Raw genomic sequence first — 288,358 nt, forward strand, 5'->3', positions numbered from 1 at the left:
CCCGCACGGGTTCTCACATACTCCCTCCGTTCAAGCCCCAACGTCCTCGTCAGGCTAAGGGTTCAAATCTATTCAAATCTAATCACAAACACTATGATTGGCCCGTGGTCAGCCCCAATGAATCCGTGCTGCAGTGTCCCCTAGTCCACATAGGTTATGGGCCGGATCCGCTCTGATGCCATTTGTAACAATCCAGGACCTCACCCAAAATGGCTAGCCGGAAGATATTATTTGGGTTCCCTGATCCTGTATGAGTACCCAAGATCTACCCAGCGAATAACCGATGTGGGACTAAACACACGCTCGCACGGATCCTCACAGTAAATGTTTCCACCAAAACCCGGCCTATTGATCTGGAGCTTTGATGTGGAATATCTCTAGAGAATCTGTATGGAAAGAGAAAGAGCTCGAAAGTTGCCGAAACTAATTCGGCTAAAGATCTTTTGATGTTTAAGTCAAAAGGGGCTCTAAAGAACAATGGAGAAGGAGAAAATCTAGAACAAAGTAGAGAGAGTAGATAACATGTATGTTGTGATGTGTAGCTAGCATCTTGAACCTTCTTTTAGAGATTAAGAGTTTTTGTTCTATTGGGGTTGAACTCTTTAAAGTTCTGAGCTAAGTAGAAAACTATATCTAAGCTTTTCTTGCCTGAATCAACTTAGAAATCTGAGTTCGATTAAAATAGGCTTTACTCTATGCCATGTGTCAATCCATGGTTGGATTATCATTTTTGGGCCACATAAGAATAGAGGAAGAAGAAGAGATCGAAAGTTGCCGAAGCGGGGAAGGAGAAAATCTAGAACAAAGGAGAAAATTTAGATCGAAGTAGAAAGAGTAGATAACATGTATGTTGTGATGCATACTTGGTATCTTGAGCTTTCTTTTAGAGATTAAAAATTCTTATTTCATTGAGGTTAGACTCCTTCTGAGTCAAGTAGAGAACTATATCTAGACTTTTTTTTACCTGAATTAACTCATAAATCTGAGACCAATTAAAATATATTTTCTTTGATGCCATATATCAATCCATGGTTGGATGATCATTTTTGAGCCATACATATTTTTATAGCAGTAAATATCCTTCATTATTGTCTCTTTTCTTATGTGCTTCTAGTAAAATAGCAATGCATTTATCGTTCATGGTTGCAACCCACCAAATATCTAGAAGCTCATCAAGGTTGACATAAATTAGGAAATTTAGGAATTGGCTAAACTCTCTCTAAAAATAAATTAATAATTTAGGTGATTTTTAAATTATGGACCCCTATGTGGATTAGGTCATGTAAGTTAATAAAATAGTTGAAGAGTAGACGGATAGACCCGTTGACGTGTCTTGGATAAGATCATAAAAAATTCCTATCTTTTCATGAGAAAAAAAAAATAGAATTAGCTTCAAGTGCGTCAAAGTGATCAAGACGTGGGGATTAAAGATCTAGGCCTTGGGCCACCACTTAGTGGGCCTACGTCAAATCACATTTATGTGATCCGATAATACCTAGGTTTTCTCTTTTGATGTACAAAATGAGTCATTCAAGCCTGACCGAGCTGGGCCCAGGTTTGTGAAGTTCCTACCCAGCCCATTGGTATAGGTATTAAATTGAGATACAGGTGGAGTCCAAGTTGGATTCCTCCAAATCGGCTATGGGTCCCCGGAACCACTTGTATCCGCGGACTTTTTTTTATATGAAGACCACAGATCTTGTTTGCACTCTACAGGCTACGGACTGCGGCCTGCAGGCCCAAATAATTATATAAAATCGGATCAGGTAAAGACAGGTCATAGGATTGAAAATTTAAAATCATTCAAATTTTAAATGGATCGAGTCGGATCTGATCTAAATTCAATAAACTCAAATCCAACCCAGAAAATAAAACGGATCTAATTTTAGAATCCAGCCCAGCTTCACGGATCCTCCAAAATGGGTCGGGTCATGGGTTGACCCAACTCATTTGCATCCTTAGTTGAGTCCTTGGATTCCTCCAAGCTGGCTCTGGGTCTACAGAACCACTTGTATCCTCAGACATTTATATGAAGGTGACAAATAAGTGATCCAAAGGGTCATCTAGCAGCCTGAAAATACTTTCGTCCTCCACATATTCAAATAAAAATGAACAGTTTGCCGATCTTAAAATGAAACTTGTAACTTAGAAATCTTCACATAATTGAAGGTCCACTTGACGTGTTAATAAAATTTTCCTTTAACCTAAAAGTAGGTTGTTGTCACAAAAATCATTATGTGTAGATAGCATAAATGAAAACATTTGAAATTGTTATAATATTCAAAGTTCCCATACCTTGGAGGAAGGCTCATGATAGGAAACTCTAGGCAATGGAGACAGGTCTTCCTTACACAGGCCTCTCCATCCTCTAATCTTCTCCAAGATTCCAATAAGTGACTAATCCCAAGTTCCCTCCATGAGCAAAAAGAAAAAGAATGATGTCCAAATTTGATTTAAAAATTCATGTTCAATTTTTCAAGGTTCATAAAAGACAAAATAACTTTTCATGAAATGCAAAGATATAGGTTTAAGTGATTATTAGGAAATATCTAACATCATTTAGTCGGCCAGCTTTTTTGTTTTATTTTCAACTTTGTTATCAGTTATAAATAAGTGATCAAGGTTATACGTAATGAATTGATAGTTCACGAATTACACAATATCCATCCTCCTTGTCACCCCTCCTCTCCTTGGTGGAGGTTTTGGATTTGAGTCTTTGGCTTGTGACTTGCCTTGCTAATTCGAGGCTATGAGTGATGTACATGGACCATGGAGTATGATTTAATAAGTCCAGTGAATAATGATGCTTGACTTCCTATAGCTAAGGTGTAGTGATTTGCAGAGGCCATTGGATTTTGGATCCTACAACATAGTCTACATGGCGTGCATCAAAACCTTGTTATCTGTAATTATAGAACCCTCTGAAAACCCAATTTGATGTTGTATATTGGGAATTCTTTTTGAAAAAAAACACTTTTTATTGGATGAATAATGTGAGAATCAAATAGTAGTGGTTCTTCCTGTCAAATAAAAGTCATTAAAACAGAATAATAATTGTTTCTAGATTCCCTTGTGTATACATGCATGTAAGGTGCAGCTTCTTATATCGTTATAATGCTATTACATGATGCTTTAACATCATATAAATCACATCATGCAATTCAATCAGATCAAGATACCCGACCTTTTTAAAGGTCTGATTATCTCAGAACAAATTTTATTGTGCATTTCGAGGATTGCATATTTTCTTCATATTTATGGTGGTTAATGCTTTATTAGGTGGCTAAAATTCAGGAAGCTTGGAATTTGTATCTAGGGGTTTTGACATGAATCTGAGATTTTGAGTCTCTTGATTGATGGTCATTGTAGAGTATGCATGGTGATAAGGTTGCTTATAGTTGTGAGTGCAAATCAATTAGACTTTGGGTTGAGATAAGCATGTGAGATTTTATGGATTATATGCAGGAGATTAGAGAACACACACACACAAAAAACATAAATCCAGTTAGAGAAGATTGAAGTGTACCTTAAAAGCCTTGAGCAGCCACTGATGATCGCTACAATAATATCATGTGGAAGAACAAAGCACAGAGATGGGAAAAATCTTCTTCTCCTTCTCCTCCTTGGTGTCTATTTTCTTAATGATATAGGTATCTCCTAGAAATGTAGAGACTTTCATCTCCTAAGATTTCTCTACAAGTGAATATATATAGGAGTGGAGTGGGGATCTAGCCCAGTTAGTATTGCAAATGGGTCCACCCATTACAGAGCCCATTAACTAAATTAGGCCTACCCAAATATTCGCTACACCACATGACTAAGACAATAGGCTCAAAATAACTATATAATCATAAATTAATTATGGGCTCCATAAATATTTATTCGGATGATAACTTAGCCCCTATTATATAATAAATCAAAATAAAATTAATTCATAATCAATGGAAGCCTACTTTTATGAGAAATACCAACAAAGCAATTCTCGATTGAAGGTACCTGGTGATTCAAAATTAACCGGGACTTATTAATTGGAGGGCTTAGGTGCTGTCCCATTAATTTTCCATTTTTCTTCTACTTTGTTTTAACAACAATCTAGTGAGAGTATCCAGCTGCAACGTTTTACATTCGTGTGGATGTATAGATGGATTATTATTGTCTGATTAGTAAAACCAACAACTTGGGATAAAGCTCAATGGTTAACATGAGGTGCTGGAATTCCTTACTGAAAAATGCTATGTCACCAAATAGATGTGTCATATTTTCCAGCATTGCAACTTAAAGTTTAGAAAATCAGTCCTTCAGATGCAAAAAGTATTAAAGAACAGGCAAATGTTCTACCTTATATGAGTTTGGATCACTGAGACCAAGTGAATTAAATTCTCTGCTCTCATCAAAAAAAAAAAAAAAAGATAAATTCTCTTTCATACATTGTGTGAAATTAAGAAAAATGAAATAGATACTTCCTTATTAATGTGCCTCATTACGCAAAAAATAGAGCTACAAAATTGCTCGCCTTGCAGGAGCAAAGTCAAGAAGGTTGAAAGGATACTGCAATTCACTGAAAAGAGCTCATTGGTTTTACTTGGCTCTTCTTGTGCAGCTTCTGATGAGAATTAGGAATCTGAGCCTAAGCAATCTTGGTATCACATTAAACGCTGTTGAAGATAGGTTCTATTAAGATTTGGAACAAGGTAACATGTTTTCCAGTCATGCAAGGTTAACCTTCCGTACAGGTTTCTGGATTCTGCTTCTTTGGGTCATCTTCATATAGTATTATGCCTAGTTATTCTGCAAAGCTTGTTGAGACTCATGTTGTCCTCCCCATGTCTTGATGCGCTCCTCTGCTAGCCTAGCCTGCATAACGTTTAAAAACTTTAGTAGTCACATAGTAAAAGGAGGGCCAAAAGAAGGCCAAAGTGCAATATTTGAGTCTTGTATATTGTGACTTGAAACTGGTGTTACAAGCTGGATCAAGTTTAGATGGACACATATAGAGTCATGATCAGCCTCTTTTTGCAAGGAAAAACTTGTAGCAATGGATGTTTAAACTCCTTTTTGTGATAACATTATTGAAAAAAGTGTTTTCCTAGAATACTAATTCCTTTGTGAACTTATTTAGATAGATTTTAGCAAAGGTTGTTCCCTTTTATATAGTAGTTTTCTTTCGCCAACCCTATCATCTCATGTGTCGCATCCCTTGTCGGTCCGATTTCGCATATGATAAATCTTAAAATGAATAGAGTGAAATCATGATTTGCGAAGTCTATTACAGATTTCATATATCAAGGCTCCTTCAAGGTTCCTCTGTTTATGTTTTTTTTTTCGGTCCTTTCTTTTATTCCGATTAGAAATTTATATGGAATTGTTGTTGATTTGTTCGTGCAAAAAATGTGTTCAATTTAAGGATATTGAAATTAAAAGTTCAAAAGACAGGTGGTTTTAACCTCCTATTCGATCAAAAAAAGAAAAAAAGAAAGAAAGAAATTAAAAGTTCAGAAGTAATATGATCCAAACTACCTGTCTTTCCCATTTAGTTCTGGATGTAATCAGTAGCAAAATAACTGTTTGTAAGAGAGTCCCAATGAGCATTCCCACCCAAATGCCCTGCATCACATAAATAAATTAGTAAATATAATACACACATATAGGTACAAACACACACACAAATATGCTCATATTTTTATTTCATCCCCTCTCGTTTTATGGTCAACCTGATGTCATTCTTTTAGTTATAAATGGAAATACAGAAAAGAAATCAGGATTATCCTTACAGTGTCTTACCTGTTCATTAAGCTTGATCTTGAAGCCAAGAATGGCTCCTATGGGCAACCCAAGAAGGTAGTAACATGCTATATTTACAAAGGCAACCAAGGTTTGCCATCCAGCACCTATTGCCACTCCTGCAAATTATAGTGAGACCCCTTGGGTTAAAACCATTCCTTAGGGCCTATTTGAATATTTCTATGGACTAAAAATCCTGTAGAAATCGAGCCTGTTGATCCATCTAGCTTGCATTTCTTAACAGCCTGTTCAAATCCAACCCAGATCTTAGTTTTTGAACTGCAGAAAGAAAAAAAAACTGAAGAAAAAAGATTTTTGATATCTTTTTTCTCTCCCCATAGGATTTAAGTTGGGTGGAGCTTGGTTGATACGGGACTATGCTTAAATGGACGGTCCGATTTATGAATTCTACAGAATTTTCAGCCCAATCCTGTAGAAATAGCCAAACAGGCCCTTAGAGTACCGAAGAACCTTTAGCGACCATTCTTCCTCATCCAAAGATTAATGCATCGTTTCTTGCATTGTAGGGAGATTATACCAGAGAGAACAGGCTGAATGCTGTTCAAAAAGATTGTGGCACCCAGAAGGTATCCCAGTTTGGATGTCTCTCTCACCAGTTCAGGTACATCTGTGAAAAGCTTTGGTGTGTGCTTTCTGAAGATGAGAACTATGGCCATAAAAATGAGACCAAAGAAGACTGATGTGGAAACAGAAACAAATACTGCAAACTTCGCTGCTTTTGGGTGATTTGCTCCAAGTTCATTTGATACTCGTACGCTGTTAAGTAAGAAACAAACAATATATTCAACTCAACTGTGGCAGTAGTTCTTTGATGACCAGGAGCTGGAAACAATTGAAAAGAGGTAATGCCTACCTGACTGCAGCACTGAAACCCAGAGCAATCATCAACGCCCAAAGTTGATAGTTCATGCTAACATACATAATGGGCAATGGATCAGCTAAAGGAAATTTTATGTTCGATCATTTGAAGAAAGAAACATCCTATGCTTACATGACTGATTGATATGAACTGTAATGTAAATTCAGAAAATATATAAACTTTATGTTGTTTTAGACAGTAGTAAATTTCTTGAAGCAGGTATCTTCAAAGGATAGAATATCTAACCAGATAGAAATAGCACCAACTGCGATTTTAGGATTTTGTAAACAACCCACCAGAATAATAACAGCAGTGTAATACCAAAGCTCCAAGCTGTAATCAAATTGGTCTAGTTAAAGGTAGAGAATCTGGATATTTTAAAGTAGGCATATTGGCCATTTTTCTGTGCATATTTTTGGAATTAGGTACTTACCATAGCATTATTGCTGATGCAAGTGAGAGTTTGATGAAAGCTGCCAGGTTCTGGAATGCTGACAGAGAGAAGCCTTGCCATGCTTCAGGGAAAAAGCCAGATACAAGATAAATCATCTGACCCAAATTTATAAGCCACCAAGAAATGTTCACAGCTATTGCTGCACCCAGCAACCCATGACCCATTTTTATTACCAAAATCCAGTTTAGCAGAACATGGATGCCCAGAACCACCCCAGAAATCAAAGCCATGACCCAGACCTTGCTCTGAGATTGAAAAAACTTCTGGAGAGGAAAATTCATGGCATAGGCATATAATTGTGGGATTGTCCATATAGCATATTTGCCTGCGACTTCCGATATATCTTTCGACTGTCGAACAAGCTTTAATATGGGTGATGTGAACACATAAACTGGTGATAGAACCATTGCTGTGACTCCAGAAATAACCCATGATCTTTGCATGTAGACTCCTAGCAGGTGAAGCTGTCCAGCGCCAACAGCTTGGCCACAGAGTGTTTCCAAGGCACTCCCCATGCCTAGCTACAGATAGATGATGAGCAATTACTTGACTAAAAATTGATGGTCAGACAACCAAGAATTAGCATGGTTCAGATTATGATTTTTTTTTTTTCCCTAATACGGTAGAGCAGTATAACATTTTGTGCTGGACATTTTTGGCAGAAGATACAACTTTCCCCTGTTAAATCTCCACTTTGGTAATGGCATGCATTTTTTTTCACTTTAATACAAATCCATTTTTTTTCTCATTGTTCAAATTATCATGGAGCAGGAGTTTCATACACACGAATCTAGGGAGATGAGGGTGAATGATATATTCTTTATGCTTGATTAGAAACATACACACAAACATTTTGAGAGCTTAACTAGAATGAAGTGTACATAAATAGTCACAGTCAACTAAGAATACCTACTCTAACAGCTCATTTAGTGTCTTAGTGTATCATGGAAGAACTGTGAATGGTTTTATCATTTTAGGTGTTCCAATGCTATTGATACATGTTATTGGATTCAGAACATAGATAGCATACTCATTCATAAATTATTTCTTAGTATAGTTGATAAAGTCGCCGGGAGTTTGGTAGCCTTGTCTGATTCCGGCCCGATTTCTCTCTTGGTGCCCTCACCCTCTCTGAAAAAAAGAAATCACAAGGTAGATGGCCAACAAATTTTATTTATTCTAATTTACAATTTTTTTCTTGTTGTTTTAACTTTTATTATGTTATTTGTATATTTTTATTTATTAATTTTTTTAATTGAATAAAAGTTTCTGTAACTTTTATTATGTTATTTGCATATCCTCACTGTTTATATTTAATTTGCTAAGTAAATTCTAAATAGGTTATAAACATGTCTTAGAAAAATAAAAATCCAATGGAGTTGGTGATGGATCAACTTCTAAGAAAAGAACCAGAGACACCTAACATGTTTCGGAGCTATATAAAATGGGACATGGACATTTCAACATTATATTATTTCTTTTTGCTGAATTGTATGATTTTGCAATCATAGATAATACTATTCAATTTCGAAATAGTGCCGGCCTGTGCTATCAACTGATAGAAAATAAATCCATAAAATAACGTCGAACTTTATATATTACTGAATTGTGACAACTCGTCTACGGTGCCTCCTGTGATGACGCATGACGCAGCTTCAGATATCAAGACCTGTGGATATGCTCAAACAGAAACTAACCTTTCCTTTCTCTATAATGTTTTGCGTTCAGTCAAGGATATTTTCCTCTATCTTGAGTCATGGAGAATGAACATGGACGCATGAACCCACGAAAGAAGACTGCTTCGAATTTCAACCACCATATGAGTAATGAAACATGCCTTGCAGCTAGATAAAGAAAGATGCAAGAACGACTATCTTTGTAGAAATTTTTTATAGACACCATGCAGAAGATTAGAACATAAAACAGATAAAACAAAGTAAAATGTTCTATAGCGATCATTAATTGCTACTCAGAACTCTCAAGATATGCCTAAAGTTTTCAGTTTATTTTATGAATTTTGTGTCCTAATCTCATTGATGGTGTCCATAAAGAATTTCTCCATCTTTGATTTATAAAACTGACTAAACAAAATTGAAATAAGAAGAGAGAAGTCTGGAATCAAAAGAATCACAGTGGATTCATAGGTACCAGCGGATCGATTACCAGAATCCCATATGCGAAGCCTTCGATGACATTCTGTGCGATCGAGACCGCAGCAAGCTCGACATCTCCGAGATGCCCGACGAAGGCGACGGTGACAAAGCCAAGGGAGAACTGCAACACTCCTGTAAGTATTGCAGCCCCTCCAATTTGCCACATCCTTTTGGACTCATCCCAGATCTTAGCAACCAGCCTTCCCATGATCACAATACCTCAACAGAGCTCTTTTCTCTTCTTACCTGCTGGGCTTATTTATTTACACTCTCAGCTCACCAACTACGGCTCTCCACTGGTTCGGTTTGTGCCTTTCGCGCGAAAAACTTATTCACCTTCCTTCGCCGTGTCAACCATTGGATCGCGCAATGGATGCTTCGAGATCTGTAAAGAAGATAGAAGAAAAAAGATTGGAGTGCTTTGAGATTCGTCGAAATTGCAGAAGAAGAACGATAGTTCTTTTGCGCGAAAGATGCAACCCGAAAGCCCCTCTACTTCCCATTCTACACCTACAAGAGTCTCATTCAAGTAGACCCAATTCCCATGAGAGATTGCAGCTCCTTTCAAATCGTTTATGTATACCGAGAGACGAACAGGGCTGCAGACTGGGTCGACTCTTTTGCTGCTCAATACTTGGAAGAGGTCCTTTAGACATGTTATGTAGCTGCCCCTTTATCCCTATGCTACCTCCTTTCTTTTGACTCTTTTGGTTAGTAACCATCCAAAAAAAAAGTTGGGTTCCTTGTACCACGTGGCATAAGGAGATTGGTGTGACTCAACAGGATTGTCTCGTGGTTGGCTTATGAGCTGCCACATTGCATCCATTGGGCTCAAGGAGAATATTACGTGACCTACCGGCGTACCAAAGATTTTTCCCGGCTTCCGTTAGGTATCAGAGATGGTAGTTGGGTCTTGGGTTGGATTGGAGACCTGCTCTTTTTTTTTGTTTTGTTTTGTTTTTCCTTTGGGTTGGTGTCAGCTTGTAAGGTGATAAAAATGCTGCAAATGGGCGCAGTTTTTTAAAATGGTTAGAAGGTCACGCAAGCACCAAGCGATCAGACTAGGTGAGGGCAAAAAACGTCCAATGTGTAATTTAAATTGAACGATTGAACAAAGTAGAAGGACAGCACACCAACCTTTTTTTTTTTGGCAATTGTCAACGCTGATCTAAATGGATGAAGCAAACTTGCAGTTGATTAATGATTATAGAATGACTAATGTTTTCAAACATTTATGCTAATGTGTCTCCTTTGGGTGTTGATTAAGTGGAAGCATCCTATTTCAACTTTAAGTTTGATATGGATGGTCTCAGGGTTAGGTTGATTGAAAGAGAACTCCAATAGTTCTTGCATCAGCAAAAGCTGACCGAAATTATCAGGTTTTAGATGGATTTAAACAAGGCAAAAGTATTAAATAGCTTCAAAAAGCCGCAAACCACAAATTTTGTAGTTTCACTTCTGTTCTGGTGCTTTCTGTGCTCATTCACTTGGCTATCCTTTTTTTCCGGGGTGAAGGTTCACCAAGAAGATGATGTGTTTTCATTTGGGATTTCCCAGACTTAGTTATCTACGTCTCATTTTGCTTTATTGAGTCAAAAAAAACTCAGTTAATACCATCCGATTAGCCTTTCTAGGTAAAAAATTGGATTGCTATAAATGATATCTGAGCGAACTAGTTTCATAATCCACCTAAATTAGAAGATCTTCCAAATTTGATTGGATATTTAATCTGGTAATTACAGTCACTAAATATAAGTGGTGTTTGGTACAAATAACTTATTTGGATATTCTATAGAAATTTAAGATCACTGACAATATAATACTAAACCTACATATTATATTCTTTAAAAATAAATTTATTATTCATATAAAAATATATTATAACAAATTATTAATATATTTATTAATATATTAATTATAATATATTTTAGATATATGTCCTCAAGGATGGTTTTCGGTTGGATAGTGATTTGAGAAGTATGAATGATTTGGAATCACTATCAAGTATGATCACTATGATGCAATCAAATGTCGTGTTCTTGTCATCTTTATTCACATCATTTTTTATACTGGGTTCATCATTCCATACCAAATGCCTATGTAAAAAAAATTTATTCGTTGCCGATTGGTTCCTTACAAGGGTTGGTTGAAAAATATTGTTTGTTTTAGTTGATAAAGTCCAATGGTTCGTTAGGTGGTTCTGAGGTCTCTGGCTAGTTGAAAATACTGTTTGTTCCGCAATATTTCATGCAAGTTGGTGAGTAATGGCTCAATTTTATAACTTTTGTCCCAAACCGAGGGGACATCTAATCGAGTAGCACCGTAGGGATAGACTCTCACTTCTACACGGTACACGCACGTGTGTTCTTAGTGCGGCAAATCGGCCGTATAGACCATGAAGAAAAATTAATACAAAAAAATTAAGAGCATGAAACAGAAAAAGAGAACCTAAAATAAACAAAAAAATATTATATATATATAATATAAAAAATTATGAAATGAATTACGAGAAGGATCTAGTTTTAATTGAACTTGCATTAGTCTCTTACATTGGTTTCTCAAATATGCGGCAATTTAATGATAACTACAAATTTCATATATAGAAACTCTTTTATTTTAGTACCAATCATAAATACCGGGATCGGCTCGTATCAACGCCAAAAAGGCATATACTGCAATCTCTTAATCATATATGTGCTCTGAGTTTGAGTTTGCTTTAATACTGTTTGTAATAATTCAGATCGTCATCCATGAAAACTAATTAAGCAAATATTATTTAAATTTTTTTGACCTCAAATTAATACCCCAAATCTTTGCGGTGCATAATCGAGACTAAACATATGCTCGTATAGAAACCAACAAACTTTATCAACAAGTATGGGCATAATGAGGAGCAAAGTTTAGCTTCCAAATGTTTGCGTGCGTGTGTGTGTGTGTGTGTGTGTGTGTGTGTGTGTGTGTGTGTGTGTGTGTGTGTGTGTGTGTGTGTGTGTGTGTGTGTGTGTGTGTGTGAGAGAGAGAGAGAGAGAGAGAGAGAGAGAGAATATGCTTTGATGTTTTTAAACATTTAGATGCTGATGCAGTCTTGCAGCATCCTTGGAATTTTTATGTGAATATGTAAGGTACAAGTGATTCTTATGTATACATATAATTCTCTTTGGGTAAAGATATAAATACATTGGAATAATCCTATACATCTTGATGTGAAAAGGCTGCAAACAAGTGATTGTTTGACAATCTACTTGTGAGTCTTTAGCCATAATTCTGGATTCTTTTCAATCAAAAAATAATTCTAGAATCTTGAATGATCAGTGGTAGTCCACCCTAAAAAGCCTCATGGGAACATCAGTTGAAGGCCTTATATTTGAGTACAAAAAGGAGCAGATCAAGAAACGGAAGTGGATAACACTGTAGTGCTCTTCAATCTCGGCCCTCAACAAACTCAGAGTTGGTGCATTCAAGTTGTATGAAATGAAGAATCTAGGGCGCAGGTAATCAACCATTTAGGGTATCATCGACGACAATTATCTCCGGTACTTTGTCAAGCAAGCAATTCATCTCCTCTTGAAACTCAATTTTTCCTCGATTAGTCTTTCCCCCGAAGACAACTGTAGTTCCATATTGCAAGGCCCATATCTAAAAGAAGCAAAGATAGTTCATAATATAGCTCGACATATTGTTTGCAACAATTCAGCGCCTACATAGGAAGAAGGGGAGACTGGCATTACCTGTGAATGAGAGAGAAAGCTTATACTAGTAGTGAGCATCAGAGCACCAAATCCAGCATATACAATGGGCACCCCTGGGTCAGTCTGCAAAGATCAAGGAGAAGAGATGCATCAAGGAAAAGATATAGAGAAAAAAATTGTTAAAAAAATTCTACTTAACCATAACCATAATCACCCAGCTTTATCCCAACTACTTTGAATTCAGCTTTAAGTATTAATTCTACGCCAGAAACTAGCTTAACAAGAGATACTCAGTAGTTGTCACCTTCAAGTCAAGTCCAGTGCTACCAATTGCATCTTCAATCACAATTTTCATACCACCAATCTCAATTGGAAGTTTTGAGCTAGGCCGGCGAACACCTGCAAATTTTCCTTCTTGATCATACAAGACAATTGACTGCAGATCACGAGCCAGCATTGATCTGGAATTTTTTTAAAAAAAAATGATTATAACTCTACTACCTTATTCAATTCTTGAGATTTGTTTAGAACATGGTTTAAGGGAAAAGCAACTAACATACATTCCCTTCACATTAGGTGAATCAGTGTTTCCAATAGGTAGGAATGTCCCGAAGAGCTTTTTGTCACCATTCGTTTGTAGAGGAGCCATAGCCAGATTGAAAGGACCTTCACCATTTTTCGAAATTTGCAGTGCTGAGAAGCCCCAATCAGTCTGGTAGATCGTAATCCCCCCATATCTTAAAGGATCATTTACCCTAATTGTTTTCCTCATTACTTCCTTTCCATCAAGACTGAAGAGTGAAATATCGGTATAAAATTGTGAAACCTGCAACATTCATCATGGGGATACCAAACAAATTATGAAGCAATTTAAGTATTGATAAAAGCAAATTGTAGAATATTAAACAAATTTGAAAAGATAATCCTGTTAAATATAAACGTTACATAAAATAAGGTATGTTGAATGTCAAAGACTATAGAGGCAGGTAAGTTGAGGCAAAAGAACGAGTACGGACACAACAAAGAAACATGAGACAAGAATTTTGTGCAACAGCGATTACCTCCCCGCTGTCATAGTAATCCATATAGAATCTGTTAACATGAACTTCAGTATTGAAAGCTTGTGTAGGAAAAGAAAGAGAGCCATTAGGAGACATCACATCTCCCACGACAAAATTCAGCCCTTGAGGAACAGTTACTGAGCCTCGAAAACTTCCAGTGGCACTAAGTGTCCCTCCTGCCATAATCAGAAGCATCGCTAAATGCACACCGATGGGAGCAAATCGACCAGCCATCCCCTTGAAAGCATATAAAGATGGCCCTTTAACAAATACCTACATGAAGAAATGTTAAGAAGAAAGCACAACATAAGTACCTAAAAGAGGATACCCAAAAAAAAATCCTCAAGCTACATCTATAATATATGTGAGGACATGTCTTTTTTTTAAAAAAAAAAAAAAAAACATGCATGCTCTTACAGCTCTTTTCATAGATCGATTTTCTTTCTTCATCCCAGTTTTTTTGCATACAGTGCTCTTATATAGATATGCTTGCTGCCTTACAAGTAGTAGGAATATATCTTCTTTATCCTTGAAATGCAAACAGCAGATGCTTCAGGTAAAAAGCATTGATTATTCTTATATTTAGCTTTTCATTTAATATAATTTTATAGCGGATATGTGATTAACTTAATATAAATTTTGTGAGACACTGGCATGGCTGATAGGTAACTGGGCCATGGCCCTGTTGTCGTTTAAGATTGATATGTATCATTATCATATTGAAACAGTGAAGAATTTTACAAACGCTGACTGGACAAGGTTATTCATGCAATTAGATAGGTAAAATGCAGTAATACATTAAATACACAATGACCTCCAAAGTCAAATGTCGTGATATAGTGTTGATGAGATTGTAGTTGCTTATTTCTCTACATGCATCATGAACCATATACTGGTAAAATCAATCTTCTACCATCAAAATTCTGTTTCATATGAAAGAATTATCAATTTATATCAATTTAACTATTTTTCCTTTAATCCAACATCCTTCCCAATTCTTTTTTTCTTCTCATGTACCCATTTAGATAATCTTCATCCCACCCGATCCTTCATATTAGCCTCCAAATTTATAAATAACTGAAACATGGTTGATGCTTTGGTTGTAAAATGATCAAATAAGCTATAAAATCAAACTGTTGATCCTACCTCATTCAAACCAATTAATTTAGAAGAAGCGTTTGCAAGTTATGAACACACTTTTGATGTACATTATTCAAACCAAGTTAAAGGACATCAATTGCAGAATTCAGGAAAATATGAGTGGAGTAGATGATGTAGTTTCAATTTAGGGGAAAAGAAAATTGACTCAGACATATTATATTTTGGTACATTTGATTTATCCTATAAATGATGGAAATATGGATGTTGAATCCCTACAACACAATTATAGGACAGCATATAAAGTTTAGAAGTTAAAGTGCTATGTGATTGTTAGATACCAATCCTGAAGTATAAGATGACAATCATAGAGAGGAGGGTGATTAAAGGATGCGGTAAAATCAGAATGGACAAAACTAAAACAGGCTACTTCATATAGGGCAAAGAAAAGCAAAATAACTTGAGATGATTTGAATGCATAGATTGTAGGCAAAAGAAAGCCTGCCCACCTTAGAATTAGCTCCAGAGGACACATTCAAACATTTGATGAAAGGAGAGGACCAAAGAAGACTTGGATGGAAGTCATGAGAAATATGAGGTCATACTTGTTATGATAAACCTAACATTAGTCAGGAACCACTAGCTAAATTAATATATGTGGCTAACTCCAAATTGATGCAGCAATGCTTCTTGTTAATGTCTAACTGTTTGCATGGACTTGCCAAACAATTGTTACAAGACAGCAAACAGAACATGCTTGGAAGTTTCAAATGCCAATAGTAGCAGTTGCATTGAACACATATACACACTTGATATAATTAGAAACGAAAATATACCTCATATCCTGCTCCCATCAAAATAATACCCAAGTCCTGAATAGATGCTCGGGGAAGAGATTCTGCAAATTCCTGTTTGTGGATAGCCTCTGTTGAATGCATAAAAGACCATCTGCATATAAAAATGCAAAGAATTACTCTAGTTACCAACATTGCTTAACTTCCAGTTTATGGCATCAAGCTCTCAAGGATGCAGACCTTCTAGCAACTTTAACCAAAGGGATCTGGGTCGTGTACGTACAAGCCATAAGTGATGCTGCAAGAAGGATCAACATGCATAGGAAAACAGGGGATGTGAACATGTGATCAAACCCAAGACCAAGAACCCATCTCCATGTAACAAATCCAAACACAGGATTCTCTTCTGGATATTTTTGAAAATAGTGATCAGGAGCCTCCCCTTGATCTATAACAGTGCCTATGAACATATCAAAGAAGAATATTTGTGTTAGACATTTAATTAGTATTATCTTGTTTAAAGAGGCTTGATAATTATCAGAATCACAAGCATTCAAGAGTTCTAATATGTGGATTAAAATATAAATCAATCGTCAAGATTAACTTCAAATCCAAGATGCACACTGATTGAGTGTATGGTTTTAGAGCTAATGGACGAAACATACCCATTTTGCTTCTTTAAAAACAGATTGGTCCTTACATGGATATGAACGTGGAGGGTAGATGTAAAGTTAAAGAGTCCAGCTCAGGTGTTCTCTATGAATTTAGTCCTAGCATACTTTGTGCTCATGATAGTTCATATCCCAATTAGTGATGCATCAGAGCTTTTAAAAGGTGTATAGGTCTCAAAAAAATGGAGATGAGAGTTGCCGTAACTGATTTTTAGATCCTCTTATGATGGAAAATATGACCTTCAATATGTACGGTAAAGCCAACGCCATAATATGGGATGATCATGGTTGATGCCATAATTAAGATGAATGCAAGAGAAACAGCAAACAAGTATCACTAACCATGCCCACTGTGTATTACCAGCGGTTAGAAAAGGATATTTTCTCATAACCATGCGTAAGTGGCCATTAATCAATGTCATAACAGGACCACTCACAACCATTGAAAATCTAAAGAAACATACTTACCAAATAAGGAAAATTTTCAAGCAACCAGCCATTAGCCTTTACATTAAAAAGAAAGAAAGAAAGAAAGAAAGAAAAAAACACGGAAGTGAACCAATTGGCCCTCTTTGCTATTTTTCTTACATCAGCAAATAATGTGCATATTGCAAGTCTTGTAAATAATAATCGTATGGTTCATCAAAAATATTAAGCAAAATAGTGTTGTTTGGCCTCTCAGTTGTAATTTTGTTCTTGTATTTTAAAGGACAGAAGTGGGGTCATCCTGTTTCCTGGTTTGGAAGTCTCAAGATACTTGACAGACAAGATAGGGATCTCAAAGGTTTGATATCTGAATAATCTAAGGTAAGGAAGATCACCAACAGTGGAACCCAAAAGATGAGTAAATCACAAAGATTGGAGGATTCTTTAAGGGAAAAAAGAAAGAAAAACAGAGACAAGATTTGATACATTTGATAATGGAAAGTCACCAAAAGGTATGTTCCATTTGATACATGCTTGTTCCATTTGATAAAACCTAAAATAGAAAAATCCCAAAAAATTACACTTGAATCAGAGACAAGATGAAACATCTAACTACTCGGCATTTAGTCCATTGAACAGTGAATTTGCTATTAAAGGAGACTTGGGACAGCCTAAGCATCAAGCATTTCTTTAGTTTCATTCACCCTTTAGTGAGTTGGTCATATCTATCATGTACACACTTCAATTGCAGGTCATTTTGGTTACATTGGACAAATTATTCAATAAGCTATCCAACAATTTGGGCTTGTACCCCAAATTCAAAAATTTTGTGCGTCGAAACAGAAAGATCTACTGCTCCGACAAGACGAAGGGCATAGATGTTTCTAGCTTTTCCTTTGTCAGGACTTTCATGCAGTTCTTTCTGTGGTCCATGGATATTTTTTTTAAGCTTGTTAATCATCACAAACAAATGTGGAAAATTATTGTACAGATAGCAGTGATCCAAAAGCCGCCGATTACTTTCTTCTGAGGAGTTTAACAGGGGAATAAAAAGTACTCGGGTGTCATGGGCTTCTACTCATCTAAAAAACACTCTAATGATCCTGTGTTACTTAGAAACCTTTGCGTGCTGAATTATCATGTCGATGAAATTAAAAAATGGAGAAAGCCATGTTAATTATCACAAAAAGCAACCAATTACTGTACTGTATTTCACCATTTTCTCTATGTTGCCGTTCCCTAAGCATTGCAAATTAGTTAAACTGAAATGAATTTCCTCAACCCAGTTCAGTTACATTCACCAATGTCTCTTCCCTCTGTTCAGATAACCAAAGTAACTACGTCTCATAACAAAGGAATAAAAATTTAAAGCACTAGAAAAGAAGACATCTTTATGCGACCTACTCAAAAAACAGAGAGCTTCATGTTCTTTGCACATACCCAAGGCCATTAGGGCTGCGATGGTGAACATCTCCCCGATCGCCAACGGGAGGTTGGAAAGCGCGGCCAAAACCCTCTTGGGCACCCTTTTGAAGAACCCCGACAAAGGAACTCCCGCCGGAGCCCTCTTTCCCTCTCCATTTGTCGCAACGCCGTTGCTCTCTTCCGACACGGGCGGGGAGGGTCCGAAGACGACGATCCTCTTCTTCTCTTTGTTGTTGTTATCGGGAAGCGCTTGGCTCTTGCTATCTTGGGAGGTGTTGAGCTTGGACGCGATTCGGAGGGCATGGGGAATTCGACCGTTGGAGAGGAAGAGGGAGGAGGGTGATTTGAAAGTTGGTTGGAGGAGAGAAGAGAAGAGGGTTCTGGGTATTGGGCCTCCTCCGAGGGTTTTGGCGGGGTTTAGAGGAGACATTGCCCGGTGGTGACCAAGAGTTCTCGAAGTACATAAGAATGAGAGCAGAGCACGAGGTTGGCAAAGAGCGCTTAGAATTGGATAAGGCATGCTATAGATAAGATGGAAGCGCGAGACCGTTGATCTCGCCCGCCCACGCTCTGTCTTAAGATGCTCGCAGATTGATGAGTTCCAAGCCCGGTCCATTTCCATGCTTCGCCTTCAGCCCCCAAATCATTTGATCAGTCCAAATATTAGAGTTAGAGTAGGAGATAAAAAAAAAAAGAAGATAGAGCCTTGTTTACTTGGAGTAGAAGATAAAGAAAAAGAATAGAGTTTTGTTCGATGCAAAGTAGAAGATGAAAAAAAAAATATAGAGTCCTGTTTGACTTGGAATAGGAAACAGACTCCTCCATCCCGATTTTCTACAAGATCTAAAAAATTGAGTCTCTAACGGCTATTTAAAGACCGTCACACCCCTTTTCATCTTACCGCCACAAGTTTTGTCGACCGCCACTGCTAAACTATTGCCGATTTTTTTCTTTTTCTTCTCTTGGCATCCAATGGTTTTGGCTCATGCTGCTCAACGGAAATTTCAGTTGAGTACTTGCCGGAGTTTTATGTTCTGAGAGGGATTCATAAAATTAGTTAGATCTGTAGTTTGGTTTCACTCATAAGGTAAGTAATGTGACTATTTTTCTAGATTTATCCGTAAATTATAAGATTATTATACTAATAATTTTGAATCATACTATTTATGATGCATAAATTTGATAAATGGTATTTTATTACCGAATATGCTTTATTTTGGAATATTATGATGATGCATATTTGAAAATATTAAACTTGTTCGATTAATTTTCATATTACATGATTTTTTGTATTTTTGTTGAATTGAGATATAAATTACAAGATTGTTTTGAACTCTCAACCTGACTATATTAAGGACCCCACCAATGGGGGCTAATACGTTGGTACATGATTTATCTTGAAAGGTTGATATCGTAAGAAGACGCGTGGCAATACTACAAGCAGATACGCGGTCCTGAAGGACTTTACCGCAAGATGATATGCAGCACACCATGAGAAAATACATAGTATTATGATCCTGCCATAGAAAAAATATGGTCATAGGTCATGGTTAACGAGATTAATTTAATGATTTAAAAGAATTTGGATTTATGAACGAAATTCGATTTTAAGAAAGGTTGAATTTGGGATGCAAAAAATTTTGATAAAACTGCATACTGAGATTTGGTTTTGAATTAATGAATTCCATATGCTTATTTTATGTAAATAATTATTTAATTTATTGCCTGATTAATCTGGTTAAAATGTTCATTACTTATTGGGCTGTCGAGCTCATTATCTCATCTTCTCTTCATAGATGCAAATACTTAGTTTTGGATGCGGGTTCTACTATAGGAGTGAGACTAAAAGTGAGATTTGACAATATCTACATAATTTAGATTTAGTATTTTTATAATCTTTTTATCGGGTTATTATTTGAGGTTTGATTGATGTAAGACAATTAAATATTATTTGTCACCTCGATTTGGAAGTAAATTGAATTATGGCTTATATTTATTTAAATTTATTCTACTGCTTGTTTATGATATTATGATAAAATGCCTTGCATGTTTGTGGAAAAAGTATCTTTTGAGTATGTGTCAATTGCTGCGACTCCGACTCTCAAACTCAGGTCGGGGGAATGACAATTAATATTGTATCAGAACATAAGTGATAAATTTTAAGAAAAAAAAAATCTAACATTGGATGAGTGTAGGTGGGTAAACACTAAGGGTATTGGGATGTACATCTATGTTGATTGTAGTATAAGCTACTTCAGAGATTTTTCTATTAAGCCTTTGTGATTATGTATGAAATAGTCACTAGAAAATTGTGATAAAATTTATTCATAAGGTTTGATACATCATGGAAGGTTGGGCAATCTATAGATCCTATTATTATTAGTTGAATTTGGATCTAATTAAATACAAGAAGATTGGCTATAGAATAATATCATGTGATGTGATTTAGGTAGATCTTGAAGCCTAAATTTGGTATGAGAGCATACTGTGATATTGCTTAGTTTTTAAAATTTATTTTTTAGTGGCAAGGTAGGCTTCATTCATAAAAAGTTGTTTAAACATTGGACTAGGAAACTTCTATGATATCTGATTGAAACACTCTTCGAGGTTTGAACTTGTTTGTGGATTATGAATAAAACTAGTATGTAGAAGGAAAATATTGTTGAAAATATTACAAATAGAACTTATTTATGTCTATCGGAGACCATGTGGTGTGTCTGAAACTCCAATTCAAAATTTGGGTTCATAAGCTGATCTAGGAATCTTTAGCCAATATTATTGAGGTTGTTGGTGAAATCTATTTTTGCATAAAAAAAATTTGAATTTTAGAAGCTTACATGATTATTATAGAAAGTTTTATATAGATTCTAAATATCTTGATGAAGGAAACTCTAGGAGATCAGATGATTAAATCGGTTTTACTCATATTTGTTGATTTAAAGCCTTATAACTTGGTGAAGCATTGAAAAAATTCGTCTAGTTATTTTTACTTGTAGGAGTTTGATTTGGAATCATCTGGCTGAATTGACAAGAGAATTAAGAATTAATTCATGTTTGAATCATAATAACTAGTCTATATGATAGTTTTGAATGTATCAATTGGTGCAAGGGTTAATCTAGATAGATATACTCGATGCTTATTGGGGACGATATTTAAAAAGTTCCTCTTTGACTTGGAATTTAAATTTTAGATCTTTCTAGTTCATAATACAAAGTAGTATTTTAATCAAAAGTTATTAATAAATCCAAAGGATTTAGGTAGTTTCACTCAGAGTGCGCAACGAAAAGATAGTAATTTTAATTATTTTTTAAGCTGATTACAATAATATTTTGATGAAAGACTTGTTCTTGTTAAAGGATTGCTTGAGGCAAGAAACCCCAATTTTTGAAGTCTTCTGTAAGAAAATTTCAAGGATGAAAAAAAAATCTTTTTTTTTTTTTTTGGGGGGTGGGGGGGGGGGGGGGGGGGGGAGGGTGAGAGAATGTAACATCAAGCCCAGCTAATAAGAAATTGGGTCTAATTCACTTGACCAGCCCAAATGTAAGAGTTGGAGTAGGAGACCGAAAAAAAATAGAGTCTTATTCGACTTGAAGTAGGAGATGAAAAAAAAGGATGGAGCCTTATTCAACTTGGAGTAGGAGATGGACAAAAAAAAGATTGAGCCTTGTTCGACTTAGAATAGGAGATGGACTCCTTCTGCATTCTAATTTTCTATTAGAGCTAGAAAACCTAGCCTCTAATAGCTATTTTCAAACCCCCATAGCCCTTTCGTCTCACCATCGACAAGTTTTGTTAATCGCCACCACTAAACCATCATTGGTTCATTTCTCCTACTTCTTTTGGCACTCAACAGCCTTGGCTCATAGTGCTCACCAGAGATTTAAGTTGAGCTGTCATCGGAGTCTTAGGTTCTAGGAGAGATTTGCAAAATTAATTGGATCTATAGTTTGGTTTTACTAGCAAGATAAGTAATGTGAACCTTTTTTTAGATTTATCAGCAAATTATAAAATTATTATATTAATAAATTTGAATCATACTATTCATGATGTATGGATTTAATGAATAGTATTTTAATATTGAATATGATTTATTTTGGAATATTATGATGATGCATGGTTGGAAATATTGAGCACGTTCGATTGATTCCGATATTGCATGATTTTTTATATTTTTGTTGAACTGAGATATAAACTAAATGATTGTTTTGAACTTTCAGCCTGACTATGTTAAGTACCCTACTAATGGGGACTAATTCGTTGGCACATGATTTATCCTGAAAGATTTATGTCATAAGAAGATGCACGGTATACTGCAAGCAGATTCGTGATCCCGAAGAACTTTGCCGCAAGATGATGCATGGCACATCACAAGAAAATATGCGGTATTTTGATCTTATCATAGAAAAATTATGGTCATAGCTTTTAAAGATAAAATTGATGATTTAAAAGAATTTTGATTTAAAAATAAAATTCTATTTTAAGAAAGATTGAATTTGGCATGCAAGAAATTTTGGTAGTGCTACGTACTGGAATTTAGTTTTGAATTAAATAATTGTTTAATTTATTACATGATTAATCTGGTTAAAATGTTCATTACTTAGTAGGTTGTCGAGCTCATTATTTCTTCTTTTCTTTGCAAATGCAGATACTTAGTTTTGGATGTGGGTGACTTTGGGAGTGAGACTAGAAACGAGATTCAACTATATAGTTTAGATTTAGTATTTTTATAATCTTGTTATCATGTTATTATTTGAGGTTTAATTGATGTAAGACTTTTAAATATTATTTGTCAATTTGATTTGAAGGTTAACTGAATTATAATTTATAGTTATTTTAATTTATTCTGCTGCTTATTTATGATATCACGATGAGATGCTTTGCATGCTTGTGGAGAGAGTTCTCTGAGTATGCAGCAGTTGCCATGACCCCCAACTCGCAAACTTGGGTCGAAAGCATCACACAAACACACACACACACACACACATATATATATATAGACCCCCAACTCGCAAACTTGGGTCGGAAGCATGACACACACACACACACACACACACACACATATATATATATATATAAAAGCCCTCATTGTAAGCAAAATAGATTGTATGTTGTACGGTTAATTCAATAAAAGTTAATTTCTTTATTACTAGAACTGGATATTCTGGCATGGCAATTTACTGATAACAATTGATTCGTGTTGTCAGGCTTAGTTAATTGATTATCTGATTCAAGGAGTAACCTTGTGGAACTATAGCAACATCATGACAAAAATGATGTGCATAAAGATGGCACATCCCATTGACGCAAAATAGTTTAATCTTGAACATAATTTTTATGGTTGTTTTCACACTCGTCAGGTGAGCCGCCATTGTACCAAAAAAAAAAAAAAAAAACATAAACTTCATCAATATGAATTTATGGGAGACAGGTGATGGAATATGTTCATGGCCACATGTCCTCCCCCATATGATTGTTTTCATAACTTATCATACTTGTACTGGCAGTTATCTCATAATCACTTATCATATTGGATCTTATTAGTATGTTGGCTAAAACACCCACCCTAACATGATCATGTGATTTATGACATGAAAGCATTTGAATTATGTGATGAAAACCATGATTGACAGGTGCTTCTGTCCCCTAGCTTGTACAATTAAACCTATAGCTGTGATTAAGGCAGCATGCGGCAAGTTGGCATAGTCTTGGATAAAACTGTGCAAGGCCAATAAGCTATGCTTATTATTTTCCAAATCTCATATATATTTATACAAGCACCAGCAGTGGTATCCTAACTACTAGTTTAATGGCACACCAAAATATAGACAACGATTAGAACTTTCATAAGGAGAAAGCTGATTAGAATGACATTGTGGAGGCTTTGTGGGTGGAGACAGCATTAAAAGGAGAGAGCAACGCATGGTTTGGAAACAGAGGTGGAACCGATTTAATGCCTTTTAGAGGCAAGATGATCTTTGTCAACTAATATGCTTTGGGATCATGGGAATCCCAGTCCATCCAACTAATTATCAAGAAAAAATGAGTAAAGAAATAAGTAGGTAGTTGAATTGGGCAAAAGTTCTTCTCTCTTAAAAACCTTATTAGATATAATGACTTTGATCCATTTGGCTACATTCGCCTCTTATTTGGCTAAAACAAATTTTTTTTTTTCTATTTATTTATTCTGACCTCCATACTTAGATTAAAATATTAGATATAGAATGCCAATCTTTAAAATGCATGTACTTTGCATTGAGTTCTCTTAGTAGTGACCGCATGATGTGAATACTGACAATAAGATCAAAACTAGAGTAGAGTAGAAATGATGGAATTAAAGAGTGACAGTATACAAGAGTTCATACTGGACAAAAACATGAGTGGAATTGTCTATCTTATTGAAAATAGAATGAAGTGGGAGAAATTAATGTGATAGGATGGTAAAACAATAATACGAAGCATTGCACGTATAATTGAAATACCTTTAATGGTAACCACCATGGTTCAACATTAAAACAAACAATGCTAATGAATCTTTGCAGGCAAGATGCTATCAATTTTGCATAGTTACATGGGTTGGCCTATCTATACCTATATATATTAGTGGGCAAACTCAAGCATAAGATTGCATCTCAATTTGGAATGGGGTTCTTGGTTTGAAATTTAGATCTTCTTAGATGGTTGAAAGAACAACACCGGGAAGTAGTTGAAAATATTGCTAAATTAATTAGCAAATTAAAAGATCTCTTTCTGTGCATTCACAAAAAGTTGCTAGCAGAAAATCTCCATTTCAATACTTGCCCTCTTTCCTTTCGAAGAAAGGGTCATGACATGCCATTTGATTTTTTGTAATGTTGAAGGTTTAGAAAGGAAGCTTGATACTAGGCCATAGTTCAGATGATCGCATGCGTACATGTGAATTAGCAACACTGGTCGTGCCCTACTTGCACTGTTTTTCTGAACTATCAGGAGCAAATTTGGCATTTCGGTCCTCATAAAACATCTACTTGAGATACATATAAAATTTTTGATAATAATAAGATACGATATTTTAGTACTTACTTTGGAAATAAATATACTTCTATGCATTCTCATAAATCAGACAATACTATGCTCTTTCCTCCACTAGTATTGGTACTATTTATTCTGTTGGTTGGATCTATAGGAATTTCTTTTGATCAAGAAGTAATGGATTTTGATATATTATCTGCATGGTTAACACCATTCCAAAATCTTTTACATCTAAATTCGAATTATTCTGTGAATTGGTATGAATTTTTTACAAATTTAATTTTTTCACTCGACACCAATATATATATATATATATATATATATTAGAAACAAGGGGGTGTATGGGTGGTAAGTGGTAACATACATGACCCCATGACCACATAGAAATTTACGATGTATGCATGATGGTTAGGCAATCTTGGACTCAAAGCAAGAGCTCGGCGAGCTTTTCTCGGAAACTCTCAAGCCTTTCCTTCTGCAGCAAATGACAGCCCTCCCACTCCCAAAAGGCCGGTGGAAAATGACCTCACGTTCATCAAAGTTGGCAGCAGGAAGTTATGAGAGCACCCAGTCAAAATCCCTACGAAACTCCGAGTGCAAGCAAAGCCTATTATACCAAAACAAAAACGGGTGCATGCAAGCCTCAATCCCCAATGGACCCACCCCAAGACTTTGAGAACGACGATGGCTATGTTCTTTTGCGAGAAAGTCCAACATCATGCACCAAACCCGGTGGGCTCATGTGGCTTCCTAGATGACTCATCAGAAATTAAAGGACCCACGTCCGATATGTCTACGTACTTAGTTGATTCTACTTCGCCAACTGAGGCCTATCCAAATGACCATTCTCCCTGGTCAATTCATCACCGACACTCTAGTTGCACCACAAATAATATAGAAGCTTGGAAATAACGGCAAGTATATAAAATTCTTGCATGGCCATGCATCTAGGTTACATTGAAGCACACCTTGCAGGCATCTGCTTTCGTAGGAAGCAAATCTAAACAAGAAACCTTCATGGGGCAAGATCCGATGATTATTATTGTGAATGGTGTGCCTCCACATTTATGGAGGCATGATCCATACGGGATTCTTGACTCCCAATTCATTCATGGCCCATGTGGCATGCATTGATGATATATGTCAACTTAGGCATTGGCGAATAAAAATGCATCCCATATCATGAGGTGCACAAGGATGCAAATTGTTATATATTATAACATAACGTTAAAATGAGTACATGTAGAGAAGTCAAAACGATGCAATTCTTGAGGGGATTTCAAGTACACTTTAGTAATACGCAAAGGCTCCAAGTCGCCATGCCACTGCGTAGCTCCAAGAGAATTAGTTGAAAGTTCATTGAAAAAGCCATTCTTCTCAACTTCTCCGTGATAGAAAAATAATGCAGTTACTTGCAAGCTAAATGATCAAAGTCATATATATACATATTGCACATGGTTATAAGTTCTAAACTTACATATAGCATGTTCAAAGTCATAAGGTGTGGCCCATGCGGGGTGAGATGCAAAGCATAGTCACTGACGAGCGCATGTCCCATGCCTTAACACCATGATGCATTCCTAAGAAATTTTATTTGGAAAGCTTTTCTTAAAAATAGGGAAACTATTTCTAGGTTGGTCTATTGACAATGTGGTCCATAAGTTCTATGGAAAACTTTGCTATTATAAGAATTATATATATAGAAGCACCTGCTATTAAATTTATTTATACATGCCAAATATTTGGAGGACATCACCAAGACTTGGAGCACGGAATTACAGAGTAGACGTTGACTACAAAAAAATCAGGCATTATCGATGCTTTTTATTGTATATACCCATAATTAAAAGCGTCGTTAGTTTTATTACCGATATTTTATATAGCGTCACAAAAGCATTGGCAATATGAGCGTCAAAAAAAAAAATATTTGCTAACGGTTTGAAAAGCATCGCTAACTGCTGACGTTTATAAACGTCGTTATAATTATTTTTTAAAAAAAATATTTAAAATGATTTGAAAACTCGATATACATGTATATGCTAAATACGTGCAATTTTATATTTAAGTACATCTACGTTTAAATAAATATTGAACGTAATCTCAAAATTTTGAATTGTATATGATAATAAACCAAAAATTATCTCCTTCGGAGTCCTATCTAACATTGCCTAAAATACTAATCATCACGGACGAAATAGTAATAAAAGTTACCCTAAAAAATTAGGGGGAAATAATGTTTTTTGGCTGCCTCTGATGTACTTTTTTTATCCAACCAGAAAACACTTGACATAAATTGGATACAGAATATTGGATCTAAGCATTCCAAAAAGCTAATAAGAAATGTTGTCTTTAGGTGCTTCCGTTGATAGCAGGCAAGTCTAAACATCCAAGAAGAAAATAGAACTCGAACCCTAAAATAGAACACTAAAACCAAATAATAAAAGAAGAAAATAAAGCTCTAGGCAAGAAATCAAACAAGAACTCGAATCCAAAATCGAACAAGAATCAAACAAGAACTCGTCAGATCGCTGGCAAAGAGAAAGGTGCCTCACCAACCAGAACGTAGATCTGGTGCTTATGCTGCAAGTCCAGGCGCACCCAACGAAGGGATCCATCGGCGTCAGCCACGATTTTGATCTGGCAATCGATGCCTGAGAGAGAGAGAGAGAGAGAGAGAGAGCACCTACAGACCGGATGTTGCTCTTGATCTCATTCATCCGACGAACAAGCTTATTGCACTCTGTGATTTTGATGTCGAGCTCTCGCGTAGTCGTAAGAAGGAGCTCCCATTGCTTCCGTAGCTCGGAAAGGATTTCAAGGTTGCGGACCATGAAACTCTACATTCCTATGGCTTGTTCGACTCTGTCACGATCATCGCCTCTAAGATAGGGAGCTGGTCGTGGAGAAACTACGGTGAGATGACGGTGATGATCTTGACAGACTTGCATGCAACCACAGCACAGCAGTCCTCCTGATCCTTGATCAAGAAAGGCGGTGGGTCCGAAGGGGTTGGCGGAGCTCGCTCGGGGGATTGAGTCGGTCGGTCAGTGCCGGAGAGAAAAAGGGGGCTAAAATGATCAGGATGTTAGGGCTTAGGTCAGGGATTGGGGTTTTGTAGGTGTGGGATTTGGCCTCTAACGATGCTTATAACTGTCGCCTTAGGTCTCTTCCTAGGCTTCCGATAATGCTTATAAGCATCGTCTTAGGTTAGTGTTTAGACGAAGTTAAAAGGGGGTTAGTGCGTAGGATTCCAACGATGCCTTTAAGCATCGTCTGGCCTAAATCTTAGCAGTCCTTGGCTTCCGACAACATTTATAAGTGTCGTCTTACTATTTTCTTTCAACGACACTAATTAGCATCGTCTTAGTTTAATTCTTACCAATGCTATTTAGAAGTGTCGGCAAATTTTGGCGTCGGAAACAAATTACCGATGCTTTTATCTAGCGTCAGCATTTCTCCATTTTTCTATAGTGGTTGAATATATTTTGAGCAGTATGAATCCGAAGAAAAGAAAAAATATCAAACGGCTTGAAAATCATGATTAAAGGCAAACATTGATTACTAATGATGCCATACTACTTAAATTTCAAAATGTTCAAATAGAATTTATGGTAATATTATTATAACCATTTTTTCATGGCCTGATTCACAAGCCTCTTATATTATCAAATAAGAGGCAACAGCAGCAGCTACTTATCTTCCATTCATACATCAGTCCTCATTATTCTAAGATCAAAGACAACCCAACCAGAATCTCCAGCAAGCAAAGCACCATCTTTTTATTTTCATAATACTAGTCTTCTCCCTTTATACCCGCTTAAGTATACAATTTCTGCATGGCATTGTTAGCGTAACACAAGAAGCTATCCCTCCAAAATGTCAAAACAAAGAAAAAAGACAAATTCCAAATGCAGTAATTCCTTCCACCCATATCTACACCACCCCTACCTTTCATACATACATATATATATATATATATATATATACACATATATATATATATATATATATATATATATATATATATATATATATATGTTTCTTGGAATACCAACTAACATCCAAACGAGATGCGACCTTTGCTCCCGGCCATCACTTTTTACACCTCACATAGCAACAATAGAAAAAGTAAAAAGCTAAAAAGGTTAAAAAGAAAATATCGGATCTGGATCTAGTGGAGCGGATCCGGGTCGTTGTGGAGGAGCAGCTTCAGCAGTCCTCGATGGAGAAGGGGGTGCGGAGGAGGTCATAGGGAGCCCAGAGAGCATCAAGCGGGCAGGGCCGCCCGGCGTCCAGCCGAGCCCAAGGCTTCCCTTTGCCGCTCCAATGGAGGAGGCTAACCCGACCCGGGTGGAGATCCCGGCACAATCCCCGGAAGTTGTCCCCCCCGAGCCCGTGCTGGTTCCACCGGTGCTCCACCGCCGCGATCCGACCCGCAAACACCAAGAGGAACGGCGGCAGGGACCCCAGCTGGTAGATCCGCATCCGCTTCTGGAGCTCCATCCACTCCTCTATCCTCTCCGTGTATCTTCCTTCCCTCCACCGCCCCAAATCCATCACCATCACGCCGGTGTTAAAATAGCAAGCCTTTCGGCCTTCAAACGCCATGGAGAGCGCCGGGTTGGACCAGAAAGTCGGGGTAAAATACGAGGTAAAATTCGCGTTGCAGTACTCGGGCGCCGCGAGGGCGATGCCGTCGGGGATCGGGGTGGAGGCAAGAGCGACGATGTCGTCGACAAGGATGAGGTCGGAGTCGAGGTACACAACGCGGCGGGCGCAGTCGGGGAGCAAACGCGAGAGGTACGACCGCGCGTAGTTGAGCGGACGGTCCAAGGCTTCGCGGATCGACGTCGATATGAGACCCGAGACATGGGAGTCGTCGAAGGGGTAGATCCGGAAGGAGAGGGAGGGGAAGGAGGTGGCGATGGTGGCGTTGAGGTAGGCGATGGACGAGGAGGCGACCAGGTGGAACTGGACGGATTGGGGGCAGGAGGTGTGCTGGAGGACGGAGAGGATGGCGGCCAGGGACCCTCGGAGGTACGCGACGTCGAGTGTCATAGCGACGTGGACCATCGCCGACGGCGAGCAGACAGCGGCGGAGGAGGGCGGAAGCGGCGGGGGGCAGCCCGGCGAGTTGTAGAACTGGGGGGCCTCCCGGAATCTCGGCGCCTCATCTCTGCCGGCCTCCGCGGCGGCGGAGTACGATAAGACTAGGAGAACGGCGACGAGGGGGTGTACCGATCGATGCATCGGTGTGGCGAAAGAGATCGCGCGAGCCTCGGCTACGACGTGGGAAATGGGGAGAAGAGAGTAAGCGTGACTGCATATATATGCACACAGATATGGAAACAGAGGAGGAGGACGACAAACTTTGGAAATATTTTGGTGGGAGGTGCGTGAAGATTGGCGACGAGTAATGCGGGATTGATGGGAATGGACGGTTGGATGGGGACGGTGATGGGAAAGCATTAACCCAACGGCATGGTTTATTATTTCTTTTTTTTTACTTCGGATATTACCGTGAGAATAAAATAAATTTTTATTAGCTTTGGGTTGACGGATGGGAAGGCCGGGGGAAAGCCGCCCGTTTTGAGCCCCTTACCGGAATGTAGAATTACGGTAATGCCCTCGATTGGTGTACTGAACCGTACGCGGTGGAGGGGCATGGAGGTCCAAACGGGAAAGGTTGCGGGGGATCGGAAATGTGGGGCCCGTGGGAACGTGCCGCGTTGCGATTTTATTCGCCGCGTTGTCCGCGCTTTCCGACACGTGCGGCTGGCACGCGGAAAGACCGATCGCGCGACAACTTTCGAGTTCCCCGCTTAAAATTACCAGTTCCGCCTGAGTAGAGAATTTAAGCGGTCCATATATAGTAGCTCATGATTTAACCTAACATCCTCCAATTATTCTTAAATTATAATAAATAATACGTTGAATAGATTATAATTTGTCTATATATATAAATATAATATGTGTTTTAATAAAGAATGATGCATCTTAATTCTAGATTTTTAGATGTACATGTCCGAGCCTAACAGCAAAGATTAGTTCGGAATATAAAGGTTAAGGAAACATTGGTTTTCCAGTTGTTTAATTTTAAATAACCCTTTAAACTACATGGTAATAGGTAGCTTTGTTTTAGCTCTAAAGTAATCGAGACAGGACGGGTTTAACTTGAGTTTTGTTCGAATGTCAACTTTACTACTATTTTTTTGGGAAAAAAATCCTCTCTTTCTACAATGAACTAATGTCCATTACTGTAGTTATTTCTTTTTTATAACAATGAAGTAAATCCTTTCCCACTTCTCTTATTTCGTTTCACTATATATCTTTAGAGGGTGGATGGGGGTTGTGGTGTCGGCATCCCAATGTGACACACCACCTTTACCTCCTTTAATTCATCATGAAGCAAAAAGGTTCCGCTCTTCAGCACACTCATATTTCTACTCATTATATTTTCAATCTAGGTAGGTAGCAAATATTGTATACAATTTTATGTTCTATTTTAGCTGGGAAGACCACATCTTACCGTTGGTGCATCCTTCTCACCAGTCCGAGCTTTCTTTCTTGTTTTGGTGCCCGTTCTTTCTCAGGGAAAAGAGTTGGTGTGAATGGGTTGCTTGACTTTCGTGAAACCTCTTTAGCTATTCCAAGTCCTGAAGTTAGAGCAGGTGGATGCTTGTGTTCTTCCTTTCGGGTGTGTGGGTTCTCTTTTAGCAGAGGCTTTCACTTTGGCGGTGTCGGTCCCTCTCTCAATGATTTAATGAAGCTCATATATCCTGTTCATTTCCAAAGCTATCATCCTAATGGTCATAAGTTATGTTACGGCAAAGTTCTATGCTAGGTTTAATTTAGTTCATGCCCTATTGATCTACCATAATATCCTCTTTGCTTCCTTGCATGCATTTCATGAACGCTAGCTTGCCACGTTGATGGATGTATGGCAATTCTGAAGTCTTCGGTCCCAATAATGATGGTTCTTGACACCTTTTGTTAAATAAATAATATAGTTTATTTGAAATTTTTTCTAAAGAACCAGAACAGGTGGAAGCCTGGCCAACTACTAGAGTGAGGATGGAGTTCAACCCAGATCTCTTTAATTAACATGAGATGTTGCCACCTCAAGCATTTTGCACCAGCATTTTGGTGCAGAAGTGTCGGATTAAGATATACGTCATTGTTAAACTAGACTTTGTTCATTGTGAGGTTAAGATTTACATCCAAAATATCCTGGTTTAAGAATTATTCTACAAGAATCTAAGCTGATAGCTAATCAAAATAAAGCTATGCTTAGTTCACAAGATTGTCGTGATCACTAAATATCTGTGTTAGCTTTATGAATGGCTTAGATCGACAAAGTTTTCCTAGCACCTGATGCTAGTAAAAGTTCCCCAATGATTAATGTTGCAAGTCTAAAGATGGGGATGGTCTAGCTTATAAATGAAGAACTTCTGCATATCTTAAGGCTACTAATATTGAGATTCATTGCCAAGTCTTAATCCTATTAGGAGTTTTAGGTTATTAATTTTAATAACTTTAGAATTCTATTCCTAGTTTTATTCTACTTAATTATTCTTTATAGAGTAGTTATCTTTATTTAAAAGGATCTTTGGTGTCTCTTTTAATATGGCATGAGAAAAGAGAGAGAAGAAGAGAGTGAGAGTTATCCTTTCTGGTGACGAGTGAGAGAGAGCCTTTCTGTATGGTTCAATTTCAATAATTAAATATTTTTTCTCTCTCCTAATTATTTTTCCTTCAGTATTTCTTTTTTTTTTTTTGTGTTTGTTATAGATTTTGGATTGGCACGATCGATCTACTCCGCATAGTATGTTGTTCTACTACTAATGCCCATCTTTAATTGAATGGCATGCATTATTGGCCAATAAAACTTGCTTTGGTGTAAAGTCGACATGCTCTTCAATAATTGAAGTTTAGTTCCTTGATCGCACTCCCTTTTCTTTTCTAGATGTGATATGCTATTCCACGCTGCTAAGATAGTTTTTCTTATGCTAGGTCTAAAGAAATGCTAGGCAGCATTAGATCACGACAAACTTCCCCTCACCTCTCACTCAAATTGAATATATTTGCATGCCAAGTGTTGAGAGTCCCATTTAAGGTTTTTAGTCCCACATGGAACAATTAATGAGAGGTAGATGGATTCATATAAATAACTAAGCAAAAAGGATTTATATAGATAATTGGGTCCAAAACTTAATGGTTTAAGCTTTAAAGTCGAATTGCTCTCCAATTTCTATATCAAGGCCTTTTTATGGTTGCTTTTGAATGTCTGGTATTTGCAGCAAGTGGCTTCGATGTAGCAGGATACTGAGTTTAAGCATGGGCCCGGGCATAGTTCTTAGAAGAGCAAATTCTTGTAGGGGTGCAATAAAAACATGGCTTGTGGAGAGCCAGTGATTCTTGGACTTGAGTGATCATATATTATACTGTAAGTGTGGCTCTTGGAAATGTGACTCCTACTTCTACTATGAGGACCAGCAAAAAATTCTACAACTCAAGTGTGAGCATGGGTGGAGGAAAAATAAAAAAAAGAAAGAGAAGAGAGAGATGGAGGAGAGATAGAGAAGGAAATTATTTTTCTTGGAGTTTTATCTAGGTCTAGAGTACATCTCAGCAATCATTGGTAATGTGCTTCTCTTTTTTTTTGCTAAAGGGTAATGTGCTTCTTCGGTGCTAGATTTCTAGGAAAAGCCGTTCTTCAATTGATATTTCTTGTATTTTCTCTAGATTGTCATTAATTTGTTTATTATATTAGATCCTTTCCTCTCCTGATGGACATAATATGGATTTTGGATTAACCATGATAAATCTTAGTGTGACATGTTTGTTTTATTTTTATATATTTTATTCAACATTTATGAAGTTTCAAGCTTTTAAGTTGAATTAAGTTCTAACTTTTAAAGCCTTTCTCTTGTTGGTCTCAAGCTGCCCCTTCTCTTAAACACCAGAGATCAAAAGTTATATTTCAATATATTATCAATAATTCACCTAATTTTTTCACCAAAATTTCTTTAAGAAGATCCAGCATTGTTTGTCGGCAAGACCCGTCCGCACATATAAATGGTATTAAGTGATTTAACCAGAGAATTTCATTAAAAAATAAACCTCAAAGGCTCCAATCTTATTGTATACAGTATGTATTCACAAGAACAAAAATCATATGGAGCGAGCACTATAGAATATCATATGGGGCGAGATTTCTATTTTGTTATGTTTTTTTTTTCTAATGCCCATCTTAAAGAGAACTTGTACTAACGAAGTTCGTTAATTTCATAACTTTTAAAAAAATAAATAAAAAAATTACACGTGCCAAGAGAGATTGTCCACAAAGAGAGACCATATGCATTCTTTTTCTTTCTAATCAAGCCTCTATGTCTATCATCTTAGTTATCAAGTTTTCTATCATATCTGTGAGGTCTTCCTTCTCCTTCCGAGTCCCTTTCTCCTCTTTCAAATCCATCTCCCTTAGGATCTTTGCACCTAAGAGTTCATGAAATCTAAGGAATAATATATATAAAAATTCTTATGTTAGATAAAACTAAAAAACTATGTGCCAGTACTGGTAAACATTATATTTTGAAAACTATATATCGATTTACCTATATATGTGTATTGGCTTTCTAGATGATAAATTTGTTTGGTCTGTATCATCTGATCATGTAATATATACTGGTAAAAAGTATGTTCTGAAAACTGTATATTGATTTATCTAGAGGTATGTATTAGATCAGTGCTGAGTATGTATCAAATAAGCTTAGAGTATGTATTAGAAAGTAGATAAGTATGTATCACCAATCTTGTAGTATGTACTAGTGAACATGATATTCTAAAAATTGCATCAATTTGTTTGGAGGTGTGTATTAGATTACTAAATGACTAATTTGCTAAATGTGCATCATTTGGTCATGTATTGTGTACTGGTGAATACCATATTTTAAAAACTATGTATTGATATACCTAAATGTGTGTATTGGCAGATTAATGATTAATTTGCTTGCCATGTATTACTTGGCCGTATAGTATGTACCAATAAAAAAAAGCATATTTTGAAAATGAGGAAGAAAAAGGATACCATACACGATTTCTTTTTTCTTATTATTATTTATTTTTAATCATGGGACTGATGACTCCGTTAGTAGAAAGAATCCATGACTTTTAAGTTTCTCCTTCAAAATTGGCACTAGATAAAATATGGTAAAATAGGTAGCTCGCTCTATATTTTTTTTCCTTATGCCGGGCCCATATAATTTTTGTTTTACTCACAATAACAAGCGTGTGTTTGTTCTTTTTAATTTGACGTAAAGCAAATAAAGGTTTTTTTGCTTAGGAAAAGGAAAGAGGGGGTGAGGAGAACCTCACCCGCGTAGCAACTCCCACTAAGCCCCCTCTCCATTGAAAAATGTTCGACACGGACATACAAGTTTTACTCATATCCTCTCCATCCGTGAGGGAGCCCCACCAACGTGGCAGCCCCTTCCACGTGTGAGTAGGTCACACCAGTACTACCTAAGTACCGACAGACTAGATGACGACTCCACCGGGCAAACCAGGTGGGGACACCCGCGCATTTCGAACCTGGGCCACTCCGGTGGAATCTTAGCCCCATTCTAACCGTGCTACCACCTCGGTGGTAATAATAAAGGCTGTCCGAACTTGGGTCTAGTTGGCACCTCCTTGGACAACATGCAGAAAATCAGGTAAATTCAAATACCAATCTTGGCATTCCTACGGTATTCTTTTTTTAAAAAAAAATCATAATTTATGAAACGTAATCTATATTTTTAATATAATCCGCGAGGCAAAAATCCAGCACGGACCGACATGGATCCTCATCTGCCACGTGAACCACGCCGGCGGCCATGACCCCTGGCACCGGCGATCCCCACGTGTGAGAGTCTCGAGGATCAAAAGCTCCGGCCCATCCCTGGAACACCAGTATACGGTGGCTTGACAGGTGTTGAGCATGTGCGGTGCTTTGCATACATCCCACGTGCGTATCATGTATCGGCACGTGGCAGTCATCTATTCGCGGTGTACTTTGTGACAAAGGCGGGACGAGGTACCTGATCGACGGGAAGCGCTCTGATTGGGATTTCGAAAGTACGGCGGCGACTAATGCGTCAGCGGATCCGACACCCACACCCAGCGAATCTTAAAGCCAAGTATAAGGTCAGAAATGTGGACTGGGGAGTAAGAGAACAAGACCCGCTAGTCTTCAAACAGGTCAGTTCAAGTCGGCCATGATTCACATTACTGTGGACTAGGGAGTAAGAGAATAAGACCCGCTAGTCTTCCCACAGGTCAGTCCAAGTCGCCATGATTCACATTTTTCTTACTCTGATAACTAAAATTTTCCTACATAGAGTATATGATTCAACTTATAATTTATTTATAACTTTCATTTGCCGACATATCTTAAATGTTTTCTAAGAGCCCCTTGGGTGTTTTGCTCCTGATTCAGATTAACTAAATTTCAGACTGACAAGAATAAATATGTTGGAATACGTTCGGGCAAGATATGTTAAAATAGGATTGGGCAAGATATACGTAGAGCTCCAAGCTAGATTTAGCATAGCGCTTGATCGTGGAATAAATTTTGAGGGAACAAGGAATGGCTTTCCGGCTACCGTAGAGGGTATAGAACTTATTCCACCAGTTTATGGCATTTTATTGGTGAAATAAGTTTGAGGGAATATCTTGGCATGATGTTATTTAGTTGGTTGAAGGGAATAAAGGGATGTAACTATGTGGCAGGCTCCTGATCTTTAAAGCAACATTTGCTTGGGGAATAAAAACGGCATAAGACTTGGAATAAATTTGTTTCTACTATGCGATCATTATTCCAAAAGCAACTTGTCATAAACTTTCTCTACATCTATAATTCATACCAGCTTCTTATTTTTTTTTAATAAAAAAGTTTCATGCAAAAGTTATTCCAAAAGTTATAATCAAATGAAAATTGGAATAACTCATGTGACATAATTCTTCCTAAATTTTTATAGGCATCATTTTTGTTATTCCCATTTTTCTTATTGTCGAACTAAATGCAGCCTTTGGATTTAGCACCGGTCTAACTTTTCAGTACATAAAAAATGAACTTACCACTCAATAAAATAGGCATCAAATGAATTGTTACAGTCATATTATTCATTCATGGAGCATTGATCTTGAGACTTGGGAATTGGAATGAGCTGTTGAGACAGAGAAGCAATCACCAATCCAGCAAACACAGGAAGTTAGCTAACTGAGCAGAATGTTCTGAATAGCAAAGTGCTTACAGTATTGTTTTTCAATGTCGATAGACACAGTGTTTAATTCCTAACTTTTGAACTGGATTCTGCTATGAAGCTGGAGAAATACAAGATTCTGAAGCAAGAGACCCTTCCTATACATTTGGTGAAAAATGATCTTCTTGATATCACAGAATGAGCGGATTTGTTGACTGACAGAACTTGGATATATAGTTCAGGATTATTTTAGTTGGCTTAGGTTTCAATACTCCACTGCACACACACAAAAAAAAAAGCAAGTGGAGAAAAGGGACACTTGCTCATCCAAGCCTACCAAAAGCTTCCTTCCTGTCATCCTTATATATTTATATCAAAGATTTTAGGCCATTAATTTAATATATTGCATGAGTACTTATCAAAAGATTTCTATGGGCTTGAAACCTAAGGCCCTTAAAATAATTATTTATAAATATGTAAAAGAAGGGAAATCAATGTATATTATTAAGACTGCCTAGCAAAACCAATGGAATGAACAGATGTGTCTGCCAACCTTCTACTAAAATCCAGAAAACTTGTTTTCATGAAATAGTGCCAATGACACAGCAATAGGGTCAACTTCTAAAGTCTTGGTTGGCAGTTCAAGGCCGGCATGTCTTTTATTGGTAACTAGATCTGAAACCAAGCCTCCTTGGTCTACGTTTCTTCCCACAAAAAAAGATCTTATCCCTGTCCTCTTCTTCCTCTTGCTCCTCAGGCAATAAATTAGGAGCAAATTATTAGTGTTGCTTTCTTTCTTAGCCCCCAATATATCAAGTTCGTTTGTCTGCTTTCTTGTAACAATTGACTCTAGTAGCATTTCTTTCATTTAACAATTTTTCCTATAACTAATAAAGAAAAGGCACATTCTCAAACCTAATGAACTATAGGTGAGAGCAAGTCTACCTTTGTTAATAAACTGATCTGCAAATTAAAAAAATCCACTGTCCAACCCAGACTTCATCAATGTCAAGAAAACTCTCGACCAGTCAAACATCTAAACCAGGGAATGGTTGGACAGAAAGAGTCCACGCATATGGATGAATCAATGGTCTGCGCTTGGAATAGTGACCATTAATAATAGAAACAAGTAATTACACGAGGACAAGGAAAATGATCGATGGAAGGGGGATGGAGAGAAGCACAAGGAAATGGAGATCATACTAAATTAAAGGCATAAATCGATATTTTGTGTTGTGAAGAATAAGAAACAATCTATTTAAGGTTTTCTACCTACAAGTAATACCAAAAAAGTCTAGTGCATAATTTTAGGCATTATACGGCATAAAGCTCACAAAAGGTTTGGGGCAAGTGAAACACATAAATGAATTATAGCCAGCACAGTTGGACGGATCCCTTGAAAGAAGCACCGAGATGACAGAGACTAACCAACTAACCATAGCCATCGATCTTATCCCAACTTTCTTTGGGTCAGCTTTAACCATCCAGGACATAGACGACCAAGATGGCAAGGGAAAGTATAAGCTTATTGTAATACAAATTGGTGCCAATAAAGATATATAGGGGTTTATTCACAATAATGAACCTTGAAATCAAATAATTTAGTTTCCAAAATGTGTTCTCTTTATTTTGTAGTGGAGGAGTTATAATTAAAGCAATTTGGAGGTTTCAAAGTCGAAGGTGTTGCGGCCGAGAACTGGCTAGCCGTTGAAAGAGAGAGATGTTGGAGTGCACGGCGATAAGCTATTTTGGTCATGCAAGGCCACAAGTGGGATGGAGAGCTGTTGTTTGGATATTGGCCTACGGTTGAGCTCTGACCCGAAACAACAAAAATAAAGAAATCCTTTTGATGGAGTATGTTCGGTGGAAAAACCTCCGATGCTTAAGTCAGGACGATGCTCAGAGAATAGAAAAAGTTCTTAATAGTCTGTTGGAGCACACGGGCACTTACCTGTATGGCCCTCCGGGAGTGGATTATATAGACAGAGACGCAAGCCTGTTGGCTTAGAATTCGGACATATGGGTCGGCCGAGATTGATAGGCCCCCACACATTACGAGGGTTAGGCACGGGCGTTTTGCACAAGGATCACATCCTGCTAATTTAGCTAGCGTAATCTCAAAGGTCGTTTAAGATTTCGGCCGAGGCATCACCAACTATGGTAAATATTTAAATTTTCAATGTAAAATCAACCGTGCACACTATTGGGATGGTGGGCCTTAATTGGTAACCCAGAGGCTTCATAGCGAGTTTTGATTAGTTACCCTTTGTGTTAAGTTGCGATCGGTTCCGAGACCTATTACATGCAAGACAAGGCAGAGCCTACTTGACTTCAGATAGATCCCAATCCCAAGGTTTACAAGTCCATAAATCCTTTTCTGAAATGGGATAGCACAGCGCCCTTTGCAATGGAGGTTCCCACATAATAAATATTCGGAGGGAAGACAACTTGTAGCATGTAGGGCTCGTTTGGTTCGCGGGAAGTATTTTTCCTCCTAGGAATCTGATTCCTGGGAATCAGATTCCTAGGAAGAGGATACCTAGGAAAGTACTTTTGACATGTTTGGTTAACCATAGGAAAGTGACAAATTTCCAAAGTGCTTATGTTTGGATGTATAATTCCTATTATGCCCTTAATAAAAATTAGGTCTTTAATGCCTCTTTAATGCTTCTTTAATGCTGAAGGGTCTTTTTGGGAAAAAATAAAAAAGAAGTGATTCCCACCTCATGGGAAAGTAACTTTCCCATGTTTCTCATGGGAAAGACTTTCCCATGAAATGTGGGAATTATATTCCCATGGGAATACAACTTTTCCATCTCTCTTCTTTGAAAACTCCAACCAAACAAGAGGCATTTCATTACTTTTCCGTTGACCACACATTCCCCCCTCCTTTTCCTGCGAACCAAACGAGCCCGTAATAGTGAGAGGTGGAAGAGGCTAGACCTTCTGAAGCAGCTGCAGCAGGGCGTAGGTGCTTGCTACTGAGTTTCTAAATGCCATGCAAAAGGAAAAACATCAACCGAAATTGATTCGTACTAGGGCGGTACCTTAATTTTAGAGCTTATTATTATCCAGCAAGGTGATTCAGAGCTTCTCATTCTAGGAACACGAAAACGGTATTTCCATAATAGCAAGAGCCCCAAACATTAAACTATTTTTATTCTCCATCAGCCAGGACCCACCACTGTTGACTGATGGTACAAGTTCGATGCGCTGCACTCTTCTGCAATGGGCATTAAACTGTGAAATTTTCATAACGAATTAGTGCATGATATTAATAGCATAGATAAGGTAAGTAACCATAAACACCAAAAGCTGATATTTATTTGAATCTCTTGGCCATAGTCAAACTATACTAGTGTGAGGTACGTGGTACTCTTCGTGGTGTGGAAATCGCACAGGGTCATCGACCAAAACCACGGAGGGTCAAAATTGGCGACCGCGCTGGTCTCTTGGTCCTTCCCTGAGCCCCGTCAGAAGTCCATTCTCCCATTCTCAAGTCCCGAGGTTAGAGATAATTCTACGGACTCAAAAAATAATATATATATATATATATATATATATATATATATATATATATATAGTGTCAAGTCGAGCCATGAGTCAATCTGACCTATTTGCAGCCTTAATATCAGAACTTAAATGGAAGAACTATGTGATGACCCATGCGAGTATGTGCTTAGTTCCACATATTATTCGTTAGGTAGATTTTTGGTACTTATACGAATTCAAGAAATTTAAATAATACCTTTCGGCTAATTTTTTGATGAGGTCTGGATTGTTACAAATGGTATCGGAGCAAACATGACCCATAACCTATGTGAACACTGCAAGACGGATTCATTGGGGTTGACTACAGGCCGATCGTGATGCTTGAGATTAAATTTGAATAGATTTAAACTCTTAATTTGATAAGGACGTCGGGGCTTAAACGGATGGAGTATGTGAGGACCCACGCGGGCGTGCATTTAGTCTCACATCGGTTATTCGATGGGTAGATCTTAGATACTTATACAGAATCAAGAAAAATAAATAATATCTTTCGACTAGCCGTTTTGTATAAGATTCTGAGTTATTACAAATGGTATTAGAGTGGACCTGGCCCATGTGGACTAGAGAATAGCACGGATTTATTGGGCTAACCACAGGCTGATCATGGTACTTGTGATTAAATTTGAATGAATTTGAATTCTTAATCTGACGAGGACATCGGGACTTAAATAGGGAGAGTATGTGAAGACCCATGCAGGCATGTGTTTAGTCCCATATCTGTTATTCGTTGGATAGATTTTGGATACTTATAAAGATTTAAGGAACCCAAATAATACTTTTCTACTAGTTTTTTTTGGATGAAATCTTGAATTGTTACAGTGTATACGTATATGTATACGTATACCTATACGTATATGTATACGTATACCTATACGTATATGTATACGTATACCTATACGTATATGTATACATATATATAATTAATGCAGTAACAAAGCTGCTTCCATGCTCCCACTATGGTAAGAATAGCATCAAGCATAACCAGTAATTACCATCTAATTATGTGGATGCCGCCACGACTACGCGATTGTAGGTTGATCTGCAAGGAACATAAAAAGTGATAGCAGAATGTGTCATATGGATCAGGGGATGCGGGCTATACGCGGAAGAGTGTGAGGGTACCATGACATCAAGATGATGCTCAGATTTACTCTAGGGAACCAACAAGAAAGCTTGGTATTTCTTTCTGAAAAAAAATGAAAAAACACAGTTCAGTCTCATTGATGAAGACATAGACTGCATTGTACTCAAAAAATATAACGCTACATTCTTCATACCAACAACAATAAATCTGAACTTAATGCCTCTCTCAAACTAGGGTTACTTGTAGTTTTCATAGATGAAACTGAGGGATTACTCCCATCATGTCACTCAAGTAAGTGGTGTTATTTTAATCTAAGATGCACGCGTGGATCCACACACACAAAAGGAAAAGGCCCAATTGCAGTGACATTTAACAGCCAACAGGTACTGTGGAATAATAACTTCAGCCATTCTTCTTTCAGAAATGGAGCACAGATATAAATATCCACCATTGGTTTTATGATGGTAACGCATGTAGTTCTGAGCCATGGAGTCATTGCTCTGTCAACTGCTAGCGTTTAAACAGAAGAAAAAATAAGATATGACTACTAACTTTCTGATATTGTAAGGATTCTAAGTAATTCAATAATCAATTGAGATGGTAGGGGAGCAGCGCCTGCCGCAGCAATTTCCATCGACAAAGTGAGGCCAACATGCGGTGCATCGAAAAAGTAGATGGGGGATAAACAAGGAACCGTTTTGACATGCAGATAAAAACGTTGGATAAAGCGGTTGTTCTGAGGTGTTCTGAAGCTTCCACTTATAAGAAGAGAATAATTATGTGGTTGAATTGGAATAGGTATAAAAATATTGGCAGTTATCTTGGAATGCAAGGAGATAAATGAATCTGTTACAATAATCAGGTGAAAATATCGACACATTTCTTGGATGAGTTGATGGGCATCATTGTGCAATTTTGATAATCATCTTGATCAAACAAGAGCTTTCAAATGCTGGGGTGTAGATGGAGGATGAATCACGAAGACAGAATGGGCTAAACAGTGGCACAACTGAAGATTATAGTGAAGGAGAGGGCATCGCAATTCTGGGAACCTACTCTTTGCTGCAACAACAAAAACTGGATGGAAAGAGCATAATTGTCAGGATAACAAACGAACAAGAAAAGGAAGCAAGAAAAAATTACATATGATAGAATTAAATTCCAAGTAAGACAGTAAATGAAAAGAAGTGATCGGTTCTGAAATTCATTGCTTAGGACAATAGGCTTCCCAAAACTCGATCCAACAGATACAAAAATACGAGGAGCTTAAGATTACTCAGTAGGATGTACAACTACGACGATCTCTAGGGTTTCTTCAAATTCTCATCAATTCTGTTTCAATCATGCGAACAGACAGGGCCACTGACTGAGAGCTTTCAGCTACCCTACTCCTGATTGGCGCCTTGTCGTATAGAGAGGAAAAGGAAAGAAGAGGAGCTCTATTTAGTAAGGTGATAAGTGGAACTAGTTGGTCTGGAATCAGTTTACCAAGCTAAGCCAACACAAGTAGTTTAATTAGCCACTCAGAACAAGATATAAGGGTACTGTTCACTTAAAAACAGCAAGGTCTGCCATGTCAAGGCACACCAAGCAGGAATTCAAGTCAAGGAAAATTTAAGGTGAAGACAAGTAGGGATCAAATGCAAAATTGGCCATTTAGTAACCAGGATATCATAAATCACTGCACAAAACAACACTAACGTGCCTCCATGATCTCCAGTGAGGACCAGATCTAATGTCATCTGTCCCTTATCACTCCCCTAAAAAGCAGAATTATCTGAAGATCTGCATACCAAGTTTCAAATAGTCCGAAAAGAACCAGCATTCATTTCCAAATCTGTACCCACAGTATCAAAACAACCTAATTGAACTCTCACTAATTTCAAGCGACACTGCCTTATGCTTTCTTGCCAGTCTTTTCCTAGAATCACTTTTAATCTTCCCAAACTAAAGTTACTTCTGATAAAGATGCATATTTACCTGAAGAAGCACCTTTAATCTTCCTAATAATCTAAAGTTCCCTGAAATAGATGCAAGAATACAAAACAACTAGCACCAAAAAACCAGATATTACCACAAATAAAAGAAGGGAGACATCAGAAAAGCAGCTAGCTTGCTTAGGGAAGATTTTAAGCCCAGTGTGTGTGTGTGTGTGTGTGAGAGAGAGAGAGAGAGACCATATTAACCACAGTTCTTTCAAATATCACAGTTAAACATCCTCCCAAGAGAAAGTGTGTCCGATAATACACCAAATGATGCATTTTTTTAGTTACCAGACTAACTTCTATTCCCCGTACTTCTTTTGAGAAAGTGACACTTCCAATTTGATGTGAAAGACATGATTATATCACCAACCAAAGTTTTAAGAGCTTTTTTTTTTAAGTCTCTCACAAAGATAAATTAGGTAGCATCACACTGTCAATAATTCATTATACACACACCCACACATATATATAACCAGTGGATCCACTTTTAGAGGCCAACCTAATTAACATCCAATAGTATGCAACTGATGGTATCTTCCATCATATTGTATACTGTTTTGTATTTATGTATATGAACACATTCAGTGCCAAGTAAAGATTCAAAAAAGAAAAACAATAAAAGAAATCAAGAGGACAAAATTTTAAAACTGCGCATGTTAAGTTTGTTTCCATTAACACTAAATGAGAGAAGAGAGAAAAAGGGAGTGTATATCAATCACCAAGTTTCAAGAGATGTAAGTCGCGATCAATGCTTGCACCTCAGCTAGATTATTCTAGAGCATATTCTTCTGAAAATGAGATATATCACATTAAACTAATAACTAGGTGACCATTATGCCAAAATTGCGAGAATCCATTACAACAGGCAAAAACAGATAAGCGGAGACAAGTAACCCATTTCTACCCATTTCCTGCTAAGCACTAGACTCAAATTTCAATTATGCTAACAAAATAAATAATTCTGTCAATTATCCAGTGTAGAGAAGAGAGGGGGAAGTGTGTGTGTGTGGAGAGAGAGAGACCTAGTTTGGCATATAAAAGACCTAGTTTAGTGCGTCAAAAGGCCTTGTTTTACGGTATACACAAAGGGATAGGCATATATCTGTTTTATTTCTTTCAGTCTTATGTAGAAATTAAGTATAAATTTCTTCCCATCATTATCTCTTTCTTTCGAGTTCTTGCTGCATATTTGGTCTATGGAATGGTCCTTTTAATTGTGGACTCAATCAGTGCGCTGAAATCTGCACGAAACCAGAATACAATTCATATTCCTGGTACCGTTTTCAGAATTGAACCTTAAGGTTCACATACACAAATTTCTGGGATCAGTACTAACCATGAGCAAAATTAGAGCATTGCAGATAGGATATGAGCCACTAATGGATGCTAAGCACAACAAAAGTAGCCAACTCCCAATATGGGCATCCTGATACTACGACAACAGTTTGGCAACAGGACCATCAAATTGGGCATGAGGCCATTCCCAGGTACTAAAAATTTATCTTAAAGCTACAAACATGTCTTGGCAATGAAGGTGAACACCACAAATACAAATGAATTACTAGAGAATAAAAACCTCAAAACAAGGTAAAACCACAAGGACACGATGTATGAAGATCAGCATGAAACTTTACAAGAGGTCTGAGCCAGAGTGAGGGAGGTTGGAAACCGGCAAAATATTTGGACAATTTGGAGTGTAGAAGAATCCAATTTGACAAGGAGACAAAAGTGGACAAATCACAATGGATAATTCACAAATAAATGACAGACACTGGATAATAATCAAGTTAATTTGACTCAGAGCCATAAACAATGGCCAAAGGCAATATAACCCTCATTCGTAGGTCATGATGAAACAGGGAGAAACATGATGTATGGATCCTAGTAAACATAGGACCATTTAGACATGAAGAAACCTGAAGCATAAAGGCTCAAAACTGATTATGGTCCTGCAATGTATAAAAATGGTAAAATAAGGACGAAAATTACAACTTCCGCACTACAATATTTGGACATGTAGTCACCACGTCACATGTCAGCACTGCAAGTTCTTCTCCTTTGCAGAAACAAAAGCTTGTTCAAGCAGACTATAGTTAGTGCATAATATGTCATTTTCATCCATCTTCACCCAAGAATTCATCTTAAATGATACAAGAAAACCAAAAAAAAATTCTACCAACATCAATTATTAACCAGTATTTGCACAAAGACAATTTGCAAAAATCAATCTCCTCTACCCATCCTTAATCACGATATAATTCCCTCCAAAAAATGCCTCATTATGAGATCAACTATTGGTCAACAACCTCTACAAAGAATTCCACTTCCTCTGGATGGACCAGGTAACAAATACCAAAAAACAAGAAGGAAAAAAAATTAATAAAGCTTTCAATTCCAACAAGATCTTAAAGTTTTATATTACTGTAGTTAGGAGTGCATAATGGGCAAAAACAGCCCATGGCCCAGTCAGTTCTAAATATCAAAGGTCGACCTTGAACCTAATAGTTTTGATCTACTTAGACCACAAGGTTGACTTTGGTCCAAATTAAAGGAAAAGGTCGCTGTACAATAGAATTCTCCACTTTGAGGCCTCTTTAAAGATCAGAGAGTCAGAGTTTCTTAATGTCAACTAAAAACAGCCAGTCTTTCAAGTCCTAATTCCTCCTGGCAAGAAAATAATTATACTAAAAATAATAATTATAATTAGTAGTAGTAGTATTCGTATTATTAGTATTAGTATTTGCTAAAGAAACCCTAATTCATATTTTGCTAAGAAGTCATGTTATTAGAGAAAAATAAGTGTTCATCTTTCATCGAACTATATAACGATACCATAAAGTAGGAAATAACAAAATCCTAGAAAGGGAAAAGTTGTCAGTTCATTACATTGAGAATATGTCATATTTCCAACTTTTAATTTAGTTTGATCTCTTGTTTCTAACTCACAATCATACAGATGATCAAGCTTTCTGCAATTTATTTAATACTGTCCAATCTAATTTGGTGATAATGACTCCTCAAGTTCTTTCCAAGAGCTCAACAATATTCTCAACTTTGCTAACATAACCAGCACATCATCCAATGAAAAGAATATGCAGAATTGTTAGTAATAACATGGATACCAATGCATATGCACAAAAATACTTGTTTAATGGTATGGTTACTAATGAAGTTCAACAGCCATTTTGAAAAATTGCATGATATAATCCAAATATGTTGGCCACTGCTCCTCAAGTTTTCTTCAACAAGTTAACAATTATCTCAACCACGTTAATAACCCAAGTATATGAATGGAACCAATATCTATTACCAATTTCATTAATGGTATAGATATCATAGGATATCAATAGCATGGCTATCAATACATATACACCATCAGTCATCCTTATTTAAAACTGATACTTTTAAACCAAGCTTTTTATCTTTAAAAGCCTTGCACTTTATATCACATTCATGTTACCTCAATCTTTCCCCTTACCCCAAGGTACCCACACTGAACATTTAAATATAGGTAGGCGTATAACAATTTGGTTTCTATTGCAAGATGAAATCTTTAAAGATTAAAAGGATTTGACACTCACGAACACCAAATTCTTATACCAGAGTCCTGCAAGTTAGAGATGCACGAAACATAATCATGAACCACAATCCTGAATATCTTATGTTTGCCAATTATCAAAAAGCAAATGCTTTCATGTGCACCTCAAATTTGCAGGCACCTGATTGTTACCCATGCCTCCCCAACATCTGACACCTCAACCACCAAGCGGAAAACATGCCATTTTAAATGTTTGCTTATTGATTAGCATTCTAATTCACTGCCATAAAATGATGACTGCAGTAGGGATGGAAATCTTTGAACTGACCTACTAATCAAACAGAAAATTAGCAGGTTTTGTTTGTCATAAACAGGTTCATGTCATAAACAAGTTGATTTGACTAATTCTTTTATATAAAACAGACCGTATTCTTGTTTAAAGTCTGGACCCATCTAAACCGGTTCAACCCATCTAATCATCGGGTTAGGTCAAGAAGATTACGACCTGAACCCATACATTATCATAACTAACTTGTTTACCTCTACAATTTAACATGTTACCTATATCAAATCAAGTTATCCATGCCCCTTAACAGGTTAAACATGTCAAGTTGACATGTTAAGTGTGCCATCATAGAGCCAATCCAACCTAACCTATCTAATAAATGTCTTACATAGCTTAGGTCAAGTTACTTATTTAATAAACAAGTTGGCTTTGAGTTACGGTTTCTGACCTGTTTATTAAACAGGTCAGGTCAGGTTGATGGTTTTCTTAGCACCTATTCCATTGTTTAGGCACAAAATAAAGGAATGCACAGGAAAGTTCTAATGTTTAATAGTATCGATTTCTATATTCTAGAATGGAATTAATTATATATCGATTTTTCTTTAACTAAGAAATAGCTAGAAAGTTTGATAATACTTTTCAAGTGAAAATGCTAATCCAATCATTTGTTTCTATTTTACACCATAAAAGTTGCACAACAAAAATATAATTCCAATAAGAGTGAAAACGGCCAATTCTCTTATTTAGAGTTGAATCACAATTGCTCTACTTAAGTGAAAAGCAAGTCTAAAAGAAACATGATTCCATTACTTTCTTGCAAGCCAACATGGAATAAAGATATCGTTGAAATTCCTTTCCATTCCTACATCATCATGCAAAGCAAATGTAGCATCAATACCTTAGCCAGTAGCAGCCACTATTAGTTTCTGTGACATTACATATAGATAATATAATGCAAATGAGCAGTGTTTCAACTAGAGCCCATAGCACTGCTTTTAAAAATAGTCTATGTGATCACATAAGCAGCCACGACCACATTTATGCACCCCCTTGGCTTCACCCTATAGGCTTAGGTAGCTTGGTCTCAACAAAACTGGTTAGCAATAACTTGTGCACTTACACAACTGGATGCCTACTTACCTATGTCATACATAAGTTATGCACTCCACTCAGCTCTTCCTCCTAGTTCCTGCTCTATCTTCTCTCATCCTCCATGTCCCCACATTCTCACCCTTCACCATCCCCTTCCTCCTCCCCCTCCTACATCTCCACCAAGTTTTTCACATAGCCTCCTCTTCTTTGCATTAGTATCTATATACCACCTAACTGCTATTTTGGTACCCTTGCTTCCCTCATACTGTAGTTGCTTTTTAAAGATTTAATCTATATTTAGATTTGTGAGTAGTATTGTTGAAAGTGACTACATACACACTTAATTTGACTCGGCTACTCGGGCCAAGCCTGCTTGAACCCTACCTCTTTAGGGTTTTCTTTTCCCGTTTTCTTTTTCTATTTAAGCCCCATATGGGACATGTGAGGAAGCAGTGAAGTCTATCACCAGCCTAGTGGTAGCCCCTAATCAAATGCTAGCAAGAGCCCAACTAACAGTGACGAGCAGCAATGAAGGCTCATAGTCTTCTTCATCTGGCCATTATTCCACTTGTTTTTTGTTCTAACCTTTCCCTTTTGGTCTGCTTGCTAGCCTCTAGTCTACTTGTCTACTTGTCTCCTCCTCCTTTAGATACTTGCTAGGTGTTGGCTACTTAGCTATATTCTATAACTTGCTAGATGTTACTTATCATTAAAAAAAGAATATATAATATTTGTCACATGCTTGGTTATGCATATGATTAAAAGTATACATAATAAAATCTTGGAGAGCTTTCCTCCTTAGATGACCATCTAAGTGCCTAGGTGTCACCTAGGCTATACAAGGGGTCCATCACCTAGCCTTGCATAGGCAATTTGAGAACCTTTTTGTGATCCATTCCTAATAATTTTCATTGATCAATTAGTTCTTTCTGGGGGTTGATGGCATTAAAGAAGCTATTCTAAAGACAAACCAACACTATGAACTGAATCATAATTGAAAAAATATTAAAGTTATTTTGTTAGTAAATTTCTCAAAAGTAAGAAAATTTGAACAAAATGGCTTTTTGCTAGCCTCCAAAATCATGTCTACAATTCAGAATCTGACAAGTGCTTTGATAGTGGAGCAGTTATTTTGTAATAGCTTCTCGCAGGTTCCCTCTAGGGACAACAATAAATCTAGTCAGGTCAAGGTAGGACAATGACATATCAAACTTTGGTGTATACCCAACATAACCCATCATTGGTTTGGGACCTTTGCCCATAACTGCCCACGGGTCCCCATGATTAGGTTTGACCTGACCTGACTCATAACCTATACCCTACCTAACCCAACTCCAATGAGACCCAATTTAACTCACTCAACCCAATCTTCACAACACCTAGTGGCTCCAATGTGAGCCTGAGAAACAACTAATATTAAAAGAGACCAACCACTTTCAAAGTCCTAAGGTCCTGATCCAACCTAGTCCAACCTAAACAAATTCTATCCTCATTACCCAAATAATATCAAAGCTTGCGTCCATACCAACCTTGTCTAAAGTCTAGTTAAAATAAAAATTGACCTGAATCAAACCCAAACATAAAAACCTTGACCCAAAATTGACCGAAATATGGCCAAGTCAAATTTTGCCACCCCTACATCCCCCAGCATGCAAAATCTGGATCTACAACTTGGACTATCAGCTAAACTCAATTTGGCCAAAATATGACATAAGTTGATGTTTGATTATTATATATTGGGTGCATGCGAAAGAATTTTAACCCCACCCATCACCTAAGCAATCCTATTGCACCTCCCCCTCGAGCTTTAACATTGTCCTCCCTGAAGCCCAATGCCATCTTGTCGCCACTCAAGTCCTGACCTACAACTACACCTCTAAGCAAAAAAAAGAGTTGGGGGTGGAGGGTGGCTTGAAATGCTGCATTTCTTGTTGCATTGTAACTTTAATTGCAAGCAACAAAAAACATAGGCAATCACCGCCACATAACTGAGTATTTAGTCCCAAGCAAGCATGTATTATAAAAGGAGATAATGGGGTTAAGATAAAGTCTATCATGTGGCTCTTATGACTTTTAAGGCAAGTTAGCTAACCTTTGTAGCAGTGCCAAATAAGATAAGTGTTATCAATTTTGAATCTATCATTAAAGAGAAGGAAAGACTAAACATAACAAGTGGAAGCTTTAAATGAAAATTTGAAAAGTCAACAACAATAGAAAGTAATTTGTGATAGAAATGAATGCAAAGAGATATCTATGGCCATACCACTAGCACTAGGGTAAAAATTGGTGGTCATAGGTACTATTAGTGTCTAGTAGAAAGTATGTCGACAATCAGAATCAAATGATAAGGAGCCTCTTAAATGACCTTAGCATAAATGACTATACAGAATGAAAAGCTTTTAAATATAAAAGGCATAACCAACTTTTATCACTTTTATCTTTTCTAGTTCCTTCTATGTTCTTTTCTTTTCCATTCACATTTTTCGCTGGCATATATACAACCATCCATGCCTAGCAATAAGCTATGCAAAACCTTAAAAGTAAATTATAACTTTTCTAGGTAATGCAGCCCATGATCTGCCATGAGTAGTAAAACTTACAATATGGCAGCAATGCACTTTCTTTTTATCTTTCCTGAAAGAAGCTCTAAAATAAAGAAAGTATGCCAAGGTGTTTCAAAAAACAAAGTATTACACAACTGATAAGTCACCTGGAACATGTCGCAATATCATAGCACAGAACAACTTACGAACAAATTCATGTCAACATAAACTACCAAGATGGTAGTATACTAAATGCCTCCGGAAATCAAATACAACAGGTAATTATCTCATGCAAATCAGTAAAAATATCATGCAGTTATGACAACTGTCTAAAACCAAATAAGACTAGCAACTACAAGAGCACCAACCAGAAACAGCAGTGCTTTCAGATAAACATCAGCCTGCTGTCCATGAGACGCATGTCGTGGGAACCCATGAGCATGTCCTCCATGAAATGAATTCGCATACCCATAAGGGAAACCCGCTGCAGGCCCATAAGCAGTTGCATCAGGGAACCCATGAACTTGAAAGCTCAGCAACGGGAACAGACCACCAAATGCAGCAGAGAACGTATAGTTCCCGAACCTACTGCTTGCCACTGGAGTTCCGCCCATAAACCATGGGTTTGAGTGAGGAAACTGGGTCGGGTCCGGTGGTGGGGCTGTCGCAGGCCTTTGCCCAGCAGGACGGTTAGGAATGTTGACACCTGGGACTGACTTAGATCGTGGATCGGTTGGGTTTTTTCCTCGTCCATAGAGAGGGACTAGCTTTTCCTCTTCAATGATGGCCTTGCACACCGGACATTCTTGAGAGTGGGCATGAACATGGAGCCATTTGTAAAGGCAGGGCCAGCAGAAGAGGTGGCCGCAGAGGGTGACAATTGGGTCTTGTGCCAATTCAAAGCAGATGTTACATTCAAAGCTGCCCGCATCATTGCTGCTGCTACTGCTTCCAGAAAAAGAAGAGTTCTGTGGCTCTCTGCTCGATGATTCCCCAAATCCACTGGCCATTTTTGAATCCTAATTACCGATACACTGTGAAAACATTAGAATTCAATACATCAGCACGAGAACCCATTCAGGACCAAGTTGAACAATATCATACCACAATGATAATAAAATTAAAGAAACTTCCGCAAAATAAAAGGAAAATTATATAACCTAGCCAATAATCCTCAGGGAAACATACTAACTTTTGATTAAAGTAGGGGAATAGAAAACTATACATATGTATCTTTTGAAAACTAAAACCTAAAATTGAAGCCCTAAATCAGCAAAGAATCACGCTTTGAGACCCTCATAGCATAATCGATACCCTCTCTGCAGCTTAACTCTACGAATCTAACAAGATAATCACCACGAAGGAGGGGGAAAAATCTCCGAACAGATCAAATCCAAATCTGAAACTATTAAAACCGACAAGTACCGAATTAAGCAACATGGCAAAGAATCACCAATTATTCTAGATTAATTTCACGAAATATACCCAAGAAACCGAAAGAAATCGTCTGTAGGGAATCCAAAATTTCAAAAAAGAAATCTAGGGTTTCTATCGAATCTAACATACGAGCTTCAACAAACGTAAGAAATTGCCAAAAAATCGAAGTGCGTGAGAACCCAGACCTCGATCAAAAGAAGAAAACCGCCGAACAGCCGCAGTAACTTTGATTCGGTGCGAGGTAAAAATCGAAAATCTCCCTCCCCGATGGTGTAAAAAAGGGAAGGAAGACGCGAAAGAATGCTCCCGAATTATTACGCCATTCCTCGCCACCGCTCCATCGCCCATCGTACTGATTTTTTCCACGATGCCATAAAATTCTCTCTCTCAGCGAATGAAAGCACGACACGTAAACTCGACATCGAGAGAATGGGGGTAAGGGTGGGGCGTCGGTCCTGATACGTTTTAGCATGCAAAGTTCAAATCTATTTCGGCATCTTTATCCATTAAAAAAATATAAATATAAATATAAATAAGTGATTTTATTTAAATTTATATAGAATTTATATTTTTTTAAAAAAATAATTATATTAATATACTAATAATTTGATTTTCGTTACATTCAGTATTTTTTTTATTTTTATGATCATAAAATTTAATTATTCAACTTACATGCATATTTGTATCCATATTTTTATTAGTTAATTTATATATATATGTTTAAAATAAATATAGATATAATTTTTTTATCCAATTAACATATGTATTTGTCAAATAAAATAAATATGGATATAAATATACTGATGTTATATCTATATCCCACCCGATTTTAGCCCTACAAAAAATGGTTTATGGTTGCTTTTGCATAGATGGCTATAATGGATCTTTGAAAGGTATTTCACTAGTCGCAATGGCCATGAAAATAGTGATATATATATATACAAATAAAATTAAATTTTATATTGAAATATCTTATTAGTTGGAAAATAATATTTTATTTGGTGAACAACAACTTAATCTAATAAATGTAGTTCTCTTAGTATTGATTTATAATTTTCTTTCACAATAGTAGACGACTAGATACCACTAATTTATTTTAACATAAGTTACAAAAATCTCCTAAGGTTAGATATAAATTACACTTACATTCAATAATTTGAAATCTCTATACTTACATCCTTGAGGTTTATTTTTAGTCTATACTTTCATCCATACCATTTATTAGACTGTTAATCTTAAATAGGACCCAAATATCATATCAGAACAACATTGTAAAATGACCAAAATAATCTTAAATAAAAGAATGGCCACAACAAAGGCGCAAATCCTCTCCATTTATCCCCTTCTCTATAATTGGTCTCCGGTTCCTTTCTAGCTAGTTGTAGCAATTCATGAACAAAGGACTTGCTTGCAGCCCTAGCCATTTTGGCTAAAAAAAATTCACTAATAATAGAGACAGAAGGGTAGCATGGCTGCAAATATCATTGCGTATAAAACAAAAAAAGATACACAATGTAACATCTGTTATCACCGCTAAACCATGGAAACGATAGGGCAGTGGATCAGACATTTCGATATACGACTGTAAGAATGCTCGCACAAGTTAAAATAATTATATATGAAAAGATTGTCGCCCATCACACCACCTTGTAATTTGAAAAGCATCGAATAATAAAAACCATTAATTGGATGTGTAATTTGCTCCTCCCCCTCCCCCCCCCCCCCCCCCCCCCCCCCCCCCCCCCCACCCACCCTAAAAATGGTTCATCATTGCTTACCACTTGCTTGAACTCCCCTGATCTTGAAGCAGAGAGCTTGGCGCCTCAGGCGAGAGGCAGACCTCCAAGGCCATGCTCCCTAGATTGGCCCCTAGATAGATGGTAGCCTTGCTATCTACCTTGCTCCCAACCCCGCTCCGAACCACGACCCGCCTCCCCCAGCCAGCGTCGTTCCTGTAGATGTCAAACCATGGAGAGATCCTTGTGACCAGATCACAAGGATTGATCTGGTGCATGTAGGCGAAGGATGGTTTCTTGGGCCACTTGTCCAGCCAGTTCCAGACCATGGCCTCACTGCAGATGCTAATGCCTAGTTTAGGAGCTAAGTTGCCCAACCGGAGTAGTGCTCCAACAGCTCCCCTATCATCAACTTAGCTTGAGCGATATGATGGCGTTGCCGAGGTAGGTGGCTAGGAGCGACAGGCCGGGCCTCAACAGGCAATCGACCAAAATCAAGTACATGGCTAAGGCGGCAAGCATGACTAACAAAGCACTAGAGGAGGCCCAACAAGGCCTAGAGAGAAGAGATCCGATTTGTGCCCATCTCCATGTTGATCCCAATCTTGAGCTTTGGGATCAGTGACACCAAGAAATGGAACACACACTCTCTCATGGGAGGGTATGAGATCCTTCAAACGAAGTCTTGTCGGTCGATGAAGGGGAGATGGACAAGAAGAGGGCATGAATCATGGAATCAATAGTTGATGATGGAATGGATTGGAGATCGGTATTTGGTAGTGGGAGCGACTGAGGTGGGCTAGGAGTTGAAGAAATGCTATAAGAAGGCGCCATCGGTGACGGTATGGTTGAGGTAGCAGCCGATGAAGTGCCACCGTTGGTTAGTTTGGTGACCTAGACTACTATTAGACCAAGTTTGAATTCTTCCAACTACATCAACGGTTCAGCTACAAAGTCTCCTACATAGCTTCCCTTTATCTTTAATTTTAGTTGTAACAATAGCAATATTATGTGATATTGCATACGTTAGATGACAAGGTGTAACCTCCATATTCACTGAAAATAGTTTCTGTAACTCTATATATTCGAATGAACAGCTCTCGGTTTGGTGAGTTAGCCAAACTAGTTTTTCCATATTATTTTACTTACATGGTATCAGAGCATTCAAGCTAATGCTTGATCTTGGTATAGCTTTCACAACCTTAACAAACATAGGTGGCTACTCCCGAAACCACATCCTCCTCCACCTCAAATGATACCTCATCACCACTCACCCTCACCATGCCTAATAATGCACAACTCATCTCTATGAAACTCGATGGCTCTAATTATCTTGTTTGGAGATCTCAATTTTTGCTGGTGCTCTGGAGTCATGACCTAATAGAAATTATGGACGGTTCTAAAGCATGTCCTCCCAAGACTCTTGCTGATGGCTCATCGAATCCAGCCTTTATTGTTTGGCACAAGAAGGACCAATGCTTGCTAAGTTGGTTCATGTCTTCTCTTTTAGAGAAATTGATCTCTACCATCTATGGCTTGGATACTTCCAAGCATGTGTGGGGTGCTCTTGCAACATGAGTTTCTTCTCAGTCCAGGTCTCGCCTTGCTCATATCCGGTGCTAACTTCAGACTCTTTTTCAGACCAATGAGAGTTGAACGGAGTATCCTGAACATGCCAAGTCTTTGGCCAATCAACTTGCTATCGTAGGTAAACTGGTAGATGACCAGTACTTGATTTCTTACATTCTTGGTGGCTTGCATCCGATATTTAATCCGTTCATGACCTCCTTCAACTTCACCTCTCGAGACAAAAGACTTTTCGTTGGAGGTTTTCCAAGTTGAGTTACTGAGTTATGAGTCCATGCTTGACAATCAGAATGCTTCTCTCCATTCTGATAGTGCCCACTTCACTCTGGTGGCTATAAAAACCTAAAGCCTCAACTCTTATAAAGAAACCAAAGCCTCAGAATAATACTGTTCGACCACAACAGCAAGCTTATAATCAACCACGCATAGCTTCATCTGGACCTCTAGCTAACCGTCCGTCGAATAATGCATCTCGGCCCAATTCCAATATGAACAACAATGCTGAAGTTCTAGTATGCTAGATTTGTACCAAGCCACGACACGGCACTTGATTGCTACCACAAGTTTGATTATTCTTATCAAGGTCATCTTTCACCACTTGATCTTGCAGTAATGGTAGCCGAAGCGAATGCAGCCTACGAACACAAAGTTTGGTATGAAGACATCGAGGCTAATGCTCATATTACATCTGAAGCTACAAATCTCAAGCACTAATAGCTGTTCCGAGGGTCTGATTCTGTCAATGTAGGCAATGGCTCAAGTTTACTAATAAAAAGCACTAGTTCCTCCTCTCTTCAAGCCGAAAATTTCACCTTTGACTTGTCCAATGTTTTACATTGCCTTAATGCTTCTACGAACTTGCTTTCAATTAACAATTTTTTTCTTAACAATAATTGTTATTTCATAGTAATTGGAGTAGATTTCACAATGAAGGAGAACCAGACAGGGCGAATACTACTCCACGGGCAAGTTAAGAACGGATCCAACTGCTGGCCAAAAAAGCTCTCAAAATAAATTGAAGTGCTTTATGATAAACCTAAGTGTCAAAACATCTCTTGATAATTGGCATTCAAGGTTAGGCCATCCCTCCAAATCTGTTTTAGAACAATTGTTACATCTTAAATTTTTTTCTGTCAATGAGTCTACAAATAAAATGAAATTTTGTTCCTCATGTCAACTTGGCAAAAGAAAACAACTACCCTTTAATGATTCTATGCATCAGTCAACGGTTCCATTGGCTCTTGTCCATTCGGATGTTTGGACATCACCAATACTGTCAGATAGTGGTTGTAGGCTTTATATCCTATTTATCGATGATTTCTGTCAATTTTCATAGTTATATCCCCTTCATTATAAGTTCCGATGTACTTGCTACATTTGTGAAATTCAAAACTCTTATGAAAAATTTCTTTTCTTGCTGTATTAAGCAATCATAAACGGATAATGGTGGAAATTTTTTATCAAAACAGTTTGTTCAATTTTTAGCTAAACATGGGATATACCATAGATTAACATGTCCATATACCTCATAGCAAAACAAGATTGCTGAGAGAAAACATTGACATACACAAGAAATAAGATCGGCTTTGTTAGCAAAATCGCACGTACCACAATAGTATTGGGTATATGCATTCCAAACAGCAGTATTTTTAATAAATAGATTGCCTACTAAAGTCTTAAATAATGTGGGTCCCTATTTTTTGCTTCAAAAACAGTAGTTGAAATATTTCGACTTAAGAGTTTCGAATTCTCATGTTATCCTCTTTTGAGACCTTATCAAGAGAATAAATTGGCATTTACAAGCAAACAATGTGTATTTTTGGGTTACTAAAACAACCAATATGGATACTATTGCCTTGACCTTATCATTGACCGAGTATATGTTTCTTGAAATGTTATCTTTGATGAGCAATCCTTTCCAACAAAAGAAGTAGATTTGAAATCAACTGCCTCAAGGAGCAATTTGCCTACTAGTAATTCTCTTATCATTAACACTCCAATTGTATTGGATAACCTTTTGCTTGGCACGTCCCATGTAGACTCTACAACCACACCAATTCAAACTCATGTAGATGTTCAACCCTTCTCAAACTCCACCACATCAGATCCTAGTTCTTTGGCCCATGCAGCTCCTAAAATTCCTCATGAGATTGACCCGCAAATAGAAAATTCTTCAGTTGTTAGCAATCCCATTCCTCAAGCCGACACCACACAACAATTGCCAATCTCAAACTCAGACAATCAAACCCCTTTGATCATTTCACCAATCATACCACAAAATAGAACCATCATGACAAGGTCTCAAATGGGCCATTCCAAACCAAGCAGTTCCCTAGCTTTAAAGTCTTCCACTCCACACGTCACCCCTTACGAGTTTTTTTCAGTGTTTTAACAGAGTTTGAGCCTATATATTTTACATAGGAAGAATCTCATCTCGAGTGGCGAGCTACCATGGGGCTAGAATTTGAAGCTTTGATGCAAAATGGGACATGGTCCTTATGTCCAAGACCTAAAGATCATCACATCATTCAAAACAAATGGGTGTACAAAATAAAGAAACGACCTGATGGTAGTGTGGAGAGGTTTAAAGCTCGTCTGGTTGCAAAAGGGTTTGATCAATGGAGTGGGGTGGACTACCATGAAACCTTTAGTTCGATTATAAAACCGTCAACTATTAGACTTGTCATGGCTCTTACAGTTTTGTTTCATTGGCCGATTAGACAATTGGATGTGTCCAACGCATTTCTTCATGGAGTGTTAGACGAAGAAGTATATATAGAATAGCCGAGGGCTTTTATTGATAAATCAAAACCAGATTTCGTGTGTCGCTTACACAAGTCCCTCTATGGACTTAAACAAGCCCTAAGGGCTTGGTTTAGAAGGCTTTCATAGCAATTATTAGAGTTCGGATTTGTTGAATCTTCTATTGATTATTCACTGTTTACTCTATACTCTAACAAGCTTTTCATCTTTGTGTTAGTGTACATAGACGACATAATTGTCATAGGATTAGAAACTAGTGCAATTATGGAATTAATCGACAGATTGAAGTCCTGCTTTAATATGAAGGATCTCGGCCCTTTAAGTTATTTTTTGGACATCGAAGCTTCACGGGATAACACTATGATGCATTTGAGATAGACAAAATACATCTCTGACTTGTTAAATAGATCGAAGATGGTTGGTGCTAAACTGCTAGCCTCACCAATAGTCTCGGGTACCTAGCTCTCTGCAGAAGAAGGTGAATTGCTAGTTGATCCAATGGAGTACAGATAAATAATAGGAACGCTACAATACTGCACTATCTCACGCCTAGATATCTCCTATGCAGTAAATCAGCTTTGCTAGTTTATGCACAACCAAGTGTACAACATTGGGTTATAGCAAAACGTGTTCTAAGATACCTCCAAGGCACCATTGATTTTGGTTTGATTTACTCGACATCTTCAATTACATTAAATGTATATAGTGACTTGGATTGGGCCGGAAACCCCGATGACAGAAGATCTACTAGTGGCTATGGTATTTTTCCTAAAAAAATTTAATCTCATGGAATGCAAAGAAGCAAAATGTGGTATCCTGCTCAAGTACAGAAGCAGAATATAGATCCATGGCGCTTGCAACGGCTGAGTTATATTGGATCAGGATGCTACTTCGCGAGTTACAAATTTCGTTACCTTCCCCTCCTATTTTACGGTGTGACAACATAGGAACAATAGCTCTAGCATCAAACCCGGTCTTCCATGCTAGAACTAAATATGTAGAGGTTGATTATCACTTTATAAGAGAGAAAGTTGTGAACAAAGACATTGAAGTTTGGTATATTGCCACACAAGATCAGGTGGCAGACGTGTTTACAAAGGGCTATTCAGTTTCTCAGTTTAGCTTCTTGTGATCCAAATTGATGGTGTATATACTCCCCATCAATTTACAGGAGGGTGTTAGACCAAGTTTGAATTCTTCCAACTACATCAACAGTTCAACTACAAAATCTCCTGCGTAGCTTCCGTTTATCTCTAATTTCAATTGTAGCAATAGCAACTTTTTGTGAAATTGTATACATTAGATGAGAAGTTGTAACCTCCTCATTTGCTGGAGACAATTTATGTAACTCTATATATTTAAATGAACAGCTCTCAGTTTAGTGAGTTAGCTAAACCAGTTTTGCCATATTATTTTACTTACAAGTTACAACTGCAAGGAGCAGCTTGAAATTGCCATTATAGCCAAGCATGCAATTGAGAGAGAAAAAGGACTGGATAATGAAAGAGACATAGGGCAGGGTGAGAACATTGAACACTATCACATTAGTTGTGCATGGATGAACTTGGCTGCCTCATCATTACAGTTAAGGAAGATGGAAAGGGAGTTGGTCTCCTCATGTTTTGCCATGATGAGGCGGCCAGCTGATGGGAAGAAGCGGTCGAGGGCATAAGGGAAGGAGGATAACAAGCTGGAGATGATGATGGAGAAGGATCCTATTCATCCTTCTCGCCATCTTCTAAGAAGAAACCCTAAGCTTAGAGGAAAAGAGGATGATGAGATGAGGGCGGAAAAGGGGTTGAGTTACTGATTAGAGAGATGGGTGCTTTGCCTTTTCACATTACGTAAACGGTTTGACTGATGCTGTTAGTTTAGTTGGTGTAAGTATAGATTTTACAAACTATTGGATGTAACTATAATAAACAGAAACCTCGAGTGGGGTTTCTGTAATTTACTCTTTATTTTAAAAGACATGATGCATTGTTGGAAGAGACAAATAAAGATCATTATTTAAATTAAACAATGAAAAATCATGGTGTTACTTAGGTTTATCGTGGAGCAAAAACTATGGTTTCTCCAAGCACTTGTCCGATATATATTGTGAATTCTAAGTCATGTTTGAAATATGGTGCTGAAGAGGCGTACGGGAGAACTCATTATATATTGCAAGCAAATTCTACTACATGACAGACATAAATTGCAACCCTTTAGTAGCTATCTATTATAGGGTGATACCAATGGCACCAAAAACTTTGACCTATTTGAGATCAAATTGGGCAAATTGCTTTGTCTGAAACGATGTGGTCCAAATTATTCTATATGTGCAATCCAGACTGGCCCTCATGTCTGTCTTCCATGCCCAAGTTAGCTCCAAAATAGTTGGGTTTAGTGCACAACTTAGACCTGTTGTGGATCAGCATGATTACATCAGAGAGACTCAAGCCGAACTGATTCATAATTAGACGTGTTCAAGCGCGGTGTCATCAGCTTTCGAACTTGGTAATAGCCCAACGGGCCTGGTTTCAACTATTGGCAATGAATCTGCAGTTATTGGGCCTTGATGGCTCGCATAAGTAATCTGTTCTTTGTCTATCCCCCTTGGCCCACCTCCCTGAAAGACTGGAAATTTTGGGCTAAGTTAACTTGCAAGATCTAAATGCGACTTGAGCTCGACCTAATTTCTAGTTGAACAAGCAGCTTAGCTAGGGAAGTCTACATGGAAAAAAATGTTTATTTCCAGAGGCCAGCTACAGAAGGAGTCCAACTACATTTGTTGGGTCCATCTCGAAAACCTACCTTCTTCCATTGTGTATTAAGAGGCTCAAAATTATTGTAGCAATTGTTAATATAAGGGTCATTATTTTATATCTTGATAGCTAATCTAAACGTTAGAATGGAAATGCATAATTTTTCTCTTTCTTTCCTTCATTTTATAGTTGTTAAACCCATGGTTGGTCCAAGGACCAGCGTGGTCAAGGAGTTAGAACAGGGGGTCATTGGCCGGGGCCATCTCAATCAACCGGATCAGGTTTATATCAAAAATATATTAAAAATTTAAAAAGAATACAAAAGATTAGATGTAATATAAAAAAAATCCTAACTATCGATGATGAATTTTCTATTTTAAATAGAGCTCTTCAAATTACATGGGTATACATATTTTAACTCTTCAATTAATTGTAGCATAAATCTAAAATAATCTTGAATCTAATTAATATTTAAAAATGTAAGGAGAAATTTTATTGATAATTTTAATTATTTTTCTTATGTTGTATTAAAGGAAAATGAATTGATCACGGTAAAAACCCTACTTGGAATAACTATATCTCATGGCATAGATATATTTTTATAAGTATAACAAATAATTGTAGGTTAAAATGTGTCCTAGTGGTTTAGTGTGTGTTAGTTATATGAGAGGTTTGGGGTTTGAATTTGCACACTGTGTATTTTTAGATTGAAAATTTTTAGATAAAAATTTGCAAATAGAATAACCTGATTTTATACGCTCAACCAGGTTTGTAATCGGGCACCATGTGGGCCGGAGAGGAGGAGTTGCCTCGAGTACTTCGTGATCTTTTGTTTTCTAATTTTATTAGATGTATCCGCACTCGTGTGGTATGAAATACCCATTTTAGCAAAACAGAAAGAAAAAAAAAAGGTTTTGAATCTAGTTGGTCTCCAATTTTCTACAAACCCAATCGGTTAAACCCCTATTTCAAAGGATCAAATGCAAATCCAATCCAATAATAAAAATGAACAAGACTGTTCACTATTTTCTAGTCTGACCAGCCATCTAATTTGGGTCTAATAACCATGCTTCATATTGCACCTGAACAATGCAAATGAGAAAGACAATTCTTATTATATCTTTTCATTCGATTCTGATTCCCATTTCAGTTCTATGAATAAATATAATGTTAATGAAAATCTGGCAGAAATGAGCTCACTTACTCTTTATTTGGAATCTTAGTTCAAAGTTTATTACTTAATTATCTAGTGGCCTTTAAAAAAAAAAAAAAACTTCGAAAAAGGTTCACATCTTCTTATAAAAAAAAAAAAAAAAAGTTCACATCTTTCAAGTGGTGCAATGACTTCTGGAAGAATTCCACTTTCAATTTGATATCCATGCATATTACATATAAAAGAACTAGCAAATCCATACTACAGCAGGCACGAGAGGCTGCATACCCTGTGCATCTAAACCTACTTGTTTTGTACAAATACAATCACCATATTAATATAAATGTAAGATCAACTTCCAAGACAATATGACACAATGGTATAGATTTACCCACTTTCATATGATCTTATTTCTCCTTTGAATCCATGCAGGTGCATCTTTAGTTCCATATTCGTTATGTGCTAAAAAAATTTTGAGTATTTATGCAGAGCAAATAAACTTAAATAACACCTTCTAGCTAGCCATTTTGGTAAAGTTATAGATTGTCACACTAAAAGTCTAAATCTATTTAAATTTAATCAAAAACACCATGATCAACTTAAATAGGCTCATGCTGCAGTGTCCTCAAGTCCACATAGACTATGGGCTGGTCCACTCTGATACCATTTGTAATAACATAGGATCTCATTCAAAAAAATTATAGTCAAAGAGTATTATTTAAATTCTTTGGTCCTTTATAAATACACAAAATCTACTTAATACATAGCTAGTGTTGGACTAAACATATGCTTATATGGTCCTTACAAAGCAACTCAGTCCTTCTTGAAAAGAATATACCGACGTTTCATTATCTTGCACTTTTTTTTTTTTTTGCCAATATGTTGCACTTGTCTTTTAGGATACAACGAAAACACCATTAATTATTTGAAATGAAAATAATTAAAGATTATCCATGTCAGACTTGGAGAAGCACTTTCAAGATTCAAGCATGAAACCTCCTTCAAAGAGAGGTGGGGTGCGGCGATTGTGAAAGCTTATTTGCTATCATGTTACACTTCACATATTTCCAAGTTATCATGATGACACCTTCCTTGAGCATGCCTGATTAACCACTTGTAGGTTGAGTGCATCAAGTTTCTTTCTTATTTTATAGAGAAATATGGTGATTTTTCCACCTCCAGTGATTAAAACCGGGACCTCTCCCATTGAGAGACGAAAGAGACCAGCTACATAAGTTACGGGCTTCAAGCAATCCTTCTTTCTTATTTGTTTTGAACATGTTGTGCAAAGAAGTTAGACATACACAAAAGGTTAAAAATTTATATGACTCAGTCGATGATTTACATGCTTGTGTGAAGATCAGTTTAAAGCTCGCTAGCGGCCAAAGAGTATGAAAATGTCACAAAACCAAGCTCTCAAACTCACTAGAACTCTAAAAGTTCTAAATAAGATATATTCCCCAACTCCAAGAAATAGCTGAATATACATACATGCATACATACATGTATATATATACATACACATATAAATATATATATTTATGTGTATGTGTATATGTATGTGTGTGTGTATATGCATGTATGTATGTATGTATTTGTTGACATTCCTGAATCTTGGATGGCTAATTCTTAGCCCGTGGGCTGAAGGCCTAAGAAGAGGCCTTTTTATAATATAAGAGATATTTTAACATAGGAGGTAACTGGTGCCTGTCATAATTTAACTTATTATGTTAACTTCGCGCCTACTCCTGCCCATTTTGGGGTGAAGAGCATATTGAGCGAGAGGTCTTCCTTATGGTCAATCTCTCGAAGTGTCGAGGAGAAGCAGCCGAGCCCATTCCCTTCGCTTCCTGGGCCCAAAGCAGTGCTTTTTCCCCCAGCCTAATCAAGGATTTGGGGCTTCTTGCAAAATATATATGAATAGAAAGATAGACCCATCCATCTATCCGGATATCTAAAAAAGAATCGATTTCAATTTCATTCAACGTTTGATTCAAAGAACTGCACTTAGCCGCCCCTGCTCTTGAAACGGCTGTGCTGCAATGGATGGCGGAAGAAATTCCATGGAATTAAACACTGTCTTAATGGTTTCTTTTCTTTCTTTTTTTTATTTTTGAATATTCATTCAATTCAGGAGTTGGACCTAGCGTAAATGTGATCTCCTCTCCATAAGATCGCATCATGGTAAAGAAAATTGTGAACTTCTCAGAAGCAATCCATGCTTTCAGAATGAAGAGCCCCGTAAGCAAATTGGAATTTTCGTACTCGTCAGGTTTTTTTCTCAAATCACTGCCAACTGCTCGGGCTCGGGTTCTTTCTTTTCTGATTGAATGGATGGCTGCGAAAGCGACTCATATTAAAACCAATGAATGATGATTCTACGACAACTAGAGCGTAAGCAGACGCAGCTGAAAAAACTAGATGTCATAGGCTAGCTCAAAACATTGAGGTGATAGCTTGAGGTCCTAATCTGACTGAATTATATTTAGAAAAAGCGGGAAGGCTCAATAGAGTGAGTTTTTCCTCTCTTGAAAACCTTAAAAGAAAATTAAAAGAGGACTCTACAAATATCCAGCCACAACTTAGAGTGAGTTTTTCTCAAAGTGCTTACAAGACCCACCTTGTGCCTCTTTTGTTTCTTGGTTTCTTTTTTTGTTTTGTCTTGCGTTTGTCTTTGTTTTTGTCTTCTTTTTTTTTTTTTTTTTTTTTTGAAGTAACGATGAGGAGACAGCCGAACCACTCTGCCACCTTGCGTCTTTGCGTTGTCTTATCAAAACCAACTTAAGGATTTAAACAATTTTTTGATGTGAACGAAGTTAAACAATTAAAGCGTGACAAAAAAAGAAATCCAATCATAACAAAACATCCTCTACATTCTTTAATCTTCACCTGAACCAAATCCGCTGTATAGATTATTGAGTATTGACTACTAGCATGCCGATAGAGGAGTAGGTAATTGTTTATTCAATGCTCTGGCGTTTGAAATGGGGAAGGGTGTGGACGCTAAGGTAATGGCGGTCGCCGTCATCTGTTTCTTTTGTCAGCTTTCAACATACATTTCAGACTCCAGAGCAATTCATTGGCTAAACAACAGTAGGATAAGAGAAGGGTTTTGTTAAGACAAATTCATGGCCGCAACTCTCTTGGACCGTATAAATATGATAATACGATAAAATAGAACAGTGCTAGTAAAAGTACGTGAAGACAAATTATTGAACAATGAATCTATCTAATTATAGAGAAAGGAAGAACGAGCTTCTTCGAAAGGGGTCTTTGGATACATAATATGAGTTGTAATGGATTCTTCGCAACATATTAACCTTCTCTCTCTCTTTGGTTAGTCCTATATTTCGTATTTAAAGTGTGCTTAATTCAGGTTGGATATCACAATCAACGAAAGCAACTAGGAAAATGCATGCCTACCACCCACCAAACATAATGTCCCATATGATCGTATACTTTGCCCCCTTTTTTTTATATTCATATTTAGGAAACCCCAGTTGCCTAATTGTAAGCACAACACTCCTATGATCGTTCTACTTTGCTTTTTCTTAAAAGTAGCCACGGTTTTTGGCACAATACGCCTATCATGATTGCGTGGGCGCAATTATATATACTAAAGCAGTACTTCACATATTCCTCGTTTAAAATGAGGTCAAACGAACGAAAGGCATATGAGTAGTGGTGCAGGGCGCCCATCGTAATAAGAACTAATCTCCACGGCCCTGGATCTTTTCCTAATACCAGGTTTGGGCCCTAAAGCCAGGAAGCTATTCAAAGCGGAAGCAGAAGTCCTAAATGTCCCGGTTGATTGCTCGAAGTGAAGCTTTAATGGCAAAACTTGCTGCAAGTTCGTTTTGGCTGACGGTAGTTTCTGGAGTGAGTTCATGAGAGCACAATATGGGTTTTGGTCTTTATTATCTTCCTGATCTTGTTCTCATAATGGATCTCCATTATGAAAGAAGATTTGTTTATATGACTTCAGAGGGATCTGTAATACAAGGCGAAATATGTAGCTCTTTTGTTGCAGTTTCTGCATCTCCTTATTTATGTTAGTTCTCCTAGAAGCCACTATCCCCAGCTATATTAAGGTCAATTTTGATGGTACTGTACAAAAGAGAGGAGCTTTTGGCATCACAGATTTTGCCATAAAAGATGCTAATGGACCCTTATAGCTACTGGAAGTATTAAGATCTTTGATATTATTGTTTTATTAGTGGAATTACGAGGTTGCATGGGAAGAACTGACTTATGCTATGCAAAGGTTGATTGCTTCTCCCATTTATTTAGAGGAAGATTTCTTGACGGTTATTATATAGCTATTGGATCCACGGTTTGTTGATGCCAGTGTCCACTTGGTGGATGATGCGCGCTTTTGTTTTTATTGAAGTTTTACATATCTACCAAAAAGCTAATTGTGTTATGAATTGGATGGCGAGTTTTACGGCCAATTACACTGGGTCTATACTATGAGATTTTTCAACACGTCTTCCATATTAATTTTTGAATATTTACTTTTTGATTTTCATGAATGTATGCATACTCATCTTAATTAATTAATTTATACTTTTTTATCAAAAAAATATATACATGGGATTCGTTATTAAGTTTTCTAGCCAGCCGACAAGCATGCAAACGGAGAGAACCGTTTAAATACCAATGTAGCCGGGTGTGCCCAAAACGAAAGGCCTCTTATCCCGTTGGGGACCGGGTTGAATCTTTTGCGCGAAAGAAGGATTCAGTTTCCTTCGTGCAAAACACCGTTGGATTACCCATCATACGACTCTCAAAGCAAACGCTGATAATCCAACGGTGGATTCGCGCGAAGAAAGGTGAATCCTTCTTTGGCGCGAAATTCACCTTCCTTCGCTCGAAAGGTACGCCCCTGACCCCTCCCGTGGACCTATAAATATGAAACCGAAGGAGACCGGCTTTGCATGCTCCCGCCCACTGAAGCACCAATCACAACAACCCACCGTCACCTTGACTCAAACCACGGTCCGGAATCCAGCCCCCGTCTTCCGTTTTTTTATTCCTCAGCTCTTTATTTCCTCGTCAAGTCTCCATTCCTTCCCCCCTCCTTCCCTTTTCATCCATCTATATAACCCCTCTTTGCCTCCTCCCATTCCAACCCAAACCCTGGGGATAGAATGAGGGGAATAACGTACTGGTTGGCGGAGCACCCCGCCATCGTGGGCTTCCGGTGGAGCCACGCCCAGTCCTGGGGCTCCACCTGGTCCTTCCTCTTCTCCGCCATCGTCCTCTATCTCTCACTCTCTCTCTTCCTCCACCTCGCCCTCCACCTAGCCGGCCGCCGCCGCCCCGTCCCCCTCGGCCCATTCCCTGCCCTCCACTCCCTCGCCATGGCCCTCGCCTCCGCCGCCATCTTCCTCGGCATCCTCCTCTCCTCCCTCGCCGAGATCCGCGACACCCGCTGGTTCTGGCGCCGCACCAAGACCACCCCTTTCCAGTGGCTCCTTTGTTTCCCCCTGGGGACCCGCCCCACCGGCCGAGTTTTCTTCTGGTCGTACGCCTTCTACCTCTCTCGGTTCCTCCACCTCCTCCGGACCTTCTTCGCGATCCTCCGGCGACGGCCGCGGGCGCTGGGGAGGCTCTTCAGCCACTCGGCGCTGGTGTGCATGTCCTTCCTCTGGCTCGAGTTCTCGCAGTCGTTCCAGGTGGTGGCGATCCTCTCGGCGACCCTGGCGCACGTTGTGGTCTTTGGGTACCGGTTCTGGCTCGGGGTGCGGCTGCCGGTGGCCGGCAGGGGCGGCGCCGCCTCGTGCTTCCCGATGGTGGTGGTGGCGTGCCAGGTGGCGCTGCTGGGGTGCAACCTGGTGTGCCATCTGGGGGTCCTCCTGCTCCACCTCTCCAAGGGGGGCTGCAACGGGATCGGTGCGTGGTTGTTCAATTCGGTGCTCAACGCCGCGCTGCTCGTCCTCTTTGTCGATTTCCACGTCAAGAGGGCGGTCAGGAGGCGGAAAGGTCTCGCCTTGGACGACGATTGCGGCAGCGTTTATTGCCACCAGACTAATAATTCCGGATCTTCCGAGCCTAGTAAAGAGCAATGATTACGAGGGAACAAATAGCTCGGCTCGGAATTTGACGGAGAGGACCAGGAGGAACGAATTAGGCTATCCTTCTCCTTTCTCTTGTTCATATACGTTTAGATGATGTATCACCTATACGAGTTATTGGCGAAGGAGAGGATTATACCATATTTTTGGGGAACTGAAGGAAAAGGTGCCCTTTTTTTGTATAGTATATTTCATAGAGTCATAATTTCTTATACAGAGAGAGGATATGTTTTCTTGAAGTTTCGATATATTAGTTTGTAAGTTTTTTTTCCATCTTCTCTGTTCATCGAAGTGGTTCAGTAAGAAGCAAACCTTTCTTCAATCCTCTGAAAAGTGCTTCGTAAGAATTAAAACCGAAGATGCAATGCAACTTAGGCATGTTTTCAAGACCAATATTGTACGACTTTTTTTTTTTCTTCTCCCCTAATCAAATTTTCCTTGGAATTTCGTATATAGATCTGAATAGATTTAAAGATTTACTTTAGTATCAAATTCTCCAGAGCTCGTTTTTCCAGCTTTCTAAAACTGTAACTTCTTATTCCTCCATCCCTTGTTCTCTTGAGCATTCCTGTTTCATGGTTTAAAAGAAGGTGCCAAGAAGGTTGCGCCCATAAATGACCCCAATCAGGCCTGTCAGGCTCAAGAAACTTTCTTTCACATACGAAGGGATGGTATGGTCAAGAAGCCATTCAGTGTATCAGGCGAAGTTTTAGCCAGCTAGTGCGTGAGCCCATGGAGATGCCATGCATCATTTGCTGCGCTTTGCAGAGTAAAAGTCGGACGACCAGGATCTGCACTAGCATATACTCTTGATTGCGGTCATCCATCTCTTAGGGCTCGTTTGGTTCGCAGGAAAACGGGGGGGGGGGGGGGGGGGGAAAGTGTGGTCAACGGAAAAGTAATGAAATGCCTTTTGTTTGGTTGGAGTTTTCAAAGGAGAGAGATGGGAAAGTTGTATTCCCATGGGAATATAATTCCCACATTTCGGGCTCGTTTGGTTCGCGGGAAAAGGAAGGGGGAAAGTGTGGTCAACGGGAAAGTAATGATATGCCTCTTGTTTGGTTGGAGTTTTTAAAGAAGAGAGAAGGAAAAGTTGTATTCCCATGGGAATGTGATTCCCACATTTCATGGAAAAGTCTTTCCCATGAGAAACATGGGAAAGTAACTTTCCCATGAGGCGGGAATCACTCCATTTTTACTTTTTCCCAAAAAGTCCCTTCAGCATTAAAGAAGCATTAAAGAGGCATTAAAAACCTAATTTTTATTAAGAGCATAATAGGAATTATATATAACTTTCCTAGGAAAGTGGATGACCAACCAAACATAAGCACCTTGGAAATTTGTCACTTTCCCATGGTCAACCAAACATGCCAAAAGTACTTTCTTAGGCATTCTCTTCCTAGGAATTTGTTTTCCAGGAATCATGTTCCTAGGAAGGAAAATGCTTCCTGCGAACCAAACGAGCCCTTCATGGAAAAGTCTTTCCCATGAGAAACATGGGAAAGTTACTTTCCCAAGAGGGGGAAATCACTCCTTTTTTATTTTTTCCCAAAAATACCCTTCATCATTAAAGAAGCATTAAAAAGGCATTAAAGACCTAATTTTTATTAAGGGCATAATAGAAATTATACATAACTTTCCTAGGAAAGTGGATGGTCAACCAAACATAAGCACTTTAGAAATTAGTCACTTTTCCATGGTTAAATCAAACATGTCAAAAGTACTTTCCTAGGTATCCTCTTCCTAGAAATCTGATTCCCAGAAATCCTATTCCTAGGAGGGAAAATACTTCCCGCGAACCAAACGAGCCCTTAATGACAGCCATACATAGCTATCAATCTCTTGATGAGTTATCAGCACTCTCATACAGTAACGCACGTGCACCATAGAAGATTCGAGCTCAAAAGTAGGATCCTGAGCAATTTTGCAAAGGCTGTCTAAACTGAGAAAGTTAGACGTCCAGGGACCATCTGGTCAACCATGACACATGAAATCCGAGCGATGTCCTTACTCTCCTGATGCATTTCCCACTTGCATCGTGCAAGATCCCATCTCACCGAGCTGAGCAGGTTTTTTCTCCTTCCTCCTGTTTATTTTCATCCTTTGATTGCTTCCTTTTAGATGGAGCACTGAGATACGAAGCCGACCAGCTTAAAAGATAACTGGCAATACCAGGACAGAAACGCCAGCTACAGATAAGTTCGAACAACTCGGAACTTGTGCTAATGATATCCATACGTTTATCATAGCAATTTTTTTATGCATCTAGTCGTCTAGCCCCATCCTCTCCAGCACACCGTTCAATTGAAACATATAAAACTGATCCACGGAAAATATGTATGGAACTACTGTTTTTTTAATCGAAGGCGAGAAGAAGTCCTCCCTCGTGCACTAACTCATACGTGAGCCTCTAAGATGACAAATCATGCACTCCAACCATTCCGTCCCCACAAGAACACTGCGGGTCACCATCGATGGGAGGTATCATGCCTATTCCTGTTTGATGTCACTTATAACCTGGAAATACGCCTATGAAAACTAAAATAAATTCAGCAAAATCAGATGGCTGCACATAAAATGTGACGGTAGTAATCATTGGACTTGCATCGAATAAAAATCCTTGGGCCGAGATGTGAATGAAGCCCAACAGATGGACACAATCGAGCCCTCAAAATGAAAGTTGAAACAAAGGACCCTCAACAGAGCATGAGTCATAGGTTAAGAGAGTTTCTTGACCAATAAGTTCAGAGAAGATTCAGGACCTGTCCACAAGAAGAAATTAAGGAGCAAATGTACAAAACTTCATGTCCACCACAGGTCACGCCCGTCTGTTAAACACGAAGTTGGTGAAAGTATCTTTAGTCCAAAGGCACATGCAAATGCACGCCTGCCTTTTGCCGAGGTCATGCCATTGATTCCAAGCCATTGGGTCTTCAAATCATATAAACCACGGCCATCATTTTTTTTTTTGGTTTACTGCATAACAGAGCCTCTCTTTGCCAAAGGCTGCTTTTCAGCTCATGCTAATAGAATTAATCTGCATATCTGAACCTGCTGAATTGCTGTGTGGATAGAAAAAGAAAGCAGCTAATATCATCAGGACCAAATCTAGCTGGCTGCACTGAAGATCTTAAGCATGATCACCCAGTACCAGAAAGCAACAGAAAGATCCATGGAGAAATTGGGAGAAATATCATATGATAGGAATTACCCGCAAATTGACTGTTATGCTTCTTTTATTATAAGCTCAATATCAGCTCCAACCTCCACAATCTTCGATTCCATTGAAGCTTTTGCATCATTTGCAACACTTTGGACATCCAAATCAATAGCAATCGACTTTACAAGGCCATCTAACATCTAATTTAAAATAAATCAAGGAAAACAAATGTATAAAACTTTAGTCTCCTCCAGGACATACAGATTTCATGGATGCATTGAAAAGATATTGAAAGGAACTAATATTTCCAGTAACAGATGACGGTCTTAAAGCTCAGAGACAGAATGTCAATATTTCAGGAGTAAAAAAGTGAAGCAGTAATGTAGTTAATAATAGATAAAATTATTCAATACAGGCCTGTCAAGATGCTGGCATAAGCTGTCCTTCCCAAACTCCATGTGTGGCCAACGTTGAGGGAAGGGGTAATGATGAGAGAGACTAAACTAAAGGAGGAAATCACGCCATTGCAGTTTCCACTGAACAATCCCCCCAAAAATATAGGATGCCAAGTTCCATCTCAAAGGCAGTTTCCAGCATCCCAACTTTTTTTGGGATTGTATGATCCCCAATTGGAATAACTCCTTACCAACTGTTAAACTCACTCTCACTAACAACCATGCAAGGACAAACCTATGGATACTTTGAGCAGGCATCTAACAGCCCCTCCTCTGATGAAATAGGACACAAAATGAATGGCACATAATAGTAACATGTTTCAAACATCAGAAATCATCCGAAATGGTAAAATGCAATTCACATCAATGTATTTTCGTAGCAGAATTAATATATCAGGTGAACCAACGCAATGCTATTACAATGTGACTGCTCAAATGTTAAACAAAGAGGTATGGGATAACAGTCCCCCAAGTAAAAATATTACATAATAGAAATGCCAAATTTGAAATTGATCAACAGAAGAATCCAATGTAACAAGTAAACAACCATCATGGGACATGCCAACCAGTGCTGAGATAACCTATTCTACCCACCTAAATTTATAAATTCAAAGATAAATTAACTGGCATCAAGTAAAGGCTAAATGATGCACTGACAATTTACTCAGCACCCCTGATCTTCGAAGGAAATTTCGCTATATCACATTTTTTATTGCTTTTCAAATTCTGGGCCTGGATTCTTTGACTAGGATTAAAGATTAGAAAAAAGCTGTTTTCTTTTCCTTCTCTACTTTTTAAATTTCATCACATGAAAAGCATGCTTTCCAATAAACCTGCCATATATCGTGTCAAATTCTTATGTCAACAGGATTTTGTGAACAGACATATTCACAGGAAAGTTCTTATTATTGGGCTTTACTTGGTTCGTTTTAGGAACTCTATAAATGTGTCTAATCCTTATGTTAACAGGATCTTGTTAACAGATATATTCACAGGAAAGTTGTTATTATTGGGTTTTACTTGGCTTGGGTTTAGGAACTCTATAAATGTGTCTAATTCATAGTGTAGGCTCATGAGAGAAACTATGAGGGTTTCACAAAATTTGTCAAGGTCATGTGGCTTGTTCCAAATCTGAACTTTGGTGTCCTTTTCTTTTCTTTTCTTTTCTTTCTTATTTTTTCCTGGTTTTTTATTCGTGCAGGTGCAGGTGTGGGTGCGAGTGCGGGTCATTTTCTCTGTAGTCTCTCTACAATTCTCCTCATCAAGGAACAAATGAAGGGCTTTGCTGATTCTTATTAAATACTGTTACTCTTGCCTGAACGTATTGTTTTATCCATCAGCTTCTTAGTGGATCAGGTTAGTATGAATGTGCTTCCAGGCACAAGAAGACCACTAAGCATGAAGAAAACAAAAGAACAGTTGTCATAGTGCAATCTGGTAACTTTGGAACAGGACACTAGAATCATTGCAAAAAATATACTGCAGCTAGTATTTTTCAAAGTGAGAAAATGATTAAAAGCAGCACAAGAAAGATCAATGCACATCAATGTTCAGAATACACATATGTAGGCAGGTACCTTAGCAGGTACATACAAATATATGTACCTATTATGTGTATGTGCAAGTGCATGTATGTAAAAGCTCGAGTATTCTAGAAAAATGGATAACTTTAAGCAGATTATTCTACATGGTTCTGTAAACATTTTATGCCAATGTTCAAATAAATACTGAACAACTGTAGATACAAACTTAAATTTCAAAGGATACCAGTGAACCAATGGCAACAAGTGCTCGGAATCTTGAATCACCATCTTGATTTCCATCCTCTGCAATCTAAAAGCCATTACACAGAACATTAGCCACCAATATATTAGAATAAGGCAAGCGCTGTAAAAGAATGAACATTAGAATTTGGATTAAAAAGACAGATGGATCTTTTAAATACCAATGTCATGCACAAACAAAACAATGTAAGATTATGAAAGGAAGATATCAATCCAGTGTAGAAATAGGTGCACGAAGAACTGGCCATACTTCAAGAGCTGCAGAGAGAACTTGAGCCTGGCCTTCCTTATCCTTTATTTCAGCCAAAAGAACAGCATAGCTACAATAACAAAGAAATTGACAGAGAAAAAAAAGAATAAGAGCTTCATGATAAATGAAATTATTTCACTTGCACAACAGAAAACATAAAAGTGTACTTAGGAAAAGCAATATGCTACATAAAACAAACCATAATCTGAATCAAGACAACCTAAAAATAGATACGAAGAGATAATATTTTAGTATCCATAACAGTAAATAACAAGACTTATCTCAATTATATTAGGGATTGGCCTTGTGAATCTAGTTCAATCATTCTTAAGAAGTGCTATGAATTGCAAACTGCAAGATGACACTGTTGACTGCAAGAATGGTAAGAGATCGCCTTATTCTTTCGAGTTTTTTCTCAAGGGACAAACTACCAAACAACAAAGCTGCAAGATAACCCCCCATGAAGAGATCAAAGCTAAAATAAATGCACGGACTGCATGGTATCACCTTAGAAAAGATTAAAGATGTGGTATAAGAAGGATCATATAGAAGTGGCTTGTTCACATCAACTGGAGTTTATAGGTAGGTACTATGTCCAATATGAAAGGAAAGAGGTACTACCTAGATGGCGAAGCAAGAACTAATTTGCAACTGATTCATTCCCATTTACGAATATGACAACTACATGCAATCATTAACATCATCAGAAAGACCACAGAAAGACAGAGTAGATCCTTAAGAATTCTTTGATCAAGCCACAAGAACACAATATATCCAAACAGACAGATGCCAAGTCGCATTGAAAGCCCACATTCTAGGATGACAGAGTTGCTCGCTAAGTTGCTCTGGAGATATAGTAATTAAGCAAAAGCAAGTTGTGTCGGGAACAATCTACTGCGCATGTCAGTATGTGAGAATAGTTCCAAAGCCACTACGGGTTATGGTATACCAATTGCAAGTTACTGCTGGAAAAGATTACTCACCCATATCTATGGTGCTTTCCATGTGGCAAGGTTGACCATGTTTCTCATGTGTCTTAGGATGAAGAAGTCAAATATAACCGATCAAGGCAGAGGTTTGGGCATGTGCTGCCGATGAACAAACTTTATACTCACATAAACCCACATCACTGGAGAGTTGGTATCAGTCTTGAACCCTTGACATGGGCTTCATGAGTCAAAACCCATGCTGCTAAGACAGGTTGAAATATATACCCACACTACACTCCTCGCATTAATTTATTACAACCTCAAGAAAATCACTTTATATTCTAAGCCATAGACATCATTATTGACAACAGGACATGTACAAGCTTAAATAACAGGACATAAATTTCAGGTCATGGAATGGAGTACTCTGTATATATGTATGCAGTGTAATATGTGGATGACAAGTTACAGGTGCAGTATGATCCTTCTAATGTTGAACCTCATCTAACTGATTCTTTCATGTAATCAAGAATTTCTTCAATGAATCAAAGCATACCTCCTAAAATGCAACAGCTGTTTTTGGAGAAAAGAAACAGGAAAACTATGCATATTGTGACTCAAAGTTGGCAATTTTCCCTCAAACTAAACCAATACTCACACATGATGCTTCCCCTCCATTTGAGTTACTCAAAGTTGACCAAAAGATGGTGACATGATCAAAATAAATTGAGATTAGAACCAGCATATCGAGCTACAGTCAGCACAAAATTAGATGATAGTTCCTTGGTGACTCCAAAATTTCTAGCAGAAGCTCTTTACATAAGAGCAAACAATCCGAGGAGAGCTCTTCATGCTTATGGAGCAGTCTAATATGCAAAGATAGAACTAAAATGCTTTTAACCTTCAAATTTTGAACTTCAGAACATATACCTATATACTTAGGGTGCCATATGTATAAATTTTACAAGTTGAGTTTACATCTTCCCTTTCACGGGTTATTCTCAAATAAAGAATATAGCTAAGAAGAATCCTAAGTGTTAGAATTATTTTCCAAGAGTCAATTATACAACATAAATTTGACAAGCCTGCAGAAGAAACTAACTATCATAGTTTGGTTTTCTCAAAAAAAACAATTAGGTAAAAAATGAAATGCATTAACTTTTCAACCTAGACGAGCTAATGAAAAGTCAAGATTTGACATAACAGATAGTTATCACCGAGGGCCCTCTCAGCGATACCCAACCAAGAATATCTAGAAGTTTCAAAACAGCCATAAAATCATTAGAACAACTCATAGAATCAAAAAAAGTTAGCAATGACACCTATGGAAATTTTAGTGGCACTTAAGAAGGGTCTGGATTTCATGATTAATGTTTAATAGAATAAAGTATCTATAACCCTAATCTTTAGATTTATGCACTGTACGAGACTTACTTTAGCAGTAGTGTAGCATAAGATAGATGTGCATTCTTGTTGAACAACGACCGGCAACTTGACAATGCATCCAAAATCTGGGAATTCATATAATGGACAAAGATCAATGCAAATACTATCATAAATACAACAATCATATTTTTTTTTGCCTTCAATAATGCCAGAAAGTATATACTTCAATTCATAATTCTTATTCATTTTTCCCATAATTCTTACCTCTAGTACTTATGTTAACCCCACAATCCCTTCTTTGTCTTAAACAGAGAAACCAAGCAGTTTTAAACTTACCAAAGAAAACTTTTAAATATTAATTATTTGAAATTAAGTTCTTGATGGGGAATGGCTTTCTGTTTAAATTCATATTTACGCAAATTATGGCAAAACTTATTTTGTTCATGAATTAAAACTAGTTGCAGATTAACTGGAATCAAAATAACCTGAAATATAGAGCAATATTAAACTAGTTAAAGCCCTCTTTCCATGTAAGTTTTAGTAATGCATAAGCATGGTTAAAACCATATCTGACTTTCTGATGTTGATTGTGTAAAACTCTAGTGTTGACGTGTATTTTATGGTACATACAGATGCATATTCAATGTGTTGTACAACTCCAGGCTTTCGTTCTTCATTCAGAAAAAAATGCATCCTGCAGCCAATACTAGGGCCATAAGTGCACCTCAACACCCCTGAAGTGCTTTTGTAAATATTGCACTTGCGCCAAGACTTGGATATAGATTCTATGGTTTGAAACCCTAGGATGTTAATTTACGACCTTTAGAAAAATTTCTACACTTTTTGTGCTAAGGTGACCCTTTTCCAACTTCTACGGTTAGAATAGATCACCATGACATATTTGAACATTTACTGGGTGTTAAAGCAACAATGCCAGAATCAGGCATATTGCAACTATCAACAATTCCTCAACATTGAATGCACAAATGATTTTGTTCATTGGCTTGACAGCTTTCCATTTATAGCTTCAATTTGTAACATTAGGTCCCTACAATCCTCAATCAAATATTGACGTGGCAAATGATTTTGAAGAAACGATTTACGCATTCTTCGTCACTGGACAACATAAGCGACAATATAAGAACCCCCATTCAGGATCTATTAAACAGGTCTCCTTCCAGTCCAGTTTTCTGTGCACACTGGACTTCCAACCATATACTGAATGGCTTATATGGTCCTTGATAAGCAGTTCATTCACATTCCACCTCCCCTTCTGCTATTTCAGAGATCCTTGAGCTTGTTTTATTTGTCAATTTGATCTATTCTACCTCAAGATCCCTTCATTGCATCATTACTGTTTCAGTCGTCATTCCCAAGGAGTCTTTAGAAGCTTATCGATCCTTTTCCCACTACCTACAGCTAAATCTAGGAATGCCACTTTCCATCATTTTCCTTGGCCATCCATTTAATATCTTTTGTGGTTTTCCAAATATTTCAAGGGTCCTTCATAGTGTCCTATTACCCTGTAATTGTAGACTTCATTTGTATACTATGGTAAGATTCTTTAACATTTCAAAAGCCATTTATACTAGCTCGAAAGGTTTGCAATCTCAATACTGAACCCTGTACCAATACACAACCGCTAATTCCTATACTGAGTGTTGGTCAATACATACTTTGGTACCAAAATACATGGGGAATATTGAGTCTCGGTGCCCTACCGGTACGATATGGTATATCCCCTGCACCAGCTGATATGGTTGAGATTGCAAACCTTGCTAACCTGTTCCCATTACTTGTTTGTCCAAGCTTGGGATTCCTATTGGACACCATATCTTGTTTGTGGGATCAACAACCCCCACAAGTCCTCAGCTATTCCTCATCATTTTTAGACCTTTATGGGACTACTTTTTCTGTGGTTTCTACAGCTCAACGCACAAGTTTGGCCTTCTAGGCCTATATCAGCACCATGAAAGTCAAGAATGCAAGTAGGCTGAGATTTTTTTTTTTGTTGGGGGAGGGGGTAGGGGGGGAACAGAGGTAAGAATGAGTAGGGGAACCATGGAGGCCCATGGATTCTTCTTATCTTCTATCACCAAGTTTTAAGAGATACCAAAATCCATCCAGAAAGGTATTTAATAAATAATTCGAGGTTATGTGAAGATTGATTAGCCTCCTTGATTCCTAGCAACATCACGCACCACTCTCTCATCACCGAGCTCCCACTTGTGAGAGCTCCACACAAAGATGAATCCAAACAGGCCCCTGAACACTAGAAAAATCAACTATAGCAATAACAATTAGTAGTTCAAGTTACACGAGACCAGCATTCACACTTGAGACATGAAGTAGCTCATATGTCAACTACGTAGAAACCTTACTTGGTGAAGGAAAACTAACCTCACTGTAATGTGATTGTAACCAGTTAGAGAAATATGAATGCTTGAAAAGGTTTGTAATAGCTCTTATCATTGTGAGAAGGTTTGCAGCCTGTGCAGGAGCTGCTGTGGCTCTTTTAAATGTCTCCATTAGTATATCTGTCACAAAAAATAAAAGGCCTTGAACTTTAAGATACAATTAGTTGGTTAGATTAATCAAACAATAGCTCTAAAATGGCTAACATGCTTGAACAACAAGGTTTCTTACAAGACATATACCGTTGTTTTAAATTCTAGCATCAAACCCAATGATACAGTATCGGTATTGATACTGTTAGCAATATTATGTACCAAAACTGACAGCACCAAAAAGAATGAAAGCCATTTGTATCGACTGGCAGAGTCGGTATAATACCATCAATACACACGAATAGAGCCAGTATGTATTGGTGCGGATGGTTTCAACATCCTATTACCCATACTGGTGCAGATGATACCATCCCCTTCTGGTGCTCGTGAATCCATGATATATACAGTTAATTACAGTTCAATAGAAATTTCAAGTCAAAAAATACTGTTATCTTAAAATAGAAGCAGGACAATATTGCCTATACCATTTCCATTCTCAATGAGCTTGTGAAGTAAAGTAGCCCCATCTGGATGCAAGATTATCATTCTTAAAATATCTATAACTGCAAAGTAGAAGCAAATGGACCATGTCAGACATGTTTTACAAATGCACGAACATAATAGAAAAGTACGCAACATTATGAGATAAAAGTACAGTATAGTATGTTCAACATTTGCTTAAGTAAATGATGTGATTCTATTCATTTCCAGAAATACCCAGACAAAGTTTCAGGATTTGTGATAACAATTGAGCTCCACCAAATCTCATATCCCAGTGCCTGAGAATATGTTAGAGAATGCACATGGGTTCCAATCAATTATCCAGAGCAATGTGATATTCCAATCAAGCTAAATATCTAGGTTGAGATGCCTAATATGTGCTACTACAAGATTTGCAATGTTAACTGTCCATCAAGCAATAAAAAAATAACTTAACTAGACAGTGATTGATGGCCGATTCATTTCTGATATTCCACTAAATAAATTAATTGTGCAGCTTGAATGATTAGAAACAATCTGAGAACAGAAAATAGCAAAATATTCTAAAACAGTGTATATAAAAGGCAAGTTTGATCTGTATCCAAATAAGGATTAGAATAAGTCTGCTGAAGTACAAGGTGGATGGAACACAGAGTGATAGGTACATATTGGGGAACTTGAATGAGAATTGCATAAAAAACAGTTGATCCAGTAATATATATGCTCAAAATGTTGGGCAACCAACAGAGTGGGTGCTCAAAAGTTAAAAATAGTGGAAACAAGGATGCTAAAGTATACATCATGTAGAACAAAGATAAAAATAGCAAATAAGAAATCAAAAAACAAGCCCAAACTTATTTAAATAAAGTCCACTTATAAATTACAAATTAAGATGTTTTGGTTTTATAATACGTTACTTGAAGAGGCACCAATAAAAAAGGAATGGAGGTACAGGTAGATGGGGCTGGATGGAGGGTAGGCCTACAATTATGTGGATGGAAGTATCACATGATAATCTTAAGTGATTTGCTGTGTTTTTGAACTTGTCCGCTTAGCACCTAGGCATCTGCTTAGGTGCATAAATATGCTGAAGTAACTAAGTTTTGCATGCATAAATCCTGGCATAAGATGGGCTTTGTGTTGCGTATCTTCCTTTGGAAGTAGGTCATGTATTTGTTGTTTCCTTTCAATGCTCGAACTAATTTTTAGAGTTATTTTCTAGAAGGTTTCTAAGTCCTATAATGAGGATGATTATCATCTAAAGGCCCTACATTTAGTTCTAGTTTAGGTTACAAAAGTTTTAAACTCATTAGGTTGTGATTTGGAAAGATTTTGATGGCTTTTCAAGTGAGATCGTACGGAATTACGAATTGACTATTTCTTTTGGAAAATTTTTATTTATCTTTTCCTCAGAAAGCGAATAGATTGTGATGATGGACTGCATCGCTGCAAGTCTACAACCATGATTCATGTTGATTTTGTTGGATCATTAGTAGTATTCATCATTTTGTGCTACTTGTGTTTGTTATTTGCTAGTGTTAACTTTATATGCCTATATTATGTTAGCATCATCTTGTTATTGTATTAATGTTTAGTTCTTGTGAAAATTGGTGTTTTTTGGACTTCCTTTATTGTAAAATATAGGTTTGATGATGAAATATATACTGAATGGGGTGTATATATAAGATAATAATGCATGTATACTCAGCCACATATTTGTAAGCTTAGGGATGCATATTTGAAGCATTGGAGGGCTCCATTGGCAGCTGCCCGCCTAGGCCTTTTCACAACCAACCTTGATGACTTGCTTGATGACAATTTTGGCTTGAGGGAAAAGAATAGCATAAAAAAGAATTCAAATACCTAATAGGAAATAGTTTGGGCCTGAGAGAACAAAATGCCAATAAAAAACTCAAAAGGATATTTGAACCAAATTAACTTAATATATTGAAACAATCCCTTGGCAAAATCAACATAATTTTGTTATTTTGCAGGGGAATAACTGAACATCATGATACAATTGTTTTAAACAATAAAAATAATAATGAGAATCTGTTTACAGAAAGATAGAAGTGGGAGAATTAAAATTATGTAGGAACCAGTAATCTCCTGTAAGCATATATGTCAAGCTGGATAATGAAAGCCTGTAAATCGTACCATTTTTTAATTTGAAGCCAAGATATGTAACTATATTCTCAGTATCAAGATGCATGATGATACATATGTGAAGCAATTTTGAAATAATTTTACAAACACATTATGCAATGCACCTTTATCAGCAAAAAGGAAAGAAAAAAGTCCTTTAACAGAAAAAAGGAAAGAAAAAAGTGCCGAGTGCTAGAGAGGATTCACCTGGAAACATCATTGAAAGTGGCCAAGACTTCAATATCTTCAACAACAAGACAACATCAGCATCTGCAAATTTACTGCAGTGATAATGTGATGCATCTTTTAAAATTTTGACAATGGCATCCAACCTTGACAACTCAAGATCCGTCAAGGACAAAGATTTCTGCTCCTGCCAAAAGAAACTAATATAAATATGAACTATAAAAAACATAACAAACTACCACCCCCTCTGTCTGAGTAGCCCACAGCAGAAAATACAGAATACAAGATGAAGAAGTTGAAGCAATGAGAACTATAAGTAGACATCCCTAACTCATCTCCTTCGGTTAGGACATAGGGAACCAACTGTTAGGATAGAGTTTCCATAATCAACATATCACCTAGTGTCAAAAAAAGCCCTAGATTCATTGATAAGGCCACCAGACAGAAGTATGATCATCATATCTTAAGTTAAAGGACAACGATAGCATTTGCATAGTTCTCAAGATATTTAAGCTAGAAACTCAACCAAAATTTTTAAACACCTTGATAATTATTAACTATTCCTCAATAACATGTAATAGAACATGGATTATGGTTGTCAAATAGTATAAAACATGTTGTAGTGTACTTACATTACAACAGATACAAATTTAGTATCAGTCTGCTGTTGACTCTGTACATATTGATTGTATGGAAAGAGAATGCATGGCTGTCCTGCCTTCCATTCGGGATTTTGTTGCTTACAAGTCTTATTTTTTCTCTTTCTTCTTCTTTTATTGTGGCACGAAATGCTCATTGGTGGGATTTCTATGCAAAAGGAGGCCATCCCAAAACTACTTGTATTCAGAGGACTGGAGAAGCTTGTCATACCCTAACAGCTCATTATTCGGCAATTCCACTTCAATTCTTTTGTCTCTTACCTTTCAACAATGTATTTCATGCATTTTCTCTATTATGCATCCATAAAAAGTAACATACATGTATTCTACAAGCTTTATAACTTCTATCAGGGAATGTCCGTATAACTTGTATATTGCAATCATAGAACAGAGCTTGTGATAAAGACAAATATAAGCCCATTTCTCACAGGCACTCCAGCTAAAATATTGATTGACCAATCATTTAGCGCCTCCATGGACGCTCAAATGTTGGATCAGAGGATAACTCCAAAAAGAGTGGGAGACAGCTGAGATGAGCAAGTGCTGTGGACTTGAAAGTCAAAACTTCCCTAAATGTCCCTAAATTCTTCTCTGTCAGACTGCTATGCCTCCTCAGTCTTCCCATATTCCCCCTTTTGCCACCCTCTTTCCTCACCCAACACCAACCACATAGGAAACATACATGGCCACAGCAACTCAGTATACAAAGAGCCCTTAATACAACTTAGATTATTATATGATGGATGGCAGCCAAAGCAAGATGCAACTAGTTATGTCAAGCAAGCGAATCTTTTTACAAGCTGAATAGTCATGCATGAGGCAGTGCAATGCCATAAAAGCCCAACATGGTAAGCAAGCGGCATTCTCATCAATTGACAATGACCAACTCATAAATTCTATCAGATAATATTTACCATATCAGACAATAGCCCTGCATTGAACTCTGATATCTTCTTCATTATTCCATCAAACTGAGCTGACTCAAACAAAAGCATCCCTTTCTGAAAAAGAAAAAGGAGTCAAAGCACAGACAAGAAAAGTTGACTCACATATTTGACAATCGGTCCTCCATAACCAATATGGTAAAATCAAACAATTTTGTGCAGTAAGTCACAAAAATTTGAAGTTCTGAAATAGATAAAAAATGACAAGGACACATACAATCATAAATAATACCAATATCAGATGAGTCACATGGAGGATGTTATATTAGATTCTCCAAAATCCATCTTTGTTCATTTAAAAAATACCAACACTGTCTGGATGGTGAACTAATATTCTTCAGAAGACATGCAAGAGAAGTAGAAGTATATAGAGCCATAGTGCAATGAAGTATAACGACAGCAGTAACTAGAAGTGATGTCAATTATCTGTGTATAATATGATCCGAGCATAATTTATATATGTTCAGAGCATAATTTATATATGATCCGAGCATAATAATCAATAACCCATTCCACATTAGTAAGTTACTGGAAGCTTTCAGGTAATAACCACAGCATGCACTAGCACATATGCGCAGATGCATGCATGTAAATTGGGGTGGAGCTAGGATTGTTGTCTTGGGGAGTGAATAAGAGGGGTCAGGGGTTGGGTGGCGGAGGGGACACCAAAAAAAAAAAAAAATCATTAAGTGATTACATATTCATAGCTAATAAAATAATCTATTTTGAAAAAAATAAAAATGTATAAACTATTTGTTATGTAGCGTGCAAGTTTGGAAACGCGAAGAGTTTGGCGCACACCCGATCTGCTTGGTATAGGTAGGCTCAGTTCCATATCATCTCGTCCTCGTCCAAACTACCCGTACGAAGGGTTGATTGAGAGGTTTTAGGGCAAATCAAGGCTTGTTGCCTGGTTCATCTCGAAATAAACCCAAACCACCTCTGAACCAAGTTGTCCACCTAGGTATTGCTCAGAAACTGGGTTCAAGGGTGATTTTTCCTTTTTTTTAAAAAAAAAATATTTCAAGGTAGAAACAGGAGGGGGGAGAGGGGGCAAGCTGCTATAGGGTTTTTGCACTAGGCCAATCAATCCACAACCATTATTTGATCTAGAAATTCATTATAGCTAGGCATATTTTATCTACACCTTTTACTTCAAGGAAGGTCTGACAGATTGAGATTAAACCTTGTTTGACCAACAGATTCATTCATGAGAGCATGAATCCAAGATCAAAATTAATTTTGGGTTCTAGGTTGATCCCAAACCTGTACTAAACTTCATGTAAATTTGAAAATAGCCCGAGCAATTTCTTTTCGTTCAGATTATTGAATATGTTTTCAAGAAGGGCCTTTCAACAATCCCAGCAGAAGTAACTTTTTCTAGGCATTGATTTTTAAAAATAAATAAAATTAATTTTGAAAATAAAGGATTAATAATTTTCAATTAATAATTTTCAGAAAAAGCAGCATGTTTGCATGATTGATGCACCCATGATAGCCAAATTTTATCCATAATTGATTGGACTTAGACGTGCAAGTTCCACAAAAGATGTGGCCCAAAATAATTGCAAATTTCAAATCCATCCAACAAAAACATCTCCGTTTAGTTTGATTGTATTATGTGTTTTACACAGGAGGCCGGACATGGAGCAACTATTTTCTTTCGCAAGAATTTGATCATGGTAGGGGAGGTACTAACTTTCTAGTTTCTTGAGCAAAATAAAGGGATTGGATAAGATTGGAGATAAGTTGCAAATAATAAGCAAGGATGTTAGAGGCCATATGTGCTTGTTATAAGGGTATTTCCAAAATAGAGAGAGAGAGAGAGAGAGCAAGCTAGCAAGAGAGAGAGAGAGAGAGATTCTTGATATAGGAAGGTTGAAATATATAGAGTAAGGTAGCTTGGTTGAGAAGGCCAAGTGGTGCCAAGTGGCTAGTTAGTAGGGTATTTCCAAAATAGTGTGTGAAAGCAGGCGAGTGAAACAGCAAGAGAGAGAGAGAGAGAGAGAGAGAGAGAGAGAGAGAGAGAGAGAGAGAGAGAGAGATTTTAAATTTAGGAAGGCTGAAATGTGTAGGGAGATGTAGTTTAGCTGAGATGGCCAAGTGGCACCACATGTTGCAACTATACATGATATAATGGGATTTGGGGTTGTTGACTCAGTGGTTATCTAAAGAAAGAATGGGCTGTAGAGTCGGGCAAGCATGCATGCATGCACGTACCTATGCATGCATGCATGCATCCATGTATGTATATATGAATGCATGGATGCATACAAGAATGCATGCATGTATGTATGAATGAATGTATGCATGCATGTATCTGTATATCAAAACTGCAGAAAATAAATCGGATGAACTCACCTCAATGAGCAAGCCTTTACAAAAATATAATGGAAAGTGAAACCATAAAATCTTAAACTGGACTGAGATAGCACAGATTGGAAACTGAAATATTTTGTATCTCTTTCGAGCAATGAGCTGCAAATGGGCCAAGCTGTTCATGAAAATCATGGGCTTGGCATAATTACAGGCTGGATCAAGCTCATTCAATTAGGAAAGGAACCAAGCTCAAACATAGTTTGAGCTTGACTCATAAATAAGCCAAGCCTGAACACTTTGTGCTTGATAAAATAAATAGAGCCCAAGCTCAACTTGAGAACAAGCTCATATAGGAAACAAACAAACCAAGCTTGAACAGTTGCTCCCAAGCTGGGCTTGAGCTTGGAATACCCCTACCATATAACGAGAACCAAGCCTGAGCAGCTTAGCACTCTGCTCGGCTTGGTTCAGCTCATTTGCATAAAGGTCCATGAGAACACCTTCACCAAGCAATCAACATTTCAAAATCTTTGAGACATAATCAACTCTTTGTTGTTCAGATTTTATTCTTCTAATTTTGTTGATTGAACCGGATGTCATAAACAGGACAAGTTGCCCTTTCTTGTAACAAAAAAGTTAACCATGGAACTATTTTACACAACGCTACACCAAAACTGATAATATTCTACAAAGTGTTCTAATAGAGCAAAGCACAGAAGTGCTTCACCAACAAAGAATGACAATCAGCTAAGATGGCAGACAAAACCCTCTCAGCCTCTCTAATCTTAGTCCATTCATTTAACTAAAACCCAATTCTTTTGTTGAACTAGGGGTGGAAATGCACCAAGTCTGATCAGGTCACCATCTAGTCCACTACTATTAAAACAGATGGGACCAAGGTACGTCGTACCGATACCGGACCGGTACGGTTCCGATTCGAAACGGTTTGAACCGGTACCGACACAGCTAAGCGCACGCACGGAAAAAAGCCGTGCGCGCGGACGCGCGCGCCCCGCGTTAATTGCCACTCTGAGGCATTAAATCTCCCATGCAGGCGCGTTGCCCCGCACGGGCGCGGTTCCCAACGCGGGGAACCACACGGGCGCCCTGCCCCGCATGTGGGCTGGTGCGAACCGGTCCGATATGCACCGGTATGCAACAGGAACCGGTCGGTTCCGGCCCCCCTATGAGGCCAAAACCGTTTTGAACCGTACCGATTGGCGTCGGTACCAATACGATACGTGCTGAACCGGCCGGTACGGGCCGGTTTAGCAAACCGTGGATGGGTCTAACCCAAACAACCAATCTAAGGACAAGCTTGCCTAAATTATAGTTGCAAATATTGCACCCAACTAGCGTAGCGTGCCAACATTGAGAAACCTGAAATCTTTCAAGATATAAAGCCCAAAGCTTTTGTTCTAGTAATAGACCACATGCGGTCAGGTCACCACCAGGTCCACCACTATCAAAATAGATGGGTCTGTCTCAAATCCAATCCAACCAAAGGACAAGCTTGCCTGAATTGTAGAGCAAAAACTAGCATGGCATGCCAACATTGAGAAACCTGAAATCCTTTCAAGATCTTAAGCACAAAGCTTTAAGGCCTATTTGGGTATTCCAGTAGGAATATCCTGCAGGAATCAGGCCTATTGCCTAGCCTAGCCAATAGTCTTCTAAGGGCCTGCCCAAGTCCATGCCCAAATCCCAGCTTGTAGACCCAATAGTTTTGCAAGAAGGTAAAAAAATCCCCAAAGGTCCCTTTTCCCTCCCACATAATTCAAGCTTGAGGGTGTTGGATTGATATGGGCCATGCCCAAATGGGCAGCCCTATCCATAAATCCAGAAGGAAATCTAGTCCAATCTTCCTGGATTACCCAAAGAGGCCCTTGGTTTTAAAGAACAAACAAGTGACGGCTAGAGGAAACCCAAAAAGAATTTTGTGGATGTGTTTTAGGTTTACTCCCTCTGTGTGTGTGTGTGTGTGAGAGAGAGAGAGAGAGAGAGAGAGAGAGAGTTTTGGTCATGGTGATTTTTCTACGGGGTGAGGGAGTATTCAGAAGTGAAATCCCTGTTTTTTGCCAAAAAGGAACAAAGTAGGTTAGCTATATATAGACCTAAAACCATTTTTACAACTCAGCACATACAACCATCTAAATCATCAGTTTTCAGTAGGACATCTAGTCAAAACCAAGTAAAACATCTCAAAGCTTGGATTTAATTTGTCCAATTTCCTTTCCACTTTGCCAACAATTCCATGTTGATGGTTCCATTTCCGCTAACAGTATATCCACATGATTGTTTATTTTGCTTAAAAAGAAACACATCAATTTATTAAGCAACAAGTTCTATTCTTATCCTCAACATAAAGCATTTAAATCCCCAGTACTAAATGCTTATCACAGTGAGGAAAGGCTAGATTTAGGCAAAGTCTCCCTCTCCTTTCTCCTCTCTTCCTCACACTCTATCCCAGCTTGAGCCACACCCATGAAGGAACCTAGGAGAAAAGAGAGGGTGCTCCCCTAAGTAGCTGCTCTCTCTTATTCAAAAAAAAAAAAAGCAATCCAATAGGGTCATGTTTGGTATAGGCCAAACTTGGCTTGGAAATGGCTCGTCCTAACCACTTTCGAGCATGTGGGTCAAGATGTTCCGGTTCACGATTCACAAAGGAAAACTGTTGATGTAGGAAAAGAAACTGAGATGGCCCTCGTGTGCATGGAAGGCCGTATAGATGAGTTTAATTTGGGTAAAAATACAGGATTTTGTTCGTTGTCTAGCTTTCGATAGTAAGAAAGAAGAGAGAAAATTTGGCCGATATGATCAAGTTACGATTCAAATACCTGCCCTAAAAGTTTCATGATGGAATAGGATGGAAGAAGCAATAGTCTTAGTTTTCAGGCTATACAAGAGGGTCTGTACTTGGCCAGGCTTATTACAAATCTCTTCATCATTCAATAATCTCACGTACAAGGATTCTTTCTAAGCTAGCCAAACAGGCCCTTATATAATCTTATATAACTTGTTTTACAAGTAGAGTGGCTCTTAATAACCAACAAACCAATCACCAAGAACTTATGTTAAAGGGAAAATTCAGAATCATGCAATATCCTATACAAAAGGACACCTACAACAATGATAAATCAAACTGTAACAACCCTTATCACTTACTAAACCATGATATACCTCAAGCAGGACCCTTTCACACAAAGCCAACCCCGAAAATTAACTAAATGAACATTCAGAGTTCAGACTATGCAAAAAAAAAAAAAACTCAACTAAACTTTTTTGTTAGCAATCATTCGCTTCCATTGCGAGGATTTGTGTCTTCATGCCCGAAAGGTTTGATCTTCAAGATTTGATGATGGAAACCAATTTGTAGCCTTCTCATTATCACAATGCCAATTGGTTTTCAGGTCCCATCTTGGTGACAATGAAGCTTTCAATCATTTGATTGATAGAATTCATTGTTAGAACCACAAAATCAGCAACAAATGGATCTTCGTAGAGCTACCATCGATGCAGCTCTTAACTGATTGCAATTATTGTTTTCATCAATTAGAAAATGCTCAAGGATTGTATCTTCTGGTCTTTCATTCTTCTCAACAGGATTCTCTAGCAATGCATCTTCAATTGCCATTTCTTGAAAGGAATATCTTCACTTGTAGGACTTTCCATAGACCTTCGTTCATAGAGTTCTTGCCACAAAGGTTTCCAGCTACAACACTTTTAATTGTAGCTCTCAATGTAGATGGATTTGTGGTTGCACCAAAAGCAATTTACGGAAGCTTTCTGATGTTTAAGGGTTGGAGATGATTAAACTACATTTATGCACCGTCCAATGGCTTGGGCTACTATAATTTCTTACAACATAGTCTTTATTGATGCCAAATCGTCTTTGATAGATGCCACATCATAATGCATTTGCCCAATCACTCTCATATTTGACATGTTGATGGAAAGCATCAATATTGAAACCTCTCATTTAAATAACATGATAATGAAAGGAAAGAAAAGGGATAGAAAGAAGAGCAAGGGAAAGAAACAAACAAAAGAATAGGACATAAATTCAAATCACAGATTTTATATTTAAGAAACAATAGTGAAGTGAGAGGAGCAAGAGAGAGAATGAAGATAATAAAAGAGAGATTGATAAAAAAAGAGAGATTAAGAAGGAAGAGGATAGGGGAGAAAGAGGGGGGAGGAAGGGAGAGAGGGGTTGATAAGACAAAGGGATAGTCCTAAAATGACGTCTATCAACATGATATGATGTCAATGAGTGCCACATATGACTACAGCAGCATTAAATATTGAAGAACTCCTTGAGGCAAAACTGTAGGTCAAAAGTCGCAAAGATGGAGAATTATTTCACAATGAATCTAGAATGTGAGAGGAGCAAGAGAGAGAGATTGAAGATAATAAAAGAGATATTAAGAAGGAAGAGGAGAGGGGGAGAAAGAGGGGGGAGGAAGGGAGAGAGGGGGTGATAAGACAAAGGGGATAGTCCTAAATTGACGTCTATCAACATGATATGATGCCAATGAGTGCCACATATGACTGCAGCAGTATTAAATATTGAAGAACTCCTTGAGGCAAAACTGTCGGTCAAAAGTCGCAAAGATGATGAATTATTTCACAATGAATCTGTATGTCATAGTACGAAAGTCCTGCATGTGCCTCTACCATCAGATATTGAAGATCCAATGGTCGAGTATGAGAACACAAATAATAAAGATCTCAGGGACATGTCTGCAATGGAAATGAATAAATAGTGGAAAAATCAATTTCCCTAAATTTTGTTGAATTTTCAATACTTTTATTTAGGTAATTTTTAGAGTGTGTTCTAGAGTCCTGTTTCATTGAAGAGCCCTATATTAGGGGTACAGTGTTTAGGCAAGTTATGAGGTAATTACAATTTGATTTCAAGCTGTTTTTGGTGTATTTCTTATAGGCTATTGTGGGATTCTGAATTCCCCACTAAGCTTTTGGTGATTAGTTTCTTGGTCATTAATAGCCTACTTGAAAGTCAAGTAATGTGAAATCTACAAAAGGACCTCATAGCTGGCCACTAGTGACATTATGCATGATCTACTTCAAAAGAAGAAAGGATTTCTTTAGGCCAGGTTCAGCCATTATCTCTCTCTCTCTCTCCTAACGATCTCTGCTGTTTTCTATTATCTCCTCTGTTTCTACATATCTCATTCCTACTTGCAGTCTTCTAAGCCTTAATTCTCCTTTTATTTACTTCTGAACTTTTGTTACAAGATTATTACGGACTATTGCTGATCAACATACCATCGTTAGAAACTTGTGCTTAGAACCCATATCCCCGGTAAAAACCTAAAACAGAAATTCTGTTGGCCTTCTTGAATTTTACAATTATCAAAAAAAATCTTTTGCCCTATTTTCTATGACAAGGTAGCAAGAAAATTTCTTGGCTTAAACCTTAGTGTAATCCCTTTCCTAGGTCTAGGCCATCTCCAATTCATCCGACATCAATCATTCTCTCTATAGAATGGTAACCTAATGGCCGAATGTGTTAGATGTATGCCCTAGAAGCCAATTTGGCTGACACATTGTTGATTCTAGGGACATAATTTTATACTTGACTGTTTATTATTGAATAAATAAAAGGCATCTTTTCATTCATATTATTTATGTGTCTATGAATCGTCCAAGGAATTAATAAGATGATGATACATACTCTCAAGAGTTGAGAATTTGAGCCATGTATCATTGGTGATTAATTTCTAAATGCTCCTGATCAATGGATCATCACGAGGACGGTGATCGATCCGATCAGTGCACAGATCACTTTCCTTCTGGATGGACGAGACTTGAGTCCACAGTGTAGGGACACTGAAGTGATAGTGCAGGTGCTTGTTAGAGAACAAGGGTACTGAGCGTGACCAAGACAAGAAGTCACTTGGATGTCTATCCACTCGTCAGTGACTTGCTTGATGTTGCAGTAGTGTGACTGGTCCTTTGACCTGCGGTGCTTCGGCTACTCACAGTGAGGTTATTGTAGTTTGACTGCACACATACATGGTCTCTAGCCATATGGGTCCATGCAGTGTAGATTGGCTGCAGTAAGTTCACTGTAGGAGTAGGGTATGCACCTATAAGGAATCTATCGACCTTGATAGAAGAGGAGTGATCCTATGTGATTTGTTAGACTGAGTTCTAAGACTTTGGCCAGGGCAGTAATATAAAGTGAAAAAAGAGTTTTCCACTATCAAACTCAAGTCGAATAAATCTTGACATATGACAGACGATGGGGTTTGACGAGTTGTCCATGACCTCCGTTCTGTAGGGATCCACGATAGTAGGACTGTATCACACGTTAACTGCACCTAGAGATTCATCTTTCTATTCTACTGGGTAGCCACTACATGCTGCTAGGTGTCACTGGTGGATGGTGGGACTCATAGGGATTATCTTGATGATCGATAAACCCTAATGAGTTGAGTTGGAATCGTTCCAACCCATTGAAAGGAGTTTTCAATGATATTGTGATAGAGATCATAATATATCTCACTACCAGTCAGAGTAGAACCTATGGGGTCACACACACTAGAAGTATTGACCGATCCGATGGTTGAATAGTGATTATGAATCACGAGTAATCAATTCGATTGATATTCGGTTGAAGAAGGAACAAAGAGAATTAATTAATTGGACTTAAAACAAGAGTCCTACTTCGAGTAGGATTCCTAGAGTCCTAATTGGATTAGGACTGGGAATCCTAGTTGGAGTAGGACTGGAATTCCTACTTGGAATAGGATTCCTGCAATCCTAATGAGATTAGGAGTTTTGAATCAAAATTGGATTCCTACTTGGAGTAGGATTCCTAGAGTCCTAATCGGATTAGGACTTCGGATTCAAATAGAGTCCTAATTGGATTAGGACTAAAATTAAATATGTCCTAATTTGGATTAGGGTTTCTTAAGTCACAATTAATTATCTAATGAATCAATAAGACTCCTAATTGGATTAGGATTGAAGAGTTCAATTGAGTCAAAATTGATTTAAGTTCTAATTGGATTAGGACTTACCTAGATTGGATCCTAATTGGTTCACCCTTGGGCTAAGCCTAATTGGATTAGGGCTTGACCACATTAGGGCATTTCAAACCCTACTTAATGTGGATTAGGGTTAACCATGAGGAGGGGAATATGCCCCTCCCTTTTCCATGTGGAGAAGGGAGAAGAGAGCCCCTCTTAGAAAATAACTCTAGGGCTCCTAGATTGTAGGAGCCCTAGATGGTTATAAAAAGGGGCAAAGGAGGCCGGCGCCCTAGAAGAGCTCTCCCTCTCCTCTTCCAAGCCGTGGCCACCCCTCTCCCTTCCTTGGTTCAGCCGCCATCAGCAAGGGGAAAAGAAGAAGAGGCGTGCACCTCTCCTTGGCCTCCTTCCTTGGTTCCAACGCAGGGAAGAAAAGAAGGCTGCGTGGGGATTCTTCTTCTTCCTCTTCTTCATCCTTCTTCTTCCTCCTCTCAAGCACAATCAAGGGTTGATTGAAAGAGAGGAAATCAGCCATCAAAAGAAGTCTTTGCAAGGGAGCTAGCACCCCGGGAAGACTAGAGAGCTTTGATCGGATCACTGCTTCGTGTGGATACCCGTAGAGGCCGGACACTTGAACGGCTTCAAGCGAACCTTCATCCTAGACCACGAATTTCAGTTTGCGGTGATCATCTACCCGCACAAGGTGAAGATCTGATCTTCCTAAAAGTTTAAAAAGTTTTAATTCTTATCTAACTACGAACGGTTCATAAAACAACGTTCATGCGATGAACGTCGATCCCGCACATGCCTCTTCCGCTGCCATCTGATTTTTTTTGAAATATCAGCGGCATGGGCGGGTTCCCAACAGTGGTATCAGAGCCTAGGCTTCATAGATTAAGGTAAGAATTAAATATCTAAAGGCTTATTAGATCTGAAAATTGAATGATCATGCATGCTGAAAAATTCTGCATGCAGATTTTTCAGGGGTGCTGATTTTTGCATGCTGATTTTTATGTGATAAAAAGATTATTCTAATTACATTGTTAATGGGATTACAAAGTTTAGAATCATGATTAGCATGATCAGCGACCTATGTCATGATATAATCAGTTAGTTTTCAGATCTGAAAATTATAATTGTTGCATACGGTGATGATCATAGGATTCAAACCCTTTTGGTATCAAATGTAATGACCTGCGATGTGATCTGTGATGTCATGTAATTTTTCGGATGCTTGCATGCATCTTATTTGATGTTTTGAGAGGCCTGCGTGCCTCCTAAAAGGAGATGTAATTTATTTTTATTTTTATTTTACATCTGGTTGTATTTCTGTGATGTGATGTACGTCAACGATCAAGTCGAAGACGATGCATGAGATGAACAGGGGTCTAAGTGGTTGATGGCGATTGGATCAAGAGTTGGTCAAGGATCGAATCAAGGAGGCTTGGAACCAATTCAAGAGTTGAAGACCACTTGATCGATTGATGTTCATGTGCTTGTAATATGACCTAATTAGAATCCATAATCATCACCTATTTAAAGTTTAACTTTATTTGATGCTGCGATTATAACTGCCTGTGATGTACCGTTTGCATGTGATGTGAATGCGAGTCGGGTAGATAGGTTTACATGTGATGTAGCAAACCCAATTGAGACCTAAATCAAAACCTCCTCAATCAAGTCGAGAGTGAACCGACATGAGCAAGTCATATTAGATTAATTGATCTAATTGGTGTCTAGGAAAGCATGAAAGGTGGTTACTTAATTAGGACCTTACTCTCTGAGTAAGGAGAGCCTCCCACCTGCTTACCTGGCCAATTGTTCGATTACCTCTTATGAAGGGCTCAAGTTGCAAACACTAAGACCTGATTAACCAATATTAAGTCAATAGGTCTTCCACTGTAGTAGAGCTGCTAAGGCCTTTCTGATGTTGATTTGTCTCGGCTGGACACAGTGGTCAAGTTGCATCGGGGGGCTGGACCTCTCTATAGACATGAGATGTTGTAGGGTAAAGGTGGGGTTGGGCACCGATAACTGTTAGGTGAGGACCCAATGACGACTTTATTCCTACGGTTATACGGTGGGTCTGACTTAACTAAGAAATGGGACCAATAACTGTTAGGTGAGGTTTTCATGGCTTAGAGACCAAGTTACACTGCAACATGCTTGAGAAGCATTGTACAAGAGTTGTACACTCATCCATCTATGTGTCACCAATAACTGTTAGGTGAGGTGGCATGTAAATCGGTGGGACCGCAGTACCCACTAGAAACCCTAGTCGTGTGGGATTTCCGTTTTCCTACCAGGGGAGTGTGAGGAATTCGAGAAAATAGTGGGAGTTACATTTGTTCTAAAAGACCTTAGAACAGATTAGGATCAAGTACAAAAGTCTAACTAGAATCTTTACTCTCTGCAGATACAATGTCAGCTTCAAACCCTTTGACCCGTATTCTTGAGACCAACCGATTGACCGGAACCAATTACAAGGACTGGCTTAGGAATCTCAAAATTGTTTTGAGCTGTGAGAGAATAGGCTACATACTCGATTCAGATATCCCCACAATACCAGCACGTCCTACTGATGTTCGGCGACAGATGCATCAAAAGTGGCCGGATGATGACATTAGAGTCAAATGCTATATGATGGCATCCATGTCTAATGAACTCCAATGCCAGCATGAGAATCTCAAGACTGCTAGGGACATACTGGCACACCTGCAAGAGTTGTATGGTGAGCAGAGTCGCACAGCTCGTTTTGAAGTGTCCAAGAGGCTCTTCAAGACAAAGATGCGCGAAGGGCAGTCTGTCCATGATCATGGTCTGACTATGATCAAGGACCTAGAGGAGCTTGAGAAGCTCGGTATGGACATGCACAAGGAATTACAAGTGGATTTGATCCTACAGTCACTTCCTGATTCATTTGGTCAGTTTATAGTAAACTACCACATAAATAAGATTGAATGCACTAAGACTGAACTCATAAACATGTTGGTAACTGCTGAGGGAGCCTTGAAAGGTTCAAGGGGCAATGTTCTTGCTGCTGAGTTGACTTCTGGTTCCAAGAGAAAGTCTACTTGGAAGAAAAAGAAGCCTGCTAAGAAGCAGAAGAAAGACAAGAAGCCAAAGAAGGAAGTTCAAAAGAAAAAGGCCAATGACAAAGGAAAATATTTCCACTGCAATGTCGACGGCCACTGGAAGAGGAACTGTCCTTCATACCTCGAGAGCCTGAAGAACATGAAAGGTGACAAACCTTCAGAAGGTATAGATTTGCTCATAATTGAAACTAATCTAACGGTTTCTTCTACTTCTAGTTGGGTTATAGATTCTGGTTCTAGTGCTCATCTGTGCACTACCATGCAGGGTCTAAAGGAAAGTAGAAGGCTGGCGGAAGGTGCGGTAACCCTTCGGGTTGGCAACGGGGCAAAAGTTGCTGCTGTGGCTGTGGGCACCTACCATCTGCGACTACCGTCTGGATTTAGTTTATTACTTAGAGACTGCTATTATGTACATGCTGCTAGCAGAAATTTGATTTCTGTTTCATGTCTAGCACAGGAAGGTCATGTTTTTACATTTGACAAAGACTGCTGTTCTATTTATTTAAGAAATAAAATAGTCGCACGTGGTTTCATGATCGACAGTCTCTATCATTTACATATGGATGTATCTGTGAATGTTACCGAGCAAGAAGTGAGTGCCAAAGGATCCAAAAGATCCAGAGATGAGATAAACCAAAGATATTTGTGGCACCTCAGGCTTGGCCATATTGGAGAAGACAGAATGAACAAAATGGATAAAGATGGGCTTTTAGGCTTATTGACTTCCGAGTCATATCCAGTTTGCGAGTCCTGTCTTCAAGGAAAAATGGCTAGACTGCCCTTTGTAGGACATGGGGAGAGGACCACTGAAATACTTACCCTAGTACATACAGATGTATGTGGCCCATTCGATGTGCTAGCCAGGGGACGTTATTCTTACTTCATTACCTTTACCGATGATTATTCACGGTATGGGTATGTGTATCTTATGAGACACAAGTCTGAATCTTTTGAAAAGTTCAAAGAGTTCAAGAATGAAGTAGAAAAACAAACTGGAAAACCTCTTAAGGCTCTTCGATCAGATCGAGGAGGAGAATACCTTAGTGGGGAATTCCGGGACTATCTCAAAGAAAACGGCATAGTCTCACAATGGACACCTCCGGGTACACCTCAACTCAACGGGGTGTCAGAGAGGAGGAATCGGACCCTATTGGACATGGTCAGGTCCATGATGAGCTTCACTGATTTACCTATGTTCCTTTGGGGAGATGCCTTACAGCGATTTATTTATTGAATAGAGTTCCCTCTAAATCAGTTCCCACCACACCGTATGAGATATGGCATGGTAAGAAACCAAGTCTTGGTCATCTCAAGATTTGGGGATGTCCGGCCCACGTCAAGAGACTACAGGCAGACAAGTTAGAGGCTAGGACCATAAGTGCTCGTTTTATAGGATATCCTAAAGAGTCATTAGGATACAATTTTTACATCTCAGAGGATCACAATGTGTTTGTGAGCCGTCATGCCATCTTCTTGGAAAATCAGTTTATCCTTGATAGAGGCAGTGGGAGAAAAATTGAGCTTGAAGAGAAAGTCTCTGAAAAGCAACGAGTCATGGATCCTATAGAACCCATTCATAAAGAGCCAGTACACGATGTCCCTCGACCACCTCGTAGATCTAGTAGGGTCTCCCATCCTCCCGATAGATACTTAGGTATACTAGAAGAGGATACCGAGGAAATGTTCCTAGTGGGAGATAGGGATCACATACAGGATCCCAAAACCTACAACGAGGCGATATCTGATATCGATTCCGAGAAATGGCTGGAAGCCATGAAGTCAGAGTTAGACTCCATGCATTCCAACCAAGTCTGGACCTTAGTAGATCCACCAGAAGGTATTGTACCTATTGGATGTAAATGGATCTACAAAAGGAAAATAGGTCCGGATGGAAAGGTAGAGACCTTTAAGGCAAGGCTGGTGGCGAAAGGGTATAGTCAACGCGAAGGCATTGACTATCAGGAGACCTTTTCACCTGTAGCCATGCTGAAATCCATCCGAACACTGCTCGCCATTGCAGCATTTCATGATTATGAAATCTGGCAGATGGATGTGAAAACTGCTTTTCTGAATGGATATCTTGATGAAGATATCTATATGGAACAGCCTCTGGGTTTCACTTCCAGTGATGGAGATCACAAGGTCTGCAAGCTGCAAAGGTCCATCTATGGACTAAAGCAAGCCTCTCGGAGTTGGAACACTCGTTTCGATGACGCAATCAAAACGTTTGATTTCATCAAAAACGAAGAGGAACCGTGTGTTTACAAAAAGGTTAGTGGGAGCGATGTCGTATTTCTCGTATTGTACGTAGACGACATCCTACTAATAGGGAATGATATTCCCATGCTAACCTCGGTCAAAGTCTGGTTGTCAAAAGAATTCTCCATGAAAGACCTTGGGGAAGCATCCTATATTTTGGGAATAAAGGTCTATAGAGATAGATCTAAAAGGATGCTTGGCCTTTCACAGAAGATGTACATAGAGGAGGTGCTGAAGAGGTTCAGCATGGAAAACTCCAAAAGGGGTCTCTTACCCCTTAGGCATGGAATTCATCTCTCCAAGAAGATGTGCCCCAACACATCTGAAGAGATTCAACGCATGAGCAAGATCCCTTATGCATCGGCAATAGGGAGCCTCATGTATGCCATGCTATGTACACGACCTGATATAGCTCTTGCTGTGAGTGTCACAAGCAGATATCAGTCGAATCCAGGTGAGGAACACTGGACAGCTGTGAAGAATATTCTTAAGTACTTGAGAAGAACTAAAGATTTATTCTTGGTTTTTGGAGGATCATCAGAGTTAAAGGTAGAAGGGTACACAGATTCAGACTTCATGATTGATGTCGATGACAGAAAGTCAACATCTGGATATGTGTTCTTGTGCAATGGTGGTACGGTAAATTGGAAGAGTTCTAAACAACCGATCATTGCTGATTCTACTATGAAAGCTGAATACATCGCCGCCTCTGAAGCTGCTAAGGAAGGCTTCTGGTTCAAGAAATTCATTGCAGAGTTGGACGTGATGACATCAGATGCCATAACACTCTACTGCGATAATAATGGCGCCATAGCCCTTGCTAAGGAACCAAGGTCTCATCAGAAGTCTAAGCATATAGAGCGGCGCTTCCATCTCATACGCGACTATGTTGAGAAGAAATATGTAAAGGTGCAGAGAGTAGACTCCGCGGATAACGTGGCGGACCCGTTCACTAAGCAGCTGAGTCAGCAAAAGACTGAAGCCCATCTTGAGAAGATGGGCCTAAGATATATAACCAATTGGCTTTAGTGCAAGTGGGAGATTGTTAGATGTATGCCCTAGAAGCCAATTTGGCTGACACATTGTTGATTCTAGGGACATAATTTTATACTTGACTGTTTATTATTGAATAAATAAAAGGCATTTTTTCATTCATATTATTTATGTGTCTATGAATCGTCCAAGGAATTAATAAGATGATACATACTCTCAAGAGTTGAGAATTTGAGCCATGTATCATTGGTGATTAATTTCTAAATGCTCCTGATCAATGGATCATCACGAGGACGGTGATCGATCCGATCAGTGCACAGATCACTTTCCTTCTGGATGGACGAGACTTGAGTCCACAGTGTAGGGACACTGAAGTGATAGTGCAGGTGCTTGTTAGAGAACAAGGGTACTGAGCGTGACCAAGACAAGAAGTCACTTGGATGTCTATCCACTCGTCAGTGACTTGCTTGATGTTGCAGTAGTGTGACTGGTCCTTTGACCTGCGGTGCTTCGGCTACTCACAGTGAGGTTATTGTAGTTTGACTGCACACATATATGGTCTCTAGCCATATGGGTCCATGCAGTGTAGATTGGCTGCAGTAAGTTCACTGTAGGAGTAGGGTATGCACCTATAAGGAATCTATCGACCTTGATAGAAGAGGAGTGATCCTATGTGATTTGTTAGACTGAGTTCTAAGACCTTGGCCAGGGCAGTAATATAAAGTGAAAAAAGAGTTTTCCACTATCAAACTCAAGTCGAATAAATCTTGACATATGACAGACGATGGGGTTTGACGAGTTGTCCATGACCTCCGTTCTGTAGGGATCCACGATAGTAGGACTGTATCACACGTTAACTGCACCTAGAGGTTCATCTTTCTATTCTACTGGGTAGCCACTACATGCTGCTAGGTGTCACTGGTGGATGGTGGGACTCATAGGGATTATCTTGATGATCGATAAACCCTAATGAGTTGAGTTGGAATCGTTCCAACCCATTGAAAGGAGTTTTCAATGATATTGTGATAGAGATCATAATATATCTCACTACCAGTCAGAGTAGAACCTATGGGGTCACACACACTAGAAGTATTGACCGATCCGATGGTTGAATAGTGATTATAAATCACGAGTAATCAATTCGATTGATATTCGGTTAAAGAAGGAACAAAGGGAATTAATTAATTGGACTTAAAACAAGAGTCCTACTTCGAGTAGGATTCCTAGAGTCCTAATTGGATTAGGACTGGAAATCCTAGTTGGAGTAGGACTGGGATTCCTACTTGGAATAGGATTCCTGCAATCCTAATGAGATTAGGAGTTTTGAATCAAAATTGGATTCCTACTTGGAGTAGGATTCCTAGAGTCCTAATCGGATTAGGACTTCGGATTCAAATAGAGTCCTAATTGGATTAGGACTAAAATTAAATATGTCCTAATTTGGATTAGGGTTTCTTAAGTCACAATTAATTATCTAATGAATCAATAAGACTCCTAATTGGATTAGGATTGAAGAGTTCAATTGAGTCAAAATTGATTTAAGTTCTAATTGGATTAGGACTTACCTAGATTGGATCCTAATTGGTTCACCCTTGGGCTAAGCCTAATTGGATTAGGGCTTGACCACATTAGGGCATTTCAAACCCTACTTAATGTGGATTAGGGTTAACCATGAGGAGGGGAATATGCCCCTCCCTTTTCCATGTGGAGAAGGGAGAAGAGAGCCCCTCTTAGGAAATAACTCTAGGGCTCCTAGATTGTAGGAGCCCTAGATGGTTATAAAAAGGGGCAAAGGGGGCCGGCGCCCTAGAAGAGCTCTCCCTCTCCTCTTCCAAGCCGTGGCCACCCCTCTCCCTTCCTTGGTTCAGCCGCCATCAGCAAGGGGAAAAGAAGAAGAGGCGTGCACCTCTCCTTGGCCTCCTTCCTTGGTTCCAACGCAGGGAAGAAAAGAAGGCTGCGTGGGGATTCTTCTTCTTCCTCTTCTTCATCCTTCTTCTTCCTCCTCTCAAGCACAATCAAGGGTTGATTGAAAGAGAGAAAATCAGCCATCAAAAGAAGTCTTTGCAAGGGAGCTAGCACCCCGGGAAGACTAGAGAGCTTTGATCGGATCACTGCTTCGTGTGGATACCCGTAGAGGCCGGACACTTGAACGGCTTCAAGCGAACCTTCATCCTAGACCACGAATTTCAGTTTGCGGTGATCATCTACCCGCACAAGGTGAAGATCTGATCTTCCTAAAAGTTTAAAAAGTTTTAATTCTTATCTAACTACGAACGGTTCATAAAACAACGTTCATGCGATGAACGTCGATCCCGCACATGCCTCTTCCGCTGCCATCTGATTTTTTTTGAAATATCAGTGGCATGGGCGGGTTCCCAACAGAATGGTCAGTACAGCCAAAACCTAAATTCTGTTAAAGCTAACTATGTAGAAATATTTTCACCAAATTCATGCCTCCAATGAAGAGAAGAAATATGGATGGTAATAAAATATAATGCAAATCATCTATTTCAGACCAGTTAACACCCAAGACCAGCATTGTTGTGACTGTATTTTGGGGCAACTTTTACAAGATGTGGTTCAAAAGTTTGACATATTCGAAAATAAAACATAATGAATAACAAATAATAGTACTACCACGGAGATTGAATCTTAAATGACCAAGCCTTTATTTGAGGATTAAGCAACTTGAGATAAACAGCATTCTTATACAATCTACTTCCATACTCAACATATGATTAACAAAGTGCTTTTTTTTTTTACCATATTTCACAAATTTGACAGATTTCTTTACAACTTTTAAATATATAAGGATGCAGATGTATCAGCATTTTAAAGTTCTCCAATGGGTTCTCCAACTCCAAATCACTTATGTCAGCAAAAGCATTTTGACAGACCCCTCTAGACTAACAGGTAGTATCTATGAAGTCTGCCTACCAATCGTATTATATAGACTTAGTCACCAGCCATGTTTATACAATATCCTGACATTACAAAAAGGAAAAAGCAAGCTGTCCAAACATCAAGCCATGGCTAGCTTTGCTAGAAAAACTATCCCACATCCGGCTATTAAATCACAATAGCCTTCCTGAACATGCATAGTCCAGTAAAAATTACAAATGGCGAGTAAAATGTCTTCACATATAACTTAAACACGCCCACACCCTCACCCACCCATCATACATGCACACGAACACAAGCAGACACAAAAGGAAAAGGAGAATACCTTCGGAATATGCTCCAGATGGTATTTTATTTGTATAGTTTTGCCATGTTTACATAACCTTCTCAAATCAACAAGGTTTACAGCTTGACGGAGCAAGCTTTACCCAAATCAGCATATTTTCTTATCCCAGACTTACGTCAAATGTTCCAAATAAGAAGCATCAAAAGTAGATATACAAAGCATATGTTATAGAATGGGTGCTGCTTCCCAGCTCCACTCCCCTCCCTGCTGAGAGCACAAGTCCCACATGGCCATTGAGGATTATTGTGATACACAAGGGTCACATAGGTGATAGGTGAGCCCCATGTACCAGTCCACCAATCACCACACATAGGGACTGGGGCAGGGATGTGAGTGGTGCAGTGAAGCACTTCTCATATAGAATACTTGAAGTATCATTTCCTCATTGTTAATTGATACTTGAAGAAAAGGATAAAGTAGCTACCTTTGGAATATGCTTGAAAGTTGGCATTGGTGCACTACCTGCAATGCATGCAATTGCAGGGAAGTAAAATAACCTAAAGTGACAAACATCTTGTATCGAAAGTACAGAAGCAAATATTGGATTTAAGTGATTCCCTTCGAAGCAAAACAAGAATCAGCCAGCTCTACCACAGAAGTTTCCTACAATCTACCTAACGTGGAATGCGTACCAAATGGAACAGAAGGTTCTCCAGGTTTGTAAGCACTATCTGAAACAGAAACAAAAAGAGTGAATGTTAGCAGCAATATAGAGTGCGCAATTGGAAAAAAATATCGATATATCCTGAATAGAGAAAACCAAAAATTATAATTCTTACCACCAGTGTAAGGGTCCCGAAATGATGTATCCAAAGAAAAGTTTCTTTGCCCAGAATTCTGAAGTATAAATTCTACGACTTGTTGGCGATATGAAAGAGGTAAATTTTCTTTGAGAAGCCACTTATCAGCAGTTGCATATGGGTTATCTGGAAACAGCTTGTCATTTGCAGAATAATGCATTGAATTAATTAATAATCACTTGAAAAAGTTAAAATATAAACATGCCAAAGGATGTTGAATTAGCAGGTAAACTTATATACCATTCATTGAATTAATTAATAATCAATCACTCATGGTACAAGAAGACAAATACATCTTCTCCAGAGAAGAGAGAGAGAGAGAGAGCATGCATTCAACAGTCTAGATAGTATTATAGATGATGGTAGTAAAAATGACTCTGCTCATAATTACTAAGATTCTAAAATATAAACGTTGGGAGAAATACTGAACACCTCGACCTTGGGCCAGACCTACCCTTTTACCTCAGACGTAAACCAAGAATAACCTCGGCCCAAGCCGAGCAGCCAACAAATCGAAGGCCAAGGAGCCATCAAATGAAGAGAACAATCATCACGTGTCGACAAGGACTGACAGTCCCAACAACCGACAGCTCTAGCAGCCCACAGTCGTGGCAGCGCCGCAACCTGCACAGCGTCGGCTGCCCACATGGACTAGCACCCATGCCTCGATCGTACTACAAGCCGTTATCTAGCCATCATTGCACGCCACCGTCAAGCCAAGTAACCACAAAATGGGCTCTTTTATGTAAGGCGCAGCCTGGGGGACCTCAAGTACTGACGCTATATTACTCATAGAGACCACACTCTACCAAAATTCTCTCCCTTCTACGTCGTTGCCTCATTATTCTAACTTAGCCATCGGAGGTTCCCCCGCTAGAAACTCTCCAACAAGCAAACTTCTTAAAGGCCATCTCCAGAGGAACCCAAGACCCAACACATCAACTGGCCTGCATAGCCCACCTCCAGCCGATCCCAAAGTTGTTCAAGCTGCACTCCCACCTCAGTCCGAATCGGCGGCAACAGATTGGCGCAAGAGGAAGAGCAGTAACCCCCAGCAACATTGACATCCATCAAAGGAAGAGAAAACCAGCATAAGGTCACGAGGAGCCCGTGGCGCATCGCGTGCTTTGCAACGCCACGCTCCGACCTCTTGAGAGCCGTTAAAGAGCCCGAAACCTGCTCCGCCGAAACAACCCGCCATGCGCGTAGACAAGTAGTTCAACCTGCACACTCAACAGGTGCAGGTGTTGATTGCGGCAGTACAGGGCCTACAGCTGACAGTGGCGCGACCGGAGTCGATCCGATCGAAATCCGGCCAACCCAGCCACCTTCTCAGTCGCCAGCGCGCGCATGCAATTGATCAGCCACCGCTCTCGAGACCAGGACTCGGAGCGGTCCCTCCAGAGTCGGCGCACCCATTGGAGCAGTCCTAGTTAGAAAGGGAAATGATATACTCCAATCCCCCGTTTCAGCGAGAACTCCACTCCGACCCTGTTGCCTCCTCGCCGCATGGAACCTCCGTCCCGGCGGGATGCCGACTTCGATCGGAAAATCGAAAAAATGGGCCAGCTAATTCAAGCCCTCGGAGTACCGACTCCAATTGCGAACAACGACCTCAACTTCTCGAAACTCTTCTTTACCAGGCAGATCATGGAGGAACCAATTCCACCTCGATTCAAGATGGCCAAAGTAGAGCCATATAATGGCACCTCAGATCTCCTGGACCACCTTGAGAGCTTCAAGGCTCTCATGATGCTGCAAAAAGCCACAAACGTCGTACTTTCTAAGGCGTTCCCCATAACCTTCGCAAGGCAGCTCGGTTTTGGCTCTTCGGGCATACATCGGCCCGATTTCGTTCACTCCTTCAAGTAGCTCGCCAACCTCTTCGCGACCCACTTCGTCTCTAGCCAAAGACAGCGTCACAGCTCGGATGCATTGCCAGACATCAAGCAGAAGGAGAAAGAGTCGCTTAGGGACTACGTTAGCCGCTTCAATGCAGCGACCCCGAAGGTCCTCGACCTAGATCAGCCAGTTGCGATGTCAACAATAAGAAACAACCTACGGTCAATTCCCTTTGGAGAAGCGCTTTCTGGTAGACTTCGCCAAAATGCTGGTGCAGGCAGACAAATACACCGACGCGGAGTAGGCCATGGTCTCCCACCGCGAATCTACTGTCAGAAGACCCCCGCCCCCCTAAGGAGCCAAAAGGGGGCACGAGGAGCGAAGGGAGCCGAGAAGCGTTTCATCTCGACGTGAAAGGAGTTCGTGGCAACCTAGAAGCCCTCGAAGGTTCGAAAGGTACACCCCTCTCACTGCCTCGAGGGCCCAGATCCTCATGGAGATCGAGAGACGAGGTTACCTGCGCCCTCTGCCTCACATAAAGCATCTGACAACCCAAAGAGACCGAAAGTACTACCGTTTCCACTAAGACCACAGCCACAACACCGAAGAGTGCATCTAGCTCAAAGACGAAGTCGAGGCACTAATTCGGCGCGAACAACTGGACCGATACGTGCGCCCTCGGTAGGATCGAGAAGCGCCCGCCTCGGCCTCCAATCCACCCGCCCTCGGAGCCAATCAACAACCATCCGACCGTTGGAATGATCAACACGATTGTTGGCGGACCAATCGTGGTCTTGAGCACCTTGGTTCGCTGAGCTCCTCACGAGGTCGAGGCTGTCCCAAAGAGAGCGCAGGGAAGACGTCATCACCTTCGCAGTTGCCGACCTAAAAGGAGTTTCAGACTCCTCATGATGATGTTGTAGTTATTTCTCTTACTATTGCAAAATACAATGTAAAGAGAATGCTTGTTGATAATGAAAGCTCGGCAGACGTATTATTTTATGATACTTTCTAAAGAATGAGACTGCCTACCGAACTGCTCCGAAAGATAAACACTCCTCTGATCGACTTCTTGGGAGACTCAGTTCCCATAGGAGTAATCAATCTGCCGATCACTGCAGGTCAAGAGACCTGAAGTAACACATTGAGTCTAGACTTCCTTGTGGTCTGAGTTTCTCCAGCCTACAACGCAATTTTAGGCCGACCTAGCCTAAATGCTTTCCAAGCTATGGTTATCACCTACCACTTGCTCATGCAATTCCCCCCAGATGCAGCATGGGAGAAATTCAAGGTGACCAGACAATAGCCCAACAGTGCTACATGGCCACCCTCAAAGAAAAGAATCGTTAAAGACAGTACCAATCGAGAGGCTGGACACAAGGGACGAGCTGAAGGAGCAAGGTGAACCGGCCGAAGAGTTGGTGCAGGTCCCATTGCGAGAAGATGAGCCCGACCAAACTGTCTAAATCGGCTCCGACTTAAGTGAAGAACATCGAGCCGACGTGATCAACTTCGCGTCAACGCGGACCTCTTCGCCTGGTCGGCTGCAAACATGCTAGGCATAATCCCCGAGGTGATGGTTCACGAGCTCAACGTAGACCCGACCAACCGACCTGTGCAATAGAAAAAAAAACTTCACCGCAGAAGGGCAACAGATCATAAACCAGGAGGTTGAAGGCCTACTTTGTTTGTGAGGTAAGCTACAGAAAATTTAATGAAAAGTGGCAAGTCTGCATCGACTAAAACGACCTAAATAAAGCCTACCCAAAAGACAGCTTCCTGCTCTCGAGGATATATCAACTTGTAGAAGTCTGCACCAACTTCTAACCTTCATGCATTTTTCTCCGGGTACAATCAAATCCCAATAGCACCCGGGGACGAGGAGAAGACGGCCTTTTTTAATGACAAAGTCCTCTACTACAAGGTAATGCCCTATAGCTTAAAGAATGCAGGGGCAACCTACCAGCACCTTATCAATGAGATGTTCAAAAAGCATCGATAACAACATATAGGTGCATGGTTTGCCGTACCGGTCCGTACCGGCCGGTACGGGCCGGTACATACCGGTCCGTACCGGCCGGTACGGGCCGGTACATACCGGTCCGGTCTGGGACCGGTACCGGATCAGCGTAGAATCCGATACCGGTAGTTTATTGTTGGAGAACCGGTACGGGCCCGGTACGGAACCGATTCGCGACCGGTACGGAACCGGTTCGTACCGGTCCGGGCCACCACCGGTACGCCAACCGGTACCGGTACGGCGGACCATGTATAGGTGTATGTCACCTATATGGATATGCTGGTAAAAAGCCGAGCAGGAGAGCAGCACATTACCGACCTTTAAGAGACCTTTGCCACCCTCAGAAAGTACCAAATGAAGCAAAACACGAAGAAGTGCGCCTTTAGAGTCACTTAAGAAAATTCCTAAGGTTTATGGTGACAACGCGACATTGAAGCAAACCCAGAGAAGATCTGAGCAGTGCAAGACATGCAACCCCCGAAGACCATCAAAGAGATTCAACGCCTGATTGGTCGGGTCGCTGCGTTGGCAAGGTTTATCTCCAGGTCGGCGAAACGCTGCCTCCCATTCTATTCAAGGCCCTGAAGCATCCAAAGGACGCCAAGTAGCCTTCAACCAATTAAAGAAGTGCCTCAGCTCGTCGCCTCGTCTCACAAAATTGCAGGTCAGAGACGCTCTACCTATACTTGGTTGTTACTCCATCTATTGTGAGTTCGGTCCTTGTATGAGAAGTGCCAGAAGCCGGTCTACTACACAAATCGGATTCCATGCGATGCTGAGATCATGTACTTCAAGTTGGAGAAGATGGTCTACGCCCTCATCATCTCTGCTCGGAAGCTCTAGCCATATTTTCAGGCCCATTCTATCACGGTTCTGACCAACTAGCTAGGGAGGCAAGTCTTGCAAAAGCCCGAAAACACAGGTCGGCTGGCAAAGTGAGCAGTGGAGCTCGGCGAATTCGACTTGGAGTACCGAACTCGGTAATTGATTAAGGCGCAAGCACTAGTAGACTTTCTAGTGGAGTGCACCATCCCCAGGGAAGATCCTGCCAGCTCCCCAAGATAAAGATAATAGAACGGCCATGGATCCTACATGTAGACAGGTCATCAAACCCGGGGGAAAATGGGGCTAGACTCGTACTAGTCCAGACGGAGTAATCATGGAGTATGCTCTACGGTTCGAATTTCAGGCCTCAAATAATAAGGCCGAGTTTGAAGCACTCATCACTGGGCTCAAGTTCTCCAAGGAGCTCGAAGTTCAGTAGCTGAAAGTCTTCAATGACTCACAACTGGTGGTCGGCCAAGTTCAGAGAGAATTCGAGGCTTGAGGGCCATCGATGATCAAGTACCTACAGAAAGTAGAAGACATTACCTCGACCTTTTATAGCTTTGACATACCACAGATCCCTCGAATAGAGAATGCAAGGGCCGACTTGCTGTCAAGGTTGGCCACCTTGGAGACTGCCGAGCAAACCAAGGCCACCTACCTCGAAGTCCTGGAGGCACCGAGCATCAACGAGCCCGAGGTAGTGCTGAATACCGATGTCGAGCCGAGTTAGATGGATCCTCTCAACTTCTTGAAAGATGGAAAAGTTCCTGGAGATCGGCCTAGAGCCCGCCGGATAAAGCGACAAGCCTCTTACTACATCCTGCTCAATAACAAGTTATATTGAAGGTCATTTTCGTTGCCGCTCCTCAGGTGCCTCTGCCCAACCAAAACAGATTATGCATTTCAAGAGATGTATGAGTGCATCTATGGCAACCATCTGGAGGGCAAATCCCTGGCCTAAAAGATTCTACAACAGAGGTACTTCTGGCCGACCTTGGAAAAGGATACGACTGACCTCATCAACAAGTGCGACCAATGTCAATGGCACATAAGCATCCAACGATGACCAGTTGTGCTATTGACGTCGATCAGCACCCCTTGGCTATTTGCATAATGGAGGATTGACATTCTTAGACCTTTTCCACTAGCTACAAGACAACACAAATTTCTTTTCGTTCTGGTCGACTACTTCACCAAGTGGGCGGAAGCTGAGCCGATGTCCCGGATTAACGAGGCAAAAACTTAAGACTTTGTCTGGAAGGCCATAATCTGCAAGTTCAGGCTCCCTCGAACCATCATCACATATAACAGGCATCAGTTCGACAATGCCCGATTCAAGGAGTTCTACTCCGAGCTCGGAATCAACGCAGGTTCACCTCGGTGGCATACTAATAGACCAATGGGGAAGCCGAAGTGACCAACCGGACTATCCTGCAGGGCCTAAAGGCAAGGCTTGACATAGCAAAAGGGTTGTGGGCCGAAGAACTGCACGTCCTATGGGCATACTACATGACACATTGAATTCTCACCGAAGAGATGCCCTTCAACCTCGCCTTTAGAACAGAGACAGTGATCTTGCTAGAGGTCGGGCTTCCATCACTCAGGGTAGAGAGCTTTGACGACCAGACGAACTCAAATCAGCTCCAAGGTAACCTCAATCTGTTGGAAGAAACCAGAGAGCAAGCTCAAGTCCGCCTGGCGACATACTAGAGAAAAGCAGACCAACCAGACTACAACTCAAGATTAAGAAAAAACTCTTCTGACATGGCGACCTTGTCTTAAGGAAGACCGAAGCGTCACACCCAAGAAAACTCAGGAAGCTGAACCTGAACTAGAAAGGTCTGTACCAGATAACTGACGCAGTACGAGCAGCTCGACGGCGCTCCGATCCCATGGACGTGAAACTCGGACAACCTGCGTCGTCTACCATCAGTAAGGTTAATTGTATTTCGAGTTAGTTTTTAACAAAAAATCTTGTCATATTTCTGTCTTCAGATCAAACAATTACGACAAGCGTACTCAACTTAGGACACCCCAGGAATGCCTAGGTCCCAATAAAGGAGATATGCTAGAGACGCCTGTGGCCTCCTTAAACCGAGCCCACTTGAAATTCCTCTAGTAGCCAACCCCAAAGATGCCCCCAGAAGCATGCTCCGGAGATGAACGAAGGAGTCGACCTCCTAAAGACCGAGCCCACTCGGATTTTTTCTGGTAGCCAACTCCTGAGATGCCTCCGGAAGCATACTCCGGAGATTAACAGAGGCGCCGATCTCCTGAAGACCGAGCGCACTCAAATTTTCTCTGGTAGCCAACCCAAAAATGCCTCCGGAAGCGTACTCTGGAGATGAATGGAGGCGACAACCTCCTTAAGACCGAGCCCACTCGAATTTTCTCTAGTAGCCAACCTTAATAATGCCTCCAAGAGCATACTCTAGAGATGAACGAAGGCGTCGAACTTCTAAAGATCGAGCCCACTCGAATTTTCTCTTGCAGCCAACCGCAAAGATGCCTCTGAGAGCATACTCCGGAGATGATAGAAGGCGCCGACCTCCTGAAGACCAAGCCTTCTTGAATTTCTCTGAGTCCATAAAATAGAAATGCCCCAGCGACCTTAGTTTGGAGATGAAAAGGACCGAGCTCACTTGAAACTCCTCAAGGGCCAAACTCCGGAAAGGTCAACCGAGGAGACCAAGACAAGCTAAAGCTCCACAAGACGAAGAGCCTGGCGCGGTGACCCAAGCTCAAATCGAAAAGTGGTTGAACACAAGTAAAGGTCAAAGTAAAGTATTTTGAAAATTTCTTTACTTTTACTAACTTTCAATGGAAACATCGACCTCGACAGAAGCCAAGCAAAAAGGGCATAACATAAGGTCGAAGCTCGGAGCGACGGCCTGAACTTGGACAAAAGACAAAGGAGGACAAAAACCGAAGCCATGTACTTTATAAATTCTTCGTTCTCATAAAAGTTATAATTTTTACATTAGCCTCGGCAGAGGCCGAACAAAAAGGGAATACATCATGCTCGGCCAACTCGAGTAAAAAGAGAGAAAAAAAAAGGAAAAAAGGGGATGGGGCTTCATCCTCCACCTTCGCCATCGCCATCGTCGCCAGCCAAGGCATCCAATTTCCTTTGATTGAGAAGAACTCCCAAAACAGTCTTGCGAGATGCAGATCTTTCTGGAAATCCCACAGGCAAAGCCGTTGCTCGAGGGGTCGAGTCCTCGGATGCCATTCGCAGCGTCAAGGCGAAAATCCAGGACAATGAGGGCATCCCTCGAGATGGGCTCCTATGGCCTCCTAGGGGCGAGGCAAAGATCAAGGATAAGAAGGGCATTCCACCAGATCAGCTTCAGCAACATCCTCGGGGCCTTCGTCATTGCTGCCACTACTGCCAACCTCGTCGCCTCCGCGGACGCCGAGGTCGTCGCCTCTGCGGACGCCAAGGTCGTAGCCTCCACCACCGGCACCGCCCCCGCAGCAGTCGTCGAGGCCAGAGAAGTCCATCTCTAGGAAGAGACGTTGTGCTTGAGCTCGACATGCTTCGAAGCCCTTCCCAAACGCGTCGGCCGCGTTCTCCAAGGTCTCTCAAAACTCCTTCGGGCGCGAAACTCCTTGATTGCCTCCGCGACCCTTGCCTCGGCACGAATGGCCTCATCCCTAGCCTCGGCAGCCTTTTGCTCGACCAGGACTAGCTTCTCAAAGAGCTCCACGGCCTTCTACTCGGCAGCACAGTAGGCCTCCTTAGCCATGGATAGTTGCCTCTCCATGATCACGGCTTGGGTCCGCGCGGCTCAAGCATAGGTTTTGCCCTCAATTCAGCCTGATGGGCCCGCTCCTTGGCCGCCTTCGCCCTTAGTTCGGCTACCCGAGCTCGCTCCTCGGTAGCCTTCGCCCCCGCCTCGACGAGACTAGTGTGCACCTCCGCAATCTCTACCCTCACCTTGTACTCTGAGATGCTCCTTGAGAATATCTTGATCCTCTCATGCATACAGCCGACCTCGAGAGCATGCTGAAAAAGGAGAATTAGTTCCCGAGGAAAGCAACTTAATCATCTACAAAACATTCACGAATGACCATGGCGAAAACCCCGTTAAAGAGATCGGTGGAGTCGAGGGAGCGCACGAGCTCCCTATCGGCTCAAAGTTGTATATCTCGAACCAACCCCTCACCACTTCAGCAGACTCCAAAGCTGAGTCAGACTCTTCGACCACCTATTCCGAGAAAGAGGTACCGAAGGCGTGGGCCGAGGCTGAGGGGCCCTCCTTGGCCAGAGCGGACGGACCAAGATCCGATCAAGCGAAGGCACGAACCTCGGGACATGGTTGGCGTGGAGGCGTGGTGGCAACATAGAGTTACGCGAGGACAACCCTCTCCGGAGAGGCCGACCTGATCAGCTGAACAACCTCGACCTCAGGGTCAAGCTCTATGATCTCCCCCCGAGGTACGGGCACCTTAGGAGACTTCAAGCAGCGAGGCTTCGGCAGTGGCCCCGGCAGCAACTGTAGTGGCAGGAGCCGAAGACTCCCCCCCTCAACTTTTTCTTTGAAAGGTAGGGCTCAAACCGGCCTTAATCAGAGCCTCCTCAAACAACAACTCCCGCAGGACAGGAATCTCGAATCAAAATTCTAGAAGCCTGTCCAAAGCTCTTTGATCGTCATCGGACAACCTCGAGAACCGATTCAGATCTCTCCGAAGCGCCCTCCCTACGGTATCAAACCCCCATAGCTGCTCGAAATGAATAAAGAAAAACCGCCCTTTCCATCCATTGATGGAAGAGGAAGTACCTCATAGCAGTTGGCAGTCTTTCTAAGAAAAATACCATCAATTATTTTCCCGAGGAAGCCTCTTCAGGGTGAAGCACCCTCGAAAAAAGGACACTAAGGCTCAGATGTTCCGAAGGAAACAAAGAGAAAGAAAACCAACTACGACTCGCCAGGAGTTCGGCACCAGTTGGGTCAGGACGAGGTGGTAAGACCCCATCAATTACATAAAGAAGGGGTGGAGAGGAAGTCTCAACCCGGCCCATAATCTCCTCATACAAGCCGAGTCAAGAAGGGTGCGGGTTGGTCACCTGGTCACCAGAACCAGCGAGCTCAAAGGTGAACTTGAGGGGCACAAAATGCTAAGCTTAGATGAGGTTCATTTCCTCCTGAGTAAGAACGGATACCTTATAATCCGAGCCCGACCGGACCTCGTACTCAACCTCACCCGGAGGTGGCGGCTACCAACCTCGAGAAAAACAGTCAAACGACCGACTCTCCTCCAAGGCGTTGGCCTCAACCCCACTCATGGCCATAAAAAGACAGGAAAAGACCGAGAAAAAGATGAAAAAAGACGAGACAAAGAAGATAGATAAAGGGCCGAGCAGGCAAGGATCGAGGACCCACCGAAAATGGAGAAACAGGAAGGACGTCAGAGCCAAAGATGGACTTTGCCGAAGCACCACCCGAGGGCCTAGACGCTTAAGCACTCGGATGGAGGAGCAAATGGAACAAGGAGTAAAGACCAAAGAAGAAGAGAGCGAGGGAGGGAGGGAGCGGCAGCGGACGTCGGTGGAGGACCGTGGGGGATGCGGCCGCCGAACTCCCGAATCCTCCACCGCCCCTGCGGCCCTCCGCCGGCATCCGTCGCCGCTCCATCTCCCTCCCTCTTCTTCTCCGACTATGACAACGAGTCGTTTCTAAAGCCGGAACCATACTGCTGAGCCACCGGCACAGCTCAAAACGTGCGGAACCATCCAATTCAGGACGGTTCCGCATTCCATGCCTACACCCTACCAGCGTTGCTCGACGCCCATTCGGACTAGCACCCACGTCTCGGCCATACTATCGGCCGTTACATGGCGATAATTGCAAACCACGTTAGACCAGATAACAAAATGGGCTCTCCTATATAAAGGGGCAGCCAAGGAGACCTCATGTACGCACACGCTATATTACTCACAAGATCATTGCTGAAATTCTCTCCCTTCTACGTTGTTGCCTCGTTATTCTGACTTGCCATCGGAGAATCTCCCACCAAAAACTCTTAGACAAGCGGACTTCTTGCAGGCCATCTCTGAAGCAACCCAGCACTCGATGGGTCAACCGGCCTGCTTAGCCTGCCTCCAACCGATCTCAGAATCATCCGAGCTGCACTCCCACCTCGGTCCAAATTCGCCAACAACAGTAATCAAAGCATGTCATCACAACTCAAGTGACACTGAAAGCCTGAAAGTGATTTAATTATAACCAACAAGCCTAATATTCATATTATAATTCCTTACCAATTTGTTCCTACCAAAGGGCTAAGCACAAAAGGAAATTTGGAGTAAGAATCCTATTTCAAGTTCAAGTTCACCATGCTTTCTTACAATGTTCTCTTCTTCCACCGAGCCCCTCAACACAATTTGAAAATTTCACATCCTTTAAAGCCCTCGTATAATGTTCTTGTGCATGACAATTTGCCAACTGGTTTCCTGTCAGCTTACCAATTTGTTCCTACCAAAGGGCCAAGCACAAAGGAAAATTGGAGTAAGAATCCTATTTCAAGTTCAAATTCACCATGCTTTCTTACAATGTTCTCTTCTTCCACCAAGCCCCTCAACACAGTTTGAAAATTTCACATCCTTTAAAACCCTCGTATAATGTTCTTGTGCATGACAATTTGCCAACTGGTTTCCTGTCAGCTTACGAATTTGTTCCTACCAAAGGGCCAAGCACAAAAGGAAAATTGGAGTAAGAATCCTATTTCAAGTTCAAGTTCACCAAGCTTTCTTACAATGTTCTCTTCTTCCACTAAGCCCCTCAACACAGTTTGAAAATTTCACATCCTTTAAAGCCCTCATATAATGTTCTTGTGCATGACAATTTGTTAACTGGTTTCCTGTCAGCTTATTTACAAACCAATGCAACAGTGTAAGTTCTCAAAAGAAATCATTTTTGATGGTATTCCTCCTAGCATTTCCAAACAAATAGCTCATCATACCAGGATTGTGCTCAAATTGGCACTTCATGACACGCCCAAATGGCTTCCGATGGGTTTTGAACCCAAAAGGAGGAAAAACAAATCTAATCCCATCTAGTGGAAGCTGACTGGCCATTAGTTACTGTCTAAGGCCAAACCCTCCAACATGGACGATGCCTTGTCACTACGTAATCCTTCCAGCACTTGGCCAACCAATCTTGGCACAAGCCCCCTTCCATGTGAACCACGTATGAACTACAATGCTCATGGCTAGACCATCATGATTGATTCAATTAATCATTTAAATATTGAAAGAGTAGATGCCCTACAAGCCAATCGCAATATGTATTGCGAAAGTTTTTTTCTTTTGATTTGTCCAAATCATGTACATGACATTTAAATATGAATAAAGGCTGTTACGGGAGAACTTAGCCACCATGCCCCACGTGACCGGCACGCGCGCCCAGGAAGACTACGGCTGCCCCTTGATCCAGCAATCCGACCTCGGGTCGGATATCTTCGGCTCCGCAGCCCGACCCCGAGTCGGCTGCCCCTTGATCTAGCAATCCGACCTCGGGTCGGATATCTTCGGCTCCACAGCCCGACCCCGAGTCGGCTGCCCCTTGATCCAGCGATCCGACCTCGGGTCGGATATCTTCGGCTCCGCAGTCCGACCCCGAGTCGGTTGCCCCTTGATCCAGCAATCCGACCTCGGGTCGGCAATCTCTTGACAACAACAGACTGTTCCCCTGAGGCACGCTGCGGCCCCCTGCTCCACTACTCCCTGCAACGGCCGAATCCGGCGCTGCCCCACGATCCCCTGTAACAGCCGTACAAAGCGGAGCTCCACTACGCCCTGCCATGGCCGTACCCAGCGCTGCCCCACGACGCCCTGTAACGGCCACGTCAGTGGCAACCCCATCGTGCCACACGATGACCAATCCCCAGAAAAACCCCCCAGCCTGATATATATGGGGCTGGGGGGGAAGGGGGAGGGTAAGAAAGATTTTCCAGATCTTACCTGCTACCTCTCCTTCTCCTTCGATCTCCCCTGACTTGATCGTCGGAGGGCCCCCACTACCCTGGTGGTGGTGCGAGGCTTGCTTGCAGGTTTCACGGCGGAGGGCGGAGCGCAACCAAAGCAATTCAAAGGGAACCCCGTTCACACCGCTGTGCCAATCGTTCTCGGTTTGGACCCCCAGCAACAGTTGGCGCTAGAAGGAGGGCCCGGATCTCAGAGCGATCGTAATGGCACGGCGAGGTGGTCGTGGAGCTTCCAATGCTTCCGGTCGCGGGGCCTCTCGCGCCTCTGGCCGGGAGGCCGCTGCATCTCCAACACACTCTCAGCAACACTCCACCGCCCCACCGCCCATTCAGACGGTCGAAGCCGCCCAGTTCGACCAGCTAGCCCAGCAGGTTCGCACCCTCGCGGAGGCGGTGCAGAATCTGCAGGGTGCGATGTCCCGGGCGCCGCAGCGGGCTCAGGAGCCGCTGCTGCCTGAGCGTTCGCCTGTCCTCCTCAACCCGCGCTCCTTCCTCTCTCATGGGAAGGAGCGCCGGCGCGAGGAGGATTCTCGAGCACGCTCCATTCTGCCGGGACCATCCCACCGGAGCTGCGCAGGGTACGAGAGGCGGGCCCGGGCGCGTTCCCAGACCCCCCAGTCCTCGAGGAACCCGCGCTCCAGTCGGCCCCCTCTCGCCGCTCCTTGTCTCCCACCCACCGGTCGCGCTCCCTGGACCGGCGGGTGGACGATCTCCACCGACAACTCCAGGTCCTGAAGGGCCATTCCAAAGATCCCTTCGCCGACTTAGAGATCTCCTCCCAGCCGGCGCTCGCCTCGAGGATCCTGCGGACCCCGAATCCGCCGGGGTTCAAAATGCCGGCGATCGAGCCCTATGACGGGGCGGCGGACCCGCGGGATCACGTCGAGAGTTTCAGGAGCCTTATGCTCCTCCACGGAGCATCAGATCCCCTTCTCTGCAAGGCTTTCCCGGCAACCCTCCGTGGCCCGGCGAGGGCATGGTTCGCCGGGCTGGAGGCTGACTCAATCCGGTCCTTCGACCAGTTCACTCGCCTCTTCATCACTCATTTCGCCGTCAGTAGCCGGCGGCGACTGGTCTCCGACTCCCTCTTTGATGTCCGGCAAAACGAGGGAGAAAGCCTGCAGGATTATCTTACCCGCTTCAACAGGGCTACGCTGGAGGTCCGGAACCTGAGTCAGGAGGTAGCTCTTTCAGCCCTGAAGCGTGGCTTCCGGAAGGGCAGACTCACCTTCTCCCTGGACAAACGCCTGCCGCGGAGCTTCCCAGAGCTGTTGTCCCGGGCGAACCAGTATGCGGACGCCGAGGAGGCGGCCGCCCACCGGAGCAAGGAGGCCGCCGAGATCCCTCAAAAGCTTGGGAAGAAAAGGCGGAAAGAGGCACGCCAGAGGAGGAGCCCGACGCCTCAGCGTCGGCGCAGAAGCCCGTCGCCGGCGAAGAACCACGGCGCCCCACGCCCTCGTTCTCCGCCCCGATGTTTTCACCGGTACACCCCTCTCCTGACTCCCCGGGCCCAGATCCTTATGGAGATCAAGGGGCGGGAGGACCTCCCGGCCCCGAGACAGATGCGGAGGATCCCTGGGAAGAGGCCCTCCCGGGCGTACTGTGAGTACCACCGAGACCACGGCCACGACACGGAGGACTGCTTCCAGCTTCGGGACGAGATCGAGGCTCTCATCCGCCGGGGGCGTCTCGGTCGATATGTGAGCAACCGACGTCCCCCCGCAGACCCGCGTCCGGCCGACCCGGCCCCTCCGGAGCCTCGGGAGCAGAATCGACCCGTTGCGGGCGTGATCCACACTATCACTGGGGGCTGCCCCCGGCCCGTGAGGAACGCAGGGGGCCCGACGGAAGCGTCAGGGGCGGCCGTCGCAAAGAGACAGAGGGTCGGCAATGTAATCACCTTTTGTGATGAGGATATAAAGGGAGTTCAGACCCCCCACGATGACGCCATGGTGATCTCCCTCACTATGGCAAACTATGATGTAAGGCGTGTTCTTGTGGATAGTGGAAGCTCAGCTGATATCTTATTTTACGAGGCCTTCCAAAAGATGGGCTTGTCCAGACAATTGTTGCACAAAATATCCACCCCCCTCATAGGATTCACCGGTGACGCTGTCCCGGCGGAAGGTGTCGTTGAGCTGCCTGTGACTGCGGGCGTCGCACCCGCAGAAGCCACGGTGCGACTCGGGTTCTTGGTCGTCCGTGTTCCCTCGGCCTACAACGCTATCCTCGGACGACCCGGACTGAACGCCCTTCGCGCGGTGGTCTCTACGTACCACTTGCTCATGCGGTTCCCCACGGCGGTCGGGATCGGGGAGGTCCGAGGCGACCAACCGACCGCACGGCAATGTTTCCTAGCGACCCTCAAAGGAAAGAAGCCCGCAGAAGCCCTAAGCGTCGAGTCCCTTGATGCCAGAGACGAGGTGGCCTTGCGGCAGGGGGAGCCGGCCGAGGGTGTGGTCGAAGTTCCCCTCGAGGAAGGCCGCCGGGACCGGGTGGTCCGGGTCGGCGCCAATCTCGACCCGGGAGCTCGGGCCCGGTTGGTGGAATTCCTCCGAGCCAATGCCGATGTATTTGCCTGGTCGGCGGCCGATGTACCTGGGATCGACCCGGAGGTCATTTCTCACGCCCTTAACGTCGACCCGACCCACCGGCCAGTGAAGCAGAAGAAGAGACACTGTGCCCCGGATCGGATCCGGGTGGTCGACCAGGAGGCAGACAAACTCTTGGAGGCAGGATTCATAAGGGAGGTGAGTTACCCCGAGTGGCTGGCAAATGTTGTACTTGTCCGGAAGGCGAGCGGGAAGTGGAGGATGTGCGTCGACTATACCGACCTGAACAAGGCGTGCCCTAAGGATAGCTTCCCGCTTCCGCGGATAGACCAACTGGTCGACGCGACTTCCGGATATCAGCTGCTGTCTTTTATGTACGCCTTCTCCGGTTACAACCAGATAATGATGGCCCCACAGGACGAGGAGAAAACTGCCTTTATAACGGACCGGGGGCTGTACTGCTACAAGGTAATCCCCTTCGGTCTGAAGAACGCTGGCGCCACTTACCAGCGCCTCGTCAACAAAATCTTCAAAGAGCAAATCGGCCGGAACATGGAGGTGCACGTGGACGATATGCTGGTGAAAAGCCGCCAGGCAGACCAGCACATCGTGGATCTGGAGGAGACTTTCACCACCTTACGGAAGTTTCGCATGAAGCTGAACCCAGCGAAGTGCGCCTTTGGCGCTTCGGCCGGGAGGTTCCTTGGTTTCATTGTCAACCAGCGGGGTATCGAAGCCAACCCGGACAAAATCAAGGCCATCCAAGGTATGTCCCCTCCGACCAAAGTAAAGGAAGTTCAGGAGCTCGCTGGAAGGGTCGCCGCGCTCGGACGATTTGTGGCAAAATCGGCCGAACGCTGCCAACCATTCTTCAAGGTGTTAAAACGCCCAAAAGACTTCCTCTGGACGGCCGAATGTCAAGCAGCATTCGACCAGCTCAAGGAATACCTGGCGTCTCCTCCCCTACTGTCCAAGCCGCAAGAAGGGGAGATGCTCTACCTCTATCTGGCGGTCTCCCCAACCGCGGTCAGTGCGGTGCTGGTTCGGGAAGAGGCAAAGCTCCAGAAGCCTGTGTACTACATCAGCCGGGTCCTACGGGACGCCGAGACGCGGTATACGAAGGCTGAAAAGATCGCCTTTGCGCTGCTGACCGCGACCAGGAGGCTCCGCCCCTATTTCCAGGCCCATTCTGTCACCCTCTTAACTGATCAACCGTTATGACAGATCCTCAGCAACCCCGAGAATGCGGGACGGCTGGTGAAGTGGGCAGTAGAACTCGGTGAGTTCGACATCCGCTACCAGCCTCGACCCGCCATCAAGGCCTAGGTGCTCGCGGACTTCCTCGCTGAGTGCACGGTGCAGGAGGCGGAACCTAGACCGCCGGAAACGCCCAGCCTCGACCTCCCGACCTGGACGCTTCACATCGATGGGTCGTCGAACCCCGAGGGTGGAGGGGCCAGGCTGGTCCTTACCAGTCCTGATGGAGTGATAGCCGAGTATGCCTTGAGGTTTGGATTTCCAGTTACCAACAACGAGGCGGAATACGAGGCCCTAGTCGCGGGACTCAAACTCACCGGGGAGCTCGGCATCCGGCGTTTGAAGGTCTTCACCGACTCCCAGCTGGTGGTCGGGCAGGTCCGTGGGGAGTTCGAGGCCCGGAGCCCGACCATGCAGAACTACGTCCGGAAGGTGCAAGCACTCATTCCCGACCTCGGCAGTGTCGACATCCAGCAGGTCCCCAGAAGCGAAAATGCCAGGGCCGACAGGTTGTCCCGCTTGGTGGGCGCAGAGGCGCACAACTTGTCGAGGGCAATCTACCTGGAGACCCTGGATGCCCCGAGCATCGGCGAGGCTGGAGCGGTGATGGCGATTGATCCGGAGCCGTCTTGGATGGACCCGCTCGTCGCCTACCTCGCCGAAGGGATCCTCCCTGAAGACGAAGATCAAGCTCGGCGACTTGTCAGGAAGTCCGCCCACTACGTACTCTATGAAGGGAGGCTGTATCGGACCTCGTTTACCGCCCCCCTCTTAAGGTGCCTCCGCCCCTCGGAGGCGGCCTACGTCCTCGGCGAAGTCCATGAGGGCGTCTGCGGATCGCACTCGGGGGCTAGGTCCTTGGCGCACAAGATCATGAGGCAAGGCTATTATTGGCCTACCTTGTTGGAGGACTCAAAGGATCACGTACGGAAATGCGACGCCTGCCAGCGCCACGCCAACGTCCAGAGAGTCCCTTCTGTCCCCTTGGCACCAATCACCGCACCCTGGCCCTTCGCACAGTGGGGAATGGATATCCTCGGACCATTCCCCGTCGCTTCCGCCCAGCGGAAATTCTTGATTGTTGCAATCGACTACTTAACCAAGTGGGTGGAGGCAGAGCCGCTGGCCACTATCACGGAGGCGCAAGTCCGGAAGTTCGTGAAGAAAAACATCATTGTCCGATTTGGGGTACCCCGGGTCCTCATCTCGGATAATGGTCGACAGTTCGACAACAAGCATTTCCGTGACTTCTGCGAGGAATTCGGGATCGAGCATCGGTTCACATCTGTGTTGCATCCCCAAACCAACGGTGAGGCCGAGGTGACAAACCGGACAATCCTCCAAGGAATTAAGGCGCGAATCGGTCGGACGGGGCAAGCTTGGGTCGAAGAACTCGAGAACGTCCTTTGGGCGTATCGGACCACGCATCGGACCCCTACCGGGGAGACGCCTTTCAGCCTAACCTATGGCACGGAAGCGGTTGTCCCCGTGGAGCTCGGACTCCCCTCGCCCCGGGTGGCTACGCACCGACCCGAGGCCAATTCGGAGCAACTCCGAGGAAACTTGGACCTCTTGGAAGAAGCGAGGGAAATGGCGCAGGTTCGGATGGCGATGTATCAGCGGAGGGTGGCCCGATATTATAACTCCAAGGTCCGACCAAAACTTTTCAGAATCGGAGATTTGGTGCTAAGGCGAGCCAAAGCATCTCAACCCGCGGAAGGTGGGAAGCTGGCGCCAAATTGGGAAGGCCCGTATAGGGTTCGCTGGGTAAACCGACCTGGCTCCTACCAGTTGGAGGCCCTAGATGGTCGAGAAATTCCAAGGAGCTGGAATTCCGCTAACCTACTGGTGTATTACCAGTAGAAAGACAAAGCCAGAAAGACAGTTCAAAAAATGTATAGTCCTTTTCATCTCAATAATTCCTGGTTACAATGGCGTGTTCGTGTGATTACAAAGAATTCCCAGAGGGGAATCGGGGAGTAAAGAAAGTAAGGAAGAGGTGGGGACTCCGTTAAGCTGAAGATCTGGGATCCCGAACCCTCCATCCGAAGCAGCTGCAATCCCACCGGGCGTGGGTGCTTCCCCCCGGAGGCGCCATCGACGCCTCACGCAAAAGACGAAGAGCCGGCGCGGACGAAGAAGTTCGCACTGCTTCTAGAGGAACGCCACCTCCAAGGGATATTCCGGTCCTCCCCAGGAGAAGGGGAGGAAAGGAATACAAGGGAGAATAGCGCGAGGAGGCGCGATCCCGGATGAAGCGTCTAGCGCAGAGCTCAATCGGGAGGTGGGACTGAAAAGAGGGGGGATGTGATCCCGGATGAAACGCCTAGAGCGGAGTTCCGCCGGGGAGAATCTCCTTATTGATCCCAGATGAAACGGCTAGTTGGCGGAAGTCGCGAGGGGCGCGCCTCCCGTTCCTCCGGCAGGGGTTTCCCAGCCACGCACCGGAGAGGAGGTCCACGATCCATGGCAACCTGAACAGCTCCGGCTTGGCAGGCTCCACCGCACCTGCACTTATATTTATAGCCAAACTGTGGCCCCCCGGTCGTTCCGATGCGGGTGGCTCCAATAAATGCGGGCGCATCGAATCCGGAGCCGTTCCGGCTCTCGAGGCGTATCCTCCCACGACCTCCTAAGCGTCGTTCTCCTTAATTGCATTCTTCATGCAGGACACTCCGGGCGGCGTGTATCCCACGGCCCACGTATCTCCGCACGCGCCCAGGCCGCATCCGCCTCGAAGAACGCGCGTATCGCGGCCGCTTAACTGGCACTCCTCGCAAGCAGCAACTGGCCGATCCGATTTTCCAGGTAACGCCTCAATTAGCATTTAATAGCCTTCTGGTGTTCCCCAGGCGACGCTTCGAGAGGAGAAATACGATCGCAGCTGGCCACGGAGAAACCCCGTCGAGCGGCAAGTGATAGGCGCGCGACCAACGAGTGGAATTCCCCGAGGCTCGGCCCTCGGATGCCAGGCTAACCCGATGATCATCCCGGGAACAGACTAGCCTGAAGCCCCGACCGGTCGCCTCGGCTTGCGCCAGCCTTGGCCGACCAACGAGCGGAATTCCCCGAGGCTCGGCCCTCGGATGCCAGGCTAACCCGATGATCATCCCGGGAGCAGACTAGCCTGAAGCCCCGACCGGTCGCCTCGGCTTGCGCCAGCCTTGGCCGACCAACGAGCGGAATTCTCCGAGGCTCGGCCCTCGGATGCCAGGCTAACCCGATGATCATCCCGGGAACAGACTAGCCTGAAGCCCCGACCGGTCGCCTCGGCTTGCGCCAGCCTTGGCCGACCAATGAGCGGAATTCCCCGAGGCTCGGCCCTCGGATGCCAGGCTAACCCGATGATCATCCCGGGAGCAGACTAGCCTGAAGCCCCGACCGGTCGCCTCGGCTTGCGCCAGCCTTGGCCGACCAACGAGCGGAATTCCCCGAGGCTCGGCCCTCGGATGCCAGGCTAACCCGATGATCATCCCGGGAGCAGACTAGCCTGAAGCCCCGACCGGTCGCCTCGGCTTGCGCCAGCCTTGGCCGACCAACGAGCGGAATTCCCCGAGGCTCGGCCCTCGGATGCCAGGCTAACCCGATGATCATCCCGGGAGCAGACTAGCCTGAAGCCCCGACCGGTCGCCTCGACTTGCGCCAGCCTTGGCCGACCAACGAGCGGAATTCCCCGAGGCTCGGCCCTCGGATGCCAGGCTAACCCGATGATCATCCCGGGAGCAGACTAGCCTGAAGCCCCGACCGGTCGCCTCGGCTTGCGCCAGCCTTGGCCGACCAATGAGCGGAATTTTCTGAGGCCTAACCCTCGGATGCCTGGCCTAGCGCCGGAAGACTTTCCTGAGGCCTAACCCTCGGATGCCTGGCCTAGCGCCGGAAGAATTTCCTGAGGCCTGACCCTCGGATGCCTGGCCTAGCGCCGGAAGAATTTCCTGAGGCTTAACCCTCGGATGCCTGGCCTAGCGCCGGAAGAATTTCCTGAGGCCTAACCCTCGGATGCCTGGCCTAGTGCCGGAGGAACTTCAAGAGTCAGGAGTCGGCGAGACGCTACCAAGAGTTAAAAAGAGGAAGGACGAAAGTGAAATGGGGAAACACTTTGTTTGCATTAACTTTCGTTGCATCAGGGCTGAGACCCATACAACATGGCAAAACGCCAACATACAAAGAAAAGAACAAAGAAAAAGTACAGAGGGTCAGCTTGGAGGAACCCCTGGATCGGGAACGGCGAGCACGTCCGCAAAGGGTAGGGAGACGGTTGGAGAACCGGCAGGCAATGGCATCGGAGGGGAGTCGAGGAGGGAGACCCCACTCAGGTCAATTCCGGGGTATTTAGTGGACACCCTTGCCAGGCCTTCATCGAAGCCTAAGGCAAAGGAGTCGGACCCCGCATCCGACATGTCACGGATGAACTCGGCGGACTGACGATAGGCCTGTACCGCCTGACGCCCGATTTCTGCGCTCTTCTCGGCCAGCGCCGCCTCCGCTCGCTCCGTAATCTGAGCTTTCGCTTCCATGACCTTCGCCACAATCCGGTCGTCCGCCTCGGAGGAGACCCTCAGCAGATCGGCCCGAGCCTCCGTGTGCTTCGCCTCGGCAGCGACGCGAGCAGCCTCAGCCTCCTCCAGGCGCGAATGAAGCTCCTGGTTGCTCGCACGAGTCCCCTCCAAGGCCGACTCCAATTCGGCCATCTTGGCTTCAAGAGATCGGGTTCGGTTGCGGGCGTTGTCGGCCGACTGCTGGGCCTTCTCCCACCTTTTCCGGAAGTCGGCAGCCTTCCGGGACTGCTTTTCGGCTCGCTCCTCCGCCTTCCTGACCTCGCTTTCGAGACCCGAGGCAACCTTGAGTTGCTCCTGAGCCTCCAACAGTTGCCTCTCGAGGGCGGCGAAGCCGAGTGCCCGCTCTTCGGCCACCTGGAGCCTCGTCTCGAGGTCCCTGGTCGTTCTCCCCGCCGCAGCCTGGCCTCCCTCCTCTACAGCTTTCAGTCGGCTCTCGGCCTTCGCCAGGAGCCTCGCCTGTTCCTCGTGGCTCTCCTCCAGACGGATCATGTACTGGGCGAGCTAAGAGACAGGAAAAATGAGAGCGTCAGACGGGGATCAATAGAGCCTATAAATGACGAAAGCGACCAAAAGAACACTCACCGACATGAGACAGACGCAGCTGGCAGCTCCGACTTCAGGGATCCTCATCTGCCGGACCTGCCTACGGTCACCCTCCAGCAGCACCGTCTCGATGAGGTTTCGGGCGCCGGCGAAAGTGAAGGCCGACCCCGACTTCGCCCCGGAGCCGGACGGTGGTTCTGCGGCCTTACCCTTACCCATTGCTTGAGGGAGAGTCATGCCGACCGTGCTCGGGGCGGGGGCCGCGCCAGAAATCGACAGGGTCCCGCTCGGCCGGGGCCTCGGCGCGCCCCTCCTTCTCGTATCATCCGAGGCCGACCGAGTCGAAGGCCGGGCTGGGGACCGACCACGGGCGCACCCGGATGACACCTCCGGAAAAGCGGTAGTCTCATCACCGGAGGGCTGATACGGCGTCAACTGTCGGTCCGAGCCCGCGGCGTCCCCCTGATCGGTGGGCCCGGACCCGTCTGTCGGCGTCGGAGTCGCCTGCTGGCGGGGCTTCTTCGCCGGTGGGACCCCGCTCGGAGGAGTCCGTTTCTTCCTCCGGACCGCTTCCAGTAGGGACGCCCTACTAACAGCCATTGCCCTGTCCGACTGCATGACGTCGTCGATTTCTGCAAAAAAAACGAGATGGTTAGAAACTGAGAAACTGATGGAAAGAAAAAACGAAAGAGGAGAAAAGAGCTAAAAAAGGAGTGATGGCGGGCTCACGGTCGGCGGGGACCGAGCTCAGACCGACGTTCACCAAGGCATCCTCGGAAATAAGGCGAGCCACCGGGGGGAGCCGGCCCTCGGCAACCAACCCCCTCAAAACGGCGACGCCATCGGACTCCTCCCTTGACAACCTCGATAGGCCGATCGGGGACTTCATCGGCGTCTCCCAGGTTGTCCCGATTCCCCAAGAGGGATCTACGTCGATGAAAAAGAAACGCTCCTTCCAGCCATGAATGGAGGAAGGAGCCTCCTTGACGAGGCCGCACCCTCGCCGCGCCGCAAAGCACCACCACCCTCTGTCCCGGGGGTGGCCGTTCAGGCCGTAGCATTCCCAAAAGACATTCAGGGTGGCGGGAACCTCGTGCATGCGGCAGAGAACCTGGAAGGCCGTCAGGGTACGCCATGAGTTCGGCACCAGTTGCGTCGGCGCCACTCTTAAACCTCGAAGCACCTGCACGACTAAGTCCGAGGGGGGAAAGCGGAACCCAGCCCGAAGGATGTCCTCATTGATGGCGACCTTCCCTGGAGGAGGATGGGACATCCTCTCCTCAGGCCCCGGGAGCGTAACGTTGCAGACTTCGGGAAGGTGGTACCGGGCCACGAACCTATCTAGGTCTTCGGGGACCAGCTCCGACTGAATGCGGTCCGCTCTTACTTCGTCCATCCCTAACGGCCAGAGAATCTACGGTCAGGACGGGGTCAAGAGGGGAGAAGGGACCGGAACGACTGGGGTACACTAATACGAAAGGAGAAAGTACGGAGAGCCCTAAATTGAAGAATGGGGCAACTCACCGGAAGGGAAGGAAGAACGGCTCCGAGAGCGTCAAAAGAGGAGCGAACGAACAGTCCGACAGCAACGGCAGCAGCACAAGGGAGAAACTCGAGGATGCCTGTGGAGAGAAAGGCGGACGGGGAGGGCCCCCGGTTAAATAGGCGGAAAGGCGGGTGACGCCTCGGTGACGCCAGAGGACGCCTGGCTGCCGAAGGATCGTTCGCGCCCCAAAGGCGAATCGACGCCATTAATGAAGGATGTCCGCCGAAATCCGCAGACTGCCAGATCAGCGACAACCGCCATACGCCATAAAGAAGGCGGGGAGCTCGGAGCGCGCGCGCCATTCCGAGGGATGGCGGCAATCTCGAAGCGTCACTCCCTTCACCCGTTCCCCTCCTGGTTCCAGGCTCGGAAGTGGGGGGCTACTGTTACGGGGGAACTTAGCCACCATGCCCCACGTGACCGGCACGCGCGCCCAGGAAGACTACGGCTGCCCCTTGATCCAGCAATCCGACCTCGGGTCGGATATCTTCGGCTCCGCAGCCCGACCCCGAGTCGGCTGCCCCTTGATCTAGCAATCCGACCTCGGATCGGATATCTTCGGCTCCGCAGCCCGACCCCGGGTCGGCTGCCCCTTGATCCAGCAATCCGACCTCGGGTCGGATATCTTCGGCTCCGCAGTCCGACCCCGAGTCGGTTGCCCCTTGATCCAGCAATCCGACCTCGGGTCGGCAATCTCTTGACAACAACAGACTGTTCCCCTGAGGCACGCCGCGGCCCCCTGCTCCACTACTCCCTGCAACGGCCGAATCCGGCGCTGCCCCACGATCCCCTGTAACAGCCGTACAAAGCGGAGCTCCACTACGCCCTGCCATGGCCGTACCCAGCGCTGCCCCACGACGCCCTGTAACGGCCACGTCAGTGGCAACCCTATCGTGCCACACGATGACCAATCCCCAGAAAAACCCCCCAGCCTGATATATATGGGGCTGGGGGGGGAAGGGGGAGGGTAAGAAAGATTTTCCAGAGTATCATCTTACCTGCTACCTCTCCTTCTCCTTCTCCTTCGATCTCCCCTGACTTGATCGTCGGAGGGCCCCCACTACCCTGGTGGTGGTGCGAGGCTTGCTTGCAGGTTTCACGGCGGAGGGCGGAGCGCAACCAAAGCAATTCAAAGGGAACCCCGTTCACACCGCTGTGCCAATCGTTCTCGGTTTGGACCCCCAGCAACAAAGGCGTTATGTTTTATCATATGCTGTTGATTATATTTATGATAAACTCCTTAGATTAGGGCAATGGTTTTAAGACTATGATGAGATCATACTAGTGAGACTTAAAATCCTAAAATCCTAATCTTAAATATTCCCAGTCATTGGTACATTGAGTCGGGGATCAATGATTACCGGAAAGACTGGCATGTCTTATGTATGCTCGATGCAGAGGATGATTGATCTCACAATCATTTGTGTGGAGACACTAATACAAAGATGTGGGTGCTCATTAGAGGAATGAGTTCACTGAATTGACCTACAAAGAGAAATCTTATGAAGTCTTACTTACATGTCAAAAGATGATTCTCTTAGTGGAAGTTGTGCAACTGATCCTATGACCTGAGATCACCATGGTATCTTGTGCACATGAACCCATATTTTGGTTTACACTCATTCATGACAATAAGTTATGTACGAGGTCTTCTGGATATAGTGAATTGTGTACGAAGATTATGAGTAGGTCAACAAGGAATTAATCACTTCTAGTAAGAGAAGATAGCATCCTATTTATTCTAATCATATAATAATTCAGGAAGCCTTTGATCAAAGCAGAATGAAAATTAGAAAGAGTTTCTAATGTTTCATTATTTGAATTATCATTAAAAGATTGAGAAAAATATGAATATGAAATTGAGTTTGACATATATTCATAGTCATATACATATTTGGGATGCAGTTTGATTAAAGGATTGAATTGCATGGTAACTTGCCACTGAAGGATATTTTTGGTATTTCCACCAAATTCCATATTTTCCGGGCAGACATGACACGTTGCTAGACGTCAATCTTGTTTTATAGGTTTGATCAAATTCAAGAGTTTAATTCGATCACCAATTAGAAAGGATTCTAATTGTTAAGTTCGGGTTCGCGCAGTTTGGACTTAAATCGATTAGAAGAGTTCTAATCAAGTTGGGTCAACTCGCACTCACACCTATTGCTGGCTAAGTATGGAACCCAATGGGTCACACAAAAGAAAACTTATCAAGGGTCTAATTGGATTAGATCATGTTTGCAAGATAAACATCCTAGCAGGTGTTGCAAACCTTAGCTCCTAATTCGAATTGGATTCGAATCTGATTCTTAATTGATCTAATTTGATTAGATCATATTCTAATATGGGTTAGCCAAGAGTTGGCACCTAATTGGCTTGGTTTGAGTCTAATTGGATTAGATTTAATAAATCATTCAATCTAGACCGTTAGATCTTGATCTACCATTGGATGAAGACATAATGGAGAGTTGGTTTAACCCAATTGGATTGGGTTAGAGGATTGCTACCATAATTGACCATTGGATCTTAATCCCACCATTGGATGAAGACATAATGGGTCAAGTGAATGGCGCCTTGCATTGGAGCCCTTGGATCATCATCATGAAAGATCAAGAGGTGAGGCGTGATGGACATGTGATTAGCATGTGATGTTGACTTGGTCAAAATATGGCACCACATGAAAGGACATATCATTTGATACACCTCCTCACTTGATCTGCACCTCCTCTTATTTGATATGGCCCTTTAGATGATGCCCTTTCATGAGAGGATGTGTGGATGGGATGCATCCCTTGGAGATGCATCCCTACACCTATTATAAATAGGTTAGCACTCCATGGGTTTCATCATTCCAATTCCACCCCACTCCTCTCTTCTTTCTTTCTTACATTAGTTTCTTTCTTTCTAGCATTGCTTCTAGTGTGTCCTAAGCCAAGACAAGGTGGTCTTCTTTAGGACAAAAGGATTAGAAGTGATTTTAGAAGGCTAAAGAAAAATAGAAAGGAAGGAAAGCAAGCCATTAGAGTTCTTTAGAAGAATTCTGCATTAAGGATCAAAAATCTTTGGAGCTAAAGTCTTGATCAAGTTTTCGTGTGGATCACCATTAGAGGGCGGACACTTGGATGCCTCGTGGAGATTGTACACTTTGGATTAGCGTTTGAGGTATTCTACTAATTCTGCATTTATTTTATATCATTTGATTGTAATCATTAAGGTGATCTAGGCTTAAAAGGGTTTCATGCATAGGAACTTTATTAAGAAATTTTTAAAATCCCTAGCTTCCGCTGCGCATTATAACATGCTAAAACCCTTCAGTGGTATCAGAGCCATCCTTAATTGGTTCAATCAAATAATTATGTATGATGTATGATTATTAATTTACTATGAGATAGTAATGTCATATGCTTAGAGAAATGCTGAAATGTATTATGTAATAAAATATCATGATATGAAATTTTCCATATGAAAATATGTTGAAGCATGTTAATTAATTGCTTATGATTTATACATGCTATGAGATAGCCATGATACATAATAGTTTATTTGAGACATGTTAAATATATGTTACAATTAAAGAATGTGCTAGAGACTAGTAAGCCCTCAATAAAAATTATATTAAGTCATAGTGTTGAAAAACTTTGGGCTAACCCATATTAGAACAATTGATCTAATTGGTGTCTAAGGAAAGCACTAAAGGTGGTTCTCTAATTAGGACCTTACTCTCTGAGTAAGGGGAGCCTCCCACCTGCTTACCTGGCCAATTGTTTGATTGCCTATTATGGATAAGCTTAATATTAATATAACACTATTGATAGCCTTCCTTCATGCCTCGATATTATTATGTCAAGATCCATGCTAGTTTGTTGTGCTAACACAAGACTTGCAATGTGGACTGATGTTATACTGTCTTGGTGCATTAAGATGCTTATGGCATATTTTAATATATTGCCTTGTTGTGCAACCACAAGGGCAATATTATTCGAATATGACTATATGGAAATGAAGGGTTAATATTATTGTTTGTTGTGCTAACACAAGGCAATAAGTATTTTAAGAAAGACAAGATAAAGTTGAGAATTGCATGAGATGCAATTGGAAAGAGTTTCCTACCTTTGAACTCATAAGAGTTTGTTGTGTAAACACAAGGCTTTTTATGATGAATTAGGATCTCAACCCTACTAAGAAAAATTATATTTTCACGTTTATCATAGGAGAGGGCTATGATATTTGATAAAAATAGTAGGAGACAAATTAGATTAAAGTCCTTATCTAGTTGCAAACATGTCATCATGATTGGTCTGTTTATATTAGTTTTGTTCTTGCATATGTAGAATTATTAAATGGCTTCTTCACTTTCACTAAGAGGCATCTTAGATGCCAACAAGTTGACCGGACCAAATTATGTGGACTGGTTGAGAAATTTAAAGATAGTACTCACTCAGGAGAAAATTTTCTATATACTTGAAACCCCTGATCTTGGAGATCTAGGGGATGATGCTACAGAAGGGGAGGTAGCCACACATAAGATGTGGAAGAATGACAGTTTAACTGTCAAATGTATCATTCTTGCCTCCATGAGTAATGAGCTACAGAGACAACATGAGAACATGGACACTCAATCCATACTTCTCAATTTAAAAGAGTTGTATGGAGAACAAAGCAGGACTGCTAGGTATGAGATATCTAAGCAGTTGTTCCGTGCTAGAATGAATGAAGGAACTCCAGTGCAAAACCATGTTCTTATGGTTATAGACTTGATCACCAGATTAAGTCAATTAGGTTTTGCCATGGATAGTGAGCTCAGTTAGGATTTGATCCTGCAATCACTGCCTGATTCATTCTCTCAGTTTGTTGTGAACTTTCACATGAACAAGCTCAACACCTCCCTGCCCGAGCTGTTAAATATGCTCAAAACAGCTAAAGGGCATATTAAGAAGGATAAAGGTCCACTCCTTCTTATAAATAGCACCTCTATGAGGAAATCGGGAAATAAGGGTTCTAAGAAACGATTGAACCCCAAGAGTAGCATCAAAAAGAAAAAAGGAAAGAAAAACTTCGGATCAAGTACCTGTTTTCATTGCGGCAAAGCTGGCCACTGGAAAAGGAATTGCAAGAGTTTTCTTGCAAGTATGAAGACCGATGCAAGAGTTGCATCAAAAGGTATGTTTATGTTACATGCCAACTTGTCATTAAGTTCTTCAAATTCAAATTCATGGGTATTGGATACCGACTGTAGTTTTCACATTTGCAAATCTTTGCATAGACTACAGAAAATTAAAATTTTGAAGAAAAGTGACTTTGAGCTGTATGGCGCTGGAGGAGAGTCCATCCAGGCTGAAGCTGTTGGAACCTACAACTTGGAAGTGCCTTCGGGAAAGCTCCTACAATTAGAAGATTGTTATTATATGCCCAAAATTATTAGAAATGTAATTTCCATTCCATTGTTGTTAAAGAAAGGTTTTGAAATTAATGGAAAGGGCAATGGTTGCTCTATTTATTTTTCTAATAAGCATCTTTGCAATAGCATTATGGAAAATGGTCTTCTAGTTTTATTACTTAATGACAATGTCTTTCATATTAATAAAAGCAATAAAAGAAAGAGAGAGGAAGTGAATAATACCCTCCTTTGGCATTGCCGACTTGGTCACATAAGTGAATCAAGAATCAACAAGTTATACAAAGAAGAGTTCTTTGATCCTTATGATTATGAATCATTAGGAACTTGTGAATCTTGTCTTATGGGAAAAATGACCAAGTCTCCATTCACTGGACATGGAGAAAGGGCAAGTGAGTTATTAGGACTTATACATACAGATGTATGTGGCCCTTTAACAACTCCAGCTAGAGGTGGATACTCTTACTTCATCACATTCACTGATGATTTATCAAGGTTCGGATTTGTGTATCTTATGAAACATAAATCCGAAGCCTTTGATAAATTTAAAGAGTATCAAAGTATGGTTGAAAAACAAACTGGAAAATGTATTAAAATCCTTCGATCTGATCGAGGAGGTGAATACCTTTCTAGTGAGTTTTTAAATCATCTTAAAGAAAAGGGCATTCTCTCTGAATGGACACCTCCGTATACGCCACAATTAAATGGTGTAGCTGAACGGAGGAATCGTACTCTATTAGATATGGTACGGTCCATGATGTGCTTTACAGATCTTCCTATTTTCTTCTAGAGTTTTGCCCTAGAAACTGCTGCACTTATATTAAATAGGGTACCATCAAAATCTGTATCTAGTACTCCATATGAGATATGGAGAGGAAAGAAGCCTAATCTTAAGTATCTTAAGATATGGGGCTGTAAAGCTCATGTCAAAAGAAATTTTGGACATAAGCTAAGTGCTAGATCAGATAAATGTATTTTTGTAGGTTATCCTAAAGATAGTATAGGATACATCTTCTATCATCCTACCGAACAAAAGGTCTTTGTAGGTAGACATGCCACTTTCTTAGAGCAAAAGTTTATCTTAGAAAAAGGCAAGGATAGGAGAATTGAACTTAAAGAAGTTCAAGACCTACAAATGGAAACACAAGATATTCCTCAACCAGATGTACCCATTGATGAAGTACAACCACAACACACATCTCCTCTCCAAAGGTCAGATAGAGTGCGAAATGCACCTAAGAGGTATGGATTTATCATTGAGAATGATGAAGCCCACATCGTTGAAAATGATAATCCTCTGACCTATTCGGAAGCTATCATGAGTAATGACTCTAACAAATGGTTAGAAGCTATGAAATCCGAAATAGACTCTATGTATACCAACCAAGTATGGACTTTGGTTAATGCACCAGAAGGTGTAAACCCTATAGGTTGCAAATGGGTCTATAAGAAGAAGATTGGAGCAGATGGCCAAGTAGAAACCTACAAGGCTAGATTGGTGGAAAAAGGTTTCAGGCAAAAGCAAGGAATTGACTATGATGAAACTTTTTCACCAGTTGCTATGCTTAAATCTATTCGGATTTTGCTTGCAATAGCTGCATACTATGATTATGAAATTTGGCAGATGGATGTCAAAACCGCCTTCCTTAATGGTTATCTTGAGGAAGAGGTTTACATGACACAGCAAGAAGGATTTGTCTCAAGTGGGAGAGCAAATCAAGTATGCAAGCTTAAGAGATCCATTTATGGATTAAAGCAAGCATCGAGGAGTTGGAACATCCGTTTTGATACAACAGTCAAAGAGTTTGGTTTTATCAAAAATGTGGATGAACCATGTGTGTACAAGAAGGCTAGTGGGAGTGCCGTTGTCTTCTTAATATTGTATGTAGATGACATACTAATCATTGGAAATGATATTCCAATGTTACAATCGGTCAAGACTTGGCTATCAAAAAGCTTTTCCATGAAAGACTTGGAAGAAGCATCCTATATACTTGGTATAAAGATCTATAGAGATAGATCTAAAAGGATGCTAGGCTTGTCCCAGTCTAAGTACATAGATCGTGTGCTGAAAAGATTCAGCATGGAAGGAAGTAAAAGAGGTTACTTACCTATGAGTCATGGCATACGTCTCTTTAAGAATATGTCTCCTAAGACATCTGAAGAGAGGAATAGAATGAATTCTATTCCCTATGCTTCGGCAGTAGGATCAATTATGTATGCTATGCTATGTACTAGGCCTGATGTTGCTTATGCCCTAGGCATAACAAGCAGATTCCAGGCTGATCCAGGAGAAAATCATTGGATAGCTGTGAAAAATATTCTGAAGTACTTAAGAAGGACTAAAGATATTCTTCTAGTTTATAGAGGATCTGAGTTGAAACTAGCAGGATTTTCTGATTCTAGTTTTCAATCAGATCCAGATGATAGCAAGTCCACTTCAGGGTATGTCTTTACCCTAAATGGTGGTGCAGTGAGCTGGAAGAGTTCCAAGCAGCAAACTGTAGCTGACTCAACTACTGAGGCAGAATACATCGCTGTAAGTGAAGCCGCTAAGGAAGCTGTCTGGATGAAGTTCATCGCTGAGTTGGGAGTAGTTTCTGAGATTGCTGGACCAGTTTCAGTTTATTGTGACAACACTGGAGCTGTTGCTCAAGCAAAGGAACCAAGATCTCATCACAAATACAAGCACATTCAAAGACGCTTCCACCTCATTCGAGAGATCGCCGAGAGACAAGACATAGTCATTGAACGAGTAGACACAAAGACCAACTTAGCAGACCCGTTCACTAAAGCTCTACCACAACAGCAGTTCGATCGCCACCTCGATTGTATGGGGATAAAATATAAGAGCGATTGGCTTTAGTGCAAGTGGGAGATTGAAAGAGTAGATGCCCTACAAGCCAATCGCAATATGTATTGCGAAAGTTTTTTTCTTTTGATTTGTCCAAATCATGTACATGACATTTAAATATGATAAAGGCGTTATGTTTTATCATATGCTGTTGATTATATTTATGATAAACTCCTTAGATTAGGGCAATGGATTTAAGACTATGATGAGATCATACTAGTGAGACTTAAAATCCTAAAATCCTAATCTTAAATATTTCCAGTCATTGGTACATTGAGTCGGGGATCAATGATTACCGGAAAGACTGGCATGTCTTATGTATGCTCGATGCAGAGGATGATTGATCTCACAATCATTTGTGTGGAGACACTAATACAAAGATGTGGGTGCTCATTAGAGGAATGAGTTCACTGAATTGACCTACAAAGAGAAATCTTATGAAGTCTTACTTACATGTCAAAAGATGATTCTCTTAGTGGAAGTTGTGCAACTGATCCTATGACCTGAGATCACCCTGGTATCTTGTGCACATGAACCCATATTTTGGTTTAAATAAGTTATGTACGAGGTCTTCTGGATATGGTGAATTGTGTACGAAGATTATGAGTAGGTCAACAAGGAATTAATCACTTCTAGTAAGAGAAGATAGCATCCTATTTATTCTAATCATATGATAATTCAGGAAGCCTTTGATCAAAGCAGGATGAAAATTAGAAAGAGTTTTTAATGTTTCATTATTTGAATTATCATTAAAAGATTGAGAAAAATATGAATATAAAATTGAGTTTGACATATATTCATACTCATATACATATTTGGGATGCAGTTTGATTAAAGGATTGAATTACATGGTAACTTGCCACTGAAGGGTATTTTTGGTATTTCCACTAAATTCCATATTTTTCGGGTAGACATGACACGTTGCTAGACGTCAATCTTGTTTTATAGGTTTGATCAAATTAAAGAGTTTAATTCGATCACCAATTAGAAAGGATTCTAATTGTTAAGTTCGGATTCGCGCAGTTTGGACTTAAATCGATTAGAAGAGTTCTAATTAAGTTGGGTCAACTCGCACTCACACCTATTGCTGGCTAAGTATGGAACCCAATGGGTCACACAAAAGAAAACTTATCAAGGGTCTAATTGGATTAGATCATATTTGCAAGATAAACATCCTAGCAGGTGTTGCAAACCTTAGCTCCTAATTCGAATTAGATTCAAATCTGATTCTTAATTGATCTAATTTGATTAGATCATATTCTAATATGGGTTAGCCAAGAGTTGGCACCTAATTGGCTTGGTTTGAGTCTAATTGGATTAGATTTAATAAATCATTCAATCTAGACCGTTAGATCTTGATCTACCATTGGATGAAGACATAATGGAGAGTTGGTTTAACCCAATTGGATTGGGTTAGAGGATGGCTACCATAATTGACCATTGGATCTTAACCCCACCATTGGATGAAGACATAATGGGTCAAGTGAATGGCGCCTTGCATTGGAGCCCTTGGATCATCATCATGAAAGATCAAGAGGTGAGGCGTGATGGACATGTGATTAGCATGTGATGTTGACTTGGTCAAAATATGGCACCACATGAAAGGACATATCATTTGATACACCTCCTCACTTGATCTGCACCTCCTCTTATTTGATATGGCCCTTTAGATGATGCCCTTTCATGAGAGGATGTGTGGATGGGATGCATCCCTTGGAGATGCATCCCTACACCTATTATAAATAGGTTAGCACTCCATGGGTTTCATCATTCCAATTCCACCCCACTCCTCTCTTCTTTCTTTCTTACATTAGTTTCTTTCTTTCTAGCATTGCTTCTAGTGTGTCCTAAGCCAAGACAAGGTGGTCTTCTTTAGGACAAAAGGATTAGAAATGATTTTAGAAGGCTAAAGAAAAATAGAAAGCAAGGAAAGCAAGCCATTAGAGTTCTTTAGAAGAATTCTGCATTAAGGATCAAAAATCTTTGGAGCTAAAGTCTTGATCAAGTTTTCGTGTGGATCACCATTGGAGGGCGGACACTTGGACGCCTCGTGGAGATTGTACACTTTGGATTAGCGTTTGAGGTATTCTACTAATTCTGCATTTATTTTATATCATTTGATTGTAATCATTAAGGTGATCTAGGCTTAAAAGGGTTTCATGCATAGGGACTTTATTAAGAAATTTTTAAAATCCCTAGCTTCCGCTGCGCATTATAACATGCTAAAACCCTTCAAATATTACATGAATAACTCTAATAGACATCATTTCCAGGTAAAAATACTAATTTATATCCAACCAATTATGTACTTCAACTTCCAAAAAAGGATCACATCCCAGACTAATTACCTAGGAAAATATAGGAAGCATCAAATTCAATAGAACATCAATTTTGCATGTAGATACTAACAAAAGCAGTTAGATTGACACTATATAAGGCTAAGCATAATATCTGAAGTTGAATCATCATGAAACACTGCTAAATGTTGAAGTATGACGGCCCCATAACAATGTAAGATTAAAAAAAGCAAAAATGGTAAAATTGATTACCTCCCAGATTATATGGCAACTTACGAAGAGGCTCACCATCTCCTATGTCAACATTAAACACTACAGAACAAATTCAAAGCACTCAAAGAACCATAAGATAGTATAAAAAAAAGGACTACTATACTTAAAAAAAGACAATGCATTGGAGCATACCGTAATCGTAACGAACACCATCTAGAAACTGATTAGTTGTGCTATCTCCTGGTCCATCAACAACTTCACCAATCTAATAGTTAGGTAAAAACCAACAATTTAAGAAAAAATCAGAAACTCTGGAGGTTATATCAATAAATTATACATTGTCACAAGGAGACGTGGCACAACTTGGATAACTGAATATATACAATTAAATCAAAAAATAAAAAGTAAATTTACAATCATAGTTTTTCAAGACAAAACAATATAGGTTAAGAATATAACAAGGGAAATCAATGCCATCTCTTGATTGTAGTAGATTTTGCACATAAGTATCAGAAAGAATTTCAACAAGTGTACACCGTCACCAATTTCAATTTCCAATTAGTGCCCGTCTCTAGTGCATTTTCCAACTAGCATAATTAGCATAGGCAAACTTAAGGTTCCTATCTCCTACTGTCACCAAATACTTCCACATCTCAGGTGCCCACAACATAAATAATATGAACCTAACAAGTTTAACAGTGTATTGCATTGCCTAAACTTTCACACATAAGTACGTCGTTCCAAACAGAATCATGGATAGAGTATCAATCAAAAAAAGAGCATTCTCTCTATTTTCATCTTTCAGCTTGGAAATGTAAGATACAAGTTGGCAAAAATAACTAATTGACGATCAATTAGAATAACATAATGGTAAGAAATTGATGGTTACTTTTATTGGGATCTACAACCGAGGATTGTCGAACCGATCCGTACCAGCCGGGTTCAGCCCGAACCGAGCCGATCCGGTTTCCAACCCGATCGATTCTCCAATGGAAAACGGTTCCAGCCCCCGGTACGGCCCAAACCGAGCCGACCCGGTCTCCGACCGGATGGGCTCTCCAATGAAAAACTATTTCGGCCCCTAGCTGATTGGATAACCAACCGGAACCGGCTGGAACCGAACGATTCTATCCGGTTCAAACCGGTACCGAACCCTACTAGTCGGCAACCAGTACGGACCGGTTCGGCATACCATGATAAACATGATGCATTTCAACTACTGAACGAACAAAAAAATCTTCAGCTAAATTAAAAATTTGAATCTCAAAAGGTGTTATTTTATTTAGTGAACCAGTATGAACATATAATGGTCACTATAACAAAATAAAAATCAAATAATGATCACTATTTTAATCTTTACCGTCAATGTTATATAAAGCAATGGGTCATTGTTTAAATATTTCTACATTTGACCCTTATTTGGATGGAATCTGAATTTAGATTATTTTTACTTAAATAGGAAACAATACTTATATGTAATATCTTACATAAATGATAATTACTTCAAACGTATTCATGTAAATTAAGTTTGTTTTGTATACTACTAAAATATAGCTACCTCCAACTCTTCAATATTTAATAGGAAGCTTCTATCGCAAGTAATGCCCTAAAAACTTAAACCAAAAATTTCTGAACCAGTACCGGGCGCCATACCGGTCGGCACCTGGTTTGATTTGGAACGGTTCGAAACCGGGCCCGTACCGAGAAAACACCAGCCGAAGCTAGAGAAAACGAAGAGAAAGAGAAAGCAAGCGGGGGAGGGAGGGAACAGGAGCGCCCGGGGAGCCGACAAAGGCCGCGGGGGAGGCGGCGGATGCCGAGGCCGCAGCTACGTCCTCCGTTTCGAGCCGCGTCCTCTGTTTTGATCAAAATAGAGAAAACAACCGTAGAAAAAAATTGAAAATTTTTAAGTGAAGTCGGCAATTAGGGAATTTTTAAGTAAAGTTGGCAAGCGATTTGCCGACTTCACTTAAAAATTTCTAAAATTTTTTCCGCGGCCTCCGCCGGCCCCTGTGGTGCTCCTCCCTCCCCCACTCGCACTCTCTTTCTCTTCGTCTTCTCCGGCTCCAGTCCCGAACCGGTTTGGTAGGCCACCAGTATGGTTCGCAACGAGCGGAACCGTCTGGTTCAGGACGGTTCCGCATTCCTTGACTTGAACCCCAAGCTGCTTCTTCAGTGTTTCCTTAATTTAATGTTCTTAGTATATCCACTTCAAGCACCTATACTTGCTCTTGATTATAGCAACTAAGGCTATGTTTATTATCACTGCTATTTTTGGTTTTCAGTTTCTAAAACTAAAATAAAAAAGCTGATGCAAAAATCTTCTTTGGTAGAGCAATTTCCATTTTTGGTTTTAGAAAAAAAGAACTCTAGCTTGGTTTCTGAAAAAAGGTCAAAGGTACTAAAAGTGGCTTTCACTTTGTTTGAAAAGAAACACATCTATTTTACCCCCACCACCACTGTCGCCGCCCCCAAGATCACCATTGCCACAATCACCATTGGCATTGTTGTCGACACCATCGTCAACACCAACATCACTTCCAGAATTCATGTTTATGTCTTAAAAAATAATTAACTCATCAAATATGATTTTAAAAATTTGGAAGAAAGCAAAAATAGAATTTTAGATTTTACGTTTTAGAAATAGAAAACTAACAATTACGCCAAATGCAGCCTAAGCTTCAAGTTATGGAAAACAAAAAAAGGTGCACAACTTTTTGGCCTCAATATCAAGTGATACTGAATCATGATGACCTGTACCAAATAGGCACAGCACGGTATAAGTTAGCACCACTTGATACCAAGTGGCTCACCTTTCTGATTACCAACATAGTGCCAAGAGCCATATACTAGCCAGACACGGGCCAGTAGTTAAATCCTTCGCAATAACATAGATCATCATGATTTCACTATGAACTCTTCTCCCTTTCACAGTATTAACTACAATTATGTCTAACTTCAGATTCTTAATAATCCCTTAACGCTTAGAAATCTTTAGTTTCACTTATTTAAGAAGATTTAACTTGTTTCATAGTCAATTATGCATCACGAAAGGCAACTAATAAAATGTTGTTCTGTTTATATTTATATCTAAGAAGGATACTAGTGATGTCATTATTGTGTAACTTTCATCACCTCTACCACAAAACCAATAGTTGAATCTCGTCCATGATAACCTCAGAACAAAATGTAGATCTAAAAGTATATCTAGCTGTTCAAAGGAGCATGTCCCCAAAAAAAAAAAAACACATACACATATAGACATAGATTAAAACTATGAAAATCCATGTAGGTGTGATAGACTTTGTATTGGAAAACTATAAAGATTGTAGAGTATAACTATAAACTAATTGGAAAGGAAACAAAGAACTAAAGAATATCAATATCATCCCACATTAAAGAACAATAGGAAAGCAAAAAAAAAAAACAATTACTAATAGGTGCAATGTAATTCTTTTAGGGAAAAAAGCTAGAATATTCACTAAGACATACTTTGTCCCACCTATGCTCCCTTGAATTCCATGAATAAGCCACGCCATTATCACCTTCTCTAATGACTTTTGTTTGCCCGTCAGTAGTGCCTGTTCAACCAAAAACATGAAAAAGAGGAAACTCAGGGTATACAAGAAAGAAGAAATCTAACTAACAGAAAATGAGACAAGAGTCACAAGAGATATCACATGCAAAATCACTAAGGAACATTGTTTAAATCAAGACGGAAAGGAAATGTTTTGGCATTCGACAAATGCATGACTTCTGCCTAAATTTCAGAGTAAATGAGCCTCTAGATGCAGTATTTCCTTAGTGATTCTTTCACGGCCTTGGCTTGTCACGCGAGTCTGAATTTCATATTTGCGGATGTTAACATTCTGCAAACACGACAATGAACATATTATGCAAGACACCTAGCAACAGAGACTCATGATGTCATTCACAATCCCAAGTGCTAAAACAAATCCTTTTTGGCATAATCCACATTTTCACCCACTATTTCACTTCATTTATTTGAGCATACCCAATAGAGCATCTTCATCTATGGCTATACCTGAGCAACAAGAAAGAGGAGCTTCAGCTGCTGGCCCATCACAAAGAGGACTGTTTATGTCACCAGAAGGCCTGCAAAGAGCTATTGACGCTGCAGTTGCAGCCTCACGGAAGAACATGGCTCATCTGGGAATTCTAGTTCCTACAAGTTATAAGAAGCCGTATTCAACACATCATAAAAAACTGGCCTTCCTATAGGGTTACCACCATCCCAAGTTCTGATTTGATACTTCTCGCCAAATTTGTCCATGGTTTAGTTCTTGAATGGAGAACAAAATGTGGGGATCCCAAACCTGTATATGATATTGGTGTGGATGAAATCTGCTAACCACCACCCATCATGAAATTTAGAGGTACGGCCTCCGCCCGCCCACTTGAAGAAATAGTCGGTTTCCGCCAATATGAACATGTGGTTTCCCGAGGGCGATGGATGGGGTAGGCATGTTCCCTTCAGATGCATACATTTTTCATCCTATCTTAAATGACCGACAAGACCAAACGCATCGATTCTCCCAATAGGTCACAAATACCATGAGTAAACATAAAAATGACGAGGAACATATTTTTGCTATGCAACTAATACTTGTACTTGCTCTGCTATTCTGCCCAAGCTTGACCGAGGAAGATTTTACAATGGTCCATCAATTATTCTCAAAGATCACTATCAACCTTAAATATTAGCAAGGTTTAAAGGGTCAACACATGTTTATTTCACAACCTATAATAGACACCACGTCAAAAACCTGTTTTTAAGTTTTGAATTTGATATACAAAAAAGCTAGGTTGCTTTGTATTTGACCATATCACATGGTATTGAACCACCTGACAAGCACATCTCCGCCAAATTAACATGACCATAAATATGAACAGACAGAACCACCTGATATCAGAGTTTATGGTAACCATGATCCTAAAGAAGATAGCATTGAGATGTTGAAATAGGGCTATCAAATGAACCAGGCACTAGGACGCACAGGTATGGATACAGGATATGGGTACGACATGACTTGATAAATCTTTCAAAAAATAGGAGATGATATGGCTAGCATAAGGCAATAAGAATTTTTCATCCCTTACATATATCCAAAAAGCATGATTTGTTTATCAAAGAACACCATATAATAGCATTAACATCACAAATCTTAAGACAATTCACAAAACAAAAATTCGACAAATATTAAACAATATAATAAAAATAAGCCTAGTAAAATTATAAAGTTAATAGACATAAATGCAGCAAACAGTCTTATCCTGAAAATATAAATGTAATAAGGTAGCAATATAAGAAACATAATAAAAATCTACTATTGAAAAATAAATGCAGCAACATAAACCAAATGCCGCATTGTAATAAAATCATGGGGAAAAAAATATTGTGCTAACTACCAAAAAAAATAGATTAGGGTACAACCCTCCAACTTTGCCAGGTACCCTACCATCATGTCATACACATGGATGAGAAGTATCAAAATTAGAAGTAAAGAAAAGGGTCTCCAGTCATGGAGGAGTTGAATTAAGGGGAAAACCAAAAAAAATGAAGAGGGAAAAAGAGAGGAAAAGAAAGAAAAATCAACGTCAATTACGCACTGGAAAGAAAAAATATGGTAGCTAATAACTCTAAGTTATTGGGCATGGAGACAAACCCAGGTCAAAACCTACTTGACCCAAGCCCAGTAAACCACTACCATATCAATGAGCATCCCAAAAGCATCCTGTAAGTATTCGGACATATCTAGGAGTCCAGAAAATATCAGGACATATCCTGCGAATATTGAGATCCTGTTTTAATAATTAAAATCAGGATACTTCTTTCCTGTATTGGACAAGTATGCAATCTGTATTGGACATGTGCTTGTATTTAATACATATCGAATACAACCATACGTCGTGTTTTGGAGTATCATGCTTCCTAAACTGAGCAGCTCGAGCTCATCTCAAGCTTAAAATTTAAGAAACGCTTGAATCAACCTTGATTAGAAGCAAAAAGAACCAAGCTCGACCAAGCAACAAAAGCTCGAAATTAATTTCAACCCGACCAAAAAATCCACCCTGGTCAATTAGGCTCAGCTTAATAAGGTTTCAATATGTTCATTATATATATAAATATATATATATATATAAACAGACCATTGAATTAAGGATTTAATGAGTGTATTTTGTTTTTCTTTGAAATAAGTAAATGATAATTCCAGCTTGAACCAAACTTGAAATCTGGCTCAAATATAATTTAAGCTTGAACCAAGATTTATACAAGCTTTTAGCCCAATTTAGGGTTATCAAAATGACCGATTAGGCTCCTGTTTCTCGCCGTTCGAAATTAAGGTTGAATTGGGCATGAAATAATGGTTAATAAACCAAGCTGATCTCAGAGTTCAAGCTCAAAATCAATTTCAAAACAAACTTTATCAGATCCAAGCTCGATCAAAATCGGCTCAATTACACTCTTATGTCCAAAAAACAAAGTGGGCCAAAAGGAAGTTCCCTATCCAGTCTTCTTAGATGTTTAAATATGTTAATATAATGTTAAATTAGTTTCAAAAGTTCTAAGTTTCCTTATTTAATTTAAGGTGTCTAATTGATCATTTCCCAAGATCAAAAGTTGCACTGGCCTTTGTTTTAAAATTCATGCTAAATTTTTAAGTAGTGTTAGACCACAATTTCAATGAGGCAGTAAAATAAGCAAGCAACCATCAGAGGACCATGCTCAAGTGCAAAAGTGGAGTGGAGCATGCCAGTGAAACAACTGAAACGAGCCTTTTTCATAATGTTTCTTTCTTCAGAATTAGCTCTGTTGTTGCCCTAGATAATGATGAAATAGTACCCAGGCACTTGCCCAACACTCGAGATACCACAAAAATCACCTCTACAAACTCCAATAATAAAAACTGCTTGCTTCAACCATGTTCAAATAAACCTTGAAGATGCAAGCTTCAAAATTCAATCTCTAGGATTTTGAAATTGAGCACAATAAGTAGCCCTATAGAACTCCAATAAGGCAATAACTTTATTCTTCTCCCCAAAAGCACCCCTTAGTTCCTAAGCTCCAAAACAGACTCTACATAAACACATTAGTTTCCTCAAGAATGGCACTCTTTCTCAAAGCCCCAATAACTTTCAAGTCCCTCTCATTGGGCCACTTCTCTCTCCCTATTCCTTTAAGTGATCCCACATTTTCACCTTTTTAAGTGAAGATGTACATCTCATGGCCTAGGTAATAGACGAGCACAACATGGCACCAGACACCTTAGAATGCTGCATTCATAGAACAACAAGCTTAATAACCCCCCACAGTCTACTTAAGAATAACTAAAGCCTAAAAGGAGGCGGGAAGATAGTGAAGAGTGATATTTTGATATCTAGGATGTAAAAGCTTTACATTGTTGTTGGAGGATTGCCTTTAACTTATTTTTTTTATTTTCCACTATCATTAAAATTCCAAAATTTGAATCTCCAAATTTTTTAGAAGAGTTTTTGGCTGCAAAAAACTTTTATGTACCTTCAACAAAAAGAATTACTAGAACAGAAATTCCCGAACATATAATTATTGGCATAATTTCTTTTCTTTTCTTTATTGGATCGGCTGCTTCACAAAACCCTTGAATCAATTCATCCACGTGCATCAGTCACAAGAATGTCAAGAAAATTTTTCGATAGAGCAAAATCAATTTCTCACAGCTCCAAGCCAGTATGGTCCACTATAGAGAAGCCATCCTATTTGCAGCCCTATTAACCTCCCTGAAGACATACCTGACCAACATGAAGCTATGCTCGACTTGAGTCTCCAAATATCCTTCATCAATGGATGAGTGCAAGGAACGGGCCGGTTCAGCCCGTACCGGACTGGTCCGGTGGCCTACCGGTACGGTTCCGCCATGGAAACCGGTATACACCGGAGATGGGAAAGAAAGGGAGGACCAGCGAGCGAGCGGGGGCGAGAGAGAGTCGCAGCCACTGCGAACGCCTGCGGAGGGCTGCGGGGGCGTGCGGCTCGCCGCAGGAGTCCGCGACCTCTCCTTCTCCCTCCCTCCCCAACTCGCTTATTGTTTCTCTTCAACTCCGGCTCCGGCTGGGCTCTCCCGGTACGGGCTCGGTACCGAAACGGTACCGAACAAGCTGAACCGGTCCGGTCACCGACCGGTACGGTTTTCGGTATCGGTTCAACATACCTTGGATGAGTGGACCTCTGATTCTGAACTTCCGAGGTGATCCGAGTTATAACTACTCTAGAATCCCCTTCTAAAATAATGGGATCTGCATGTAAGACAGTAATGACATATACCAATCCTTCCCATACAGCCCTCATCTTTGCCAATGGAACTATCATTTCAAAGAGAGAATAACCACCTGCTGCAATGAATATAGATCTAGAGCCTTGTATAACAAAGCCTACTCTACTACCTTGACCCCTATTCCTACCATCGAAGTTGATTTTGAGAAAGTTAGGAGGTGGGGCTTCCGGTACCGATTCAACATACCCTGGATAAGTGGACCTCTGATCCTGAACTTCTGAGGTGATTCGAGTTATAACTACTCTAGAATCCCCTTCTAAAATAATGGAATCTGCATGTAAGACAGTAATGACATATACCAATCCTTCCCATACAGCCCTCATCTTTGCCAATGGAACTATCATTTCAAAGAGAGAATAACCACCTGCTGCAATGAATATAGATCTAGAGCCTTGGATAACAAAGCCTACTCTACTACCTTGACCCCTATTCCTACCATCGAAGTTGATTTTGAGAAAGTTAGGGGGTGGGGCTTCCCAAGTGAAATAAATCACATGAGACGTAGAACCTACATGTACAGAACCCTAGATTTCCCTACCACCTATCATCCCCTCCAGTAATCTAGCATGTATGAAGTCAGACGCATGGTGTGAGGCTCTCAATACAATAGCTAGAGGGCTTTCCTTGGCATTTTCAAAGAGTCTTGTTCCTAGCCAGCCATATATGATAGGCAATGTAGCACAAGGAGACTGAGCTCAAATCATCAACCCTTCGAGGAAACCCCGCTTAACAGACCAAAAAAATACCTCTATATACCAAGGACGGATGGATAGGCACAGAAGACTAAAAGCCTGTCCCAAAATTTGAACTGCTCTAGGGCATTCAAATATGACGTGGTCCATTGATTCTTCTATCTCTATGCATTGGTCACATAAAGGGGACATAGGAATACCTCTATAGTGAAGAAGCCTTCTACCAGGTCAACGGTCCCAAACCAACTTCCAAAGGAAGTGCACCACTCTCGAATGAACTCCAACCTTCCATACCCACCCTACATCTCTTTGTTGCTCTGATGAATTCAGAGTAGGGAATATAACTAACTCTAGCTCCCCGCCAATTGGAGCTCTCCCACCCAAGTTTATCAATTGTCTCCTAATGGAATCGCAATAGACAACACTTGAAAGCTAAACTCCCCTGCAAAGCACTAATCAATGAGTCTCCTATCCCACATTATTTTTCCTGTCCCATTGCCATCCTTCCAAGCAATCCTTGACCCTCTGAATCAATGGATTGCATTCAGGAATTCGAGGTCATCTGCTCAAAAAGGGAGCTCCTAGTACAACTGGCACCCTCACATTCTTCGACACCAAGGTATGTTTTGATCCAATGCTTAATGCATGTCAATCTTAGCAAAATTGTATAGTGAATTTTTGAACATCAATACGCTACCCCAACATCAAGCAGTAGTCAATAGATGCTCTAGCAATCAAAAAACAATCATCTATGAACAACAAGAGTGAAATTGGGCATGCGGATGGAGCAGCCAAATATACACACAGACCCTGCTAGCTAATCTTTAGATTCAGCATTCTAGTCAAGGCATCTGCATAGAGAATAAACAAATATGGAGACAATGGACAACCATGGCGTAAACAAATATTAGATTAGAAGAACACTGTGTGAGTGCCATATTAGTCAAGCAAAGGATGGCCTTTCCCCACAACCTCTAAACAACTTGATCCACCCACTTTAAAACCCCATCTGCATCAAAGTATACCATAGGAACTCCCATCGAACATAATCATAGGCACGCTCCATATCCATCTTCATGGCCATAAGACTCCTAGTCAAGATTCACCATCTTGGTACCAAACCCCGTACCGATACCATCCTATTAAAGTGCCGGTACGCGGTACCTTACATGACAGTGAGACGTATCGAATGTCCGTACGGTATGAGACTGCATACCGGTTCGATACTAGTATGGTACAATACCGACGGCAAATCTTGCTCCTGATTTTTGAAACTCTCATTAGATCATGCATAAGCTCCTGATAAATCAAAATATTATCAGAAATATTTAGACCCTCACGAAAGCCCCCTGTTCTCGATTAACAAGATCTCCCAAGATAGGTTGCATTCTACTATTCAAAAAAATTGCTATAATTTTATACAACATACTAACATAGTGCATATGCTGATCGAGCCGTAATGGGATAGTTCTAAAGCATCAATACTTTTTGGGATCAAAGTAATAGAAATAGCTCTCCAACTTTGGGGCATAGAATTATCCAGAAAAAATTGCTTCACTAGTAAAGAAACATCCTTACAAATAATTGACCAATACTTCTTGAGGAACACTAAAGAAAATCCATCAAGACCTTACCTCTTTCATAGTTTTATTTCTACATCGGTCACTTGTTTTATCAAAAAACAATTTTGTTAGGCCGAGGGGGTCTTCATAGGAGGGATATCAGGATCTGCGAACAATTCCACCTCCACTTGCCACTTGGCCTTCAAGAAATTGAGCAGTTCTGCTTTAATCATTTGGCCATCCTCTATCAAGTCTCCATTCCTATTCTTTAGTATCCAAATACCATTCTGATGTCCCCTGACAATTGTAGATCTATTAAAAAAAAATAGTATTATCATCCCCATATCGCAATCATGCAACTCAAGATCCTGCCTCTAGAATACCTCATGCTGATGAAGTAGGGGAGACTTTCTTAATGGGATCTCAAGAATTTTAGATCAACATTGGATGGTCATCCCTGATCACACCCTTTCTTTTGCAATGTCACAATGCCCCGTCTCTTCCAGCTTTCTAAATATATTACCCAATCAGTAATCAATGTTTTGTTAATTCCAACTTGTAAGTAATTCTATACATACGGTTCTCTCTAACTGAAATTCTCTGAGCATCCCGAACCACATTCCAGGAGTGTGCATAATCCAGCCAAAATTTCTCAAATCAAAAAGGAGCCATAAATATTATAGGGTTTTTGGTATGGATTAGAAAGGGACCGTGATCAGAGGCTATCCGGGAATGGTGACGCTAATAATCCGGAAATTGTTGAATATAATTGCCTGTCACAAAAGTTTGATCCATCCATTCCCACACCCTAGCATTGCCATCCCAAGTATTGCACCATGTGAAGCGGACCCCATTGAATCCAAAGTTATGAATCCCATTGCTTGCAATGAACTCCTTGAACTCCCTGGACACACGATGGAATCCGAATAAAGTCTACCTCCTCTCTTCTCCTCTAGTGCATCTATGCAATTGAAATAATTAGCAACCAACATAGGGATACCCTCCTGAACAATTGCCATGATATCTCTCCATAATAGTCTCCTCAATTGATATTCAGTATTAGCATAGACAGATGCAAGGACCCAAGAATTTTGATTTGGTTCAGATATAACAACAACAATCTGTTGAGAGCAATCTTCCACTGAAGCAACAACCAGTCTCCAAACGGCCATGATCCCACTCTATAGCCCCTATGACTCTACCACACACACTCCAATTTTGGGGTAGATGTCGATGAACTTGAGTAATGCTCTGACCAGCAAGATGCATCTCAAACACATACACACTCCAATTTTGGGGTAGACGTCGATGAACTTGAGTAATGCTCTGACCAGCAAGATGCATCTCAAACACATATTTGTGGATTGTGAACTTATATTAGGCATTTGGCTGTCATGATGAAAGAGGGCTTGCCCGCCCCCAAACAATTTCAAAGAAGAATATTCATTAATGATCAGTCGGGGCAAGGGGGAGTTATGTTATCTTGTCCATCAACTGGCTCTGCACCCAATTGCACTCTTACTTCTGTGCTCTCTTCCAACTTTGTATACCCTCTTCCAATGCACAGCCCTCATATTGATGTTATAACGAACCACTTGATCATGGGATGGAGTAAGAAGGGGGCTTCGCACTTTCTCCCGAGAATCTAATGCGCCAGCACTATCCAAGTTCTGACTCCCTTCTCCAATTCCTCCATTGAATTTTCACCATGTTACTAAACGTCCATGCCAATCCTCCCTTATTCGACCAAGCTTTGATTCTCCAAGTTAGTCAATGGCTCAAAAGGTGGATTAATCCTCTAGACCTCCTTTCCTCCGCCAGTTACGAACACCTCAGAACGACAGGAACCCGCCAACCTCCACTTCACACTTGCCAGCCCTAAGGAAGAGAAAATGAACATGCTTGTCTGTATGTGCAGAAACTTCTTCTAGGGTCGCATTGTTTTCCTTTAGATTGGAGCAAATAAGCGAACGGTCGTTCAACAGATTAAGTCCAAGTCACAGCCCATCAGATAGAATGCTGATCGACCTGAGCCCATTTGATACAAGTGACCGGACCCCTTTTTGAAGGCTCGGGCTTGATCAAGATCACAGGCCAGCTAAATCCCTATTGAGAACCCCAATAGCCAGTGCGTAGATCTCCTCAGGTTAGCCCATTTCCGCCAACAGGTTAAACCAATTTGAATTTCGCTCACCTTTTCTGCTGCTTGTCATGCCTCTCCCCTGAACACATGGATGGCCCACCACCTGGTGCCCTAACAAGCTAGCCCATCCAGCGAACGATGCCTATTAGCTTTGGCAACTTGCTCCCATCCATTGAATCTAGTCTTCAGATTCAGGTGATTTTGACCAATTCAACCCATTACTCGGCTCTGGATGGCGAGTTGACTCAATCGTCATTCTCCTCCTGCTCCCCTGGTTCCCATTGCTAGGGTTCCACTTCCTTGATGCCACTATCCACAGGCTAAAAAGATCTGTGGCCGGGTATTGATTCCCCAAAATTAAAGGAAAGACTCCACCCTCCCACAAAACCTCCTTTCCCTCCAAAGACTTCCCTTGTTCAGAATTTCAAAAAACTACACCATGATTCTCCATCCCACCAATTTCAGCATCTTTGTGTTCAATGATCCGGCCTTCAAGCTCTGGCACTCCGCCGAGTGCTCTATGCAACCATAGCGAAGGTAAACAACATGCAAATTTTGATAAACAAATTGCTACCAAAATATAAATTCCAATCCTTGAACAAAGACCTTGGTTTCAAAGGTTTTGTTTACCCACCCTCACACAGACAGGCAAATCCTAGCCTCCGAAGATTACTGGTGAAATCATCAACGAATATTGGTTGCCCGGCTGCCTTCTAATATTCTATCGAGAGCATAGGCAATCTCATCCAAACTAAATCCATCTTGACGGCTCCTTTCTTCGGAATGAAATCCGACTTCCAAGGTTCTACCAAGAATTGTCCAGCAATGATCCAGGGACCCCTCATTAGAATAGCATCCGGTTCTAATACCAACTAGAATCTGAAGACATAATGGTCCTATGCCATGGAAAAAATTCGGGAACATTTGGCAGACAACCACTCTTTTTTCAGATATCATGCAAAATCACATATTATATGTCAAAATGTCTATAACACAGGTTAAATTATTTGACCCTAGAAGCATCATCGAATGAGTCTAGTTGGGCCAGACCAACATGTGGTTTTGGCTAGGGACTCGGATCTGAGCCTACCTACCCTACAGATAAGTTGAACTTTCTAGACACAGACTCGGTTCTATATTGGGTTCCCAGGTACACCTACCTAGGCTTAAATTCAGGCCCTATTAACATTTTACGGACTTTCAACCCCAGGCAAGCTCAAACTCAACGCACTTCCTATTTTCACACCTAGCCACAGCATCAAACCCAAGCCTATACCTAAGAGGTCGGTTCTTCACACCAAACAAGCTTGTGAAATTTGACACCTCCATTCAATCTAACACTTGTATGATACCCTCTCCTTACAGTATCACTATCACAATATAATTCTAAAGCTAGTTACTAATCAACAAAATATAAACCTTTCTGAAATCTGAAGTGAACATGCCGGACCCTTGGTTAACTAAAACCACTGAAACAAGAGTAGAAGAAAGCTACTGGATTATTTGCCAAAAAACGGCTATAATATAAGATATTACTCTAAGATATAATAAAGTAATATAGTTTTTATACAGTAAAAAATAAATTTGTTAAAAACACAAGAAGAAATTTGAGTTGTCATAATGCAACTAAAGGTTAACTAAAACATGAACAATAAGAGGAATAGATGTGTGCGAGAGAGAGAGAGAGAGAGAGAGAGAGAGAGAGTAGAAGAAAGAAAAAGGATGCCGCATGCCCTGCTACATGGTTAGGCAACATCCATAACATCAAATATCAAATATACCAAATATGAGATAAATTAATAAAATAAAATTTATTGGATGTAAGTGGCATAAAACCTGGAACTTGCAAAGCCTCCAATCCAGGAAGATCTGTCAACTTCAGCCCACCAACCTTTTTCCTGCAGTAAATTATGGTCATTAACAAAAGGGCAAAAACACGAACACACACACACACACACACACAGAGAGAGAGATACAATTTATAGCACATTTCAAATTATTGCTGGTTATTATGTAACTATAGCTAGTAAGCTTCATCTTTTTGAACCCACCAAAGGACCTCACACAAATTACAAATGGAAAACTAAAATAATTGACTGACTTATTAAAATTTCAGAAATAAGATTTAGCTAATAGACTTAGAGCATGACTGAAATATGTATTAAATCCAATTATCATATTATTGTCATTATTATTGTTAAATATTATTTAATAAGAGATAAGATGATTCACAATGCATACTGGGGGAATAGAATGTGCAAAAGTAATTATATGCTTTGACATTTAAGTTCATACCTGCTGCTTTTGTATAGAGATAGTTCAACTCCATAAGCCTCAAGTTCCTGTGGATCACAGATCCGATCATTATCTAACGTCCATATCCGCACAGTTCCATCGGAGCATGCTGTAATAATATCTCCATTTTCCAAGAACTTGGCATCCCATACACACCCAGGGTGTTCAATGCTTTGGATACATACTCCATCTGCTTTGCATAAAAGTTTTCAAATTATAAGGTTCCCTACAAGATCTCTGATAACTAACTTGACAGCATTCCTAAGGATATGAACCATGCAGCATACATGGTCCCCTACATATGAGCTTTGGTAATCCTCATCACATTACAAACTCTCAATTTCAGAAATGGATCTCACTTATAAAATACCTGTTCACCTTAAAAAAAGTCATATTCATGGTAGCTCTTAATTGGGCATGGATGAAAGTGAATAAAAGCAAGAATTTCAAAAAGTAAAGAAATTAAGGTGTCTATGCCAGCAGATAGATCAGGAAAGATCAAGAATCGAGAATTATGGTGTATGATGGAGGAAAAATCAAGAATCATCCCAATGGTGTAGCTATGGCAGCATATAGATCAGGGCAACCTCAACTTTTAACTATTTAATACTTGAAATAATTTGATCACACCATATATGCACACGCATATACATACATATGTAAGTGTGTGCGTGGAGATGGACTTTGCTCCCATCGAGAGGATGGGGTATATACTTTTCTCAAGTCCAAAGTCAATAATCTAGCACACAAATCAAAGATCCACACCGTTGATCATGATTTACACCACTAAAAATCCATAAAAAGCAAAAGTCAAGGGCTTTGGTGGTCTCTAACCAATGCATCAAGTAGACACAAAAATAAAAGGTTTAAATGATACCATGTTCTGCCATGATCTAAGTATTAAAAAGATTTTCAATCTATAAATGCTTTAATATATGTATGTTATGATCAACAAATATTTTATCATGTATTTTATCACAAGCATGGATCTTCAATTTGAGTACTTAATTATTAATTTTGGACTTGAGTGGAGTAGATACCCTCTCCTCTCAAGAGTGTAGTCCAACCCTATATATATGTATATATGGACATGTGTCTTAGATGTCTTGGAAAAATTTAATCATTTCAAAAATATTCTGATGTTTGCAATTTAAGACCCACGAGATTATGGAAGAACAAATAACAACCTATGATGTGAAGGTCAACCATGGAGGGTTTATTCTCAGTTAAACAACTGGAAAGGCACAAAGAGGAAAGAACTATAAGTTTTATCATTAACTATTCTGTTATGAAGCATACATAGAGTAATGTTGTTACAAACATGTATTATTAGCATTTATCAGCTTGTTAAAAAAGGTGTACATGATGAAATTTAAGAGGCTTGAATTTAATCAAGCCAAACTTTAAAAGTTTAAATACATATTGAAATTATCAAAATCCTCTTAAGTAATATAATTTGTAAGATGTGAGTTGTAAGGATCTCCTCCATATAGGACATTTATCCAAAAAGTGCATTATTTCCTACCTAAAAAAATTTATCAAGGGTTTTAAGTGTAAATTCTAAGATTTTAATAAGAACAAAAACAACAATTATTAGAATTGATTGTGGCAAGTTGTACATTACTTTTGTCACAGTGAACTAAGGACAAACCTAAGTCCAAGTCTCTACGCACTTCTCAATAGTCAATTTAACATTAGTATTATGTTTAACCATGTATTGCACAAAATTAAGCATTCAACAATTCTTATATCTTCAAAGCACCACTTTCCCCCTCAACCAGATCTACTAAAACAACAATATGGGGTACTACAGAATTAGTTCTCAAATAGAATAGTAAACAATTGATATGAAATAAGCTACATGCCACTTCAGACAAGGGAGAAAATTCAATTCTTGAATGACAAGATAAATTAAATGGTGAAAGACAAAGGTATATAACATGAAATGGTAAAGAGACAAATCAATCTAGGTTGTCTTTTGACATGTTTGCTCAAATATAAATTCTAAAAAAAAACCTTTGACTAAAAAAACAAAAGGAAAAAAAAAGTAAAATTTTCATCTCTACAAAGAATATTATATGTCAATGTGTAGCCATCCATAGAGCACAAGGTTTTAAATACCAAATTGACCCTGCACCAGTTTTATCGTAGAATGATATAGTACGTCAAAATCTTACTATTCACAATCAGGATCTTATGATCCGGATCAAAATGGCCCTAAACAATCTAGATTCCATCGTTGGATTACGATCAGCATAGTATCACAAGATTTAGGTCCATATAATGGAATGAATATTCCTTTGAATCATAAATCCAGATTGATCATGATAATTACATATTAAATAATGGGTAGGCCCATTTTCTATAATTTATGTGACCATGGCTTTTAGATTACTTATCATCAACAAGTGTTGGGAAGTAAAATTTGCAAGTCTACTCATAGCATTAAGAACAAGTTGTAGATATTCTCTTTACAACCATATGTTAAAGGATTTTCCATGTTATGTTCCTAAAACATCGTACCAAAAAAGATAATTAAACAGATAGATAATATATAAATTTCATAAATAACCAAACAAAACATTTGTTTCATTAGACAGACTATATATTGGCCTATATTAGCGAAGAACTACAGTTCTTGCATGTGTAGCCTTTTATTCTCCATTCATTTAATTTATAGCTGCCTCATCCTTCAATTTATAGCTGCCAGCGTACCCACGCTTACAGGCCTGGCCTGCCTTGGCCAAGTGTGGCAAGCATCTCCGCGTGGCAGCAGCGGGCAGGCCGCGCACAGCAGCAGGAGCGCGCAAGATTTACACGCACGTTCGACCGCATACCCACGCGAGCGGCCAAGCGTCAGGCCGCGTGTGCGCTTCGCAATCTTGCCCATGCGCACAGATTTTCTTTAGACCAGAACATGCCCGTAGCCCGACCGTGCGCAGGACCCGGCAGCCGCATGAGCCAGGCCGGCCAGCAAAAGACTTGCGCACGCAGAGTACACCCAACATTCGCGCAAGCCGAAACAACAAGGGTCCGTGCACGCTGGACTTGGCCCACCATCAACGCGCACGAACCAACCAACCGGAGCCAAACCAATCCAACCGCAGAAAACTGCAGCCAAGAGCGCCTAGCAGCCTGCATTCAAAATTCAAACATGGGCGCCCAGCAACTGCATCCAGCCTTACAGCCTATAAATAGCCTTGAGAGGCTGCAGTGTTGGGTGTTCCGAAGGGTCAAGAAATCTGTGGAAAGTCCCTGTGAGGATCGGCCTTAGCGCTTAGGCTAGGGAGAACCACATTAAGTTCTCACTAGATTGGGCTAGCAAGGAGATTTTCCTCCTCTGCTAGATTGGGCTATTAGGGGTTCCCTCCGAATCCTTAATTGATTGGGCTAGTGCAGTTGCCTTGTTATGCACCACTAGATTTATTTGTCTGCATTTGTACTTGTTCATCCTCATTTGAGTTTGAAACAAAAGCTACTTTGCTTTCATTTTTCATCCGAGTGTATCATCCAACTAATCTAGGCATAAGAATTTGCGGCCACTTCCAATTCCTATGATCAAAACCTTGGCACTACCTTCCAATCGGTCCACATGCAGCATTGCAACCCGGCATGAAGCCAAGAAGCAACGGAAGGCAATGGTATGGGGCTTAGGGACCATAAGCCCCCATTATTATTGGTGCTTTTATTGAGATCTTCGAGAGGTAACGCCATACTTGAACTTCCTTTTATCAAAACAGCATCTTTAAATTTCAGCCTTGTGAAGATGGAATCCGGAGGGAACTCAAACACCCACCAGCAGCGGATCGAGGCCTTGGAAGGCAACTCGGTGCAGCTTGGCAGGGCATTGGAAACCCTATCCAATACCTTGGCCGAGATGAGAAAAGGAGTGCAGATGAGAAGGGAGACTAATGCCAACTTAGAGAGGTTGGAGAGGAGAATAGAAGAGAGAGGGAGAGAAAAAAAATCAGAGGGAGAGGCCTAGGTCGCATATCTCAAGGCAAGGCCAGGCAAGAGAAGAGGGGGAGGGTGAAGGAGGCAGTGGGTCGGCAAACGACCAATGGGACTATGGCATGAGAGAAAACAGGAGACTGGGAAGAAGAGTAGAAGGACCCGGAGTAGCGTTGGAGAGATGGATCGAAGAAAATCGAGAGGGTGTGAGGCAAGAAGTGTATTATGGGGAGGAAATCATGGCCGAAGAGGAGCCCTCTCATGCTCAAAGGCCTCATGGCCGGAGAGAGCACATCGAGAAAAGGAAAGGAGTACGGAATGAAGACCTTAGTGAGGGGGGTCCTCGGCTTACAGAGCGAGGGTATAGAAAACCCAAAATTGATTTTCCAAAGTTCAGCAGGGGAGACCCGTATGGGTGGTTAGAAAAGGCGGATTAGTACTTTGATGTGTATAAAGTGCCAAGAACTGATCAGGTGACCCTTGCAAGTTTCCACCCAGAAGGTAGGGCAAACCGATGGTGGAGGTGGATCTGGGCCTTTGTATGAGAAGGAAGGAGAATGGGTTGGATAGCCTTTGTAGATGAATTCATGACACAATAGGGACCTTTCCCCATTGTCAATCATCACGGCCAACTTGCCAAACTCAAACAAGAGGGCAAGGTCCAAGGATGCATCGATGAGTTCCAGCAGCTCCAAACAATGGTCCGCGGATGGTTTGAGGAAGCCTTGCTTGGGACCTTCATTGACGGTCTCAAACTATAGCTGCCCAAGGAGATAAAGCTCAAGCAGCCGGCTAGGCTGCAGGAGGCAATGCGCATGGCGGAGATCCTTGATCGAAGCTATAAACCGGAGCAGCGAATGGCCAATGATGGGGCAGACAGCAAGTTCACCAAGTCCCCACCATTCAAGGCAAATTTCAAAGGAAAAGGCCGCTACATCCAGCAGCAAGCAGCAGACAGTCAAGAAGCTCGCCCAAGAGGAGCTTCAAGACCACATCAAGCGCGGTGTTAAGGACCCCTGCAAGCGGCGCCGCCAGGGCGCCAAGCCGAGAGAGGACCATGCGTCAACCAGGGGCCAAAGAGGCCAATTGATGTGCTTTGTGGCCGGCCAACCCTTAGTCAGCCAAGGGGTTCAGCGACGACATCAGCATCGCGTGGGATCAGCCCACATGCCAGACCTCGCCCTGTCAACCCAACGGGCGCTCGGCCGAATGGAGCAGGCCGCACGGACAGCTGCACGTGCAGGACCGGCGCACACGGGGCCATGGTGGGCGCGCTGGTGCTGCGCCCGCCCAACAGCACGCTCACGCACGCGCGGGCCGCAGGTGGGAGGCCAGCAAGCCCGCACCACGCCAACGCGCACGACCAACCTTGGCCTCGTGCGCAAAGGGTCGTGCGAACCAGCATGCGGGCCTGCGCGCCCGTGGCGCGCCCTTGCACGCGGGCAGCTGGCGGGCGCCCACACCCAGCCCAGTCCTACTCGGACTGGGACTCCCCCAGCCAGGTCGTGCGACCCAGTCAACCGGGACACGCATCCCATGTATCCGGGACGCACGTCTCATGCAAACGCGGAAGGAGTACTTGGAGGTCTTCTAGGACTCCTCCGAGTCGTTGATCTCAAGCAAATCAAGGGAGGAGAAGCCTTGAACGCAGCCACATTAGCAAGGATCCGTGGAGAGGTTGTTCTTCATATTTATCTTAGCCTTTTGTTTAGGAATTAAAGTTTATCTTGGTCTTTAATTGTAACTAGAAGTCCTAGGATTTTGAGTCCATGAAAGGGGCTGTAAAGAGCCATTGTGAGGCATCCCAAAGTTGAGTTGAGTTTAGTTCTCTTTGTGAGAGAATCGGTCGAAACGCTTGGGCGGCATTATGCCGATTTCGGTCCTTAGATTTTGTGTTCTAGGGCTTGGGCTAGTGATTGATACATCAATCTCCACTAGATTGGGCTAGGAAGGGATGCTTTCGATCCTTTGCTAAATTACTTTTGTTTGCTTTTGATTGTCATTGTTTGTTCTTCAATTGGAGTGGAATAAAATTCAGTTTAGTTTCATTGTTAATCTTTGCATTGAGTTATTCCACCGGCGTTACCTACAATTGGTCCATAATCAACAGCTTCTTCAAGGGCGCACGCCAAGGAGCAAGGCAAAAGGGCTTGTTGCGGGGCTAGGGATCGTGAGCCCCCATCACGCGGCCTCTGTTTCAAGTGCGGCGACAAATGAAGCCGTGAGCATTACTGCAAGTCTGGCCAAGCGTACCTGCTAGACGTTGGCAGTGAGAAGGAAGACAAAGATGCTGCAGATACAAATGATAGTAGCAATAGCCCAGAACCTACAGAAATATCCGAGGAGACCAAAGAGGGAGATGAAGCCGAGTTATCCCTACACACATTGTCAAGAGTGCAGCAACCTTCAACCATGAGGCTCATGGCATGGATCGACAAGCACGAGGTATCATTGTTAGTCGACAATAGGTCTTCTTATAACTTTATAAATTCTGGGATACTCAGAAGAGTAGGCTTGAAAGGAGAAGCCATATAGCCATTTGATGTAAAGGTGGCAAGCGGCGAAAAGCTTACATGTGAGGAGATTGTCAAGGAAGTCCGGCTAAATGTACAAGGGGTCCAAATCAAAGCAAACCTGCATGTGCTTCAACTTGTCGGGCTAGATATAGTCCTTGGCAATACATGGCTACGGAGTTTGGGCAAAGTAGTCATCGACTACAGCTCCATGACCATGGAGTTCAAGATCGAGGGACAAAAGAAGCGGTGGACAGCAACTTACAGCAAAAAGGTGCGGCCATGCAAGGCCAATGTGCTGGAGCGATGGTGCCAAGGCGGAGTCAACTACTTTGCCGTATTGCTGACCAGCCACGATTAAGAGGAACCCAATTATCGGCTGAAGCTGGGCATGGAGTTGGAGGCAATACCTTTGCAAGTTCGGCACCTACTGGAGGCACATCGGGGCGTCCTGGAGGAGCCCACATCCCTACTACCACGGCGAAAAAATTCGACCACCCCATCAAATTGAAGGATGAATCCAAGCTCATCAACATTCCACCATATTGGTACGCACACTGCCAAAAGAATAAAACAGAAAGGCAGGTGGACACCATGTTGAAGCAAGGGCTAATCCGCCAAAGTTCAAGTCCCTTTTCTTCACAAGTCCTTTTGGTGAGTAAGAAAGATGGAATGTGGCGCTTCTGCACCGACTACCGGGCCTTAAACGAGGCCACTATCAAGGATCAATTCCCTATCCTGACCGTGGATGAAATGCTCGATAAGTTGCATGGAGCAAAGTACTTCACACGGTTGGATCTGAGGGCCGGTTACCATCAAATACGGATGCGGAAAGAAGACATCCACAAGACGGCCTTCCATACTCGCTCGGGGCACTACGAATACCTAGTCATGTCATTCGGCTTGTGCAATGCACCTTAAACTTTCCAAGCAGCTATGAATGAAGTGTTCCAACTATATCTACAAAGGTTCGCGATAGTTTTCTTTGTTAATATTTTGGTCTATTCTAAAACCATGGACGAGCACTTGCAGCACCTGAATCGAGTCCTACAAATCTTGGAAGAGCATCACTTCCATATCAAGCCTTCCAAGTGTGCCTTCGTCCAAGAAGAATTGGAGTACCTTAGGCACATTGTCTCCAAAGACAGTGTGCAAGTTGATGAAAGGAAGATCGAAGCCATGACCGACTAGCCTCTACCGAAGGACATCTCAGCCTTAAGGGGATTCCTGGGGCTGACTGGATACTACCGGCGGTTCATGCAATACTATGGGCCGATCGCAAAGCCGTTGACTAACATGTTAAAGAAGAGCGAGTTCCAGTGGTCCGATGCAGCAATGGAGGCCTTCGACAACCTTAAGAAGGCCATGATGCAGAGCCCGGTGATAGCCCTATCAGACAGACTTCAGCAAAACTTTTGAAGTATATACCGACGCAAGCAGCGAAGATATTGGCGTCGTTCTTATGCAGGAGAAGAGATCGTTGGCCTACATCTCCAAGGTTTGGGGCCAAAAAAGAGGGCCTGGAGCACCTATGCAAAAGAGCTACTGGTGGTAGTTCATGCAGTGAAGGCATGGAAACCCTACCTCTTGGGCAAGCGCTTTACCATCATCACAAACCACCAGGCGTTGTGGTATCTCCTATACCAAAAGATCATAACACCGGAGCAGCAGAAGTTCTTTGTCAAACTGCTTGGATTTGAGTACGATATAGTATGCCAACCGGGCAAAGAGAACAAGGTTGTAGATGCGGTCTCGAAAAGAAAGCAACCCAGTTCTATGGGTCGTAGAAGAAGATGGACAGCAGACTTATGATCAAGATCCGCCGTACCGGGTCCGGTAGGCGTACTGGTTGCCTACCGGACCGGTACTATTCCGGTTTTACCGAAACCGGGCGGCACAAACCGGGAAGCTCTTTCCCGCCGAGGCTGGAGAAGAAGAGAACGAACGAGAAAGAGCGCAGGAAAAAGAGGGAGGGAGACCACTTATGGCCGCCATCGAATAGCCACGGAGGGGCGGCGGAGGCCGAGGGGGTGGCGAAGCCCGGCAGGGGGCCTCCGCCGCGCCCCCGCGGGTTCCCCCACCGGGCTCCGCCGCCCCTCTGGCCTCCACCGCCCCTTTGCGGCTCTCCGACGACCACAAGTGGTCTCCCTCCCTCTCTTCCCTACACTCTCTTTTTCTCTTCGTCTTCTTTGTCTCCGGCACAGAACCGACCTATATACTGGTTTTCACGGCTCCACCGTACCGGTAGCTGACCGGACCGGTTCATACCGTCCCGTACCGGCCGATACGGGCCGGTTCGGCATACCATGCTTGTGATGCTATCAGCAGAGGAGATTTGCGGATTTGGGATCAGATCCACAAAGCCACTAAGTTAGATGCTCGAGGCCAGAAGATCCAGGAGAAAATTGAAGCATCTACGAGTGATGTGGATAACTTCAAGCTAAGGGACGGACTGATCTATTACAAAGATAACATTTATGTTCCTGACGTCCCCGATCTGAGAAAGAGCATCTTAGACCACTTCCATAACAGTAAGGAAGGGGGTCATTCGGCTGGCTTCGCACCTATTTGCGTGTGAAGCATTTTTTTTGGGAGGGACTAAAGCAACAAGTCAAAACTTTGGTGGCCGAATGTGACACATGCCAAAGGATCAAATATGACCGAAGGGCTACGAAGTGATCCTGGTAGTGGTGGATCGCCTGAGCAAGTATGCACATTTTAATCCCCTCAAACATCCTTACATAGCCAAATTAGTAGCCAAAGCATTTGTGGATATGGTGGTGCGGCTACATGGAGTGTCGAGGAGCATCATCACGAACCGGGACAAGAACTTCATGAGTACCTTTTGGAAGGAACAGTTCACGCTACAAGGAAGCAAGCTGAAATACAGTTCCTCATACCACCCACAGACAAATGGTCAGACCGAGGTCATCAACAGGACTCTAGAGCAGTATCTGCGCTGCTTCTGTCATAAGCAACAGACACGATGGAAAGATTACCTTACATGGGCTGAATTCTAGTACAACACTTCCTATCACTCTTCTATTAAAATGAGTCCTTTTGAGTTAGTGTATGAGAGGCCTCCTCCATTGTTAACTTCTTATGAGAGAGGCACGGACAAAAGCGACGAGGTTAAGAAGGAACTGATGGCAAGAGACGAAATCCTTGCAAATGTTAAAAGGGAGTTTTGGAAGGCGCAGGAGATAATGAAAAGATACTACGAGCAGGGTCAAAGAGATGCCTTCGAACCAGGCCGGTATGTCTTCCTGAAGCTAAAGCCTTTTAAGCAAAAAATCAATCAAGAACAAGTTCAACCAAAAGCTATCTCAAAGATTTTATGGGTTGTTCAAGATTGTGGATCACATTGGAGAAGTTGCCTACCGATTGGAGCTGCCAGCCTCATCACTACTTCATCCAGTCTTTCATGTATCATGGCTGAAAGAAAAAGTAGGTAACCCGACTTTGATTGAGTAGAAACTACCGTACTTTGACGAGGAGAGCCGATTGCTTCTTCAACCAATCGAGGCCCTCGAGTACCGAATACGGCGAAGAGGACGAGCTCAGAAGAAGGTATGGCAAGTCCTTATTCAATGGGGTGGATTGTCAAGAGAGGATGCTACTTGAGAGGACTACGACAAGGTAGTCCGGATATACCTGAATTTCATCCTTGACAAGAATGTTCTTGAAGAAAGGGAGAATGATGAAAACCCCCCGCAAACAGCACCGCCATAGCACCAAGCCAGGCGAGGTCCAGGCAACATTCGGAGACCAAATCGGGCAGCTGATGAGCCTAGAGATCGGCCAAGCCTTAGCCGGCCAAAAGGAGCAAAGGCAAACAGGCGTGCGCACAAGCCAAGACCAGACCCTTGTGGACGCGTTCCCCATATGGGACGCGTTTCCCGCGCAGAATTTCCTTCCTTCTTTCCGAGCCTTCTCGTTTCTTCTCCTCTCTCCTCCGCTCTTCTCCCGCGAGCAAGCCCCGACGAGGCCCAGTACCGGTAAGTCTCCTCTTTCTCCTCTTCATCTTCTTCTCCTCTTTCTCTTCTTCCTCTTCTTTCTTCCTCTTTCTTCCTCTTTTTTCCTGTTCTTCTTCTTCTTTCTTCTTCCTCGCGCCAGTACCAGGTGGTACCGGTGCAAACTGGAACCAGTACGCAGCAGAAATCGTTTTCCACAACCAAACCATACTGGTTGGCCCCGGTACCAGTACGGTACGTGCTGAACTGGCCAGTACGAGCCGGTTCAGCATACCTTGGTGGATCCATAACCTCTTAGTTAAAACATTCTCCTATCAATCAGATATTAAGAAAAACAAGATAGCAAACACAAAAGCCGAAGAATGTGGACCAAGTGAAATCATTAATAAAAAAGTGCATAACATCACTATAATTATAAGCTCAAAACCATGCATAAAATGACCTATATAAATGCGCAACTGATATAATAGTTTCCAGCAACATGTGTGGAAAGTCTTCAAAAGTGTTAAAACTTTACTTCAGCAAATAAAGTACCTAGTTAATTTACTTTATAACGGCGAAAGCTTTTAATATATAAATTCCTGAGAAAACCACCTTTCCATAACTTAAGGAAACAGTCTTCACTCCCACTAGCAACCAGTCCAGAGGAATGTGCATCCACAGAATAAACAAGAGAGGAATGGCCTGTCATCTCCATCAAGACTTGACCAGTTAACGCCCATAATTTAATGGAGCTGCCATTCAACAGATAAATTACAATAAGGAACTACAAATGGAAAGCATCCTTTGACACAAAGCATAGAGAGACAAAAGAATGATTTGACTTTATACATACGTGTACACACACATTATTTATGTAGATATATATAACATCATATGCAGCTAGTATGGACTTTAGTTAGGTCCAATCCTCATGACCATACTGAGGCACATGAGCTTCATCTAGCCCCTGGAAGTGATTGCATCAAGGCTGCGATTTCACTAACATACAAGGCCATGGTATCAAGTATCAACATTGTCAATGAATCAAGATCCCAAATATCCATCAGCTAATTTGTCATCCAGAATCCAGATATTTTATCCCATGATATCCATCAGCTAAATCCAAGACATAACAATATTGCCTTAGCACTTTCATCATCATAATTTCAGAAGCTGCACCAATTAGGAACACCGACCCTAATTAGCTTAAGAGATCATACAGCCATTCGACAGTTCTGAATGAAAATGATAGATTTTTGCCGTCAGTTTCTGAGCTCAGCTCAGTCGTCATGTTTGTGGCAACTAGCAGCACTATAGCAAGTAAGAAGCCTAAAATGAGAACTGGCACACATTCAGCAGGAAGAGTGTGTAAATTAATATTTACTGTTAGTTTGATATTCTTGTTAGTTGGCACAAATACCAATGTTTAGTAATATATTACTTTAAGCCATAGTTCAAGAAGCATTGCACATTCTCATCCAACATAAGCCTTCGCTCCTTTGAATCTATAACTTTCATAATTTTCATATTCAATATGATATGATCTCATTCAATCCCTCATAGTTGTCAAACCCATAATTGTGCATGACCTATCACTGATTACACGAGCAACTACTGCTTAATGAAACAACTTTTTAGTAGTGTAAATGGGTTTGATGGATCTTGACTAAACAAATACAGACCTAAGTTGTACTTGAAGTAAAACAACATGGTTGGACATAAATACAACCATGATTACCTCAACACCAACCTGATTGAGAATGAAATCTAGCAATATTAGTATCAAACCCAATCAAACGCAACATAACCCATCAAGTAAATAGGTAGCATATGGGTTGAGAAATCTCAATGATCACTCCGAATTGGTCTAGATAGTATCTAGGTTAAGGTATCTTAGACCATTCCAAGCCACTTGCACTAATGGACAGTCACTAATGGAGATTGAGGGGAGGGGGTTAGGGATTTCAAGGTAAAATTACAAGAAAAATACTCAACATAGTTTATAGACTACAAAAGTTCATGATGAGTTTATTTTACTAAGTTATAAGCGTCAAGGATGAAAAAATTTCCTGCCTCATTGAAAATTCAAAAATCACAAAACTTAATCATATGCAATGGGAATTAGATATACAATTTACAAAGTTGCATCCTGATAAAGTACACACAGAGGCAAGACAATAATGGCAATAAGTGATAAATAAAAAATCCACTTGCACATAAACTCGAATTTGCAGAAGCACACCATACCAGTCATGTGATGCAGAAAGGATCCCAAGCCCAGGCAGCACTGCTAGGCCTCGAACAGTATCTAGAAAGACCTCACACGAAATTAGTATATAATTATATAATCCTTAGTTGCAGATCCAAGTACAAGAATTCTTTTCAAAATAAATTTATGAAAAGGTCGAATCACCAGCCAAATGAAATACGCCACAATAGCATAGAGTTGTCACCAATCCCAATGTTAATATATCTCCCAAGACTATTTATGTTAAAGAAGTAACATCCAATTAACCAAGGACTCAATGCACTTCCAAAATTTGCAAGACTATGATAATATAGTTGTGCAAGCTGAAAAAATATTTATATAATTTTACAACAAACATGTGCATTAAAAATTTTAAGAAAAAAAGAATAAAAGAAGAGTGCAAACACCATAATTTCAAAATTCAAACCTTAGGAATCAACTTTTGCCCCTTAGAAAAAAGGAAAAAAAGAAAGCACATCAAACAAAACCAAGGATTGCCGAAGCGGTACCGGGTGTTGTACTAGTCGGCACCCAGTCCGGTTCAGTACCGGGCCCGTACAGAGAGAAAACCAGTCAGAGCCGGAGAAGACGAAAAGAAAGAGAAAGCGAGCGGCGGAGGGAGTGAGGAGCGCCGCACATGCCTGCGGAGGGCCGCAGGGGGCCGGCGAAGGCTGGGGGGGGTCGGCGGGCGCCCGCTCGGCCTCCGCTAGCCCCCGCGGCGTTCCTTCTCCCTCCCTCCCCTGCTCGCTCTCTCTTTCTCTTTGTCTTCTCCAACTCCGGTTACGAACCGGTTTCAAAGTCGGAACCGTACCGGTAGGCCACCGGTATGGTTCGGAACGGGCGGAACCGTCTGGTTCGGAACGGTCGGAACCGTCTGGTTCGGAACGGGCGGAACCGTCTGGTTCGGAACGATTCCGCATTCCTTGAACAAAACACAAAGAACCATGAGGTAATCGGATTGTCTCATTTGATATGGAACAGATATGTACTAATCTAACAATACTACACATCACTTCACTGGTAGGAATGATCCACGAGGTAGAAAACATCCTTAGCTAAAGGTCGGATGGGAAAAAGTTAGAATCTCACCATTGACATAATTAAGATAATAAAAAGACAGAGTAACTTAACATAGAAAATCGGTATATATAATGGCAACAAGGGCTTGTACCCTAGTCCAAGGCAAATTTGCCAAAAAGCATGAAATAACGATTGAAGTGCTCATTCATACCATACCATATCCATATACCTGTCAGTCAGCACTATACATAGTATATCTCTATATTGCCCATGCCAGATCACCTTGCTATATATCTCTTTATACGGATGCAGATCAAGATAATGTGCAAAAGTACCAATACACAGTGACATAGACATATACCTTATTTTCCCAAGTTACATTTGTACCGGAATTTAATAAACAACCTTATTCTAACCTGGATCTCTTTTTCTTCGCAAATTTTAAAGATGCATATACCTTGTTCTCCCATGTTACATTCAAAACAGAACATACTAAACAGCCTTGTTCTGACCTGGATCTTTTTTTGTAGATTTTAGAGACTGATCAACAAATTGGAAATGGTATAACCAATAATTGTTATTCTACTTCGGAACAAATGTCAGAAAGCAAGCTTCTCTTTTTACAAAAAACCTCCTGTAGTTCTACCAGCATGAAGCATGAGTTTCCTATCATTCCAGGAATGTGTAAATGCCTTCAACATTTTAGTGCGTAAATATATATACCTATTTCCTATGCCATTAATCTGTATAAATAGTTATAAGATGTTAATTTATAATAACAAATTACTCGAAAGTGAGCAACAAGCCACATGCTACACAACAACTATAATATATATGTAGGATTTATTACCTAGATTTCTATATATCAGTTAAGAACATCATTTGTTTGTCTAGAACTGCACCTATGTACTTTTATGAAGAAATCAAAATTGGTCTATTTTACATAAACTGAATAAAGCTATGATTCTTTCTACAAATCAGCATGTCCCTTTGCAGTGCCATGTGCCATGTGTCAATAGTCAACACAATATGGCATGCAAAACATATAGTGCTAGCAGTTCACCAGCATAAGCACAACGCATGATAGTTTGCCATATCCCATAAAATCCTTCAGATTTTCTAAAACTAACTATGGAACATTGAGGCAAGAAAAGATTGGATCATGAACATCTAGATGCATGTCTCCCCACAACTCTTGACTCCACAATCACAGAAGTTGCTGTAAGCGCTAGGCCGAAGCACATGGTTGAGCGCATGGTCACATGGAACAACATTGTTGTTAAGATCGCGATCAAGTTGTAAATTGTAGAGGGGGCTATAGATCAGATCAGATTGTAGATTGGATTATAATTCTAAGAATTTTTCTGAGTTCTTTCAAAACTTTGTAAATATTAAAGAAATGTGAAAATTGTGATATGAGTCAAGTACAAAGTAGATGAATGGTGAATAGACAACAATGCATAGAAAAAGTCTAGTTGTTGCCAATATAGGCCCATATAGCATGTCTAATGAAACAAATACTATGTCACCATTCAAGAAATTTATATATTATCTATCTTATCATTTTCGGTGGAACATTTTTTTTTCTTTTTTTCTTTTTTTTTTTTGGGTGGGGGGGGGGGGGGGGCAAGACTTGAACATATGGCTATAAAAATACAAAAAAAAATGCATTTTGCTTTTAACTCTATGATGCTTAATAACGGACTTGCTAATTTTAGGAGACGAGACTCGTTGTTGATTAGTAATCTAAAAGCCACAAAGTCACATGAATTGTAGAAAATGGACAGACCCATGATTTAATATGTATTTGCATAATCAAGTTGGATCCTATGATTGAAAAATTGTATAGTCCATCATATGGATACAAATCTCGTGATCTTACACCGATCTTGCTCCAAGGATAGGATCTGAATCATTTAAGGCCTTTTCAACCTGGATTGTAAGATCCAGATCGTGAATTGTGAGATTTTAACACCATTGTGGTACAAAGGTTTACAACACCAAGCCATCAGGTAACCAGCAAAAGTGCAACATGCCTTACAAAAAACTATTACTTATCAAAAGCTTTTGTTACCCTAATGTATATCCAGGCATAAACTGAAACAAGTCAAAAAAAATCGACCAACAACTGGAAAGTAGGAAAAATCAGGTATTTACAAAATATACAAATCAATATTACCAAATACACTATAATGATGGCAAGCATAATAAATTCAACAAGACAAAAACCATTAGTTTCCATCTATAGATTCTATAACACTTGATAGTTGCACTTCTCAGAATGGTGACTAAGACCATGGTTATAACATATTTTTACCTCTATATTTTTTTCCAAACTATACAAAAGCATGGCAATATTGTTGGTTTGGATTAGGGAAACAAAATAATGCACCAAGTAAGCATAAATCATTTTAAAAACATTTAGTTGAAAACATAAAATATTTTTAAAAAAATGGAGAGCAGAATATACAGGAGTTCACAAAGATCATAACAATGTGATAAGGTTAGTGATAATCTATAGGAAAACTAAAAAAAGATTTGATATCCTGATGATTTTGCCATTAGAGAACATAAAACCAACCAACCTGTGTGCCCCATAAAGGTGTGCAAACAGGTCCTTCCTCTCCATAGCTTAAGAGTTGAATCACTCGAACCTAGATAACATAAAAGAAAGTAGTCATATTTTACTCCTCTTTGAGAAGAAAATATATAAAAACACCAATAATTACACATACATATACATGCACAGACAATGTTAAGTACTCAAGATTTCAATTTTGGGAACTCCATGTTTAAAGTCGAGGCGTATCCTAGATGTAGTATGTGCGCTTAACTTGTTTACCCTTTCTTTTCCAAATTTTTTACATCTACACTTACTGTTGGTTATCGTTTGTGGCAAAAATTTGCATTAGTAGAGAGCGGTTGGATACGATGTAACAGCACATACTACCATAAATGCTGATACATGCATTCCTTTACTTTACAGAGATAAAAGTGGTGAGAAAATTGCAACATAATACTATTAAAGACACTCGCATGTGACTAAGATACTCAAGCTCGTCCTATGGACCAATCCATGCTAACCACCACCTCCCTCACCTATGAGACTTTCTCTTTCTTCCAAGCAATTTCACGAGGCTCTCGACTTTATTTATTTCGTTTTATTAAAGTTGTGCACCAGTGGCAGACTTGTTTTCTCCACACAAGTATCAAAAGTCTTTGCAGTAATTGCTCTCAAACAATCATAGGATCCTTATTTGGGATCATCCAGAACTTTTGTGCATTATTCTATCCTTATCTAAATAACTAGTAAAGCTCCCATTCCGCAGAATTTAATTGTTGTTAATGGTAGTAATCTCCATTTTAACTATAGTTCTCCATTCTAGAAATGCATGAGTTAGAAACCCCATCATTAAACTTCATGTGAAAATTATGAAGCTCAATGATGATTTGACTGAAGGTGTTTTAAGCAATCTATGGCATGACAAGCCTTCATGCATTACACGCAGAATGTTTTGTCAAGGAATCTTCTTTAAGAGGCTCTTTCTCATGACAATTCTTCCAAATTAAACTAAAATTTTCAAAGTTGAATCATCATCAAGAACATTTCATCACCATGACATCCCAGCAGATCTAATCATTCCCTGCAAAATTGTACCGCTTAAGGTTGTAATTTTGCATCATCTGATGCCTAATGTCAAAAGTAAGTTTAACTTTCGATTTGTGGGTTGCAGGAGTTATGAGCTTTTAATCCATCATGTAAGCTTATGAAGTAAAGTATGAACAGGATGAGATGCATGCTAAAGAAAGAATGTTCAAAGCCATAGTTTCTAAGTAGGATGGATTGAGAAAATTGCAGAACAAACTAACAGGGAAAGCATGCACTGTACTAAAAATTGCAAAGATATCAACATATAAATGTAAAACTTAAGCAGCAGTAAAAACAAGTGGAGACCTTCTGCACAAAATAGAAAAGAAAATTTTGAAATGCAAAAGGGTCAATTATCTAACTTAACTTCATGAGTTAAAAGGCTAGACAATTCTAGGCCAATAAACTATGCAATATAACCACCTCTATATAATATAATTTAAAGAATAATTTCTTCCAAATTTCCCATATCACTTAAACAGAAACACGAAAAGGATACCAGTAACGAGCTCGCCACTGGGTAGCTTTATAACTGCCTGAACAGCAACTTTATGAGCCTCCCAAAATTCAATAGCATGACCTTTCCTCCACCGTCGAATTGTACTACAAAACAAGAGCTTAGTATATCATAGTACAGCAGCAAAAATTTTTAAAAGACCGAAAAGTAGAAAAAAGATTAAGTAATCTACTGAAATCTACCAAAATAATCAATATTTTGGACTGGTTTCACCACGAATTTTATCTAAAATCATGTAAATTTATATTGCAACTCCGTAAAATAGAATTTGGTAAATCTTTTCTTACATAGAGTCATTATATCTGTGGAGATATGTATGAAATATAGATTTTATATATATCTAGTTCTGTCATTCCTTTGGTTCTTGCTCGAGCCGGACGATGAAAAATTATCATGTCCGGTTCCTTCAGGGGATGGATCTATAAGAATTCATCTATCCAGTACCATGCATTTATAACCCTGAATGCCTTACTTATTTCAAAAACTCAGTGACCATATCAAGCATAGAGAAAAGACATCGATGAACACAGATAAACAAAACATAAGAAGCCGAGCCAAAGATAAGAATATGAACAAAAAGATAGGGAACTACAATGATCTGCTGCAGATAGATCCAAAGAATCTGATCTCACAAGTAATAAAATCTTAAAGAATCAGCAGAAATTTGTTACCAGTCAATGGATGACGAGATAACATCACCATTGTCGTCGACCGCAAGACCAGTGACCTGAAACTGATGCCCCTTCATCGTCTCCACGACCTCTCCCTTGCCCAAATCCCACATCAAGATGAGGGTATCCATCCCTCCAGACACAATCCCACCCTCAGGGAAACGATCCCCAGGAGGAATCCAGGCCAGCGGCCCCACAAAGCTGGAGTGCCCGGCAAGAGTCTTCGACAGAACGTACTGGTGCTTCTTGTCCGGATTCGGGGCCCAGAACCTCACTGTCTTGTCCCTGGAGGACGTCGCAAATCCGGAATCGCCACAGATACAGATACCCCGAACCTGATCAAGAATTCGGAGCAATCAAACCAAAAATCTTGGAGTTTCGAGGCTGAGAACCCCATAAAGTACTATATTGGACAGAATTAGGGCGATCAAGGAGATGATTTCAAGAAAATCTTTGAACAAGAAGATCGAAGCGGATGACGACAACAAAGATTCGGAGAGAGTGAGAAAGAGAGAGAGAGAGAGAGAGAGAGAGAGGAAGATCGCTTACGTCGTCTTCGTGGGCTCGGAGCTCGCAGCTGAGGCGGTACCCGGCGGTCTCGTGCGCCATTAGGGAAAGCCGGAGGGTTCAAGGAAACCTCGGAGAAAGAGAGAAGTCAGAAAAGCAGCGGGCCAGAGGGGAGTTGGGCGGTGTTTTATAGGGGGCGAGGTTTCTGTGTGCGTCCGACGCACCGGACAATTAGTGTGTGGGCTTTTCAAATTGAATCCGGTGCCCCGCCCGGTCGCGCGGTTCTAAAACGAACCGTAAATATTCCATTGGAATCCAGCCGAGAAATTTGATTTTTTTGGGCAAAAAAACTCTTTAATTTGTTACACATTAAAAATCATAAATGTAGCGATCTAAATGATTTCACACTGTCGCATTTAGCACCAAGGGATAAGATTTTATTAACAAACCACTGAACAACCACTATCTAATCATTAGAGCGAATCCCTTTTACATTTTAAGATCAAATTAGTATTGAGTTGAAGCCTTAAAGGTGCTTTACCAACGCGAGGACCATCCCTCTACCTCTATAACAGGTGAACTATGCCCAGCCATCTCGGGGGTGATACTATCACCCCACTCCTCCCCGTCTCGTTCTTCCATCTTTTCCTCTCCCTCCCAAAATGAGCCAACTATATGTCGCCATTGACAGCCCCCAGCCCGAGATCACGAGCCGAAGGTCCGCGCCAACCGCCGCACACCCACACCCATAGAAAATTCTCCCCACGAGCATGCAAGGCATCTTAACCAAATATCTCAAAAATATAACTAAAATAATTCAGCTGAAATAAATCCAGTCTTATTCCAATGTTGACACAAATTATAATATCTCACAGTTCTAAATACGCAGCGAAACAATAAACTACTAGCATGTAAAACTTGGTTCTTTAAATAGCAAAACCTCACAATGTCTAACAATAGTTTAAGATAAAATATCAATTTAAATAAACCTTTATCTAAGATAAATTGTGCCACAGTTCTTCTAGTTACTCTCCCATTTTACAACGCCGATAGGTTAGTTCTCGCAATCTGTAAAACAACAAGAAATTGTATAATGAGCTACACAGCCCAGTAAGTAATACATATCCTAGGCAATTCATATAATAACATAAAATATAAATATAAATTATGATGAGTCAACATAATAACATAATTAATTCATTTTCAAACACAAATTCATTGAAATCCGTATCTTTCAAATATCCATATACATAATCATAAATCTGATTCAAAACAAATCACATTCAACTCAACGGTCTTTAACTACGACCACACTTATACCCTGTAGGTAGGCCAGAAACAGAACCGCACTTATACCCTGCGGAATGAGTCAGAATACCGCACTTATACCCTGCGGAGTGGGCCAGAATACCACACTTATACTCTGTGATGGGGCCAAAATTGCCAATGCATAACCCCCAATTGGCAGGGTCCAAAACATAGTCAGGCTGAGAGTTCCAAATCTGATGCACATCAAAATTCTTTTGTAACATAATAAATATATCATAATCCGATCTAAATATGCATATGCGATTCAAGAACAGTAAATATATCCGAAAAACATTATTCCAATTCACATATCTATTTTTCATTCAAATCATCATCTCATAAAATTCATAAATCACATATAAATTCATTAACAATTTATTCGATGCAAAAATAATATTATATAAATGAAGAGTGTAGAGAAGGCAGTTCATTACTTACATCGAACGCGATCCACAACAAATTCAATTAATCTCACAAATTCCTCGCAAAACCTAATATAAAAAATCATATTTTCTTTTTAAAATTCATCACAATATATATAACTTAAATTTTAACGTTCTCCCAGGGCCGACCCTGCAGAAGTGTCTAGTACCCCGGATTTGGGTTCGGATTCAGATTCATACCCATAAACCACTCTCCTCACTTTATTTTATTATTATTATATTTTTTTTCTTTTTTCTTTCTTTTTCTTTTCTTTTTCTTTTCTTTTTCTTCTCTTTTCTTTTTTTTCCTTTCCTTTCTTTTTTTTCTTTCTTTTCTTCTCTTTTCTTCAGAACCTTCTCCCGACTTCTTCTCTTTCCCCCCTTTTCTTTCTTCTTCCTTCGTTTTCTTTCTCCTCCTCCTCTTCTCCTGACTTCTTCTCCTCCCCCCCTTTCTTTCTTCTCCACGAAGGGAGGTCGGCGAGCTCGGGAGAAGCCAAGTCGAGGCCGGCGGCGCCCACGACGGTCGGCCCTCTCCTTCTTCCCGCAGAGGAGGCATGCGAACGGGAGAAGAAAAAGAGCCCGCGACAGTCGGCCTTCTCCTTCTTCCCTCTCTTCTTCTTTCTTTATTTCTTTCTTTCTTTCAATTGGTATAACAAAGAGGTGAAGCTAGGAACCTTACCTCAGCCCCGGCGAAGATCTGGCGGCTTCTTTCCGGCAGCAAACAGAGGAGGAAAAGGATCATTCGTGCTGTGGCTTCTCGGCTCTCTCTCTCTCCCTCTCGGGCGGCTGCACGGAGAAGAAGACCGCCCAAGGAAGGAAGAGACTTGGGGTCTGCTGGCTCTTCTTCGGATGATCTCACAAGAGGCGGAAGAATCCCAAGAAAAACTAGGGAATCCGACTTTTTCAGGAGGCTCCTTCATTGGGGCTGGGCCGATCAAGTGGATCGGGCCCAGTTTTAAGGTCTCACAATTACGATGCCACATACCATAGCCATCATCTCATCCCTGCTGCTCTCCTAGCCCTCTAGTTCTTCTTCCTCTCCCTCTTCCTCCTTTACCTCTAAGATGAGCCAGCAACAGTCCACCACCATAGGAGAGGTGAGTGCATGAATCCAATGGGCAATGATAAGATCATCGATAGAGTGCTTAACAAAAGAGGGGTTATCAACTAGCAGTGATGACACTAATGATGATGGTGAGAGCAACCATAGAGCAACTTGTTATGGACTCGTAGCCCAAAAAAAATTAAACTATTAGGTAGAGGATCAACTCGGACTTATAAATCCATGTGGTGCCCCCTAATGAACCGATGCAGGACCACAACAATCTCCCTTACCCATCCTAGCGATGCCCTTGTTAGTGACTGACTCCTGCTTGAGAGGGGGTTTATTTATGCCTCATTTCGATAATCCAACTATGGATCAAATTTTTAAAGAAATAGAGCAAATAAAAGTTATGCAACTCTTACTAGACTATATAATTGACTTCAATTGTGATAAATCATACTAAGTATGGAGATGCAAGCTAAAGAGGGGTGAGATTCTTGCAACTCGAGGGAGGGACAAACTTCTTGCTATACCATAACATTATATATGAGTACGAGTCACAAGCTGAAGAACTGGTGACACTATGCATGAAATCATGGGAGCGAAGCATCAAAATCGCTGAGAATTGTGAGTACATAGGGCAGCTATAAGGATTAACAATTGTATTTAGTTATTTTGCTTCTTGTATAAATTAATGTGATTATACTTTATTGAGAATTTTTCAAAAAGCAATCCACTACATTTTATCTTATCTTATCTTAGTCTACAGTAATTTCTATCCTAGGTGTAGCTATAACTTAGCTTTCACTACCATAGCTCAACACTCCACCCCTACCATAACCTCGTGTCCCTTTACTGCATCCCAGTACTATTGCCCTTATCCATCTCTTTCAAATAGTGGTATGACGATAGCGAGCGTCCTTGAAAGTCAAGGCATACAGACTCACTCTACTCTCTATCCTTCTTTCAATCATTTTTTGTCTAATACGATGCTGATAGCATGCCCACATGCTTCTACCTGTAGCCATTTGGCTTGTTACTGCTCTTCTCTGTCATATCTAGATGAGACTCTGCAATGGAATTCATGATACATTTGGACAGAACTAAAAGAATCCCAATAAAGATCCACTCATAGCCCTAGTCCTATTAAACCCTTGTATCCCACATGATGGATAAGGGCTAAGATGCAAACTAGATTTGACTCTAATACCTCCTATGATATACCAAAGGTCGAAAAAGCTAAAACAATTGGGCGAAAGACCGGCTCAAAACCTACATGGCACCTCATTAATCAGCCAATGTGGGACCATAACAAATTGGTATTGATTTGGTTGACCTTAGAGGAAATATGTTTAAGTTTGTTTGTTTTTTTTTTGGGAGGTAAGGGGTGTTAAAGTGGTTTACTTCATGGACCTTAGATGAGACTAAACAAGGATGGACAAGTCATTTTCTACCTTTAGTTATCTTAAACGTTAAGTACAATCAATTGCTAGGATGGAAGATGTTGAGTGCAATAAAGCACGAAAATTTTTCGAGTTGATTTATAAATATGAATAACATGGGGTTCAATATGTAATAAAGTAAGAAAAAAAAATATTGGGTACAATATGTCATTAAAATCTTTAAAAGAGAGAAAGGTCTAGTAAATGATTGGATTGGATTTATGTTCAAAAGCCAAATATAAAATTTTCCTAGGTTGTATTTCTATATAGATTACATCATATTTGAAACTCGAAATATGCACTTATTAACAATATCTATGTATGTTCACATTTGATATTTTTATTTTTTCAATTGGGAGCAGCTTTTTTTCTTCCACTAGTTGTAATCATAATTATAATAGTCTCTGAATTATTGAAAAATTTTCGAATTATTCTTGATTTTTTATTTGATCGAATGATCCGCTAATTATACTCAAAAAATGAATTTTTAGAACCACTTTATTATTTCTTAATTATACATGAATTTATGATTTATTCATGACTAATTTAAGAAATGTTTATACCATACAATTTAATGATCCTATATATCATTTCTAGTCTCCTATATTATTTAAGTAAATATATTAATAAATGTTTTAGAAAGCCCGTATTTTTTCTATTTTTTTGCTAATTCTTTCTTATCCAAACACTTTCTGATCTTTTAATGAATATTTGGAAGTGTGTGTGTGTGTGTGTGTATACAAAAAAATAAAAAAATAAAAATATATTTTGAAATTATAGAATTATAATTCATATCCAAGAAAAATAATGGATTAGCAAAGAACACTTGTAACCCTCGTAGCATGTTTAGAAATACTAGGATGCAACATTTACTTTAAACCCTACAATCTCCCTTTCTTTCATTTTTTTGTAAATATTACTCCTTTCCCCCCCTCGAGTCAACATTTTTTAGCAGATACAAAATGAGTTTTTAAAAATATCATACTTCAACATAAAGTTAATAGTTTCTAAAAAAAATGCGAAGACTGCAAAAGTTAATTAAGAAGGTCAAAATTTATAACTGATAAAATAATTTTTATTTGTCTGAGCACAGTTTGAACCAGCAACTTTTTTGTGGTGACCAACCAGCAACCACCCCTCCACTGCCCACTTTTTATCCTGTAAATAATGGTGAGGGGTTCTAACCCCACAACCCATCGTATACCTGTACCCCTTTCTAATTCTACCCAGGCTGAAACTCAGATCTTTGGGCAAATCGAGCCTAATACTTTAGGAACCGGGATACTGAGGAACAGGGCTCGAAATGAAGGATCAATATCTTTCAACATCGGGTAGGGGTTGTATTTTTGGTGTGAAAGATGGATTCATCTTTCTTTGCTCGAATCCACCGTTGGATCATACTTTAAAATCTATGCATATAGATAAATAAAAAATTTCAGAGTGCTCTGGGAGCCATGTGAGGCATAATCCAACAGTCATTTTTGCCAAAGAGATCAATTATTCTTTCGCATGAAAGAAGGCAACCCAAACCTTTTATCATCTAACCTCTATCCCTTGACTTAGTGGCAAGGAATTGTACCAACCAACAACCTACTACACCACCAAAACAAGCAAGAAGATTCTTTTTTATATGTTTAATAGAGTTTGATGCCTGCTAGACAGCAAACTATTTTCCCCTGTCTGAAGTAGGGACCTAGGCATGATTGTACTTAGAGCTCCATCCAAGCATTAACCTACAAGCAAACCTCTCTAAAATATTCCACAGGCTCTGTTTATACCGCACAAAAAGCGACTAAAACCATAGAAGATATATTATTTACTTGTAAAGCAGCCTCCCAAGCTAAATCCATTATTATAAAGCCTTTGTATGGCCCTTTCTTTCCCTATTTGCATGAACTGCTGCTTCCATAAGATAAAATTAAAGATCTGGCTATATTGGAGAAATTTTAGTTGAATAGTCAACCACCTGTGATGACTTGTCCCTGAATATAGCCTCTCAAATGGAGCTATGAGCATTAACCAGTAAACTTCCAAGGTTGTGGTAAATGCATTGATATTACCGCGCCTCCTATCTAAAATTGTGAGCCAAGGATACAGCAATTGCCACAAAATCATAGAAGGTGTTTGGTTTGGGGTGATTATCTTAAAATCAAAGGTGGTGTGGATGGAGATGATGAGAGCATCATATTTGGTTACACTACAGTGATCCTACGTGACAGCAATCCTAAATCACTTTTACTTCTCAAATCACTGCACAACTTAGTAATAAAATACTATCATTGAGATTGAATATCAAATATCACCCCAGGACAATGATTTTGGATGAAATTTGAGTACAAAAATATCTCTCAGTCCAGCAAAATATATATATATATATATATATATATATATATATATTAATATATGATTAATATATTATATTAATATTATAAGTATTAGATTGTATTGATATTATATATATATATATTATATTTATGATATATATTATATTGTAGTATATTATTAATCATATTATTGTGTTGTACCCAAAAAAAATCATATTATTATCATATTATTATTCAATGATAAATTTAAATAATAGTAGAAATATATTTATATAATAAAAGTATTTAATATATTACTTCTATTCTCTTATCTTCCTAATCAAATAAATATTAGTATTAAAAAACAAAATATTATAAGTATAAATAAAATATTAAATATACAATAATATTATTATATCTTTATAGGATTAATAATTTATGTGATTAATAAATATATTTTTATGGATTATATTAAGGATAGTTTTGGCAATATATGGCCAGTGATCATGAATTCTCATGGAATACCAAATAGTTTACTCACGGATATTCAAGAATCTTTAATTACTGGAATATAACATACCAAATATGATGATCTTAAATCATCAGAGATCATATTATCCTGAGATAAAGATCACCAGTGATATAAAATCATCTTGGTGATTCTATTTAGGTCACCAAATGCTACCAAAGGAAACTCTTCTCATAAGCATATAAGGCATCTCATCACGATATTATAAAATAAGCTGCGAAACAAATAGTCATTTAAATAAGTCTAAATTTAAAATTACTAAAATCCAACTTAATATATCATAAAAGTTTAATAATATTCAATAGTCTTCCATCAAACTTTAATAAAACCCTAATCCAAAATAAAAGACCAAAATTCTGCTTCTAATCATTTTCTCTCGAAGCACAACCCCATGCTAGCTTAATTCTTAGGATCTCTAAAAACAGAAAAACATTGAATAATAAGTTAGACAGCCCACTAAGCAATGAATACTTAACTAAATAAATCAAGCAATAATATAAATAATAATTTTACTAAAAATAAATACAAGAATTACATCAGTTCAAAAAACTACTTCTAAATATGCAGCATTATCAAAACACCATATATACCAAATCCAATCTTTCTCAAAACTTAAGTTTTCATTTATGAATCCAGTTTGTTTCAAAATATTAAGTTCATCTCGTCGACCATTAACTATAACCAAATTTTTCTTGTGGCAAAGTCCTTTATGAAAAATCATGTGCCATGTTTAATCTCTATTGGCAGGGTCTTTATGCCACGCATCTTCCTGTGAGGTGCCATGCATCTTCTTACAGTGTACCACCTTCATAACTAATCAAATGCCAACATTAAACCCCTGTTGGCGATGTCCTTACTATAGTTATGTTGAGAGTCCAAAAGCAATCTTAAATCAAAGCTCTTTTCATAAAACACATATTCAGATTGACAAAAATACATAAAACTATAAGGCATCAAAACTAATCGAGCATAATCTATATCGAAATCCATACATTCGATCATAGGTTATAAAATATTTTAAAAAAGGTATATTCAATAATAAGAGACTATGCAGTTCACAAATCATGAATATTTGATTCAAAAAATATTTTATAATTTACTGATAAATCTAAAAAAATAGTTATATTACTTATCATGCAAGTACAACCCGCCGACAAATCTCCTTTGAAAATATTCCTTAGAACTTAATATTTAAAAATCATATTTTTACTAATATTTAGCTATGATTAATTTTAAAATAAAATTCTAAGTCTGGATACCCCCACATAGAATCAAATCCAATAATCAACAAATATTATGATAGATATTATGACAATGGTGGATAGATATGAACAAAAGGTGGAGGAGGGTATCTATCATAATATCTATTTGCCTAACACCCCAGGTCGGTCTGATCAAAATAGTTTCATTTGATTAAGATCAGACTAGGGTACAAATGGCTAAATAGACAATATAGATGACTAAATCTAGTGGCATCCAATAAAAACCAAGGTGAAGATTGGTACACTGCCCAGCAACCAAAGGTCAGGACCTTTTTATTGGAAACAATACAAGTTGCAAAAGAGGCACCCTTTGGGGTCAGCCACCATCTAGAGAGAGAAAGAGGTCTAGGAAGAGAAAGGAAAGGAAGAGAGAGGAGATGTGGGGCTCTTCCTCTTTTTTTTTTCAAAGCAAGGAGTCTCATGGCTCCTCAAAATAGGGGAAGAAAGGTGGAGGAGGAGGGTTGGTTACTGGGCAGTGACGGTGATGGGTCTTGGTCGGAGGTCCAACAGAAGTAGCAGAACATGGCTGGCGAAGGTGACTGGAAGAAAGAGGTGCAAGAAATAGCCAAAGACAAGGCGGAACAAGGAGCCCTTTTGCTCAATCGATTCCTGGTTCCCGCCCGCTTGTTGGTGGCAGGTACTTCAACGACATCCCCAAGCCGATGCAGGGAATAGGCTAAAGACTTTGGCGATGAGCGTCAGTAGCAGGGATGGCCGCAAAAAAAGAGAGAGAGAAAATAAGGCTAAAACAGGAGATGGCTTACCGTTCATAATTCGGTAGTCTCATGGTGAGATCCCTTTTGGCAATGGTTGTCTGACAAAGGGTGAGGTTAGGAAAGATGGTGGCGAAATCCCATGGCTCTGATGAGGCACGGATGAAGATGCATCGATGAGGAGATCGATGGCTCAAGGAAACGATTTCACCGTGAAATCATTGGAGAAATCAATAATTATTCTTGGTAGGATCAAAAGAGATGTGAGACCTCTTAAATAGAGGTAGAGCCGAGGGCCCTTCAACCCCAAGAGCCTTCCATCGACAAACTCCTACTCAAAGTTGGAGAAGAAGGCGACTCCCATCAAGGGTCCGCCTTTTTCCTTGCACATGTGGGACAGGTGCTGATTTTCTTTTTTTCCGTATTGAGGTATTTGACCATCTCCAATTTTAGGCCGGCCAAGCGCCAGGCCTCCCAGATATTCTTTAATTGCCTCTTTCAAATTCTAAAAAACACCCATAGTTCGAGGCAAGATTAAATGCTAAAAGAAACCATCTCTACTTTGGTATAATTATAAGATAAGGTATAGGCGGCATCTGGATTAGTTGGCGTTAATGGGGGCAATTCCAGAGCGTCAAATCTTTTTGGGACCAAAGTATTATAAGTGGATTTCCAACTTTGAGGCATAGAATTATCAGTAAAAAACTGCTTCACTGCTAAACAAACATCCTTACCAATAATTGACCAGTACTGCTTGAAGAGCACCGGAGGAAATCCATTAGTGTCTAGTGCTTTATCATAAGACAGAGTACAATATCTCTTTTAATGTTTTATTTCTACATCAGTCGCTTGTTTCATCAAAAAAATAATTTATTTAGGCAGAGAGGGTCTTCATGGGAGGAGCGATATCAGGATCTACGAACAATTCATCCACACTTGCCACCTGGCCTTAAAGAAATTGAGTAGTTATGCTTTAATCATTTGGCCATCTTCTATCAATTCCCCATTCCTGTTCTTTCAGTATCTAAGCACCATTCCAATGTCTCTTGACAATTGTAGATCCGTGAAAAACTTAGTATTACCATCCCCTTCTCGCAGCCATGCAATTCTAGATTTCTATCTCCAGAATATCTCCCGCTGACGAAGTAGGGAATCATGACTTGCTAAATGGGATCTCAACAACTGTAGATCAACATCGGATGGTCCTTTCTGATCACACTCTTTCTGCTGCAACGCAACAAGCAACACCTCTATCTCTTACAGCTTTCTAAATACATTACCCACTCCATCTTAATTCCACCTGAGTAATTAGTGTTTTGTTAATTCCAACTTGCAAGTAGTTTGTATATAGGGTTCCCTCCAACTAAAATTCTCCAAGCATTCGGAACAACATTCCAAGAGTGCATAATCAAGCCAGGATTTCTCATATTGAAAGGGAGCCTTAAATACTACAGGGTTTATAATATGGATTAGAAGGGGACAATGATCAAAGGTTATCTGGGAAAGGTGACGTACTAATAATTCGGAAATTGTTGAATTCAATCACCCATCGCAAAAGTCTGGTCCATTTGTTCCCACACCCTTCCAATCCTTGAACAAAGACCCCTGGTTTCAGAGGTTTTGTCATATGCACCCTCACACAGACATGGGCAAATCCCAGCCTCCAAAGATTACTGGTGAAATCTTCTCTCTCTTGGGTACCCCCACAACCTGGTTATCTTAAGATGAATTTTGATGGTGGTATGGCTATGAGTAGAGCTTCTGGAGAAGTGGGCTTTGTTATTAGGGACCAGCATAGTAGATTGATTGCAGCTGGAGGTCGAAGCACACCAGAATTGACGGTTGTTGGGGTAGAGCTACGAGCTGCCTGGGAGGGCATCCGGTATGCGAGATGTATGTTGGGGGTCGACAAATTGTGCATTGAGGGAGACTCTGCCACAGTGATTGACTGGATACGAGGAGTGGATAGATATAGTGACGGGGCCACCCTTTGATTCGGGATACTCACAGACTGATTCAGGAGATGTTAGCTATCCAGATTGGTCATATGTATCGTGAGGTGAACAGAGCTGCAGACTGAATCGCCTCATATGTAGTTCGTCATTCTGGGGACGTCATCTGAACTAGTCTAGCAGACGTTCCTCATTTGTTGCATTACTTACTTTCTCTTGATTTGGCAGGATAGACTCAATCTTGATTTATTGGAAATGAAATGCCGTTTTGACCCAAAAAAAGAAAAAAAAGAAAAAGAAGAAGAAGAAGAAGAAGATTACTGGTGAAATCATCAATAAATACTGGCTGCCGGGCTGCCTTCTCCCAATATTCTCCCAGGAGCATAGGCAATCTCATCCAAACTAAAGCCATCCTGATGGTTCCTTTCTTCAGAATGAAATCTGGCTTCCAAGGTTCTACTACCAAGAGTTGTCCAGCAATGATCTAGGGACCCCTCGCCAAAATAGCATCCCGTACCAATTCTAACTAGAATATGAAGAGGTAATGGTCCTCTAACATAGCAAAACATTCAGGGGCATTAAGCAAATGACCATTCTTTTTTTTTTTTTTTGGATATCATGCAAAATCAAATCTTATTTGTCAAAATGCCTATCAAGAAGATTAAATTATTCGATCCCAGGAGCATTAATGGGTGAACCTGTCAACTTCAACCCACCAACCTTTTTCCTGCGGTAAACTATGGTGATAAACAAAAAGGTGAAAACATGGGGAGACAGAGAGATCTAGCTACAGCATATTATGTAACCACAGCTAGCAAGCTTCATCATTTTGAACTAACCAAAGGACCTCTCGCAAATTCCAAATAGCGAGCTAAAATAATTGGCTGACATTAAAATTCCAGAAATAAGATCTAGCTAACAGACTTAGAGCATGACTGAAATATGTATTAAGTCCTATTATTATATTATTGTCGTCATTATTGTTAAATTATTATTTAATAAGAGATAAGATGATTCTCAATGCATACTAGGGGACTATAATGTTCAAAAGTAATTATATACTTGGACAGATGCATTCATACCTGCTGCTTTTGTATTGAGATAGTTCAACTGCATAAGCCTCAAGTTCCTGTGGATCACAGATCCGATCATTATCGAATTCCACCTTCCTTTAAAGGTACGGAGATTTTGACAATAATGACCATGAGAGACAACAACATATATAAAGAAGTACAAAAAAAAGCTTATAGGGTTGTAAAGAAAAAATTCCATGTCTCCAGCTATGAAAGTTACTACATGGGACAGCTTAATACTGAGTACAGTTAGCAAAACCTCTTTAGAAAGGCCAGTCTATTGGCATAAGTTGGACAAAATAGGCCAAATGCCAAAAAAAAAGGCATATTCATTGGATGTAAATACTACTTATTTGTATTTAGAGAGTCACATAATGTTAAAGATGTCATTCTGCATCTTTACATGCAAATGCTCTAGCAATACTACCTGTATGATAAAACAAACTTCCACGCAATTCACAATTGTGAACTCAAAAAATCATGTTAGAGTACAAGGCACCTGACAAAGACCCCTATGAACACTTGATCCTGTAGAATTCTACTTCATCTCTGTTTCTGAGTTCACGTATTGCCAAATGAGATCACATAATACTTTTAAAAAGCAATTCAATGTCCATTTAATCACACTGCTTCATTCAAAGATTGCAGCGCATAAATTGGTGACTCCATTTACACTTACATCACATCTATTAGATTCACTGACCATTCATTCCAGCCCTTCGTATAGATGCATTCCTTCAATCTGATAATTCATCATACATCATTTGGACTTTTTTCTGTTCTCTGAGAGTTAGACCACTTCACATTCCATTAAAGCAGATAAATGTGATTAACATATCAATCATAAACTCAAAATTATCCAGTATTCTCTGTTTTTGGAAGAGTAGATTGCTTCTTCTCACAGGACACAGTTTCTGAAGTTACGAAGCATCTGACGCAGCCAAGCTATATTCATCATACAAACATCACAAAGAAATCTTCATAAGTACTATGAACATATCATCAAAAGCAGCCAGGCAAAACCTGGAATTGGTTTTTTATTTTTTAAAAAGAGCAAATGCATTCAGAATGAAGAAGGAGAGCTATAAATTCTTTCTACCGACCTAAACTTAAATATTTAGAATCAGAAATCAGAAAAAAGATAGAAAAACAAGCAAGAAATACAATCTACAGTTACTTAGTATATATATAACTTAAAGCACTAGAAATTCCAATGAAGCAGCCAGAATCATCACCACTTTAAGTATCAAACATTTTTTTTTTTTTTGAAAAAAAAGTATGCAATATACTCCACTAAAGCTTTCAAGTAAAATAGAGAGGACCTGGTAGTTGTCGTCGGCGAAATGGAGGTGGCGGTGGTGGAGGAGGAGGCGGTGCTGGAGCTCCTAGACGAAGGGGGCGACGGAGGGGTCGCGGTAGTTGAGGAGGAGCACGTTGTGGGTGATGATGATGGCCTTGATGTGCTCCAGGTTGATGACGATAAGAAAAATATTTTCACCACTCTTCTCCTCCTCCTCTCTCCTCCCTCCATCAGCAGTGTCACCGCCTCCTCCACTATCGGCCATTTTTGCGATCCCGGCCTCCTCCCAGGATCAAGGCAGTGAATCTCCTCCTCCTCTTCACTCCTCCCTTCGTCGGACTCGGCGGCGTCACCGCCTCCTGAGCCCATGTCATGCATTAAGGCCTCGACTCTCAACATCAGAAGAAAAGAAGAAATTCAACTAGGCCTTGACTCTCAACATCAGAAGAAAAAAAGATTTTTTTTTTTTTGACTTGCAGAATAAAAGAAGAAATCCAACTTGATATGCAAGATGACCAAAAAACAGATAAATTAGTAACAGTCATCCAAGAATACATCTTGTTTAATTTTTTTTTCTTAATTTGAATTTAGTTTCGCCATGCATTGATATGATCTCTCCGTGAAAAGCGTCATCAGGCGCGTTTAGATCTCGATACTCCGACTCGTGATCAGATGGCTGTCCTCACAAAATAACATCCCCGGTTCCTCCGCGCGAAGTTCGCAACCCGGACCCAGCCGGGCCATGGGATGGCTTCTGAACGAGTTGATACGGAAGTGAGAATATTTCGAGTATGTTCGCCAAAGGCAAAATCCATTCGAATCCGCGGTCCAGCAGCCAGCCATATATCCATGCGACTGTCGAGGTAAGCTTACGCGCAGGTATTTTTTCAGTAGGAATCCTTGTTATGTTACGCATGCATTTAAATAATGGCTTTATATTTTTAACCATTACAATGTTATAATAATTTTTATATAATCAGAACAGTAACCATGCAACTAGATGAAATAATTTGTTATTTGGTGAAAGTCAGATGAGCAGCCATTAATTTTGCTTCAAAAAATAACGCAGGTCTAGAGCTGAATTGGGCAAATAATAATGATCATTTCCTTTGTTACTCAAAATTGCAGTTCAAGGAAGTTTTTCCTTTTTCTTGTTTTCCCTTTTGTTGGGTCTCTCTTAGCTTTGAGATGGCTTTCCTTTTGCGTCATTTCCTTCAATGTAATGATTGATAGGTAGCCATTGTATTTCTACCAAAAAAAAAAAAAACAATTTTGAGAGGATTTGACATCTGAAGTAACCTGCACACTAGCTTCCACAGCTGAAGTGTCATGGAATCAACTAATATAATAAGAACCATTCAGAAAGAAAAGCAACTTGGAGAAAACATGAAACAAATCTATTCTTGTGTTGTTTGATCAATGACAATAGTGGACTCTTTTTACAGCCACTGGCCGGAAGCTTTGGGGGCCTCTATAATACAATTCATCAATTGTTCTCCAAGATCACAGGCTACAATATTCCTCAAAATTGAAACATTTGACAAAAACCTAAAATTCTAATAAGAGTGAAAATAGATATTGTAAAGGCTAGCTGTGAAAGAATCTTAAAAGGATGAAGTTAACATGAAAAGAACAGATTACCTTGTACAAGAAAACTTGCAATTGTAACCTGTAATCTGAGTTGTATGGTAAACCTTGCATCTGATAATTTGCTGTAAATAAGAAATTGGTTATATATTTAACAATTTACTTGAATATATATTTTGGCCGTAAAATTACCTAGTAATTTTTAATAACTCGCACACACACACCTCCTCATAAACCTATTCGACTACTTCACTGCTAATTATTTAAACCCAAGCAAACTGGGTGCAAATTGTAGCAAAGGCTCCAAGGTGTTTGGAGAAAACTTGCGAGCGAAGAGGAAACAAACTGACGACGGCTGATCATTGTAAAAACAACTCTTGCGCTTAAGAATCTTCTTTAAAAATGCTTCAGTAACATCTGCCCTTCCAAAAGTTGCAGGGTGTGCCCCTCCCCTTGACCAGTCTACCCAGGTGACAGTTCTATTTGCCATAAGATGTGGCGACTCTATTGTAAGCATGGTGGGAAAGTAGTGCTCATCCACATAGCATGATGACCTGCAGAAATCTCTAAACTTTGGGTAATATTTGGCATCACTGACTATATCGATTGCAAGTTTTCGATTCACTGCAAACCACTGAGCCCCTTTACGCCACTGTGTAATGTTGACCTCACGTGTCATCCTCGGGTTGTACCGTCCCCTTCCATGAGGACCAGGATCATCAAATGATCCAACAAAACTGTACCTAGACCTCATCAAGTATTGGTAGGTAATGTTGAAGTTGTATAGAGGAATGCATGACTCGGATAGCAGGGCAAACCATTCATTGGATAGATCAAGCAATGCATTTGCAAGGAGCCGCCTCTCTGCATCACACATGCTCATCTTCCCCCACTCAGCTACCTGTTGAATTGAAAGTCCACACAAGGTACTAAGCAAGCACAAAGAATAATTTGTGTTAAGTGACTGCTTAGAAGATATTTAAGCACTCACAACATTTGCTCAACAAGGATCACATCTTGAGATGCAACATAAGGGATGTTAAAGCAACATTCATGCAATGGCTAAAGCAAGTCTGTTAACTAATTTAATCAATCTAAAATATAAACATGAAGGAACAGAATAAGTAATAATCAGATATTGTTCTGCAGCGATACAAGATGAAAAAGTTGGTCAATTGTCCATAATGAGTTCAAAGCTTTTCATAATGTAAAGATCTACATGGACTATCTATTTAGTTAAAGAAAAAATTGCAGTGATGTAGATATCACATTGACATGGAATGATCATGGCTATCATTTATGATTCTTTTTAGCCACCAATAAAAGTTTGGCTTCCTTGTATAACATAGTTCGTGCAGGCAACAAAAAGTTGCATGACATTGCAGCCTCTTATGCATACATGAATTAAAAAGGCACAAGCAATCTTAAATCCTTTTAAAAGAAATAGAAATATGTAGCAGACTAGCAGCGCTATGAAATCTTTATGACCAAGGTTTGAAAACATAGTTTTGGCTTCAGTTTTTGCAAGGCCTGTGTAGTTTTGCTTTTGGCAGTTTTAATTAGCTTTGGCAGTTTTGCTCCAACTTTTGAAGTTTCAGTATAAGAATCAAGAAAAAAAAGATAATGAAAAAATTAGAAGAAAGATAAAAGAGATCAGGAAAAGTTACATACAAGGTAGAATTTAGGACATAAATTCAAGAAATGTACTATGAAATGTACTATACTGGCACATGGTACTATATCTCATTTTTTGTCATGCTAGCACCAAGAGGCATTGTGTTGGTAATTATTGGCCTAATGGTACTAGACTGTACCAATCTATACCATACAAGTAAGGTTTCAACATCGAGACTGAACCTTAATTGAGGATGTGAGATCACTAGATCACAAAAGAGGTTTCCTCAGATCACAACTATATTAGAAGAGGTAATTGGAAGGAAAAAGCCTTGATTTAAACTAATCAACCATAGACAGCAAAACTAGATTTGTTTAGAAAAATGTGAATATAGTATACTTAGCTAGGCACACAATGTCCAGTAGATTGAGATTTTAAATAAAGAATCACTTTAAGTATCTTTTTGGCAATTACTCCTGAATGTTCCCCTTGGTGGTAGAATGTTTTTGGCACTGAATTTTTGTTCTAGCAAGGGTTTTAAATCTCGGTACCAGACCAGTCTCAGTTTACACCTGGAATGATAGGGAAGTTGGATGAGATGGTAAGATCAGGATGGACCAAAAAAGTCATTAACAAATGAAAAGAATAGAAAGGGAAAAAAATGTTTGCCAACCATTTCAGTGCATCCTCAGTGTCGGGACGCATCTAATACAGTCGAGATGGCCGAGACATCTTAGTTCAAGAGAGAACTAGTGTCCCACACACATCCCAGTACTTCCTAGAATAATATGGTACAGGCGGGTCCCCTTGGTACCACTGGGACATGAATCCTTGTTTTTAGATTAAATATTCATTTTGCGTGAAGCTATCCACGCATTTCATTTTCATCAGGTAACCTCTTGGGAAGCAAATTTTGTATTTGGTTGTCACATAATTTGGCACACCTATTGGCACAAATAAAAAGGAACGTTCTAATTAGAGGAAACTTAAAGTTATAAATTGCTTCCTAGAGCCAATTGCAAGCTCTCATCAATTACAATTTCACAAATGACAATGTACATGGCTTTACAAATGCAACCTTTATCAATTTTATGCCAACATGATTAGGTCGTGGATATCTCCAAGCCTAAACCTCACCCAAAGCAAAGCAAAGTTTTGCACCTGTGTACCACACTCTTCTGCTCAAGGATCACCTTATATTGTCTGTATCGCACTGGGAAAACAGATTATGATTCAATACATAGACATCTCCATTCGACGTGTTCAGCCTAGGCATCATTCTCTATGACTACGGGAAGGTGGTATTATTCCTCGCTTTCCATTACATGGTTTACTTCTTGGACATGTAATAAAAGATTCCACATTAGATTAATGCTTGGAATAGTTGAATGACAATTCTTAATAAATTAATCTTCTAGTCATCCATATTCTAGATGATTCCCTCTCAATTCTCAATTAACCACAATAGTGACAAGGCCTTTACATAAAGACTGGGGGGAAAAGTAACAAAGCCCTCTAAATTAATTAACAAATTACTTTATGACAGCTCAGTTAGCAGACAAACCAAAGATCCTATCCTATTTTGTACCAATTCTAGGCCCAGCATTATAAAAAACATATGTATGGTTAACAAACAAAAGGGACAGGTGCAAGGAATAAGAAAGTGTTAGCGCGGTTAGACTGAATCAATATAAACATTAAAAGACATAGTCTATTTTATACAACTTCTACAAACTACTTATGCTACTATTATTATTTTGTCAGTGTTCACTAATAGTACAGCTAATTCTATATTGTTGCAGATAAGGAACTGTTGAGGAGAGATACTAATGACACACAAGATGCAGAATGAGAGGAATGGCACAACACAGCATGTTAACATAGGGAAATAATGTACTGCTAAATAAACTGGGATTGCAGGAATTTAATCAAAGTTAAATTTAAACCTAAGAGAACCAGTATGATATCATTATCCTGACCCATTTTTCAGTTATACATGCAATATAAATAAGAGGCAGTGCAGTGCACGAGGCTTTTGTCATCCCGGAGTCTGAGAAGGGTTTAATGTACATAGACTTATCCCTATGTGCGAAGAGGCTATTTCTATATTTCGAGCTTTCACGGAGCAATCTTACCATTACAGAAACGTAATCCTCGAAAAGAACTTTCTTATATCAGAAAACACTATTATTAAAATTTAGCTTCTTCGGGGAAACTGCATGGCCAGGCATCAACAATGTAATCGAATTTAAATCAACTAAAATATCAGAAATATAGAGGGCAACATGAAAAGCAGTTAATTGGCATCCCAATAAGGGAAGAAAATGCCTTTCTTGGTCACCACTAATAGAACTATAGCAATCGCCGGTAAGTTAACAGAAATCAAAAGTTCACCTTACTAGGGATCTGCCTCTTATAAAAGACTGAGGATGGCAGGAAGTTGGGCTGATAACCTGGCAGGGAATGGATGTAAATGGAGTAAAGTTCCTCATGCCCTTTAAAGAACTTCTCCCAAAGTGGAGACAGGGGCAGAGGTCCTCTAGTCAAGAACATGAAGGCAACCTTGGGAACCCTCTTAAACGGATACTTCTGCACCTGAGGAGCAAAGCAAGCACGCCAAAAGAGCTCCTCATCGCTCATGTTGTGCATCAGGCTGGGCGGAGGCTTGATCCAACGTCTAAGTTCACTCTGCTCCTCCACGACGCAGGGCTTGATGACAGGGAGAGCGTGGAATCCAATCGCCCGAAGGTTAAAATACCAAGTTATATACGTGGCGAGGACACAGAATCCGACACCCAGAACCACGAACAGCGTGAGAAACTTGAGAATCCTCGACGGAAAAACCCTTGACTGGGTCCTCTGCGAAGAATCCTTGCCATCCTCCGATGTCAAAACCCTATCTTGCATCTTAACCAGATCAGAAGAGCCGCCAAAAAAGAGATTTTTTTCACTTCTGGCGACTTCAATCCCAAGTATTCCACTCAATCCAATACCAATTCCGCAACAAGAACTCCACAAAATTCGAGCAAAACTACTTCATTTAGAACATCTCCAAGATTGCATCTTTGGATCAAAATAAATGAAAAAAATCCGATCTTTACCTTGTGGGAGTTCGAATTCCAGAAAAACTACTACACTTCCCTCAGAACAAACTCCAAGATCGCATCTTTAGATCGAAAACAGCGAAAAGATCCGATCTTTACCTTCGGGAAGCTCCAATTCCGGCTGATTCCTATCCGAGAGCTTCCCGAGAAGCAGAGATCATCCTGAGAAGGAAACCCAAGATGAGGACTGAGTTTGGCCGTTAAGTACTCTCCCTATATGATATTTATGTCCGCATGGCTCTCGGAAACTGGCGAATAAATAGGCGACGTTTTCGGGCTCTTCCAGCGCCGTGAAGAATACGAAAGAGTTCGGAAACCGCCAAGGCAGCCGTGGATCCGGGAGAGGGAGCTGTGGAGTGAAGGAGAGCCACGGAAGCGCGAGAGTGATAGGAAGGGCCAAACGAAAGCTAGAGAAGTCTTCGCGCTGCTGAAAGGAATCGAAATTGAGAGAGAGAAAGAAGGGTAACCTGTAATTAACTAATAATCTCAACGGAAGTGGAGGGAAAATGGAATCATGAAAAGGACATGGAGTGGGAGCATTCAGAGTCTTCGCAAGTGTAGTCAACTGGTCACCTTAGTGGAAGATGATCCGAGTCCATGTTGTGGTTGAATTCCAGCCGTGATGGGGACGGCCATATTTTGGACGGTTGGTGATGCTAGAGAGGTGCTCCTTTTCATCCGTGGAGTGGCTTCCTGGAGTCAAGGGTCTTCCAAGCAAACAAAGTGGTTTCCGATGATCCGAATGCTGGGATAATTTGATTTCCAATGATCTAAAATCAATGCATATAGTAGGCCATAGTCCAGTGATTAAAAATCTTCGGGTATCTATGAGTAACTTATTTGGTATGGTACAGGGATCCAAGATCAAAGACTACATAATACCACAAATACACTTAATATATTTTAGATAGATTTTTTATATATTTTTAATTCTAATGAATCAAAAATATAAGTTAATATGCTAATTTTTATAATACCTCCATAATTTTGTCACATATTCTACTTTTAGTAGCCCTTATCATATATTTATTAATCATATAAAATATATTATGATAAAATATTAATATATTTATCAATATATTAATTATTAATATATTTTATAAAAATATATTTATTACTCCTATAAATTATTAATCTTATAAAAATATGTTATTTTTCATTATAGAATTAATATTTTTATTTATACTTATAATAATTTTTTAATACTAATAATTATTTTGATTAAAAAAAGGTAAATAAGAGTAATATATTAGATATTTTCATTATATAAATATAAAATATAATAATATATTTCTACTATAATTTAAAAATATCCTTCAATAATAATATGATAATAATATGACTAGTAATATATTATAATATAATATATATCATTAATATAATATATAATATCAACATAATATTATATATATATAACATTGATATAATATATTGATGGTATATTGATATATCAATTTTTCTACTAAATTGGGGGGTATTTTTGTCTTTAACTTTCAACTCAGAATCACTGCCATGGGATGATCTTGAATTTCTGACCTCAAGAACGGGTATTCCATCACCGGGTTGGGCGGTGATTTGAGGAGTGGAGGCGATTTAGGATCACTGTCACATAATATCACCGTGGTGCAACCAAACGTGGTGATCTCATCACCTCCTCCTACATCATCCTTGATCCTGGGACGATCACTCCATACCATACGCCCCCAAACAATGCAATAGGAGGACGCGAGAGGAACTTAAGGGCTCGTTTGGTTCGTGGGAAGCATTTTTCCTTCTAGAAATATGATTCCTGGAAAACAAATTCCTAGGAAGAGGATGCCTAGGAAAGTACTTTTGGCATGTTTGGTTGACCATGGGAAAGTGACAAATTTTCAAAGTGCTTATGTTTGGTTGGCCATCCACTTTCCTAGAAAAGTTATGTATAATTCCTATTATGCCTTAATAAAAATTAGGTCTTCAATGCCTCTTTAATGCTTCTTTAATGCTGAAGGGCCTTTTTGGAAAAAAAAATAAAAATAAAGTGATTCCCACCTTATGGGAAGAGTAATATGGGAAAGTTACTTTCTCATGAAATGTGGGAATCTTATTCCTATGGAAATACAACTTTTCCATCTCTCTTCTTTGAAAACTCCAACCAAATAAGAGGCATCTCATTACTTTTTCATTGACTACGCTTTTCCTCTTTCTTTTCCCGCGAACCAAACGAGCCCTTAGGGGGCAGCCACTACTTGCATGAATCAGAGGATTTGGCATTGAAATTAGCAAAATTTCAATTACTTCACACGGCTTTTATTTATGAAAACTCAGAGTGCGGCGCAAGAAAAGTACATGACGGATAGCACGTATGTTCCTCCATTTGATTTTTTATATAATTAGTTATTATGTATGCTGCAAGCAGATATTTTGTATATAGATTATGTAATTAAATTTGAAATTCTACAAGATTCAAAAGCAATTAGCTACGGACTTTTTGAAAAAAAAAAATGTGAGTAATGGATCGTTGATTGTTTAACCAATAAAGCCGGAAATATTTCAAGAGAAGAGTCTAAAAATATGGAGACAGAGATTAGACTTGCTAGGTGGAAAAATTGGTGAGGAATTCTAGGTATAATAGGTTTTGAATTAGAGAAAGTGTGCAAAGATTAAAAGTGGAAGCACTGTGAAATTGAAAAATTGGAAAGTGTGGTAGTATATATACTATCACTGGAAGCTAGACCAATGCCCGATCTATCTAAGAATATCACTTTGTACACTGCATTAGGTAGTTCTATTAATGTTTTGATTTTTTATTCATAAAGCACCTTTCTGTAAAGGGAAGGACAACTGAGTTGATGAACCGATTATAAATTCGTCGTTCATTTGATAAACTAGCCATGCGATATATTTACAGAATTGGAAAAGTTACAATTTGAGAGCTTTTGCTTGATGCAAGCATTTGGGTATTATTCAAAGAAAAATGAAGAGGCCTATTTAGCTTTTTTATTTCTTTGGCAGCATTGACATTGGCAGTATACAACAAATAATCAGACGAAAAAGGTAAGTAAAAGTATAGAATAATTGGAGTCAAAATTGGACGATTGTTGTAGTTCTTTCAAGGATGAATTCGTGACATTGCTACAATGATGCTACAAATATCTCAATCTTTATGCATCGATAAAATGTGAAAGGTCTAGAATCTGAACCCGTGATTGCACGATCTTGGATTGGAGTCACTTACGCTATTGACTGGTAGACTTCTTGACTGTCATATGTGGGTGAGCGAGTAAACTTGACTGGTAGCTATTGACTGAATTCATGTGAGGCAAAGTCTCTCTCACTTTAGTCAACCTATTTGGAACATTATAACGCAGGACTTTCAATATCAACATTAGGACTTGAAACAAGCAGAGAGCCAGAGATGCATGGCTGGCGGATTTGGAAGGCCAAAAAAAGTTGAGAACTAGCTAAAAAACCCAACATGTGTTACTTAAGTGGACGTGGAGTAGAATCCTAGAAATGGATGGATGAGAAGAGAAACTTCGGAGACTACGTTCGTCAAAATAAGCTGCTTTTTTAAGTCTCTAATAATCAACCAACTTATAAAATCTAAGCTTTTAAGTCCAAATTACACCGAGTAGATGACAATGGATTGGGTCTGGTCAAGCCAGGTTCAAGTTAAAACTCTCAACCGATACCTGATTCATTTATAATCCAATTGGAAAAAATGTAAACTTATATCCAACTCATTTATTTTATAAATCTAGACCTAGCCACCGACAAGTCTATGTTTTCATGCATCATTCATATGTAACTAAAAAGCAAAGCAAACCATGATATGCAAAGAATACAATAATAACATCAAATTTAACTTCAAATAAACCAGGAATGTAGAATATATAATAGATAAATTAATTAAGGATAAAATTTATTAAAATACAACTTCATAGCCTATTCTATCTGCCAAATTCTATAACCTATGTTTTAATGAACTAAACTATATGAAAAGAATTCGAGAACTATCAATTATCTTGGGCCGGGGAGTTGGTTGGTTCCCAACCAGATCACTTTGAGCAACCCCATGAAGGGCTAAACCCCAAACCACTAATTTGTAATTGGGTTCATTTTGAGTTGATTCTTGGTAGGCTAGTACGAGTTAGGTTTTGTGATCACCCCTAAGATATAAGGTATGTAGAATAAGCTTTATAATTGGACTGTCAAGCATTGCCCAATTTTTGGTCTATGATAGTAGACACTTCTTGTGAAAATTGTGTTTCTAAAGATACACTTGCTAGCTATATTTAGAGTCAAGGTGTTGTCTACTCGGTTGAAGTCCAAGTACCTCATATTCTGGATCTAGATTCTTGGAGGTTCGAGTCTATAAGACCCCAACTTTATCTATTTGAGAATTAAGTAAGTTAGGATTACGTAGAAATTGAGTCTTCTAGGGATGAGGGGATTAGGTTGTTTCAGATTATTTCAGATTTGGATTATGTATGATTGGACAGGGTCCACATCTTGAGCTAGTATTATTATTGGAAAGCACATTTTCTTCATTATTGTCTCAAAAGTTCTCAATAATAAATTAATGGTAACACATAATTAACAAGTTTTATAAGAAATACAAGAAACATGTTGGTAAAATTATATATTATTGTCACATATTGGATAAACTATCAGGTATAGGTATGCTTTTGATTAAGTTCATAATAATCAGATCTGCACCCAAACTTAAATCATCATCTTGTTAGGTTGGGTAAAGTTTTAGCTAAGGCTGCAAATGGGTCAGCTTGACCTGTGATTTGGCCCAGCCCGACCCGCTTAGACCCGATTTAAAGAACCCATGGAGTCGAGTCGAGTTTTCTAAAATTAGACCGATTTAAAGAATCCCGAGGCAATGGATTCTTGTAAGTTAGAAAATCGTTAGCATTAGATTATAGACCTTGAGAATGTTTTTCTTTTCAAAGTTTTTTTTTTTTAAAAAAAACAAGATTGTGGGATTCTTGATTCTAGACCAGCAAAGCATAGTTAAGCTAAATATTTCATGTCTATTTTCTATGTTAATGATTCAAATAAAAAGAATTTTCGTATATGGATTATGTTCTTATTACGTCGCAGAAACGTTTTTTTCTATTTATTCTAACTCATAATTTGTATCACTAGTTCCTTCCAAGCTACATGTAAAAGTTTTACCCAGAAATTAAGGAAGATTTTTTGGGTTTTATTGATCGTTAAAGCTGAGCAGAAGGATCAAATGCGCTGCCTTTTCTTATCCTTGTTTTCTTTTATCTATCTAGTCTTGTGATATGCCCTTGGTGCAGCGGAGTTGCTGTGGTGCGATCCCTGCCACACAAACTCATCAGGAATATGCCATCTGACGGCCCGGATGGCGCAGGTGACCTCGACGAGTCCAGTGCCAGTGAAGGATGACCCCAGTATGTACCCAAAAAAAGAGAGGACGAGCATAGGTCTAACAATTAGAAACCATTTGTGTTCTTTGTATATTTTGCTTTTCACTACAAATGCATTATGTATTGATCAATGGCTTGTGTTAAATAGATCGCCGACCTGATTCATCGATAAAAGCAATTACCTAAGTGGTAAGAGCAGAAACAATATATTTACCACATTGTTTTCTTTTTTTGCTATAAATATATAAATAGATTAGCGCACCACACCGTAACATTCGGTGCAACTAGGCCGATCATGAGCCAGGCTTGGGCATATAAAAGGTCAAATTTTAAATAGGCCTAGTCCGAAGCCCGACTAAAAATGAATAGGGTTTAGACTCGAGGTCCGGTTCGTGATCAGCTCTCAGTGCAACCTATACCTCAACTTCATTTTCTATAATTGTAGCTCTTTACTCAACAATCCAAACTCAATCCTTAATTCTACAATTAAGCCACCAACATAACCATCATAATTAAGCTCTCCTTGGACAAACCCAACCTGGTTGGACCCAACCTAATGCATGTGTTTGGGGTTTGGTAGGTTCAGGTTTGGGTCACTGGATCTGTTTTCATGTTGGATATATATGTTCTTGTTTCATGCTGGGCAATGCATCCGAATGCATGCTTGCATTGGATATTGTCCAAGTGTTTGGGGTTTGGTAGGCTAGCTATTAGCACGTGCGTATCTTTTGCAGAATATCTCCGGTCTGGCTGCTTAGGAAATACTGCTGCTTGGAAAACATCACAAGTCCAGGGTTAGCACGTGCTCCATTTTTTTTCATTCATTTATTTTATTTATACTAAAAGGACCTGAACCATTTTAGTAGGTCTAACCAATGACCAGGCCCATGAACTCACTTATGTCGTCCCTGTTAATGTTTTTGTAACATCATCATTTCTCACTCATCAGTAGAGAAGCTAGAATTATTTGGAGCTGATGTTTGCTCGATCTTTTAGTTCTCAAATGCAACGTTCTATGCGCAGTGCATGCACCAAAGAAGCTAGAGATGCTCCACAAAGTAAGCGGTCCAATGTTCATTGAGCCATTTTTCTATCCAATGCAATATTGGATGCATATCACACCTCGAGATGCGCGTCAGATCTTCCATGCATCACGTAATTAAGCATGCGAGATTCATATGAGATCTCTTGTCAAAAGCTTAGCTCGCTTAGTTCTGGGTCCCAACCGATAAACAATGGAGGATCATCGTACACCATAATAATGCCGTTATGGTACAAGGCTTACAAGCACATCCAAATAGTCTAATATCACTACAGAAGAAATGGGCTATCTCGATATTCACCTGTCGATGCTAGATAGAAGCGTTGGTAATTTTAGTTGCGGCGTCCAAATATACCGATGCTTTTAAATAGCATGGGCAACCATGATATTATTATGATGCTAGATAGCGTCGTCAGAGGCCAAATAAAAGAGGGTTGATTAGACGACGCTTAAAAGCGTCGTCGGAGTCCAAATGAACTCCTCCTCCCGATGCTTTCTGTAGAGCGTGAGTCCAAATAAACCCTCGCCTCCACCCCCATGACGCTTTCTCTAAGGCATCGTTGGAGTTCAAATGAACCCCCCTTTCCGACGCTTCTTTAGAGTGTCGTCGGAGTCCAAATAAACCACCGCCCTTACCCCCACGATGCTTTCTCTAAAGCATTATCGGAGTCCAAATGAACTCCCCCTCTCGACACTTTCTTTAGAGCGTCGTCGGAGTGTACCACCTGCCCCCACCCCCACGATGCTTTCTCTAAAGCATTGTTGGAGGGCCATTTCCTCCCACACCCACCCACACAAATCCTCCGATTCCTAACCCCTTCTGATCTCTAGAGCGAAGAGAGGAGCTGGAGAAGGTCGACGCCATGGCGGCGATAGACAAGCTTCTTTGCGGTCCCACTGGATTCAAACACAATCGCGACCTCCCTTGTCCTCTGTTGTATCTCCCTCTCCATCTTCTCCTCTCCCTCAACCTTCCTCTTGAATGCCCCCATCGTCGCATGCCCTAGGATCTTGATTTGCAGAACCTGACCCCCGACCACAGTCCGACTCCTATTCCCACAACCCACTCCGGTGCCTAGTTCACTGCTGACGCCACATAGAGGATGGCCGCCGTTGCCCCTCCAGCATCGTCGCTAGCTCCACTACCTTCTCGGTGCCTCTGTCCTTTACATCGTGAAAGGCAAGAGGCTTTGGGACGGCGACAAAGAGGGGGCCCATCACGAAGACTAGCAGACTGAGGGTCTAGCACAGGCGGCTGATGTTTTAGAGGGTGGTATCAAAGTGGCAACAGAGGCTTGGCAGTGGATGAAGAAACAGAAGGGTGGTCAGGAGAAGCGGTGGAAAGCATGTTACAGAAGGCTAGGAGCAAGCTTCCCCGGTTCGAACGCCCTAATTTCTTTATCTCATTTTGATTCAAGATCTTTCTCTTCTCCCTTTCTCTTTTTTTTGTTAATTCAAATTTGTTTCTTTCCTTTGGATTTTACGTTTTGGTTTCTAGATTGCTGAGTGTGGAACATGTGGACAAGAGCGGAAAACCCCTTTTGTACCTAGTGTTTGAGTATCCCACTAAAAGTTCATCAATTTCCTCCGGAAGGGCCCAAACCCTAGGCCCTCTTCCATCATTTATTCAGGTGTGTAGCATCTTTTTCTCTTGTAAATATATATTTTTTTAAAAAAATTATTATGTCGACATTTACGACCTATCTTCGATTTTCGCAGATGCTATTTAGCATCGGCGGACTCCAAACTAGACCGATGCTTATAAGCGCCGGCATAGCTTAAGTTTTTGTTGACGTTTTATGAAAGCATCGGCAAAAAAACTTTTCTCCCCCACCTCTCTGATGCTTTTGCAATGCTTATCAAAGCATCGATGCTAAAATTACTGGCGATTATAAGCGGCATCACAGGCTCTAAAAAGTGCCGGAAAAGCTAATTTCTTCTGTAGTGCATACACGAAATCAAGACTGAAGAGGAAGAGGACGTTCTCTGAACCTCTTGTCATTACTGAAAGCATTAACCACTCCAACGATCTAATGTAACATACAAGGCCTACCCTCCCAAAGAACGAAACCATCAAGAACCAAGAACCAAAGCCATCAGCCCATCACCTTCTTGAAGCCATGCTTTCCTTCAAAAAGCTCCTCACCACCACCTTCCAAGTGCTCGGCCTCATCGGCGCCCTGCTGGTCTCCCTCACCATCTCCCGCGCTGCACCGAGCGTCTTCCTCCTCCCCCCGCTCAGCTCCTCCCCCCACTGCTCCACCTTCCTCGAGGACGCTGTTGCCGCCCAATGCCTCATCCACCTCCTCCATTTCGCCATCCTTGTCGTGGCCTGCCTCTCTGGCCGGCGTCTGCTCTTGTCCTTGCGGCTCCGCCGAATTGAGGAAGCATTTGCGATGATCTTGACCTCCACCATTACCTTTCTCGTGGTGTACCCGCAGCCTGAGAAGCTCGATGGTGTGGTTCTGCCGCTGACGATCAGCGATGCCATGGTGCAGGCTGCGGCGGATCGGTGTCTTCTCAGGAGCGGGGTGTGCTAGAATCTCCGGCAGCGGCCGGACTACCTGAGCTTCTTTAGACACACCACCAACCAAACCCTACTGACGTTCCTGGAGGTAATAATCCCGACGGGTTCACATTTCAGGTTTCTTCTTCTTCTTCGTACAAATTTGAGGTTTCTTTCCCAAAGGATTAGTAGTAAAATACAACAAATACAAGAATTCGGCTAGCAAGAATATCACGTATAGAATGAGGTTATAGGTCTTGAAATTGTTTTCTTTTCGCAGCTTTTTTTCTAAAATCCCTGATTGTGGGTTTCTTGATTAATCAAGACCAGCAAGCCAAGAATTCCACGGAGATAGATGATATCTTGGTTAAGCTAAAGATCTCTTGACTATCTTCCGTGTCAATAGTTCAAAAGAGAAGAAAATCTTATAATGATTTTTTTCATAATATATATGGGGCAGAAATGTTTCTTGATTTGTTATTTGTTCTGATTCACAGTTTGCATCACTAGTTCACTATGTGTCACCTTTGTTCTTTATGTGGAAGTTTCAATAACAAATGAAGATTTCTTGGATTTCCTTGATGTTTTAAGCTGAAGAAGGATCAAATTTTGCCTAATTGTTTATGATCAATGCATGCCTTCTCTCATATATCTTCAGCGAAAAGTGCGAACTTGAATTTCATCATCTTTTACATGTTTATGATATAATGGAAATTCCGCTTCTTCTGCGTGCAATTTAATGCAATCCTCCAATGTAATCCCGTTATGAGTACTTAATTGCATACTTTTTTCTTCCTCTTTTAAAATTATGACGTGCCCTTGGTGCGGAGAAGTTGCTGTGGTCCGCCGTGGTGCGACCCCAACCGCACAAAGTCATCAGGGACACGCCATCCGACGGCCAAGATAGCGCAGGAGTCCTGGGGAATGCCTTGCGCCGGCTCGCTCTGCGAGGCACGGGACGCGCGTGCCCCTGGCTGCTACAACTGCATACGGTGCTACGACGCCTACGCCGACGGCTTGAAAAAAGGGTGGGTTGTCACGTCCATCTACAGCGTAATCCTTTTAAAGTTGACCGGATGGTTAAACGGGGTAGTTACCAGCTTATGGCTCCTGGATTAAACTTAATCTTTTGGGTATTTTACACAAAATCCCACAAGCTACTCTCCTATTCTATTTCTAAAATCTTTAGAACCAGCAATGTATATCTGTACGATCGATGGGTTTGCAGAATATCAACTGCATATTGTGAATTTTCTTTTGAAAAAAAGAAGAAGAAAATAGTGTCATGTTCTCACAAGGAAGACATTAATTATCTCGCACCATATGAGAATTTTCTTGCCCAATATTTTTCATTCATGATTCGAAAAATCAAAAAATGAAAAAAAATAAAGAGCATAACTATTTTTTTTCACAAATTGATACCAAAGAAAAAAGCTAAATAAACTCAATCCAATGCACAGGCATACCGCCGCATCCTTCCCTTTGCCCAAGCATCACAGCTCCCAGGCCTCCCCGGCAACAAGCCCAAGCCCACCCGCACATCGCCCCCAAACTCACATGGCTTGTCCTCGTCGATAGTCTCGAGCACCACCCCCTGGCTGAACGGCGCCCTCCGGCTTCCCGGCGCTTCCGCGCACGGCCGGGAAATCTCTCTCGTATCCCTAGAACTCATCATCTCCATCGGAAAGCCATAGCTCGGAGCCATCACCGTGAAACTCCCGCACCCGATGGCCATCGCGTGTTGCATGCTCCCGGACAACTCCGTGAGGCTCCTCACGTACGAGTCCCGCACCCGGCACAGCGCCTTCATCACGCTCCTCACGCACCGGCCGAACAGTCTCGTGGTCTTCCCCATTAGAGCCAAGAGTTCTTCTGCTTCTTCTTCTTCTTTCCGCTGTCTCTCCTCTCCGGGGAAATAAGAAGAACAGATGGTATAAGAGTTTTGGACTCCGATAAGAAAACGGAGTGTAGAAACGTTTTGGACTTCGATAGGAAATCGGAGTCTACTCGATATATATATATATATATATATATATATATATATGACCGGATAAACATCGGGGCAACGGTATGATAGCGATGGGAGTGTACGGGATCGAAAAGAAAATTTGGGGAATCTCGGGTCCCGGAGAAGAACCTGAGTCTATAACCGCCGCAACGCCTCGCCCGCGGTACCTGGCCACGAAAATGGTGGCCTAGTTTTCGTGGGCTCTTCCGATTCCGTGGGTTGATACTGACCTGTGTTTAGTTTTCTCTATTTTTTTAAAAAAAACACTTGCCCAGTTTGTTCCATAAAAACAAAGCAAGAGAGGGATTTAGTACATATTCAGTAATATATACTAAATATTTTTCTTTGATACTAAATAAACACAAAGCTACGTGTTATTTTAAAAATATTGGCAGTTAAATAATACTACAATCGAGATATATGAGGAAACATCAATCAAAGAAAAAGAGATATATAAGGAAACACACAATCTTATGATTGTTTGTCGACTTTCTTTTCTTGATATGGACAATAATTGTAGTTATACTATTCGGTTGGAGAAGTTTTAATATAAATTCAAAGAGAGTTTAAGATTTTTAATAATAACGGAAAATTAGAATGAAAATTGTTATTATACTGAGGCCCAAGCCTGGCATATACATGATCCAACATTCCAGCCATCAAGCTATAGGCCCGGTCGTAGTCCCAGCCTGACTAATTTAACAATCAAACTCCAAATAACTTTAACCAATCTGAGCAAAGCTAGTATAACGTAGAATCTCTCTTGAGCTGACACAAATAATATCTAATATTATGCTTCCTTAAAGTTTTGTTTTATTGAGAATATTTGGACAAGATGTTTGCTCTAACAATTTAAGTAGCTGATTGGGCATGCATAACTTCTACTGGAAGCTGGTTTTGTGCATGCAAAAAGTTTATGTCACCACATTTGGGATCACTGGTAGAATTTATTTCTAGAGGATAATTGATTATTAAATTGCCAGCCTATCAATTATGGGCTTGAGCAGCTCCATATACCCATGATGAATGCCACAAAGCATCTTTTCCAATATAGAATAGTACCCCATTGCACCAATAATCTCATATTTGAATAATACCCCATTACATGCCCCAAGTTGGTTTCTCTTTTGAGATGTATGTATGTACGTATGTATGTAATATCATTTATTTCTAACTGTTAAAATTAGATAATTCACATATTCAATCCCCATATGGTAATACTTTTTGTTTAATTCTTACCTTCATGCCAACTAATTTATGTAATATCATTTATTTTTCAAACAATATTCTTTACATTGTATAAATATAATTTATCTATTTTTTTCTCAAGCATGCATTGCATGTGCTTAGTTACCAATATGTCTAATGTTATATATTCTTATTTCTTTTTAAATTGATAGTCATAGAAAATTGTTCAAAACAAAACAATATAGGCTTTTCACATGTGTAGTCATTTTTTGGATAAAAGATTGGTAAAAAAATCTAATTGAAGGAAAAAAAATGAAGAAAACAAAAGGAACTCCAGAAAAAGGAAAAGCAAGGAAAAGAATAGTAGAAGAAAGAAGGAAGGAGAGACAAATAAGTTTTAGAAACTTATTATGTACCAAAATCTCAGAGTTTCACTGGGCAAAACAAAGTCTGATTTTTTTGGCACTTCCCTGGTACAAATTTTGGTCCAATATCTGATTGGAAAGTAGGTCCTGATAGATTGTTTCCAATCTTTGATTGGAAAATCCTGTCATTCCTTGGTAACCAAATCTGCCAGTTCACTGCATAAGCAATTGTTTTCACCCGAAATGGAGCTCCTTTTAGATTGGATTCCATCCATTCCAAGAGTAATTCATTATGTTTAAGAGGGAGAGAAAAGGAAGGTTAAGCAGTAGACTCAAATATTTCTAAATCTGATTAAAAAAACTACAATTTGAACTAATGATCTTCTATTTATCCAAAAATAAAGAAAAACAAGTGATCTACATTACCCATATACATCAGATAGAACTAAAGCATGAGATGTAGAGAGTCCAAATCCCCTAGATTATCCGCAATTAGAATTACGTGCTATTCATATATAGCAGGACATTAAACCACTCAATTTTCTATGGAAATGGGGCCCTCCAAATACCTTCATATATAGGAGTTTCGGCGCTACCAAAAAATCAATGTCTCATGACAACTTTTAACAGAAAAAGTCATTAGTATCCCAGATTCATTTAAGAGTCTCATCTTCATTGTTGCCGACAATAATCTGCAATTCAAATTGAGAGATTGTGTAGTTCAACGAGCACTCCCACAGAATAAGATTGAGTTAATCAATCCTTTTGATTTGTTTGGAAAAGTGTTGTTACAACAATAGCGCCTTATAGGAAAATGTTTCATGGTTTCTACTTTAACATTGATATTGCAGTGCGGCATAATGGCAATTATGTTCTAGGATACTTAGGCCATAGGCAATAGAGAAGAAAAGACACCGTAGTTCTTGAATTGTGTTTGTGAAAAAATACTTTCTACAAAGAAACTACCTGTGCAGCTAATTGCATGGCAATATACGTGACTAATCATGCAAGAATTACCTTTTAGACTCCTTTATTGTAAATTTCTTTAGATTTTTTGAATATTTTATTTTTTGATCCACGCGGATGTACGTTTATTAGATTGATTTAATAAATCAGGTTTTACCAAAAAAAAGTATATACTTTTCTTTTGTGCATGAGCAAGAGAACCCTGCCCAAAACAAGAAGTCTACAAATTAATTGCTTTTTTCAATGCTCTAAACTGGGTATGCATTGCCAAACCTCCCATTAATCGTAGCATGTTAGTGGATATGCCATTAGAAGTAGCAGTAAGCTAAACTATCAAAATTGACCTATTATGAAGAGGGACCCCTCCCACCAGCAAAACATGACCATGGCTATTTCACTCTAGGAAACTCGCACTAGCAGAAGTAGAGCAATGGTACATTGGTCCGTCAAAAATTAGCCTTCAGAAAGCTTGTGGATAGGGTTTCCCAATACTTCCCAATAAACAAATGTTCCCAAGGTGGATGAAGCCTCAAGCCTGATAGAACCCTCGATCAAAATTAACCTTTATAGAGCCTGTCAATAAGGATTCCTAATTAACGAGACTTAGAGGAGAAGGAGGACAAGGCCTCAAAATTAATAATAACTAAGATTCCAAGCAAGTGGAGGGATGGATCTGTCACTGTCACTAAATATTCCTTAGCAAGTTGTGGAAGATTTCGTAATTCCTGGCTTTTCATAATTTAACTTGGGTTGAGCTCAATAGGATAAGAATGTCAAATAGGATAATAAAGAAATTTTAGGATTTTTGATACAATAGTTGGAAAGTAGTTAGAGAACAACCAGATGGAGATTAGGTTACAGATATACTCTCCAATTCTATTTCTAAAATCTTTAGAACCAGCAATGTATATCTGTACGATCGATGGGTTTGCAGAATATCAGCTGCATATTGTGAATTTTTTTTGGAAAAAAGGAGAAAATAGCGTCATGTACTCACAAGGAAGACATTAATTATCTCCAAATGCCTTAAGGGGAAGCACCATATGAGAATTTTCTTGCCCAATATTTTTCATTCATGATTCCAAAAATCAAAAATTGAAACAAAAAATAAAGAGCAAAACTATTTTTTTTCACAAATTGATACCAAAAAAAAAAGCTAAAAAAATGATAAGATATGTAGCCAAAACCACTCAATCCAATGCATAGGCGCACCGCCGCATCCTCCCCTTTCCCCAAGCATCACAACTCCCAGGCCTCCCCGGCAACAAACCCAAGCCCACCCGCACATCCCCCCCAAACTCACACGGCTTGTCCTCGTCGATAGTCTCGAGCACCAGCCCCCGGCTGAACGGCGCCCTCCGGCTTCCCGGCGCTTCCGCGCACGGCCGGGAAATCTCTCTCGTATCCCTAGAACTCATCATCTCCATCGGAAAGCCATAGCTCGGAGCCATCACCGTGAAACTCCCGCACCCGATGGCCATCGCGTGTTGCATGCTCCCGGACAACTCCGTGAGGCTCCTCACGTACGAGTCCCGCACCCGGCACAGCGCCTTCATCACGCTCCTCACGCACCGGCCGAACAGTCTCGTGGTCTTCCCCATTAGAGCCAAGAGTTCTTCTGCTTCTTCTTCTTCTTTCCGCTGTCTCTCCTCTCCGGGGAAATAAGAAGAACAGATGGTATAAGAGTTTTGGACTCCGATAAGAAAACGGAGTGTAGAAACGTTTTGGACTTCGATAGGAAATCGGAGTCCACTCGATATATATATATATATATATATATATATATATATATATATATATATATATATATATATATATATATATATATATGACCGGATAAACATCGGGGCAACGGTATGATAGCGATGGGAGTGTACGGGATCGAAAAGAAAATTTGGGGAATCTCGGGTCCCGGAGAAGAACCTGAGTCTATAACCGCCGCAACGCCTCGCCCGCGGTACCTGGCCACGAAAAAGGTGGCCTAGTTTTCGTGGGCTCTTCCGATTCCGTGGGTTGATACTGACCTGTGTTTAGTTTTCTCTATTTTTTTAAAAAAAACACTTGCCCAGTTTGTTCCATAAAAACAAAGCAAGAGAGGGATTTAGTACATATTCAGTAATCCATACTAAATATTTTTCTTTGATACTAAATAAACACAAAGCTACGTGTTAGTTTAAAAATATTGGCATTTAAACATACTACAGTCGAGATATATGAGGAAACATCAATCAAAGAAAAAGAGATATATAAGGAAACGCACAATCTTATGATTGTTTATCAACTTTCTTTTCTTGATACGGACAGTAATTGTAGGTATACTATTTGATTGGAGAAGTTTTAATATAAATTCTAGGAGAGTTTAAGATTTTTAATAATAAGGGAAAATTAGAATGAAAATTGTTATGATACTGAGGCCCAAGCCTGGCATACATGATCCAACTTTCCAGCCATCAAGCTATAGGCCCGGTCGTAGTCCCAGCCTGACTAATTTAATAATCAAACTCCAAATAACTTTAACCAATCTGAGCAAAGCTAGTATAACCAAGAATCCCTCATGAGCTGACACAAATAATATCTAATATTATGCTTCCTTAAAGTTTTGTTTTATTGAGAATATTTGGACAAGATGTTTGCTCTAACAATTTAAGTAGCTGATTGGGCATGCATAACTTCTACTGGAAGCTGGTTTTGTGCATGCAAAAAGTTTATGTCACCACATCATAAGATAGTTGGGATCACTGGTAGAATTTATTTCTAGAGGATAATTGATTATTAAATTTCCAGCCTATCAATTATGGGCTCGAACAGCTCCATGTACCCCTTAACCACTGAACAACCACTATCTAATCATTAGAGTGGATCCCTTTTACATTTTATGATCAGATTAGTATTGAGTTTAGAGATGGGTATCAGGCTGTGCCGAGCCCGACCCGGCCCAGGCCCACCGGGCCACAGACCAAACAGCACGGCCCGTTTAACCTAAAGGCTAAGCCTGGCACGACCCTAGGCCCGTGGAATGGCGGGCCATGCCGAGCCCGGCACGGCTCGTCTGTCCAAAAAAAATAGCTGTTATGGGTGGCCCATAACGGCTATTTTTTTGGCCCATAACGGCTATTTGTGGCTTTTTACCCATTTTGCCCCTCCTAACAGCCATAAAACGGCTAATTTGAGGGGTATTTTGGGGAAAAACATAGCCACAACCCACGGGCCATGTCGTGCTTGGCCGACGAATCGTGTCAGTCCAGGCCCTTATGGGCCATGCCGAGCTCGGCCCGCGGGCCAGAAATCCTTAACCCAACCCAGCCCCTTTTTATGAGCCGTGCCTAGCACGGCCCGTTACTGTAGCAAGCGGGCCGTGCCAGGCACGACCCGCTTCATGCTGGGCTATGGGCGGCCTGGCCCAATGCCTACCTCTAATTGAGTTGAAGCCTTGAAGGTGCTTCACCAACGCGAGGACTATCCCCCTACGTCTATAACAGGTGAACTATGCCCAGCCATCCCGGGGGTGATACTATCACCCCCCTCCTCCCCGTCTCGTTCTTCCTCCTCTTCCTCCCCCTACCAAAATGAGCCAACTATACGCCATCATTACTGTCCGCGCCAACCGCCACACACCCGTAGGAAATTCTTTCCATGAGCATGCAAGGCATCTTAACTAAATATCTCAAAAAATATAACTAAAATAATTCAGCTGAAATAAATGAATCTTATTCCAATGACTGACACAAATTATAATGTCTCATAGTTCTAAATACGCAGTGAAACAATAAATTACTAGCATGAAAATTTAATACCATTGCACCAATAATCTCATATTTGAATAAAGCATCTTTTCCAATATAGAATAGTACCCCATTGCGCCAATAATCTCATATTTGAATAATACCCCATTGCATACCCAAACTGGTTCTCTTTTGAGATGGTAGGTAGATTTGGGCATCGGGCCGTGCCGGGCTGGCCCGGCCCAGGCCCACCGGGCCCGAGGTCTCAACGGGCCGTGCCTGGCCCGGCCCGCTTATGAAGCGGGCCGTGCCGGGCACAGCCCGTTCAGCACAGAACGGAAGCCCGGCCCGGACCCAGGCCTGTCTATTGGCGGGCCGAGCCGGGCACGGCACGAGACGGGCCGTGCCTGGCACGGCCCGTCTGGAGAGGGGGGAGAAAAATAGCCGTTTCCAACGGCTATTTTGGGAAATTTTCAAATTTGCCCCTCCCAACAGTCCAAAAACGGCTAAATTGAGGGGTATTTTGGAAAATTTTTTTTTTGGGCTTCTATAAATAGCCCTTTCCTCCCTCATTCTCACCACACCAAACCAACTATTCTCTCCTTCTCTACTACTATTATTTCTCTCTTCTAAAGTTGTCACGACCCCCGCCCCGTTCCCGGCGGGCCGCCGCGACGGTCCTAGGGTGCGGGTAGGCATAAGGCCACCAGCCACCACGTAGAACCATACTACCTATCAATCATCAATAAATTTTGAAAATTTTGGCATGATGCATGCACAAAATGATCACCTTTCCTATGGTGACCTGTCAGGATTATCTCATTACATACAACAACGCTACCTGTCAGAGCAGCAATCACATAATCTGTCACATAATGAACCTGGACAATATATATCAATACATCATCTCAGGCATATAACTCATCTGCACACATATATATATATACCTGCTTCCCAATCCATCCATGGTCAAACCCATATCCACAACAGGATCTATGACTGTAACTATGCACTATATATAATAGAAGGTTTATAATACACCAAAAGGGGATAAACCTCTATCTACATTATACTATACTATGGAGCGGCACAGCTAGCAGGCAATCTCTAACCCTGCTCCTCTCTATACAATACCTGCCCTGCAATCAAAAATATCAAACTGGGGAGTGAGTATATGAATACTCAGTGAGTGGAGTAGAGAGTACTATGCACATGAGACAGAATATAATCATGGCTCGAGATGAAATCTCAAGATCAATAACAAGATGAACATGAACTCAACATAGAGAATATGGAGTAAGTCATCAATATCATCACAATCAATATCAACTCATCTGAAGCATATATGAAATAATCAAGTAAATATATATGCTACTCATGAATATGCTCAATAGATCATAATGCTGGAACATACAAATCAGGTGTCAATATGCTGAAATCATCACTAGACAGCTGTCGGGAGGTGGGTTTTACGCCCCAGGCGAACCAGCAACGACTCCCTACTGTCCCATGCATATGCAGGATAAGACACCATATCGATAATGTAAATGCTAGACAGCTGTCAGGAGGTGGGTTTTACGCCCCAGGCGAACCAGCAACAACTCCCTACTGTCACATGTATATGCAGGATAAGACACCACACTAATCATGTAAATGCTGGCCAGTATCCAGAACAGAAATCCATCTCACATCTACATACTAAACGGCACCTTGCGGGAATTCTACATCCGCGGAAAGCCATACTGCACCTCGCGGGGTGTTACTATGCCCGGCGGCAAGCAGAATATAAGTCGTAGGACCGGCCGATCCTACGCCTAGGGCCGTGTCCCCCCCTAGGAAGGGACTGGGCTCCGCCCACCCAGAAGGCTACTATGTGCACAAAGGCCGATGTTCAACCCCATCGACTATAGGTGTCCTGCAGATACTGTCAAGCCATGCATGAATGCCATAATGCACCCTCCCAATACTCTACTAAAAAGGAGTATAATCAAGACTACCACTCACTCGATCATGACCCAATCATAAACTAACATCAGGTTTGGGAGTGAGGGGTCAAGGGTGTGCAATGCAACTCAATATACCACTGAAATGGGCTCTACAAATCTTTGAAATAGAGGAAATGAAATCAATTTACAAAAGAAATCATTTCACAATTCAGATCTAATTTGATTACTCATCAACCCCTCGTAATTCCTCTCAATGTTTCCTCAAATGCATGTACAGAATAATCAAGCATGGAGAATCAAGATTATAGAGGAATATACTACAATATCAATCAATATGCTCAAGTGGAATCAATTCACACTTGGCGACATTCATGAAAATGAATTAAGGAAGCTCATGGTGCAAAGTACATGACTCCCACTCACCTGTCAATCTGGCACAGCCCTGATACGCCTCCAAAAATCTACAGTAGGCAGTGGGAAACTTCTTCTTCTTGTTCTCTAGCTTCTTGCCCAACTGTGACATGCATTTATAATATATTTAGTCCTGTATCAAGGGTCATAATCTACGTGCCAATTATAATATAGGAAACTTTAATTGATTCAACTCCCCCGTTCCCTAAATCTTTTCTTTTCTTTCTCTTTTTCTTTTTCTATTAATTAACTCATCATTTATGTGTATTAGGGACTCCCTTGCACGAGTACAAGGTCTCCCTTAGCCTAATCTAGGCTTAATACCCTATTATAGCATGAAATCCCCTATTTTCCCACTCGGATGAACAGTAACCCGGACCGACAGCCGGTTACTTCATCCTGGGTTTGATCCACTTTCCAAACTCCAAATTTGATGAAATTTTTACCTAATATTCTACACTCATAGGGGATTCCAAAGAGGTAACATGCATTGCTATCGGAGGTCGTTTGACCCCCTAAATAATTCGCCGAAGTTGGGACTTCGACATAGTTTTTCCGTAGTGCCGGAAAAATTTGTAAAAATCCGATTCTTCCTCTTTTAACTGCCTCTACAACCCTTATCTGACCCCTCTAGACTACATCCACCCTTTGTATAGCCTAATATCATCAAAAGACTAGATAGGGATGGATATTACCTTTTTCTTTTTGGAAATTGAGGTCCTTGCGTAGAGGGGAAGAAGATCTACGTTTTTCCCTTCAGCTGGAAGTGCAACCGGGATCCCTTTCCTCCTCGAATCCCCTTCCTCTTCTTCTTTTTCTTCCTCTCTGTCCGTCTGAGACTCCCTCTGTGACTCTCTCTCGGTTTCCATCCAAAAGCCACAGCAAACCCCCTAATTAAATCACATCAAAATACTATTCACCCTTTGTTTAATATTATTAAATTCCCATTTTGCCCCTAACACTTCAACATATCTACCGTTATGCCATTAACTTTTGATTCCTTTCAATTTTACCCCTTATATTAATTGAAAAGGACTATTCTATCCCTTTTTATATAAAAAATTTTTTTTGGAGTTATTACAAAAGTGCTCTTCTAGTAATTTAATTTTTAGTTTGCATTTAGCAAGTGTTCAAGTGCTACACAAGAGGAGGTTCCTGTTGAGAAGAGAAGGTCACTCCTGTTGAGAGCACAAGAAAAAGCTCAGAATCTCGGCTCTGCCTCTGCCCTCCGACCCTCTACTCAATTTCTCCTTGTGGTTAGTTTTTATTTTTTGAATTCATCAATTTAGATATGTCATCTTTTGAGAAAAGTCAGTTTGGCATTCCTCCTGTTTCTAAGGGAGAAGAAACTAATCCCCAACCCCATGTTCCTAGTTCCTCTAGAACTAGTAAACCGAGTGAAGATCAAACCTCTTCTCGTAAGAGGACTAGTGCTGTATGGAATGAATTTGATAGAGTTATGGTTGATGGAGTCTGGAAAGCTAAATGTAAAAAATGTGCCAAACTTTATAGTTGTAGTAGTAGTGGGGGAACAGGGCATTTAAAAAGACATCAAGAGAGTCATAGGATGCATGATTCTCATGCTTAAACTCAAAGTACCCTTAATATACAAGGGGGATTACTTGTAGGTAATTTTGCATATAATCATAAAAATCAAAGAAAAGCACTTGTAAAATGGATAGTTAAGGATGAATTACCTTTTAGTTTACGTGAATCTTTTAATTTTGAAGAATATGTTCAATTAAACCTACAACCTGTTTACAAAAGAACTAGTAGGCGTACATTTAGAAGAGTAGCTATGACTAACTTTTTAGCAATGAGACAAAGTTTAATTGAAACACTTTCTACTTTAAATGTAAAAATTTCATTAACTTCTGATATTTGGTCAGCATCTGTAGGTAGTAATTATTTTATTGCCATTACTGCTTATTATATTGATAATGATTGGCAATTAAATAAACGTATTCTTGCTTTTCGTGCTTTTGATTTTTCACATTTTGGGCAACAAATTTCAAATGTCATTTATCAAACTGCATGTTCATATAATATTAATGATAAAATTATGTCTATTACTTTTGATAATGCATCTAATAATAATTCTGCTGTTGCATTATTAAAAGACTCATTGCATCCCATGTTAGATGGAAATTTATTGCATATTAGATGTGCATGTCATATCTTAAATCTTTCTATTCAAGCTGGCATGGGCATGATTCAAGATGTAATTTCAAAAATTAGAAATGCAGTTTCTTTTATTCATGCTTCAAGATCAAGACTTCAAGAATTTAAGGAACTATGTATAAATCATGGTAAACGTTTTAAAAAATTTAAACTTGATGTAATTACTCGTTGGAACTCAACATATAGCATGATACATGATGCATACCCATGTAAAAACTTATTAAGTGCATATATTAATGATTGTGGATTAGGCTTTACATTGACTGAAACTGATTGCAATAAAGGAAAAATTTTGGAAGATTTTTTGCTTAGTTTTTATAATGCTACCAATGTTCTTTCTGGTATTTATTATCCAACTTCATGTTCATTTTTACAACAAGCATATATAATTAGTCAAAAATTTGCAGAACATAGATATGATGATGTTTTAATGCCTATTATTGACCTAAAGGAATCTAAATGGAATGAGTATTGGGACAAGATATGTCCTATGCATAACTTAGCTGCTGTATTTGATCCTAGAGTTAAATTAAATGGCGTGCTAATTTTACTTGATGCATACTGTGAAAATATGAATCAAGATCCTGAACCTGTTAAAAATGAGGTAAAACAACTTCTTTATGATATTTATGCTATATATGATGAAAAAATTCGTGGATCTAGATTTTCCGTACAAACCTCTATTTCTTCTTCTAGTAGTTCTCGTTCGTCATCTATTTTTTCATTCATTGCACAGAGAAAACACACACATGCTTCAAGTTTATCTTCATCTTCCTCATCTTTAAGTAGTGAACTAGAATTTTATTTACGAAATGATCTTCAGTCTGCATATGATGAAAATCAAATAGAGAATCTAGATGTATTAACTTGGTGGAAGAGTGTTAAAAATCAATATCCTGTTATGTCTGCAATTGCACGCGATATTTTAGCTGTGTCGATGTCCACGGTAGCATCGGAATCCGCTTTTAGTGCAGGTCGGCGTGTTCTTGACGAAAAGAGAAGTAGGATGACGGGCGAAACGGTGGAGATGCTTCTCTGCTTCAAAGATTGGTTGGATGCTGAGGCAAGACTTCAAGATAAAGGTAGACATAATACAACATCCTCTGATGATGATGATACAAACACTACTGAAGAGTGAATACTGATTCACTGAATCACTGATGATTAGTAAGATTTCTTAATTTTTTATAATTGTACATTTTTATTGTATTCTGGAGGTCAGACCAAGGTCCAAACCTCAGCCCTTTCTTATTGTATTCTGGAGGTCAGACCAAGGTCCAAACCTTCCTTCATGTACCATTTTGATTTAAATTAATAAACTGGTAGGGGTCTATGCCAAACCCCCCACCATTAAGGTGGCTTTATATTAATAAATTCTTAGTTTTCAATATTTATTAATTTATTAAAAAAATTTATGAAGCATTAATTTTTATTGAGACGGGCCGTGCCTGGCCCGGCCCAGGCCCTTATGGGCCGTGCCGGGCTGGCCCGCGGGCCGTGCCGTGCTTGGCCCGCGGGCCAAGAGAGGGCCGTGCCGGCCCAGGCCCGAAGCGGGCCGTGCCGGGCTCGGCCCGCGGGCCAGAAACCCGTGACCCAGCACGGCCCCCTTAAATGGGCCGTGCCATGCACGGCCCGGTACTGTAGCTAGCGGGCTGTTCCAGGCACGACCCGCTTCGTGCCGGGCCGTGGGCGGCCTGGCCCAGTGCCCAACTCTAATGGTAGGTGTAAAAAGGGCCTGCTTACCAGTCGAGTTGGCATGGCATAGCCGGCCTTTAGGACTACTTTCTAAGCCCGAGTCTGGTACTTGCTTGGACTTCACACCGAATCTTAGACTTCCATATATAATCCCCTTTTTTTTTTACAATTAACCAAGAAATATTTGTTATTTTCCTGATGTTTCCGAACATTTTCAATAAAACGAAAATGTATGTCTATTCAAATACGAATCACACGTAAAAAAATCTGGTCAAATTTTAATTATTCATGTTGACTCCTTAGTTATAAGATCGGCTAAGAAAAAAATAAAAAAAAGCAAAAAAAATACTTGCAAACAGATATTATCTGTTATAATTGTGTTCTATAAACCACAGAGGGGTAAATTCTTCGATCTCAAAAAACCAAGAAATCCCATAACAGCAATTCTATGTTCCTGTGAGTCATCAAAGAAGAGTTCAAGCTAAATCCCTGTAGAAAAATAGAAGCAAACATTAAAAGATCAAATAATCCAGACCAAAACCCTGCGATTTGATTATATAATTTCTAGAAACATCATATACATTCGCCTGAAACTAGGATCAAGATCCCAAGATAGAGAAGAAGAAGAAGAGAGTGAAAGAAACACTTCATCCCCAAAACTTTAATAGAACTATATATACATATATGGAGAGAGAGAGAGAGGGGGGGGGGGGGGGGGGGGGGGGGGAGCAGAGATTGTATTTTTTGTGAGAAAAAAGGGTTCATTTTTCTTTGCACGTGTTAGAGCGAAAAAGTGACTGCGTCTCGATCAGAGGTATTGTCCGCTTTAGGGAAGTGTGTACGTATTGCGCGACGCGTGTCGTGTGCAGCTCTTAATAGGGCCCTTTAGGAGGAAAGGGGTGGCCCCTCCTTATAATGCACAATCCTTTCCGCTATTCTTCCAATGTAGGACTAAAGTTCCGGGTCCTCCATCCGCCCCCCAACACTATCCCCCAGCAGGAAGAATTCGTGTGGGGAAGTTTCGGCGGGGCCCTCCTTCTAGCGTCATCTATTAGAACGGGAAAGTGACTGCATCCCGACCAGAGGTATTGTCCGCTTTGGGAAAGTGTGTACGTATCACGCAATACGTGTCGTGTGCAGCTCTTAATGGGCAATATTCTCCTCACGGCTTTGTCCTTTTTAAAAGGGCCCTCTGAAAGGAAAGGGGTGGCCCCTCCTTATAAGGCACAATCTTTTCCTCTACTCTTCCAATGTGGAACTAAAGTTCCGGGTCCCTCATCCGCCCCACAACACTACCCCCCCAGCAGGAAGGATTCGTGCGGGGAAGTTTCGGCGGGGCCCTTCCTCTAGCACTAACTGTTGCTGGAAAATAGACCCGGGGGTGACCGCGAACCGAGGAGGAGGAGCCTGCGCCTCATCCGCACGGACCTAGCCAGAAATGAAAGAGGCACAACTGTCCACAGCCAGGGAGGCCCTCAAAGCCACCGATCAGAGGGCACCGAGCTTTTTGCATAGCTGGCCCAGGTTGAGCAAAGGGCTCATGAGGTTGAGCAGCAAGCTGTTGAGGCCGATCAATGGTCTGCTGCGGCCAAGGAGCAAGTCATCTGTGCTAAGGCAAAGGTCGTGAAGGCAGTCAAGGAGTATTGCACCTTGGAGGAGTTTTGAGAGGAGGCCTTGAAGAATGCAATCGATGCTTTCAAAAAGGGCTTCGAGGCATGTTGAGCTCAAACTCAGCGGCTCAAACTCCGGCCTCGATGATGACAGTGACAACAATGGAGGTGGAGGGGACGAAGGTACTGACATCGACAGTGAGGGCGATGGCGGTGGTGGAGGAAACAAAGACGAAGAATGAAGTTCTACCTGTGTCTCATTTGTTCTTCTTTCTTTTTGCTCAATAGACCAAGCTCTTTGTACTTTTTATCTTTTCCAACCTTTGTGGAGATCATGTAAAAGCTAAAATCTTTTAATGAAAGCAAAGAGTTTTTCAAGTACTTGATTTTGGCCTTTGCCTTTATTGTATTGTTGTTTGCTCTTTGTCTAAGTCCAAGTCGTCGTGCCGAGCTTTAACCTTTCATTGTAGTTCTTTTTGGCTTGGCTTCTACTGAGATTAACATATGTACCAAAAGATATTGAAAATAAAGAAAATTTTTTGAAGTACCTAACTTCAGTTCTCATTAGCGTTGCTAGCTTCTTGATTTAAGTTCAGGTTGTCACGTTGAACTCTTCCCTCCGCATTTAATTTCATTCAGGAAATGGCGGCATGGAGCTTTAGCCTATCTTGGGGTCCTTGATCAATCTTTTCGGAGTTCGGCTCTTAGAAAATTCCGTGTGAGCTCCACTTGAGGAGTCTTAGGTTGGCTAGGAGTGTCTTATTTGTTGCTCAAAAATAAGTGTTCAGTCGAATCAAAACACAGCTTGAAAAGGTGAATCGGTGCTTTATCAGATGCTGAGCCCACTAGTTCGATGCATCAAACTGCTACCTTAAGCACACGAACGACCTGCTTCTCAACCACCCTATCTTACTAATAATAATAGTCAAAGTAGCTTCCTATGGATGGGAGGGGTCTCAGTTCTGCCTTTGAAGCAAGGAGGAAAAAGGTACTCCATCATTCATAGTTCGAGTTCAAACAGTGGCCTTAGTCTTCTGCTTGAGCTATTTTCGACCTGAAGAGGTCTGTTGGCACGCTGATCCTTCAGCGTTGGGGTCGGTCTTTCGCTTGGGCCATTTTCGACCTGAAGAGATCAATTAACAAACCAAGCCTTCAGCACAGGGGCCGGTCTTCTGCTGGGGCCGTTTTCAACTTGAAGAGGTTGGCCTTCGACACTGGGGCATGTCTTCTGCTTGAGCCATTTTCGATCTGAAGAGGTCGGTTGACACATGATACCTTCGGTGTGGAGGCCGGTCTTCTACTTGGGTTGTTTTTAATTTAAAGAGGTTGGTTGACACACCAAGCCTTCGACACAGGGGTTGGTCTTCTGCTTGGGTTGTTTTACACCTGAAGATGTTGGTTAACATACTAAGCCTTCAACACAGGGGTCGGTCTTCTGCTTGGGTCGTTTTACATCTGAAGATGTTGGTTAACACACTAAGCCTTCGGTGCAGAGGCCGGTCTCTTGCTTGGGCCATTCTTGACCTGAAGAAGGTGGTTAGCGCCCCCATGCCTCTTATGTAGGGGTCGGCCTCCTGCTTGGGCCATTTTCGATCTGAAGAGGTCAGTTGGCACATCAAGCTTTTAGCGTGGGGGTTGGCCTTCTCATCTTTGGACTATGGTCCTGAAGGCATCTCTAGACTAAGCCCCAAAGAAATTTCGAGGGGGCTTGATCTTAAGGAGGCCCCAGGCATCCCTGGGGTATCTCCTTTGTTGGGGCGCATGCATCCCTAGGGTGTCCCAAGTCGAAAACGATTGCCATAGTCGTTCGATCTGAAAGACAAATACAACAAGAGAATTTTTTATTAGACATAAGTTCGAACTATAACGAGCCTTATAGATAATAGATGCAGAGATTGTTAGAGTTCCACATCTATGAGGTCGGAGTGTCGTCGAGGTGCTTCGCCTGTATGTCCCTAGTTGCACTGCTTTAGTTACTCAATTCGGGCCTTCCCAGTTCGGGCTCAACCTCTTAAGCTCTCCTGGTCGGGACACTTTAGTCTTCCACAAGCAGATCTCGCATGCCCAAGGTGTTTGGGGCCTCACCGGAACCGCCAGTGATGGTGTTGATGACACCCGCAGTCGAACGAATGTCGATTGGCTCTAGGCGTGGTAGATCGAAGTTTGAAGCTGGCGCTTCTTGGTCTTGCCGAGCATGCATATACTGGTCAAGCCATCCATATCAAATGAGTGCCTTGATTTCATCCTTGAGCTAGATGTATTCTTTGATGTCGTGGCGGCGGTCCTGGTGGAAATGATAGTACTTCTTCTGATCTCTCTTGGTTTCCAGAACCTTCATCTGAGGCGGAGGGCGTAGGTAGCCTCGGCCTTTGATCTCCATGAGGACTAAGTCCTTGGGGCGATGAGAGGGGTGTACCTCTCGGACTTCTGAGAAAGGCTCCTGGGTCGTCTTGAGCCTTTCTCGCATCAAGATGAGACACTCCTCGGCTCTATTTGCTCCTCGAGTCCCCTCTTGCGTCCTCGAGGAGGTTTCCTGCTAGCAGACTCGCAATGGGATGCCATGGACTCTTTCACATTTGCATACTTGTTCAATTGCACCAACATCTCGGCGAAGTCGGCGAGAAAGCGCTTCTCCAAAGAGAAGAGGAAGCCTGATGGTCGTAGGCTGCTCTTCATCGCTGACATCGTGCCGACTGATCCAAATCATGGACCTCCGTTTTTTCGCATTGAAGCGGCTGATATAGTCCCTGAGGGACTCTTTCTCCCTTTGCTTAATGTTGAGTAGCACATCAGAGCCACGACATCGTCTTCTGTTGAGTGTGTTGTGAAGAGGTGGGCGAGCTGCTCAAAGGAGTGAACGGACGCGGCTGAAAAACCAAGAATCAGAACCAAGCCACCTTGCGAAGGGTTGCGGGGAAGGCCTTGCAAAGCATGGCATTGCCACGTCGATGGCTTCGTGCAACATTATGAGAGCCTTGAAGCTCTTCAGGTAGTTCAGGAGATTGGTTGTGCCATCGTACAACTCTACTTAAGGCATCTTGAATCGAGGCGGGATTGATTCCTTCATAATCTGCCTGGTGAATGGGGGCTCTCAAGAAAGTCGATGTCGTTGTTCGTCCTTAGGGCCTATCCTTTGAGGATCTGAATCTGTTGGCTAATCTCCTCGATTCTTCTATCAAGGTCGGTGTGCCCCTGGGAAGGGAGCTCTATGAGGCAAATAGGCGAGAGGCTTTGGACGGAGTCTCTATTGAAATTGACGCATGGAGTACATTGTTTTCTATCTCGATGGAGACTGTTCTATCGGGTACGCCAGCTTTGGCAAGATCATTATGAGTCTTGGTGTTAAGAGTGGTGGCTGACTAGGCGCATGTGGTATGTCATTGATTAAGAGTGGTTGCTGGGCTGGTCAGATTCCAATTGGATCAGCTTCGGTTGTGCCGTTGCCTGCTGCAAGCCCTAGACCGCCGCAGTCAGCACCTGGACCTATTGAATGAGCAGGCTACATGCTATTCCAGCGGGGCAAGTTCCAGACTCTGCAATGAGCCTTGGGAGGTTGGAGCGCAGCATTGCATGCATGCGATGCACCGCAGGCTCCTCATGACCTCATGTTGGTTGTCTCTCCCTTTGTTAGATGTTGATATATGTGGGCTAGGGCCTTTCCTCTAGCGCCAATCTGTTGTCGCCGAGTTCAGACCGAAATCAGTGTTCAGGTTGGACAACCTTAAGATTAGCTGGAGACAAGCTGAGCAGGCTGGTGGTCGTGTCAGGCATCAATCTCCTTCGAGGATGGTATGTAAAAAGTCCACTTTTTGGAGAGTTTTCAGCGGGAGACCTCTGATGCCTAAGTCAGACTAGAGAGGCAACAATGTGGAAGGGAAAAAAAAATTCTGCAAAGTGTAGTGCTTTGTGTCAAATGCATATCCTTCTTAAGGTCCCCAAAGCCGCCTCTTTATATGGGGAAGCTGGATTTGTCATTATCTGGGCTGATGTGGCGTGCACTGATGTCCTGGTAATGGTCGATGGTACGGTTGCGATATAGAGTCAGCCTTGCATGGGCAGCGTGCAGTGCTGGTCGGGCGCAAATTGTGTTGTCGCTATGACTGCGGGCTGCCAGGGTTGTTGGTTGTTAGAATTGTCAGTCTTTGTCGACACGTGCTGATGGGATCCTCAGTTGGGCTGAAGTCGCTCACCTCAGGTGGTCGGATCTTCGGTTGGGCCCGAAGTCATTCACCTCGAGCAGTCGGCACCTCGGACGGTTGGCTCTTCGGTCAGGGCTAAAATCGTCTGAGGTCGATATTAGTCTTATTTAAGGTTGAGGTGTCCAATATTTTCCCATCGGAAGATACGTTGTTCCGTTGAATTTTTTTTTTTTGTATTTACATCAAGACAAATGCACAATTAAGGTTGCTACTACGGTGAGAACTCTGATCAGGCACTTCACCTAGTCGTTAGGCGTGCGCCTAAACCACGATAGGCACACATGCAAAATACTTGTTTTCTTCTCTTTTAGGGTAAGGGTCATGCCAAACACTTTGGAGAAGTCTCTGATTTCATTTCATCCTAGTACGTAGTATGAGATAAGGTCCCACATTAAAATACCCTGAACAAGCCCTCTAAAAGTATGATGTCCTTAGCTAAACCCAAAGTCAGGGATCTATTTTATGGGTTCGTAAAGTCGGTTATGCCATTAATTGGCCTTAAATCAGACAGCAACCTAGCATTGCTATAATCCTCACTCAGACGTTAACTCTCTGGTAACCAACCTTTGACATTATGCTACTGTGCTCTCTTCCGCAACCGACTTTGACCTCTTGCGATGGAGAAGTTTCCATGATGAAGATTAGTATTAGGCATGTGGATTGGACTTTGAAGAAAATAATTGACGCCTTTGTTACAGTTTAAAGAATAAAGCTTGGGAGAATCATTTGGAACTTCGATCGAAGGAGCCACGGGGGAGTTCATACATAAAAATGTCAGCAGAGGAGGGGTTTCAACAAAGAATTGTGGACTTAGCAGCAGAAATGTTTGAAACGTTACTCGTACTCGTGATTGAAAGATCTTTTTGCAGCTGCTAGTTACTTAAATGTAGACGGGAGAGATTCTATGTTTCTCGTTGAATTTGTTGGCCATTCATAATGATGGTTGGTGTCATATTCATAGCCCTCAACTTCTCATGGCAGCGATTGGTGACCTAAATGAGATCACTAAAATAATCTTAGGAAACTTGATGATTGTTATCATGAGGTAATTTGATGAAAGATAATCTAAAATTATTATATTTGATACACTATATTCCAAAAATTAAAAATTTTTGAGCATCCATGAGTGAGAATCCATGATTAATGACTATATAATATTAAAACTGCTAACATTAGTAAATTCTATAAAGATATATTTATCAATCATACAAAAATATATTATAATAAATTAGTAATATATTTATTAATGTACTAATTATTTATAAATTTATTATAATCCTATAAATTATTAATCCATAAAATGTATTAATTCTTATTATAGAATTAGTATTTTCATTTATATTTATAGCAAATAATTATTTTAATAATAATATTTATTTTGATTAAAAATAGGGTAAATAGAAGTAACATATAAATAATTTCATAATAAAAATATAATAATATAATAATATATTTTATATTATAATATAAAAATAAATAATAGTATAATATAATAATAACAATATATTGTAATATAATATATATTTGTTTTCACCGCATATAAACTAGCTACGATCAAAAGAGTTTATTTATAACACATCCGTGCTCAGCCATGTTTATACTACTTCCATGCTCAAATAGATGTGAGAGGGGTACATACCAAATTGGCCGGATGATGAATTGGGAATAGATATAATAGGTTTCAAAAATATCTCAAGAGCAGAGGCTAAATAGGCATCCTATCAAAGTTAACAATTAATTACACTAGAGGCCAAATATTTATAGAAAAGGGCCAAATGGGTACTAATATAAAGTAGGTCGAATGAACATGACACAAGGATTTCGGCAAAGCTTTCGGCCGACTAAGTGTGATTGTTGATCTGACAGGCAGTACAAAATTAGGTTGCTCCGATAAATATGTATAGTGGGAGTATAATTAGTATCAATTATTAGAACTACCAAGAGTGAAATATGACATAGATGGCAACCGTCAAATGGGCACTTATTATTATTTAGTATAAATAAATAAAAATTATGCTTTGTAGTGACCCCTTTAACAATCCAAATTGATGCATTTTGTCTTATCTCTTTAATCTATTAGTAGTTTTTGCTTTAGAAGTGACTGTAACTTAGAATTTCTATTACCGTAGCCCGGTGCTGGACCACAATCCCTATCCAAATTAATCTCCTTCAAATTGTGATGCAATGATAGCTAAGGTCCTTGAAAATCAAGTTACTCTACTCTATCATTCATTTGATCGCCATCTTTCCCGCTGATCCAATGCAAGTAGCACATCCACACACACATCTATCCCCGTCATCCGACATGTCACTAATCCTCTCTACCAATGAGTTTCGCGATGCACCCGGATAGGATGGAGAAATGACAAATAATATCATACATACATACATACATACATACATACATACATACATATATATATATATATATATATATATATATATATATATATATATATATATATATAATATCGATATAATAAATTAATGGTATATTGATATACTATTTTTTTTTGTTGAAAAGAGAGATATTTTTATCACCAAATTTCAATCCAAGATCACTGCCTTAGGATGATCTTAGATACTCATCTTCAAGGATGGATTTTTTATCATCAAGTTGGATGGTGATTTAGGAGTGAGAGTGATTTGGGATTATTGTTATATAAGATTATCATGATACAATTTTGTCATCTCCACCTTCATCCTTCATCATCCTCGATCTTAGTATGGCACCCGATGCCAAACGCTCTCTATATGAGATTCTCCGGCGTCATCCTTCATCTTGATCGTAGTATATCACACCATGCCAAACCCTCTCTATAGGAGATTCAAGTGACTGCTCGTTATGCTTGTTAGCGAGTATCAGAAAAATGAGCAATTCTACTTAACAACAAAACTTGAGAAATGGCGGGGGAAAACTAATTTCGTGCAACTTTTAATCAATTGTAAATCCTATATTTTTTTAAAAAAATAATTGTAGTAACTTTTAATCCGTATTGCAATTCACTCCGACTCCCACACAAAAACAAAATCAAAGATAGTGATTTAAGTACAAGATTTTTTCTTTCCTAACAGGATATGCCTTTCCTACGTAACGGTACCGCAAATTGAACCCGCCGCATATCTTTCACAGGAAGCAGGTCCGCTGTCCTATCTTTGATAGAGCCATTAGGAAAAAGTCTCATCATCGGAATGCAATGCAAGTTTATGAAGCACAGCATCGCCTAGAAAAGATGAAGTAGGGAATCTATTCGTTCAGGCCGTTGGGCCTTTCGGCCACATTAATTAATCCTACCAAAAGATGCAACTAATACCATCCCAAGACACACCGACCATTAATGGCGGACGCAAAAGCTCCAAATTTCCATGATGACACGTTCCTATTCACAAAACGTAAAAAAAAAAAGCAAAAAAAAAAAGAAAAAAGCACACGTTAATCCGAATCGGTAATTGATCAAGCGAACCACCGTGGGCGCCGCCGCTTGGCCCCAACAGCGCAGCTCCGGCTCCGGGGGAACAGCAAATCGGATCCGACCCGGACGTCGTCGTCGAAATCGCAGGGCTTGTCCTCGTCGATGCGGCCGATCGCCACGCTCTGGCTCCTGGGCACGAAGATGCCGGCTCGTGCGTTGAGCGAGCCGGCGCGGCCCTGCGACGCGGCGCGGATGAGCTCCCTCAGATCCTCGTCGCTCGCGCTCGTCCTCGCCGAGCCGAGGCTGTAGCTCCTCGGCACCGAGGCGAAGGTCGGGTAGCCGATCGCTGCGCCGTACTGGACCCGCCCGAAAAGGCTCGCGACGCCGCTCCTCTTGCTCATAGTTCCAAGGCTTATCGTTGAATAAATGGAATAAGATAGGAAATAAGGAAGGTAAGAGAAGGGAGGAGGAGGGCTGTATTTAAGGGATCGGTGGATGGGATTGTGGAAGGAAACGACTTTGGCGGAATAATATTTACAGGAAGGAGACGGCGAAGGTGGGAAAAAAGGTGACGGCTTGGGGACAATGGAGTCTAACGTCGACCTTTCTTTCTTCTTTTACTTTTGTTATGCGATGCTTTGGACTGCTGGTTTAAGGGATTAGGATAAGGATGAGGGGAAGGTGATGGCCTGATTTAAGGGATTGGATGTTCTGAAAACACGGCAATTCATCGCCCACGGGTTGTCATGGTTTAAAGGGTTGTCATGGTTGATGGTTTAAAGTTGATTCAGTGGCGAAATGGATACCACATGTTCAACGTTGAGAGGTGTAGGTGGGGGAGAATAATCCATGGGTCCAATGTAGAAGAGAAAATGGAGTGTAGACGGGAAGTTTGGTCTATTCATCTCGCTTTTACTTAGATAATAAATGACTATCCTATTGCATTGTATTATGACAAGTCTAACGGTAGAGATTTCTTCCGTTGCAGAAGATGAGGATCCAAAGAAAAATGAGATGGGTAGACCTAATAATTGTTGTTCAATATAAAATGGCAGTCGGTCAAAGAGAGGATTAGGAGTCAATTTTTTACTTCGTTACTTTTTTTTTTATTTACTTTGTTATTTTCAATGAGTCATTTTCAAAATAGGTCTCCGCAGCAGACCTTGTGGTAGGATGACTAATTTGCCGGAGTGGTCACCATTGTTGCTTGGACACTCTTATTTATAAATAACTAATGATTTACATGATTTTTTTATAATATATTAATGATGAGGAACATATTTTATGCTATTTTGCGAGAATCTGGAGAGATCAAAGTAGTAGACTACTTTAGAATAGAATGGAAGACTTGTCTATATCTTAATTTTTTAAATACTTTATTTACAAATTGCCTTGCAGGACTTACTCATCAAGATGTATAGCTGTTGATTCACTAGATTGATTATACTTTTTATCATTTAAATAATTCATAAACTTTTTCTAATTCTTGTGATATACATGTCTAGTATTTCCCTCATTAATTTAGAGAAGAGAAAACAAAAAAGTAGTTATGGTGTTTAACTATATGTAGATGAGATTAGTTATGGATATAGGGAGAGGGGTGTGGGTGTGGGTGTGGGTGTGGGGCAGAAATATGTGTTTCAACCATCTAGATTTTTGATGTCTTTAAAAATAAGGTAACGTTGCGTGCCATGTGTTATTTTATATTATCTAAAAATCTACACAAGCTAAAAAGCATGCATATATTATTTTGATGGATCAAACCACTGTGGTAGCTTTTTGATCAAATATGAATATGGAAATTCTAGGTGACTCTATGAAGTGCAAGTTTGGAGCGGACTTGTGGTTGACCAACCATACCGTAGAGTACTTAATACTACTTGGTACAAGTCCCTTGGTACAGTGCAGCCAAATATATATGTGCGCTTGAGTATATGTACCCTTAGGATAATGCCACAATTTTTTATTAGCCTCTCAAATTTGGGTGAATGTGTCAAAGATTGTTATGACAGCATACTTCTTAGATGGTTGGCTTTGACCGTGATTTTTGAATTGATGACCATCGTCTTGATTTTTATAATTCTATAGGGTAAAGAAGTTACATGTGTCGAATAGGCAAGCGGTTATATATTTCTAAAATGGTTATTAATACCGATTGTTGCCACTGGGAATTGGCTTGTCCCAGGCTTCGAGAGCTATTCTGGTTATGCAAGGCCGCAATTTGAAATAGAGAGCTGCTGTAGGGTTTCGGCTTGCGGTCAAGCTCCGACCAGAAACAACAAATACAAAGAAATCCTATTACTGGAGTGTATCTAGTGGGCAACCCTCCGATGCTTAAGTTAGGATGATGCACAGGGAACAGAGAAGATTTTCAGTGGTCTGTCATGACACACAAGTACTTTCTTGGAAGGTTCCTTATGAGTGGATTGTACGAGCGAAGGCGCAAGCTTATCACCCCAGAATTTAGGCACATGGATCGGTTAGGATTGGCAAGCCTCTGCACGTTCTAAGATTGAATTAGGTGTGGACATTTTGTACACGGATCGCGTCCTGCCCATTTGGCTGGCGTGATCTCAGAGGCCACTTGAGATTTCGGCCGAGATATCGCTAGTTGTGGGGAGTCTTTAAAATTGGAAGTCAGCCGCATGTTTCTGGGCATGCCACATGGCATGCTTTAGTTGGTGATTTAGACTCTTTATATGAGGTGTGGTCGGTTCTAAAACCCATTACTTGCCTCCAACTTCCTTATCTTAGATGAGCTAGCTGGATCGGGTTGTAGAAGCAGTCTCCTCGGTGGGGCCGATCAGCGAAGTTTACTTACGAAGCCGGGTGATTGTCATAGTCGCTTTCCATAACCTCTCTAGCACTTATTTGGTGGTCTCTCATGAGTAGATTATATAGGCAGAGGTGCGAGCTTGTCGCCTAAAAATTTGGGCACGTGGGTCGGTCGAGATTGGCAGACGTCCGCATGCTTCGAGATTCAGGAGCGGATGTTTTGCACGTCGATAGCATCCTGTCCATTGGGCTGGCATGATCTCAGAAGCTGCTCAAAAATTTGGCCGAGGTGTTACCAACTGTGGAAAGTCTTTAAAATTTGAAGTCAGTCGCGCGCTTATGAGCTTGCCATATAGCGAGCTTTAGTTGGTGATCTAGAGGTTTTGTAGTAAGCTTTGATTGACTGGCCCTTCCTATGAGTTGTGGCCGGTTCCGAGACCTATCACTGATCATTCAATCAAAGTTGAAATCACCAAGTGCCAACACTGCCGCGATTATTACATAGAGTTGACCAACCACTTGCTACAGAGTAGCACCTGCCAGATAGCATTTTTGATCATTTGTCCTGTGCTTTTGATCAAATACGTGTTCTTGAGCTTATTCAATCCTATGAGATTAATTTTCTTAGCAAAAGAAGATGGCTCTATCTACCATGCGTGTGAAATAATATGTATCCTATTACCATCGATGTGACATGATGTGTTTCTTGCTCGTGTTTAACGATTCTCACCTTTGAACTAATTAACAAACTAAAGTCCAGAACATTAATTGCCTCTTCCCCTTTCTTGGCTAGCATATGGCTTCTCTTGGTCACTAATCCCCAAAAGGGCAATCTTAACACACCAATATGTTGGAACTTTTTCTTTTTATGTGACCTCAATTATCATTCGTTGGAAGTCTCTTTTTGGACTCTATTTTAATGGTCACTTTAAACTTTATGTCAATGTTTTAGTTGTAGATGGCACGATCCTATTTTGATGGTACATTATGTGGCTTCAGTTTATAATTTATATAATATCCATATCAAATATTTATTGGCATGATTAATAATCCTTATATCCGTATATGACATTGGAAATTAAAGTGAACCAATTTTGTATATGCTTCAACTTGATATTTAAGAAAGTGCCTATCAATAACACATCTAAATTGAAGATAACTACTTAAACTGTATCTATTGCTTGTGTAAGAAGGTTTTTATTTATTACTTGGTCAGTAGGGTGCAAATGGCTCATGAGTGATCCGACCCAACTCGATTTTTGTTCGGATCCTAATTTTGGACCTAGATCCAATCTAATAGAAAATTGGATCGGATCCACGGCTATAATTTTTAACCCAACAGATCATTCGGACTAGATCGGATCCATATATAATCCGGTCCAAACCAAAAAATTCAAGTTCGGTTTGGGTATGCGTCATATTAGTTTGTTCGGATCCGGTTTACCAAAAGACTATCATGAAAATAGAAAAAAAAAGAAGAAGAAATACTCATCAACAATCTGACTCTCTTTATGTATTCAGAAGGTCGGACATTGATACAACATTGCATTTGTAGAAAAATATGATTGGGTTGCAGATGAATCATTGCATTTTGAAAAAAATACACATGTATAGACCTTGTTTTTATTTATATTAACATAACAAAGACGTAGTCTCATAAGAGAAAAATAAAACGAAATTAGAGCCAACCCACAAGATGGCCTTCCTCAGCGTACAGAGATCTCAGGGCCTTAGCATCTTGGGCGGGCTTGGCACAACCCCAGGAAGGGCATCCTCAAACCCATCCGAAAGCGAGTACCGCGGCACCTCTGCCTTGAACCGAAAAATATTCCAGCTAGGAGTCGAAAACAGCGAGGACGATGAAGACGGCGAAGAGGACGACGAGCCGCTCCGCCCTTCCGAGGGCGAAGAGCGGACGGGGGTGGCGGGGGGCGCGACGCCATGATCCGACCCGAGAAGCACAGTCCTGAGGAGGGCGGAGTAGGCGCCGGAACCGTCCTCACGGCTGCTAACGCCGGAGGCAGGGGGCTAGGGTTGGGCGTCGGTGACGGGGAGTAGAGGTCGAAGAGAGCAAGTTGGATCCGGTGCGGCTGGGGATGAAGCGGTTGCTGTAGATCGTGCAAGAAGAGGAGGACGCGGAGAGGGCGCCCGGGGGGGTCTCGTGGAGGAAGGAAGGCCGTGCGGCGGAGGATGGGATTTGGCGCTTGGAGTGGGATGGGGGGTTCTCCAAGGGAGGAGGAGAGGAGAAGGGGAAGGCGGAGGAGAAGTCCATGGGGTAGTGCTCTCCTCTGTTTTCTTTTTATTTTTTCCATCGTGGGGTTCGGGTGGTGCGAGGTTGCCAAATAATTCGAAGGGGGTTCAAGAGGGAGTGGTTGGAAGCTAAAAAGATAGCTTCAGAAGGCCCGTTGGACTCTAAAGAGTTAGCAGTCACAGAGCTATGGGCCGAACCCAGCTCCAGCTAATCTGTTTCGCTGTGCAAAACTCGCGAGTCGGATCTGGACAGTTTGTAGAATTGAAAATTAAAATAATTTAAATTTTAATAAGATTGGGCCAGTATTTAAAAAATCCACATCTGACCTCGAAAATAAAATGGGTATAATTTTAAAATTCAACTTGCCCCACTGTCCTTTAAAGTAACTTAGTTCGGAAGTAGATTATGAGTCAATCTAACCTATTTGTACCCCTATCGATAAAGTAGAAAAAATCAAGGACAAATACTGGCACTGGGTTCTTATTGTGGCATTGCCGAGGAATTATGTCAGAAATTGGCAAGGACGACCGAGTCCTTCTAGTGAGCAGGCAGAGCTATGAATCAAAGACGTGAGCTGCCACCAAGGTGGTAGCCTGGTAATAAGGGGGCTTGGACTCCACCTCAGTTGTTCGGGTTCGAAACGCGCGGACGTCGATTCAATCAGGGAGCCGGATGTCTTACGCTCAGATGGTTCTGTGTAGATATGCTTTCCTTCCATCAGTACTGAGGTGACACTGGGATGACGTACTCATACGTGGATGGCCCAGTGAGGTTTTCCACGGGTTGAGAAGGGTATGCAGAAACTTGCGACCTGCATCGAACATTTTCTGATGGAAGGAGGCCCAGTGGAAGCTGCTACGCGAGTGATGGTTCATATATCATTGTTCCACCTCTCAGGTAACTATTTAGTTTGATGGTGATGGTTTCTAACACGATAAGACTAGATTTGTGAGTCATTGCAACGGTCATTGTGACCACTAGACTGCGGCTAGGGTGGGAGAGAAACATAACAGCCCTCCGGAATCTCGGTTGTTTATGGTTACAATAGGGAGCTTGCCAATTTTGACGGCCGCCGGGATATTTGAACTCCGGGTTTTCTCGTTTCCATTTTGGCGTGGGGCATTGTTTTCAACCGTCTAGACCCGTGATGGCTTGACTCTTCCTTTAAAGAGAACACTGAAATGAGAATCAAATTATTTCGGCTCATAGTTTATGAACCTGTTACTATCAAAGGAGGAAACATAAATACGGCTGAGAAAGAGATGGGTGATTGACAGCTACAATAGACTGCATCTTAATAATTTAGGCCTGAATTATTGCTCAGCATTTACAGTAGTTCCAAAAGCTACTTCCAATTCTTAAGATGTCTAAAATTATCAAAATGCCTGTATACACCAATGTCTTGAAACCTAGTCGAGGCTCCAAGGTGTTTTGTTATTTGGATCACGGGTTAACGGGTTGATCCGAGTCAATCATGGGTCGACCCCAGATTTAACCGTTTTAACCTTATCTCTTAGCCAATTAACGCAGCTGCATTGTGGGGGATTCCACCAAGACACAAATAATTATTGGTTGGACTAGGTCCACCATTGAGCGGGTGGACTAGTTCAATCAGAATGCGATGGACAAATGCGGAGAAAAAAAGAAAGAGAGAAAAAGAAAATTTTGTCCCCCTTGCTCTCCAATTGAATTTTAATCCACCAATTCAACAGTAGATTGGATCCAGCCAAAAATTTCTCCCATGACAAACCCCATACGTGGACCTTCTCATAAGAGAGAGCAAAAGGAACTAGTTGTAAAATTGAGATGAACAATAAAAACAAAAATATAAAATATAGATTAACTAAAATCAAAAAAATTAGAACTATGATATCATATGGTAAAATCGAAAACACAAAAGAGTCGGAACACATAAAATAAATTAAAAAACCAAGAAAAAGGATAATATGATAAAAATAAAATAAAACTAACTAAAGATGAAAATTAAAATTTTAGAAATTGCACAAGTGGAATGAAATTAAAATTCATCTAAACATGACAGAAATAAATAAAATATCAAATTATTTTTTGCTTCAAATATTAAAGTATTAAATTGATATATTTATAGGATAAATAATAAAATGGAAATAAAAATAAATACCTAAATATGAGCAATGAAATAAATCTAATAAATTAAATCTTCTATAAAATTATAAAATGAAATAATGGAATATATAACAAAAATGGAATAAATTAATTTTAAAATACACAAATGGTAAAAAAAAATATAAATTAATAAAACTAAAAAGACATAATAAAAATTAAAGACAAGAAATATAATGAGAAAAACAATAAATTTATGACAAGTACAAAAGGATAGACATGTGTACTAATAAAAATAAAATAAATAAAATAAAAATTAAATTATTAAAATTTAAAAATTATTTAGATTTGTAAAATTGGAATTGATGGGAAGGAGCTGAGAATTATAGGCTAGCAACTGCGGCTAGCACGCATCACGAGCTCGATTTGATCATGTTGAGGCAAATTATCTCTAACCCAAATCTAAACTTTAAACCCATATATGTCTAACTAAGACAAAATTGTTAAAATAAATCCTCACAAACAATTCAAAAGATCATACCATACAAAAACTTGACAGATTGGAAGTTAAGCATTTTGAAGTAGCCTTGCAGATTGATTAGGATTGGCAACCTCCACAATGTTCTGATCTTATCTAAATTCATTTGGATCCAAGAGCTAGGACTGCCCCCTGTGGTTTCAGATTTGTGCTTTCCTGGCAAGATTTGTAATAAAACTAGGCCTCCCATGCTATATTCAATAATTGTGGTTTTGGATCCAACCAAATTGATGAACCAGTTGGAACAGTAATGACCTATCCAACATATGAGTCCCTTATTTGGAGTGTTAGATCCAAATTGATTTCAATGATTAATGATAACTCATGGGTGCCAACTAAATTGAGCTTTCTGATTGTCTGAAGTAGGTTGTGGTTTCAGCATAAATCCACTCTGATCAAAACTACCAAGAGGAGCCCAAATTATTTGGGAAGTCTACATTTTTTTATGGTTTGGTGGTTCCTATGACCTAATAAATGAGTTTCTTCCTAAAGTACTGAGATTCTCTGCATCAGGGTGCAAATAACGAGGATGGTAACATGGTTCAACGTATGAGTTCCGTTGCAGCATTGCAAGGATTTATTTTGGAACCAAAGACAGAATATGCGGCAATTAAGTGCATTCCCCTCGGTGTTAAGAGCTGGGACAGCTAAAAAAATGGAGGAAGGAATTATTTAATATAAAGAGAATTATTTTCATATTCCTTGAAAATGCAGCCTTCCACATCAAGCTCCACATGAAATTTCACTAATTTATACAAAAATAAAAACAAAAAAATGAGGATGGTGCCAAATAGGTTTTAAATAATTATTTCTATTTTCAAAGCGTTTTATGCAGAGAATGCTCATGATGAAGTTCCTTCAAAGACATGGAGAGAAGATATTTTCCTTGCTTCAATATACATGAATGCTAATGCAAAATGAGCGAGTTGAAATCTAAATGAAATTGAGGTGGGAAAAGAACATAAAATTTTTTTTATTTTTTTTTGAAAAAATTATATGACACTAGAATGGACCTCCACTATCTTTTTTATTTTTTTAACAATCGATATCTTAAGTGTAAACTTCACTGCTTCATTTTTTTTTCTTTGTGCAACCTTTGAATTTATATATCATTTTAATTCTAGAGAAAATTATCTCCTACCCTCTCAACTTTGCCTTCTTGATCATATATCTCATATAGTTTAAAAATGTTTAATTAGATCAATCGACTTAATTTTTGTTGCAATCTAATCTTTCTATCTACCTCCTCTACGACATCATTAACGATCATCGGTAAATAGTTAAACTACCACCACCACATCATAATCTACTCTAGATCATCCTCTTTCTTTCTTTTTCTCTATTCTTCTTGTAGAAAGCAAAAGCATTTCAGCTCAACGATATCAGCATCATTGGCACCCTCTTGCTCCAGCCCGTCAAACACATGACTTGGTACCATCGATATTGTTAGCATAATTTTAGAGATCACGTAACAACCTGCATCGCCCATAATATTTTTTTTATTAGCGTGATTCTGTATCAACTTATATTATTTTTCTTTATTAGTATGATCTTGTTAGAGTGATTTTAGGGATCACATAACAGAAGCTTGCAGATTATTATTTGGTTCAAGCTCTTCGCCGCGAGGACCATCTTCAATGGTTCGTATGTAAGCAGCAGCAATATCTGAATCACAAAAGGGGCTCTACATATGTCATCAAGAAGCAGAATAACACTTCAGATCCCCTAATGTATCACTGCAATGTGTTACATATAATGTGACATGTTATCTTGTGAAATTAAAGGAAAAAGCTGAAAGTTGGCAGAGGCCTAGTGGTCATACATGTATGATTCCACTTCCCTCTTCCTCTGTTTTGGGCTGTTCCAGCCTTTTCCTTGTCATTAATTGATAAAAAGCGTGGTAGATAACCACCGTTTTGCTCAAAGAGAGGAAAAAAGAGAGAGAGAGAGAGAAAGAAATGGAATATGAAAGCAATGTAGATAGCATCCATTCACCCAAGAATGAGTAACCTATGCCCTAAGTTGATTTGTTAGGTTGTTAATTATTGTGCGAGTGTGCTTTATTTTTTTGACTTTTGCAAACACATCTGATTATGCTATAAAGCAAACTCCTTTAGACTCCACCTTCATCAACCACTCTTCACTTATATTGTCCCGTTAGATACTGCAATCTTTAAAAATTTCACTTCCTCAATTCCTATTCTCTCCTTTCCTACCATGACTTTTTTTCTTATTTTCACAAAGGTGATCTACTGTTTTTCCTTTCAAAAAAGTTTCTTTTGAAACATACCTGATCTTTACACTCCTATATATCATTGTGACTGTATTAAGCTATCAACATGCATGCGTCACTGAGCTGAATCTGTAAATTAATTTTGTTATAAGGTAGGGATCCAATAAATGAGAAATAAATCATTGTTATAAGAAAAGCTCATTTTGTTGGAATAGAAATCGAGCAAGTCTTTTCTCCAGAATCGAGATGAATCATCAAACTATATAACTAATAAAATATTTACTTCAAACCAAGGAACGGCATCTGAGGCTCCCAACTTTGGGGTGTTTTTAAAACGGATCCATGGAGGGAGGGATCCAGGAATGGAACTCAGGTGGTGGGAGCCACAAAACAGCCATGAACAACGTAAAATATTGGGGTTATTTAATCAAGATGGTTGCTTTTCTTCTTTAATACGGGAGGCACGAGATCACGGTCAAAGCAGCCAACCAAAGCAAGTTGGCAGCATCAAGATACTGTCTGTCTCTGACCGGTCGCACGAGTTTTCTGCGAGTTGGTCCGCTGCCTCACGAGCCCATCCAGAAGTCGAGCCAATAGCTATGACTTGGCACGTGATGTTCAAATTTATAATATCGAACTTAGAATGATATTGTTTAATTTATTAACTAAATAGACCGGTTAACAAGAACCAAATCCATCTTTGCAGGCACGGAGAGAGAAGAAAGAGGATGTTTCGAAGCGCATCTACCATAAGGTAAATAGGGCTGTAAATTGAATGGCCTCTATATAATGAAGCATTTTAGTGATGGATTATGAATTGACTTGGCATTGATATTGAGAATGTTTGCGAATATTTTACTTTTCGATGTTTTTGAATGTATTTATATTAAAATGGTGTGAATCGTTTGAGAAAAAAAAAAAAACTTAAAAAGGGATGTAAAATATAATATGACTACGTCCCATGAAAGATTGTGGCATTCAGGATGAAATGGGTGTGAAAAGTATTTCCTGATACCAGCATGCCCTCCTTTCCCTTCTTTCTTTCTTTTTTTTATTTTTTTATTTTTAGTCCTTGTCAAATTGCAAAAACAAATATCCATGTCGTAATTCTTGCAGTATATAGTATGTGATATATCGATTTGGTTGACCAGATATTTATTTGCATGTTAGATCATAGTTCAGTGCTCCAGATCTCATAGATCAAAACACAATTTAGCGGGGATTTGCACCATACAGCTGCCATGAGGAGCAGAAAGGAAGTTTCACATTAATTTCTGATTGTTTTCATGCAAGATTGTTCTGAATTATTTTCATATTCATACAGACCCAAACTACTCACCACGCCCCCTAGCATGAACAACACATCGCTTCGTAATCTCGTTCTCAGAATGATACCATCTTTTGCGATGTCACCTACAGGGAATTAGCTGTACACTCAACAAGTTCCGCATAAATTGGTTTGACACAGCCTCTTTAGATACGTTGAATCTGCTGTTTGGATGGGCCTCTCCTATACCAGATAGATATTAGGCACAGACCGTTTTCTCCTTAAAGAAGATTCAACTACAATAATCGAGTAGATTCGGAGTCGGAGACGCACAAGCGAGAACCGGCCGCTGCTCCACGATATTCGTAATTTACTGAAAGAGTGTGGCTCCCATCAGACCATACACGTCTATAGATGGCAAACGGTGCTGCCGACTGAATTGCTTTCTATGCGGCTCACCACTTTGCACGTTTCGTCCGGATGGATCGTGGCTTCATAGCGGAGCCTTTATGTAGTCTTTTATTTTCCGCATCTACATCTGTCGTGTGAGCTGCTGTTGTAAAAGTAATGTTGCATCTCAGGCACAACTTGGAGCAAGGTTGAATGCTTGGATACCAACCTAGCCTAATCATATACTATTCAAACAGTATTGCTCGCTCACACCAAGTGCATGGCTACAAGACCTACACTGTGCGTTGATGGACATGTGTCATGAGTCATGACAGCACGATATGTATGATATCATGAGGAACAAAATCCAAATGTTTCCAAACAAACGCTTGAATTGATGACTCCTGCGTAACGTGGCGGGTGCAATAATACATTTTGCCGCGACTTGTTGGTAACGATTTGCGAAGTGGACTCAATTGGCATTGCACAAAATTTCTGGACGGTATATGGGTTGTAGTCGTAGACCACACGTCACTCAAGGAGGGTCGATGCCTGGCTCGCAGTAAGAAAAAACAAAAAAAAAGGAAAAAGAAAGGTGACCGGGGGGAGACCGGAAAAATTTGCTGGCCCACACGTGTCAGTGCTGCACGTGGATCCCTCTGGTCGAGGCAGCCTTCCACCGGCTACTTCCGGTCACTTCCCCCGTCCTCCTTCGAGTCAAAAAGACCAAGACCCTCTCGTCCTTTTCCGCTCCCACTCAGAGAAAGATAGAAAGAGAGGGAGAGAGAAAGAGAGAGGCAGTGGAGGACCCCATCATCGATCTGATCTCACTCTCAAAAACGATCCTTCTCTTCTCTGCCTTCTCCACTCCCTTCTTCGGTGGATTTAGATCTCTTTTCTGCAGTTCTTCTGGATCTCATTATCTATTTCTTCCAAAAATTTTACGAAAAGTCTGGAATTTTTTCCCCTTTAGCCTTCGATATATCCTGACCTGGATTTCTTCTTGTGTTATCTGCTTGTCCTAAAAATTCTAAAGTTTTGATCTTTTTCCGTCTCTGTTATTAGTGTTGCATATTTTGCTCATCTTTTTTCTCTTTCTGTTCTGATCTGGGGCTCCCTTGTTGATGATTTCGCCTTTTTCTGAGCTTTATTGAGTGAGAGAGCGTTTGAAGGGATCATAAGTCCATTATGCTTGCCATGATGATGGCTTCTATCCTTTTCACTGGGGTCATATCAGTGCATCCCACCCTCAGTCTAAAGAACAAGGAAAAAGAGATCCCAGCTCCATCTCCACCTCCAAATCTCTCCCCGATTTAATTTTTTTTTTTTTGTTTCATCCCATTTCGCCGTTTCAGTCTTCTACTGCTCTTTGTCCCCTCTTGGATTCCGTTTCCTCGCAAAAAGATCGGATCTTGGCGAGTGGATTGGGAGGATGCCGCAATACCAGCAGCCGCCGCCCTGGGCGGTGGAGGGTGGTGGGCAGGTGCTCGACGTGGAGACCGCGGTTAAAGACGGGATCTTGGGCGCCACCGCAGGCGGCGGAGCTCTCGCCGGCGCCGCCGGGGAGAAGCTGGAGCTGAAGAAGATGATCGAAGAGCTCGATCCCCTCGACGACATCCCGGCCGTCTTTATCTGCCCCATCTCCCTCGATCCGATGACGGATCCGGTGACTCTGTGCACCGGCCAGACCTACGAGCGCGGCAATATACTCAAATGGCTCTCCATGGGCCACCTCACCTGCCCCACCACAATGCAAGAGCTCTGGGACGACGCCGTCACGCCGAACCGCACCCTTCTACAGCTGATTCATGCATGGTTCTCGCAGCGGTACCTGCGCGCTAAGAAGCGGGCCGAGGACGTTCAGGGTCGGGCGGCGGAGCTCATCGACACTCTTCGGAAGGCCAAGGGCCAAGCCAGGGTCCAGGCCCTGAAGGAGCTCCACCAACTGGTCACCGCCCACCCCTCCACAAGAAAGACGGTGGCGGAGTCCGGCGGCGTTGGCTTGGTCTCTTCTCTTCTGGGCCCATTCACTTCTCATGCTGTTGGCACTGAAGCAATTGGTATCCTTGTTAATCTTGACCTCTGTTCGGATTCGAAAGCTAATTTGATGCAGCCTGCCAAGGTCTCGCTCGTCGTGGACATGCTGAATGAGGGAACGATCGAGACGAGGATCAATTGCACGAAATTCATCGAGCTGCTGATGGAGGAGAAGGATTTCAGATCGGAGAATGTGTCAAGCTTCAGCCTTCTGGTGGGATTGCTGAAGCTGGCAAAGGATAAGAGGCACCCGAATGGGATTTCAGCTGGGCTTGGGCTCTTGAGGATGATATGCTCTCACAGGCAGGTTAGGATCTTGATTGTGAGTGTCGGGGCCGTCTCGCAGCTTGTTGAGCTCTTGCCGCATTTGAATCCAGAGTCTCTGGAAGCTGCATTGCAGATTTTAGATGATCTTTCAGCGATCCCAGAAGGACAGAAGGCTCTGAAGGATTGCCAGCAGACTATACCCAATGCAGTGAGGATACTGGTGAGGGTTTCGGAGGCTTGTACTCGGCATGCATTGTCTATTTTGTGGGCGATCTGCACTCTTGCACCTGAAGAATGTGCTCCACTTGCAGTGGAAATGGGTTTGGCTGCAAGGCTGCTGCTTATAATTCAGAGCGGTTGTGATCCGATGGTAAAACAGCGGTCGGCCGAGCTGCTGAAGATCTGCAGTGTCAATTATTCAGCAAGTCATTTCATTTCCAAGTGCAAGCTTACGAGGACAATACAGTAACCATTGGGATGATTACTACTTGGAGATTGTTGCTCTAATTATCTATCCAATTTGACTAGGACCAGAGAGTCTAAAGAATTTGGGGAGCCCTTGGAGTAGATCATCACTATTCAGAGAGAATGAAGCTTTAAGATATTGGCAAGGGTGAAGATAGTTGTGCAGCGAGCAATGAGATATAAGACTAAAACCCTGCTGCCTTGTGCATACCACTTTCGATACTTGAAATCTCTCTTCTAGTGATTCTTCTTGCCCAAAGAAGTATCCAGATGGTGATTTTCTTTGGGCGAAACTCAGCTGTGGATTTTAATGCATTGTGCCATGCGCAAAAATTATCCTCAATAAGAAGGTGAGATTCTGATGTTTGGTGGTTGTCATTTTTGTTATGTTAAAAATATTAGCCCTTCCTTGATTGTTTGTGCAGTTACAAGTCTGCCAGATAATGTAAATCTTTTTCCATGTATTTCAGATACATGAGAATCCAATAGCAAATTTTTGCCTAAAAATAATTACTTTTTTGCTGATTGTTTTGCACTATTACATGAATCATCAAAGTTTCTTGTGTACATTATTTTCTAGAGAATATATTCAATTTAATAATTTAGGATCATCTAATCATATTTAACTTGTTTGAAGTATTCTCTACTACATAGCTGATCAGAGTAACACCAGTTCATGCTTATAGTCAATGAAACATTGACTTCCTGTTCCCTATTTATTTCTTCATACTAGGTAGCGTTAGCTGTCTTCTCACCTTGTTGTGTAGAATTGAGTTGTTCTTATTCATGCATTTCTATATGTTCACGGCAGAATATATGTTGTATTCCCCAGTTCTTGTAAATCAAGTTGATAATACTTGTTCTTTGCCATTTTCAACTATTTGGACTTTTATCTCAACTAGCATATCAGCTATGTCATTTCTAAAGGGTTATTAGGGGCATAAGGTTTGAACCATCTGATTGTGGTCTTCAACAAAAGAACAAGAACTTTCAGAGCAAAGGCCCTAGGGAAGAAGCCACAGATCTTCAGCATAACCAAGACAGAAACATCTCAAACAAGGCTAGGAAAAGCAGACATATATGAATATCCAATCATTGCAAAGAAGCACCAATTTAAGTGGCCAATATGAATTAAATTAGTACAACGTCCTATTTAGTTTAATCGGAAGTCCAAATCAGGCAGAGGACGAAACAAGCTAGACAAGATGTAGGATTGTCTATAAAGTGCACAACATCTCTGTCGCCGAAGACCTAGTCAGTTTACTGAATGTAACAGGGGAGATCTACGAAGTAAGAGTTAATGGTACGAGACAAATAAGAAGGTTAATAGTACAAGACAAATACTGGTGCAGGCTAAGAAGGTTCTGAAATAGTCTTGCCACAAGAGTCATCGTACTAATTGAAAGATTTAATTTGATGGCTCTTAAAATTTGAGGAAATCATCAAAAATCGGCAATGGAAGTAGCAGGATGATGTTGGGGACCATATATTTAGATTGCTGGGTAGCTAAAAATTATGTCATAAAACCTAGAAGGGGCATTTTCTTTCTTTAGACCCATTATGTTTATGTTTATATATATATATATATATATATATAAACTTAGCTAAACGCTTGCTTGTTCTTTGTTATGTAGCAGAGATTGTGTATGATGGCTACCTTAGATGGCCACCTCCTGCTCTATAGAAGTGACATGAAGCATATCTCCCCTTGAAGCTAACTCACACCGAGTCATTCTTTGTGCCGTTCAGTTGGGGTCAAAATGTTGGATGACAAGGAGAAGTAGGTTATTTAGTAGGTTATTTGTGAATAATCTGGATGACAAGGTGAAGTATTAATATATTTCTCTTCAAAAATTTCTCCTTTGAACTGTACTAGGTTGCTACTGGATAGCTTCTTCTTGAAGATAAGTTACTCTGTTAGGTTCTTCTTCTGCAGTAGTATTCGACATGAATTCAAGATTAGCCCTGTATTGGAATTTGAATTGGAAAATAAAAAGGAGAAGCAGTAGTACTCATATGGTGGAAGGTAATTGAATTGATAAAGAAAGCCCAGCTTGTTTGTGTGGTTTTGTCATGGAGAACAGCTTAAATTTTTAACTTGGTCTAAAATCTAGAAGCAAGAAAGAATCCTGTGTGTTACAGAACCAATGGAAGCACTCGCGATTTGTTAAATGTACCATATATTTCTATCTCGTTTGAAGGGTAGAGCGACATGGTGATATTAGGTGCACATTTTTTTGGTAATTAGGTGTACATTTAATTAAAAGAGAGTATCTAAAAGCAGTTTTATATATGTTTCTTCTTCTAATACCATTGAACTACCAAATGAAAGCATCATGTGCATTCGCATAACAGCAATGCTATTCAATATTCCTAGGAGGGCTATCTGGATAAAAGAGAGAGAAGAAATCCTAATGGGAGATCTATTCCTAAGAATGAAACCTTTCGGCATTCATCCAACTATGTTGAACTATGGTGCATTTCAGGTTTTTCCTACTTTCTTGTTTTCTCATGGCTGTAGACTTAGAAACAATTCTTTTGAATTCTTGTTTCATGAAAGCTTTCAATGTTACTCAAATGACAAACAAAAAGTTTCCAATCTGACTGGATTATAAGTCGCCCTATCCCATGGGAGCAAGTGGATGGGTGATCTGATTTGAGTCTATTTTATCGGTGAATGCTGTCTCGTTTTCCTAATCAATCATTGGTAATATTGTTTGACTAAAATAGACCAAACATACCAGGCCATAGCCTGCCTCATGCTGCTTCTAATAGGAGGTGGTTCCTCATTAAATTTGGTGTTTCAGGTTTTAGTAGGGTTGCAAATGATCTGCTTACGAGCAGCTCGGTTTAAGCTCAAAGGTATTTCAGAGCTCGGCTCATGAATGAGCGAAGCTTGAACAGCAATGTTGTTCGAATATCGCCAGAAAGCTTGGCTCAACTCAACTAAATTTGGCTTGAATCTTAGTCAAGCCGTGCTTGAGTAGATTATATTGAGCTCTCTACTCAGGTTCAAACTAAGATCGAGCAGTTTGTTTAGATGCCTCTGCTCATTTGCATCCTTTGATTACCTTAAGAGGTGGTTTCCAAGAATCTTCCTTCTTACTTTCTTCCGAAAAACTATAATTGATTACGCGCCAACCCTTGATCACAAAAACTAAGCTTGAAAAGATTTACTGGGAAAATTATAAATTGGCCCTCCTCAACTTTGCCCGAGTTTCAGGTAACCATCAAGTTCAAAAAAATTTAGTTTGATCCTGAAGTAACACTTTAAATGTCATGCGATCCTTCCATCCATCTGTATTAAGTTATTTGATTTTTAATGAAAATGGAGGCTAAGGAGAGAAAATCTTCTTTCCAGAATTTATTGACTGAAATAAAATTTACATCAGAGTTTGCATAGGATAAGTGAATGTACAAGAAGTAAAGGAGTAGTGGAGACTAGAGAGTCAGGAGATACAGTAGTTCAAAGCATCCACTGTAAAAATAGGATAGATCTCACCATTTTTTAGTAGCAGAAATCCACAGTAGGCGGATAAATCACTTTCAACGGGCAGGAAATCAAAGCGAGAGAGATCAGCCTTCAGGTGCACAGAGGAAGCAGAGGATCAACAGCCAAGGTAGCTTCAGATTTTGGGTCACCCCTTGGCTGCAGCTGAAGATAATTTTTTAATTTCATCCAGACCTTCCCAAAGCTAGACCAGTCATTCTGGAGATGAAGAGCTTCTGTTGAGGAACACTTGGGAGTTTTTTTCTTCCATCAGCACCATACCAGGGCAGCAATAAGCATGATGATAGCTGGGTGTATTTCCTTGGACAAGTTGCTGTGTTTCCAATTTGTACAAAGTCCGCCGAGGTTACCACCTGGAGAAGGCGCAGAAAGAATAGAGCAAAGTAGATTCCAAAGATTACCAGCATAAGCGCATGAGATAAACAAGGGTCTGTTTAGGTGATTAGGCTGAAAAAAATTGTAGGTTGCACCAATAGAACTGGCAAAATCATAAGATTACAGGATGGGTTAGGTCGATACTAATAAATATTTAGAAGTAGTTTTGGAGTTAACCGACCGGAATTCCATAAATAAAAAATAGATTTTTTTTTTCTTTTTATAGGATTCGACCCGGAGCCGAGATTTTTTTTTCTTCCTAGGGCTGCAACTCATATCCTCGTGTCTCCGAGCCAAGCCGATGCCCATGGATTTTGTGAGGGATGGGTGGATCCACCAAGCTAGGGATCCTCCAGATGCTGCAGCCGTCCAAGGACCCCATGATGGAGGACCCTGGAGGCAGATATAAAACTGCAGACATCCCAGTTATGGGGAGCTCATATTGCCCCCATTCAAAGAAGGTGGAGAAGCTTGCAGGAGAAGTGCATAATCTTTCTAATCTTTAACTTGAGGGTGGCAGCAGTAACGTCCATTCCATTCAAGTATGAAATGATACGCATAATAGAATAGAGCCTGAGCAAGGGAAGCCCAGACCCAAAAGAACAAACAAACCAAAAAAAAAAAAGAAAGAAAAGAAGACAGATCTCCCGGGGCTCACCCTCAAAGGAAATTGCCATAAAGCACCATCCGACCGAGCTTACAATCAACACATTCGAAATATTAAAAAGGTATGTGGGTTTATCCTAGCACACAGTAATATGAGAAAAGCGACAAGGCATTCAAAATAGTCCACAAAAAGCTCCTCTGTGGCTGATCATTCTCAACTCTCTTCACCAGGTAAAGAGAGTAACAAGCTTGGAATTAAAGATGCGTCCGGCTTTGTTAGGCTTCATCTGCACTTGGGTTTGCTTTTTCTATGTATATATTTGTCCTTCTGCAGAGGAGCTCTCAATAGCTTGAGGTTAGTTTTCTTTATGAGCCATATCTACACGCTTTTTGATGTTCAGATGTTGGGAGTTATATGGACATGGTTGATGTTTTCCTTTTTCTTTTAATGCTTTTAGTTTTAACATAAACAAATTTAGATGGTTTTTCAATTCATGAATAGAAACTTTTCCTTACTTCCTTTTGCTTCTTGCTTCAAGTTTTCACTCAATATGAATATTTGGACAAGGGGTTTATGTTCCATGTCTTAATGCTTTGGGGCTTCATATTATGGTGTGTTCAACTCTACATGCCTTAGCAAAGTTGCGTTGCTATATTCTTGCAATCGTAATAATATCACCAGTTAGTTTCATGCTATTTATTGTTTGCCTTGCATATTTGAATCTAGAATATAATTCTATCCTTCAATTTGCCCCTCATATAATAGTTAATGGCAGATTCAGTAGCTTTAGGCATCGTAAGAAAGCTTCGTCTTAACGTATGACAGGCTAGCAATATAGCTAGCTGTTTATCTTAGTTGGCTCTTTCTTTTTTTGCTCATTTTGTTCTTTAGTCCTTAATTGTAGCCATTGATGATTTCAAACTCTTGTATACATGGACAAAGCATACAACAATGCAAAATAAGGGGCACAGAGCATCTTTCCTCCGATCTTGGTTTTCTTCACATTTTGTCACCTCGTGGTTGCATAAAGGGTGAGTACTGGGACGAAGGGAAGTCCTTGTGGGTAGAAGGATATAGACCTAGGTAAGAAGGATGTTAGCTTCATGAGCAGCATCACGAGCAATGTTGGCACAGTGACAGGCCGGCAACCTTGACAGAGATAATGGAAGGAGAGGTGCAGATGGAATAATTTTGTCATTTGCTGATGACAGTCAGCGATGTCATATGGGAAAGGATCACTTTGCATTTATAGTATAACATTAGGGATGGAACTAAAACTTTTTGAACTCAAGCGGGCTGCGTGGAACTCGAGCAAAATCAAGAGAGGCAAACTATGATCTTCTCAATTTACTATTACACGAATTGTGTGATGCTAGATCTTGCAATCCAATTAGCCAAGCCAGTACCAAGCTCATCTCATCCAGGGAAAAGGTTCCTATGGGCCCTGAATCTGTCACTTACGTCTACCATATGACATGACCGCACACTCCGTAAGACAATGCCCAAGAGAATATTCAAGGCCCGTGGGACAAATTTCACAATATAAGATTATATTTTCAAGATAACAAGCTTACTCGATAGTAACATTAATCCAAGTACAAACTTATGATTATCCAGTTGTATCATATTAATTTATATCTTCTTCCTTCTTTTACTAGCGGACACAACAACAACCAAGTATTATGCATCTTGCAGCTCTGAAAAGAAAAGCAAGAAATTGATATGAGCTTGCTAGCTAGCTCAGTAACAAATCCCTTGTGGAAGTGCACCAAAATGTATAATGCAATGATATATGTAAAATAAATAACATAGCCTTGGAAAGTATTGAGCATAATGTCAAGACTTGTCAGTATCATAAAATCAGCAATAATCAAATATAGATGTCATCCGATAATCCAAATATGCACCAAAATATGCTAATAGTAGTAATTATCTAAGTTGTATTTTCAATGAAGTGTCCTTTCATCAACGATTCCAAGTAAGACTCAATGACAATCCCATGGATGTTATTGGACTAGCCACGCCACACTCCTGCCCGTGATTGTACTACGTTCCAGGCCCATGGCTCGCTATCCAGAACCAATGTGGCTGGTCTGATACCCTTTTTTCATGCTAGATTTCCAATCCATTTAACAATGACGCCATCAAACAATGATCATATCATGCATGAAACTCAAATGCACTTTAAAAATTATATAAAATATACTTATATATATGCATAATTTCAGCTAGCAGGAGAACATGTAAGGGAAATTCTTACCCAAGCCGGCCACCAATCTAGTAATGCCTACAAATCCAAACGAATACCAAACTATGAGGGTTCAAGAGAAGATCTAAGATCGTGCAGTGGAGAGGCATTAGGAAGGAGAGTGAAAGAGAGAGATGGACGTAGGTAATCGAGGAAGAGAAGGTGGTATCGAAGGAGACACAGTGGTGGAGATGAAGTCAAGAGGTCACAAGCGGTGGCGGCCTTAGTACTCGGGCGGTCAGTTGTGGCAGTGCCCCTAGAACTCAGGTGGCTCGAGGAAAGCGGCTAGGTTCACGATGGATCAAATTAAGAGCCGAGAAGGTCGAACAGGAGGATCTAATGGGTTTGGGCTGCCGATCTAGAAGTAGGGTCCAATCAGCACTGGCAGATCAACGTTCTAGATAGAAAAAGAGAGAAGGAATAAAGCAAGTGATGCAATTCATTTTTTTTTTCCTTTTTACTTTTTTTTTTTTTTGAAAATAAACCAGCAATTGCTGAGATTTGAGACAACCCGTTGACGCATGCTATCAAATATTTGGCTGGCAAAAAAATGATCCAGATGAAAACAGCCTACTAAGCCTCAGGTGCCCAAAACCCGAAGATGAAAAGCCATAGAATGAGAAGCAACAAGCGTTCCAAATAGGTTATATTTGATGAGATATGAACCAAATAGGTTGGAGAAGGGATGGGATCTGGCGAGTCACCTTTGAAACAAGAGAGGCGGTAGGTCTTCAGTTGGCGGCTCCATCATGGGTACCGGCGAGGCTTAGGCCCCGTTTGGGAGAGATATTGATAGTAGAGCTTTTGGAAGCAGAGCTTTTATAAAAAGTTGTTTGCTGTTTGGTAGCTAAATTTTTAAAGTGTTGTGACACTTTAATATATATTTGGTAAACAAACTGAGAAAGTATTTTTGTATGACAAAATTACCATAAAGGACATTGCATAGTATTATACAACAGAGCATAATTAAATATAACATATATTAATATATAAATATATAATATAGTATAATATTACTGTAATGTAATATAATATTATTATAATTTAGTAATATAATATTGTATACTATAGCATAATAATTTAATATAATATTAAATTATTTAACATAACATATCAATGTATTATGATATAATGTCATATAATATTATATTTATATTATAATACAATAATAAAGGTACAAATTGTTATAATTATTAGAGTACATTAATTTTCCATTATATAACATAATATTAAATTATTTAACATAACATATTAATGTATTATAATATAATATAATATTATATTATATTTATAGTATAATACAATAATAAATGTATAAAATATTATAATTATTAGCATAAATTAATTTTTCATAATATAACATAATATTAAATTATTTAATATAACATATTAATGTACTATAATATAATATAGTATAATATGATATTTATAGTATAATACAATAATAAAGTTATTAAATAATAATAGGAAACAAGAATACTTTTTCTTGCATAGAAGGGAGTCTGATCCACGGCTAGAATTTTTTGTTAGGGCTCCAACATATTTTTAGGTTTATAAAGGGACAAAGTATGTAATTATTACATTTTATTATGGGTATTTTGGTCAAAAAAAAATATCTTTTCGACAAAGCTCAAAATAGCTTTTTTGGAAATCTCCAAAATGAAGCTTCTCATAGAAAGTTGTTTTTAGCTTTCTAAAAAAGTTAAAACAGCTTCTTGAAATTTTTACTAAACATCATTTTTCATCTAAAAGCTTCTCCAAACAGGACCTTAGTCATAGGTGCCGGCGTCGATGAAGGTAGGGAGAGAGAATCCAAAAAGACTCTAAAACAGGGATATCAGAGGGATCTACTCGAGCAGTGCCATGCGGCAGCGACTTGAGACGAATCCGGCACGGCATGATGCAAATATTTTATAGTCTTATGATTGAGAATGGGTTTGCCTTGCCATTGATGACGATTGCGATTCTGATCACAAGGCACATGTGATATGCAGTATCCATCTAGGATGCTGCAGACGATGTGAGCATCTCCCACCACCATTGCAGCTGCCTGGTCTTGAGGTCCTATCTTTGACTGAAATGGACTCAAACAAGCACATTTAAGAAGATTCCAACGAGAGCACCAAACCAAGAGACCTAAGTTTAGTTTTGATGAAGAAAATATTGGCCATCTTGACCTCAGGTTGATCCGACCTCCTTGACCTCTGTCTTCGCCAAAATAAGCAAGTCCAGCATGGATTGACATGCCATTCTTGTTGGTCCGGCATGAGAGTGAAACTAAAGACCACTGCGTGAATAACAATAATAGCTTTAGTGATGGTTGCACCAGTATGGTAATTAATACATGATCCACATGGTTATCGCTAAATAGTATTTGTGGGGAGCTGTTACTATGCAGTTGAAAACACGATTATATGTTATCGTGCAATTATGTCACTATCCGAGAAATCAGATAACGGACACCGCTCTCATCCTCTATATATATAGACAGTGCCGGCTCGAGCCTTAGGCGACCGAGGCGGTCGCCTAAGGCCCCCGGCCCAGGGAAGGCCCCCACCTAGCCTTTTTTTTTATTCCAGGGGCAAGGGCAGCAGGGGCTCAGGGCTATCAGGCTATCTGGCTATGGGCTATGGAGGGAGTGGGCAGCGGGTTTGGGCGGCGGCGACGCGACGTAAAACGGTGAAAGGCTGAGGCCGACTGCGGCGACTGGCGACGGGCGATGGCGTGGTCGAGCGGTCGAGTCGTCGACAAGCAACGGGCAACGCAACGGCTTTTTCCTCCCCGGCTCCCCCCTTCTCTCCGACAGTCCGACTCTCCCCCCTTGGGCCCCTTCTCTGCCTTTTTAATGCCGGAACCTTCTCCGGTTCTCGGCACTCGGCACTCGGCAGATCGGCTATTCGGCTTGCAAAGTTGCAGAGCGGCGAGCGCAAAACCCTCTCTAGCTCTCCTCGCCGACGTCGCCGTCCTCGGCTCCGAGCTTCGGCCTCCGACTCCGAGCTCCGAGCTCCAGTCCACTGTGCGTCCGTGCAGAGTCCCGTGACTTCCGTCCTCTCCTCGGCGTCCAGCGTCCTCGCCGACTCCGAGTCGCCGTCCTCAGCTCCTCCGACATCCGACTCCGCGGCGACCGAGGGTCGAGGCGGTGAGGCCTCCCATCCTCTTCTCGCCGACGTCGCCGACTCGCCATCCTCGGCCTCCCGTGAGGCTGTGACCGGCGCCGGCGGTGACCCCGTCCTCTCCTCAGCTCCTCCGCCGCTCCGGCCGGCGGCCTCCTCGGGGTTCCCGGTTCCCAAGTCCCGACGGACCCGACCTCCTCCCAGGCTTCCAGTCCCACGGTCCCACCGGGCCACCTCCCGAGACCCGAGTCCCGACCTCCTCCCCTCACTCCCTCCGTCCCCTGTTCGGCTGTAAGCCTGTAACCCTGTTCGGCTGTTCCCACTATCCACAGTCCACTGATCACGATTCCCAAATCCCACTGAGGTGAGTAAGTAACTGTAGTCTGTAGTTACTTAGTTTATTAATTATTTTTTGGTTTAATTAATTTTTATTTAGTTAAATAATTAATTTAGAATTTATTATTTTTTGGTTCAATTATAGATTGGTTGTGATTTCACTACTTCAGCGGTTCGGCACTATTCGGCCTCTTCTCGCCGTCGAGTTCGGAACTATTCCACCTCTTCTCGACACAATTAAGTTCGGCACTACTTGTCGGGACCCGAGTTTGTTTTTCTTGACACAATTAAGTTTTATCATTTTTAACTTTTTTATATTTTGATTTGTTTGTGGTGGTTTTTTAATTGCTTAGTTTGATAATATTATTTATAGATTAAAATGTCTAATAGAAAATATGACTGTGGGTATGAAAAACTCAAAAAAAGAAGAAAAATCGATAAACTCATTCAATCTCAAAAAGGAGCTCTAGATAGATTTGTTGTTACAAACAAACATAACACTACATCAAATTCAACTCAAGAATTAGCAATAGAACAGGCACCCGAAATAGAGTTAAAAAATGAGATTGCCAGTGAAACAATATCTAGTGAAGAACACTGTTGCTGGTGGTCCAAACCGAGAACGATTGACACGACGGTGTGAACGGGGTTCCGCCTGAGTTGTCTTGGTTGGTGCTGGTTGCGCTCCACCTTCCGCCAAGGAACCTGCAAACAAGCCTTGCACCACCACCAGGGTGGTGATGGCCCTCCGACGGTCAAGTCAGAGGAGATTGGAGGAGGAGAGATGATAATCACAAGTGGGAGAGAGTGCTCTGGGAGGTATTGCTTACCCCCCCTTCTCCCCCCAGCCGCATATATACCTGGCTGGGAGGTCTCTCAGGGGGGTTTGTCGTCGTGGGGCACGATAGAATGGCCACTGACATGGCCGTTACGGGGCGTCGTGGAGCAGCGCTGGGTACGGTCATGGCAGGGCGTAGTGGAGCTCCGCTTTGTACGGTTGATACAGGAGATCGTGGGCAGCATCGGGTACAGCCGTTGCAGGGAGTAGTGGAGCAGGAGGCGGCGTGCCTCTGGAGAATAGCCTGTCGTTATCAAAAGATCTCCGACTCGGGGTCGGAATGCTGGATCATAGGGCAGCCGACCCGGGGTCGGGCTGCGGAGCCGAGGAGGTCCGACTCGGGGTCGGAGTGCTGGATCATAGGGCAGCCGACCCGGGGTCGGGCTGCGGAGCCGAGGAGGTCCGACTCGGGGTCGGAGTGCTGGATCATAGGGCAGCTGTAGCTTTCCTGGATACGCGTGCCGATCACGTGGGGCATGGCGGCTCAATTCCCCCATAACAGTAGCCCCCCACTTCCGAGCCTGGAACCAGAAGGGGAACAGGTGAAGGGAGTGATGTTTCGAGATTGCCGCCATCCTTCGGAGAGGCGCGCGCGCTTCAAGCTTCCCGCCTTCTTTATGGCGTATGGCGGTTGCTGCCGACCTGGCAACCTGAGGATTTCGGCGGACATCCTTCCTTAATGGTGTCGATTCGCCTTTGGGGTGCGAGCGACCCTTCGGCGGCCAGGCGTCTTCTGGCGTCATCGAGGTGTCACTTGCCCTTTCGCCTATTTAATCGGGGGCCCTCCCCCGTCCGTCTTCTTCTTTACGGACATTTTCGAGTTTCTCCTTTGCGCTACCATTGTTGCCGCCGAAACGTTCGCTTGCTTTTCCTTTGACGCTCTCGGAGCCGTTCTTCCTCCTCTTCAAGTGAGTTTCCCACTCTTCTACTTTGAGCTCTTCATACTTTTTCTTTTTGTACTAGTGCACCCCAGTCGTTCCGGCCTTTCCCTCCTTCTTGACCCCGTCCTGACCGTAGATTGGCCATTAGGGATGGGCGAAGTGGGAGCAGATACCTCAGGAAACTCTTCCGGCGCTAAGCCAGGCATCCGAGGGTTAGGCCTCAGGAAATTCTTCCGGGGCTAAGCCAGGCATCCGAGGGTTAGGCCTCAGGAAATTCTTCCGGCGCTAAGCCAGGCATCCGAGGGTTAGGCCTCAGGAAACTCTTCCGGCGCTGAGCCAGGCATCCGAGGGTTAGGCCTCAGGAAACTCTTCCGGCGCTAGGCCCGGCATCCGAGGGTTAGGCCTCAGGAAACTCTTCCGGCGCTAAGCCAGGCATCCGAGGGTTAGGCCTCAGGAAATTCTTCCGGCGCTAAGCCAGGCATCCGAGGGTTAGGCCTCAGGAAACTCTTCCGGCGCTGAGCCAGGCATCCGAGGGTTAGTCCTCAGGAAATTCTTCCGGCGCTAAGCCAGGTATCCGAGGGTTAGGCCTCAGGAAATTCTTCCGGCGCTAGGCCAGGCATCCGAGGGTTAGGCCTCAGGAAATTCTTCCGGCGCTAAGCCAGGCATCCGAGGGTTAGTCCTCAGGAAATTCTTCCGGCGCTAAGCCAGGCATCCGAGGGTTAGGCCTCAGGAAATTCTTCCGGCGCTAGGCCAGGCATCCGAGGGTTAGGCCTCAGGAAATTCTTCCGGCGCTAAGCCAGGCATCCGAGGGTTAGGCCTCAGGAAATTCTTCCGGCGCTAAGCCAGGCATCCGAGGGTTAGGCCTCAGGAAATTCTTCCGCTCGCTGGTCGGCCAAGGCTGGCGCAAGCCGAAGCGACCGGTCGGGGCTTCCGGCTAGTCTGCTCCCGGGATGATCATCGGGTTAGCCAGGCATCTGAGGGTTGTCAAGCCTCAGGGAAATTCCGCTCGTTGGTCGGCCAAGGCTGGCGCAAGCCGAGGCGACCGGTCGGGGCTTCCGGCTAGTCTGCTCCCGGGATGATCATCGGGTTAGCCAGGCATCTGAGGGTTGTCAAGCCTCAGGGAAATTCCGCTCGTTGGTCGGCCAAGGCTGGCGCAAGCCGAGGCGACCGGTCGGGGCTTCCGGCTAGTCTGCTCCCGGGATGATCATCGGGTTAGCCAGGCATCTGAGGGTTGTCAAGCCTCAGGGAAATTCCGCTCGTTGGTCGGCCAAGGCTGGCGCAAGCCGAGGCGACCGGTCGGGGCTTCCGGCTAGTCTGCTCCCGGGATGATCATCGGGTTAGCCAGGCATCCGAGGGCCGAGCCTCGGGAGATTCCACTCGTTGGTCGGCCTAGGCTGGCGCAAGCCGAGGCGACCGGTCGGGGCTTCCGGCTAGTCTGCTCCCGGGATGATCATCGGGTTAGCCAGGCATCTGAGGGTTGTCAAGCCTCAGGGAAATTCCGCTCGTTGGTCGGCCAAGGCTGGCGCAAGCCGAGGCGACCGGTCGGGGCTTCCGGCTAGTCTGCTCCCGGGATGATCATCGGGTTAGCCAGGCATCCGAGGGCCGAGCCTCGGGAGATTCCACTCGTTGGTCGGCCAAGGCTGGCGCAAGCCGAGGCGACCGGTCGGGGCTTCCGGCTAGTCTGCTCCCGGGATGATCATCGGGTTAGCCAGGCATCTGAGGGTTGTCAAGCCTCAGAAAAATTCCGCTCGTTGGTCGGCCAAGGCTGGCGCAAGCCGAGGCGACCGGTCGGGGCTTCCGGCTAGTCTGCTCCCGGGATGATCATCGGGTTAGCCAGGCATCTGAGGGTTGTCAAGCCTCAGGGAAATTCCGCTCGTTAGTCGGCCAAGGCTGGCGCAAGCCGAGGCGACCGGTCGGGGCTTCCGGCTAGTCTGCTCCCGGGATGATCATCGGGTTAGCCAGGCATCTGAGGGTTGTCAAGCCTCAGGGAAATTCCGCTCGTTGGTCGGCCAAGGCTGGCGCAAGCCGAGGCGACCGGTCGGGGCTTCCGGCTAGTCTACTCCCGGGATGATCATCGGGTTAGCCAGGCATCCGAGGGCCGAGCCTCGGGAGATTCCACTCGTTGGTCGGCCTAGGCTGGCGCAAGCCGAGGCGACCGGTCGGGGCTTCCGGCTAGTCTGCTCCCGGGATGATCATCGGGTTAGCCAGGCATCTGAGGGTTGTCAAGCCTCAGGGAAATTCCGCTCGTTGGTCGGCCAAGGCTGGCGCAAGCCGAGGCGACCGGTCGGGGCTTCCGGCTAGTCTGCTCCCGGGATGATCATCGGGTTAGCCAGGCATCCGAGGGCCGAGCCTTGGGAGATTCCACTCGTTGGTCGGCCTAGGCTGGCGCAAGCCGAGGCGACCGGTCGGGGCTTCCGGCTAGTCTGCTCCCGGGATGATCATCGGGTTAGCCAGGCATCTGAGGGTTGTCAAGCCTCAGGGAAATTCCGCTCGTTGGTCGGCCAAGGCTGGCGCAAGCCGAGGCGACCGGTCGGGGCTTCCGGCTAGTCTGCTCCCGGGATGATCATCGGGTTAGCCAGGCATCCGAGGGCCGAGCCTCGGGAGATTCCACTCGTTGGTCGGCCTAGGCTGGCGCAAGCCGAGGCGACCGGTCGGGGCTTCCGGCTAGTCTGCTCCCGGGATGATCATCGGGTTAGCCAGGCATCTGAGGGTTGTCAAGCCTCAGGGAAATTCCGCTCGTTGGTCGGCCAAGGCTGGCGCAAGCCGAGGCGACCGGTCGGGGCTTCCGGCTAGTCTGCTCCCGGGATGATCATCGGGTTAGCCAGGCATCCGAGGGCCGAGCCTCGGGACATTCCACTCGTTGGTCGGCCACTTGTCGCTCGCCGCCCATCGGGGTTTCTCTGTGCCCAGCCGCGACCGTGTTTCTCCTCTCCTCCAAGCGTTGCCTGGGGGGAACACGAGAAGGGTATTAAACGCTAATTAATGCGTTACCTGGGAAATCGGATCGCCAGTTGCTGCTGGTGAGGAGTGTTAGTTGAGCGGCCGCGATACGCGGGTTCTTCGAGGAGGATGCGGCCTGGGCGCGAGCGGAGACACGTGGACCTAGGGGTATACGTCACCCGGATCGTCCTGCACAAAGAATGCGATTTAAGGAGAATGACGCTTAGGAAATCGCGGGGAGATACGCCTCGGGAGCCGGAACGGCTCCGGATTCAGTGCGCCTGCATTTATTGGAGCCACCCGTATCGGAACTACCAGGGGGCCGCAGCTTGGCTATAAATACAGGTGCAGGTACGATGGAATTTGCCAAGCCGGAGCTGCAGGTTACCATGGATCGCGGACCTCCTCCTTGGCATATGACTGAGAGACTCCTGTCGAAGGAAAGGGGAGGCGCTCCCCTTACAACTTCAGCCAACTAGCCGTTTCATCTGGGATCAACAAGGAGGGTCTCCCCGGCGGAACTCCGCTCTAGGCGTTTCATCCGGGATCACATCTCCCCTCCTTGAAGTTCAGCCTCCCGGTTGAGCTCTGCGCCGGACGCTCAATCCGGGACCGCGCCTCCATATACTCTTCCCCCTTGAATCCCTTCTCTTCCCTACCACTGGGGAAGATGGGAATATCCTTTGGAGGCGGCGTTCCCCTGGGGGCAGCGGGAGCTTCTTCTGCGGCGGCTCCTCCTCTTTTTGGTGAGGTGCTGGATGGCGCCTCCGGTTAGAAGCACCCACTTCTGGTGGGACTGCAGCCGCCCTGGGTTGAGGGTTTGGGTCCCCACCTCTTCTTTACTTTCTTTACTCCCTAATTCCCCTCTGGGAATTCCTTGTAATCACACGAGCACGCCACTGTAACCAGAAATTATTGAAATGAAAAGTATTGCACCTTTTTAAATTGTCTTTCTGGCCTTGTTGTTCTACTGGTAATACATCCGCAGGTTAGCGGAATTCCAGCCCCTTGGAATTTCTCGGCCATCTAGGGCTTCCAACTGGTAGGAGCCAGGTCGGTTTACCCAACGAACTTTATACGGGCCTTCCCAATTTGGCGCTAGCTTCCCACCTTCCGTAGGTTGAGATGCCTTAGCTCGCCTCAGCACCAGATCTCCAATTCTGAAAAGCTTCGGTCGGACTTTGGAGTTGTAATATCGGGCCACCCTCTGCTGATACATTGCCATCCGTACCTGAGCCATTTCCCTTGCCTCTTCCAAGAGATCCAAGTTCCCTCGGAGTTGCTCTGAATTGGCCTCGGGTCGGTGCGCGGCCACCCGAGGCGAGGGGAGTCCGAGCTCCACGGGGGCAACGGCTTCCGTGCCATAGGTTAGGCTGAAAGGCGTCTCTCCAGTAGGAGTCCGTTGTGTGGTCCGATACGCCCAAAGGACATTCTCGAGTTCCTCGACCCAAGCTTGCCCCGTCCGGCCGATCCGCGCTTTGATACCTTGGAGGATTGTCCGATTTGTGACCTCGGCCTCGCCGTTGGTTTGGGGATGCGACACGGATGTGAACCGATGCTCGATCCCGAATTCCTCGCAGAAGTCCCGGAAGTGCTTGTTATCAAACTGTCGACCGTTATCCGAGATGAGGACCCGAGGTACTCCAAATCGGACAATGATGTTCTTCTTCACGAACTTCCGGACTTGTGCCTCCGTGATGGTGGCCAGTGGCTCTGCCTCCACCCACTTGGTGAAGTAGTCGATGGCGACAATCAAAAATTTCCGCTGGGCCGAAGCGACGGGGAATGGTCCGAGGATATCCATTCCCCACTGTGCGAAGGGCCAGGGCGCGGTGATTGGCGCCAAGGGGACAGAGGGGACTCTCTGGACGTTGGCGTGGCGCTGGCAGGCGTCGCATTTCCGCACGTGGTCCTTCGAGTCCTCCAACAAGGTCGGCCAATAGTAGCCTTGCCTCATGATCTTATGCGCCAAGGACCTAGCCCCCAAGTGCGATCCGCAGATGCCTTCGTGGACTTCGCCGAGGGCGTAGGCCGCTTCCGCGGGGCGGAGGCACCTTAAGAGGGGGGCGGTAAACGAGGTCCGATACAGCCTCCCTTCATAAAGTACGTAGTGGGCGGACTTCTTGACAAGCCGCCGGGCCTGATCTTCGTCTTCAGGGAGGATTCCTTCGGCGAGGTAGGCGACGAGCGGGTCCATCCAAGACGGCTCCGGATCAATTGCCATCACCGCTCCAGCCCCGTCAATGCTCGGGGCATCCAGGGTCTCCAGGTAGATTGCCCTCGACAAGTTGTGCGCGTCTGCGTCCACTAGGCGGGACAACCTGTCGGCCCTGGCATTTTCGCTCCTCGGGACCTGCTGAATGTCAACACTGCCGAGGTCGGGAATGAGTGTTTGCACCTTCCGGACGTAGCTCTGCATGGTCGGGCTCCGCGCCTCGAACTCCCCTCGAACCTGCCCGACCACCAGCTGGGAGTCGGTGAAGACTTTCAGACGCCGGATGCCGAGCTCCTTGGCGAGTTTGAGTCCCGCGACTAGGGCCTCGTACTCCGCCTCATTGTTGGTCACTGAAAATCCGAACCTCAAGGCATACTCGGCTATCACTCCATCGGGATTGGTGAGGACCAGCCCAGCCCCTCCACCTTCAGGGTTCGACGACCCGTCAATGTGGAGCGTCCAGATCGGGAGATCGAGGCTGGGTGTCTCCGGCGGCTTAGGTTCCGCCTCCTGCACAGTGCACTCAGCGAGAAAGTCCGCGAGCACCTGGGCCTTGATGGCTGGTCGGGGCTGGTAGCGGATGTCGAACTCACCAAGTTCTACTGCCCACTTCACCAGCCGTCCCGCATTCTCTGGATTGCTGAGAATCTGCCGCAGTGGTTGATCGGTCAAAAGGGTGACAGAATGAGCCTGGAAATAGGGGCGAAGCCTCCTGGTCGCAGTCAGCAGCGCGAAGGCGATCTTCTCAGCCTTCGTGTACCGCGTCTCGGCATCCCGGAGGACTCGGCTGATGTAGTATACAGGCTTCTGAAGTCTTGCCTCTTCCCGAACCAGTACTGCGCTGACTGCGGTTGGGGAGACCGCCAGGTAAAGGTAGAGCATCTCCCCCTCTTGCGGCTTGGACAGCAGGGGAGGAGACGCCATGTACTCCTTGAGCTGGTCGAACACCGCATGACATTCGGCCGTCCAGAGGAAGTCTTTTGGGCGCTTCAACACCTTGAAGAATGGTTGGCAGCGTTCGGCCGACTTTGCCACAAATCGTCCGAGCGCGGCGACCCTTCCAGCGAGCTCCTGAACCTCCTTCACTTTGGTCGGAGGGGACATATCTTGGATGGCTTTGATCTTGTCCGGGTTGGCCTCGATCCCGCGCTGGTTGACAATGAAACCGAGGAACCTCCCGGCCGAAGCACCAAAAGCGCACTTCGCTGGGTTTAGCTTCATGCGAAACTTTCGCAAGGTGGTGAAAGTCTCCTCCAGATCTGCAATGTGCTGGTCTGCATGGCGGCTTTTTACCAGCATATCGTCCACGTACACCTCCATATTCCGGCCGATCTGCTCCTTGAAGATTTTATTGACGAGGCGCTGGTAAGTGGCGCCAGCGTTCTTCAGACCGAAGGGCATTACCTTGTAACAGTACAGCCCCCGGTCTGTTATGAAGGCAGTTTTCTCCTCGTCCTGTGGAGCCATCATTATTTGGTTGTAGCCGGAGAAGGCGTCCATAAAAGACAGTAGCTGATATCCGGAAGTCGCGTCGACCAGTTGGTCTATCCGTGGAAGCGGAAAGCTATCCTTGGGGCACGCCTTGTTCAGGTCGGTGTAGTCGACGCACATCCTCCACTTCCCGCTCGCCTTCCGGACAAGTACGACGTTTGCCAGCCACTCGGGGTAGCTCACCTCTCTTATGAAACCTGCCTCCAAGAGTTTGTCTACCTCCTGGTCGACCACCCGGATCCGATCCGGGGCACAGTGTCTCTTCTTTTGCTTTACTGGTCGGTGGGTCGGGTCGACGTTGAGGGCGTGAGAAACGACCTCCGGGTCGATCCCAGGTACATCGGCCGCCGACCAGGCAAACACATCTGCATTGGCTCGGAGGAATTCCACTAACCGGAGCCGAGCTTCCAAGTCGAGGTTGGCACCGACCCGGACCGTGCGGTCCGGGCGGCCTTCTTCGAGGGGAACTTCGATTACGCCCTCGGCCGGCTCCCCGTGCCGCAAGGCCACTTCGTCTCTGGCGTCAAGTGACTCGACGCTTAGGGCCTCCATGGGCTTCTTCCCTTTGAGAGTTGCTAGGAAACACTGCCGTGCGGTCGGCTGGTCACCTCGGACCTCTCCAATCCCGGCCGCTGTGGGGAACCGCATGAGCAAATGGTAGGTAGAAACCACCGCGCGAAGGGCGTTCAGTCCGGGTCGTCCGAGGATAGCGTTGTAGGCCGAGGGGACACGGACGACCAAGAACCCGAGCCGCACCGTGGCTTCTGCGGGTGCAATGCCCGCAGTCACAGGCAGCTCGATGACACCTTCGGCCGAGATAGCGTCTCCAGTGAATCCTATGAGGGGGGTGGATGTTTTGTGCAACAATTGTCGGAAAAGCCCATCTTTTGGAAGGCCTCGTAATACAAAATATCAGCTGAGCTTCCACTATCCACAAGAACACGCCTTACATCATAGTCCGCCATAGTGAGAGAGATCACCATGGCGTCATCGTGGGGAGTCTGAACCCCCTTTACATCTTCATCACAAAAAGTGATTACATTTCCGACCCGCTGCCTCTTCGCGACGGCCACTCCTGATACTTCCGCCGAGCCCCCTGCGTTCCTCACGGGCCGAGAGCAGCCCCCAGTGATGGTGTGGATCACTCCCGCAACGGGTCGATTCTGCTCCCGAGGCTCCTGAGGGGCCGGGTCGGCTGGACGCGGGTCTGCGGGGGAACGTCGGTCGTTTACATATCGACCGAGACGCCCTCGGCGAATGAGAGCCTCGATCTCGTCCCGAAGCTGGAAGCAGTCTTCGGTATCGTGGCCGTGGTCTCGGTGGTACTCACAGTACGCCCGAGAAGGCTTCCTCCCAGGGATCTTCTTCATCTGCCTCGGGACCGGGAGGTCCTCCCGCCCCTTGACCTCCATGAGGATCTGGGCCCGGGGGGCCAGGAGTGGGGTGTACCGGTTGAAGCGTCGGTGCGGAGAACGAGGGCGTGTGGCGCCGTGGTTCCTTGCTGGTGACGGGCTTCTGCGCCGGCGTTGAGGCGTCGGGCTCCTCCTCTGGGGTGCCTCTTTTCGCCTTTTCTTCCCGGGCTTTAGAGGGGCCTCGGCGGCCTCCTTGTTCCGGTGGGAGGCTGCCTCCTCGGCGTCTGCATACTGGTTTGCCCGAGACAACAGCTCCGGGAAGCTCCGCGGCAGGCGTTTGTCCAGGGAGAAGGTGAGTCTGCCCTTCCGGAAGCCTCGCTTCAGGGCTGAGAGAGCCACCTCCTGGCTCAAATTCCGGACCTCCAGTGTTGCCTTGTTGAAGCGGGTGAGATAATCCCGCAGGCTCTCTCCCTCGTTCTGCCGGACATCGAAGAGGGAGTCGGAGACCAGTCTTCGCCGGCTACTGACGGCGAAATGGCTGATGAAGAGACGGGTGAACTGGTGGAAGGACTGGATGGAATTAGCCTCCAGGCCGGCGAACCACGCCCTTGCCGGGCCGCGGAGGGTCGCCGGGAAGGCCTTGCAGAGGAGAGGATCCGATGCTCCATGGAGGAGCATAAGAGTCCTGAAACTCTCCACGTGGTCCCGTGGGTCCGCCGCCCCGTCGTAGGGTTCGATCGCCGGCATTTTGAACCCCGGCGGGTTTAGGGTTCGCAGGATCCTTGAGGCAAGCGCCGGCTGGGAGGAGATTTCCAAGTCGGCGAAGGGATCTTTGGAGTGGCCCTTCAGGACCTGGAGCTGTCTGTGGAGATCGTCCACCCGCCGGTCCAGGGAGCGCGACCGGTGGGTGGGAGACAAGGAGCGGCGCGAGGGGGACCGACTGGAGTGCGGGCCCCTCGAGGACTGGGGTGTCTGAGAACGCGCCCGGGTCCGCCTCTCGTACCCCGCGCAGCTCCGATGAGAAGGTCCTGGCAGAATGGACCGCACTCGAGAATCCTCCCCGCGCCGGCGCTCCTCTCCATGGGAGAGGAAGGAGCGCGGGTTGTGAGGAAGAGGCGAGTGCTCGGGGAGCAGCGGCTCCTGAGCCCGCTGCGGCACCCGAGAGATCACACCCTGCAGATTCTGCACTGCCTCCGCGAGGGTGCGAACCTGCTGGGCTAGCTGGTCGAACTGAGCAGGTTCGACCGTCTGAATGGGAGGAGAAGCGGTGGAATGCTGCTGAGAGTGTGTTGGGGACGCAGCAGCCTCCCGGCCAGAGGCGCGAGAGGCTCCGCGACCGGAAGCATTGGAAGCTCCGCGACCACCTCGCCGTGCCATTACGATCGTTCTGAGATTCGGCCCTTCCTCTAGCGCCAACTGTTGCTGGTGGTCCAAACCGAGAACGATTGACACGACGGTGTGAACGGGGTTCCGCCTGAGTTGTCTTGGTTGGTGCTGGTTGCGCTCCACCTTCCGCCAAGGAACCTGCAAACAAGCCTTGCACCACCACCAGGGTGGTGATGGCCCTCCGACGGTCAAGTCAGAGGAGATTGGAGGAGGAGAGATGATAATCACAAGTGGGAGAGAGTGCTCTGGGAGGTATTGCTTACCCCCCCCTTCTCCCCCCAGCCGCATATATACCTGGCTGGGAGGTCTCTCAGGGGGGTTTGTCGTCGTGGGGCACGATAGAATGGCCACTGACATGGCCGTTACGGGGCGTCGTGGAGCAGCGCTGGGTACGGTCATGGCAGGGCGTAGTGGAGCTCCGCTTTGTACGGTTGATACAGGAGATCGTGGGCAGCATCGGGTACAGCCGTTGCAGGGAGTAGTGGAGCAGGAGGCGGCGTGCCTCTGGAGAATAGCCTGTCGTTATCAAAAGATCTCCGACTCGGGGTCGGAATGCTGGATCATAGGGCAGCCGACCCGGGGTCGGGCTGCGAAGCCGAGGAGGTCCGACTCGGGGTCGGAGTGCTGGATCATAGGGCAGCCGACCCGGGGTCGGGCTGCGGAGCCGAGGAGGTCCGACTCGGGGTCGGAGTGCTGGATCATAGGGCAGCCGACCCGGGGTCGGGCTGCGGAGCCGAGGAGGTCCGACTCGGGGTCGGAGTGCTGGATCATAGGGCAGCTGTAGCTTTCCTGGATACGCGTGCCGATCACGTGGGGCATGGCGGCTCAATTCCCCCATAACAAACACAATGGAGAATCAGATGGAAATAGGATAAACAAGAAAAAAGATAGTGAAACTAGTTCTATTCCTACAAATTTATATGATTCTGGTCGATGGAAAATAATTGATACAAAATTTAGAGATCTAATAGTGGAAAGAGGTCCAATTAGGGATTATGATTTTCATTTTCCTAAGGATGAAAACAATAGACACTTTTCTACGATATATTATATTCGTAAGTTACCTAATGGTGAAAAACATGATAGAATATGGTTAGTGTATTCGAAAGATTTGGATAGAGTATATTGTTTTTGCTGTAAATTATTTGATTCAAAGTCTAGCACGAGTCAATTAGTCAATGAAGGAAGTAGGGATTGGAAAAATCTAGGTATCAAGTTTAAAAGTCATGAAACAACTAATGAACATATCATTAGCATGAATAGGTGGATTGAGTTAGAAGTGAGATTGCTAAAAAATAATATAATTGATAAAAATCTCCAAGAACAAATAAACCAAGAGAAGGATCATTGGAAAAAAGTTCTATTTAGAATTATTGCTGTCGTAAAAAATCTTGCAAAAAATAATTTAGCATTTCGAGGAAAGAATGAAAAGATCTATCAAAGCAATAACGGAAATTTTCTAAGTTTTATTGAAACGATTGCAGAATTTGATCCAATAATGCAAAAACATATTCGACGCATTCAACATGGTGAAATTTACAATCATTATTTAGGTCATAATATTCAAAATGAATTGATTCAAATGTTAGCATCTGAAATTAAAGCTATAATACTTAAAAAGATTAAAGAAGCAAAATATTTTTCTGTAATATTTGATTACACTTCTGATGCAAGCCATCAGGAACAAATGACCCTAGTTTTAAGATGTGTAGATACTTCAACATGTTCAGTAAAAGTAGAAGAATATTTTAATACACGAATTGTCTCACGCTGGGAGAGATATCCACGAGGTAGTGAAAAAATTCCTTGGGTATAAACTTACCTTCATGTGAACCTGGTAAGAGACGAGCAATTGAGTTGGGTGAAAGCATTGACCACAAGCCACAGCCGAAGTTCTCCAATTGACCCGAGAACACAAAAGGTTGGGCGGGCGCAATCTTGATTCAACGGCAGAGGTGCACGGCCCCATTTCGACCGTCGGCAAGCAATGGTGCCGATGCCATTTTTGTTTTTTTATTGTGAAATGAGACAAGCCATGCAAAAAAAGAGCTCGACCAACAACCATCCAAACGTGCACAAAAATTACTTGTTTTTTTTAGTTAAAAATATGTATCAAAATGAATACAGAGAGTTAGGTGATGCAACTTGTTCAAACATCGGTATATTCGATTAATAAAATACATAAAAGTCTTGATGTAGACGTAGTCCCTTTTGCCCGTAACATCGTTATTTGTTTATTTCTTAGTCCTAGTTACTTATCAAGAATGGAGGTGAGATGATTTGCGAAGGTACTAATTAGCATAATTGGTTCAATCACATAGAAGTGGTTATAGTTGCCAAGAACTATTTAACACTTCACTCAAAACAATGTGACTGTCAAGATACCGCGCCACCCCACGTCATGCCTGAATTGCAAAAATCTTGCTTAAACCAAGTAAACTAACGCATGATGCCCGTGCCTATAACTCCATCAAAATTTGATGGTTCTTGGCAACACTTCTGCTTGATTGGCCCTTTTTTTGGGGATAGGAAAGGCTTGCAAATCATGAGCTCCGTAACAAGGAACATTCTCTCGAATATTTTTAACCCTCTATAATAGAAGAAATATTGAACACCTCGATCTCGGATCAAACTAACCTCGATGTAAACCGAAGTAGATAACTTCGACCCCAGTTGAGAAGCCAACCACTGAAGTGAACAGCTTCGCCTCCGACCAAGAAACAAATCGACACGTGCCAACAAAGACTGACAGTCCTGGCAATCGGCCGTCGTGTCAGTGACTGGTCGTTGCAATAGTTCTGCATCTGGCGCGCGGTCAGTACCGTACACTGCCTATGCTGAAGCTGTACTACAGGTTGCCATCTGACCCTCATACATGGTAACCCAAGTAACGACAAAACCGACTTCCCTATATAAAGGGCTGGTTCGGAGGACGTTAGGTATGCAATAACAAGCACTACGCAATATTATAACCACACCCCGCTGAAATTTCCTTTCCTTCATACTATTGCTTTCCTATTCAGACATAGGCATCGGAGGATCACCACCGAAAAGTCTTCGGTAAGAGGACTTTCTGTAGGCCATCATCAGAGGAGACTAGTGTCCGATGCCTCAACTAGCTTGCTCAGCTCGTCTCCAACCATCCTTAGGGTCGCTCGAGTTGCACTTCGACCTCAGTTCGAATTCTATGACAACAGATTGGCGCTAAAGGAATGGCTACTCCTCAGCTACTTTGATACCAAGTGAAGGGAGAGTTCATCAGCATGAGGTCGCAAGGAGCCTGTGGTGCTCGCATGCCTCGCAGCACCGTGCTTTGGCCTTCCGAGAATCACTGCAGAGCTCGAAACCTGCTCCGCTGGAACAATCCACCGTGCTAGTGGACAATGAGAAGTTCAACCTACTCATTTAATAGGTGCAGGCACTAATCGTGGCAGTCTAGAGCATGCAGCAGATAACGGTGCGAACAGGTGTAGGTGTTGACCGCGGCGGTCCAGGGCCTGCAGTAGATAATGACGGAGCTGGTCCTGCCGGAATCTGGTCAGCCTAGCTACCACTCTCGGTCGCCGGTGCGCCACATATGCCTAGTCAGCCATCGCTCTCAATACCAAGATTCGGAATGGTTTGGCCAAAGCCGGCATACTCAACAGAGCTATCTTGGCTGAGATGGGAAATGATGTACTTCAAGCCCCCAATTCGGTAAAGACTCTTGTTTAGAGCCTCTTACCTCCTCGCCACACGGATCCCCCACCTTAGTGGGATGCCGATCTCGATAGGAGAATTGAGGAGATGGGCTAGCCCTCAGAGGACTGGCTCCGAGGGTGAACAACGACCTCAGCTTCTCCTTGGAGCTTCCTTTCTCCTGGCAGATTATGAGAGAATCGATCCAATCTCGATTCAAGATGTCCCAAGTAGAGCCATAGCCCTCAGAGAATAGGCTCCAAGAGCGAACAACGACCTCAGCTTCTTCTCGGATCTCCCCTTCTTCCAGCTAATCATGAGGGAACCTATCCCACCTCGATTCAAAATGCCTCAAGTACAGCCGTACGATGGCACCTCAGATCTACTAGATCACCTGAAGAGCTTCAAGGATCTTATGATGCTGCACGGAGCCACCAACGACACGACTCTATCCATCTTTCGAGTAGCTCGCTCGCCTCAGCTGAAAACAGTGTTGCAGTTTGGACGCGCTTCTCAACATCAAGCAGAGGAAGAAAGAGTCCTCAGGTACTATGTTAGCTACTTCAACACGGCGATGTTCGAAGTTCGTGACATAGATCAGTCGATCACGATGTTGGCGATGAAGAGCGGCATGCGCCTATCGTGCTTCCTCTTCTCTTTGGAGGAGCGCTTTCCAGCCAACTTCGCTGAAATATTGGCCTAGGCAGATAAGAATGCCAATGTAGAGGAGGCCATGGCATCCCATCGTGAGTCTGCTAGTAGGAGATGTCTTCGGGGAACCAAGAGGGGGTGCGAGGAGTGAAGGGAGGTGAGGAGTGTTTCACCTTGGCACAAAAGGAACTCATGAGGACCTAAGAGCTCTCCTCGAAAGTTTAAAAGGTACACTCCTCTCACCACTCTGAGTTCTCGGATCTTTATAGAGATTGACGGCTGAGGCTACCTGCGCACCTATCATCATATGAAGGGCCTAACAACTAAGAGAGACTAGAAGAAGTACTGCTACTTCTACTGAGACCATGACCATGACATCGAAAAGTACATCCAGCTCAAGGACGAAATTGAGGTACTCATTCGACACGGGCGGCTGGACTGGTACCTTTTGATCGGATCTACAAACTCGACCTTAGGGTTGAGCTTCACTGTCTCTCCCCGAGGTATGGGCACCTCGGGGGAGACTTCAAAAACTGGGGCCTCGGCGGCAACCTCGATGGTAGCTTCAGTTTCAGGGGCTGAGGAGGACTCCACCATCGACCTTTTCCTCTAGGTGGTCTCTTCCTTGGCGGTCGCGGCGGACCTCTTCTTCATTTCCATTTTCTGACGGATTAACACGAGGTTGGTCATCATGGCAGTGAGAGCTACAAAACCGAGGATAAGGTCAGAAAAAAGTATGAGGAGGTAGAAAGATAGAAAATGTTCAGAATAAGCTTATCCTGAGGGTCAGCCGGGCTCAGACTGACATTGATCAATGCCTCCTTCGACAACAACTACTATAGGGTAGGAATCCCGGATCGAGATTGCAGAAGCTTGTCCAATGTCTCTTGATCGTCACCAAACAACCTTGGGGGTCGATTCAAGTCTCTCCAAAGTGTCCTCCACACGGTCTCAAACCGCCATGGCTATTCGGAGGAACCAAAGAAAAATCTCCTATCCCAATTGTGGATAGAGGAGGAAGTACCTCGGAGCAACTGGCGGTCTTTTCGAGGAGAAAAATACCACTAGTTGTTATCCATAGGATGCCTCTTTAGAGTGAAGCATCCTCGGAAGAGTTAAACCGAGGCTCGAATATTCCAAAGGAAGCAAAGAGAATGAAAGCCAACTAGAACCAGCCAAGAGTTCGAGACCAATTGGGTCAGAACGAGGCTGGAAGATCTCATCAGCTGGATAGAAAAGGAGGGAGAGGAAGTCTCAACCCGACCCCTCAGAGTCTCCTTATATAAGCTGAGCCAAGAAGGATGAGGGTTGGTCACCCAGTCATCGGGACCGACAAGCTCAAAGGTTTACTCGTGGGATATAAATGCTGAGTTCGGATGAGGTTTATTTCCTCTTGCATAAGAATGGATACTTCACAATCCAGGCCCGACCGAACCTTGAGCTCAGCCTCACACGGAGGTGATGACTGCCAAACGCGAGAAGAGTGGTCGGACAACCAACTCTTCGTCGAGGCGTTGACCTCGACTCCACTCATGGTAGAAATCACAGAGAAACAGAGAAACAAAGGTAGAGGCAAAGAATGGCTTTAGCGACAGTTGCACTAGTATGGCAATTAATACACGATCCGCACGGTTATCGCCAAATAGTAATCGTGGGGAGCTGTTACTATGCGGTTGAATGCACAATTATCCATTACTATGCAGTTATGGCCCTACTTGATAATCAGGTAACGAACGTCGTGTCACGCCCCCGCCTGCGCGAGGCACGTGAGGCACCCAGTGCCCACGTGGGGCCATATGAGAGGGGAAATACGAAACTCCCCTACCAGATATTGTTCGGTTCTGAAGCTTCACGCAAGCATCCTTCACCCCTCCCCGGATTTGTTTTCCTTCTAAAACGCGTCTACAGGATTTGGCCTCATATGCCCGGCTCTGGAACAAATCTTTCCGATGTGAGACTATTGGATCTCACACCCTTCTCACCATCGGACAAGAACCGTCCTCGGCTCTCATACCAAATATCACGCCCCCGCCTGCGTGGGGCATGTGAGGCACTCAGTGCCCACGTGGGGGCCATATGAGGGGAAAAATACGGGACTCCCCTGCCAGATATTGTCCGGTTCTGAAGCTTCACGCAAACGTCCTTCACCCCTCTCCGGATTTGTTTTCCTCCCAAAATGCGTCTACAGAATTTGGAGACACCCGCCTCATATGCCCAGGCTCTGTAACGAGTTTTTCCGATGTGGGACTATTGGGTCTCACACGTCGCTCTCATCCTATATATGTAGAGATAACAGGAGGACACACAAGTAAGCAATCTACTACTCCTTTGTACTCATTTTCTCTTTTTTTTTATACTGTTGCTCTAGATCTCTGACATCAGCATTGGAGAATCCCGCCTTCCACCTCGGTTTCTGAGTACCTTGGTCCCATCTGGTCTCAGCGCACTTCGATTCCGATCGACCTCAGCATACTGCAGGCAAAGTCCGACCTCAATCTGGAATCTAGCAGCAATAAGTTCTATCCTTGCTATGATACATGAATTGTCTCACGCTCGCATAGATATGCACGAGGTGGTGAAAAAATTCCTAGGATATAAACTTACTTTCACATGAACCTGGTAAGAAACGAGCAATTGAGTTGGGTGAGAGCGTTGACCATAGGCCACGGCCAAAGTTCTCCATCTGACCCGAGAACACGGAAGTCTTGGTAGGCGAAATCATGATTCAACGGCAGGGGTGCACGATTCCATCCAAATGGTGGACCTTCACTCATTTCGACTGTCGGCAAAGCAATGGTGCTGTTGTCGTTTCTATTTTTTAATTGTGAAATGAGACGAGCCACTCAAATAAAGAACTCGACCAACAACCACCCAAACGTGCGTCAAAATAACTTGTTTTCAGTCAAAAATATGTATCAAAATGAATATAGAGAGTTAGGTTATGCAATTAGTTCAAACCTCGGTATATTTTATTAATAAACTAAATAAAAGTCGCTATGTAGAAGTAGTCTTTTTTCCCCATTACATCGTTATTTTGTTTATTTCTTAGTTCCAGTTACTTATCAAGAATGGAGGTGAGATAACTTGCGAAAGTACTAATTAGCATATGTTTCAATCACAATGGGACTGTCAAGATACCGCGCCACCCCACATCATGCCTGAATTGCAGAAATCTTGCTTAAACCAATTAAACTAACGCATGCTACCCGTGCCTGTAACTCCGTCAAAATTTGATGGTTCTTGGCAACGCTTATGCTCGATTGGCCCTTTTTTGGGGATAGAAAAAGCTTGCAAATATTGAGCTCAATAACAAGGAGCATTCCCTCGAATATTTTTAAGCCTACATGATAGAAGAAATATTGGACACCTCGATGTCGGACTAAATTGACCTCGACAATCTCGGTATAAACTGAGGTAGACAACTTCAGCCCCAGCCGAAGAGCCAACCGACCGAAGTGAACAGCTCTGGCTCCGACCAAGGAACCAATCGACACATGCCGATAAGAACGGATGGTCCTAGCAATCAGTCTTCGTGACAGTGACTAGCCGTTGCAACAACTCTTCTTCGGTGTGCGGTTAGTACTATACGCCGCCCACGCCGAGGTCGTAATTTTGGCTGCCACCTGACCACTGATGTAGACTAACCTAGGTAACGACAAAACCAACTCCCCTATATAAAAGGGCAAACCGAAAGATCTCAGGTATGTAATAACACGCACTACGCGATATCATAACCACATCTTGCTGAAATTTTCTCCCTTACATATTGTTGCCTCCTTATTATGACTTAGGCATCGGAAGTTTTTTCGACGGAAACTTTATGGCAAACAGACTTTCTACAAGTTGTCCCTAGAGGAGATCAGCGCCGGACGCCTCAACCAGCCACTCAGCTCGTCTCCAGCTAAGGATGCAAATGGGTTGGGTTGTCTCGTGACCCAATCCAACCCAACTCGCTTAGACTTGAGCCAACCCATGTTAAAGAACCTGTGGGGCTGGTCGGATTCTAAGATTGGACCCATTTAATTTTTCAGATCGGATTTGGGTTTACTAAATTCGGACCCGATCCGACCCGATCCATTTGATTTTTAGGAGAACCTTGGGTTTCCAATCTTATGACCCGAGCCGACCCGAACTCGAAAAACTTGTTAGGCCCGTAAGCTACAAGGGTACTTGAGTTAAGAGTCGCGATCCATCCACGCTCCTCCGCCTTCGTCCGTGCATGTCATTTGGTTTTTGAATCGCCTCGCGCCGAATCTCTTGCTACTTTTTTTTGGGGTAATTACTCTCTTACCGCTTTATCGCCAAACTTATGGCGCCAAACCTTTCCGCCGTTCCGTAATTTCTCATCAATAAAAAATAACCAATCGTCCCACCATCTCTCACCATTTTTTCTCCTATTGTCTCTCTCTTTCTCCAATCTTTGAAGAAATAGTAGTAGCTAGGGGTGGCAATCGGGTCGGATCGGATATAAACGGATCGGGTCATATGCAGGTCGGGTCAGAAAATCATAAATCTGAACCCGACCTATTTATTAAACAGGTTAGGAATTACAACCTGAACCTATCATGTTTAATAAATAGGTAACCCGACTTGACCCGTTTAACCTGTTTAATAAATAGGTAACATATTTGCCCAACCCGACCCGACCTATTTAACTTGTTTAGCCTATAAAAAAATAATTCGAAAGCCACCTTAGCCGAATCTACTGAAATTAGCATAAAACCAATTCTAAAGATGAAAATAGATGATCAAAACCTCCAAGAGTTTTAATTAATCCGATAGAATGAGGTTCACATCTAAATGATCACAAAATTAGACACCAAGATCGCTACTGAACACAAAAGTTAAAAAAAAGACATCAGACAAAAAATCAAGAAACTAGCACAGCCGCACAAGAAAACCTTCTCTGGAAATCAGATGAAAAAAAGAATCAAATAAATCACCATCGAGCACCAGAATCAAATTAGAAATCAAAAACCATGAAAATGGAGAAGTTACCCTAAAGAAATGCCAAAACTGGGCATGAAATGAAGGATTATATATCAAGAATACAAAGAAGAAGCAAGAAGAAAGGAGAGGGGGGGGGGGGGGGGGGGGTGGATCGCTTGTCTTGGAGTCTTTGGCTACCGGTGCCGCTGTGCACCCTGGGCGTCGTTCTCGTCCTCATGCCTTGGAGGATCCAGAGGTCGTCGGGGGACCACTGGAGATCGTCGATGCGGCCGGAGAGGATGCGGAACTCGTTCTTGAGGACACGGTCGCTATGGCGGCCGCAGATCCGGACAGTGTCGGAGAGGTCGGCAAAGGCAACCCACTCGCCATTGGGGAAGAAACGGGCAACGGTGGCCTAGGAGCTGTGCTCGCCATAGATGGATGCCTCCAGGGGGGCATCAAGGCAGCAGATGATCACCAACCGGCAGTTGGTGTAGACGATGGAGTTGGTCTTGGGGTCGCCGGAGATCAAGATCCCGCGGCCCTGCTCCGTCAAGGGCGCGCACGCGTTCGTCTCCGAGAGCTCCGCCATTCGGTGATCGACGAGAGATGGCAAAAGAAGAGTGGACTAGGAAAATATAAAAGAGCTAGGGTTTGTGAGGATCCTGCTGATTATAAATCATCTGATCGAGATGGATAGCGGCAGATCAAATTACGACCTAAATGGGTTAAATGGATCAGACATCTAAAATATATATCCAACCCAATTAATAAACAGGTTAAACATGTCAACCTGTTTACGATCCGAACCTGTTTAGGCCAAACCCAACCCCGGCGACCAAGTAAAGGTTCTCCAGCCATGAGCCCCAGTATCTAGCCTCGCTCCATTCCGACTCCTCTGAATCCGAGTCCAAGGAAGAGGAGGTGCAGAAGCAGGCAAAAGATGTTAGCATCATCGTTTCATTGTCGTCGATTGGGTCCGCTCAAAAGAGGAAGAGGGTGAGGAGGCTCGGAGATGAGTTTGATTGGACCGTAAACCCGGAGCCAGAGGCCGGACGTGGAGGAAGTGGAACTTGGTAAGGAGCCTACTGTCGCTAGGAAAGGGTGTGTGGAGAGGAGGAAGAGAAAGGATCTTCTCTTTCTCTCTCTAAGTAGAAATTCTAATTTGAAACCAAATCTACGAAACAATCAGCACAGCTAGACAGGCTACGCTTTCATTCAATCTCTCTCTTAAGTTTTTCTAGAAGAGTTATCCATTGAAAGGTTGCAGCTCGGTGTCTGGGTCAGCTGCATCACCGAATTTAGGAGGGCTTGCGCTTGTCAAATGATACAAGAAAGCTATTGGAAGGCACAATGCAACCTATTACTAGTCCAAATTGGGAATGCCATGGATGTATCCAGATGCAGACCCACGAAAATCACGTGATCACGCAACATAGGCCCCACATAATCGCCTAATCGGTGCCGTCCATTCCATGTTTCTAGATCGTCCGCCGCCTTTGTGGGTCCCCCCCTTGTACATTCCACGAGACGATGACTCGCCCACGAGCAGCCCCGGTAAGCTCATTCCAGGTAACGCCGCACCCAGCAGCTTGCCCGCGAGCAGCTAGAGACGGTGACACGTATGCGTCAATGGAAAAACTAGTAAAAATAAAACGTCACGCCATGCCTAACTACCAAGCCACCACATCATCTCTCAGCCCCCTCCTTTTGACTAGTAGCTCCAAGTGCTCGTCCAAAGAGCCGCCACGATGACGTGACCGCGGTCCCATGCCGCAGTTCCACCTCTCACATATCGACCCTTTTAAAGCAAGAGAACAGGTGAGAAAGTAGCCGGCCAAGGAGAACTCAATACTCACTTTCTCTTTCTCTAGATATGCCAGGGGCTACGGAAAAGCAGGCCAAGACGCCACCCTTCCAGGCTGCGCTCCACTCGGTGCAAAGGCCACCGGCGAAGCCGTGGAAGAAGCCCGACCACCCGGTGCCGCCCAAGGTGTACCGAGTCGACCCCCGAGACTTCCGCCAGCTGGTGCAGAAGCTCACCGGTGCACCGCAGTCCACCCCGAGGCCTCTCAAAGACACGGCACGACCACCTCCGCCGCTCCTGTTGGCCCCCAGAAATCCCCTGCCTCCGCCACCGCCACCGCCACCGCCTGTCTTCGACAATCGTAACTACTTTTCAATAGAGTCCCTAAAGCCAATGGAGCAGAAGGCTGTTTCCGGCTACCAGTCTCCGACCGGGCTCGCGGGGCTTTTCTCGCCTTCGCCGTATCCAGCATGGTGTTCGTTTCCTCTACTGAGCCCGGGATCCATTGCGATGCTGGAGCAGAGCAGTGGTACTGTGCTTTGAGCATTGGAGACTACGTTTCTTTTTGTTAATTAGTTCAGGAATTCAACTGTCCCTCTTTGAGCAGAGGCCTTGTTCTGTCTCTCTGTCAGCCCGCATATGTTTATTCTTTTTTTTTCTTTTTAATTTCTCCCTCTACTAGAAGTGGATGTATGTTGCAGAAGGGATGAATAAAAAAGAAGCCCCAAGGACTTTTTACTGGTGTTCAACATAATTACTGATTATAGCATTCACACCGGATGTGATTATTTCACAAGGAATCAGCACTCAGCCAATAATCATAGAACCCATCTTCTTGATTGTTATTTTTTAGACATGATGTGTCCAAGTTAAATAATTTTGTTAGAAACTTAACAGACAAGTATGAGAAGAGAGTCAAAACAACTGAAAAATATCTTAGGTCTCCCTAGGTTCATTTGCCAATGAGTTTGTGTGGGTTTTGATGGTTCACAATAGAAGTGATGGATACACAGATTACTGAAAAGCATAAATCACTAAGAAATTTGAAGGGCAGGCTATTGTAAGGAAGTAAATCTGTTAAACCAAGTGTTTTTGGTTGATAAGAATTTATAAGAAAATTGGAGACAGGAACTACTACTAGTAGATTAGGATGGTTGCTTAGCAAGCTATTCAGCAAATCACTGAGACAAAGTGCGGGAGAAGCTCATCTCAGCCCAAGCTTGCAGCGTTGTTGGTCATGATGTTTCACAGAAAATGCACCCACAAGCCATGAAGGTTTTCTTGGTTTGTTCCATCAAGCAAAATTGCAGGCTTTCTGAAACTTAGGTGACCTAGACTTTGGGATCACAGGGAAATACGAATCCACCAAAATCAGAATTATAAACTGAGAAGTTTCCTCAAGGTTGGCATTTGGCATAATGAACAGTTCAAACAAAGAAATTTTCAGCGACGATGGTTTTCCATGACAATTTGGATCAGTTTTATGATTTGCAAAATAAAACATTCTATGATCGAATGCCACGTTTCCTGAAGACTTTGCTCCTTTATCTGCTCTTTTGTTTTCTCAATGCAGTCTTATTCTCCTGCTTGAGTATTTTAATTGCTAAAATGGTTTCAATGGACAGTGACATCTCACACAAAGAACATAAATAATTTAAGTTGTTCCTATCCAAGTTGCAGAGTTGTGCCCTAAGAATCATCATTTTTCACTATTTGAATTAATTCTGGTTGCATGCTCAAAACCATCCTTGTCTGTAATTTGGCACCAATTTTTTATCTTGAATAATGTCTGCCCATAGATATATCATCTATATTATAACTTGGTGCAGAGAAACCGCTGTCATTGAAGCTTTTCTAAGAAGCAACTATATCGTCGACAATGACAAGTAATAAAGATGAAGCAAGCAGGATAACTAGTACTCTTCGAAGCAAAGCATCCTTTGCTTCAGCAAGCTGTATAGGTCACATCCTTTGTAATCCTCTTCTGCACTGACATATATTGCAAGAGACATAAAGTCATGCAATTGGATCAAATCCACTCAATACAAAAAATTAGTTATGCCAATCCTTGATTAGTAAGTCTGACTAATCTTCCAAGTAATCAATTACTTTTCTCTGGTCAGGTGACTGATTGTTTTTAAAAATAATTCTGTAAAAGCTCATCTCATCTAACCTTCACAAAACCTCAGGATAAGCAACTTCTCAAATTCAGAGCAAATTGACAAATGAAAGGAACATAATAACTTGGTCTTCTAGAAAAAAACAGTACAGTAACTTTAAATAACCATCTTACATCTTGCAATGCTAAGCTGGTATGTGAATCACACTGTGGGCAAAACCACTATTGCTTTTACGACGAACAGATTCCCTAGCGACGTTAGTTAAAACTATTAGCTATTATGAAAATGTTTTATCTGCAATCCACCCTCACCTGCCAAGAATTGTCAAATAATAGGTGCAGTATTGAGACAGTATGCGGCATCACCAACTTCCTACAAGATTGTTTGTCAATAGATAATTCAACAAATCATCATAGTCTGCCTAAATATGATTTCCACACTTTCAAGTGTATGGTGTCTCTGCTATGTAACCATCCATAAGACAAACACAGCAATTCGAAAATTGATATTATACATACCCACTATTCACTTATTATGCACAAGAACAAAGTCAAAAGGATGGCCTAAGTGCTGCAGTCAATATTTTCCTATCTGATCAAAATATCATGTATCATAACCACCTATATTAGCCATCCGGTCAGGATTTTATACTATAGTGAATAAGGTGGTGCACTCCTCAAAAATCTTGTTCGATTGCTACACTTGAGGGCTATTGAAGTCGATGGCCCCATTTGGACTGCCATGAATTCTCCGATGTGATCGTATGCTTTGGCATCTGAGAAACTGACTTATATTTAAGGCTGGCAATTATCAAATGGCAAACACAACTTCTGCTTGTATTTATGTGTCAGTTAGTTTCCTTGAAATATTATCATATCAGTTCACAAAAGACAGCATGACTTACAGAGGGTTGATCAATTCTAGCAGGTTTGAGATTTGGGACCACTGTTGCCAGATCCTACTAGGCATGCAAAGCAGAAGCAGATTAAAACTTAGAAAGGCCAATCCAATCAATTTTGCAAGTTGCAAATGTTATAATATCTGACCATAGGACAAGATGGCCCACGCCCCAAGGTAGACCAACAAACATGTATGTTCTCTAAAAACTAAACATACATATCTTCTATGATTTCATAATGCTCGTTAGAAGAAGAAATTTTAGTCAGCATAGGAAAGCAACATCAATTTTCACACTTAGGAGGACACTTGAGGAAAGAAGACTCCTGGCCAAGTTTCTCCATTTGGGGTGTTGAGTACTCTTCAAAAGTATAATGCAACAAAAATAACAAAAATCAGTCTGTTAGGTATTAGACCAGGAGTAACATATGCCAATAAGCATGAATTTAATAAAGACACCTGAATATTTTAAACAATTCATCAATCTCGGAATCTTCTGGGAAAAATGGTTTCTGATTCACCATTTCAGCAACAATGCAACTGACCACACATCAACAGGCATGGAGTAATGCTGAGATCCAAGTAGGATTTCAGGTGCTCTGTACCAGAGTGTCACTACCTCATGAATAACCACCTATATGAAACACTTTCAACTAGAAGGTAGAAATTTTATTTATCATGAACGGTCAATTTCCCATTGTCATTGTGATTGAGAAAATTGTTTCAATCGAATGCAAGTTTAATTGCAAGAAACCAGTATATGCGTTAGATTATAACCAAGTTTTGCATTGGCTTTTGTTTGGGATGGACCCCAGCTGAGGATGAACTAGAGGTACAGGATAGAGGAACATAAAATGATAGGGAGGGGAAATTCATCAACATGGAAAGATTCTAATCAAAACAAAAACCCCCGATATAGCAATTTTAGGTGTTTTATGAATTTTTAATACATAACCAAACACAAAGTTGTGCAAAAACTTATATTGTAATATTAAGATATACGCAAAAGCACAAAGCCCCATGACCCTGCAAAACATCCAAATGCACCTCGAGAAAGTAATTAATCTAGCTGTTACTATTGCTCCACCAACAAGCCTGATCTGGATTTATGTGATCCACTGGTTCATGCCACCATCCTAATATCAGATTTATATAGTTCATAACCTTTTACATAAAATCATTCCCTATGCACACACAAATAAAAAGAAGAAGAAGAAGAAAGAAGGAAAGAAAAAAATAAGGAACATTCTAAGTAGTCAGCAAACAAACAAACAAATGGTATGCAAGTTGGAGGTTATTTGGAAAATGGGACTGGAGAATAGCACAATTGACCAAATTTTGTTAATCAAGAAATTATTTTTAACAGCTAAAGTTTCAATATAGGGGCTAGGAAGCATGAAGACAGCCAAAAGTAACAGACACAGCTTTAGAGATCTACCATGGTTCTTACTCAAGATTCACATGAGCAATTTAAAATGTACTGTAGAAAGACAGATGAACACAGAAATCAATGAATCTACGAATGGCTGTCTCAATCTTGCATAGAAATCCTGAAATCTTTGAAAACACTACCAAAGACGTTCAAAGAATTCGGGAAAATTGGATTAAAAGGGAGAAGATAAAACAGAATCTAGCTTCCAGGAAGAGCAATAGCAACAAGATAACACATATAGTGGGACTCAGAAGAGCTTGAATTTTTGGATCGGTTACCTGTGTCGAGTAGAAGCGAAGCAGTAACCCATGGAGACGGCTCTGGAATTTGTGAAAAGAGGCCTAGGAGATGCATTGTAAGAAGAGGGGACCAAGAAATTATCGTATGGAGCCCAACTATTTGGCAACTTAACGAGAATATTATTTTAAAGTCTCACTTTATTACACATGGCTCCCCAAGCAACCAGTTTCATGGAAATGCTTCAAGGCGCCGTACGCCCAAACTGCTGATTTGGCACTTTGTACCAACCAATCCATGCGTTTGGCCACAAATCCTGCAAGTTACATTAGATCTCTCTTCAATTTTACAATAGAGAGTGCAAATCACTTACGGTTTAAACTATCAAAAAAAATTTGCTTATTGATTCAAAAAATCTTTGCTTTAGCAAGTTCCATGCGAAGATGGCTTACTTTGCTTGTAGTCTCTATGTCAACTATAATAAGGACTTGTTTCTATAAATCTTTGCATTTGCAGGTTCCATTTGAAAACTGCAAATTTTGCTTGTAGTCTCTATATCAATTATAATAAAAACTTATTTGAAAAATCATATTAAATTTTTGAATTGAAACAGAACTTTTAGTATTACAAAAAATTAGGTCTAGTCTAGTCCACGTTGACCTTGCCTCTTCCAACCCATTCTCACAGTAAAAAAAAAAAAATCTGATGAGATATTTTTCCTTTTTATAGAATTCGGACTAGTCCACTCCGATAGCTTTTATGCAAATATAGACCTAACTCAGCTTATTGCATAGGATTATCTAAACATGCCCTAAAGAAAATAATATATATTTAGTTCCAAAATAAACTTATAACTCTTTTTACAGTTTTCTTGAGTCTCTTATGGAGACCATTATCTATTTACACTTTTTTCAAATCAACTATGTCAAGAAAAAGATTATTTTCTGGATTCCCATATTAACCTTCTAGGTGCTGACATTAGCAAACTATATTTAGAGATTGCAAGCTCTTGCAGTCTCCATATGGGATATTTGCCGAAGAAAGTCTTTTGGAGCTGCCTAACTAAAAATTTGCCAGTTGCTCATAATAACAAGCCTATAACTAATAATGCAGGGAAGTTGTAGTCTTTATATGAAATACGGAGGGAGAAAAATCAATTAATGCTTCATTGTTTAGCATCTAATTACTCAAATGCTCCTATATTAGCAAGGATTGTACAGAGATTGCACATGTTTTAGTCCTTGTATAATTTGCTGCTAACTTGGAACTACTAGATGGATGGTTTCTTTCTATATTATTTAGCAATTGGTTCGATTCTAAATTCCCAAAAGGAAAATCTTGTCCAATTTTAGATCAAGTTTGCAAAACACATATTATTTTACAGTAAAGTGATATGGAGATGGCTGTACTAAATGCAAGAAACTAATTCTATACATAAGGCAACGCTTAAGATGTGACTCCATCCACTTCATACTTAAAATTTAAATAATATTTTTTTACATAATTTTGGAATTTTATACCCCCTGTAGAAGAGAACAAGATGAGCGACACCAATTGTAATGCACACAAATTACATGTCACATCCTAAATATATATTTAGGAGTGCAAATGAGTCGAATCGGGTCGGATCACTCCGACCCAATTTGATTGTTCGGTTTTTAATTTTGAACTCAGATCCGATTCGATAGAAGATTGCATTCCGCAGGCCCAAATAAGTTTATGGATTCGGATCAGATCGGATCGGGTCGTAGGATTAAAAATCCAAATTTATCCAAATTTCAAACGGATCGAGTCGAATCAGATTGAGTCTGAATTTAGTAAATGCAGATCTGGCCCAAAAAATAAAACGAGTCTAATTTTAAGACCCAACTCGGTCCAACAGAACCTCCAAAACGGATCGGATTGGGTCATAAGACAACACAACCTGCGGCTTACTAATATTATATTACTTTACCGTCTTCACGGTTACCCAATTGAGACCGCATATATCACAGCGCAGATCATCATGCAACTTGGTTCGGCCGATCAGAAGGTCATGATCTTCCGAAGTTGGGAGATCGGTGGTTGTGGTACATCACAGCGCCCACTCTGTGCTGATCTTATGTAGTTTGCCCACGCTCCAATCCATCCATCGCCGGAGGAACAGCATTATCTTCTAAAGAACCGCATAAAACGTCCCATGCGGGGCGCGTTTTCCCATCCATAATGACGCCCCAACTCATGCGCTAAGATTGATGCTATTCCAACGGACGGGATGCGTTAACTGAACAAACCGGACGGCAGACAACCTCATACGCATATAAATGTTTACGCAAGCAGACGCGTAAACCACGTTTCGCATCCACCGCAACGGCGGTATGAATATCTCCACAGTCCACACGCCCCTCGGCCAAGGCTTCCCTTCCCCGTATCGAAGAAAACGAAGGGGAGGAGGAAGACGAAGATGTCATGGCTGGCGAGGTCTCTCGTGAGCTCGCTGAGCTCCGATCATGGCGACGGTGACGATGAGGAGAAGAGAAAGGAGAAGGCTGAGAGATCGTCCCGAGAGTCCCCGTCCAAAGAAGCGGAATCCGACGAGGACCGCCCCATGGAGCCTGGAACCCCGACGAGGGGTGTCAAAGAGGACCTCTCCGAGCTCACCAAAACCCTAACACGCCAATTCTGGGGCGTAGCCTCCTTCCTCGCCCCGCCGCCGGATTCCCCGAACCCCAACGCTCCAGGGACGGATTCCTCGCCCTCCGATGGCGGCCGGAGTTCCGATTTCTCCGATCCGGCGGCCTCCGGGTACTCCGGTGAGGCTGAGGCGGCGGAGTCTCCGAGGATCGCCGGAATCCGGAGCGATTTTGCCGAGATCAGCGGGAAGTTCAGGAGCGGGATCTCGATGCTGTCGAATGCCAAGGCGGTGACGGAGATCTCCAAGATTGCGTCTACTTTGCTGCCGTTTGGGGCTGAGGAGGAGGAGGAGGAGGGGGAGGATGAGGAGGAAGAGAATTTTGAGGTTGGCGCTGTGGGTATTACCGAGGAGGTCTTGGCATTTGCGAGGAATATCTCGATGCATCCGGAGACGTGGTTGGATTTCCCATTGTTTCATGATGACGAGGGTTCCGATGGTATGCTTTCCCCCCAATCTATTTCTTGATATTTGGACATATCAGTCCTATCCAATGTTATGGTTCTGTGGATAATTAAGCTTGGATGTCTTTGAGTTAATTACATGGCATTAGTTCACATTGGCATGAATCTAGTTGAACCAAATTTTCTTCTCTGAGCTTAGTTATGACCAAGATTCCAATTCTATGTTTTCCCTAACTTACATTTTGAAATTAGGAATGATCCAATTTGATTTTTGCTCTTGTTGTACCCCCTTCCTGACTCAATACCTTGCCGATATTTAATCTAGAATGTCTATGAGGTTGTGTTCATGGTGTTATTTCCCACTGGCGCGAATCCTGGTCAACTAACTCAATACTCTTTAATATGCCTTTTTTCTCCTTATGACTATTTAAACATGACTTTTCCCAAAAAAACATATGTTAACATCCATCTTTAAGATTCCTATGTTAATCAAGATAAAATTAAAGCCTCAAACTGGTGTTCTTCTGTGAAGTGGAATCTTAAGTTAGGTGGCATTTGTTGAAATTGGCAGATTAGTTTAATAGGGACCTTGTGCAATGCTGTGATTTAAGAGAAACACCAGACATCTCTGGATTCTGTTTAAAGCAAGGACTTCTGTCCGATGGTGGATCCCCTCCTTTGCCCCTCCGCACGGCTCTCTAGCCCTCTACTGGTCGGCCTCTACCTTCCTCTCCCTCTCTTTGCCTTCCTCGCTCTCTCTTTTCTCTCTTTCCTTCTCCATCTCCCTCTCCGTCACTAATTTCTTGTTTTGATTGCCGGAACCGTTCCGGTCTGCCGTCGATACGGCTCGGTATGCTGCGAATCGGGCAATTCGGAATGGTTCCACTGACCGTGGTTTAAAGATACACGAACCTTAAGATCAATAGCCCTTGTAGGAGATATGTATTGCTTGTATGGATTGGCAACACTAGATGTTATGCTCATGTTGGTTGGGGTTTCATTTTCTAATATGGCTTTCAGAAGGGATTAATGCCCTTGTGCTATCTAGCACTTGCTTGTATCTAGGTGAAATAGGAGTAGCATTGCTGTGGACGTATTCAATTAAAAGTTGAGAAATATTCTTTGCATATTCATGTAGGAGGAACTTGCTTTGCCAGGAGATTTAGAATTTCATTCCGCTTTCAGGTTCTTTAGTGTTCTTTATACCTAATCATATTCACATTATAAGAGCTCTCTCTCTTTCTCTCTCTCTCTCTCTCTCTCTGATGTGATGATGAGTAAATGGCTAGAAACTATGGGACCTTTTGAGCCTTTTGATTGTGTTGGAATATTGGATGCTTCTGAGCAATGTTATGTGGACTTGTAACATGAGTGTCAAGTATCCAAGTGTCGAAAAGAATTCGACACTAGAATCTTTTAAAATTGGACATGGGGACATTCATATATCTCAAGTGTAACTAGGTATTGGTGTATGCTTATAATGAATTATGAGCTAGATATGTGCCACTTAAATTCATGAAGTTTGATAAAGTCTTTATATAAGTGCGGAAAATAGACATGTAATAATAACGGCATCAAGATTAATGATATGAAGTGCTAAAAATTGTCATGAAGTGTCCCAAGTGTCCCAAGTGTCCCAAGTGTTCAAGTGCCCTAGTGTCTAATATGTCAATAAACCCAAAATAGTGTCCCAGTAACATTGCTTCTGACAAACTGAAGTCTTCGACCTAATGAGCCTAGTAATAAATAGGCACTTGAAATAATTTAACCAAAGTTACGTTTAGAGATTTTATGGTTTTTCTTTCTCCATCTTACTAAAAACCTTATTTCTCAACTACAAGTTACGCTACCAGCATAATTCCTAATGTTTATGGAGGATCATTTCTTTAACTAGAATAGTGTATAGAAGCAAGTTTCTCCACAAACTAAAGCATGAGTCCTCTTTTCTTCCCATGAAATTGAGTTGCTAGAAACACCTCAATCTTAGGTAACATCTCCTTTAGATTTTGAATGCTTTTTAGCATGGGCTGTTCTAGTCCAAATTCTGAACCATGAAGCTTTGCTTGCTATAGAAGACACCCTCAAGATCATCCATTCTATTGAACATAAATTTTCTTGTGCTCTTGACTTGGCACTGAGTCATCCTTGCTCTTTTACCAGGGGTTATGCAAATGGTCTACGCTTGGGCTTTCGCTAAGCTTTTCCAAAATTTTCGATAGGGCATCCAAACAACAAAACCTAAACAATGTAAAATTTGGCCCGTAAATTGGCCCATTTGCATCCTTCCTTTCATGGTGGTTTGAAGGGGTGGAAGGGAACTTTGATTAGGGCACACTAAACATATTTTCTTGTGTGTGATGAGAAGTTATTAATTTTGTGGGTGCTCCTCTCGAAATAATGTTGTGGTGCTGAAAAAGAATCATTGAAAAGCTATATCAAGTATTTAGAATATGGTGATGCCATTGCTTCTTTTTTTTTCCTTTAATAATCGTGAGGATCTTTGTGCGCATGTATTTACTCCCACATCAATTATGCGCTAGGAAGATCTTTAGTAGTTATATAGGGTCCATAAACTCAAATAACACCTTTCGGTTAGTCTTTTTGGCTAAAGGTCTTGGCTCGTTAAAAATGATATTAAAACGAATTTGCCCATGGCCCATGTGGACTAGGAACATTGTAGCACGGGCTTTTTGGATACTAATCATGGGCCAATCATAATGTTTATAATTGGTGTTGTTTACAAGTGGATTTGATTGGATTTGGGATCTTAGCCTGGCGAGGATATTATAACTTAAACAAGAAAAGTGTGTGAGGATTCGTGTGGTTGTGTTTAGTCCCACATTGGTTGTGCACCGGAGAGATCTTAAGTATTTATTTAGGGACAAGGAACCCAAATAGTACCTTCCAATTAGCCTTTTTCGGTGAGATCTTGGGTTGTTAAAAATGGTATCTGAGTGACCTGGCCAATGACCTATGTGGACTAGGGGATGTTGCAACATAGGCTCTTTTTGAGTTTGACTATGGGAAATCATGTTATTAGTAATCCTTACTATGGCAATGATACTAGGTTTTTTTTTTTTTTTGGGGGGTGGGGGGTGGGGTGGGTAAGTGGAGATCCGTGTGGATATGTCTTTAGTCCTACATTGATTGTGTGCTGAGGAGATCTTGGATACTTAGCTAAGAAAACTAAACAACTTCTAGCTAGCCATTTTGTGAGAGGTCCTGCGTTGTTACAATAACTAGCTGAAAGTTTTGTGATATCTAAATTCTGCAATGCTTGTATTGTTTTGAATGACTTCAATTATTCTTTTGAATTGGCAATTTAGCAATGATTCTCAAACATTTGATTTGGTCTGCCTTGTGTCCAGGAATTACAAGCTTTCTAATAAATGAGAAAGGGGAATGCGTAAATCTTACATATTTGTGCCTATATATGTACTGGCATGTGTATATAATGAATAACTAATTGGAGCATTTTCTTTTTAATTCTTTTGATTTTTTAAGTCCTTTACGAACAATTGTTGCAGGGAATGGGTTGCTAATATATAGAATTGTTTAACCTGTCTTAAATAACCTGCTTTGCGAATGATTCACCATGTATTTGAAACTCTTACTGATCTGTAATTTTTTTTAAGTTAAGGAAATTATCATCTGATGTTTACCTTTCTAGTTTTAATTGTGATATCCTTTTATAAGTAAGAAGAACATTTAATTATAGAGTTCCCTCTGGCAATTAAATAAATGGGAAGAACATTGTTACAGTCATTGCTCATGTTTAGTTGCCTTACTGAATTCATGTTTGCTTAACCTTTTCATTGAATTTAATCCTTCTAAGATACTTGCAGTTCTTTCTCATGAAGTGCTCAATGCAACCAATTTACATTTTTGTCCTTCTTAAAAGATTGTCTATTGAAGATGTTTGTAGATAGATATAAGAAATCTCCATGAAACATTGGATAGTTATTTGGATCAAAAAGGAGAACAAAAGAAGACAAGGGAGTCAAAGATCAGTGCAGAGAGTCAAGATGTAAAAGCTTAGATAACAATGAGGCGGCAATGGCATATTCGTGACTGAACCACTTTTTTTATTTCATAGATCTTCTCGCTCAATTTAATTATGTTTGCATAGAAGTTCGATAAATTTTGATAAATTCTAATACAACCTATTGCATTCTTTCAAAAGGCTTATTTGAGATTCGCCCCTAAGCACCGCTAGGCCCCCTGTCTGTCTCCCACAACCCCCAAGCACAAAAAATAAATAAATACATAAAAGCTTTCACCCTCATGGTTGGGACTATGAAATACATGACATATACATCACATAGGGACACTCATGCAAGGTAGACACACCTTGCACCATATGGCTATGTTTATGTAGGAGGCATACACATCAATTGGATTGGTTGTTTGATAGATTTGGAAAAAAATGGGATTGATCTTTTTTCTTTGAAAAAAAAAGATTATGAGCGATCTTGTGCCAAATGCCAAGCATGAACATTTAGTTTAATCATAATGATATTTGACATCTGGCATACCAGATGTGTAAGTCTTGTTAGAATTGGTATTGAATCCTGGTGCAATACCTGCTTATTTGCCATGATTATTTTCATATGATTTTTCATAAACTTTTAAGTCCTTATTGAAAATCTGTGAGCTTTAAACCTCAGCTTATCAAGAGTCTACATGCATCCACCTTTTATGCCTCCCTTTTCTTTTCAAACATTGGTGCATCAAATCCATTTACGTCGATTTACAACTCATACATGTTCTTAAATGATTAACTAATGATTCATGATGGAAGCCTTCTAGTTAGTTGCAATTTTTATCAACTTGAATACAGTTACGTATGAAAATTATAATTGTGCTGTTATTTTTGACATAATCAGTCTATAGTATTGGTGAGAGATAAATATTGATCAGCCAAGTGTATGTTTTGGTTTATCTTTGCTTCGTGGCAAGAATTTTTTTATAGGTATTTCTTTATTCTTCTTTTAGATTTCGAAATGTCAGATGCTCAACAAGAGCATGCACTGGCCATTGAACGCCTTGCACCCAGATTAGCTGCTTTGAGGATCGAGCTTTGCCCGAGTCATATGAATGAAGGATGCTTTTGGAAAATCTATTTTGTACTTCTGCATTCTAGACTCAATAAGCATGACGCTGAACTTTTGTCAACACCTCAGGTAGGTCACCTAGTCTGTCATTGTTATCATGATTCTTTTAATTACTTCTCAGCCTATGGTACTTTCAGTACAATAATTGCAATTCATTTTGTATAGATATATGAATTAAACCATCACAGCATTGTATTCTTGGTTTTTGAGAATGACCTTGGAGGGATTTGTTGAATTTTTTTTTTTGTTGACGAAAAGCATTTACTTATCATAGCTTATTTTATTCAGTCATACGCAGTGATGGTGCAAAATACTTGGTTAGAGCAAACAAAATGAACATTAGCAACATGCCTTGATTCTCTCTATTGTGACTGTCTATATTGTCCTTTATCAGTGGATATGTTCCAGCATAGAAATATCTGCAAGATTGCAGAAAGATATTCAGCTACCAGACCATGCCAAAAAACTGTTTTTTCTTTTGGATCTAGATTATTTTTTTTGCTAGAAACTAAAGATGTCTGGAACACTGCTATATGATTTTGACTTGGTTGAATTAATTTAGTATGCTAACTCATACTTTGCTGATAGATAAGTGACAAACATGGTCACTACATAATTGAGCAAGTCTAATACACAAATTAATATGATTACTATCGAAAAAGAAATATATATATATATATATATATATATATATATATATTAAAATAGTTACTATTTCATCAAGCTTTTCTTCCAATTAATAGCTTAATAAAATTTCTTCTTCACAACATCTTAGAGAGACAGGGTCATCTATACATGAATAGATTTTAACTCTCAATTCAAAGTTAAGAACAAATGAAATTACAGGAAAAAGTTTTTTGCTTTGAGTTCAAGAGAAAGCCACTTGTTGGAAGGGAAAATAAAGAAAAGGAACGAAGAGAGATAGGAGGGTCAAGTACCCTTGCTTGATAAATTCAGCCAAACCTGGTGGGCATCTTAGTGAATATATGATTCCTGTCGGCTGAGTTGTCAAAATTTGCATTTATTGAACCTATATAGCACGTATTGCACACTCTTAAAGTGGCCAGTTGGTCATAAGGTGCTTTTATTTTTGTTCACATTTTATTTTTTTTTGTGGAGGTAGAGACCTACTCTAAGAAGGACTTCATGCTAAGGTTTACTTTTGGAGAAAATTAGTAGTGGTGGTCATGTTAGGGTGTACTGTGAGTTAGGAGTCAACCTGGAACCTAACCAATCCTGATCAGTTCTCATTTTTCAGGAACCAGAACTGAGCCAACTGATATTGGACCCAGTTCACACCAACCAAGCTAAGACCAGGTTGGTTTTTATTGGTGCTGGGTTACCAAAATACTAAAAACAGGCACATTTTTTTTAGTATATGATTTCTTATTCAACATAATTTCTGCTTATTTTTTGTAATACAATTGTAAGTCATTGTATCATTTCTTTCATGATGATATAAGGTTGGCAATTTTCTACTCTTTACCAACTTGAACCCATTTTGGATTTGCACTCGAACCAATTTGGACCCATTGTGGATTGAGTTTATAGTTCTTTGTGTGAGCATTGGGTTTCAATCGATTCTTTCTGCTGGAAATTTTATGTTGTATGGATTCAACTAAGCAGTCATTACTTGAAGGCTTTGATCTTTAACTGCCAAGTGGGATCATCCCAGCAACTATACTTGCAGGGCAGCTCAAGTTGATCAAGATATTGTTTAGATCTTCTCATTGGAACGACTGGAAACCCTCTTTCTCTAAAATGATGCTTGCCTCCAGAAACCCCTGCTCTTTGTCCCTTTCTATTCAATGCTGATGATTTGTCAAGCTTTGACCCTGCTTGGTCCCTTGATATTAGATATCTAGAAATATGCTCTCTCTCTCTCTCTCTCTCTCTCTCTCTCTCCTCTCTCTCTTGCCCGCCCCACTCTCTCATCCCTTGAAGTGGATCAAGCAAAGTTTGTTTTGCTTTTCATCACTTTTTTCCCTTGGAGCGCTCAAGGATTTCATTACAATTCCTTATCATTTATTTAATGCTGAATCTAATTTTGAATTTATTTTTAATTCCTCTCAGATATATTTTTCCCTTTTCTTTCCTTTGTTTGTATGTTTGTCAAGCATGAGAAGGTTTTTGGTTGATGTCAGTTGAACAGTGCTGTAAATAGGTCAGATTCATGTCAGTGAGGAGTTTCAGGTGAAAAAAGAATCAAGATATTAGAATATACTATTTTCCATAGTATTTAATCAGTGTAATGAAAGCCAGTGTGAACTGTAAAATTAAACGAGATAAAAAGTTGAACCACTGTGTTTCTGTCCTGCTTATTGGATTGGCCAAGATTTATCTAATCACAACCAAATTAACCAGTGTCAAACCATTCACTGAACTGTTTGTCTTCTATCATGAGTGGATTTTCCAGGTCATCAGGGAGACTCTATTGGCCAGGTCAAACCGTTGAGAATAAGTGGCCTGAAAAAGCGACTCTTTTAGGTGTGCTGGTGATGGGCTGGAGGGTTATGAGGCGTAGATATTAGAATATAAAATTCTCCATTGTATTTACATCAGTGTAATGAAAGCCAGCATGAACTGTAAAATCAGACCAGCTAGAAGTTGAACAAATCTGCTTCTGTCCTGCTCACTGGATTGGCCAAGATTTATCTATTCACATGACCAAATTAGCCACAGTGGCAAACCATCCACTAGACTATTTGTCTTCTGTGATGAGTGGTTTGTCCAGGTCATCAGATAGACACTATTGGTCAGGTCAAACCCTTGACAATTAAGTGGCCCGATAAAGGGTTATGAGAAGTAGAGAGGTGATGTGTGGTACTGGAGCAGGAGGGTGAAGGTGCTGGAGCTAATTTTGGATGTTTATGTATCTTTCTGATTTTTATGCTAAGTATGGATCTTGCATTAAACTATCTCACTTGAGTGGCTATTGTACATAGATATTGTTAACATGTTTCATTGTCTCGTTTGCATGCAGATCATGGAAACAAGATCAATGTTGTTACAGGATCCACAGAATCGGACAAAGCCTGGATCTGAGAGGTCTGGAAGGGAGACATCATATAGGAAAGAGGATGCTGCTTCAGTTCCAATTGAAGACAATGTCATAGGACCATCAAAAATAATCAGTGAAACTGCACCATCCAAAGCACCCTCATTTGGAGAATCCACTTCCGATCCCTTGGCGGATGTTGAGACTGAAAAGCACCCTGTTGCACCCTCATTTGGAGAACCCACTTCTGATCCCTTGGCAGATGTTGAGACTGAAAAGCACCCTGTTCAAACAACTGAGGTGAAAATTATTGACAAGTCTGTCATTGAAGAACAGCCACCTGTGCAAAGTAAGACGAAGTATTTGCCTACTGAGACATCGAAAGTCGTGATTGAGAAGGACGAAGAGGATGGTGATGACTGGTTGGAAGAGGATACGGGTGAAATGGGTGGCACGGGGGGTGCTGCTATCCCATTAGGACATGAGGAAGACGTATCATTCAGTGATCTGGAGTATGATGATGATCGAGGCACACTTTCAAGCACCAAGGCCCTTGATGCAAACAATCCTCGAACTGAGGACTCTAGAGGCTGGGTTCAGCTAGGCCCTGGGGCCTCTTCAAAGATTGATGACTCCACTTGCCTGCAAACCAAGGAATCCAATGATTGGCTAGATGTTGAAGATATTGATGTGGAATGATGGAATATCATTTCTTTGGAGTATGTGTTGTGAGGTATGGGCTTCTATGTCTATTAAATCTCCCTGTTCTATTTATTATTGTGTCGTAATGTGGTTATGACCGATGTTCTGTATATAAAGACCTTTCTGGGGTCTTGTGGATCTTTCTGCTGCAAATTGCATATAGTTTTTCAGTCTCTCTCATGTTTCTTTTGTGATAATCAGTGATCTCATTCTGTTCGAATAAAATGTAGGCACGTATTGATCTTGGTGTCAAGAAAGATTTTGACCAGATAGGGGATCCAGCACTCCACTTCTTGAATGCATACATTATGTGCCATTGTTGCTATTTTTTGTTCTTTTTTATTTCATTAGACCTGGCGTATTCTTCATTTATATGACTGGCATTGTATTCTGCTGCGTGATCCTGTGTTTCCAAACTGGAGCTGAATTTTTTGCGGTCTATCACTGAAGTTTTTGTTCAAAATCCATCCTTGGAACTTACAGATTTAGGGGAAGAAAAACACCCTCACATACTTGATCAGTTGGAATGTTCCATTCCAAGTTGATTTTGCAGACTTCAGGCAGATTGGTGCCTGGCGACCTCCTTTTTTTTTTTTTTGTGTGTGTGTGTGTGTGTGTGTGTGTAATAAACGGCTACTCATTCATTTAAGTCTAATATGAGTACAACTAGCCACGTCACGGGAAAGAAAAGATAACAAAGCAACAGGAGCATCTGAAGCAGACGTCCACAAAAAGTTCCCGGCATTCCGGGCCACAAAAAAGGTGACCCAGTTTGCGGCCCTGTTCGCCTCCCTAAATACGTGAACTGCCTGAAAGCCGCTCATTAGCTGAGCCATCCTGCGAGTCTGGTGACCATCACCATACCTGTTCGCCCTCCGAATCCAGTTGATCACCACCGCAGAGTCTCCCGCAAGGTACACCCGTTCAACGCCAGGTACCTGCCTGGCGTAGGATAAACCCTTCCAGGCAGCCCGCAGCTCCGCCCCAACTACAGTAAGCCCTGGTGTACGCCGCC

At 41.6% G+C, this 288,358-nt stretch overlaps 9 protein-coding genes, 3 long non-coding RNA genes and 2 pseudogenes across 26 annotated transcripts; 3 read left to right on the plus strand and 11 right to left on the minus strand.

Moving 5' to 3' along the window:
* Positions 1–4,438: 4,438 nt before the first annotated feature.
* LOC103720781 (protein DETOXIFICATION 33-like) lies at positions 4,439–9,814 on the minus strand. 3 transcript variants are annotated; one of them, XM_017846095.4, is made up of 8 exons: positions 9,279–9,814; positions 7,095–7,636; positions 6,908–6,994; positions 6,656–6,712; positions 6,320–6,558; positions 5,782–5,900; positions 5,518–5,604; positions 4,439–4,854 (listed from the first exon to the last, which is right to left on the minus strand). In XM_017846095.4, exons 1-8 carry the CDS (start codon positions 9,474–9,476, stop codon positions 4,780–4,782), a joined length of 1,404 nt encoding a protein of 467 aa, XP_017701584.3. In that variant the 5' UTR covers positions 9,477–9,814; the 3' UTR covers positions 4,439–4,779. The 3 variants fall into 3 exon arrangements, with proteins under 3 accessions (XP_017701584.3, XP_088575737.1, XP_088575745.1); XM_088719611.2 differs by having other exon boundaries at positions 9,264–9,595; XM_088719619.1 differs by having other exon boundaries at positions 7,095–7,632; positions 9,279–9,571.
* Positions 9,815–12,324: 2,510 nt separating this feature from the next.
* LOC103720780 (cytochrome c biogenesis protein family) lies at positions 12,325–19,069 on the minus strand. 2 transcript variants are annotated; one of them, XR_015976993.1, is made up of 8 exons: positions 18,448–19,069; positions 16,151–16,370; positions 15,953–16,064; positions 14,019–14,291; positions 13,459–13,783; positions 13,262–13,356; positions 12,997–13,080; positions 12,325–12,904 (listed from the first exon to the last, which is right to left on the minus strand). XR_015976993.1 is itself a non-coding variant. In XM_008810663.5 (8 exons), exons 1-8 carry the CDS (start codon positions 19,052–19,054, stop codon positions 12,764–12,766), a joined length of 1,860 nt encoding a protein of 619 aa, XP_008808885.3. In that variant the 5' UTR covers positions 19,055–19,069; the 3' UTR covers positions 12,325–12,763. The 2 variants fall into 2 exon arrangements, 1 of the variants encoding a protein (XP_008808885.3); XM_008810663.5 differs by having other exon boundaries at positions 13,262–13,418; positions 13,518–13,783.
* Positions 19,070–29,196: 10,127 nt separating this feature from the next.
* On the minus strand, positions 29,197–30,765 carry LOC103720778 (putative galacturonosyltransferase-like 1 pseudogene; annotated as a pseudogene).
* Positions 30,766–42,370: 11,605 nt separating this feature from the next.
* LOC103720777 (uncharacterized) lies at positions 42,371–53,626 on the minus strand. 5 transcript variants are annotated; one of them, XM_088719647.2, is made up of 3 exons: positions 53,389–53,585; positions 52,135–52,800; positions 42,371–42,424 (listed from the first exon to the last, which is right to left on the minus strand). In XM_088719647.2, the coding sequence occupies exons 2-3, from the start codon at positions 52,774–52,776 to the stop codon at positions 42,386–42,388; spliced, it is 681 nt and encodes a 226-aa protein (XP_088575773.1). In that variant the 5' UTR covers positions 52,777–52,800; positions 53,389–53,585; the 3' UTR covers positions 42,371–42,385. The 5 variants fall into 5 exon arrangements, with proteins under 5 accessions (XP_088575773.1, XP_008808880.2, XP_038970258.1 ...); XM_008810658.5 differs by lacking the exon at positions 42,371–42,424 and adding an exon at positions 43,122–43,399 and having other exon boundaries at positions 53,389–53,626; XM_039114330.2 differs by lacking the exons at positions 42,371–42,424; positions 53,389–53,585 and adding exons at positions 43,122–43,399; positions 53,252–53,372.
* Positions 53,627–68,129: 14,503 nt separating this feature from the next.
* Positions 68,130–69,588, plus strand: LOC103720776 (fatty acid elongase 3-like). Its single transcript, XM_008810657.4, has one exon. It carries the CDS (start codon positions 68,340–68,342, stop codon positions 69,258–69,260), a length of 921 nt encoding a protein of 306 aa, XP_008808879.2. The 5' UTR covers positions 68,130–68,339; the 3' UTR covers positions 69,261–69,588.
* A 2,245-nt stretch (positions 69,589–71,833) lies between these two features.
* On the minus strand, positions 71,834–171,992 carry LOC103721263 (transducin family protein / WD-40 repeat family protein). 4 transcript variants are annotated; one of them, XM_088719665.1, is made up of 23 exons: positions 171,854–171,992; positions 171,305–171,639; positions 170,616–170,719; positions 169,053–169,121; positions 165,447–165,507; positions 163,812–163,951; positions 152,780–152,969; positions 152,321–152,382; positions 141,247–141,335; positions 137,947–138,019; positions 137,794–137,853; positions 103,842–103,988; positions 103,695–103,733; positions 103,487–103,524; positions 84,122–84,208; positions 82,570–82,729; positions 80,223–80,300; positions 79,631–79,767; positions 77,279–77,355; positions 74,916–74,985; positions 74,649–74,714; positions 72,478–72,626; positions 71,834–72,328 (listed from the first exon to the last, which is right to left on the minus strand). In XM_088719665.1, exons 1-22 carry the CDS (start codon positions 171,911–171,913, stop codon positions 72,492–72,494), a joined length of 2,277 nt encoding a protein of 758 aa, XP_088575791.1. In that variant the 5' UTR covers positions 171,914–171,992; the 3' UTR covers positions 71,834–72,328; positions 72,478–72,491. The 4 variants fall into 4 exon arrangements, with proteins under 4 accessions (XP_088575791.1, XP_088575788.1, XP_088575783.1 ...); XM_088719662.1 differs by having other exon boundaries at positions 82,570–82,735; XM_088719657.1 differs by having other exon boundaries at positions 103,677–103,733.
* Positions 124,436–126,201, minus strand: LOC148715018 (uncharacterized). Its single transcript, XM_088719671.2, has 2 exons — positions 125,489–126,201; positions 124,436–125,407 (listed from the first exon to the last, which is right to left on the minus strand). Exons 1-2 carry the CDS (start codon positions 126,065–126,067, stop codon positions 124,544–124,546), a joined length of 1,443 nt encoding a protein of 480 aa, XP_088575797.1. The 5' UTR covers positions 126,068–126,201; the 3' UTR covers positions 124,436–124,543.
* An 803-nt stretch (positions 171,993–172,795) lies between the features above and the next one.
* LOC148715019 (uncharacterized) lies at positions 172,796–185,321 on the minus strand. Its single transcript, XR_015977033.1, has 3 exons — positions 185,183–185,321; positions 183,870–183,916; positions 172,796–172,879 (listed from the first exon to the last, which is right to left on the minus strand). It is a non-coding gene; the product is annotated as an uncharacterized LOC148715019 (long non-coding RNA).
* A 1,520-nt stretch (positions 185,322–186,841) lies between these two features.
* Positions 186,842–191,596, minus strand: LOC103723082 (glycosyltransferase BC10-like). Of its 2 annotated transcripts, none has more exons than XM_008813890.4 (3): positions 191,464–191,596; positions 190,757–191,393; positions 186,842–187,648 (listed from the first exon to the last, which is right to left on the minus strand). In XM_008813890.4, exons 2-3 carry the CDS (start codon positions 191,267–191,269, stop codon positions 187,007–187,009), a joined length of 1,155 nt encoding a protein of 384 aa, XP_008812112.2. In that variant the 5' UTR covers positions 191,270–191,393; positions 191,464–191,596; the 3' UTR covers positions 186,842–187,006. The 2 variants fall into 2 exon arrangements, with proteins under 2 accessions (XP_008812112.2, XP_008812113.2); XM_008813891.4 differs by having other exon boundaries at positions 190,757–191,372; positions 191,464–191,593.
* An 18,529-nt stretch (positions 191,597–210,125) lies between these two features.
* LOC149768481 (uncharacterized) lies at positions 210,126–211,995 on the minus strand. The gene is made up of 2 exons (XR_016400129.1): positions 211,703–211,995; positions 210,126–211,110 (listed from the first exon to the last, which is right to left on the minus strand). It is a non-coding gene; the product is annotated as an uncharacterized LOC149768481 (long non-coding RNA).
* An 11,396-nt stretch (positions 211,996–223,391) lies between these two features.
* On the minus strand, positions 223,392–224,903 carry LOC148715020 (uncharacterized). The gene has a single exon (XM_088712837.1). It carries the CDS (start codon positions 224,504–224,506, stop codon positions 224,147–224,149), a length of 360 nt encoding a protein of 119 aa, XP_088568963.1. The 5' UTR covers positions 224,507–224,903; the 3' UTR covers positions 223,392–224,146.
* Positions 224,904–236,390: 11,487 nt separating this feature from the next.
* On the plus strand, positions 236,391–240,457 carry LOC103723080 (U-box domain-containing protein 30 pseudogene; annotated as a pseudogene). Its single transcript, XR_005506441.2, has 2 exons — positions 236,391–238,760; positions 240,048–240,457. The product of XR_005506441.2 is annotated as a U-box domain-containing protein 30 pseudogene (transcript).
* A 25,709-nt stretch (positions 240,458–266,166) lies between these two features.
* On the minus strand, positions 266,167–275,671 carry LOC120104039 (uncharacterized). Of its 3 annotated transcripts, none has more exons than XR_005506440.3 (2): positions 275,496–275,671; positions 266,167–274,146 (listed from the first exon to the last, which is right to left on the minus strand). It is a non-coding gene; the product is annotated as an uncharacterized LOC120104039 (long non-coding RNA). The 3 variants fall into 3 exon arrangements; XR_015977043.2 differs by having other exon boundaries at positions 266,167–274,384; XR_015977042.2 differs by having other exon boundaries at positions 266,167–274,921.
* A 2,118-nt stretch (positions 275,672–277,789) lies between these two features.
* On the plus strand, positions 277,790–287,516 carry LOC103723077 (uncharacterized). The gene is made up of 3 exons (XM_008813884.5): positions 277,790–278,564; positions 283,525–283,712; positions 286,627–287,516. Exons 1-3 carry the CDS (start codon positions 277,898–277,900, stop codon positions 287,338–287,340), a joined length of 1,569 nt encoding a protein of 522 aa, XP_008812106.1. The 5' UTR covers positions 277,790–277,897; the 3' UTR covers positions 287,341–287,516.
* Positions 287,517–288,358: the final 842 nt, after the last annotated feature.

Source organism: Phoenix dactylifera, chromosome 1, assembly GCF_051530095.1.
Source record: "Phoenix dactylifera cultivar Ajwa chromosome 1, Ajwa_hap1_PhDact_Kaust_v1.1, whole genome shotgun sequence".
Taxonomy (NCBI): domain Eukaryota; kingdom Viridiplantae; phylum Streptophyta; class Magnoliopsida; order Arecales; family Arecaceae; genus Phoenix; species Phoenix dactylifera.

What these genes read in the sequence shown, in the direction of transcription:
- LOC103720781 (XM_088719611.2), bottom strand. Translation starts at nt 9,476, where the DNA reads ATGGGAAGGCTGGTTGCTAAGATCTGGGATGAGTCCAAAAGGATGTGG. An exon ending in TTCTGGTAATCGATCCGCTG is followed by an intron (nt 7,637 to 9,263) that starts GTACCTATGAAT and finishes ATCTATCTGTAG; the next exon opens with CTAGGCATGGGGAGTGCCTT. An exon ending in GGTTTCAGTGCTGCAGTCAG is followed by an intron (nt 6,559 to 6,655) that starts GTAGGCATTACC and finishes CTTACTTAACAG; the next exon opens with CGTACGAGTATCAAATGAAC.
- LOC103720780 (XM_008810663.5), bottom strand. Translation starts at nt 19,054, where the DNA reads ATGGAAATGGACCGGGCTTGGAACTCATCAATCTGCGAGCATCTTAAG. An exon ending in ATTACTATGACAGCGGGGAG is followed by an intron (nt 13,784 to 14,018) that starts GTAATCGCTGTT and finishes TGAATGTTGCAG; the next exon opens with GTTTCACAATTTTATACCGA. An exon ending in GCTTTCTCTCTCATTCACAG is followed by an intron (nt 12,905 to 12,996) that starts GTAATGCCAGTC and finishes TGCTTCTTTTAG; the next exon opens with ATATGGGCCTTGCAATATGG.
- LOC103720777 (XM_008810658.5), bottom strand. Translation starts at nt 52,776, where the DNA reads ATGGCCAGTGGATTTGGGGAATCATCGAGCAGAGAGCCACAGAACTCT. An exon ending in TGAAAGCACTGCTGTTTCTG is followed by an intron (nt 43,400 to 52,134) that starts GTTGGTGCTCTT and finishes CTTTCCATCCAG; the next exon opens with TTTTTGTTGTTGCAGCAAAG.
- LOC103720776 (XM_008810657.4), top strand. Translation starts at nt 68,340, where the DNA reads ATGAGGGGAATAACGTACTGGTTGGCGGAGCACCCCGCCATCGTGGGC.
- LOC148715018 (XM_088719671.2), bottom strand. Translation starts at nt 126,067, where the DNA reads ATGCAGTCGGACAGGGCAATGGCTGTTAGTAGGGCGTCCCTACTGGAA. An exon ending in GCTGCGTCTGTCTCATGTCG is followed by an intron (nt 125,408 to 125,488) that starts GTGAGTGTTCTT and finishes CCTGTCTCTTAG; the next exon opens with CTCGCCCAGTACATGATCCG.
- LOC103721263 (XM_088719654.1), bottom strand. Translation starts at nt 171,913, where the DNA reads ATGGCGCACGAGACCGCCGGGTACCGCCTCAGCTGCGAGCTCCGAGCC. An exon ending in TCCGAGCCCACGAAGACGAC is followed by an intron (nt 171,640 to 171,853) that starts GTAAGCGATCTT and finishes ATTCTTGATCAG; the next exon opens with GTTCGGGGTATCTGTATCTG. An exon ending in TCGGGACCCTTACACTGGTG is followed by an intron (nt 103,734 to 103,841) that starts GTAAGAATTATA and finishes TTTCTGTTTCAG; the next exon opens with ATAGTGCTTACAAACCTGGA.
- LOC103723082 (XM_008813890.4), bottom strand. Translation starts at nt 191,269, where the DNA reads ATGCAAGATAGGGTTTTGACATCGGAGGATGGCAAGGATTCTTCGCAG. An exon ending in AGAGGCAGATCCCTAGTAAG is followed by an intron (nt 187,649 to 190,756) that starts GTGAACTTTTGA and finishes TCAATTCAACAG; the next exon opens with GTAGCTGAGTGGGGGAAGAT.
- LOC148715020 (XM_088712837.1), bottom strand. Translation starts at nt 224,506, where the DNA reads ATGAGCAAGAGGAGCGGCGTCGCGAGCCTTTTCGGGCGGGTCCAGTAC.
- LOC103723077 (XM_008813884.5), top strand. Translation starts at nt 277,898, where the DNA reads ATGTCATGGCTGGCGAGGTCTCTCGTGAGCTCGCTGAGCTCCGATCAT. An exon ending in TGATGACGAGGGTTCCGATG is followed by an intron (nt 278,565 to 283,524) that starts GTATGCTTTCCC and finishes TTCTTCTTTTAG; the next exon opens with ATTTCGAAATGTCAGATGCT. An exon ending in AACTTTTGTCAACACCTCAG is followed by an intron (nt 283,713 to 286,626) that starts GTAGGTCACCTA and finishes GTTTGCATGCAG; the next exon opens with ATCATGGAAACAAGATCAAT.